This window comes from Stenella coeruleoalba, assembly GCF_951394435.1.
Source record: "Stenella coeruleoalba genome assembly, chromosome: 2".
NCBI lineage: Eukaryota > Metazoa > Chordata > Mammalia > Artiodactyla > Delphinidae > Stenella > Stenella coeruleoalba.
The window spans coordinates 82,934,634-83,221,023 of record NC_137147.1 but is presented as its reverse complement, the minus strand read 5'-3'; the positions used below and the strand labels follow the sequence as shown (position 1 = coordinate 83,221,023).

At 43.6% G+C, this 286,390-nt stretch overlaps 5 protein-coding genes across 10 annotated transcripts in view; 4 read left to right on the top strand and 1 right to left on the bottom strand.

The window, feature by feature from the left end:
- Nucleotides 1–25,225: 25,225 nt before the first annotated feature.
- On the top strand, nt 25,226–46,298 carry BMF (Bcl2 modifying factor; the record flags this gene model as incomplete). The annotated part of the gene is given in 8 exon segments (XM_079913828.1): nt 25,226–25,290; nt 25,292–25,328; nt 25,330–25,354; nt 25,737–25,775; nt 25,778–25,864; nt 28,033–28,329; nt 29,863–30,023; nt 42,324–46,298. Coding segments are annotated over 8 exon segments (813 nt in total). The 3' UTR covers nt 42,426–46,298.
- A 42,069-nt stretch (nt 46,299–88,367) lies between these two features.
- Nucleotides 88,368–91,957, top strand: SRP14 (signal recognition particle 14). Of its 2 annotated transcripts, XM_079914496.1 has the most exons (5): nt 88,368–88,465; nt 88,621–88,693; nt 89,220–89,332; nt 90,503–90,535; nt 91,031–91,957. In XM_079914496.1, the coding sequence occupies exons 1-5, from the start codon at nt 88,442–88,444 to the stop codon at nt 91,118–91,120; spliced, it is 333 nt and encodes a 110-aa protein (XP_079770622.1). In that variant the 5' UTR covers nt 88,368–88,441; the 3' UTR covers nt 91,121–91,957. The 2 variants fall into 2 exon arrangements, with proteins under 2 accessions (XP_079770622.1, XP_079770623.1); XM_079914497.1 differs by lacking the exon at nt 90,503–90,535 and having other exon boundaries at nt 89,220–89,365; nt 91,031–91,130.
- A 260-nt stretch (nt 91,958–92,217) lies between these two features.
- Nucleotides 92,218–206,625, bottom strand: EIF2AK4 (eukaryotic translation initiation factor 2 alpha kinase 4). 5 transcript variants are annotated; one of them, XM_079914486.1, is made up of 39 exons: nt 206,468–206,625; nt 194,303–194,415; nt 191,310–191,412; nt 181,720–181,872; nt 179,052–179,132; nt 177,375–177,523; nt 168,977–169,092; nt 165,695–165,852; nt 164,272–164,807; nt 157,845–157,951; nt 157,078–157,235; nt 145,763–146,196; nt 144,838–144,907; nt 142,255–142,338; nt 140,367–140,489; nt 138,397–138,501; nt 136,481–136,538; nt 135,458–135,537; nt 132,352–132,453; nt 126,586–126,639; nt 124,075–124,311; nt 122,569–122,644; nt 122,039–122,160; nt 119,251–119,300; nt 117,931–118,099; nt 116,891–117,007; nt 115,259–115,324; nt 112,204–112,374; nt 111,643–111,777; nt 108,545–108,652; nt 107,824–107,952; nt 106,182–106,268; nt 100,203–100,315; nt 97,279–97,337; nt 96,280–96,377; nt 94,945–95,013; nt 94,503–94,547; nt 93,026–93,144; nt 92,218–92,345 (listed from the first exon to the last, which is right to left on the bottom strand). In XM_079914486.1, the coding sequence occupies exons 1-39, from the start codon at nt 206,609–206,611 to the stop codon at nt 92,288–92,290; spliced, it is 4,956 nt and encodes a 1,651-aa protein (XP_079770612.1). In that variant the 5' UTR covers nt 206,612–206,625; the 3' UTR covers nt 92,218–92,287. The 5 variants fall into 5 exon arrangements, with proteins under 5 accessions (XP_079770612.1, XP_079770613.1, XP_079770614.1 ...); XM_079914487.1 differs by lacking the exon at nt 112,204–112,374; XM_079914488.1 differs by lacking the exons at nt 194,303–194,415; nt 206,468–206,625 and adding an exon at nt 192,369–192,818.
- A 10,708-nt stretch (nt 206,626–217,333) lies between these two features.
- On the top strand, nt 217,334–272,823 carry LOC307182110 (G-protein coupled receptor 176-like). Its single transcript, XM_079913248.1, has 2 exons — nt 217,334–220,041; nt 269,296–272,823. The coding sequence occupies exons 1-2, from the start codon at nt 219,870–219,872 to the stop codon at nt 269,412–269,414; spliced, it is 291 nt and encodes a 96-aa protein (XP_079769374.1). The 5' UTR covers nt 217,334–219,869; the 3' UTR covers nt 269,415–272,823.
- An 8,178-nt stretch (nt 272,824–281,001) lies between these two features.
- The window catches only part of LOC307182340 (G-protein coupled receptor 176), a gene marked incomplete at its 5' end in the record, with an annotated part of 25,648 nt that continues 20,259 nt past the window's right edge, over nt 281,002–286,390 (top strand). The window contains one exon of the mRNA XM_079913586.1: nt 281,002–281,008. Within this exon, the coding sequence (XP_079769712.1) occupies nt 281,002–281,008 (7 nt within the window). The remainder of the gene's footprint in view (nt 281,009–286,390) is intronic.

Here is a 286,390-nt window from a genome sequence, read left to right as displayed (position 1 = left end):
CTGATGGTGTTTTCTCTGGCAACTTTCTGTGTCCCACAATTCTCCAGTGTCTTTATGTCCCCTGTGTTCCAGTTATCTAGACTCCTAGCTTCCTTTCTATTTCTTGCAGAATCTCAGTTAGTCCCAGAATACACAATTCACCTTGCTTCAGACTTTCTCTCCTATCCACGTCAACACTGACCTCCCCTTTGCCCCCTTCCTCCAGACACCTGTTTCTGGGGCCCGCTATTTATAAACACCAGAGAATTTTCCTCAGTGATGCTGTTGGATTTTTTTTATTATGATAACCTCCCCATGTGGTTGTATGCACATTTTAACAGGAGATATCTGCATAGCTAATACCTCAATCCAAAGAAACAACTCCAGAAATGGGAGTTCTTTGGTCTGTGATGGGAGTTAAAAATCGCCGAGTGTCAGAATGAGAAGAAGTCTTGGAGATCTTCTAGTGCAACTCTCTCAATCGACGGACGAGGGAACCAAGGTTCAGAGAAGTTATTTGCTAGAAGGTCACACAGTATAATGGGGGCAAAAGTGAGAGCACAACCCAACTCGCATTCCTTTATTCAGTCGCTCGCTCAGTCACTCAGTCAGCAAATCCTTATTGAGCATTTGCTACTACATACCAGGCACCAACTGCGCGATGGGGTCACAAATAAGATGCGATCCTTGTCCCAAGTCACGCCGAGCCTAGCAGGTGATGACAGCCTAGGGGGAAAGAAAATTGCAATACAGTGGGGTCAGTGATTCAGCAGAAGTATCATATTCGGAGAGAGTAATTCTGAGGAAGACTTGGCAGGGCAAACTTCTGACCTTGTCTAGGGTTTCTCTCCATAACTCTCACCAAAGGGGGGACCCGGACACCAGATAGAAACTTGGAGCTACTCCATGGTGACCAGAGAAATGATTGTCTAAAATAATAGTAGTGATGTGTAGCGAAAGGGGGCACTTTTAATAATTATGCTTGGGTAGCAGTTGTATATTATGTGTTGGGATTGTCCTAGGCAAACCCGGACACAAGGTCTTCCTAACGCTGGGGTGGTACCCATTGGACCCGACTCCTGCTGGCCCTCCATCATGCTGGGGGATTGCAGTCTAGGATGACTTCTACCATTCTCAGCAGCCAAGTGGTTCTGCTTTTTGAGATTGAGTCACCAGGCACACAGTCCTGCCTACTGGCCTCTGAGGATGGCCCCCAAACTGATAAACCAATCCTTCTCACCCCTCACCTTCCACCCCAGGCAGAGGATTTGCCTCTCTTCTCTTTGTCCCTCATACCTTGCAGAGTGGGTACAGGGATGATTCTATGAGGACTGTGGAGCTGTCCTTGTTCACGATCTCAGCTCCAGGGAAAGGGAAGCACTGTGGGCTCTTCCAGAGAACACTGGGCCTGGGTTTGAGTCTGGTGTTTTCTTACCTTAAAGGGAAGGTGTTTGGATCCTCTACAGCCTTGCTAATCGAAGTGTGGTTTACATTGTAATTAGATCTCCAGGTGATTCAGTAAGGTTTGAGCACACTGTCCTAGGCATTCAGCATAACACTCTTTAAATGTTGGCTTGAGCGAGGAGGTGGGTATACAGTATGGATGGTTAGAGGCAATGCACTTTTGAAATGATATGCTTTGTGGGTCTGTTTTACTGTCCCCATTAAACTATAAGCTCTTCAGGGTAGGGATTATGTAGATTTCACACCTTCCTCCCCAGCTCATATTCCATTGCCATTGCCCAGGAAGGACAGAGCCTGGTGTGTTGCCTTGGGAACCTGTTTTGTTTCCAGTCACCTTCTCTTCTGCCTCTGATGAGTAGATGCCAGCAGAGGAGGAGAGAGATCAGGTGATATGGAGGGTTAGCAGCCACCAGTGGTAGGGGGACCTCAGCACAGAAAGAGTGTTTATGATAATAATTTATGGCAATGGTAGCTCTTTCTCCTCCCCTTCCTAGCCCCTGTCCATCAGCTGCCTTCTCCTCTTTCACCTTCCAGCCCTCCTGGCTACATGGTCAAGTCCTCAGGGACATCTTGAGCCCCTTATTACACATTCTACATCAGCTGTGAACTTTTAGTAATAGAAAGGGCTATGATAAGGCATCTGGTGCCTGGTTTTGTTACTGCTCACGACAAGCTGCAGGGTTTGGGCAATGCCCTTTCAGAGGTCTCAGGCCTTAGGCTCGAGCCAGGGAAGAGTGAGCGTATCCCAGATCTGGCACTCCATGGATAGCCAACTCCTCTGGGGCCACAGAAAGAAAAATTGGGAGTTGCTCTGGAGAGGAGCTACAAAATAAAATAAGATAGTGAGGGAGGGGACCCTTAAGAAGGTGACATTTGAGTAAAGATATAAAAGTTGTGAGGAAATAAGCCATGTGGATAGCTGAGGGAAAATTTTTCCAGGGATAGGGAACAGCAAGTACAAAGGTTCTGCAGTAGGAGCACGTCCAGATATTAGAGGCCCAGCATATGGTTTATCTTGATAAATGGTCCATGTGTATAGAATATGCTTTCTACCGTTATTCTTTTTTTTTTTGCGATACGCGGGCCTCTCACTGCTGTGGCCTCTCCTGTTGCGGAGCATAGGCTCCGAACGCGCAGGCTCAGCGGTCATGGCTCATGGGCCCAGCCACTCTGCGGCACGTGGGATCTTCCTGGACCGGGGCACGAACCCGTGTCCCCTGCATTGACAGGCGGACTCCCAACCACTGCGCCACCAGGGAAGCCCCTACCGTTATTCTTATAGTGATTAATAAATATCAATTAGATTAGGTGGGTTGCTAGTATTATTAAATTTTCTATACCTTTTTCAGTATCCTTACTGAGTTTTTGTCTACTGGTTCTACCAATTACTGAAAAAGGAGTGATAAAATCTCCAACTACAATTACTGATTTATTTTTCCCTTTAGTTCTATCAACTTTTGCTTTATGTATTTTGAAGCTTTGTTATTGGGTTACATACACATTTAGGATAGCTATTTCTTTTGAAGAATTGATCCTTTCATCTTTATAAAATATTCCTTCTACCTTTGGCAACACTCCTTGTCCTGAAGTCTACTTTGTTTGATGTTAATACAATCATGTTTGCTTACTCATGATTAGTGTTTGTGCGATGTATCTTTTTCCATCCTTTTACTTTTACATACTTTAGTTTGTCTTACTATTTAAAGTACATCTCTTGTGATTATCATACTACATAAGTCAGACAGAGAAAGACATATCATATGATAGCACTTACATGTGAAATCTAAAAAATGATACACATGAACTTATTTACAAAACAGAAACAGACTCACAGATACAGAAAACAAACTTATGCTTACCAAAGGAGAAAAGGGGGAGGGATAAATTAGGAGTTTGGGATTAGCAGATACAAACTACTATATACAAAATAGGTAAACAACAAGGTCCTACTGTATAGCACAGGGAATTATATTCAATATCTTCTAATAAACTATAAAGGAAAATAATCTGAAAAAGAATATATATATATATATATATATATATATCTGAATCATTTTGCTGTACACCAGAAACTAACACAATATTGTAAATCAGCTATACGTCAATAGAAAAATAAAGTACATCTCTTGTAAACAACCATTGTTAGATCTTACTTTTTAAACTAGTTTGACAAGTTCTGCCTTTTCTTTGGCATGTTTAGTCTATTTACATTTAATTTAATTATTGATATAGTTTGGGTTCAAGTCTACTATTTTGCTATTAACTTCTATTGGTTCCATGTGTTCATTGTTTCTTTGTTCCTCCTTTCTTCTGGATTGATTGTTTTTTAATATCCCATATTGTTGCCTCGATCTCTTTTTAGCTACACCTCTGTTTTGTTTTCAGTGATTGCTCTAGGGATTGTGATATGCATCTTTAACATGTTGTAGTCTGTTCTGAATCTATATTATACCACCTTGCAAATAATGTAAGACATTTATAACATTATGCTTGCATTTACTTCTTCCCATCCTTTGGCTATTTCATCATTTATTTTACTTCTGTATATGTAAAAACATACCATAATACATGGTTACTATTCATGTTTAAACAATCGTCTTTTAAAATAAATTAAAATAATTTTTATATTTACCATTTCCAGTCCTCTTCATTCCTTTTGGTAGATCTAAGCTTCCCACTCATACCATTTCTTTTCAGCCTGAAGAACTTCCTTTAGTATTTCTTGGAGTGCAGGTCTGCTGGCAAGGATTTCTCTCAGCTGCTGCTTACCTGAAAATGTCTTTATTTCTTTTTCACTTTTAAAAGCTATTTTTTTTGTGCTTCTAAAAGTGAAAAAGAAATAATTCTAGATTTTCTATGTTTCTTTCCTTATATGTCATTCCACTGTCTCTTGGCTTGCATTATTTCTAAAGAGAAGTTGGTCATCATTCTTATCATTATAATATTCCTTTTTTTCAACAATTTGACTATGACGTTCCTATGTGTTTTTTATCCTACTTGGGATTTGATGAGATTTTTGAATCTGTAGTTTGCTGCTTTTCATCAAATTTGTAATTTTGGGGCTACTATTTCTTTTTCTTTTTTAAAAAAAATAAAGTTATTTATTTATTTTTGGCTGTGTTGGGTCTTTGTTGCTGTGTGGGCTTTCTCTAGTTGCAGCAAGTGGGGGCTACTCTTCGTTGCAGTGTGCAGGCTTCTCATTGTGGTGGCTTCTCTTACTGAGGAACACAGGCTCTAGGCACACGGGCTTCAGTAGTTGTGGCACGTAGGTTCAGTAGATGTGGCTTGTGGGCTCTAGAGTGCAGGCTCAGTAGTTGTGGCACACAGGCTTAGTTGCTCTGCAGCATGTGGGATCTTCCTGGACCAGGGCTTGAACCCATGTCCCCTGCATTGGCAGGCGGATTCTTAACCACTGTGCCACCAGGGAAGTCCCTGGCTATTATTTCTTCAGAAATATTGTTGAAACTATTTATCCTCCTCTCTTCTCTGGGATACCAATTACAGCTGTTAGACTACTAGATATTATCCTATAGGTCATTGATACTCTGTTCACTAATTTTTTCTCCCTTTGTTTCAATTTAGATTAATTTTGATAATTTCATCTTCAGGTTTGTTGATATTTTGTTCTCTAGTGTCCGATATGCTATTAAGCTAATCCAATGAATGTTTTTTTAATTAATTAATTTTTATTTTTGGCTGCATGGGGTCTTTGTTGCTGTGTGCGGGCTTTCTCTGGCTGTGGCAAGAGGGGGCTACTCTTCGTTGCGGTGTGCGGGCTTCTCATTGCAGTGGCTTCTCGTGTTGCGGAGCACGGGCTCTAGGCGTGCAGGCTTCAGTAGTTGTGGCACGTGAGCTCTAGAGCTCAGGCTCAGTAGTTGTAGCACACAGAGCTTAGTTGCTCTGCAGCATGTGGGATCTTCCCAGACCAGGGATCGAACTCGTGTCCCCTGCATTGTCAGGCAGATTCTTAACCACTGTGCCACCAGGGAAGCCCCCAATCCAATGAATTTTTGATATCATATATCATATTTTTCAGTTCTAGAACTTCCGTTTTTTTTTTTTTGAGTTTACATTTCTCTCTTGAAATAACCCTTCTATCCACCCATTATAGTCATCTTTTCCTGTGAACACTTTCACATATTTATAATAATTGTTCTAAAGCTCTTATCTGCTAACTCCAATAACTGGATCATCTGTGGATCTGCCTTTCTTGATTATGTGTCACATGTTTCTGCTTCTTTAATCACTTCATGTTTTTTTAAAAGATAGTATTCCAGAAATTTTGTATAAAAGAACACTACAGGCTAATATATGTGTGTGTGTGTGTGTGTGTGTGTGTGTGTGTGTATTTCTCAGAAAGTGCAATACTTTTCTTCTGTCTAGTGTTTGGGCTGAGAAGCAGACCATTCAGATTTCTTCTAGGGTAGAATTGAGCTGGAGTTGAACTGCTTTTTAATTATATTGCATTCTAATTAGTTCTGATTAGCCTAGCCCCCAAACTTCTGCCTCATTTTTATGTGTTAGTAGTTGAGGTGAGAGTGGGTAGGCTACAGTTTCAGATATTTTTTCGTTTGTTTGTTTTGGGTTTTTTTTTTGCGGTACGCGGGCCTCTCACTGCTGTGGCCTCTCCCGTTGTGGAGCACAGGCTCCAGACGCGCAGGCTCAGTGGCCATGGCTCACAGACCCAGACGCTCTGCGGCATGTGGGATCCTCCCGGACCGGGGCACGAACCCGTGTCCCCTGCATCGGCAGGCGGACTCTCAACCACTGCGCCACCAGGGAAGCCCCAGTTTCAGATATTTTTGAATCATCTTTGGACTCAACTCTGGCAGGACCCTGGAATCTAAGCACTGTGAAAATGTGCAGGGCTATGCTATTCTCTCCAGTGCCTCATCCGCTGCCACTTTTGTGGCAAAATTCAGGAGGGGTGTGTGTGTGGGGGGGGGGTGTTTGTGGAGAATTACTAGGCCAAATGATCTGTTTTTACATTGGGGCTCTTCCAGATTCCAATATGTCATGCCAGCCCACGATACAGCTCAGCTGATTTCCTCTCATCCCTACAGAGTCTCTGTCTATGGTTTGCTCCTCCACGTGATGGTACCCAGCCAAACTGGGTACACCCCCAGGTAAGTAAGCTATTGTGACTTTCTGCACATTTGGGAAAGACTTGTTTCTTCCTGGGGTTCAATTCATCGAGGCTTCCATGCATCCACTGCTCTTTACTAGCTCAGTAGAAAAGTATGATTTTAATTTTGTCTGTTTTTTCTTGTTGGGACCGTGGTGAGCAAAAGCTTTCCATATCTTTCTACATCTTAACTGGAAGTGGAACTCTCCTAGATGTTAGAGGAACAGCAAGAAGATCAACATGACTGGAACAGAATGAATGAGTAGAGGAAGAGGAAAGGAAGTCTGAGAGGCAACCAGGAGTCAGTCTGTGCTCAACTTTGTAGGCCATTGGAAAGACTGGCTTTTACTCTGAGTGAGATGGGAAGCAACTGGATGGTTTTGAGCAGAGCATGACACAATCTGGTATGGGTTTTAACAGGATCCACTCTGGATGCTGGGATGAGAATAGACTATAAGGGGCAAGAGAAGCACTAGGGAGGCTAGTTATTGCAACAGTCCACACAAAGGATAATGGTGGCTTGGAGTAGTGGTAAGATGGTGAGAAGCGTTAAAATCTGAATACATTTTGAAGGCAGAGCCAACAGGGTATACTGACAGATTACATGTGAAGTAAAAGGAACTGATGACTCCAAAGTGTTAGCCTGAGTGACCAGAAGGATGAAGTTGCTGGTTGCCATGGGGAAGTTTGAAGAAGAGCAAGTTTGTTGGAAGTACCCTTTAGCCATCTAAGTACAGATGTTGAGGAGGCCCTTGATCTGCAGTTCAGGGAAGAGAAAAGGACTGGGTTTGTACACTTTTTTTTGTTTTCATAAATGAGTGTGTGAATGCAATAAATCCCATCAGTCTGGTTTAACATATTAGTAGCTAACATTTATTGTTTACTCTGCCAGGCATTGTACTGTGTTCTTACAAATGTTAACTTATTCAGTCCTCACAACAACCCTAAGAGTTAGGTTCTATTATTAGTATCCACGAAAGGGAGGTATGTTAGTTTGCTAGGGCTGCCATAACAAAATGCCAGAGACTGAGTGGCTTAAACAACAGAAGTTTATTTTCTCCCAGTTTTGGAGGCTGTAAGTCCACGATTAAGTAAGTCAGTCCAGTTTGGTTTCTACTGAGGTCTCTCTCCTTGGTGTGCACATGGCCTTTCCTCTATAGGCATGCTTCCCCAGGGTCTTCTGTGTATCCTACTCTCCTCTTTTTATAAGGATGCCAGTCAGATTGGATTAGGGTCCACTCATATGACCTTATTTTAACTTAATTACCTTCTTCCAAATATAGTCCCATTCTGAGGCGCTGGGAGTAAGAGCTTCAACATATGAATTTTGGGGTAGAAACAATTCAATCCATAAAGGAGGTATAGAGAGATCACACAAAGTTTACAAGGTCACACAGCTAGTGAATGGTAAAATTAGGATTTGAATTCAGCAGGTCTCAGTCACAGCCTACTTTCTTAACGTAGTCTATATAGTCTCCTAGTAATTATACATCTTGGTATAGTTTCTTCTCCACCTGTAATAGCTTTTCATACATGTTTACAATCCCTTATCTGAACACTTTGGGGCCAGACAATATGCCATGTGTTTTGTTACCACCTCCAGCAGGGTCTGGGCCAGCACTCCATTAGTAAATGCTTTGCTAATTTGGCAGAAAAAATATAGTATTAATCACCCTAAATGGGATAGGAATTATGAATAGTTTCACACCATTTTAATAGGCTTTGATGCCAAATGATTCTTTGTTTGTTTAAGATTTTGGAGCATTGGGCTTTCAGAATTTTGGATGAGGGATTGTGGACATGCACCTGGCATTCTCCTCACTGTGGCTGTAACTATCCTCCTTAGTAAGTTTTATACCCCACTTGCTGATTCTGCTTAATCGCTTATGAGGCACACCGCACTAAAGCAGTTTGTCCCATGATGACCAACTGAACACGTGAGGTGTGAAGCCCCTGTGGGAGAGGGGAGTGGAGGAAGGTAAAAAGGGAGGTTTTGGCCCACGGCTTTGGTCAAAGGAGGAAAAATCCCTTGGTCCTCAGGAGGAAGTTGTGGCTGAATTTTACCCCAGAGAAGCTACAGCACCTCCTATAGGGGAGGTGACGGCTCCTTTTTCTAAGACTTTCTTCTAGCAACTGCTGCATCTTTTTTTTCTTTTTTTAAGGTAGGAAAAGATATTTTTAATACATTAAGCACAAATATTCCAATGTTTTAAAATAGACTACAAATATTTATGCAAGGAAAAAGACTGGGAGAAATACATTATAATGTTAACTGCAACTGCATCTTAACAGGACCTTCTGGATACTCCAAAAGAAGGATTCCAATTGTGGGATCTGCAGGCCTCAGAGAAGGCTGTGGGAACCCAGAGTTTTGGGGACACTTCTCACATCATTCCACATTGACAACTTCCATCTTGGTCTAAGTGTGGACAATCCTGTGAAGAGAGAAGGTAACTTTAGCAATGCCATGTGGGTGGCTCTGGCCTAAGGGTCATGCAGGATCTAGAGACCTTACTCATGGTTGGGCTCTGACCTCAGGAGACCAGGTAACTCAGTGGCTTAAGGGCACAGAGCTCCTTGAGAGTGGAATATGAGGCCAGAGGTCAAACTTCCTCCTAACCCTGAGAGGCTCAGGCCCAGCTGTGGATGCTGCCATACAGGCTGTCCCCTCCCACTTCCTCCAGGCACTGCCAGACTTCTAGGGCAGAGTTCTGAGTGACAGCTCATTAGATGCAGAGAGCCAGTGGAAATCCAAACTTCAGAACAATCTGTCTGGCTTTGTCTGGGGCCAGGCTGGTCAGCAATGGCCAGAGAACAAAGGGCTCTGCAGAAGAAAACAGCGTGAAACTTTAATGGTGTACTTTAAAGGCAGGTGTAATGGATCAGGGCCAAACTCCACCCCACCCCCCAAACCCCCGGCTCCTAGGTTTGCTCCTCTGCTTGCCTTCCTGGAGATTTCCTTACAAGGCTCCATGTTGCTGGCATGCTCCTACATGTCTGTCCCACGGTAGGTGCTGTGCATATTCTCTTGGGGGTGTGGGCACTGCCGAAGGGATATGTGCCTGGCAGGTCCCCTGTTCCCAGACTGGGGAGCTCCCTGCAGCCTGAGGATCCAGTGGGGCTCAGGCCTGCCTTAACTCAGTGCTGTCAGGGGAGCCTCCCCTGGATCTGGAAGGAGAAGAGGGGAAGGCAGATGGATCTGGATCTGGAGGGGGAAGAAGAGGGAAGTTAAAACAGTAGCGAGGTCAAGGGAGAACACTAGGTCTCTATGGCACTGGGCTTCTGGCCTCACTTCAGGGAGACCCCAGAGCAGTAGCTACTTCTGGGCTGTAGCACTGTCCTGCTCTGCCCTGTGGTCATGCCACCTGCTTCACCGGCCAGCTTGTAATATTAGGGTTGATTGCAATCACCACTGGGCACCCGAATTAATTCACTGTGCACATTTGCTTAAAAGTGTATGCAAATGTATGCAAATAAGCACAACATCTGTGGCTATCCTAAGAGGCTTGGTGTTATTTTTGTTCAGGTTCCCTGGCTGGGAATGTGGGGTTCATGTGGGGTTCATGTGGGCTGGGGGAATTTAAAAGACGGGACCATTTCCTTCTTAAAAAAGCCCATTTTCCCTGTACTTCCTTTTCTTCTTTCTTTTTTTAATTTATTTATTTTTATTTTTGGCTGTGTTGGCTTTCTCTGGTTGTGGCAGGCGGGGGCCACTCTTCATCACGGTGCGCGGGCCTCTCACTGTCATGGCCTCTCTTGTTGCAGAGCACAGGCTCCAGACGCGCAGGCTCAGTAGTTGTGGCTCACGGGCCTAGTCGCTCCGCGGCATGTGGGATCTTCCCGGACCAGGGCTCGAACCCATGTCCCCTGCATTAGCAGGCAGATTCTCAACCTCTGCGCCACCAGGGAAGCCCCCTTTTCTTCTTTCTTTTAGAAATTCAGCCCTAGACTCTGTGAGAGAATGGAGAAATGTGAACCCAAACCCAAAATTGAAAGCCTAGAAAAAAAGCCCCCAGTCCTCATGGGAATAGGTACAGCTTGTAAGGCACTGTCTCCCATGTGAAGAAATAGGGTCACAAGATTGTCATATTATTTTTTACAATAATCATTTTGGAATTAAAATAAAATTTATGTTCTGAAGTTTGAGTTTCTAAATTATGTACTGAGAATGCAGGTTGTCACTGAAAGTGGATTAAACAACAAGTTTGCTGCAGCCCTGGCTGGAGAATTACCAGAGCGGTATTTAGCACGTAAATCTTACCCTGTGTTTTGTTTGTTTGTTTGTTTTGCGGTACGCAGGCCTTTCACTACTGTGGGCTCTCGCGTTGTGGAGCACAGGCTCCAGATGCGCAGGCTCAGCGGCCATGGCTCACGGGCCCAGCCGCTCCGCGGCATGTGGGATCTTCCCGGACTGGGGCACGAACCGGTGTCCCCTGCACCGGCAGGCGGACTCTCAACCACTGCGCCACCAGGGAAGGGAAGCCCCTCTTACCCTGTTTCTAACGAGTAATATCTCTGAAAGACACAGACACTGAGTTGCAGAGACACTGGTGGCTCCGGGAGGTCGCAGAGGAGATTCAGGCAGCTGACCTATCATACCCCTCCTGCTCCTTCCCTTTTCTGGGAAAGGGAAGGGAAACTAACATTTCCTGAGCATCCATGTAATCGGCACCAGGCTAAGGACATGCACGTATGTCATCTCATTTTTAATCCCCAGTTCTTATAAACAGATGAAGAAACTAGGACACAAAAAAGTTAAGTAACTTATAAGGGGCACAGCAGGATTTCTTTGTGTGAGATTCCACACCCTTTTTCACTACTAGCTACTTCCCTAAAACGGCCTGTGGCAGAGGAAGCTTCTGCTTTACTGGCAGGAGACTGGTGGCTATTCTTGATAATTGCAGGCAAGGCTAAGGGCAAATATCTGCTGCTTCTAGAGGCCATATCTTGCACAACCACTTATATAGGATGACACATGGGCTCTAGGCTACCCTGGCTTCCATTTCACTTCCACACTCGGCTGAGCTCCACACCAGGTTCTCTTTCTGTCTGAGAAGCAGTCTTGGACTTTGAAGGCACCAAAGATACACCAGGTCAGGCAGGGTGTGGCCAGCATACATGCGGTGAACAGGCTGCATCTTGGGACAATCTGGATCAGGCTCCTCTGGTGCACGATTGGGGCTGATGAAGGATCTTTCTTGTTTCATGAATAAGTTAAGGATTTGGGTGACATGAGACCCTCTGTGTTCAAGGCAGACCTAGTCCTCCAGAGGGAATTTAACATGAGTGATTAAAAACGAACATCAGGGGACTTCCCTCGTGGTGCAGTGGTTAAGAACCTGCCGCCAATGCAGGGGACGCGGGTTCGATTCCTGGTCCGGGAAGGTCCCACATGCCGTGGAGCAACTAAGCCCGTGCGCCACAACTACTGAAGCCTGCACGCCTAGAGCCCGTACTTCGCAACAAGAGAAGCCACCACAATGAGAAACCCGCTCGCCACAACTAGAGAAAGCCCGCACATAGCGACAAAGACCCAACGCAGCCAAAAATAAATAAATAAATATATTTTTTAAAAAAATGAACATCAGGCTTGAGCTTTCAGTGTCTGCTCCCCGGGATGGCAGTCCACCTAAGGGGAGGGGAACAGACTGGATGCATTATTCCACACCCCCTAGCTCAAGCTCAGGTTAGGGAAGAGGCTCTGTTTTCTCTTGTTTTTCTCTTCTTGTAAGGCAGATTTGGGAGAAGGGGCATAAGACGGAAAAGGGGTATTTTAGGGCTTCTTCCACAACCTGCATTAGTAAGTATTAATTTTAAAGGTTGAATCTTCGTCTCTTCTCCTTTTTAATGCAAGGCTCTATTTAGATGTATAGTCCTAAACTCCAGATGTACATTTGAATAATCTGGGGAACTTTACAAAATTCTAAGGCCTGGATCCCATCCCTAGAGATTCTAATTGGTCTTAAGGGCAGCAATGGGCACTGGGATTTTCTTTAAGCTCCACAGGTAATACTAATGTTGAAAACCACTGCATCCAAATCACCTCAAGGGTTTATTAAACCACAGATTGCTGGGTCTCACCCTCTGAGTTTCTGAGTCAGTACATCTGGGAAGGAGATCAAGAATTATTAGCATTTCTAACAAGTTCCAGGTGCTGCTGTTGCTGCTGGACCAGAGACCACACTTTGAAAACCACTGTTCTAGACAGACTCTTAAGGTGAAGGCAACTGTTAATAATAATAACTACTACCACTTATTGAGTACTTACTATATGTCACTGAAGACTTTGGTGTTAAGCATTTTACATATTATAGCCTCATTTATTCCTATAGTAGTCATACTCTATATAATAATTTTTTAGGTATCTTATATGCTGTTTTTATAATGCTTCAGTTATTCTGTATGTGCTAGGTTTGACTTCCTAACTGGAACATGCACCTTCTGAAAACAGGGTCAAGGGTTTTTCCATTCTTCTTCTGGATTTTCTTTCCCTAGCCTATGGTTGTCACACAGTGCTGAACACATAGTAATAGCTGATTTGTTGAGCATCTATTATGTACCAAAGCACTCTGCTAGGTGTTTTGTATAATTTATTACAATTTCTACTTCCCAACAACCACCTGAGGAGGAGCTATAATTATCTCCATCTGACAGGTGATGTAACTAAGTTCAGAGAGGTTAATTTACTTGTCCCAAATCACCAGTAGGTGCCTTTGCTGGAATTTGAATGCCTATCTGTCTGACTCCCAAGTTTTCTTCTTACCTTTTGGTTTCTTAACTGAGTCACAGCATTATCTCTGTCCACCTAATTAAATCTCCAAGGAGTCCTAGCTCCCTTTTCAGTGGTCCCTGGGCATGACAGGAGTGGAGAAGTGGTAGGGGTGGGGTCTTGATGACTTCCGGGATGCTGGCTAGAATGGCAGGGAGGCAGCTAACCAAAAGCTCCTTGGCCCCTGCACCTTTTTTTTTTTTTTTTTTTTTTTTGCGGTATGCGGGCCTCTCACTGTTGTGGCCTCTCCCGTTGCGGAGCACAGGCTCCGGACGCGCAGGCTCAGCGGCCATGGCCCACGGGCCCTGCCGCTCCGCGGCACGTGGGATCCTCCTGGACCGGGGCACGAACCCGTGTCCCCTGCATCGGCAGGCGGACCCCCAACCACTGAGCCACCAGGGAAGCCCCCCTGCACCTTTTATGCCCTCAAACCATGATACCTGGCACATAGTTGGTACACAATAAATATATATTTACTAGAATAGCACTGATGCTCTCTACCTTATATTATAGTACTTGGTTACATACTGTTTTGTGTTAATGTCTTCTATCCCTTCTTCTGTGTAAATTGTATCTCCTCAAAAGAATATAACAGCAAAAGACTAGCAAACTGGGACTTCCCTAGTGGTGCAGTGGTTAAGCATCTGCCTGCCAGTGCAGGGGACACGGGTTCAAGCCCTGGTCCGGGAAGATCCCACATGCCGCGGAGCAACTAAGCCCGTGCACCACAACTACCAAGCTTGTGCTCTAGAGCCCGCGAGCCACAACTACTGAGCCCATGTGCCACATCTCCTGAAGCCCGCACACCTAGAGCCCATGCTCCGCAACAAGAGAAGCCACCACGATGAGAAGCCTGCGCACAGCAACAAAGAGTAGCTCCCGCTCACTGCAACTAGAGAAAGCCCAAGTGCAGCAATGAAGACCCAACACAGCTAAGAATAAATTAAAAATAAATAAATTTATATTAAAAAAGACTAGCAAACTGTTATTAGCAACATAGAAATGATTATACATGAAGTGGAGTCTGTAAGGTTGCAAGGTTGGTTTAATATATGAAATCAATCAATATAGTACTCAATATCAATAAAATAAAGACAAAATCACATGAGCATCTCAATAGAAACAAAAAAAGCATTTGACAAAAATCCACCATATTTTCATGATAAAGACCCTCAATAAACTAGTAATAAAAGGGAACTTACTCAACCTGATAAAGGGTATCTACAAAAACCCCACAGCTAACATCATACGTAATAGTGAGAGACTAAGAGCTTTTGCCCTAAGATCAGGAACAAGATAAGGATGTTTATTCTTGTCACTTCTGTGCAACATTTTACTGGAGGTTCTAGCCAGGGTAGTTAGGCAAGAAAAAGAAATAATAGACATACAGATTGGAAAGGAAAAAGTAAGACTATCTCTATCCACATATGATCTGATCTTGTACATAGAAAAGCTCAAGGAGTCCTCAAAAAAGAAAAAAACAAACAAAAACTATTGTACTAATAAATGAATTCAGTGAGATTGTAGAATACAAGATCAATATACAAAAATTAATTGTATTTCAATGCTCTAGCAATGAACAATATGAAAATAAAATTAAGAAAATAATTGTATTTATAGAAGCACCAAAAATTAAAATATTATACTTAGGAATAAGTTTTTTTAATGTGTAAAATGTATACACTGAAAACTATAAGACATTGTTGAAAGAAATTAAGATCTAAATGAATGGAAAGATACCCCATGTTCATGAATTGGAAGAATTAATATTGTTAAAGTGGCAATATTTCCTAATTAATTTACAGATCAATGCAATCCTTAATCAAAATCCCAGATGGCTCTTTTGTAGAAATTGACAAGCGTATCCTGAAATTCACATGGAAATGCAAGGGACCAAGAATATCCAAAAGATCTTGAAAAACAGGAACAAAGTTGGAGGACTCACACTTCCCAATTTCAAAAGTTACTATACAGCAACAGTAATCAAGATAGTGTGGTACTGGAATAAAGGATAGACATGTAGATGAAAGGAATAGGGCTTCCCTGGTGGCACAGTGGTTAAGAATCTGCCTGCCAAGGCAGGGAACACGGGTTCGAGCCCTGGTATGGGAAGATCCCACATGCTGTGGAGCAACTAAGCCCATGTGCCACAACTACTGAGGCTGCGTGCCACAACTACTGAAGCCCGTGTGCCTACAGTCCATGCTCTGCAACAAAAGAAGCCACAGCAATGAGAAGTGCGCTCGCCACAGCAATGAGAAGTGCGCTCACCACAGCAAAGAGTAGCCCCAGCTCACCACAACTAGAGAAAGCCCACGTGCAGGAATGAAGACCCAACACAACCAAAAATTTAAAAATAAAATAAAATTAAATAAATAAAAGAAAGGAATAGAATTGATAGTCTAGAAATAAACCCTGGACATTGATTTTTCAACACAGCTGCCAAGACCATTCAACAGGGGGAAGAATAGTCTTTTCAGCAAATAGTGTTGGGACCCCTGGATATCCACACATAAAAAACTGAACTTTGTAAACCCCCTTTTTAATAGTCTATACAAAAATTAGCTAAAATGAAAAAAAATTAGCTAAAATGGAGCATAGGCCTAAATGTAAGAGCTAAAACTATAAAATTCCTAGAAGAAAACATATGAGTAAATCATTGTGGCCTTGGGTTAGGTAATGGTTTCTTAGATATGACACCAAAAGCATAAGTGACATAAGAAAGAACAGACAAATTGAACTACATCAAAATTTAAAATGTTTGTTCTGTAAATGACATCATCAAGGCAAGAAGTAAAAAGATAACTAATAGAACAGGAGAAAACACATGCAAATCTTATATCTGATAAGCGACTTGTATCCAAAATATATAAAGAATTCTTACAACTCAGCAAAAAAAAGAGACACATAACCTAAATTAAAAATGGGCAAAAGATTTGAATAGACATTACTTTAAGGAAGATATACAAATGGCCAATAAACATATGAAAACTTCCTTAAGCGCATTAGTCATTACTTAAATGCAAATCAAACGCACAATGATTCTCCAAAAGATTAAACATAAAGTTACCACTCAACCCAGCAATTGCACTCCAGATGTATACTCAAAAGAATGGAAAACATGTATTCAAACAAAAACTTGTACATGAATGTTCATAATATCAAAAGGTGGAAACAACTCAAATGTCCATTAACTGATGAACAAATGAACAAAATGTGATATATCCATGCAAGGGAATATTATTCAGCCATCAAAAGGAATGAAGTACCGATACATGCTACAACATGGATGAATCTTGAAAAGATTATGTTAACTGAAAGAAGCCAGTTACAAAAGACAACACGGGGGCTCCCCTGGCGGTGCAGTGGTTGGGAGTCCGCTTGCCGATGCAGGGGACACGGGTTCGTGCTCCAGTCCGGGAAGATCCTACATGCCGCGGAGCGGCTGGGCCCGTGAGCCATGGCCGCTGGGCCTGCGCGTCTGGAGCCTGTGCTCCGCGGTGGGAGAGGCCACAGCAGTGAGAGGCCCGCGTACCGCAAAAAAAAAAAAACAAAAAACAAAAAAAACACCACGGTATATGATTCCATTTATATGAAATGTCTAGAATAGGCAAATCTATAGAGACAGAAAGTGGATTAGTGATTACTTGGTTATTTGGGCTGGGTAGTGACTGCTAATGCATATGGGATTTCTTTTTGGGGTGAAGAAAATGTTCTAAAATTGTGAATATTTTAAAAACCATTATATTGTACACTTTAAATGGATGAGTTTTAGGGTAGGTGGATTATAACTCGATTATATCTCAATAAAGACTATAAGGGCAGGCAATGAGAAGGCAGGCAGGAAATGTGTCTTATACCTCATGGCCTCTCTACACTCCTCAGATAGTCTGAGGCACATAGTACGTGCTCAATAAATACTCAATGTAAAGGAGGTAGTTTCTTTGCAGAGAAGAAGCAATAGTGATTCCTGTTAAACCTGTTGGGGATGTGTAGAAATAGGAAGAGACCCTCCCCCCGCAGGCCCCATTGCCAAAGAATCAAAAAAGATCAAATAAAACAAGGTCCCCAAAACATAAGACTAATTTTTAAAAAAAATCACATTTCAAAGATAATGACACAAACTTTGTTTCAAGTACAAAGAAACGGAATACAGAAGCTCTCTGCCTACAGGGAATATTTGAACAATAAACATTTAAGCAAAAACTTCCTTCCTGAAGACAAGGAAACTGGTAAACTCCAGGAATGCTTTCGTAGGGACTACATTCTAAACCCAAGATTGTTTTGTTCTCCTCCCCTTTGAGAGCTTACCTAGTCCAAAGTCACAGTGAAGGTCATAGTCCGTGACCCTGTCTTGGAGCTGAAGTAAGCTGGGAAGTAGTTTCTCCCTAAAGTCAGTAAGAATTTATGCCAGGGGCTTTATATAGAGGTCAGTTTTGTTTATTTTATTGTGAGAGGGATCAGGATTGAAAAAATGATTCTACTCTGAAGCATCTGGGAATTTTTCTCCAGTTGTGAAAACCAGGATTGATCCCGATACTTAGCTTCTTCATTACAAGTTACATAGTCTCAGATGATGCTTAGGAGTTTATATGAAACCTGGAATAGGCTCCATAACCTGGTCTGATCTGGGGGAAGAGTTGAGAGTCCTTGGGTTCCCCCTTCATTCCATAGAGGTTATCACATCAAGAACAGGTTTAATGACTCTGAATCCTTAGGAGAGAGTCTGAAATGGTGCTATTGTTACCCAAGTTCATGTTGCAGTTTGACATTTCTTTAAACAAAGTAAACCAGTATTGGTAATTTAAGGCTGGGCTGGTCCTAAAAGAACAACTTGATATATATTCAAATCACTGATTTTGGTGTCCTAACCCCTGCCAAGGAGTAAGTCAGGTTTGTGGTACAAAGAGCATCTGAGAGCTGGGAGAGATCCATATAGGGTCACTGGTTTAGCATAGCTATCTCTCTGGGTGAAGAGACAGTAATAACCCCACTCGTAGCACTGTTTAAAATGTCACTCAGACTCAGGCAAACCACTTTCAAATGGGGATGATAACGTTAAGAGAAGCAGCCTCGCGATTTTTCCATTCCCTCTCTGAGAGGCACCAGCATCTTCGAACTGGCGACATCTCAGTGGTCTACATGAGGACTTTGGATGGATACAGCTTAGATATATGGTGAAGAGTATCTTGAAGTGAATAAACAGATTCATTTTCATTAATTTGTATTTCAACATTGCTGTATTTTCTGCTTGTCTTTAATGACCAGTTATGAACGTAATTAAATAATACATGACTAAAAGTAAAACAACGTAAAGTAAAATAAAAATAAAATTTTAAAAAGCAGCACACAACCTCCACACGGGATGATTTCCACTAAAATGTTGAGCATTTTATGAGCCCATGAAGGGCTGACTGCTGTTGCTGTGGCCCAAGGCGAGGCCAGAGAGAGGTGACAAATGCAGGAGGAAAGCAGGGTAGGAAGAGAGATTAAGGAGACAGACGCTGCACGGGGGAGAGGGAGAAGGAAGTTGGCAGAGAGGGAAAGGAAGTCCAGGATGGGCAGAAGAGGAACTGCAGGGGCAAGGATCTATCCTCAGTTCCAGAAGATTCCATGACAATGTAGGGAGGGCAGCACAGCCCAGTGCAGTGTGTCTGCCTGTCTAATGGGCCTGAGACACCACACCAGAGACATCCTGGCTGTGTTGACGGGCTCTTCAGCCCCTTCCTCTAGCTGGCCCACCTGACAGCCCACGTGGCCCAGACGTGGGCACTCATCCTTGAAAGGCAGATGCGAGGTAATGGTGGCTTCTGGGACTTGTCTCCTGCATCCAAGAGGACTTTTTCTTTGAGCCCACGGGATCTCTGATTGGTCCTTGGCTGGGAAAGCCCCTTCAGCCTGACCTCCCCTCCCCCATCCAGCAGCGTTCAGAAAAAGGATGAGAGGCCCCTGTCGGTCCCGTACAAATCCCATCCAAGCAACAAACCACAGTCCTTTGTCCAGACATGCACGTTAGTTTGAACCCACGGAGCCAGCGCAGGACTAGAAGATAAGGTAGTGTGCTCAACGTATGCAAGGAGAGAAGCAGGAACTGAAAATGTGCCCCAGAGCAGAGGCTGGGCTGCTGGACCGCTTCCTGCGGGTGATGCAATCGCTTCTGCTGCAGGTGGTGGCAGTGGTGGGAGTGTTTGCAATTAAGAGAGGCTGGAATTCACCTCGCTAGGCTGCCTCGGGCTTGGCCTTCCTGTTCTGGGGGCACTGGGGACAGTGTGTTATTGAGGGGGAAGGGGAGTGAATCCTGCCTGTGGGGAGGGGTTGGGTGTGTCTTTAAGGCCGTAGATAAGGGGCTGTGAGCGCTGGCTTCCATGCCAGACAGATGTGACCTTAAATCACATCTGAGGGTTCTGTTGCCTGTCTTTGGAGAAGGGACCTTAGCTTCCTTGAATGTAAAACGGCACTGATGGCGATAGATCCCTCTTGGCATTGTTTAGGATTAAATGAACTGTCTTTTGCCATGTGTCTGGCATTCAGTAGATGCTCAACAGGTGAGAGTTGTTTTGATTATAGCCCAGGGACCTAAGGCAGGATTGGTTTAAGAGGCTGGTGTTGCCCCTCCTGAGCCAGCGTGTTTGCCCAAGTTATGCCACCTCTGAATCTGTAGGGGCAAGGATGGAAATGTGAGTGCTGGAGGGTCACTTGTTGATGGCAGAGCTGGGAACTGAACATCTAGTCTAGAGCTCTTTCTACTCAACCTGATGATAGGTGGGCTTTAGGAACAGGGAAGTGGGGCATCAGGCATTTCCAGGATGCTCTGTGCAAAGAAAGGCAAGGCCACTTCCAGGGATGCTCAGCCTCCCCGGGAAGCGGGTTTCCCTTAGCTCGTGCGGTTGCAGCTCTTCCTGCCATACCTTCCTCCTGCCCCCAGTTTCTCTTTGAGCTTGTGTGTAGGTGTGTTGATGAAGGTTCATGTGTGGGAAGAAAGGGTGCAGATATGCTCAAGGATCGCCCCCAGGGATTGTATCTGCACCTTTAGCCCTTGGTGTGGAGCCTAGCACATGACAGGTGCTTGGTAAATGTTTGGTGAACTCACATCTGGGTGAGTGAGCCCCTCGCTCATTGTCAGATAGTGGCCCTCTCCCATTCCAGGACAGCAGGGGCAGAGGGCTTGGCTGGGAAACAGCTGATCCAACTCACTTCTCAGCCCAGAGCCTCTTGAACACCAGATTCAAAACCTGAGAGGCTCTAAGCCCAGAAAGAACGGGTCCCCAGCTCTTCCGGTGGCAGGTTTCCTTGATAGCAATTGATTGTTCTCTGGCCTCAGCTGGAAATTTCTGAGATGTCCTTGCCAGTCCCAAGGAGAAGTATGTACTAACATACTAATGTAACTTTGCCCAGGAAAGAGGCTGCATCCTGGGGGATGTAGAGTAAAAGGAAGAGTATTTTGATTGGATTTCTTCATTCCTTGGCAGGATAAAGCCAACTTCTTTTCCATGGGCTGGGCAGGCTGAGTCCTGGACTGGGCAAGAGTTGAGGACACTTCCTGAGGGCCATGCTTGTAGTTCTTCTGTAAATTTGCCTCCACAGACTTAGTAAATTCCGTCACATGCCAAGCCTGGAAAAGGGTGGTCCGAGGGTACCAAGATGTTGATGGCATCACCTTTGCCTCCTGAGAGGAGCTTCTGCTGGTGAGAAGAAACTCAGGTAAGGCCAGCCATGCTAAGAGGCCAAGACAATGTAGATAGGACATTTATGGAAAATCTTCCACTGCAGCTTTTTCCCCACTCCCCAAACACAAAATTATTTATATTTTCTAAATGTGGAGATGTACATTCATTCACTCATTCAGCAAATATTTTTTGAGTATTCCCCCAAACAAAACTATGTGCTGCCTGTCATAAGCACGTGATCCCGGACTTCACCTAATCGCTTACGTTCCACTGGGCTTTCGCATGGTAGCCTCAGGCTCTGCATTTCCCTTTACATCCAGGTCTCTGAATTCCCAAATATTTTCTCTTTCGCGCCTGCTTTTTTGATTTGAATCCCACTCTCCAGTGATTGGTAAGGAGTGAGTTCACTGACTAGGAAATCAAGTCTCTCCACTTACTCAATTAGCAGAAGCCAATCTGTCTGTTCTGGTAGGTTCCACCCCACCCCCACCCCCACTCCCCCCTGCGCCACACATGCGCGCATGCGCACACACACACACACACACACACACACACACACACACACACACACACACCTCTGCAACTCAGAAGAGAGGGTCTATTCCTTTGCAGACAGATGGAATGATGCACAGAGAGATAAATTCACTCTGTTAGAGCAAGTCCAGCAAGGGAGGACACCAAGCCTTCCAGGTTCCTGGCCTTTCTTACACACATGATCCCTCCCAGAGGGAGTTAAGAGGCAAGAGGGTCGAGCACTCTGGGTTCCTCCACCAAGACGCCCACCTTACCCATAAATCAGTTTCCAATCTAACCCCTCCCTTGGGGTTGAGTTACAAACCTCAGTAACCCCAGGGCGGCCTGCCTGGTAATTCCTATTATTCAGCTGTCAGCTGTTTTTTTAAAAACCTCCCTTCCCAGTGATCCCGTTACCAGAGTTTTAGAGCCCATTCCTTGTCTCAGAGAGAAACCCTATAGCCAGGTGAAACAATGGAGGGGGCTCCTGCCTGCTTTCTACAGGGAGCTGGGTTTTCTCTTCTGCTGAAAGCAGCCTCCCCTTAACTCTTTGCATTCCCTCCCCAATTGTCGGGAGTGGTGTGCCTCCCTCTCAGGCCTCCAGCCGACGCCTTTCGGAGTAACTTTGCTTTTCTCTGGGCAAAGTTTTGCCTCCTAGAGCCAGCATCAGTTAGCAGAGAAGAAAAACAAGCTGGGGCAAGGAGTGGGTAGAGAGAGAGAGAGAGAGAGAGAGAAGATTCTTCAAAACAACTGCTGCTGTGGCTGCAAGGTACATTTGCTCTGAGCCCAGTCACAAGTCCAGGGTTCTTCTGTTCCTAGGGTGCTGCTCTTGGTAGGGGGCTCCGAGCCCAGATCTCCAGCCCAGCAGGTCCTGACATTGCGTAGTCTGCCCTGTGCTGGAAGGGGAGAAAGGGCACAGAGGGAGGGGTCTGCTTTGACAGTGATGAGAAGTGGGGAGTGAGGCTTCTGACCTCCCTGACCCCTTTATCCCTGACAGTGTTTTCTGGTCCCTCCGGCTCAGAAGGCTGGGCTCCTGCTGCTTGACCTTAGAGGCTGAGAGCACAGGAGGCCGAGCCACGGGGTGCCCTTCAGAAGGAACCCGAGGGAGCAGGCTGGGAAGGCCTGGGAGAGAGGACGGAGAAGAAATGTCACTAGAAGGTGTGACCCTTCTATCTTGCAACCTGCCCAGACCCACTAAGATGATCCCCTCTGCTCCCCAGCCTCATTCCCCTACAGTGGTGTATTTAAACCTTTTATAGAGTCACAGACCCCTTTGGGAAACTTTTGTAAGCCACAGAGCCACCCCACACACAAAAATATCTGTGTGAACCCACAAACACCATTTAGCCAGTTTCAAGGGTTCACAGACCCTAAAGCTGAGGAGACCCTGGTGAGTCCAGCAAATACATGGATCCCAGGTTAAAACGTTTCTCTATCAGCTTCCTTGCCTGGCGAACCCAATTCCACCTTGCAGGGCTATGGTGAAGCAGACAGAGCTTTTGCAGCGCAGGTGGGTCGGGAGAATCAAGATGACCCCTGCCCCCTGGGGCCTGTGCTGCCCCAGAGGACAGACTCAGAGCTGGTTTGTCTTTCAGTTCTATTCCTGACCCTAAGTAATGCCCAGAGGCCCAACTGGCCTGCCTGAGATACTGGCCCAGGAGGAGAGCCACTAAGAAGAGTAGGATGCACAGAAGGAGGTGTGTGTGTGGCAAACATGGTGAGGGCGCCCCAGTGCCCTGCATGGAGGCTGGGCTTGGTCTTCTCATCTGCCCACATATGGCATGAGCGCTAGGTCACCCTGACCAGCTCTGACACTCCTTCTTGGCCAAGCCTCCTGGTAAAATAACATACCTCCTTTTGGCTCCGGCACCTTTTTTTTTTTTTTTTTTTTTTTGCGGTACTTGGGCCTCTCACTGCTGCGGGCCCTCCCGCTGCGGAGCACAGGCTCCAGACGCACAGGCCCAGCGGCCACAGCCCACCGGCCCAGCCGCTCCGTGGCACGTGGGATCCTCCCGGACCGGGGCATGAACCTGTGTCCCCTGCATTGGCAGGCAGACTCCCAACCACTGCGCCACCAGGGAAGCTGCTCCGGCACCTCTTTCTGGACATCTGTCAACTTCTGTGGGGACTGGGCTGATGGCCAAGCTTGACTTTCCCCCTTTTCCCTTTTCCCTCTTCTCCATCCTTTTGGGGACAGTTTTTCCTATTCTAGCAACCACAGCCCTCATGCCTTGTCCACTCTGTTTCAGGTACCCTTCAAGGGAGCTAGGGAAAGAATTGGTAGGAAAAAGGTACAAGGAGACTTCAGACTCCACTGAGCTAAGAGTTCCAGCTCCACTTAGCTTAAATCTGTCTGAGTTTACAACCCAGAAAGAGCATCTTGGTGGTCAGAGCACTGCCAGTCCCCACTGTCCCCTGGGTCAGGTCCCATCATTGATCACCTAATCTGTTGCAGGGACTGCTCCCTCTCACTGATTTCTGGTCTCTTCGTTTATCATTCCTCAAGTCCAGGCTTGGTCAAGTGAGTCATCTTCTATAAAATCTTTGCTGTCTCCCCTTTGCCTCCGGAATAAAATGCAGACTCCCCAGCCTACCATTCCAGGGACACTTCTGTAATCTGATCTGAACCTCCCTGCCCATGCCCACCCTTCCTCAATCCGGGTGTGTACCCAATGATCCTGTCCTCCAGCCTGCCCTTGCTCCCTGGACAAGTTTTCCAGTTCAGCTCTTTATCCTGCTCAAGCTAGGTCTTGGCTATTTTATCTGGCTTTCCTGATTGAAAATTTGCCCCATCCTTCGAGGTCCAAGTCAAAAGCCACCTCCCTGAAACCTTCCCCAGTCTGCATTCTGAATTTTTCTGCATTCCCAGCAGCCGTTATCCCTGGCATTAACACATTTCATGTTGCTTTCCATTATTTTCCGGTCTACTTCTCTAGGTAGGTTATACGCTCCCTGAGGGCAGGCACCAGGTTTTTGGCACCTAGCCCAGTAGCTGGCACAATGTAGGTGCTCAATAAATGTTTATGAAATAGCCCAGAGACTCCCTTGCCGATAGTTTGCGGTCTGCAGGACACGTTGCTTTCCTTGCAGCCCCAGAACCATCTCTGGGTGCTGCCATGAACAGGACGCGTGTCAACTGCCCAAGCAGCCCCTGCATCTCCTCGGCCAGATGTTAATGTTGACTATCCACGCCCAGTCAAGAAGAGGACATGAGGGTCCCTTTGGATGTGTTTGATCTGAATGTTACTCGATAACAATGTCAGACACACGTGTTCTCAACCTTCCTACAGCTTTGGGGCTGGAGCTTTCTCCTGACCTGCCCAGCAGCCAGGAGGATGCTTTGCCACTCCTCGCTTCCTCCTCTTCCACTCCCTTTCTGGACGCGCCAAAATTATTCGGCCCCTTGAAAGAGAAGACAAAAGTCACTTTGGCGCCCCCTGTCTCCCTCCTAATAGGGAGGACTCAAGGGCTCTCGAGTGCTTCCCGAGCCGGCTTTAGGAACCGAACCTGCGTGGGCGACGGCGCTCCAATTGCGTTTCTGCAGGAGGTCGGAATTTGGCTCGGCCCCTTGCAGTGTTTCCAAGGGAAGGTTCGTACATTCGTGACCGTCCCTGGCAGCCGCCCAGCCCGGGACTTGGGGTTCCACTCGCCATTGGCCAGCCGTCGGTGTGACGCGCCAGAGGCGGGGCCTCATCAGCTGTTTGCGGGATGCCCCGAGCGGGCGTATTTTGGAAACAATACCGCGCGGTGCAGAGTGGCCTCCACCCGCGCCAGCCCGCCTGCCGCCGCCGCCGCCCCTGCCTGCGCCTCCCGCCTCCCGCCTTCCGCCGCAGCCCGGTGAGCGCCCGGGCGGCAGGGGGCCGGGCGGTGTTGGATCGCACCTCCTTGGGGAAGTGGGGAGAGGATCGCGCTGCGCGTGGGGGCCCGGGAAGGGTTGGGCTGCGGGCGTCTAGAGTGACCATGGACTGGGGCGCTGGGGTATGGGAACGGGGTACAAAACCCACATCTAAGTGCGCTGCTCCACGAAGGAACGTGGGGGTAGTAGCATTTGAGACTCCAAGGAGTTGGGTCCAGGTGGGCAGGGGAACCTGCGGTGCACTGCTGAGCAGACCTGGGCGCTCGAGAATGGCCCGGCCTCTGGATCTGACTTTGGGGTAGGGCAGGGAGTTGTGGGACGTCCTGCATCCCTGCGGAGTCTGAAGGCTCCTCTCCTTAACAGCCGGGCTTTTTCCCTCCTTCCCAACTGAGTTTGGGCGCCAAGCCCCCGAGTGCTCATCACGCTGGACCCTGGCGCGGAGCCCTGGCATCACGACTCGGAGGCCGAGATTCTCTCCTGGAGTCACCCAGGTCTGCTGTGTGTTGTGTGAGTGCGTGAGAGTGTGTGTGTGTGTGTGTATGTGTGTGTATGTGTGCGTTCCCAGATTTTAGCCCTCGTCGAGGTTCAGAATGTCTAGCTACTGCTTCTCCTAGGAGAAGGAGTCTGAGTTCAGCATCCCTGTTAGAGTCCTTAAGGGCTGGGACGGCTCCAGCAGGCTTTAGATCTCCTTGCTAGGAATAAAGACTTCCCTGGTAGTGCACTTAGGAAGTGCCCTTCTCCTGCCGGTTTGCACACCACCTCTTCAGCTCAGGGGAAGGGGAGAAGAAGGTCTCTTTACTGTATCTCAGTTTACACTTGACCTTGTCCAGCACCTGTCCAGAGGCTCCCACCTGCAGAAGAGCCACCTGCAGTTCCTGTGGATAGTGGGAAGGGTCCCCCTCAGGCTTGCAGAGCCACACCCTCTGGCTGCACCTCCCCCACTGTCCAGTCCAGGCAAGGGTGGAATTTGGGGCTTTGCTGGGAGCGGGTGGGGGAGGTGATAGGCTTCAAAGGAAAACCCAAGACAATGACTCCTGACTGTGATTGGCTTTGGAGGGCCCCATCTTAGGTTGGGATTGCCAACTTGCAGAGAGGAGGTGGAAGGGCAGGAGGGGAGCCCCTGCCAGGTGACTGGCAGGACAGCACTTGGCCCTTTCAGCGGGAAACCTTGTTTCCTGGTACTGATAAAGTGTAGTTCTCTCACTCCCCTTTGGGAAACACTGTCCAAAGAATACCATGTGCCTGTTTTGCCATCCAAGCGGGCATCTCCTCGCTGTCCAGGGAAGAGGGCAGGATAGGGACCATAGATAGCTCAAGGACAGGATGGGATGGAGAGAGGGTTGAAGCAAGCACTTCAGCGAGAGCTCGCATTTGAGAAAGCCAAGATTTCTGAATTTAACTGAGCTTCCTTAAATACTTTACCAACCCACAGACCATTTGGCTTGTTCTTCAAAGGCGAGAGACTGGGAGACAGAATTCCCAGGGGACCTCTAATTGACTCTGGCAATGACAAACACTGTCTCTCTGTATCCTTAACCATTCAGGTGGTTGCTTTTCTGGCTGCCTCAGGGACCCTAAGGGGTTCCTGGTGTGTGTATAAGGGGTTGGCTTGGGAGCTCAAGATGCTGCGTGGCTCCACGCTCAGACTTCCAAGAGCCATCGGGTGGAGCAAGTGGAACTTCTTTATCAGCAAGAAACTCATGTCAACAACCTGAGGAGTTTAGGCGGCGAGTGAGGTCACAGACAGAGAGCTAAATTTCACTTCCTTCTGTGAGGCAGGTTGTACGAATCTCAGGTTCAGCGCTGGCAGGAGTGGTAGGCTGTGGGGGAAGATTTGAAGTTGTGGAGACTAGCGAGTAGACTGAGCTGGGGTAGGCTGGCCGCTTTGCTGGATGCTGGACCTCCCCTCTAGGCTAAGCTGTGGTGGGCAGACAGCTGTACGCTGCTGAGAAGGCAGCTGCAATGACTAACCTGGGTTTTTCTCCGCTCTCTCTCCCAGGACACACTCTTACCACATCGTTCAGCCTGTTTGTTGTGTTGAGCAAGCAGGGGGTGGAGACTAGGGTCTTGGGTAGGGCTTAGCAGGTTTGGAGGGAACCTGGCCACCCTAGGACTGCTGGCTTTTGTTTTTTGCTGCTGAGCCCGGAGCTCAGCTCAGAGTGAGATGAGAGTTTGGTGGTTACTCCTCAGGCCGGTGAGTGAGTGTGCGTGTGTGTGTTGTGAGCACTGTGTGTACAGCCAGTCACAGCGCCCTCTGCCCTCCCACAGCTACTCATAGAGGCTAGTCTTGTTGACATTTCTCCAGGTACCTGCGTGCTTGTAGCAGCTGATCATACCCCTCTATGGCTCAGAGTCCATAGCAGTCAAACTGCATGACCGTGACCAGCCTGGGTTAGAAGAAGAGGCCGAGGGGAGGGAAGGTGGTTCTGAGTGGGCCCAGGGAGGAAGCGTGGAGAGTCTCAGAACTGCGAGGCAGCCCGCATGAGGGGGCAGCGTCACCCTTGGCAGTGCTTTAGCTCTAGGGTTGTCTGGCGTCAGTACCTGACCCCACTTCTCCACGTAAGAAGGGGGAGCAGGAGAGAAGGAAGGGGAGGGGAGTCCTTCCAGGTATAGCCTGGGTGGGGGCAGCCTCCCGGATGCCTGCATTGCACCCTAACAGGGGAGATGGAGCCACCCCAGTGTGTGGAGGAGCTGGAGGATGATGTGTTCCAGCCAGAGGATGGGGAGCCGGGGACCCAGCCTGGGAGCTTGCTCTCTGCTGACCTGTTTGCCCAGAGCCAGCTGGACTGCCCCCTCAGCCGTCTGCAGCTCTTCCCTCTCACGCACTGCTGTGGCCCTGGGCTTCGACCCACCAGCCAGGAAGACAAGGCTACCCAGACTCTCAGTCCAGCCTCCCCAAGCCAGGGTGTCATGCTGCCTTGTGGGGTGACTGAGGAACCCCAGCGACTCTTTTATGGTGAGTGCTCTTAGCCTCAGGACTCCTCCCTTAGAGACTGGGGGAAAAGAGGGGACTTTCCCTCCCCAAACCTGCGCTTTGCTATTTCCTTCCCCAAATTGAGCAGCAAGGGCTATCGATTCTTCAGCTCTCACCTGCTGCTTCTCAGCTTGTTACTGCTCCTCACCTGTGCTCCTCAGGCCCCAAGCAGGGCAGATTGCCTTGCCATTCTTTCTGCTCTTTTGTCCCTTTCTGGAAGGATCTTTGGGTCCATGGTGTCTCCTTGGGTTGGAAGAAGGGTACCTGGGTCTCGGCCTTTACATCCTGTGGCCTGTTGTGTGGCCCAGCCCTTTGTGTAGTGATAGTGATGTACCTTCTGTAAAGTGGCTAACGCTGCGTGGGGAAGGCTGGGGGATCTGTGACTCGCTGTTAACACTGAAGGGAAAAACCCAGCCTGTTCTGGGAGGGTAGGTTCCTGAAGGCAGAAGGTGGCCCCCAGCTGTCACTTGGGACTTTCTGTGCTTGGAAGGGGAACTGGAGAAAGAGGTTGGGCCTGCCTGGGCTCAGTGCCAGCAAAGGGGCTGTTTCCAAGGCTCAATCAGACAAGACCCCTTCATTTGTGGGCTTCAGTGGTTGGTTTTATGAGCAATCTGCCTTCCTCTGGCAAAAGGGCAGGGTTAGACACTCAGTCTGTTTTCTTCATTTAGCACAAAGCTTCTGGAGAGAGGGCCGAGGTTTGGAGGCTATCTTGCTGTGTCTGACGGAGCAGATTGAGGAGACGCTGCAGTTATTCCCAGGGGGAGCTGCCCTATAGGACAATTCTGGCAAAGTAGTCCTGGCAGGAGTCTGAGAAGATAGATAAGGCAGGCGGGGAAGAGGGAAAGACGGGAGCAGGCCGGCGGGCGCCCCTAGTGGCAGCTCTTGGTAAGTGAGGAGCGCAGGTCTAGAGGTCTGGCCGGGGCTGCCTCCAGAAAGGAACTTGGCTAATCTGTGCCTCAGAGGAGTCCTCTCTCCGTATTTTTTTGTGCCACTGCCCAGAGCTTCAAGGTCTGAGACCAGCCTTCCTCTGCTGCACTAAAAAGCAAAGATACTTTTTTGCCTTTCTCGTTCTCTGTCCCCTTGCTTTGCTCAACCCAGGAACTCTGGAGAGCTGCCTCCAGTGCTTTTCCAGAGAAGAGCTTCAGCCTGCTACTACTATATGAGGGTAATAAATAATAAACTGTGGTCAAGCGTAGCTGGGTAAATAAGGACAGAAGGTTGGCAAGCTCACCCACACCTATTACCTTTGCCATGGCACTGCCGGTGAATGGAGGACTGAAGGCAAGGCTGGGACCATTCCCTTCTCTTCTCCAACAGCAGCTTTCACACTCTTGGGCGGCAAACAAGTCAGGCTGTCCACGTCTGGCAGAGTGCCCTGCTAAAGGCAGACTAAGTTCCTCTCCTTTCCCACACTAGGGTCTACCCTTGGCCCCAGGTCTCGGCCAGGAGTGGCAGGCATGGGGAGGATGGGGCAGCTGTGAAGCATGCTGAGATGTGGGCCCTCTGTCTTTGCAGGCAATGCCGGCTACCGGCTCCCCCTCCCTGCCGGTTTCCCTGCAGGCTTGCCCCTTGGTGAGCAGCCCGCTGAAGGGCAGTGGCAACATCGAGCAGAGGTACAGATTGCCCGGAAACTTCAGCGCATTGCAGACCAGTTCCATCGGCTTCATATGCAGCAAGTAGGCGTGGGGGACTTTCGGCGGGGGTGGGGGGGTGGGGGGGTGCGTCTGCTGGGGCTGGGGGGCTGGGGCCTGCCTCAGCAGCTCTGTCTCTGCCAGGCCCCAAGGATAAGGTCCCAGAGTTTTGGCCTCATGCTATTGTGATTCTCGTGGACTGGATGGGCACTCTTGCCCTCCCCTCTGAGATACAAGTTGTTTATCTGCCCACTCTCAGCTCAGGCTCCAGGGAGATGCTACGATCCCTCCCAGGGGATGGGATAGCTTTCTGCAGCCTTGATTGACAGACTCTCTCTTCTTGAGGCCAGGGGTGGGAGATGGTTCCTTACAGACCTAAGGGGAAGATTTTCAGGGTGCTGAGGAAGACTGGACAGTCGGGGGGTGCCTGGCTGCGGTGCAGTGTAAAGTGGGTAACCAAGGCCGGGGATGGGCCTGAGTTGGGGAAAGTGGTGGAACCGGTTGTAACCTGACACTTTCCAGCTGGGGAGGCCGCTTCTCATTGTCTCTGCCTGGGAACCGGGGCCTGGGACTCTGGAGTGTGTACCTCAGAGTCTCTCCAGACCAGCGGCCGGGCGCTCGGCCGGGCCGGGCGCTTGGCCGGCAGCCTGGCACCAGCCCCGCCAGGGCGGAGCATCGCGTGTCAGTGGAGCATGCGGCAGAGCCCATCAACAAAGGCGGCGGCTGGCGGGCTCGTGCTGGAGGAGCCCTACGTGCCATGGGCTGGAGGCTGCCCTGCTCTGCAGCCGCTGTCTGGGCCGCCCCCCGGGCGCTTAACCCTTCCTCTCTGGGCTGACTTTCTGGATGGCTGCCAAGGTGGGGAGAGGAGCCTGAGGCTGGATCCCTGCTAGTACAACCACTGCTGAAGCGAAGCCACACCACCTGGAAGTGAACACATTCGCTACCTGTGGGACAGTGTCCGTGGCCCAGTCAGCTGTGTGTGCGTGTGTGTGTGCGCGCGCGCATGTGTAAGTCTATATCTGACTGTATATCAGGAAATCAAGAGAATAAATAATCCACCATGATTGGGCAGACCCTGAGGTTAGATGGGGAACTTCAGGTGACCAGAGGACAGCTATTGGTAATAGAAGGTTTGACTTGGCCAGCACCAGGGGGAAGAGAAATTGACTTTGGATTTCCTGAGAACAGGCCATCTGGGGTTAGATATGGTGAGTGCCCCTGCCAAGGGGTTCTTAGGGAAACTTGGGGCTATACCTGGTCCTGGTGGCTCTCCCAGGCCCTCAGGAAGGGAGGGTGGCCCTATGCTTAGATAATAAGGCAGCCTAGCCACCTCCTCTGGCTCCAAGCTCTAGCCCCTATTCGCTCCTTTGATTTTTCTGTGGAAACTTGCCTTAGAGTTTCCCCTTCAGTCCATGTGTGGATGCACTCTTGATTCTTGATTTCTGCCTCTTGGCCTTCTTCCTGTCCATTCACTCTGCCCTGGTTGTGTAGGCCTGTGGTTGGCCTGAGCTCGCAGCTTCCGGTCCCGGGGCTGCAGCTGATAGAGGACACGGTGACTGTGGGTCTCCCAGGCTCATCTGGAGAACTATCTGGGAGGCAGTTTTCTGCGTTCCCAATAGCCCTGATCTCTCTCAACAGTTCTTTTCCAGAATGTTCAGCCATCCACGGGTGAGCCCCTGTGGGCTTGGGAGCAGGCTGGGAGGCCTCCCTTGCCCAGCTGAGCCCTGGCACAGGACCAGAACTCAGCCCAGGGCCCTTTCTTCCTGACTCAGTTCCGCACAGGAGAAACTGGCCCTGATCCCAGGTCTGACCGTGTTCTTTGCTGCTTGCCATCATTGACCCCCATCCAGGGCTGTCTCTTTGAAGGCCTGGTTCAACTCCATACAAGGTGCTGTCCTCTTAGCCAGAGCCTTCCAGCTGGGGAGGAGGAGGGGCAGAGGCAGTGGAGAACTGGAGGAGAGTCTCCCCTGCTCTGCACCTCACCTCCTACTGGTTCCTGACTTCCCTGGGCCCCTCAGCATCCTGCCAGCTACCTACTCCTACCGTGCAGTGGCAGGAGGCTGGCCAACGGGGCCGTTCTAGCCAAGAGCTGGTTTCCCCAAACTTTCCATTGCAAAGAGCCAGGCTTTTTGTCCACTGGAGTCTTCTTGCTTTTAGCCCCCTCCTCCCTGCTGTCCCTGCTCACTTCCCTAGGAGCTCATCCTGTGGGAAGGGCTGGGGTAATGGCTATGGGCAGATGGAGAGCTGGCACGTGTAGGACCTTTTAGCAGCTAGTTTTAAGAAATGAGTCATTTCTGAACTTGATTACGATATAAACTAATGTCTAAATATTTCGTATCTACACAATACTGTTGTCACCCTTACATTCTTATCCTTCATCTTCTTTCCCTATTCCTTCCCCTCATCTTTGCAGACAAGGAGACTGAGGCACTGGGATGGAAGTAATTTAGGGTTAAGTCTCTAGGCTTCAGATACAAAGTCAGAAGGCCCAGGTTTGAATGCCAGCTCTGCTACCTACTAGCCACCGGGAAGTCTCTGGCAGAGCCTGTTTCCTCTTCTGTAAATTAGACCTAATGCCAGAGAATCTGATCGTGAAGATTCAGTGAGAAAATACCTACGAGAGTTCCAGGCACACAGTAGGTATTCTTTAATGCTTGTTTTCTTCTTTCTCTCTATAATCCTGATTGTCCCCCACATTTGTTCTTGTCAGTTCACAGTGCATTTCCCACCCCACCTGTCCAGCTGGTCCCTGAGCAGAGCTGCCTTCCGTGAGCTCCCTTCTACCTACCCCGTCCAGAGAAATCAGCGTCAAAGCTGTTCACTTGTGGGTCTTGGCCTTGTACATTTCTCCTAGGAGAATAGTGGTCAATCTCCATCACTGTGGGCTGAGTTTAGATAACCAAGAAAGACAACCCAAAAGGCAGTAAGAAGGTTGAAGGAGCCTGGCCATCTCCTCTCTCCTCACGTCTGGGATTGGTGTCCCAGGGCCAGACCATGGCCGTGGGTTCCCGGCTCCTGTAGGGAATGTGAACTCCTGCCTTTTGTCCCTGGTTAGGGACCTCAGTTACTCTTTTTCTGTATGAGAGGAAGCCTTCTCCCTGGGAGATGTGGAGCACAGGGAAGGGTGTGATAATGGTCGTGTGTTGTAGGATGGCTTTATGGCAAAGTGAGTGCATCAGCATGACTCTAGAGGCAACATGGTGCATGTTTTTGTGGGCCATTAGCCCTCCCAGCATGTTTCTCAAGGAGCTTGCTGGATGGAGCTCTAGCCTGGCTACCCAAGTTCAGGTCAGCCACCTGTTTAGGGTGGTTTCTCTGGGCAAGGAATTGGAAGCAGAAAATCAGTGCCGGTGAGGTGCTTGCTGTCAGCGCTTTGGGTCTCCAAAGCAGCAAGAGACTTTGAAGCAGAGTGAATGGAGGTAAAAGCCTTTCCAAACCTGGTCACACACCCCCAACTTCCTCTGCCTGGGTCAGGAGTGAAAGATTCTCCTCCTTGATCTTCTGTGAGCTGCCCAGCCGTAGCAGGTGACCTCTGGTGGTCTGCTGACGGTGGCCTACCTTGACCTTGGCTCTGTGAGAGGGCCCTGGTGTTTCTTGTTTGCCCAGCTTCTACAGGGAAGATGGCAGTACAGGTTTGCTTCCTCCCTGAGCTCAAGGGATGCTCTGGCCAGAAGGTGAGTCCCAGCTTCTCTCCATTCCACCTGCCGTGGTCTCCTCCACAATGAGCCGAAGAGGGGACAGAAGCTGGTGTCCCATCCCCTTAGGAGAGTCTCCTGTCCCAATGGCGCCATCTTGAAAGTTGTGGGATGTTTCCGGGCAATGTTAAGAAGCCAAGAATCCTAAAAAAAAAAGAAAAAAGGAAAAAGTGACTACTGTAGACAGTTGTGTGAGTAAAGCTACAGGATTATTGGAATTCTTCATGTTGGAAGTGGCTTTTTCACTTGGACCAGGAGTGGCTCCATTCAGAACAATCAGATTTGGAAATTCCCTGAATAATAATTAGACTTTCTGGAAAATGACATCTGAGAAAAATTTCAGCCACTCAGTTGAAACCATCTTTAGTTGCAAGATCACAGAAAGGATCCTGGACTTAGAGACAAATTCGTGTTCAAATCCCAGCTCTGTCACTTATGAGTTCTGTGTTCACAGGCAAGTCATTTAACTTCTCCGAGCCTCAATTTCTCATACTCATCTTGTAGAGTTGATGTGAAAGCCCTTTGGAAATTATAATATGTATAACTATTAATGTGTGGACAGTTTAACACTTGAAAATGGGTTAAAAGATGATCTTAGGATTTTGTTCTTTGGGAGTTCTTTTGGAAGTTGTACCCAAGGTGGTGTTTACATGGTTTATTAACTAGTGGCCTCTCCGCCAGCAGCCTGGATCCTTTGTTCAGGGAGCTCCTAACTACTTCCTGACCCTTTGGGATGCTCTCCTTGTTGGTGAGTGGTTTTCTGGAGCTCAGACTATAGCTAATAAAGTTGTTCAGGCTCTAGATGGGACAGCCCTGGGCGGGAGCCCCAGAGATTCTCCCTAGAGTGAGAAGGGTCCCTGTGGAGCCAGCCTCTGTCCCCGGAGTGGAAGGTCCCCCTGGGACATTGCCTGGGGAAGAGTGAGGCTTGGGGAGGGGCTGTGGAGAGCGCTGTGCGTGAGAGCCAGGGCCAGGGCTTGGGGGCCCTGTGTTTGCTCTGTGGCTGGCTCTGTTTATATCGCTCACTATATTTAGCTTCTGAGTCATCAGCGTGGCTGAGTAGAGCTGAGTTCTCCACACAACCCTGCACCTGACTGCTCTCTCTTCCAGGAGAAGGGCCTTGTAGTTCCGGACAGTTCATTCCCTCCCCACCAAGGCAAGCCATGGGGATGGGGTTGGCTTTGGTTTTTTTTTTTTTTTTCTTGGAGGGGGTGGTGATGGGAGGGAGGACTTTAGGGGAGGTTCTAGAAAAGAGGGATAAAGAAAAACATCTTGTTTGCCTTTTAATCCAAGTCTGGCAACCAAGAGGGCATGTTCCATGACCAGTACAAGAAGAGCCGGTGTGCGCGGTGAGGAGGAGGGTCCGGCCTTCTGTGCTCAGCTTGCTTGTCCTGTCCAGGGACTGGTCCTGGGTGGGACGAGAACAGCCAGCTGCAAAGGCCCCAAGTTGGGAGTTGGAGCCGTGGGGGGATCCTTCTCCAACGTCCTGTAGACCCACAACAGACCAGCCACCTCCTCAGTCCCCTCTCTCCCTCACTTTTTTTTTTTTTTGCGGTACACGGGCCTCTCACTGTTGTGGCCTCTCCCATTGCGGAGCACGGGCTCCGGTCGTGCAGGCCCAGCGGCCATGGCTCACGGGCCCAGCCGCTCCGCGGCATGTGGGATCCTCCCGGACCGGGGCTCGAACCCGTGTCCCCTGCATCGGCAGGCGGACTCTCAACCACTGCGCCACCAGGGAAGCCCTCTTCCTCACTTTTGACCAGAGCACACATACCCCTCTTCCCCCCTGAGTTCTTAAGAAGTTGCCCATTAGTTTGATGGGGCTGTTCTCAGACTGGGGGAGACAGACCCACCTGGGGGAAGCTGGGTAAGGGCCTCAGTCCTTCCCACCTCCAGGCCATGGAGGTGCAGCCCATGGCTCTGGGGATATGGGTGCAAACACAACTCTATCCCCGCACCTCCAGTGGCTGAAGCCGGTGGCTTCCACCTATGTTAGAGGAAGCCCTCCTGTCTTCGCCTCAGCGAGCCCCAGGCTGCCCTTTCTTCCTGGGAGAAGTGATTGGTGTTTCTGTGGTGGCAGCTGGTGGCTTCAACCTCCTGTTAGCGCTTCTGGCTGGGCTGAGGAAGCTCTTGTCAAGGAGGATTATTTTTCCTTTTCTGTGTTGCCACGTTGCTCATTCCTCAGGTGTCTAGGTCAAAAGCAGTCTGGGACAGTGGGCCAACGGGGCCCAAGGGACTGCCCCGTGGGTCTCAGAATCCCTTGCCCAGCTTGGCAGCCTGGAATTCTGAGCCCGGCTGCCTCTGGCTGCCATGGCCCATCTCACAGTGCAAAGTCAGGGATTTCCTCAGGACTTCATGAGCCTGCCTAGAAGATAGCGCTCCTGGGGCGGGTGCTTTGAGCTGAGGGTGTTGAGGGAACTGCTCAGCAAAGTGCAGTCGGGCCCAGGTTTCCCTTGTCCTCACCAGGGAGTGGGGAGCTGCCTAGGGCAGCCACCGCCTCAATGCTTTACATATACTTTTCTCATTTAATCATCACAGCAACCTTGTACTTCGAGACCCCATTATCCCCATTTTATTGGAAGCCGGGGCTCAGAGAAGTGGGATAATATGCCCATGTTACACGGTAAGTGGCTGAGCTGGGAGCCATGCACATCTGATTGATCCTAAAACAATGGTCTCCCCATTACACACCCCTGCTCCTCAGCAAATGCAGCCCGGAAGGTGAGAATCTGATGGAGCTCCCACTGGCTGCCCGACGCTGGCTCTGCCTCCTGTAAAACTGAGATCTGCATTCTTGCTTTTCCCCCCTTCAGACTGTAAAATAATCGAGGACAAGCCTTACAGCTTGCTCGTTTTTGTGCCTCATAACTCTTAGCTCAGTTGGGTACCTGATAAAAGTTTGCTGAATCAAACAAACATCTTCCCAACTTCTTTTATGTGGAGTTTTGCTGAAGTCTTCCTTAGCTCTGTGTTCCTGTTCTCAACAGCAAGGCTTTGTCCTTCAGCCTCGCTGTGGCGGGTTTAGAGTTGATGGGGGAAAGGGAAGAGGTGAGGTAGGAAAACGGCACTTTACAGAGAGTGTAACTCCCTGTAAAGCAGGGTAGATACAACTCTGCATTTTAAGGAAACTGAGCATGGTTTCAGAAAATGATCTGAAGTTATCATTTCAGGCCAGTTGTAGCTTCATTTCTGTTTGATCTTCAGTTAGCTCTGCCTCTGAAAGGTTTATTTTTTTTCTGGTCCACAGTATCCTTACTAAATAATGATCTGGAAACAATTTCTTTCTTTTTTTTTTCTTTTTTTTTGCGGTACGCGGGCCTCTCACTGTTGTGGCCTCTCCCGTTGCGGAGCACGGGCTCCGGACGCGCAGGCACAGCGGCCATGGCTCACGGGCCCAACCGCTCCGCGGCATGTGGGATCTTCCCGATCCGGGGCACGAACCCGTGTCCCTTGCGTCGGCAGGCGGACTCTCAACCACTGCACCACGAGGGAAGCCCTGGAAACAATTTCTTTAAATATACTAGGGGAGCAGTTAGGTGGGGATTCTCTTTGAACAGTTAATACCATTTTCATAATGTGAATAAACACACTGTAATATTTTAGTGAAAGAACATAGCTCTGGAGTCAGAAGTCAGGGGTTTGAATCACCCTCTCCCAACTAACTTGCTTGGGGTAACTTTTCTGAACCTTTGCTTCCCCATCTGTAAAATGGGATTGAAAATAATACCTGCCTTTCCTATGTCCCAGACCTTTGCGAGGAGCAAAAGAGACAATAGGAAAGCATTTTAAGTATGCGACGATATAAATTGCTATCTGTTTGGTAAATTTGCATTTTGTGTGTTAGTTTCTTTTAAATCAGGGCTACAGTGTACCTTTGCTCCTTCCTCGAATTCTTTGGGGGTGAATTAGCTCTTGCTGGAGCATCTGGTACACTGGTGACACACAGAGTCCCCAGAGGGTGTGAATTGGGTCCGAAGGGGGAGAGACAGAGGGAGATTCTTATCTGGGGAGGGCAGGGAACACTCTTTGTGCTTAGGGCAGAGGCCATGTGGGATGAAACAGAGTTTGATTTGTGTAATCCAACCTTGTCAGACACCACAGCCAGCTCTTTAAAAAAAAAAAAAAAAAGCCTTTTACTAGTTGGGCCTCTCTAGGCAAGAGGCTGATCCTATCACATCAAGTACATCTTTAGACCTGGCCAGACATCAGTTGTTCCTGGCTTCAGACAAGTGGGTTATCTTGCAAGGCTGACTTTTCTATAGTCAGTCCAGCGTGCTTGTTGAATACCTACTATGTGCCCTACGTGTTCCCTGTTATCCAGGACGAATGATCCGGGTGTTCAGTTACAGTGCCTTGTGCACAGGGGGAGTGACTCAGACACTTGTCAACTGACTGCCTCCATCCCCTGACCACAGAAGGAAGGTGGGACTGAAGGAAGAACCCTAGATCTCTCATGCCTGGTTGTGCTCTCCTAACTGAAGAGAATATTTTTTATCCACCACGTTAGGGCCCCTTCCCTTGGGGCGTTCACCTCTATTCTTTCCTTCCACGTCTTGGTCCTACTGTCTCGGCTCTGAATTTGAGAGCTCTGGTGTAAGCTTAAATTCCCATCAGCTTCCTATCTCCTGAACCCCAGTCTCCTACCCCTGAGGTTACCCTGGCTATGCATTCTGGGAACCCCCATTCTTTGCAGGTTCCCAAACTTTGAGGGATCCCAAGCCAGCCTGGGAGAGCTGAGCCTTGCGCCAGGGGTTTGTACCCACTGATCTCAGTCTATGCACTGGGTACTGTGCCAGGTGCCTGAGAGTCAGAGGCCAAGCGTACCTGTTCCTGGCTCCCCCTTCCTTCTCCCCTTCTCCCCCACACCCTCTCCTGGAAGGATCCATGTGCTCTGGTGTTTCGGTGTCTTTGTGTACCTCGTCCTGTTCGGTGAATGTTGATTTCCTTTCTTCTTAACTGTTTCTCTACCTGGCCTCCCTTCAAGACCTTTTTCTTTCCTTTCCAGTCAGGCACTTTTGTTTAATTTTTTAAAAAATATTTTATTTATTGTTGATCCTCAAAAATCAAGGCATTCTTTGATTCTCTTGCTATGTGGCAATTTGGTTTCCTTTCAAAAAAGGGCCTTCTGGGCAGGAGAAGGCTGACTGGGGTATGTGTGGCATTGCTTGTGCTCACAGAAAGGGTCGCTGGGGCAGAGGTGGTTTCCCAGGCCCTGTTCTTGCTGGTCGCACGGCTGCCAAGGCAGCCAGCTTGACCCTGTACTAGGCAGCCTGTTCTCCAGGCCCACCCAGACCCTCCGCCAGGATGACCGGATTCAGTTGTTGGAGCTCTGAGTTATAGTCCTCAAGGTAACTGTGGATGACAAACTCCGAATCACCAAACCTTAGGGTTGGAAAGCACCTCAGTGGTTTCCAAATGCCTGTCTGTGGCCTGGCTGCCTCAGAAGCACCTGGGCAGGATTTACCTCCGGGTTGGCCAAGTCATTACTTTGGTGGGAGGGAGGGAAAGAGACTAAAGAAAATACCAAATCATGAAATGTTTTCTTCTAGGCTATAGGATCATGAGTGATTTTATTTTCTCCTCTCTAATTTCTTGTATTTTCCAATTTTTCTACATTACTTTTATGACTAAAATAGACAATACATGCTACTTCTGATTTTTAAAAACTGTCACTCAGGGAGCATGTTCAATACACAAATTCCTGGGCCCCTTCCCTGAAGATTCTGCACCAGTTGGTCTGGGTGGGACCTGGGGACTCTGTATTTACAATAGCACCTCAGTAGATTCTGTGATGCAGTCGGGTGTGGGAACCACTGGTCTAATACCACACCTGCACTTCACCTATAAGGAGAGTCAGGCTGGTGGGAGACCCCAGCCTACCAGGTCCTCTGATTCCTGGCCCGGGGAGCCACCCACTGCCCAGAGTGCCTTCCTGGATGATTCAGGAGCCCAGAGGCCTATCCCAGGCAGAGGCACAGAACCTAGGTCCTTCCTGAGGCTGGGCCTGTGTGCACCTGGGCCTGTCTGTGTCTCCCAGCAAGACCTCAGCCTTCCAGTCTGACAGCACTGTCTGGCCCACGACTGCATCTAGGTCCCCAGCACCCACAATGATTGGAGTAAGGATGCTTCCTTGCCTCATCCCCAGAGACCTCAGGGCCCAGGAAGTTACCCAGGCAGCAGGTGGCCTCCATGAGGGGAATGTGGGGAGAAACTGAAGCATACAGGGATGGGATTGGTCCAGGCCCCAAATGATCGAGTTGTGATCTCCCTTCCTTGGCCCTTGAGCTGTTTTGAGACGATTTAGAGAAGGGGAGGTTGGAGGGTCTGCTTGGGTGTAAAGAAAGGTGTATGGTGGCGCTTGGAGCATAGTAGTAATGGGTAAGGACATTGCCCTAGGGCCAGGTGGTCTGGATTTAGCCCAGTCCCCGCCACTTACTGGCTATGTGGCCAAGTTACCTAACTCTTTGAATGATCCCATCTGTAAAATGGGCATGATAATACATACCTGCGTCATAGGGTTGTTGAGAGGACCAAAGGGGTTTAAGGTGTATAGACCAGTCCTTCTCATACTCTAATGTGTCTTAAAGTCACCTGGGCATCTTGTTAAAAATGTGCATTCTGATTCAGTAGGTCTACGTTTCTAATAAGCTCCCAGCTGATGCTGAAGCTGCTGGTCCGTGGACCACATTTTGAGAAGCAAGGATGTAAAACACAGAACCTGACACGCTCAATTTACAGTTACTGTTAGCATCATGGTTGTTATTGTTACTTGGCCTTTTCAAACAGGCACCCGAGGAGCCTCGGAATTCCAGCAGACCGGCCTCCCCAGAGACCAGTCTTTTCCTGGATTTTCCTCGTATTCCACCCTATGACCTTTGCACCTGTCCTGGGTAGCAGCTGGGGAGGGGAAGCGGAAGGAGGGGGTGCTGTGCCCAGCTGCTGCAGGCAGGCCTGAGTCTTCAGGTTTGCAGCTGAGTCCATTTTCATGCTGCTTTACCCTAACCAGATTTTGTTAAGCCGGGTGTGTGTCCTCTTTTTACTTGTCTTTGTTTACAAAACATGAGGAAGCCATCCGTCTCCCCAGTCGCAGTCTGCCAGGCCTCCGCTGTGGCATACCCCGATTTCCCTTCCCCTCCAAGCAGGAGCCGTGCCTCCCACTTTCTGGGTTGTTTTCCAGTCTCCCCTTCTGCAGGGGAAAGAGGAATGCTATTGCTACAGGTATGGGATGGGGGGAATACCTGACAGGGCCCTGAGGTCACCCTCAGTTGACATCTCTCCTCTCTTTGTGGCCTCAGGCAGGGTGACAGGGAACCTGGCGGTGAGGTTCCTGCACAGTTGCCTGGGGACAGGTCAGGGAGGCCAGGGCGAGATGTCCCTGCAAAGCTCTGGGAATCCAGGAGCCCTGGGCTCAATTTCCAGCTCTGCCACTGACTTGCTCTAGCCTCTTCTTCTCTGACTAGGAGCTGCCTGGTGGGGGCCTGGGCTGTAGTTAAAGGCAGCAGGGGCTCCAGATCCCCTACACACACGCACACACACACACACACACACACTTCACATAAGCGTGCTTGCTGCCTGGGCCACTGCGGCAATCCAAGTCCAGCCTCTGTGCTGGTTCCTTTTTTGCACACTAGGTTCTTATTCCCCTGTCCACTGAGAACCCTGTGGAGAGGGCCCCAGCCTAGTCCTCCTGCCCTGGCAGATAAAGAGAGAACAAAGACCGCCTCTTCCAGCACCCCTCAGTGCCCTTCGGACCTCTGCTGGCCCCTGGGAAATGGTACCTGTGTGGGCGGGGCACCAGCCACAATCCTGTGAGCCACTGACCGCTGACCTTTGCCCCCAGCTTCTCTGCCTGACAGTAGGACCTGGGATAACCTCCAGAGAGTAGTGTGCATTCTTTGTTTTTGTTTTGTTTTCAAGTATGTTCTTGCTTAACGTTTAATTGGCTCCAGTCAGTAGGAAAGCGCTCCAAGAGGGATTATTTATGGCTTACTGTCAAGAGCAGCTATAAAAAGGGCAGCACGGAGCTGGAGATGCTGGGAAGGGAGAGAGGGCGGGCGCACAAGTGTGTGTGTGTGTCTGTGTGTGTGTCTGTGTGTGTGCGTGTTTGCACTGGATGAAATCAGATTTTTGCTGCCTCAGCAGTGTGGTTTAAATGGAAGATTAACCCTTTGACCTTCACAGTGTCAAATCACTTGCAGATGGAGGCTCGCCCGCTTTTCCCCCTTGTTTTCTGTGTTACTTTGGAGCTGGGGGAGAGAGGGGGGCACTTCTTCTCTTTCTTTCTGAAGAAAGTTTGTTGTTCATGCAGCTGAGGTTTGCGGGGCTCAGGAGCCAATCTGATTAAAAGCAGCACTTGGCTAAACTTTGGAAAATCCTGCAAGCAGGGGAAAAAGTTTAATCCTCTTGTGCACCGTGCATAAAGAGCCTGGTCTTTTCTTTTTAATGTTCACACTGCAATTGTATTTGGAGAACTCAACTATCTCCCCCTCATCGCCACTTCTCTCGTCCCTCCCCCAACTCCCCCAGTTTGCTGTCCTGATGGCATTAAAGTGCCGCCCCAAGACGTGTGGATCTGAACTTTGATTGGAAATGATAAGGAGTCATCTAAGGCTGCGTTTAGGAGTTACGCTGTTTTGTTTTGTTTTCCTTTCAGCACCAGCAGAACCGAAATCGCGTGTGGTGGCAGATCCTCCTCTTTCTGCACAACCTCGCTTTGAATGGAGACGAGAACAGGAATGGGGCGGGTCCCAGGTGAGGCTGGGCTGCCCTCTTCACATGGGGCACCACGGAAGGACATCGGCGAGGACTGACACTGTGTCTTGTGAAGTTGTTGTTGTTTTGTGTTTTTATTTTAAAAATTTCTCTCTGTGTACATAAGACATACCCAAACGGGACCTCTTTCCCAGTTCAGGGCCTCGACCAGGAATGGGGCCCTTTGTCAAACACTGTTGAAGTAGAGGCTGGTGTGTCTGTGATGTGGGACCTCCCAAGGGCTCGGACAAGTAGATCCTTCGGTCGTCAGTGGTTGAAGACAACCAGGTAGTGATGTGCTCCGGCGAGTGGACTGTAGTTTTCCCACAGGAACTTATTTAAGAAATAGGAGACTGGATTAGACTCCTGGTTCCACCAAACCCATCAGCCTTCCACTGTGGATGGGGCCCAGATCCGACGGGTCACACTGCTTTAACCCACCAGGGCCTCAGACGGGGCCTTTCCAGCTGCGTGTGGCAACTTCGCTTGGTCGGTCAGCCAGCTCCGCGTCTGGGTTCTCCTTGGGCCCAGCCACTGCCCACCCCAAGGGCTCAGGGATTCTCGCCCAGCCCCTGTCATCTCCAGCAGACCTCAGGGAGGGTTGGGTTTCTCCATGGACCCCTCAAATGTGCCGCAAAAATGAACCAAACTTCTGGGTAGGCCTCATGTCTGACTTGGTCCTACTCGGAAGCCCCAGGATTGGTCCTGAGGTGCAGAACCACTGCCCCCTCTGGCTGCCTGGGACTGTCTGGGTGTCAACCATGGATGAGCCAAGTAGCCAGTCAGTGTGCTGTAGCCAGCAGCTTGTGCCTTAGTCAGCTCTTGTTTTGAAAGACCCGGCCAACAGACGGCGTCCCACCCGCCATAGCAGCGCTCTAGCACCGGAAGGGACAGGATTGCATTGCGGTGGCTCTGGGAAACGAGGCGGCCATCCCACCTCTAAGAGTCAGCCTTGAGGAACCCAGACCCCTTGGTTTCCTTGGAAACCACATACCTCCTCCCTTTTATCCCCATTCCTTTCTCACACCTAGTGGGATACAGGAAGAAGCCAGCACAGCGGCTTTGTCAGCTGAAATGTGTCTTTTAGAGTAACAGACAGTGATTAGAGTGCAGAACTGTCAAAGCTGGGTACACACTTCCTGTCTTCCTTCAGCTTCCAGCCAGGCCAGAAAGGCCTGCTCTGGAACTCAGCAGGATCACAGATGCCTCTGAACTTCTTCCCTTCTCTCCCTGCTGTGGCACTAATGGAGAGAATTTAAAGCAGCCAGTCTGGCAGCTCTGAGAGCAGACACAGGGAATCTGAAAAGACACAGGGAATCTGTTAACCTAGAAATTAAATTATCATTTTTGCATATGTGAGAAAAGTTAACATGGGTGCTAACGGTGAAGCAAGGCCCAAGGAAAAGATGGCTTCCCTGGGCAGAGAAGACCCCAGGGCTACCAAGGAAATTGGAGGAGTCCTGAGTAGACTCTCAAATCTGAATGAGCCCAAGCTCCTCTAATTCTGCAGCGAGGAGGTCTTTGTTACCGTCGAAGGACACATTGATCTTCCTGACGTACGGTCAGGCAGGTTGTTCACTGCACAAGGCCACCTGCAGAGGAAGGTAATGGAAGCTAGAATCCAGCCCGTGCTCTGCTCACTAAGCTGTATGCCCTAGTGTAGGGCTGTGTCTGCTTACAGGAAGGGGTGCCTTTCCTAATTTGCACAAAGGTGCCCTATGGGCTCACAGTGGCTCGGAGAGGGACTTCAAACTGCATAAGCCTTGGTTTTGTTCTGCTTGCATGTTCTGGAGGTATTACCTATTCTTGGACAGAATTATATTCTCAGGGCGTGTACCATGGTTTGTCTGCTAAGAAGATAGGTTCCTGCTCCCAAGAAGGAACCCAGGGAACAGGCATGAAGACTGGCGCTGGGACACGCTGACCATCGTGAAATCCAGCCTTCCCTGTGTGCCTCCACACCATTTTTTGACGCGCATAGGACATGTGTTGTTCTTCCCTCTCCTGGACCAAGGCTGTGATGGGCAGGCTGCTGGTGTATCTCTGAGTGGCACACACAAGAAAACCGGGATTATTTCTTCCAGCCACTTTCATCTACTCTCCGCAGACTTTCCACGTGAGCTGAGTGAGAGAGCAAATAAATGGTCCAGGCCTTGGTGCCGAGGCAAAGCCATCAGCTTCAGAGACCTTGCCGGGCCTGGGGGGGATGTCCTGTGGCCTGTCCTGAGAACTGAGCCCAGAGTTTGAGAAGCTCAGCTGAACGTCGCGCCTGGGGCCGGGTGGAGGGTCATCTGACTGCACTGTCTCCATCTTCTGTGAAGCCAGGAACTAACTCACTATCCTAAGCAAGCCAGGGCAAGAGGTACAACGCCTCTCCTTCCCCTCCCCCCAGAACCCAGGAGGTAGAATAGCCCCAAGAGGAAGAGAGGTTCCTCCTGGCTGGCTGTTTTTAATTGGCCTAGTGGTCTAGACTGGCCCCTTCCCCCTCTGCCTGGTGAGTTGGTCTGAACATTCCTCAAGTCCAACCTCAGGACACATGTCCCTCCCCCTGGGCTCCCTCTCCCCGTCCCCCAGGAGCTTGGCTGTCTCTAGTTAGGGAGTGGAGAATCAGATTCAGAGGGAGGGACAGTCTGACCTGGCTCCTGACCTGTAACCAACAGAAGACTTGTGGAGCTTTTGTGGTTTGCTGAGGGTGGGGGTGGGAGAGGGACTGGAAACCTCCCTCCCCGGTAGGGATGCCCTGGAGGAGGGGAAGCCTGATATTCAGGGTCAAAACAGCCCTTCTGATTCAGAAGCCCAGAGTAGGGGATTCTGGAAGCCGGTAGACAGAACTGGGGAGGGAACCCCCTCAGGGCCCCCGTCTGACTCCCCCAGAGAGTTGGAGGACTCAGCCGGGCCTCTCTGCCCACTTCAAAGTCTGGGCTGCTGGAGAGCTGCCCCCGTGGCCTTTTCTTCCTCAGTCCGAGGCAGAAAAAGACCACCTCCCGGTGCCCTCCACAAACCCCTAGGGGAGGGGGTCTGTGTCGGGAGCTATGTGGCAGGCACGTTCCGAGCGCTCAGAGGGGCCCAGCTGACTTGTCTCTCTGCCCCCAGTGGCCCAGCCCCATCCAAGGATGGGTCCGGCCTGGGCGTGGCAGGGAGGGGGTGATTTGGGATGATCAAGCCAGGGCCTCCACTAGGGGCTGGGGAGCCACTGTGACTGTCCTGGTCAGCAAGGAGCACGTGGAGAGCTTGCTGGCTTGTCTCGTTTGAGGGACCTGATGCGGTGGGGTTAGGGCAGGTGAGAGCCCGCAGAAGCAGGCCCTTCAGCTCTGCAGGCTTCTGCACATCAGTGCTGCAGCCCAGGCCGGAGGAACCTGCGGGGTCCCTCTGTGTGTAGGTGGGGACACCTTGGTGACAGGCCACCCCGGCCAGACTCCTTAACCCATCAGGCTGTGAAGCCTCCTGGGGACAGTGTGGGCCAGTGGGCTCCTCAAGGCTGGTGGGGACTTCAAGCCTTGAGGGAACCGCAGAGAAAGCCGCGCTCTTTCATAGATGCGCCAGCCTCTTGGGCGGAAGGTGCTCGGAGGCCTGCGGGCTTCCGGGTCGCGCTGCCCCTCTCCGTGCACAGGAGGCCGGTGCCTCTCCCTGCTCTGTGAGCGTTGCCCAGTGGGCTGCCCCATCCCTGGGTCCACAGGGCCTGTCGGGGGAGACCCAGTGAGAATGTAGCATTTTGTCCCTCCCAGGTTAGCTGTCCTGGGTTCTAGGCACTCTGCCTCTGGGAGAGAAACAAGGAGAGAGAGAGGGGTTGGGGACTCATTGTTTTTAAACCTGTACAGAATATTTGGCTTTGTGTTCTTCACATGCATATATGTGTGTGTATCTTTTCCCCCATCAATTGGTACAGTTTTTAATAAAACCATTTAAAGCAAAGCTTGTCTTTTTCAAGGTGTAGTAAAAATACAAGGGGATCTGTTGGTGGATTAGAGACTCCCAACTTGCTTCTCAGCTGCCCTCCTGAGTTACCGTCCGGGACCCCCGGCTTTTGTCAGGACTTCCTTTCCCCTCTTGGGGTTGTGAAGAGCCATTCTGACCACACAGTAAGCGGCACAGCAGAGGCCCCATGAAGTGGAAAGACGTGGGCTTTGGAACCAGACCTGGATTTGGATCCGGTTCCAGCCTCCACCAGCTGAATGATCATAGGCAAGTTGTTTAACCTCTCTGAGCCTTCAATTCTTCCATGTGTAAATTACAGCTGTGCCTGCCTTGCAGGATTAAAGCGAGTGTGTACAAAGGACCTGCCCAGGGCCAGCCCTGAGCAACTGGCAGCCCCGCTGCACAGCCCCCCACCCCTGTCAAGCTGGGCTTCGCTTTCCTTTTGTCGAGGTAGCATCTCATGAGGTAGGCAAGTTGTAGGGGGACTTCCTGGCTTGTCTTTCTTTGCGGACTAGCAATGTTGTCTGATTCAAAGGGGTCATTGAAAGTGCTTGACAGAGTTCTAAAAATCCTTGGGGAAAACCACTCCTGGTCCTATCGGCAGTAAGCTGTGAACTGGAGGGCCAGCTCGCTGTGCCAATGCTGGGCCCCCATACTTAGGAAGCTGTCGGCTCTCTGAGGACCAGCCTTCCACTCTGGTTCCTAGCCTTGTAGAGAGTGGGAGCTTGAAGTGATGTCAATTGTCTTGTCTGACCTCTTCATTTTATGGATGAGAAAACTGAGGCCCAGAAAAGGGATGCAGTTTTCTCTTTGGGCTTTTTAAATAGCTGAGTCAGTCAGAGGGGGGCTTACCCCATCCATTTTGGTTTCCATTTGGAAATTGCAGTGCTCTTGCCGAGATCTGCGGGGAAGCCAAAACTTGTCTGTTTTTAATGCCAAATAACTGCCTCTTCTCCTGTAAAACATGGCACTTCTAAGCACTCTATATTTGGACAGAGAGGTTTATTTTTACTGGAGTGTGGTAGAAGTGGGGCCTGGTGCCACGTCCGGATGTTATTCTACATTTCACATGCAGGGCTGTAGCTGAGCCTGTGAAGCAGCTCCTCTGAGGTTCGCAGGGAATTAGGTGATTGTGATAGTAACGACTTTCTTTCAAGTCATCTGTGCCTACTTTGGGTGAGGCTGCACTCAGTTGCCCAGCTAGAAACCTGAGACCTCACCCCCTCCCTTCTCTCTCTCTCTCTCTCTCTCTCTCTCTCTCTCTCTCATCCCTCCAGAGGAGGTCCAGTGAGGAGTTAAAGGCACAGCTGCCCAAGTTTGAACCCAGGCGCTGCTGTTTGCCAGCTGAGCGGCACAGGGCGGGTCACACAGTCTCTCTGTGCCTCGGTTTCCTCATGTGTAAAATGAGATGATGCTAGTACCCACCTCATAAGGTTGTTGTAAGCATTAAATGTGTGAATATGTGTAAGGGGCTTAGCATAGTGTTTGTTACATGTTAGTATTTAACTAAATGTTAGCTCTTAATGTTATTAATAATATTACTTTTATTATTATTATTTGGAGGCAGCTGATCAATAAGCTCTGGCCATTCTTTCTCTCTCTTTTTTTTTTTTTGGCTGTGCCACGTGGCTTGCGGGATCTTAGTTCTCTGACCAGGGATCGAACCCGTGCCCCTTGCAATGGAAGCGCAGGGTCCTAACCACTGGACTGCCAGGGAAGTCCCAGCTCTGACCATTCTTACCCAGAAATATGCCTTGCACCTATCTTCTGTCTATCTCTGCCACATTGTTTCTTTCCCTGGACAACTGCAGAGCCCCTACCTGGTCTCTTTGCCAGCCTTGTCCTACCCACAGTGCCTTCTCTGCTGCCAGGGGACCTTTCTAAAAGACAGACTCCCTCCCATCCCTTCCCACTGGAAAACTTGCCCTACTGGATCCATTCCACATTCCGTAGCCTGCCTCTCCAGCTACCCCCTTGTCTGAGTATTCTGTATGTGTATCATTATATTGTATTCTGCATAACATGTATCCTTATTTGTATTCTGCATAACAAATGATCCCAAAATGTAGCCGCTTAAAACCACCGACATTTATTATCTCACAGTTTCTGTGGGTCAGGAATTCAGAAGTGGCAGCCCAAGGTGGCAGCATGCTGAGAGGCTAGTATTAAGGTGGAGATTCCTGGAGCACCCAATCAATTTACACTATATAAGCTCAGTGAGACCGGTGCGGGGGGGTGGGGATGCAGTGGTGGGAGGCGAGAGAGAGAGAGAGAGAGAGAGAGAGAGAGAGAGAGAGAGAGAGAGAGAGAGAGAGAGAGAGAGAGAGAGAGAGAAATGTACGCATGATGTAGTGCAGCAGACCCGTCTCTGGCCCTGCTCTCAGTGAACATGTGGTACCTGGTGTGAGTGGGACATGGGAATATGCATGACAGCCCTTTCTTGACCTCTTATCGCACCAGCATCTTATCCCTCAAAGATATGTTTTTCTAGTCCAGTCTGGCCCTAAATGTCAGTGGTTTCCTTGGCCGTTCAACTGAGGCAAGAGAACTCTCTTCCAACCTGAAGGAAAGCCGGCTGTCTGGGGTTTCCCTGAGAAGTGATCTTGTACTCCATGGGTGTCTGACAGGACTTTCAAGGGCAATTTTCACTTCCTGTGATTTTGGCCTTACAGGAGGTCTTAGAACAAGCCCCTGCAGAAAATGAGTCTCCACTGGACCCTGAAACCAGCCATTCTGCCCTCAATCCCCTGCTTCCCTAGAGAAGTTTTTGCCCTCCTATGTGGGAAGGCTCCGCGTGGAATTAGAATTGGAATTGCCCTGAAGGGAGGGTGAGAGTAAGTGATGTAAGCGGTATCCTGTCTGGCTGCAGCTTTGCTACCATGTAAAGACTCCGTGGTACTCTGCAGGCAGATCCATCACTAGTGTTTGAACTAATGCCGAACACTGCCTGTGAGAGAAGACAAACGAGGTCCGCTGAACGAGCTGACGGCCTCGGCTGAGCCCCTCACCAGGACGCCACCGTAAGTCCACGCACAGATTTGGAAGAAACACACGATCCCTGCCCTCAACGTTAGGTCCTAAAAGAAAGCCAGTTGCTGTGAAGCAGTGGGAAGCCCACCTGACTGGGATTAAGGAGACTGGATTTTTAAGCTGACTCTGTCACTAACTGGCTGATTGACTCGGGGCAGGGAAGTGACTTCACCTCTCTGGTTCTTGATGTCCTCATCTGTACATTGGGATGGGACCAGCCTGCATATCTGTGACCTGCTCAGCATTTTCTTCCATCGTTTCTTTATTGGGTCTTGAACGCTTTTAAAAGAGACTCTGCTGAGACTGTATACGGATCCCCTCCTCAGGAGACGGCACAGAATACACAGACTCAAGAATTTTTCTCTAAGATTTCAGGCAGTTTATTGGGTCTCTTTATCCGTCACTTGGTCTCCAGGTTTAAGGACTCTGAGGAAAAAAGCAAAAGAACGAGGACTGCAAAAACTCAGAAACCAAAGCAAACTCTTTCCTCATTCTGCTCCTGCCTTTGCTCATCCCACCAGAGGTGACTCCCTGCCAGACTCCTCACCCTTATGTCCAGCATGAAGGAGGGCGGCATAGGCCCTGGAAGCACTGCATTTACTCTACTGCGTTCTTGAGTCCAGAGACGCCCATTTCTAAGCAGCACACAGGGGGGCTGAAGGTGTTGCTTTTGGAGGCCCCCGCCTGGGTAGGGGTTGTCTTTGTGGCCCTTCTACCTCATCTAGCTTGAAGGAGGGCAAAGAGCCTGGGTGCCTTCCTGTAAACTCAGGGAGGAAAGGGGCTTCTGATGAAGGTGTCTCGGGATCGTGCTGAAGGAGCTGGTGGAAGCAATTGGATGCTGAAAGTGAAGGAGACCATGGCCCATGGCCCTGGGAGACCCAGGGGCCGTCAAGGTCAAAGAGCTGGGAACTCTGGGCACCCCTGTTAAAACTTCTTGCTTTTCACCTGAGCGAGCCCAGGGTTCTGCTCAGTGATTCTGTCTTTGAAGTGGAGAGGGTTCAGTGCCCGGTAGCAACCTCATTTCTAACACATCATTACATTTGCCCAGTGCCCTTGAGCACCAGGTACAAATTTTACAGGGACTGTACACACACACAAACACACACTCTAGTGGGCTGGGTACCGTTTTAAACAGTGACCACAGTCCGGTAGATCAGCGCCGAGTCTGGTAGATCAAACCTGGGGTCAGTGAGCCTTTGGCCAGAGCACTAAGGCTCGGTACTGCCTCAATATACTGCTGCTGTTGCCATATACCTAAGTGATCCCCCTCCTGAAATGTAGAGAAGAGCTGGTGACATTTCATCGACTGGGGAAACTGAAATTCACCTGTAAGAATGGACGTCATTCCATCAGGACCACCTCTCACCGCCGGCAGCCACCATTTACCCAGTACGTAGATCAGCATTTTCTTGATTAGCATGTGAATGGCTCTGTGCCAGTCTGGAAGGACTCTTGGTGGCAGGAACTGGTCTGTCTCATTCACCACTATATCTCCACTATCTAGCAAAGAACCTGACACTTGTGCGATGCTCAGAAATCTTTGTGGAAGGAAGGAGTGACGAATAACAATGGGAGGAATGGAATGGGAACTGATGTGATGATGTCCAGTGAGATACGCCATCCTCCGCCATATTTATTTCTGAACTCCTCCTGAGTCCCGTGGGTCCAGGCTTTAAGTGGAAAAATGAATCTTGTTTCCTTTTCCTCCCCTGCCAAAGTCTGGAAGTCAGATTTTTGCAGACTTTCAGGAAACTTGACTTGCTCACTTCAGTAAGATTGAATGCAGCGATTTCTGGGCAGAAGTGGGGTCGGGGAAAGGGCACGCTGGCCCTGGGCAGGCGGGCTATGAGCAGTATAGGATGGTGGGCAAGCCTCAGTGTTGGCCGTGAGCAGAGCCCAAGCTCACCAAGTATCTGTGGGTCCCCAGCACCTTGGTGAATGATGCTGCCGTGGGCTGCTGGTGCCTGAGGGTGCAGCCAGGGTGGGCTGAGTCAGCAGCCTGCCAGCCTTCCTTCCGCAGTGCCAACCCTCCTCCTCTGGAGGAGGGGCAATGAGGGGGAGATGTGGTCCAGGCTGTCCTGTTGTCTTCTCTGGTTCATCCCAGCCATCCAGGATGAGAAGGGAGAGGAGTTGGGGGGAGCATTGGCACAGGAACAGCCTGCAGTGTTTAGATGTTGGGACTCCAAGGAAGTTTTATCGTATGATCTATCAAAAACTCTCCCCGTGGACATTGCTCTTGCTTCCAGTTGCTTCAGCCTGCCTCTTCTCCACACTGGCTACAAGAGTACTGTGTCCCTCTGCAAGCCAAGGAAGCTCTGTTTATTTTTTTGAAGTTCTTTGCTCTACCGTGAGCCACAAACAGAAGCTCTCCCCACGGAAGCCTGGGAGCCTGACACAAAGAGTTAACCTCCCTCCAGTGGCATCCTATTAGACCCCTGAAACCTGTGTCAGCGCTCTCTCTCCCGCTCCCCCTGTGTTTAGCCTCAGGACTGCCAGTCGCTTGCTCCTTGCACACAAAGGCTTCTCTGTTTCTGGCCAGGCTAGAGTCACATGCTTTCACTCTTAACCCCAGAGCTTTAAAACTAAACACCCACCCTCTTTGGCCCCGGATGACCCTGTTTACGTCTGCTGAGCCAATTCCAAACAGCAACAGTAGTGAAACTTCTGTCCGGAGAGACTTCTCCACTAATGGTGTAAGAGAACAAATCTTCACTTTGTATAACGTGAGGACTTTAAGAAGTTTTGGGAAATGACTTAGAGGGAAACAAAAAAAAAACAACCCCAAAACACAAGCAAGCCGGCAGCCTGCCCCAACTTCTCTATTTTCTAAAGTGTCTCTTACCAGAGACCCCAGGGGCTCGGGATAAAGCTTGCAAGAAACAGAAAATGGTGAGCAGAGTTTTAACAGCTGAGAGAAAGGACATTCTGGATTTTCTTATTGTGATCCTACTTTTTTAAACTCTTAAGGAAAGGGATATTATCTTTCTTTTTTAATTTATAATTTTTTAATGAAAGACGTTCTCTTTGCTCCATGTCACTGATGATAGGAAAGAAAGATTCCCTTCCTTGGTTGAGGAGAGTGACCTGTGAAGTTTTAGAGGCTTCTGGAGAGGAGGTCTGGACTGATCCATTTCAAAGTTCTGGGTCAGAAGGACTTGCATTTCTGCTTTTCCCTAAAGATTTCTTTTCGTTCAGTCTTTGTGTTAGCCCATGTTAGCTGTGAAGGAAGTCAAGTTTCCTTTGATTGTTCTTACCCTGATCAAAGTGGTAGAAGTTGAAGGGAAAATACCAGAGCCTGAAATTGCTGGTAACACTGGAGGCCCCAGATTAGGTATTTGTAAACAGTATAGATAACAGAAATGATCCAAGTGTCTGTTGGTCTCATGTCCATCCCCAAAGAAAGTAATGGAGGTGGAGCCAAGGAAACCAAGTTCTATGTCCTAGGGGTCAGTGAAATTCCATAGACTGGGAGTGGCGGATAAGTTTCATCTCTAGTGATGATACTGAGAAAGTGGCAGCCACCTGTGTTGGGAAGGATTCTGATGCTACATCTGGACGTAGCAGAAAAGAGTGCTACGAGCAATCAGCACTGTCTACTGGGCATGGGCGGAGGAAAGGACAGTACATGTTTGCTGTCCCTGTCTTAGTGCAGTCTCAGAAAGTTAGATTATTGTATGTACGTAAAGATGAATAGAAAACAGGCAGTCCCAGAGAGGAAATGGCAGACAGCATGGGAGAAGACATAGTAATTATGGCAAAGACAGTGGTGCTCACTAAAAACTGTATTTAGTCCTGCGTATTAGGGGGGCCATGTGACAATTTCTGAGCAGTGAAATGGAGCAGAAATGCTGTGTCACCTCCAGGCGGGGGTAGAAAATATGCGTGAGCCATTTTTTATTCTCTTCCCTTGTTCCAGTGATTGAGGAGGACTCTTGTTCCAGGTAGTGCAGCTGCAGCATGGTGTAACCTCAGGTAGTGCAGCTACAGCATGGTGTAACCTTGGTCACCCTGGATCCCTGAGGGCTATGTGGAGCAGAGCTCCTGGCCAACCTGGAATGAACGCATAGCATAAGAAAGAAAGAAGCCTTTTTGTGTCCACTGTGTTCAGAGTTACTTTATTACTGCAGCATACCCTAGCCTATCCTGACTAACATAGTTACCAAGGGGGAAAGATTTTTCTTTTCTTTTTTTCACTTTCTGCCCATATTTGAGATCCCTATTTCAAAAAAATGAAATGATAGAGCTTTGAAAATCAACTCTGGTGTATATGAGTGTTGCCAGTTTGGAAGATTCTGTTTGAAGTAGGGATTGCAATTCTGCAAAATATTGAAACTGTATGTGAAAGTAATTTGAAAACAATATACAAATATAGTATATTTCAGACATAACTTCCAGTACTTACTCTAGAAATACTACCATCACTGCCTGGGGCCAGAGAGGATGGTGAGAAGTATCACTTATGAGCAAGAGAAGAAAAGTCTTCAGATTCATGAAAACACTAATGTTGGGATACTTGGGCTGGAGAAATCTAGATATAAAAGGTAAAAGAGACCTTGGTAATTTAATCATATGTCAAAGGCTTTCTTAGGAAAAAATGCTGAGTACCCCTGACTGCAATTAACAAAGTATTTCCGTAGCAGGATCTGTTCACCAACCTCTCTCAAAATGCTTGCACAGAGGGTTCAGTTTACGCACTTGTTAACCACCAGCCTTGTTGATCCGTTTTCTCATTTTCTTCTCAACTGCTGTTCTTCCTTATTCCTATCACAACTATTAGTACTCGTACTACATTGCAATTGCCCAATCTATCTTTTTCTCCTCTGCTGCCCACTTCCCATTCCCATAATTTCAGAGCTCGGTGCAGCGTTCACTGAGATTATAACCATTTGAGGTTTTGCTCATTCTTCTTAGGCTCTCTAAATCTTTGCATCTCTGATGATTTCTATAAGTGCAACATCTGGGTCAGACATATCAGGAATGCTAACTGCTCTATTATATAGCACACAACCCCCCCGCCCCCCGGCCCTGGCCAAATCTCAAAGGCTTAACACAAGAAAGTTTATTTCTCGCTCACACAGCTGCCTAATGTGGGTGTTTGATGGGTGATCCAGGGATCCAGGCTCCTTCTAGCTTGTCACTCAGCCAACTTCAGCATGTACCTTCAAAAGCCACTACAGATGGGGAAAGAGAGGGTGAAGAAGGCACATCTGCTTCTTAACATCAACTTGGAAATGACACACACCGGCTCCATTCATTTCCCATTAGTGAGCACGAGTCACCCAGTACCTCGCTTATGCAAGGGGAACTCGGGGATAGAGTCCCCGGCTGGGTGGGCACTTCCCAGCATCACCTGCGTGCTATGGAAGGGCACATAATTTGTGCACAGCTAACCATTTCTGGCCACAAAGGGTATTCCACGTCCATTTGCATTAACTCTGTGAGGAAAGTCCCCAGCACTACTGGGTCACACGATTGACTAAGGTGGCTAAAATTTCACCCCGTACTCCATTCCCCTCCTCACCAGGCTCAAAGTGAATCACTTTGATTCTGATGGTGTGATTTTCCTTCCCTGTGTACCTCTTTCCCCTTCCGCTTTTACTCGGCAGCCTGACAGTCTTGCTTAGAGGAAATTTCCACCCTCACTCCTCTTCCCTTTTGGGGGGCGAGAAGTAACTTTTGCTGAGTGCCCTCATGTGCTCCTCTGTCCTTCTCCTGCCCCACGGTGCCTCCCCTCTTTCTCCAGAGCCCCAGTAGCTATTCCTCCGCCATTGGAATCTTCTCCACAAGGCTTATTCTTTGGAGCCTCTCTGGAAACCAGTTCCCTTGACCCTTTCGGGATTTAGATTTTCAGAATGCTTCCGCTGATGCTGCGCCTACTGTGCACCTTGTCTCCCGGCCTGCTCACAGGCCTACTTACATATTCCTGTCCCCAGCTTCGGGGACAGTGCACAGGTTGCATCTAGCTGGCTTCAGTGCTGATCTGGAAGGGTAGACTCGGAGCCCTGGGCTTGTTCTTGGGCCTGGCAGGCTCTCCTGCAGTGAGTGGTGATGGCTGGCATGGGAACGGCAAGCAGGCGTTTCTACCCCCAGGTCCTGTTGACCCATCTTAATAGTTAGAGGAGGAAAGAGGGAGAGAAGTGATGGAGGCGTGACATTAATTGTGCATGCACACTTCCCTGAGCACTATACTAGGTCTTCTGGAGGAGTCAGATTGGTTCAGTGCTGAGCGACACGTATGCCTCCGGAGAACCGGCAAACTCCCAGTGTGCCCGTCACACATTCTGGGCTCAGAGGCCCCTTCCAAGACCCCTGGGATCCAAGGTACTTCCTAGTGAATAGCTTCCCTGGAAAGCTTCACCAGCAGGAAGGCAGCAGGTCGGGCAAACCCCCGTTGGTCACTGGCCCCTAGGAAGTATGTCCAGAAGCAAGTTATGAACAATTATCACCTTCTTTCAGAACTGGTGATGCAGGTGCTCTTATGAGAGGCGCTAATGTTCTTCTAGCCCCAGGAGCTCACTTTCCCTCCTTCTTCCTCTCCAACCCTCCGAGTGTCTAACTCCACAGGAGAGCGTTGGCAAAGAGACCCCCAAGCCAGGGTGTTGGCTGACCTCTGACCTGCCCTGTGCTTCGGATTCTCCCCTCCCCCCCCATACCTGAACCTTTTTGGGGGAGGGAGGGAGCGGGAAAGACACCAATTTCCTCGAGAGAGGTGGGGCAGGGGAGACGCCGAGAGAAAGCTGCTCCGTCTGGAAAGGAAGCCAGAAAGGAAGACAGAGTCTCTTTGAACTTCTCCCCCCAAGCTGACAGGAAAACTGCAAAAACACCATCAGACTGCATCAGGATGCGAAGGCAGCAACCAGGAAGGCATGGCTCCTTTGAAGGCTGCCCGCTCTGCGTGAGGCATGCTTCTGGAGGGGAACCCCAGCTGGTGTGGTGCGCAAGTCTGGCTGCTCAAACTGACCCCAGGCTGGAAACAGGCTCTCAGTGCCGTCGGGTTCCTGGCATCACCAGAGCCAGAGGAAAGGGGGGATGTAAGACATAGATGCCGATAAGCTGTCTGGGGACAGCGGAGGATCCAGGGAGGAATGCAGGGGCCGGCATAGAAGGAGAGTTAAGCGAGGGTAAGGCCATCCGGGGTCCTGGGGAGATGCTGTGCTGATGAGGCCCAGCAGTGAGGGACCTGGATGCGGAAGGTCAGCGTCGGCCTCAGGCAGGGGGACTGGTGGGTTGTGAGAAGAACCGGCTACGTAATTTGTGGGACCCAGTGCAAAATGAAAATGCGGGCCCCTTGTTAAAACATGATGAAAAAATTTAAGATGGTGACAACAGACTATTAAACCAAGTGCAGGGCCCTTCTAAACATGTCTCGGGCCCTGTGTGACTGTCTGGGTCACACACCCATGAAGCCAAGCCAGCCCTGGGTGTGAGGTTGTCCAGAGGGAAAGGTCTGCCATCTCCTGTGTAAACAGACGCCAAAAGGATGAGTCCAGGCTGTAGAGGTGAAGGACAGGGTGAAAAAAATCAAACTTCCTGAGGAGTCTTTTGGTTTTAAAAAATGTTAGGGAAAAGTAAATGCTCTCCGTTAACAACACATTTTTAACTTTTTAACAGGCCTTCTCATTTCTAAAACCATATAACAAAGGTGACAATTTTATGAGCCAAGTTATGTATAGCACATTTTATGTTCCTAAACGACCTAAGTGATTTTTGTAGGTCCTCAAAGGACACTAAAAAAGTAAGTGTAGTGAGGGAAAAAAAGAATTGTATGTGTTTCTATTTCTCCATCAAATGTCCATATTTCTTTTATAGAAAAGTCATCTCTCCCACCATTCCTCTCTTCCTCCCTTGGTCCAAAATGTCTGGACATTTCTCATCCCGAGTCCAGACTAGTTTGTTTCCTTTTTTTCTTTTGAATTTTTATTTTATTTTAGTTTTTGGCTGCGCTGGGTCTTCGTTGCTGCGCGAGGGCTTTCTCTAGTTGCCGTGAGCGGGGGCTACTCTTCATTGAGGTGCACGGGCTTCTCATTGCGGTGGCTTCTCTTGTTGCAGAGCATGGGCTCTAGGGCACGAAGCCTTCAGTAGTTGGCGGTGCGTGGGCTTAAGTTGCTCCGCGGCATGTGGGATCTTCCCGGACCAGGGCTCGAACGCGTGTCCCTTGCACTGGCAGGCGGATTCTTAACCACTGTGCCACGAGGGAAGTCCCAGACCAGTTTGTTTCTTACTTGTCAGTGCATCTGTCTTTCACAGTTCAGAGGCTGCACGTCCCCAGTGTTATGAGAGCTGGCGTCCTTAGGTGGATCACACATCCTCCTCCCATCCCCCCATCCCCCCACCCCATCCCAACCCACCCACTCTCAGCTAGTCAGTCATTACACTGTCAGACTCCGTCTGAGAACAGCTCACGGAAAAGTAGCAGATCTGGTCCCAGAGCTTGAGGAGGGAAACGAGGGAAACTGAGGGTTAGAGGGAGAACTAGAGGTGGCATGAGAGCTCGCTGCTCTTCCTCTGCTCTTGGAGGTCTGTTTCAAATGCCTCTCTCACTCCCCATTTCAACCTCCCTCTCTGGGTAACGGGTGGGGCAGGATTATCATTGCCTCCTGGGCTGGGATGCACCTGTGCACCTGCAGCTCTGAGGATGTGGGACCATGAGGCCGTTGCAGGACCTGACCTCCTTGCTCTCCACCTGGGGCCTCAGGAAGCAGGGACTGTCACTCTGGGCACATAGCCAGGTGTTTTCTCTCTCTGGGCTTTTTTTCTGGAACCCTCAGGGGAGAGATGGACTAACCATCCCCTAAAATTTGGGGATTCTGTCCAGTGGAATGATCTCCTCCCTGATATCAGGGCAAATCAGCAAGTGAGACCAACAGATCGCCTCGGAATAGGCTCAGGAGCCAACCTGAGATGGAGACACGTACAGGGATGAAGGGTTATACTATACTTCACTGCCCCGGGGGAGAGCATCCAAAGGGAGTCTGGGAGCTAGAAGTCAACTTAAAAAAGCAAAGAATTTCCCTTCCCCCCAGCTAAGCGGGGATTGTAAACTGCAGCGTGAACAGCTTCGTAGCAACAAAGCTTGAGACAGAGCCCTCAGGTTGGCTCCCCTGCCACCCCTCCCAACCCACTTCAGGGTGGGGTTTCTGACGTGGAGCAGAGCCAAGTGGCCCCGCAGGGTTTTCGAGGGACAGGAAAAGAAAGCCTCCATCTGGAGAGCAGAAGCAGGGGCTGCTTCACCTGCTCTTCCCGCTGACAGACACCAGCCAAGCTGAGCAGCCTCCTTTAGTCCTCATCCTCGCTGCTGTCCCACCCCCTAGCCCTCACTCCACCTCCACCCCCCACCCACGGTCTCTGGGGCCACAGAGCAGCCTCCGAGGCAGCCTGGGGCTGGAAGAAGAGGCTCTATCAGGGACAGTCCCGTGGGCAGGACCAAAGGTCAGGGCCGAGGGTCTGGAGGCTCAACGGGCGGCCCTTCCCCGCTGGCAGTGACGCAGCTTGCTGGAGCCCGGCCAGCTGGTGGCAGCGGCCCCCCGGGGCCCGCCTCATGCCCTCGTGGCCAGGGTGACTGAATCTGCCAGCTGTGGGGCCCGCCCGTGCCAAGTCTGCCTTGGCTCCGTCTAGTCGTAATCGATGCTGGCGCCGGGCCAGGCCCCCTGCCAGCTCCGGTCACACTCGGCTAACGCCAGAGGCCCAGCCCATTAACTCCTCGCCAAGGCCCATTGTCTGGGTCCCTGCCCGGTGGTTTATTTACTCCGGGGCTGGACAGCGGGGGCTGGGAGGAGGTGACCTGGACGGCAGGCAGGGCGGAGGGGGAGGGAGGGGCGGAGGGCTGGCTGAGCCCAGTGGGCCGGGTGGACAGGATGGCGGCATCTAGAGCCCCAGGGCAGGGCCTGCTGGGGAGGGGTTTTTGTTTGTTTTCTAAGTTTTTTTTGGTTTGGGGGGGGGGCACACCAAAGGTTCCCTGTAAAGGCAGAGCAGGACAGATGCACTTCCAGAGGCCGACCGGGACCTTAGGGGTGGGAGCAGGCGCTGTAGACACTGGACCCTTAACTCCCAGACAGTGGCTTTCAAGTCCTCTAAAGGAATTGTTTACATTACATACCCTCTTGTATTTTTTTTTTTTTTTTTCTGCTGTACGCGGGCCTCTCACTGTTGTGGCCTCTCCCATTGCGGAGCGCAGGCTCAGCGGCCATGGCTGACGGGCCCAGCCGCTCCGCAGCATGTGGGATCTTCCCGGACCGGGGCACGAACCCGTGTCCCCTGCATCGGCAGGCGGACCCTCAACCACTGCGCCACCAGGGAAGCCCCCTCCAGTATTTTTTAAGTTGGCATTTAAATTTTTTCATTGCGAGTTTAAATAGTTCCAAAGGATATCATTTCTAGCATTTTATGAGCATTGATTTTTTTTCACTTTCCATGTGCCTTCATTTGATTTTATATTAGAGCCATGAAAATTCAAAGAAAAATGGATATTGACATTTCAAAACAAAAAATTTAAAATCTCTTTTAAATGTCCAGTGGAATCTAAATATCATAGCAATTTGATATCCTCCATTATCCATTTAAAAAATAGGGAAACAGATTCCAATTTTTCAACAGCTGGAAGTTTACATTGTTTCTTTGCCTCCATGAGCTTGTATTGCCATTCTACTCCTGTTATAGATTTTATCCTAATATAATGTATTTTTTATGATTGAAAATCTTCTATTGAGTAATACATCAATAAAAAATTTTAAGTTAAAACTTCCTTAGCTAACAATTTTTGTTATGGTTTTAGTTGTTGTCACAATGATTAATACTTGATTGATCAGAGCCATGTAAATAATTATAAAGTTTGATAAACAACTGTTAAACGTAAACAGTAAATTTTATCGGAAATATACCTTTTCATCAGGTGGCAGGGGCATTTTCTTCCCAATTAGTGCATCTATATACGAACGACTTTGACTTACTGCTAGACTGAAGGTTCAGCATCTATTTCATTCCCATGTTTTATTTTTATAGATTTAAACATTGAGAAACATTGTTCACATAAGTAAATATATGGAAACCAATGAGTTTTGACATAGGAATGTCATTCAATTCTTTGAACTTCTTCCAAGTTATATGCCTAATATCATTATTATCATATTGTTTTTAATGATCTGCTGACAGTTTGATTAGCATCTCCTTCAATTTTGTTGGCAGCAAAGAATTGTAAACCACCTGACTTACAAAAAGACTTGTTACCCCATCCTGAGAGTTCTCATACCTACTCCACAATGCAGTGCCCACGGTGTGGGTCAAAATGGGTGAGCGGTGTAGCTGTCTCTCTCTCTTTTTTTTTTTTTTTTGCGGTACGCGGGCCTCTCACTGTTGTGGCCTCTCCCGTTGCGGAGCACAGGCTCCGGATGCGCAGGCTCAGTGGCCGTGGCTCACGGGCCCAGCCGCTCTGTGGCATGTGGGATCTTCCCGGACCGGGGCACGAACCCGTGTCCCCTGCATCGGCAGGTGGACTCTCAACCACTGTGCCACCAGGGAAGCACTAAAGCCCTCTTTATGAGAAAGGGGATGGCTTGTCTTAGGTGCATTTTTAGGAAGATTGCTTTTAGGAAAGAGAGCATAGAAAACTGAGGATCAGAAAATGGATTCTCTTACACTTGATTCACAACTCCTTTTGAGCACTCCTGGGGTACGATGCCCCAATGTCATGACTAAGACTGAAAATTTACTTGGGGGTCAGAATGTAAATTTTGACTCTTCTGCTAGGAGTGAGCTCAAAAATAGATATAATTTAAACACACAGATGCTTGTGGCCAATGCTCCAGTTCATGTTACCGAGTCCAAGCTCCTACTGCTTGCCTCACAACAGGCCAATCAATCGAGAGACGAGGTGCTGGGGTAAGGAATAGGAACTTTATTTGGAAAGCCAGTAGACTGAGAAGATGGCAGACTAGTGTCCTAAAGAACCATCTTCCCTGAGTTAGAATTCAGGCTTCTTTTATACTAAAAGGGGAGGAGGTAAAGTGAGGATTCCCCAGATTCTGTAGGGGATGTGTTAATTTCTTCCTTCCTGCAGCCATTCACAGGTGGGTCTGGTTGGGATGTTTCCTGTGAGCTAAACAAAGGTATTTTAGCTTAACACTCATTACCCCGGAGGCAGGGTTCCCAGAGATGTGCCAGTAGGTATAATTTAAGCTTATAGGCAACATCCCTGTAGTGATTAACTAGTAGTAGAATACAAAGGTTCTTCCCTATTACATTCACAGCCCTCAGACTGCCCTTAGCAGAGCTAATCTCCCTTTAGTCCAGCCTTCCTCAGGATGCCGCCTGCAACCTGCTATTTATTAATACTACTTATCGAGGGTCCCCTGAACTGAGGGAAGAAAGTAGCTGGAGGCTGAGAGAGACCCTGTTCATCAATTAGAAACATCAGTCTATATCAGGGACCTAGAGAAGCGGTTTCCAGCCAATCGGCCAAAAATTGAGGGGCAGTATCCCCAGATTTTCATATATTTATAAATTATATACATGTACTGCTGTCAATCCCTACATTATGTGGTTTAAATTTTATTTTAGAAATTAAAAACAAAGTTTATTTATTCCCTACCCCCAGTGGATTGTCGACTTCTTTGTAACCCAGCGCTCTAGAGCTTTTGCTCCAGGGTATCCTCAAAGCCCCAGGGAATGTGTGGGGCTGGGGTAGGAGGTGGCACTGGAATCTTTGCTCTGGCTTCTCAAAGGCATGACGCTTTTCAGTGCTTCAACCAATGTTTACTAAGAGTACGTGCCAGGTGCTGTGCTGGGGTCTGAGAACGCAAAGTGACAGGCTCTTTTGTTGTACAACAGTGTGAGTATAATTAACACTACTGCACTGTACACTTAAAAATGGTTAACATGGAAAATTTTATGTTATGTGGTTTTTTCCCATACACAAAAAAGACAGTATCTAAAGAGATTATAGAGTAGTGAGGGAAACAGAGAATTTGCTCATTTGTTTATCTGGCAACTTTTCATTAAGGAGGTGCCAATCATGTTCCAGGCCCTGGGTAGGTGCTGGGGAGAAGCCTGTAAGTAAAACCAGGCACAGTTAGTCTCTTATGGAGCTGACGGTCCATGGCCAGGAAGGAATGTACACCTGCACTGCCCGATACAGTAACTACTAGCCACGCATGGCTGTTTAAATTAATTAAAATGAAATAAAATGTAAAATGCAGACTCCAGTATCACTAGCCACATTTCAAGTGCTTGATAGCCAACAGGTGGCTGGGGCCACCGTACTGGAAGCAGAGAGAGAACTTTCCCATCACTGCCGACAGCTCGAAAGCACCGAGTGTGGTCACCGCAATGAATGGGAGAAGCCAGATCATCAAGCAGTGTCCTCGTCAGCCTATCCAGTGCCTCGGGGGCAATTTGTAAAGGATTTTCTGTCTAGGCAGGTGTAGCTCCGTGCCACGGATAAGGCTTGTGGAGCAGAATGTGGTTCTGGGCCTAAGAGAAGTCCAAGTCTCAAGAACAAGAAATGTAAACCACCACGTGGTAACCAGGTTCCCACTCAGGAACTCTGAGTTATGGCCTAATCTCATCGCACATTATACTCTCCCGTCAATGGACCATGTGGCCTTGCTCATGCTGTTTTGTCAGCCTAGGTCCTCTCCCCTCATCTCTGCACCAACTCAATTCCCTTCAAGGCCCAGGTGAAACACCACCTCCTTTCTCCCCACAGCCTTTCCTGAGCCTTGTATGAGGCTAATTAGCATTTACTGAGCACATATTGTATGTGTTATAGGTGGGCATGGACGGTGGAGTCTGGTACTGTGGCCACAAGATGAAGCCACAGACTTTCAGTGTGAGTGGTTTAAGGTCCCAGAACCACGTGGCCAGCCGTGGTGGCTTCACCGTCATCGGTGCACATTCATCAGGCAAGGGATGCTGTAGGACCCTGCACATCACCCCGTATGGTCAGGCCGCTCAAGATGGCTGTTCCCTTGCTCTCTGTACATCCCCTGGCTGACCAGTCCCTGTTTCACCCACGTGACTACACAATCCTCTTAATTGTAGGGTTTCATTAGTCCCTGGTAACTGATGGGCCCACCTGATGTGAATTCCCCCCCTTAAATGGTAACCTCTTCTCCTCTAGTAGCGAAGCCTACTGCCATGTCCTGCCCGCTATCTGCTGCACACGATGGGGGGTGTCTCACTCCAGGAAGCTTTGTGTAAGATCCCCCCATCCAATAATCCACTGATGTCTCTGTCACTGTCTCCGGACTCTTTCTTCAGTCTCAAAGCTGGGCAACTAGCAACTACAAGGCTTACAGGCCTGTGGGGTGCAGCCCAATAATCCCCCACTCCGCTCCTAACTTGCAACTTCTGGAGAGCAGTAGCGGCCTGCCTCATCTTGTGTCCACCCCCTGCCTCAGGTTACACATAAAAGACACCAGAAAAGCACTCACTGAAGGAGTCTGCCCTTCCATGCCTCAATTATCCAATCTGAAAAATGGTGAGGTTAACCCTTACCAGCTGACAATGATTTCAAAGTCTCCAGAGAGTCTCTAAAGAAGCTGGGAATGTAAATAGCCACTTACCAGCCAGAGTTCTCAGATCGAGACGTGGGCTGGTCTGACTTTTCCCATGCACCAGAAAATCTTCCTCTTCCAGGTGAGTGTCTGAGTTCTGGAGTGATGGAGATGTATCTCAGCGAAACACTTCCTGCCAGGGTCTGGCTGGCGGCCTCCTCAACCCTGCAGAAGCTGCCTGGGGGAGACCGCAGCTTCTTTGTTTTCACAGCTGAGGCCTTGGGCAGGGCAGCCTGAAGACCCCCACCCTGTGCTGATGCTGGGGGGGTGCTGTGTGGCCCTGTGAGAAGAGGATGGGTTCTGGAGTCGGGCCTGGGTTCAAATGCTGGTTCTGCTACCGGAGAGCCCAGTGGCCCTGGGCAAATCACTCAGCCCCTCTGAGCTCATTTCCATCTTTGTAAAATGGACCATGATATCTGCTTCACAGGTTGCCGAGGAAACTAAACCCTGTGGTTTAGAGGTTAAGATCTTCACTCTGTCGCTTACTGGCTGCGGGTCTTCAGGTGAGTTACTTAGATGTTCTGAGTCTCTGTCCCCTCATCCCTAAAGGGGGGAATCGTAGTGGAGGCCAGCTTTGAGGATCCTCGTGACGAGTACTTGATGCCTGGCGCATGGTGAGCGCTTCGTGAATGTGGGCATTCATTGCTTGACCTTTCCCACAAGTGAGGTCAGCAAGGTGGTTATTACTGTCCCTGCCCAGCGGGTCAGGCAGGATCCCGCTTGCTGTTGGGGGACCCTGGATGAGAATATGCCTCCCCCACATCCTAGTCCAGGGCTTCAGATCAAGCCCTGGACCTCGTTCTGGTCATTTCCCTGGGCCAAACGCCAGGCTCCCAGAGTTGCTGGATAGTAAAGAGCCCAGCCCTGAGCCAGGGCTGCCGGCTTCGCTCCCTTCCAGAGAGCCTGGGGAGCCTCTGCCTCCCAGCTCTCCTGACAGCAGGAGTGTGGTTAACACAAAGCAGGGCCCCAAGGAGAATATAAAGCCTGGGCTAGGTGGTGGGGAGGCTGAGGAGACAGGAGGTCAGGGAAAGGAGAAGGAGAGAGACCAAGAGTTACAGAGCCGGGAGGCACCTCCTCTCCGCTCCACTTTTATAGGTAAGGAAAATGATGCCCATTTTGCCCAAAGTTACATAACTGCTTGTAGGAAAGGTTGGGACAAACTTCTAGCCTCTTGAGTGCCCACCCAGTTTTCCTTCCCGTACCCAATGCTGCCCGCATTTTCCACTCTGAACAGTTGGTGTCGGGCAAGACTTCCCCTCCCCCAACCCCAACATCACTGCCCCAGCGCCGCATACCACCCGAGGGCCCAGGCTGGAGGGGGAGGCACCCATCTTCCCTTGAAAGACCATCAGGATAATCCCATCATGCCTTGCACCCTGGTGTCCTCAGTCACCACCTGAAGTCTGAGAATCATGGTCATCCTCATCCCTTAGATTTTTACTCCTGTAAAGCTCTGTAATTCCTCTAATCTGATCCATCCCCCAAATCCTTTCACTTTGCTCTCTGGAACTCATGGTTTATCATCAGCAAAATCTCCCCCTGTACTCAACCTTCTCTTCGACCATTCCTTCACCTTCCTGCTCCTGATGGAAAGCCCCTCGATCCCCAAAACCTAACTCCCTTGTAGCCGCCTCCTGTGGTCACTATTTCTTCCACATCCCTCATACCAGTGAGTCTGGAGGTGGGGAGTTGTCCTCCTTGCTCCTGATGGCGATTGCTATGGTTTCTCTCCTTTCTCCTCACCCTAAAACTTCATCTCCTTTGAAGGCATCAGAAGAATCTATCTCATCTAGGTGAGTTTCAGGAGGGCTAGATATTGCCATCAGACCAAATCAGCCACCGCCCTTCCGAGCTGTAGAAATTTACCACACTCTAGGCCATTCCACTCAATCCCAGAATATGCTAGTGCCTGGCTCACTATATCCCTCTCCACCACCACTCCTTGATTATTTTTGAGACCTTAACAATCATTCTTTCATTCAACACTTTTTTTTTTTTTTTTTTTCAGTACGCGGGCCTCTCACTGTCGTGGCCTCTCCCGTTGCGGAGCACAGGCTCCGGACGCGCAGGCTCAGCGGCCATGGCTCACGGGCCCAGCCGCTCCGCGGCATGTGGGATCTTCCCGGACCGGGGCATGAACCCGTGTCCCCTGCATCGGCAGGTGGACTCTCAACCACTGCGCCACCAGGGAAGCCCCAACAAATATTTTTGAACGTTTATTATGCGCCAGGTACTATTCTTAGAATCAAGGATATAGAAGTAAACTAGAGAGAAAATGTCCCAGTCCTCAAGGTTCTTACATTCTCAAGGGAGCAAGGGTAATTAACATATAAATAAGTACTGCATAAAATATTAGGCAGAGATGCTATGAAAGGGAAAAAGGCAGGTGAAGGATTAGTGGCAGAGGATGAGGAGCTATCTCAGACACAGTGGGCGGGGAGAGACATCTACACAGATGATGTTGTCTACATCTACCCAACACCTACCACTGGTGGTCTTTGACCTCCTCCCTGCACCAGTCTTCTTCCCACCTCTGCCACCCACTCCCATGGCCATAGCCTGAACTCAAGAATTTTGATCCCCCCAGTCTCTGATCACCACTTCCTGTGTTTTTAGCTCATTTACTCTGTCACCTCCATTGTATTCTTTGTCCCCTCTGGGACTTCCATTCCGCTGAACTCACCCTCTTTCACTGTCCATCTGTCCGTTATTCACCCACTTACCTCTTTCTCCAGCTTGAGTCTGTGTTCTGTAACAATAATCGCCCCTTTGAACAAGCCCTCCACTCTCTTGGCCCTTTGCCTTCGGTTGGGCTCTCCTGACGCCCCTCAACACACCTCGACCCTGCTTAACCCCAACGCCCTACCTCCTCTGCACCTGTGCTGAGTAGCTGAACACCGCAGGGAAAATTCACAGCCACGGTGACTAGTCGCACTCTACTTTTCTGACCACAAACCTCAAGTGGGCACTCAGCTTGACCAGTAATCCTACTGTGTTTCTCTACTAGATTCACTGCCCCACTTTCCAGATGAGCATTTCACATCTCCTCTCTTCTCCAACTCTCAACACCTCCTGTTTCTTCCCCGCTGTTAGCTAACGACCTTGCTCCTTATTTTGCTAAGAAAATAGATGCAGTCATGGGAAAAGTACTTGTCTTCTCACCATCAGCTCTCCCAAGGTGCCTGCACCTGTACCCTTGCCGCTGCCTTCCTTTCTGACCTTGGATGGCCTCCTCTCGAATTCCCAGCCAGCCCCTCTACTTGTGCACCAGATTCCAACCCCTTCACTCACTCCAGGACTTTGCCCCAAATCATTCTTCTCCTTCCTGCGCTGTGCAACTGCGCCTCTCCACCAGATCGTTCCCTTCAGAAGCTAAATGTGCTGTCATCTCTCTCATGCTAAAAGCAAACCCTCCCGTGACCCTACGCCCTCTCCAGCTCCTGCCCCTTTCCTCCCACCCCACATCCTTATCCCCATTCCCTCTCAGCCCACTCCAGCCAAGCATCTGTCTCTGCCACTTCGTTGAAACTACACTTGTCTGAGTCACCGATGGCCTCCTTGTTGGTACATCCAAAGGTCAGTTTCCTGTCATCTTATCCTGCCTCTCAACAGCATTTGCATAGCAGAGAAATTGCTGTCGTTTCCTCATACCTTGAGGGCAGCTCCTTCCCGAGCTCCTTCACTAGCTCCTCCTCTTCTTGGCCTCGAAGTGTTAGCATAGTATGGGGACTTCTTTCCTATTTACAGTCTCTCCCTGCTTAGATCCCATCTTGGCCTATGACTTTCAGTGCTGTCTAGAGGTTGGAATCTTTGAGAAGCAATGGGGAACAGAGTAGAGGATGAAACAGCAGCTCCAGCTCAGGACCCCCTGCCTGGATGTTAATACCTGCTCCACCCTGACAAGCTGTGTGACCTTAATCCTCTGTGCCTCAGTAGATGGTATCTCCCATCTACATGGGGTCTCCCCAGTGCAGGGTCTGAGACAGAGGCTTAAGTGTGAGTAGCTTATTTGGGAACGTGACCCAGGGAGCAGGACTGAGGGAGAGGAAGAGTGAAACACAGAGTGAGGGCTGCTGACCTAGGTGTGTGAACTAGTTGGCCACCTCTCTGGGTGACTGCTGTTCCATCCTGCAGGACCTTCTGAGAAGCTTTATGAAATGTACTTCAGAACCTTCCAGAAAAAAGGGGGGTCACTTATACATTGGCTCCTATGGAGTTACCCCGGTGATGTTAACTCCCTGCAGTCCTAGGTGGCTCATGTGTCAATGCCAAGTGGGTCCCATGGGTGTCCCTGACACCAGGGTGTCAGGAGGCTTTAAGAGGCATGCGGAGGGACACTGCTGGCTGCACTTGTGTGACACTGGTTGAGGCCTGTGTAAAACTGGTTACCACAGTGGGGTACCAAACCAGAGGGGAGGCCGAGGGGATCTGAAGTGGTGCACGTGACGTGCCCAGTACAGATGGGGTAATTGTAGAGCTCTCCTCATAGGACTGCTGGCCCTTAGCATGTGGCCATCAGCATGGTGGTGACTCTGATCCTGACATCTCCCCTGCCTAGTGGACACCTCAGAGGCCTGTCATGTCCAAAACAGAGCTGTGGTGCATGAAAGGAGAGAAGGCTAGCACTCCCCTTGACAAGGATGGAAGAGGCCCTCGGGCCTGACAACACGCATATGGTTAAGGCGTTGCCATCTACTTCGTGGCCTCTAACCACTGTTTTTTAGAACTACCATATGACCCAGCAATCCCACTACTGGGCATATACCCATATATATGGAATCTAGAAAAATGGTATAGATGATCTTATTTGCAAAATGGAAATAGAGATACAGACGTAGAGGACAAGCGTATGGATATCAAGGGGGAAAGGGGGGTGGTGGGATGAATTGGGAGATTGGGATTGACATATATACACTATGGATACTGTGTATAAAATAGATAACTAATGAGAACCTACTGTGTAGCACAGGGAACTCTACTCAATGCTCTGGCACGACCTAAACAGGAAGGAAATCCAAAAAAGAGAGAATATATGCATACGTGTAGCTGACTCAGTTTGCTGTACAGTAGAAACTAACACAACATTGTAAAGCAACGGTACTCCAAAAAAAATGAAAACAAACCAAACCAGACCAAAACAAAACAAAACAGAGCTCTGATTCCCTGCCTCTCCCCTAGCCCAACCCTTCCTCCAGTCTTCCCCATTGTAGTTCAATAGCCTGGATCTCTCTCTCTCCACCACCCCTTACATCTAATCCATTATCAAACTCTAGCTTCGAAGTATACCCCAGTCTGACCTCCTCAGTAACTTCTCTCACAAAGCAACCAGCCCAGGCCAAGGCACCTTTGCCCACACACACCCGTCCCCTCCACGTTCCCCACCTCCGCCCCGGCCCACGACAATGGCCTCCCAGCTGTCTCCAGCCTCTGCTCTTGCTTCCTGACAGTTTATTCTCCCACAGCAGACAGTGAAACTGTTACTCCCTGATTAAAGCGGCCCTCCAATAACTTCCCATTATCATTTTTCTAATAACAGCTTTATTGAGATATAATTCACATACCATATAATTCACCCATTTAAAGTACACAATTCAATAGGTTTTTTTAGTATATTCACAGGCCTGTGTGACCATTACTGTAATCAATGTTAGAACATTTTCATCACCGCACCCCCACAAACCCCCCACCTCCTGCCCCTTGTATCCCTTAGCAGTCACTGACCCATTTCCTCCCAACTCTCCCAGCCTGGGGGAATCTACTTTAGAGACTCATCTACTTTTTAGTCTCTATGGATTTGCCTATTTTAGACATTTCACATAAATCGTGGAATATGTGTCCTTATGACCAATTGCCATTTCCTGCAATTCTTAAAATTAGACCCAAACTTCGTGGTCCAGTGCCCACTGCAGGCTCCCCAGCTTGCTGCCTGCCTGTCGGGCCACGCCTCCAGCCTCACTCGCTCCCTCTGTGCTCCTTCACCCTCAGGATCCCGACCTTTGCTTTTCCCTGAGTGCGTCCTGGATTCTTTCTTAGATCTGTGATGGAGCCAGTCCTTCTCCTGATTCAAGTGTCTGCCCGAATGTCACCTCCTCAGAGAGGATTTCCCTCTTTTCCATCCCACCTCCAATCTCTGCCCCTTCCCCTGACTATCTGAAATTTATTTACTTGTTTACATACTTGTCTACTGGCTCTCAGCCCCTTTAGACCTCTGTAGGGTGGAGATTTTTGTCCTGTTCACGTTTGTATCCTTAGCACCTTGGGCGGTGCAGGGGTTTGGGCGAAGTTGGGGTTTGACATTTACTGCACAAAAGATTGGATGATGCTTCTGGAAGTCCCGCTGAGGAGTTTCCACAATTCCTTCCACCACCTAAAGCAGGATGAGACACCTTGAAAGTTACAAGTTCTTCCCTAGATCTAATGAAAATCCACTGTGTTATAGTTTGCATTCATTTTCTTTTTCTGCTGGGTATCGTGGTCCTTACTCATAGACCACCCACCCCGTTGACCAGCTGAGCTCTCTTGCCTCAGGCTCTCCTCATAGATTCTCTTCCTGGAGTCCCTTGCTCCCCTAGGGAAGGGTACCCCAATTGTCAGCTGTGACGGTTACGGCTCGAACACAAATGAAACAACATGGCCTGGACCACACAGTCCTCAGCTATCCGTGTACCCTCACTGGCCAAGCTAAGTGCTCTGGGCTTCCACTCTGGACTTGGCCTTCTCCATCCCTTGCTTCTTTGGAGCCCTGACATTGCCTCCTTGCCTTCTCTTTAAAAATCTCAGCCTGGTGGGAAAACAGGCTTTTTCATACATTGCTGGTTGGAATGAATACGGCACAACCTCTACGTAAGACAGTTTGCAAGGTGTCTCTAAATTACAAATGTCCCAACCCTTGGACCCTGTGTACCTGTGCGCATCTGGAAGGACAGATCCCGCACTGACAGCAAAAGATTAGAGACTGACCACCTAGTCCCATCAACAGAGGACTGGTTTAGAGCAAGGAACACTTTGCAGCTCTAAGAGAAAATGGACAGCCCCCTATGTGTGGATAAGGAACAATCCCCAGCACATAGTGTCAAGAAAAACCATGTTTATAGTAAACTATCTATAGAATAATAATGAGGAAAACCAAGAAAATATACTTACATAAAGAAATACTGGAAGGATATAAATTTTTTTTTTTTTTTTACGTCGGGGATGAGAACTGTTAGGAAAAAATTAGGAGGAAGAGTTCTCACTGAGATTTTTATGTCGTTTTTTTATTTGAACCACGTGACTGTAATTGCATATTTCAAATAAAATAACAAAATATATTGAAAGATCACAGTCCCATTTGGGGGGTTCTTGCCTTCTAAGGACTCTAAGATTTTTCTTTCAGGAAATTGAAAGTGCTCAGTAGTCGTGGCTGGGTACAGATAGTAACCCCCTGTGATGCTGGCTGTGGCGCCTGGGGTGCGGCCTGTCAGCTCAGCAAGGACGGGCCTTGTTTTATTCATCAGGGTGTTCCCAACACCAGCACAATGGATCACACAGAGCAGGCACTCACTAAATATTCGTTGACCGAAATACAGATAAAAGCACGAATAGAAAGATTCCTAACTCAATAATGGAGCATTTCAATCATGGTGAAGGGTCCATATACTGATACAAAATTGTCCAAATGGGTGAATCTGAGCAAGGAGGAAGAGGACAATGCTGTGTAAGTCAGAAATGAGAAGGTGGCATTCCGGACATGGGCTGTAGCTCTCCCAGCCACAGATTTACTGGAATTTTCTTGACACATGGGGTCTGGACAACCACAATGAGTAAATGCCCGCGATAGTGTAAGAACAACAATAAAGCAAAAATACACAAGTCAGTAGCCCCGTGTAGGCAGGATCACCTCATCACGGGCCTCCTCACCTAGGCCCGTCTTCTCAGGAGCTCAGAGTTCTTTCACGGGGCTTTGCCTCCGTACACCTGAGGGCAAACGGAATCAGCGGTGACTCCCAGCCAGAGCTCTATGCTTGCAGCCACGTGGCACCGCTGCAAACCAGCCAAGCACAAGTCTGGAGTTCACAGTGGACTCCTGGCACTGGCCAGGGTGGCTGGCGTCGGCCCTACCCCTCTAGGGGTGTCAGGTTATACGGGAGCGAGGACCGAAGCTTGCCCAGTGCTCACCCAGCATGCCTCGGGCACCCGATGGCTGCCACCCTGCGGTTGTCCTCGTCCTGAGGCAGGGGAGTGAGGACCGAATCTGTGGCTTTTGCTGGGTCCTCTCTCTCCCTCCTCCCCACATCTGACGCAGGGGTTTCTGCAGATGGGTAGCTCTGTTTCCTTTCAAGCCTCCTTTGCCAGATCGCCCTCCCTCTTCTTATCCTGGGTGGGGGAGTTGTCTCTGAGAGGGAGCTGGGCTTTTTCTGTAGACTGGAAGCCACCGAAGCCCTGAGCCTGAGGCCATAAGGCCTCACGGGGAAAGTGTCGAATTGAAGCAATTTGCCTGGGGCTGGACGTGAGATAAGCCAGAGCCCTGGGCCCTGTCACCGCCTGTACCTGTCAGACCGGGACCTACCCATCCGTCCATCTACCAAGCCTCTGGACCCAACTGAACCTCCCTCGGTTGGGACTTGGGCAGAGCACCTCGTGTGGCACCAGCCAGATGTCCCCCTGGGATTTGGGTGCAAGCCCAGTGGCCGGGGGCGGTGCAGTGGGCAGGCTGCCAGCCATAGGCTGATCCTCTGGACCTCGCTCACTGGTCCTGGGGAAACGTCTCAGCAGGAAAGCCCCCACATTTTTTTGCTTCATTGCCTCAGAGTGAGTAGTGTTCCGAGGTGTCCCTTGAGCACATTTGGCCCGGAGGGCAACTGGGTATCCGCCTAGGCTCTGTAGCAACCTGCCCTTTTCTAGGTGAGCCAGAGAACAGAGCCTGCCAGTGTCTAGCGTTGTGGGTTCAAGGCTGCCTTGACCAGCAGAGGCCTGGCCCTGCCAAGTCTCACTTCCCCCTCTTCCTTCCTGTCCATCCCACTCACCTCTCACACTCAACTCACCCTCTGCTTCAGGACCCCCCCCCTCTCCCCTCCCCCGGGGGGATGCCGAGCCCACCCTAAAGACCACCAGCTTCTTCCAGAAGTCAGTGGAGTGGAGCCGGGGAAGAGCTGAGAGGCCCTGTGGAGGGCGTGTGTGGTCATCTCCAAAATGGCAGCCCCTGCCTTTGGCTTTAGGGGGAAGCCGGCAGGCCCCTCCCAGGTTTGGTCAGTCAGGCAGAGCGCTCCCTGTGGCAGGTCCAGGTCAAAGGACTCGTAAGACCCTCCTGTGTCACCCCCAGCAGCTGGACCCAGGCTGAGGAGCCCCTCCCAGGAGCCTCAGGCCTGGGGCCTCTCAGGTTCCCTCGGAGGGAGGGAGGGAGCTGCCACAGAGCCAGCTGCATCTGTGGGAAACCACACACCGCAGCCTGCAGGTGCAAGGGGCCTGGGGGAAGGGGAGAGGATTAATTAACCATTTCTTGGAAGCAGAGCTTCTCCATTCCTTCCATTCCCAAACTGTGGCTTCCCTAAGACGCCAGGTACCACACTCGGTGGTGTGGAGTGGGTCCGGGGCCAAAGAAAAATCAAAGGACATGTGACCCAGGGATGCAAGAGACAGGTCCCCGCCCGAGAGGCCCTGAAGCCTGCAGAGAGAGGCCAGGGGACCATCGTTGACTCTCGGCAGGCTTTGGAGGCCACTGAGAAACCTTGGGTGTCATGTCCCTTTTCAAGGCTGGTGACCGGTTCCCTGGGGCAATTCCACATCATGAGACACTGCCTGGGGGGAGGTGGTCAGGAGCCTCCTCCTGGATGGCACTCACCCCCGCCCGGTCTGTCCACTGAGGACCCCTCAGAGGGCTGCCTCAGGGAGCAGTAGGCCTGGCCTTGGAGGAAGGACTGATGGCCAGCAGGCCTGTTCCCACTCAGCCCGGGGCCTTGGGGTGGTAACCATTAGTGTCAAGTAAACTGTGGCTTGGACATTGCTCTGGGGTTTCCAGGGGCTGGAAGCCATTCAGGCGGAAAGCTTTCACACAGTCCCCGGAAAGGGCTCCTTTCTGCTAGACCTGCCCCCAGAGGTTAGTGTTGTTCTTACAGCTGCCCAGCTGCCCACCTGCCTGCCCAGGTTGGTCTGACTTCTCATCCTGCCCATCCACCTGCCTGCCGTGGAGCACCCGCCAAGAGCAGTCTTCTGGGCAGGAGGCCTGGAAAGTGCAGGACTCTGAGGAAAAGGGCAGCCTTGCCCTTGTTTTAGCGCCCCCTTCTCTTTCTTCCCAGTATAAGTCATAAATCATCCCCCTACTCTCCTGATCTTTCCTAAATGCGAGAAAGGTTACATTTTCTAGGAGGAACTGAGTTCATTCTGCACATGTCTGAGCACCCACTGCTTGGCAGGCTGTGCTAAAGCTTGGAATATAGAGACATGTCCTTGTCCTGGAGGAGCTCACAGTCTGGCGGGATAGACATTCACACTCTATTCAGAGAGATAGGACTCTTCAAGGGAAGGCACCACGTTCTTCAGGGACAGGAGGGGCCAATGATAATCATGGATGTCTACAGAGAGCTCACAAATGTTATACAAAATGTTACACACAGTGCTGGTCGTTCAAATGAAGCAGAAAGGGGTAAGCCAAGGAGCTTAGGACCAAACTGGGGAGATAAGAATATGAGTCACAACACAGGGCAAGAGTGAACTGACTGACCCAAAGGGCTTTTGGAATTCAGAGCAGGATAACTTCCCACTGGGGTAATCAGGGAAGGCTTCCAGAAGGAAGTGGTATTTCAGCTAGGGCGAATGTCAATAGATAGACCTGAATCGGGGCGGGGGGGGGCGGGCCTTGGTGCCAAAGCAGAGACTGGGGGATGACTCCTCCTTCTGGATGAAACACCTGGGGGAAAAGTGAACAAACAAACAGGATGAAAGACTCTACCAAGATACCAAAGTGAGGGAGTTGTCTCTACTACTTTTCCTCTGCCTCCACTTCCTTGGGAGGGAGTGGGTGATTGCCTATCAATTTCTGACCTTATAAATTAGCTCCATCCTATCTTTCCATCCTCAGCTCTCTCCTTTTTGCCATACAGGGAACATCCATTACAACTGTGGTATAATACAAAAATCTATTTGGCCTTTGTCCCCCTTACCTGGTACAGAGCTTTAAAAAATGCAGCTATTTCCTAAGTAATAGGAATGTCTTTTGTTATTCACAACCAGCCCTTTCTGCCACAGCTGAGTTTATGCTAATGAGGTGACCAGTGGTAGGTCCTTAGGTGGTTTGAAGGGGGGCAAGGGGGTGAGGCGGGACTGGCCCTGCTAGAAAGAAGGTGGGAAATTTCATCCCCACCCCACTTCCAACCTCTCTGGGGAGAGGTGGATGACTGGAGATGGAGTTCAATCACGTGGTCAATGGTTTAATCAACTGTGCCTATTGCGTGAAACCCCACATAAAAATTCTGGACACTGAAGCCCGGTGGAACTTCCTGCTTGGTGAACACACCAGGTGAGGTGACACACCTGATCCGTGAGGAGAGGGCACGGAAGCTCTGCACTCTGCCCCCCAGACCTTCCCTATTATGGATCTTCCCTTTGTTCTAGAATTATAGTTTATAATAAAACTCTAAGTATAGCACATTTAGTGAGTTCTATGAGTCATTCTAGCAAATTATTGAACCTGAAGCAGGGTACTGGGAACTATTGTATGAATTCGTAGCCAAGTCAGACAAAAGTATGGGTAGCCTGGGGACTCCATCTGCACCTGTCATCTGAAGTAAGGGAAGTCTTCTGGGGGAATCTGCCCTTTAACTTGTGGGATCTGAAGCTAAGCCTGAGGAGTTAGTGTCAGAACTGACCCTGAACTGAATTGCGGGACTCCCGGTTGGTGTCAGAGATGTGTCAGTACAACAAAAGAGGTTTCCTTATAACCTTCCCTATAAATCACATGCATTCCTAACCTGTCCTCCTGTCTGAAATGTCTCTCTAGCCTCCCACGCTCACTAGTCCACTAATTTCAGCTTTTCCAAATCCTTCCTGTCCTTCAAAGCCCACTGCTTTTACAACTTGGTACTACAAGGGCTGTGCTGAAGCCTTTCCTCGTATGCAGAAATCTGGGCCTCCTGCCAGGTAGCATGTTTGGGGGAAAGGGATCTGGGGGCAGGAGGGTGCCCCAGGCAAAGGAGCTGCTCATTAAATGCTCCTGGACAAGTAGAAGGAGAGGGCTGCATTGCAGCGAGGAGGACTGCGGGCCTGGCTGAGCTCTCCTTGAAGAAGCAGCCTCTGCTGCAGGCCTCTCCACCTCTCTCCTTCCTCTGTTCCTGTGAGAAGCAATGTCTTGCGGTAGGCAGGGGCTGGGGGGTTCTGGCTCTGCAGGTCCCAGCCCCACTGGCCCTGATGGTAAACACAGAATTTTGGCATCTTCTCTGTAGTGATGGGCAGTGTTCACCCAGGTCAACAAACACACACCTTCTTGTGCATGTACCTTTGTGTGTGTGCATACACACACACACACACACACACACACAGAGGCAGGAGCATGCCAAGCCCATGTCTGCATTGCTCTGGGCTGCAGTTGGGAAGTGCCCCACGTCGGCGTGTTCTGGCCGATGGTCTGGTCCTCTCCCCCTTTGCTTTTTTGCCAACACTGCTCCTGGCAGCGTGCGGCCCTGCAGACTAAAGGCCAGCAGAGACCAGCGTGTTCCCCTCTCCCACACCCTCTAGGCTCCCTTCCACCCCCCACACTCCACCCCGTGCTGAAGCTGCCTCCAAGAGCCTAGGGTTGTGGCTCCTTCTTAAACAACTCAAGACAGCGTCTAAGCCACGTGGGTGACCTGGTGGGAGGCCAGAGAGCAGCGTCACCCCACCCCCCACACCACTGGACAATGAGCAGGTAGTAGATGGATGGGAGCTAAACTGGACTCTTCCCTCAGGTGCTGCTGAGGCCTGGGAGGCAAACATGGAGGGTTACAGAAAGCGATCCAGAAGGCATTTAGGAAGCCCAAGGGAACTGGTCTGCCACATCATTGCCCACAGGGAACTGGTCTGAGCTACCAGGCCTAGATCAGGCTTCAGAAAAAGCACAGCTCCTGTGATATCTGGACTGCCCCTTTCTCTCCCTTTTCCAGCACCCTTCCCCTCTGAAAGTCTCTCCCAGTATACCCTAGGTCCTAGGAAGGCAGAATAGTAGCCGTTTATTTTTAGCTTAACTGTGGCCTGAAAGGCTTGGTCCCCAGGTGAAGGCATTTTAAGGAGCAGCTTATATGGGGAAGAGCATTGGGAGGGTTGGGCTCTCTCTTTCCTTGCATTACTGCACCCCACTCTCTGCTCTCAGGCGTGTCCTTTCTCCCAGCTCATTGCAAAGTGGGGGTGGGCAGCTGTGACTGAGGGATGACCTCGAACTATTGAGAAGGATTATAGCTCTTCACCAAGTGTTGGGGAACCTTCTATAAAATTAGCTCCTCCTGAGGTGTTCTCAGTCCGACAGACCCAATTCTCTTTATCATGGGGATCTGGGGAAATAAAACCCTACCATCTCAGGTCCTAAACTGAATCCCATTCCATTTTATCTAGCCCTCAGTCCTAAACTGAATCCCATTCCATTTTATCTAGCCCTCAGTCAGATGCTCATCCTAATTTCTCTCCCAGCTACCTGAGCACCAGTTACCACAGCAACCCCAAAGCTCCCTCAGAGCACTGGACTCTCACATTTTAAACTGGAAGTCACCCTAGAGCTCATCAGTCCCAAGTTCCCATGTTACAAGGAAGTCCACCTATGGGAAGTGACTTGTCCAAGGTCACACAGCTTTTCAGTGGCAGAATTAAGATGAAAACGCTGCACTTTGACTTCCAAACCAGTGCTCTTTCTGCAAAGCCACACCACTTAGCATCCCCGCTGAGCTCAGATTTTGGGATCTGGAGTTTAGGTCCTAATTCTAGAGACATCATGGGAAATTCTAGGATGAGGCCTGCATGAAGAGTCAGCACCTGTTTTCCTCCTGAAGCTCTTGTTTTGTGTTACATTGCCTCAGGCAAGGCGGGGATGAGGGGGGCTGCTGGGCCATGGTGTGCCTCTGCTGGGCTCCCGGCTTGTCCAAACCGACCTGGGGAGCAGGTGTGGGTCCTCTGTCCCCAGAGCTTCTTGAAGAACAGTTTGTTCTGCAGGGGCTGCAGCCAGGGTAGAAGAAGAGTGACAGACACCAGCACAGCCCTGGAACCTGCTGCAGCTGCTTCCTGTTGTCAGACGGCTCTCCGGCTGAGGGGCTGAGCTCCCTGGCACCCCGCTCGCCCCTGCCTAGCTCTCCACCAGGACCCAGCGACCTCCCGTGGATACAGAGGAAGACCAGGTTCAAGGAGTGAGAGCTCAGAGGAAGGAAGCGGCCCAGGGCCAGGCACACTTCCAGCCTCATTCTGTGTAAACGGGATCCCGTCCCCTGAATGTGTATGTTCACTCCTGCCTCGCCTCCCCTATCGGGAAGACTTTCCCACCATCCCCGTAAAGCCAACTTCTCCCTGTTCTCTGGGTCCCCTCGTCCTTGTGCATGGTGACACCCCTGCCCCACCATTGGCCGTACTGGACCGTCCAGTATGAGCGTGTGGGCCCCAACCTCACACTGCCTTGATTTGTGGTTTGACATTTCACCTGGGTTTGTTTTGTCTCCTCTTTAAGACTTAAAGACAGGAGAATTTGGGTCCCTAACCACTGCCTCCTATTTCAGACAAGATCCCTTACAGAGCTGAGCTCAGAGCTGACCCTCTGGTAGGGACACAATAAATCCTCGTTGAATGTCCCAACGTCTCTGTCCTGGTTCCTGTGTGAACTGCAGTCACCCCAGACTGGGGCCTTGGGGGAGGAGAAGGAGAAGAACAACTTGGGCTTCCCTGCCCGGAATTTTCTGCCCGGTAGTCATGATGGCTCATTATGGGAAGCTGTCCAAGGCCTTGCCCCTCTCCAAGCTTGCTTCCAGATTCCCCTCTGACTAATAATGAGAGTATTACGGGGCTGGCCTGAGTGGACCATCTCCCGTCTACACAGGATTCCCCTAGTGTGAACGCTTGCAGGTAGATGGCCAGGGAAAGGGGAGAGTGGTGGGCACCTGCAAGGAGGCCACTATCCACCTCAGGGCACCGCTCAGAGCACTCCCAGTATGGGCTCTCCAGCCTCCATCTCCCTAGGGACTAGCTCATTGTCCCCAGGGGGTCTTAGAGGGGCTGGGGTAGGGGTGGAGGGAGCACTAACCTCGCACTCTCAGCCCAGAGCTCTTCCCCCCATTGTGAAATGGCCTTGGATGAGGGCCAAGCAGGAAGTCTCCTCCTATAGGCTTCAACTCAATTCCTGGCACCTGGGGTGTGAAGATGGGCCCCAGGCTCTTCCCTTCCCAAGGGAGGCCTGAGCTTGACACTGAGCCTGCCTGCTAGGAGACAGCCTGAGCTGCCCTTGGCTAATCGAGAGGGCCCTATGCCTCCCCGACAGGTACGTGGGACATTCAGAGGGGTGTGAAGGGCAGTGGAAAGTGCATGGGCCTGGGGCTCAGGGTTTCCAGCCTCTACTCTGCCATTATGAGCTTTGTGACCTTGGGCAAGTCACTTTCCCTCTCTGGGCCTCACTCAGTTTTCTTACTTGTGACTAACTAGAAGGTAAAGCATCAGGCGAGAAAGATCTCGCAGGCCTCTCGAAGCTTGATAGTATGACTCACTGAAGTCAGTGATTCATTGATGTTATTACCAGGACTTGGCTCTGGTCTGGCGGGGAGTCTGTTCACTATGTCTGTCTAGGTTTCCCCATATAAATCTGCAACTCCTGGTTTCTCAGAGTGGGCTTCCCTGGACAATCAAGGATGAATGATGACAGAGGCCAAGAGATGAAGAGCATCTGTTACTTTGGGGAGTTAGGACACCTGGGTAATTTGTACAGAAACTCTGGCTACATAATTTCCTGTCCTTCAATTCCAGGCAGGAAATTTAAAAATTTGGGATCCCTAATCATCATGAATAAAGGGACCCCTTCTCCCACGCACTAAACTCTTAAAAGTAGGGGGAGGAGGAAGGCAGGAAGAGGACAGCGTTCTTCACACCCCAGACCTCTAGCCTGCCTGGGACAACTTGAGTGATAACCACGCCTGCTTTTCTTGGTCTCAGTTTCTCCTCGTACAACCTGGGGTGTGGTGGCCCTCGCCTTCCTGAGGTTCAGCAAGGAAGGAAACCATCGATGAGAAGGGGAGACCTTGTTAAAGCTCACACGTGTTTCATGAGTGCCGCCACCCAATTCTACACACGGCTGACTTTCCAGACAAGGGGGAACAAGGTGCCCATGGGGTGTAGTCTGTGGGGTACTGGGAATTTCTTTGAAGCTCCCCAGAGCCACAGCACCTGAAATCCCACCATTAGAGTCTTTTCTTTGTTTAATATTGCCTAAGTTACCTCCAAAAGTGGAGTGAGGGCTTCCCTGGTGGCGCAGTGGTTGAGAGTCCGCCTGCCGATGCAGGGGACACGGGTTCGTGCCCCAATCCGGGAAGATCCCACATGCCGCGGAGCGGCTGGGCCCGTGAGCCATGGCCGCTGAGCCTGCGCGTCCGGAGCCTGTGCTCCGCAATGGGAGGGCCGCAACAGTGAGAGGCCCGTGTACAGCAAAAAACAAAAACAAAAAACAAACAAACAAGAAAAAAAGTGGAGTGAGTGTGGCGTATCTAACCATCCGTCATGAACATATTAACATGATTTAGCTACCAGATGGGTGGCCTCTGCACTGGTAGCTGAGGCTAGTGAGAGACTGGAGTTTGGTGTGGGTGGAGGGGAAGGTGTTTCGGAGGTCTGAAAGCTTGTACTCAGGGCGCTGCTTGAGTAGGAGGGGAACATAACAATGAAACCCGGCCTTTCTGTCGTGCTTTCTCACGTACCACTCCCCCAAAGCAGTGTGAGCAGAATAGTCCCATTTTACAGTTGAGGAAATGGAGGCTCATAGGGATTAAAGAAGAGACTTTTCTTCAGAAGCACAGCCAGAAGGTGCTGAATTGGGCCTAGAGTCCAAGAATTGAGAACCCAGGAGGCAGGATTTTGCCTGTGTTGGGGGATGGAGGTGGGGTGGGGGACAGGGGCTTGGGAGGGAGGAGGGGAAAGATGACAGGTGGAGAGCAGAGCCCCAGCTTTTCCTACTGTGCCCAGAGCTGACCTCTTTTCTGACTTCCCTCCTTTCTCACCGTCTCCTACCCCTTTCCCACCACCTTTTAGGACATCTGAAAGCCCTGCCTCCAGTCTGGGCTGCCCTCAGACTGCGCCATTTGCCTGTTCCTCTCGCTGTCAGGGCAGCGCAGCATGGCGGTTGGCTCTGAAGTCCGTGGGCCCAGGTTCGGATCTGCACTCCACCTCTTACTGGGGGTGTGACCAAGGCACCTCTTTCCACCTCTTGGTGCCTCAGCGTCTTCTGCCAGCAAGTGGACGTCAAACAACATTCACCTCACAAGACTACTAGGAGGGTTCAGGAGGAATATAGTTAAAGCGACCAGAAGTGAGCCTGGCACTAGTCATTTCTCAATAAATATAAGCCAGGTATTCTCTGAGAAAAAAGGAGTCTCTCCTCTAACACAGAACTCGGTCCACTTCCCATGACCCCAGCACCTAGAACAGTGCCGGCATGAGTGGGTGCTCATTTAGTCTATGCTCAGTGATTGAATGAATGATAATGTCCATTACAGAGAAACTCCTAGCCTCAGCAGAAGTGATTCTGAAAAATGATGTTAACAATCTTGGATATTTTTATGGTCTAAGGTCAAGGGACAAGACCTGGGAAGGCTAGGGCTGCCTGTGGCCGCACTTGTCTGACAAGGTCAGGGCGTCCCCTGCCGGCCCCGAGGAGTGCTGCAGGCAGGGCCCAGCGGGGCACTCCCACTCCTGAGGTGCCTGCCTGGAGGGGGGCCTAGTGGCACTGCCCACTTTCCCTACCTCGCCGTGAGCAAGGGGAAGTCCAGTGCTAACCACTGGTACTCATGGGCTCTGGACATTTCCCTTGGGCTCTCAGGTGGGGCTGGGGGGAGAGAAGCAGTAGCTCATAAATTTGTTCGTGGAAGAGGCTTCGGCAATCTAGTCTAAGTCCTTAACATGATGATGAAAAAAAAATTAAATATATCTATTGGGCACTTACTGTGAGCGCTTTACATGGATTATCTCATTGAAACCTGAAAACAACCCTTCGAGGTAGGTACTACACAGAGGAAACTATAGATAGGTGCCTCTATCAAGGTCCCACACAAAGTAAGGGACCAGCGGCAAACCCAGGGCCCCTGACCCCCAGTCCAGTGCTCTCCTGCTGCCTGTCCAGGACACTGAATCCAGGAGTACATCCTGGGGGCACAGGCAGGGGCAGAAGTCCCTGGAGGACTGAATCTCCCAAGAAGACACACAGTGAACATTTGTTGATTGACTGACAGAAAGAATAAAAGAACTGGTAGTTCCAAGCGTCTGGTTGTATTCAGCCCAGGGAATGTGTTGCCATGGCGATCAGGAGGTTATTCTCTCTCTCTGGGGACCCAGACTTCTAGAACACTTCTAGGATATGTGTGGCCACCTCCCTCTGGCCATCCCTCTGCCTTCTCTCAGATGTCTCCACCAGACCTAACCACCTCCCAAGACTCAGGAGGGCTCTCCAGCCTTAGGACCTCATGCCTGTCCTAAGTGGGCCTGAACCCAAACCCACCCAACACCATTTTCTGCTGTGTTTTGCTGATACCTTCCCTCCTTCCTTCATCCTTAGCTGATCTTAAAGTCAGTACACTGGGCTACATACCGTGAGGCAGGTCAGAACCTGAGGTGTGGTCCCCCTCAGAAACCAGCACAGTATCTGACAAGATGGGCACTGATCCATGCTTGTTGTCATGATTCGCTTCTGTAGAATAAATCTATTATACCTTGACAGACAGGAGAGGGGAACAGCCAACTGCAGTCCAGTGACTAGGGCTCAATAATGCACACCTTAGCTCATTTCCTCCTTCCCACGACACAGTGAGGGAGGCGCTTGGATTACATCTCCATTTTATGAGGAAATTGAGGCACAAAAGGATTTAAGTAGATTTGGAATAAGCAAAAAAAGATTAGTGGGTGTTTGCAATGGAAAACTTGGCAGTGTTTAGAGTACATCCTCTGGGCTATCTGATTAGAGCTCATCCTCTGTGCTGTCTGATTAGAGCCTTTCATTGCCTTTCAGTTTGTTTGCAACTGTTAACTGTACAGAACTGATGGCAATGCAATGATTCCTGTCTATGGATACTCAAATTCTGTTTGTTCGAGGGACAACAGTCTCCTCTTGTGGAAAAGTCAGTTTGCTTCCGTTTACAAGTTGATCTCAATAGTCCTGTTCTATATATGTGTCTGTTCTTTGGAGTCTCCTTTGAATGACTTGTAGCATCTACCTGGTTCCGTCATTAATGATAAGGGAAATAGATCTTGAGTATGTGTATGAGAGTCATGATTTCACCTTTTAATGTTTTTAATTATCTTTTAACAGGGGTAACAGGTAATTTGCCTCCGGTTGCTTAGACAAGGAGAGGTAGACCTGGGGTTCGAACCCAGGCAGCTAGGATGCAGCATCTGTGTTTATAACCATCACCCTATGTTCCAGGTACTGCATAACTTGATTGCATTAGAGTGGCTGCAGCTGTAAATAAATCAGACCCTTGATCCTACTTCAAACCCTATAGCTCTAATTAAAAGCTAATAAACTAAATGGTGGACACGTGTGACCACAGCATTTGGGAGCGAGAGCTCTGGGTGGTGTGAGCAGGACACTCCTCCAGGCCCTTGGGCCACTTTGGCTGAGGAGCACTGGGTGTTGTTTTCTCCCAGGCCTTCCGGTAGTGGCCCTGCACTCGGGCTCAGGTAGATGCCGGTGCTGTGGGCTGAGGGGCTCTGTGTTGCCCTTGGTTCTGCCCAGCCCTTTGCTGAAGGCCCAGATGAGGGAGGAGATTTGGGGGCCATTTTCCATTCCCCAGGTCTCCTGCGGTGAGGGAGAAGGAGCCGGGAGCTGTGTGGGCCGCGTGGTTGGGAGACAGTGACCCAGCTGCCTGCGGCACGTACTCTTCTGCTCCAGGCACCAAAAGCCACCAACCTGATCGCAAGGTAGGATTTCAAGTGCTTGACAACATTAGAATTTTTTTTTTTTTTCTCTGTACGCGGGCCTCTCACTGTTGTGGCCTCTCCCGTTGCGGAGCACAGGCTCCGGACGCGTAGGCTCAGCGGCCATGGCTCACGGGCCTAGCCGCTCCGCGGCATGTGGGATCTTCCCGGATTGGGGCACGAACCCGTGTCCCCTGCATCGGCAGGCGGACTCGCAACCACTGCGCCACCAGGGAAGCCCAACATTAGAATTTAACAACATCTTGGGGACTTCCCTGGTGGCGCAGTGGTTAAGAATCCGCCTGCCAATGCAGGGGACACTGGTTTCAGCCCTGGTCTGGGAAGATGCCACATGCCGCACAGCAACTAATCCCGTGAGCCACAACTACTGAGCCTGCGCTCTAGAGCCCGCGAGCCACAACGACTGAAGCCCGCGTGCGTAGAGCCCGTGCTCCGCCACAAGAGAAGCCACTACATTGAGAAGCCCGTGCACCACGGCAAAGGGTTGCCCCCGCTTACTGCAGCTAGAGAAAGCCTGTGTGCAGCAACAAAGACCCAACACAGCTAAAAATTAATTAATTAATTCATTAAAAAAAAAAAGAATTTAACCACATCTTATTGACAGAGACTTTCAATATCTTTGTTCACTGAGCTACTCCTGACTGATCATAAACAATTCCATTTTTTCTTATCAGGGAATTTATTTTCAGATGTATATTTTTATAAATCGATTCACTTCCTTGTTGCTTTTATTCATTGTTTTTAATTTTTAAATCTAAAATTTTAAAATGTAGCCACACTATTTTGTTTCATAGTACTTCTTTTTATCATTCTTTTATTTATGGCAGAAATACTGGTTTTCCATTTATGATAATGATATTAAATAAACTTGTTTAAGTATAAAACGAGTCAACTTAAACGTGTTAACTGATAGTGCAGGTGGTATTTGGTTAATGGCAGAAATCAAGATGGTGGTGTCCAAATGATGGAATTTATATATTATTATAAATGATAGCACTGTTTATTACTCTTTATTGAGCATTTATTACGTGTCAGCCTCAATGCCAGCCACGTACTGCTGTCCAATAGAATCTGTGCTGATGGAAATGCTCTATATCTGCACTATCCAATCCACACGGGGCTACTGCGTCCTTGAAATGTGGCTAGTGAGACTAAAGAATTGAATGTTTTCTTTTATCTAATTTTAATTAATTTAATTTTAAGTATCCATGTTTACCATATTTGAGCAAGCGTAAGGGTCTTAAATATAAACTCTTTATAACATCTGTGAACTATTATTATTGCCATTTTGCTGATAAAGAGATTTAGACTTTGAGAGGTTGCCTGAGGTCACATAAGTAGCAGAGGTGGCATCTGAACCCAGACGCATTGAACTACAGAACAGGTGCTCTTAATCACTTCCCACAGAAAAAGCCCAAAGAACATTTTGTCAGTAGTTGAATTGTACTGGGCCACGTGTGATCCTAAAACTGGCAGACTTGTGTATTTCTTTTACTAGAGTGGCTTGTTCTGTCATGAGATGGCCTTGAGGTATCACACAGGGTGGCTGGCATGACTGTTGATTTTTGAGTGGAACTGAGGTGTGACTGAGCCCGTAGGAAGCAGTGAGATGTGTCCACATTGAGGGCTAATCCTGACAAGGCCCCAGATGAATCATGGCCTCCAGGCTCTGTGCTCCTTGAGCACAGGGCCATTTCCTTCACCCTGGGGTCGCCAGTACCAAGCCCATGGCTCTAAAGGACATTGGTCAATGTTCAATGAATGATAGAGGCTTAGAGCACAATGGTCATCATTTAGGCCAACCTTTGGATCACACAACTCTGTAACTGGTTTCACTTAAATTCATGACCATAAATATCAAGTGAGCCTTCACATTCCCTGGCAGTCTGACAACACATCTTAAATATGTTCAGTCTCTGATGATTTCACACTTTCTTCCAAATGTCCAGCACCCTGATTATCTTGTGGCTTTTGGTTCTCCAGGATCTGTACCTGTTTGTAATCCTCCGTTGTGTGGGTCTTGGTGAAAGGCAAGGAATATAAAAGGGTCAGAGGGTCACTCCCTCACCTACCCCAGGACTTGGGCTCAAGCATATGATCTAGGATTGGCTAATCTGGGGCTTGCAACTAGGACTCTGACTTCTGAGCTAGTGAGACCAAGGCCCACGGCTCTTTAGAGGCTATTCATAGTGGTAGTCATTGCAGGGTAGTCTTCCGCTGGCAGCCCTATAGGAGGAGTTTTCACCAGACCGTTCCAGTCTGTGCTAGTTCCATGGGCATATGAAGATGACTCCCCAGTTTGTAGTTATAACTTTTACCTCTCCGCTGAGCTCCAAACTTGTATATGCACTTGCTTACTTAATGGTTCCACTTGGATATGTAATAGGCATCTCAGATATTACAAGACCAAAATAACTCTTTTCATCTTCTTATAAAACTATTTACTTCTCATGTCTTTCCTATCTTAGTAAATGGCACCACCACCCACCCAATTGCTCAAATACAAAAACCTATGAGTCACCTCCGATTTCTCTTTTCCTCTTAATGTCCACAGCCAGTTGAGTACGAGTCCTGTTGACTCAAAGTATACACTAACCTGATCGCAAATGTTGGTAGCACCTGGACTTTTGCAATAACTTCTGTGGTAGCCCCCAACCCTTCACCAAGATATCTATGTCGCAATACCTGGAACCTGTGACTATGTTACCTTACATGTTTAAAGGACTTTGTGATTAAATTAAGGATCTTGAGATGGGGAGATTATTCTGGATTATCCAAGAAGGTCCAATATAACCACAAGCTTCTTATAAGAGGGAGGCAGGAGGATCAAAGTCAGTAGTAGGAGATGTGACAATGGAAGCAAGAGGTGGTAATGATGTGAGCAAGGGGTCACGAGCCAAGGAATGCAGGTGGCTTCTAGAAGGACAAGGAAACAGATTTTTCCCCTGAAGCTTGCAGATGGAATGCAGCCCTGCAAACACACTGATTTTAGACTTCTGACCTCCAGACCTGTAAAAGAATAAATTCATGTTGTTTTAAGCCACTACGTTTGTCAGATTTGTTACAGCAGCAATAGGAAGCTAATACAACCCTCTAATTGGTCTCTCCATTTCCTGCCTTGTCTCTACAATGCCTTATCTACACCACAGCCTGAGGATCTTTAAAAAGCTAAATTGGATTGTCACCGTTCTGTTTAAAACTTCCTTACCAAGAAGCTTTTCTTTGTATTTGGAACAAAATCCAAATTTACCAGGGCCATCGGCCCTATGTGACCTGGTCAGTGGATACCTCTCCAAGCTCTCCATACTCCTTCACCCCTCCTTCCACATGCCACCTCCACCCCACCCCCAAGCCTTGTGGACATGGGGCAACTTGTTTCCCTATTGGGGCCCTTGTTCTAGCCATTCCCTGTGTCTGGAACACTCTGTCCCCAGATTTTTGAATGGCTAGTCCCTTTAGCTTTCAGCTCAAAGTTCTCCTCTTGAGAGGGATTTCCCTGACCCCAACCTAAAGTAGTCCCCCTGTCACTCTCATTTGTATCATTCCTGTTTAGTTGTCCACACAGCACTCTTTATCTGAAGCTATACTTACGAGGTTACTGTTTATTTCCTCACTACTCCTTTAACCCAAGTTTCAGGAAACCAGAAACTTGTATCCTGCTGTAGCCCCCTCTCCTTTAACAGTGCCTGGCATAGGCTAAGAGACCCTCAGTGAAAACCCATTGCATGATTTCATGCTTGACTTTTCCAAGACCTAGTGTTCAAGTTGGCTACTGGCAGAGCAGGGCCTACACCCCAGGTCTCCTGACTGAACCCAGAGCTGAAACTGAGACATGGCTCCAGGCCCTCTTGCTAGAGCTGGGGCCACCCAGCCTGGTCAGAGAAGAGGGAGAGTTCAGAGGGAACTCATGGAGAGTTCCCGCCGTGGGAACTTATTACAATGACAGTGGTAATGAAAATAGCAGCTAACGTTATCGAGCACCCTCTATGAGCCAGGAACTGTTTAATGTAAGTTCATTTGCTCTTCACAACCACACAGTGAAATGGATACTATTATTATAGGTTGAGGAAATTGAAGCACGGAATAACAGTACAGCTGAATATACACAACTATAGGTTTCCATCAGATCCCTCCTGTGCTCTCTCACTCTCTCCCACTGCTTGGGTTAGAGTATTTGCTTGTCTGTGAAATCAAGCACAGCCCAAGGGCCTCGGGGTCGTTGCCTTCCCGGGACTGGAGGGGGCGCCCCAGAGCGCAGGCGCGGGGCGGGGCGGGGCGGGCGGGCAGAGGGCGGAAGCAGGGATTGGGTGGAAGAGAGCCGAAACCTAATAGCGGAAGTCCCGCCCAGCCCGGGCGAAACTTCCGGCTCCAACGGCTTGGGACTTAATGCTGACGGAGCAGAGCCAGCAGCGCCAGGATGGTGCTGCTGGAAAGTGAGCAGGTATAGCCAGAGCTGGCCGGCTGAGGGACCGATACTGTTTGGGGCTTAGCTCGGGACCTCTGTCTCCTTCTGCGGGAGGGACTGGGACTTGCCGAGGCGGGGGCGGGGGGTGGGGGTTGGAGTTGCCTAACGGGGCCGGGCTTCTTGTGTTCCAGTTCCTGACGGAGCTGACCAGGCTCTTCCAGAAGTGCCGGTTGTCGGGCAGCGTGTTCATCACCCTGAAGAAGTGTAAGCAGCTGCGGATGCAGCAAGGCCGGAAGGGAGCTGGGAGGCCGAGCGATGCCCCGGCCCGGGTGCCCAGTGACTGGGAGCCACAGGCAGAGTCTGTCTGCCGCGCGTCCCCGCCTTCCCATACCTTCCTCCACCTGGTACTGGCACATTCAGGGCTGAGGGGCCGGAGAGTATTGGGGATTGTGGCTGGTGCGGCCCCCAGCACTTAGCCACCTAAGTCAATTCCGGTTCCAGTGGGCCCCAAGCATGTCAGGTCTCGTATTTTTGTCAAGGATCCCAAACCGCGCCATGATTAGTGAGATTTAGTCTGCTTTGATATTACAGTGTTCCCATCGTGGAAGTGGCAGGTAGGTTCCCAAAGTGTGGGCAAGGCGTCTGTAATAGCAGATAATGTGGTTAACAGAACTAGACCAGTGGAGGTGGGTTAGGTATCCTCTTGGAATCGTTCTCCTACGTTTTAACTCATCGTCTACCTGTTGACCACGTCTGTGGCTGTGTTCACCAGGATGTATTTTTCATGCAGATGATGGTCGAACTAAACCCATTCCAAGAAAGGGTTCTGTGGAGGGCTTTGAGCCCTCAGACAACAAGTGTCTGTTAAGAGCTACTGATGGGAAAAAGAAGATCAGCACTGTGGTGAGTTCGATTCCTAATACTCCTCATTTTGGAGTTTAAAGCCTTGAATTTAACTTGAGGGGTGTATCTGAACCAGTTTTTTTTTTTTTTTTAAAGTTATTAAATAAAGCCTAGTGTGTAGCTCCCCAGCTGTTTTGGGATCAGGGTCTTCTTTTATTACCTTAGTAATAGAAAACCCAAAAGCAAAATTAAAACGAAGAAGGTAGAAGCCAAACACTTGTTAGAAATACAGTTAACATATTGGTCCTTACTCAGAGTAGCACTGTTAAGGAGCAGTTGGCATATTTGATTCCTTATTCCTTTACTGTGCTGGGCCTTCGGTGAACAGTTGCTTGGTATCAGATGCTTTTACTTTTAAGCTGATTGTTCATTTATCTTTGTGGTTCATGTACCAAACATGTATTATATTAGGCTTTGTATTTGAGAGCATATGATTTAGTCAAGAGTCCTAGTATTATTCCCTTTCAAAGTGGAGGTTGAATATGGCAAAACAAGAGACTGCTTGGATTCCAAATGAATACTTTATTTTGCTGGGGCAGAACCAGACCTGCCCTCTAATCACATCAGCATAGGATATTCATGATAATGTATGCCATAATTAGTTGATGTCTCCCATTACCAGTTATCTTGAGAAGACTTTTACAGTAAAGCAAGCTTATGTGGCTTTTAAAAATAAAGTTGGGTGTCATGAAATACAGAAAACTAAGGAGTCTTCAGAGGTAGAATTTCTTTTGTTGTGGTAGCTTGCGTTTTGCTTAAATGGGCCTGAATTAATGGTAGGTTTAAAATAAGATGGGGAGGGAGTAATTTAAAAGTATCTTGCACAAAAGATTAAGTCCCTTGATGTCTCTCAGAACCCTGAGAGAAAGTCAGTGCCATGTGTGTAAGAGATTTCAACAGAGGCAAGAGGCATAGCTTCTTAAGGAGCCCACTTCTGCCTCTTTCCCATCTTGGTACAATTCTCAAAGTGCAGAGCTTCTTTGCTTGTTCCTCAGGCAGAGGAAAGTGGAGTAGAAAAATAGCTTTTAGTGTATTATGACCCCTGCAATTGGGAAGAAATATTTTTAAAGATTAGGGTGTTGTCTTCCCGAGGCTTTTGAGTTGTTATTGGGTGAGGCAGATGATTCCTATGTGGATAACAGGGGTGACCTTTTCCTTATTCTTTTCCAGGTGAGCTCCAAAGAAGTGAATAAGTTTCAGATGGTGAGTGTGTGGTGTTCTCTGTGTCTCGTTTCTCAGGGCAAGAGTCAGCATAATAATTAACACTGGCTTAAGATTGCTATTTAGGTTCACTGCTCTCCTGTGATGTTTTACCAGTAGTTTACAAGTAAAAGCTGCCAGGCTGTGAATTCTACTTTCAACGCTGATATTGTCTTTTTTAGATAGATTTTGTTGTCATAGGCTTTAGATATGCTCTATGTATAGTATAGCTGAATAAGAAGTTGCCTGTAGTTTTCCATGTTTGCTTTAAAAAAAGTAAAAAACATGCAACTCACTAGTGGGTGTTGCAGAAGCTGCTGTAATGTGAGGGTGTTTTCCTTACACCATTTTCCTTAGGATACAAGTATCCCCGTGGTATTATATGCTTTATCAGATAGGCTTTCTGATTTTGGCTACCCTAAATCTATTATGGAAGCACAGCAGATGCTCCACCAATTTGCAACTCTTCCCACTAAGGTCATGCTCTGTGTCTTTTAGGCTTATTCAAACCTATTGAGAGCTAACATGGATGGGCTGAAGAAGAGGGACAAAAAGAGCAAGAGTAAGAAGAGCAAAGCGGCGCAGTGAAGGGCACCAGGTTTCCTGCTTTCACCAGTTAACCACTGAATTGCTATTTTTCCTTTGGTTTTTACTTTTGGCCACAAAGCTGGGTTTCTGATTCCTCTACAATAACTGTTTTCATGTGAGATTAGGGTCATTTTTGGATGGAAGAAGGGCTGCAGTGTTTACAGGGTAGTTACAAGAAGCCAGTTTATTTTATATCTGGCTAAGTGGTCTGTGTTGTATGGTTGTATGTTTCTGGATAATAGTTTACAGTCTCTGTAGCCGTCTGTGAAGAGCACTGTATCATTAAACCTGTATTTATCAGTACTGACCATCTTTTATTCCTTTTCCCATCCCATAAAAAGTTTCTGGCAATAGTTCCTCATTCTGGAATGACTGATTATGAATAGGCTTTAGGCCCTGTCTTATGCGTTACTGGAATTGAAACCTGACAATTTTATAAAAAGTTGTGTTATTTCATGGGTATTTTTCCCAACTTGGCTGTATAATTTTTTTTTTTTTTTTTTTCTTGCGGTACGCGGGCCTCTCACTGTTGTGGACTCTCCCATTGCGGAGCACAGGCTCCGGACGTGCAGGCTCAGCGGCCATGGCCCACGGGCCCAGCCGCTCTGCGGCATGTGGGATCTTCCCGGACCGGGGCACGAACCCGTGTCCCCTGCATCGGCAGGCGGACTCTCAACCACTGCGCCACCAGGGAAGCCCCTTGGCTGTATAATTTTATCATCATAGTTCCTTTAGCAAATTTGAATGAGTTCTCATAGCCAAATGAGAGTTTGCTTAACCAAACTAAGGATAAGCCTATTACAAAATCATCAAGAATAAAGATTCCAAGTTAATGATGATATTTGATTTCTTTATGCCCTTTATTTTGGACATTTTCATGTGCTCGGTATATAGGGCTGAGAAGAACAAGGCTGTTTTCTTGTGTTCTAGCTCCACAAAACCTTTAGTGCTAATAGATTTGCAATTAAAAAGCAATAGATATATGAAAACATTTATTATATTCAAAAGATAAATTTATAATATATTACACATGAAAAACCTACAAAGCTCAACTCCGTAGGACAGCTTCTTAGAACGTAAAGCTAATTTAAAACAATGAATGTACAACATTTTATAGTATAAGCTCCTGTCTGTTTGAACAATGTAATGCTCGTTCGTTCTTTAGGATTAAAATAAGATTCTGTAGTAGTCATCTCTGTAGCTATACAGGAACAGCACAGACACCCTGCAAAAGAAGGGAGAAGACAGGATCAGTATAATGGTAGAGAACAGAGTTGATAAATTATTTTTAGAACACTTAACTGTAGGAGTTTTGCGTAATCAACAATATGGAAGGCCAGTCACTAAAAACATAAGTTTTAGAGAAGCTATGACTGGCAAGGGTCCACAGTATAAGGGTCTACACAAGGAGCCCACCATTCACCTCACAGGCTTTGTTGTTTCCTTTTAAGTGGATGATAACATGAACAACTGGCAAGGGGATATAAAACAAAGTAGTCACACTTGTTTTCGTTCATTTAAATGTTCCTAGGAGTTACCTGGGTGATTAAAAATTATAACTGGTGCAGAAAAAGCATTTGAAAAGACTCATACCCATTCATAATTGTAAAAAAATAAAACAGAAAAACATCCTTCAGAAAATGAGTAATTAAAAAAAATTATAACTGGGATAGCTGCTACTGGGACCACTACGTTTTGTTATTGACAGGATCATGACTGTGATTCACAGTCCTGATTACCAGTTGCAGTTCCAATGTAGCAACTTATTAGCCATCTAACCTCAACATGACAATAAGGTATTTGTCACTTTAAAACCCCTCCTTGGGAAAAATACCCCAAAAAACAAAAAAACCCTCTTTGAGTTTAACCCATGTTGAAATCTGCAATGCCTAAGTAATAACTTACTTTTTTTCTACTTTGATGTTATAAATTTCATCACAGACTAATTTGAGGTATCTTTGCTTTGGCAGGCGTGACAGCAGCTGCTTCACAGTTGTGTTAAATGCCTGTTCATCAGCATCCCACTAGGAAAAAAATAGATAAGACTTAACAACAGATACTAGGGTTTATTAAAACTGGTTTTTTCTGGGTCACTGATGAAATGTCAATGCCATGCCCCCCTTTAAGTGTACTGAAAAGATCAGTTAGAGGGAGAGAGAACTAATGGGGAGACTGCTAGGGTTCTTCCTTTGAAGCATTGAGTTTCTTTACAAGACCAGTTTACTAGATCCTGACTAACAGTGCTGCAGCCCCAGTGTGCTCATGTGACTTTATACCAGTTATTTCTGCCAACTGTTGACTTTCTGTGAAATGGAGATACCACCTCTGATATATACCCATTTGAGTGTCTCATAAAGCAGTTAAGTTCCCAGTATATGCTTATTTACCAGACAACAGAATACTAGTGGGGAGGGGAAACAGGGAAGGGGGAAGTCAGCTTATAAAAGAAGCTACAAGGATATATTGTACAGCACAGGGAATATAGCCAATATTTTATATAAATGGAGAATAACCTTTAAAAAAAAAAAACCAAAACGTAGTATGAGATGTTAGCTCTGGGGCAAAGTTCATTTTTCATCTAACTTAATCTGTGACTAAACACTCTGGATAGACAAAAGCATTCTTTGGTATGACGTTGCAAAAATCACCTGTAGTTATTCTTACAGTTGAACATTCTAATAGCAAAGCTAAGTATTTACATTTTTTTAAAGTTCAATTAGGCTATTCGATAATAAGGGTATGTACCTGTTATAAAAAAAAAAAGCATATGAAAAAGGACCTAAATTGAATTTTTACGAAAAGATCTTCCATGTAGTTCTAGTTCTGCAAATGAGCTTCCCTAGTTGGAATGAAGGTTTATAGAAGTGGCATAGTATAGTGGGTAAGAACATAGATTCCACTAGTCTGCCTAAGTTCATATCCTGGCTCTGCAACTTCCTAGTGAGGTGAATTTGAGTAAGATATCTAACCTGTCTGCCTCCCATTCTCCATAAAACGTACAATGATTCCATTTATCTGTAAAATGGGGATCTGTAAGAAGGTAACGTATGTATCTCTTGGGGTTGTTGTGATTAAATGAGTTAATATTTGTAAAGTGCTTAGAACAAGGCCTGCCACAGCCTGACACACAGTAAAAGCACTAGGCGTTTGTTAAAATCATCTCTGAAATTTAAAAGAAAGTCACTAGAAAAGTGTGAGTCCCTCAAAATTTGATTTAGTAATACATATGTCACATAAAAGGAACAATGTTACCAAATTCCTGGAACTGCCAGAAAAATACCTAATATCACTAAGAAAATAATGCCATTTTCAACTTTCTTTTGGCAAATCAACAGCTTCGGGATTTTAAAGGCCATAATGCAGAAGAGTTCATCTTGCTTACCTCTAATGATAGAAACTGTAAGATTGTTTCTTTGGGTAGATCCACCTGTTGATACACAAAAATGTACATCATGTCAGGGAACCTAGGCAGCACATACTGACTTGTGCCTATGGTGTCACTTTGGATGGAGCAACGTGAAGGGGATGCTCCCGTGCTTATTGAACTGGACAGTGATGCGATCTCAGCACTGGTGAGCTAATACTCCCAGGCCCCACACATCACACCCCAAAGGTTTGACACTGCTATCTGCAGAGGCCTGAAACATTTAGAAAATGTTCAGTCCCCTTCCCCCCAATCTTTCAGAGGAAGAAACTAGGAGAAACGGGCCTGCATCCCAGTGCTGCTAACACTGAGCAAAAAAAAAAAAGCCCTGACCTCCGAGGAAACTACTTGGACAGTATGGACAAAAGCCATCCTCAGAAAGTTAAAGAAAGTGACTTACAGCCAAAATCTCAATTTCACTGCTTTTCTGATGCAAGTTAGCAAGGGAGGTCTGAAGTCGGGTTTGTACCTAAGAAGAAGAGAGCATGTTAGAATTCAGAACCTGTCAAACCAAGCCATCTTTCTTGCCATTTCATTTCTTATTCTAGGAAACAATCACAGGTGACAAACCCAAGCCTAGAAGGGATCCCAAATATTATATAAGGACTTGCTCTTAATCCACCTCAGTAAGATGAGTGTCTAGCCTATTATAATCTCAGGGGAAATGAGATTTTTATAGCCTATCTTGATCATTTGTTTACTAATCCACCTAGCTGCTTATTTCTTTATAATTTTGAAATGAACCTAATAAAAGCTCAGTACTGTAAAATAGTGCATGTGGAAGCGGGGAGATTTTAGTATTAAGCTAAGTTTAGAAAAAGGGGACAGTGACAGCAATGAGAACATGGAACTGAAATATGGCAGAAAGATACGAAAAACAAGTCTCTACCCAACATCCTGAGAAACAGCCAGGAAAGCTCACAAAATGAGGTAACTCGATCTTCTGTATTTCAATCTAATTACATTCCTAAATAATGACTGCTCTCCTCAAACCTTCTTCCCAAATGAGGCCAGTGTCCCACCTGTGCTCATTAGCCTTGTCCTGCACTTCCCTTCCCACTGTCCCTCCCATTTGGAACACTCTCATCTTCCCTCTCTGCCTATTTAAATCCTTCAGGGATCACCTCCACGAAGCCTGTCTTGATCATCCGTGCAGACACTGATCTTCGTCTCTCCCCCATGTCTGTAGCACACTCTAACACTCATTCAGTGTACTTATTAATTCAGCATCCTATTACTGATCTCCTTCTATTTTCCAACTATATAATGCATATGCTTCGGAGGTTATAAACTCTTCAAGGACTGGGGCCCCGTCACGTCTTTTCTATTTTACCTGGCACTTAGCACAGAATCAGGCAAAGAGCAGATATCAAAAACATGTATGCAGTGAGAAACCTGCCCCAAGTCTTGCAGTAGATCTCTTCTGCTTTGTTATTTACAACAAAACCAAACAAACCCCATCTGCTGTTAGAGCCGGATCAGAAAGTTTTTGTTTGGATCCAGTAATTCTGACAACAGCTGCATCTAGGTGCCCACAGTGTACACTGACGCCTCTTTGGAGGACAAATGGGGCAGAATCCTGGCACCAGAGGTGCTCTGTGTTGATGGAATTTTCAGAAGTCACCAAGTTCAGGAAGTGGAAAGAAAAACATTTCCAGGAAACTGTTTCTTTTCCTCTCCTGTTCTCTTCCTCCTCTGTAGCTCACAGAAAGCCAAGGAAACTCTGACCACATACCTGAGTTTCATACCGCCTCCTAGTGCTGGCTGACAGCTTCTCTGGGGCTACCACGCTCACAATGGGAAAAACTGTTGCTCCATGGATTTCAAACAAACCTGAAACAGACAGTTTTAGCCGTTATGGCCTCATCTGGTCCCACTTTCTATAACACACCACAGAGATGGCGGAGACGATTAGAATCCACTCGGGAGTGATTCTATGGACTGGATTGTGTCTGAGCTTTGTGTTCTATCTCTGCAACTGCTTGCACTTGACCAGAAGGAGTCCAGAACCCCACCCAACCCCCAGAAGTTCTGACACTTCTGTCAAGATCACCAGCCTTCTTTCCTCAGGTGGGAGGTGACAAAGGCATAGAGAGGCAGTATGAGCCAAACCTCATGAACCTAAGAAAAAAATCAAACAGTGTTTCCCAAACTCTAATACTTCTTTAAATTCCTCAAAGCATTTGAAATCTGATGGTGGCACAAAATCTGCTAACAGAAATGAACCCAGAAGACCCAATTCTGTTAAAAGCCAAGTATGTCTTCTCGTGGACTTCACTGGGACATTTTTCAGTCAGGCTGACAGATGTGGTGAAACTAAAGGCGTAACTATCACCACTGTTCCCTCTTGGCTTTCATGAAAACAAATGTATAGTGTCTTTCTCCAAGGCATTTCAAAATGCTTTTCTTCAATCTTCCATATGGGGAAAACGTATCTACATTTGACCTATATAATAAACTGAATCAAAGGAAGATTAAACCACTTGTAAAAATAAGACAGAGATATATCAGGACCAAAAGAGTCACCAAACTCCCAGTGGTTTTATCATTTTCTAGAATGTGGGTTTCAAAGGGATAAATTCCATTTGGTATAACTGTGTATATGTTACTTTAAGAGTACATTTCTGATGCAGTGAGTTAGCCACAGTCATAAGTATTTAGAGCAAACACACACATACATACACACACACACACACAAGCATTATTATGTTTAGGTTACAATTAGTAATTATACCTGAAGCATTAGAAAATGACCCCTTCAGATTTTGTACTGCAAGATTATCGGAAGCTTCTCTAAAAACAAGCAAACAAAAACAGTTAGAATAAACAGTCATTAAGACAAAACGCAGATAATTTACAGTGAGCTATACTTAGAGGGAGGCTTTTTTCTATTAAATATAAAAATATTTAATAAATATTGGTTATTAGTGGAGGAAAAACAAAAAAATTTGCACTTAATTCTGCTTTTGGTTAAGAGCAAATAAAAATTATCAAGGCTGTCACTTCAAATTAACATTCTAGAGACAACATTCTGATTTATTCAGCTGGGTGTGAAGTACTGGCCCAACATAAGAAGCTAATTTCAATGAAATATAATGGGTGTTCTTTCTGCTCCCCTCACAATACAAGGAAACATTAGCAATGCCCCGCCTTCATTATGGCAGCAACCTTGGTGATCACCCACAGGAGAACATTTAGTAAATGAGATTCTTTCAAAAGCTGTTGAATGGATGTTCTTTCAAAGACTGAATTAATTTATAGCCTTTGAGAGACATAATAGCACTCTATCTTGGGAAAACAGGGAAATAAACATTCACATGGAGGAAAGATTTTAAACCTTTCCCTGCTAAAACTAAATCCCATCTGGCCTGTTAAGCGTCTTAATGATGTTTGCCTGTACTAGTACTAATAGTCACTATTAATTAGTTGACTATTTTTTGTTTTTCCTTCTAAACCTCTGCCTTTGATTTGGATTCTTAATCCTAATACCTAGTGACTTCAAGAACATTATATTCTCTTAGAAAAAGCCTGATGGTGAATGTAGTCAAGCTAGGTGCATACGGGCAGGGTCGGGGCCGGGGACGGAGAAGCAAGCAGGAACATTTATTTTATATAAGCCAGGATTTCTCTGTCTTGGCACTATTGACATTTTGGGCCAGGTAACTGTTTGTTGGGGTGGGGGTGGGGGGTCAGTCCTCTGCAATACAGGATGTTTAACAGCATCCCTGGTCCCTGCTAGATAGCAGCAGCACCTCCCGTTTAACAACCAAAAATGCTGTCTCCAAACATGGCCAAATGTCCTCTGAGGGGCAAAACTCCTGCTGGTTGAGAATCACGGATATAAGCCAAAAAAAGTAGAGTACTGTATTTTCTGATTATGAGCATAAATACAGGAGTTACAAATATATAGAAAAGCTTAAGGGAAATTAAGATCCCTTGTAATCCCACTAACCAGAAATAACTATAATTTAAAAATTTGGTCCATCATTGCACACATTCTTCTATGTATGGGCTATATATTTTGGTTGAAACAAAAATGGGATATCATACATCTTATTTGTGGACACCCTTCCTTGTAATAAACTCAGCTTTACCATAATATTTTTAAAGGCTGCACAGTATTTCACTGTATTTACTGTAATTGGAACAGTCTTCTATAATATTGTGATATTATAAGTGAGATTCTCAAAGTGTGGTCCAGAGACCCCTGGAAGCCCCTGAGATCCTTTCACAGGGTATCTGCAATGTCAAAACTATTTTCACAATAATCCTAAAATGTTAACTATCCTTTTTATTCTTATCCTCTCATTAATGTGTGATGGACTTTTCCAGAGACTACAGGATGTGTGATATCACAACAGACTGAATGCAGAACCAGACAAGACAATATAGTTTCTTCTACTAAAGCATTAGAGATTACAAAAATGTACAACAATGCATTAACAATATCTGCAAAAATGTGAAACAATGCCATTCTTTCTTACTACATTTATTTTGTTTTGGAAAAGTTATTTTTTTTTATTTTTAAATAAATTTATTTTGTTTTGTTTTATTTTTGGCTGTATTGGGTCTTCGCCGCCGCACGCAGGCTCCCTCCAGTTGCGGCGAGTGGGGTCCACTCCTCGTTGTGGTGTGCGGGCCCCTCACCGCAGTGGCCTCTCTCGTTGCGGAGCACAGGCTCCAGGCACGCAGACCCCAGCAGCTGCGGCACGCGGGCTCAGTAGTCGTGGCTCACGGGCTCTAGAGCACAGGCTCACTAGTCGTGGCGCACGGGCTCAGCTGCTCCGCGGCACGCGGGATCCTTCCAGACCAGGGATCAAACCTGTGTCCCCTGCCTTGGCAGGCGGACTCCCAACCACTGCGCCACCAGGGAAGCCCGGAAAATAGTTATTTTCCATTAAAAAATGTTATGTAGGTTTGCATGTAATGAGTTTGTTGTTTAAAATAAGTATTTTTTAAATGTTTACATTTTAATTTCTAACATAGAAGTTATTGATAGATATAATCCACATAAACAAAGCTCTTTGGGGTCCTCAAATAATTTTTAAAGGTATAAAGGGGTTCTGAAACCAAAAAGTTTGAGAACTGCTATTATAAACAGTGCCTTGATAGACATCTTTGTACATACCCCTATGGAATAATTTTACTATAAATTCCTAAACTGGAATTGCTGGGTCAATTTTTTTTTTTTTTAAGTTTTAGTTTTTAGGCTTTTAACTTTGTTAAATTCCTATCCAGAGAGTTGAACCAATTTGCATTCCTATGATGAGTATGTGAGATCTTTTCCTAGAATATTATAATCTCCCAGAATATTAGATCTTTCAAAACCACTGACAAAACACTACTGAAATTCACTGATTAACAGACCAAATAAGGTAATGGCAGATAGATTTTGGTTCCTTAGGCTTTTCAAAATGATAAAATTTTTTCTGACATGTTATGAAGGACAAATGTTGAAAGTCAGTTATGACTAGTCTTACGTAGGGAGTCATATACTTAAACTGCTGAGTTACTCAGAAGCAATAGAATGGTTCAATATAAGTTAACCTGACTCATCTTTATTTCCCAAAAGGATCAAACTGACTTTTAAAATAAATGTATGGTAATTCTAGATAGGCAGTTGCAGCTGGTTTTCTGGGCTTTTGTTTACTAAGTTACCTGATAGTCCTTTCATCACTGACTTTAGTCCTCAGTTTCTGTACAACATGGTCCACGAGATCAGACTCCAGCACACGTTTCTCTGTTTGCCTTTCCTTCTCAAAAGACTTAACCTTAAAAAGAATGAAACAGATCCATCATTTCTGAAGCCAACAGGCTGAAGAGTACTATAGTAAGTCTACTAAGTCAACAGTTTAGGTTGATGGCTCTTAACCAGGGGTGATTTTGCTCCCCACAGGACATCTGGCAATGATTAGAGACACCTGTGGTTGTGACAGCTGAGGGGGGCGCTACTGGCATCTAGTGGGTAGACGCTAGGGATGCTGCTAGACATCCTACAACACACGAGACAGCAGCCCCACAAAGAAGTATCTAGCCCCAAATGTCAAAATGCGGCTGCTGAGAAACCCTGGTCTAGATCAGAATAGATTATAGATGACAGAAAAAAAAAAAAAAAAAAGGCCAAGACAAACCAGCTCCTATTTCATTTGATTCTTTCCCATATTTTCCCTCTTAAACATCTCGGGTCAGTCACCAAGGTTTCTACAACTCCTTGCTCCCTCCTTTCCAAACCCTAGTCCAGTCATCCCACTTTTACAGTGCCTATCTTTTCATCTTCACTCCCATGGCCAGCACCCTGCCTTGGCTTGGGATAGCCTGATATTCTGCCCTCAGCTACTGCATCTCCAAGTATCCCTCACTCCATTCCATGCTACATATCCCTGCAGATGAATTTTTCTCATATACACCCTGATGTCCCCTTCTGTCCAAAAACATACCCTGGCTCCCCCCTAACTGCTAAAACAAGTCCAAATTCCTTGGCTGGGCATTCTGTCTCTCCTTGATCTAGCTAGAACCATTCTCTCCTGCTGAAGTACCCTTCTCCACAATCCTGCTTTACCCCAAATGGACTAATCAGGGTAATACCAGAAGAGTTCTCTGCTGGCCTGCCTCTATCTTTGGGACAATTCTACTGAAAGAACTACATTACCACTGCTATTCCTTTGCTTAAAAGGCCTTTTTAGCATGTACCTATATCCTGCCCATCCATGAGGGTCCAGCATTAATCCCACCTCCATTCTGAAGACTTCCCTGCTACCTCTGTAGTAACCTCTCAGGCTGATGAAACCTCAGAGAACTTTCTTGTTGGACTCCCATGGCATTGAGCATTTTCGAGCTCACAATCGTGCATGAATGTCTTCTGTTCCCTGCTGGATTACAGGAGCCTTGACAGCAGGACCTGTGGCTTAAATGTCCCTGCATCCATCGTGGCCCTAAATTCAATCCCTCCTATACTGTGAATGCTTAATAATGCACTTGCTAAGTGGGTGAATGAAGTGATGTCTTGCTCTTCAAATATGAAGATGATACTATTGACCCACCATTAACAGAGGCAGAAGAGTCAACAGAGCTGGATGGGCTGGAACAATGTACTAAAATGAACAACATCACATTTAACAGCAATAAATATGAAGTCCTGTCATCAAGCCTCATTGTAGAAGGCTGGTCAGACATGGTGAGGACTGTGAAAAGGCCAGTGGGTTTTAGTTGATGATAAATTCAGGATGAGCCAAAAGAACTGCATGGTTGCTAAAGTTAGTTCACTTGTAGGCTGTATTAGGAGAAATATGTTATCTAGATTGAGAGAGGTCACAGACCCTCCTCATTTAGTCAGAACATGCTTAGAGCACTCTGTAGAATTCTAGTATCACATTTAAGGACAGACATTGACAAAGTTAAGTGTGTCTAGAGGAGGTTAACTAGGAGGGTCAAGGATTTGGAAATCACATTATGAGGAATGGCTTAAGTAACTGGAATGTTTAAACCAGAAAAGAGGACACTTAAAGTGGCATGGCAGTGGTCTCCTAAAATTTATGTGATGGTAGTAAGAGAAGGAGGAAGAATTAGACTTGTTATATTGACCATTCTGGAGGGCAGAACTAGGACCAGTGAATGTAAATTTGGGGAAGCAGATTCTGATTCAAGTTTTTAAAATTTGCTAATCATTATAGCAGTGGGTTACGATGCTGGAATTATCCAGCAGAGGCTAGACGATCATCTTTTGGTAATATTACAGGAACAATCACTGCTCTGGAAGGGGCTTGATCGGTAGGACTTAGGGTCATTTATGATTTTGTGACTAACAAGCAGACTAGTAGTGGGGACTTACAAATCTTCCCATGAAGAAGTAACTACTATAACAACTGCCTTTCTACCTTAAACAACTAGAAAACCAGACAAAATATATAAACAATGTTTTTCAGACATTGGACAACAACCAGTGGAGGACTGTTATCCCGAGAGGAGGGAAACAAACAAAGTGAGTCTACAAGTGTCCCAGATCACCGTGCTGAGGAAGTCTGCAGATGGCAGGGCACGGAGGAGGAAGCTCAACAGAGGCCAGGAGTCTTGCCGAGCTGGGGAGACTGCAGTTTAGGGAGGCCACGATGGCTAGAAACTGTGGGGCAGAGGACTGAAGAGGAGGGAGCTACACACAGAGAAAGAAAGATTTCTGAAGCTCTGCAGAGAAGTCCACTCACATCTTTGAAACAGAAGTGATCTGTGCATGGGTGAGAGGGAACTATCCAAGGCTGGGGAAACAACCAGCAGACATGAGTAGGCATAATAATTTCTGAGATCCACAGGGCCAGGAATAGTTCTTGTTCTTACCAGAGTAGAGAGACCTCATGACACATGGGGCCTCAGGCTGAATCCTCCAAAGGGCACTGCCTTTGGAGTGGGGCTAAATTAGACCTAGACTAAAGGCTGCCCGGGCAGCGTAAAGTCAAGCCTGGTCAACAGAATCCAAGGATCTTAACTACATCCCAGAACAGAGTCCAGCAGTAGTTACAGGAACATAAGAAAACCCAGCACCAAAAAATGTAAAATTCATAATGTCCAACAACCAACCAAAAATGACTGGGCATACAAAGTAGAAGGAAAATACAACTCATAACCAGGAGAAACATCAACAGACAGAAACAGACCAGAAATGTCAAGATGATGGAATTAAAAGTGACTATTATAAATCTTATAAAGAATATAAAGGAAACAAGAACCGTGATGAGGAGAGAAATGGAAGACATTAAAAAAAAAAGACACAAATGTAACTTGTACAGATGAAAACACTACAATATCTGAAACAAGAAATGCACTGTATGGGATTAATAGCATTTAAGATATTGCAGAAAACATGTGAATGATCCAGAATAAAGCATAGAGAGCGAGAAAAAACAAACAAAACCCACCAAAAACAGAGCCTCAGTGAGGGGCAAGAGCAAATGATTAACATACTGTAATCAGAGTCCCCGAAGGAAAAGGGACAGAACAATATTTGAAGAAATAATGTCTGAAAAGTTTCCAAATTTGATGAAAACTATAAATTTACAGTTCAAATCTACAGTTCTAATACCAAGTATTAGAGCATAGAGAGCATCACACTGAGGCACGTCACATTCAGACTGCAGTAAACCAGTGACAAAAGAAAACCTTAAAAGGTGCCAGAAAATAAAAAGAAACATTATAAACAGAGGATCAAAGCAGACTTTTAAACAGAAACTATCAGGTCAGAAAACAATAAAACCTGTGTTCAAAGTGCAAAAAGAAACAAATGTAAGTTGTGAATTCTATACACAGAAAAATTACCTCTCAAAAATGAAGGTAAAATGAAGACTTTCTCAGACCAGTAACAGTTGAGAGAATTCATTACCATCACTAGTCAGAAATATTAGGAAATTCTTCAGGCATAAAGAAAATGAAATCAGAATGATAGCTGGCTGAACACAAAGGAATAAACAGTTCTAGAAATGGTAAATATAAAGGACATTCCTCCCTTCTTTTAAAACCTCTTTAAAAGATAACTGACTAATTAAAAGCAAAATACTTACAATGTACTATGAAGTTAATAACATATGTAGAAAAATATTGGCAACAATAGCACAAAGGATGATAGAGGGGAAATGGAAATATTGTTTTAAGGTTCTTACAACAATATATGAAGGCATATAATATTTTTGAAGGTAGAATGTAATATGTTAAAGACGTATACTATAAACTCTAGAGAAGTTTCTAAAAAGAATCCCACCAAAAATAAGAGTTATAGTTAGTAAACCAATAGTAGAGATAAAATGGAATAAACGCTATTCAATCTAAAAAGAAGGCATGAAAAGAAAAAAATGGAAGAAAAGAACAGTTGGAACAAACAGAAAACAAATAGTAAAATGGTAGATTTAAACCCAACCATTTCAATAACTGCACCTCATATTAATGGTGTAACCACTTCAATTCAAAGGCAGGGATTGGCGGAGTGGATACAAAGCAAACTTCAGTTAGGGACTGTCTCTAAATCCAAATTTAGCAGATTGAAGAAAAAAAAAAGAATGGAAATCAATAAAAGAGGAAACGAATGAACAAAAAATAGAGAAAAGTCAATGACATCAAAAGCTAGTTTTCTGAAAAGACAAAATTGATAAATCTCCAGCCAGAGTGATCAGGGGAGAAAAAGGGAAGACATAAATTACCAATCTCAGGAATGAAAGAGGGGATATCACTATAGATCCTACAGATAGTGAAAGGGAATATCTGAAAACTTAGGTGAAATGGAAACATTCTGAGAAAGATACAAACTACCAAAACTCATTTAAGGAGAAAGAGGCAATCTGATAGCTCTTTATCTAGGCCCCTGTGGTTTTACCAAATATTTGAGGATGAAATAATACCGATTCTACACAAAGTTATCCAGAGAACAGAAGATCCTACTAATTTATGAAGCCAACATCACTCTGCTATAAAAACCAGACAAAGACGTTATTGGAGAAAAACAAGGGGAAAATATGTTGATTTTTTTCCCTTTAAAAATAGAAATAAAGGTTATGAGGTGATATATTTATGAACATTTTTATTTATTTATTTTTGGTTGGGTATATATTTTTTTAACATCTTTATTGGAGTATAATTGCTTTACAATGGTGTGTTAGTTTCTGCTGTACAACAAAGTGAATCAGCTATATGTATACATATATCCCCATATCCCCTCCCTTTTGCATCTCCCTCCCACCCTCCCTATCCCACCCCTCTAGGTGGTCACAAAGCACTGAGCTGACCTCCCTGTGCGATGCGGCTGCTTCCCACTAGCTTTCTGTTTTACATTTGGTAGTGTATATATGTCAGTGCTACTCTCTCATTTCGTCCCAGCTTACCCTTCCCCCTCCCTGTGTCCTCAAGTCCATTCTCTACGTCTGCGTCTTTATTCCTGTCCTGCCCCTAGATTCGTCAGAGCCTCTTTTTTTTTTAGATTCCATATATATGTGTTAGCATATGGTATTTGTTTTTCTCTTTCTGACTTACTTCACTCTGTATGACAGACTCTAGGTCCATCCACCTCACTACAAATAACTCAATTTCATTTCTTTTTATGGCTGAGTAATATTCCATTGTATATATGTGCCACATCTTCTTTATCCATTCATCTGTCAATGGACACTTAGGTTGTTTCCATGTCCTGGCTATTGTAAATACTGCTGCAAATGAACATTGGGGTACATGACTCTTTTTGAATTATGGTTTTCTCAGGGTACATGCCCAGTAGTGGGATGAGCATTTTTAGTTAAATGCAACATAGTAGAATTGGTTAGGAAGTAGCCAGAGGATATGCTGACCAGCAAGTATCAGCTATAGTTATTATTTTCTTAGATGGTCAAAGGGAACAAGGGGAAAAAAGTAGGGAAAAAAACTAGCCATAGTGTTTTAATTTTTATATTTTTTTGAGTTCAAAAAAAAGTGTTTAGATTCAGATTCTCTCTTCCTTATTTTATACACCTTCTCCAAAAACAGGCCTAGCAATTCAAAAGGAGAATGAAATAATGTATTTCCACCCCACAACTAAGGGCAGGACCTCAGTGGGAAGGTTGGGTGCTCCACGGTTAATACTGTTTGGGAAATCTGACTGTTGAATTGTGAAAGATTTCCTCTGGTCTTTACCTTGACATGGTTTCCTTCTTTATCGGAGACAAGGGCCACATAGGTGATTTCATGATGTCTGCAGTACTCTTGTAACTCCTCTTGGGACTGAAACAAATAAGCACAGAGCAGCTGGAACAGCTTCAAGTAATTAACGAGAATGAAAACACTGTGTTCAGTGGATTCTCAAAGTGAATAACTAAACGTGCTGATTTCAGGGTTTATATAAATATTTAAATATTAAGCAAGAAGAGTACAGAATTCAAAGGAGGAATAAGACTTCCTTTGCTTTCCTTGCTTTCACTATTGTTCTAAGGGGCCATGCGATTCAATGTGGTCAGGACACAGTAAGAGGTTTTCAGAAGCTTCACATCTTGATAGAAGGTGCCAAAAATTACACACACACACACGCAGAGTGAAAAGGCCTTTGGGGAAAGCAAAGGCAACAAAAGAAATAGTAGAAGGTGAAAAGCAGAACTGAAGCATAAAGCAAAGAAGCATCAGAGCAGAGAAGCCTGCAGGGGATGCCCCTGTGCAGGGCTGAAGTCACCGTTACTGAGCTTGAAATTTTACTTTAGGACAGAACACTTCTCTAACAATTTATGAAACAAGTAAACAAATGGCACAGGACACTGTTCTGTCAAATGACTACAATTTATTGCTCAGCATACTTCTGATATCAATTTTTACGTAACACATACAAAAATGGACAGCAGCAGCTCTTGGCAGGTAGTGTGGAAGAAGCAGGTGGGAGGGCGGGGTTCTGTTTCCCTGGGCATCTCTTCACTCTCTGGGGCACCACGAGTGTGGCTGAACGTGTGTACAACTCGGAGGACCACCTGGAAGTGCAGCCCCTTCTGTGATCTGCTTGTACAGAAGTTAGTCGTCGAAAGGCCCCCCTTTCTAAAGGGTAGGCAGGTGCTCAGCGGTGCCATTTTCCTCACTCTGGGTGTGGAACCCAAAGCAAGTGTTAGGCCTGCTGTGGGAGGTCTGAAGATATAAAGCTACAAACACACTAAACACAGAATGCCTTTGGGAAGTGTGCTAGGCTGGATAATGGCCCCATAAAGATGTCCCCATCCTAATCCCTGGGAACCTGTGACTATGTTACCTTATATGGTAAAAGGGACTTTGCAGATTGAATAAAGTTAAAGATCTTGAGATGAGATTATCCTGGGTTATCTGGATGGGCCCAGTATAATCACAAGGGTCCTGGTAAAAGGGAGACAGGAGGATCAGTTAGAGATGGAAGGACAGAAGCATAGCGTAGAGAGGAAAGAAGATGCTACCCTGCTGAGTTTGAAGATGGAGGAAGGGGCCATGAGCAGGAATGCAGGAGGCTTCTAGGAGCTGGAAAAGGCAAGGAAGTGGATTCTGCTCCTAATGTCTTCAGGAGGAACCAGCCTTATCAGACCCCTTGATTTTAACCCAGTGAAACTGATTTCAGCCTTCTGAATTCCAGAAACGTAAGATAATAAATAAGTGTTGTTTTAGACCACTAAGTTTATGGTAATTTGTTACGGCAACAATCAGAAACTCATAGAGGAAGCAACTGAATCCACAGAGATGAAGAGTTTGGCAGAAACTAAAGCCGTAGAGGATGATTTGCTATTGAAGCCACGACTCTGTGCACTCCACTCACAGGTGCTTTTTGTCTCATTACCTGTGACCAGTCATACATGATTTCTGCTGTGATTCCCGCTGACCAGAGTTTCTGGGTTAGGTTGATGGCCCTGGACATGGACATCTGGCCAACACTTACAACGAGGAGGTCACAAGAGCTTACTGTAACCTGTATCAGAAACAGAGTGATTACATTTAGAGGAGGGAGACTGTGGGCATATATGTGAGGCCAAGGAGGCAGCGCTCATGTGAAAACAGGCATCTTAAAATTGTGTACAGTGACATAAATGCAAAAGACTTCGCTTCAAATGACATGGTTAAAAAAAAAGACACAGTCAAAAAACTTTTATATTAGTCTTTTAAGATAGAGTAGTTGAAATTATTTCTAAGTCATCAGAAAGACATTCTTTTTCTCTGGGAAAACTAATCTTGCCTGAAACATAGGGAAAAAACCATTTCTAGCTTTGTAGAGTACAGCTGTATTTATGAACAAAGGGCTTTGATGTGAGTCTGCTAACAAGTGTAATATCTCACATTTACATAGCATATTACAGAGGAGGAGAGTAAGGCTAGTGGACTAAGGTCCCCCAGCTAAAAGCAGAGGCTAAGTACTCACACCAAGACTTAGGCTTGTCTCTCACGCACGGCAAAGGTAATCTCCCAAAACCTCAGTCTATAGCTACCACATCTGAGGCTCCATGTGTATGACTACAAAATGAAAGACATCTCAAAGCACACTGGGAAGCAAAGCTGGAACTTACAGGTTCTTCCATGTTGAGGACAGCAGCAGTTATCTTGTCTATGGCTATGCTGACCCCAATGGCAGTAGGAACTGGCCCGAGAGCCTGTGGTCCTCTAAACAGGGGAATCTGTGGAGAGAGACACACAGCTCTGCTTACGAAATGGAGACGAAAGTGTGATTATAGGAAAAGCAATGATTTGCACTCTAACAGCAACTTATCAAAGGGTTCAACAAAATAAAGTTTGTGTGTGTGTGTGTGTGTGTGTGTGTGTGTGTGTGTGTGTGTGTGTAGCAAGAGAGAAGAGCAAGCACACATGTCACTTCGTGAATGTTGATGAATGTTGCATCTAGCTCTGCACTGTTCAATCTGGCAGCCACTAATCACATGGGGCTTGAGCATTTGAAATGTCTAATCTGAATTCACATGTGCTGTATATGTAAAACACACTGGTTGCAAAGACTCAGAATGGAAAAGAATGTAAATTAGCTCCTTAATAATTTTTAAATGTTTGATTATACATTGAAATAGTATTCTGGGTATACTGGGTTAAATAAGTGCTAATTATAAAGATGTAGAAAAAAATGTAAAATTAATGCCTTAATAATTAAAAAAATTTTGATTACATGCTTACATATTATTTTGGATATATTGGGTTAAATAAAATATATTATTACAATTAATTCCACCTTTTTCTTTTTACTTACTTTATGTTACTAGACAATTTAAAGTTGCATACATAGGTTCTAGACCAAGATGGGTAGGTACATTTCTCCCTATTCCTCCTGCTAAGCTAAAGCCCCTGGACATTACATATAAAACAAACATAAGACAACTCTGAAAGTGGAGAGAAGATGGCAGGCTGACCAGGGACCATGGGATCTGAGGAACGACATGTGGTGAGTTCCCTGGGTTTGGTTTTTGCCTCATATACTCTGGACTGGGTGCTGGAGAAACTGTCAACCCAGAAACGCCGAGGAGAACAAACAAGAGAGCCCCAAGGCAAAGCTGCTGTCTCTGGTCAAAAGACCAAGAAAGGGGCAACCCAGCAAGACAGAAAACTTTTAGACAAGATCTGCCCTGCTCCAGTCAAACATCACAGAAAAAGCACAGACACTCCCACTCACAAAGGCTGAGTGTGGGCCAACACATTCACCCTTTCCCAGATGTAAGGAGGCCCCCGCCAAGTCCCAGCAGGGCGGCGTCTGAGAAAACTAAATGGGGAGCCAGGGCTTTCGTATCCGCCTGAGAGTAATGCTTCCCCCAGCGGTGTCAGTGGAGACCAGGACCCCTAGGATCCCCGACTTCCACCCACACCCAAGAAGTAACCAGGCCCTCCTCCCCTCTGGGGCAGTGCCGGAGGAGGCTGAGTGGGAAGCTGGAACCTTCACCACTATCCAGCGGTAACAAGGCCACCTGCCAGCTCCCCCATGCCCCCACCCCTCCACTATACTCTCAGTGGAGGTGTGTGTGAAGCGGTAACAAGGCACCCGTCCCACGCTCCGGATGTAGAGGGAGGCCGAGTGAGAAACCTGGATCTTCACCCGCAACCGACAGCAGCAAAATGCCACCCCCTCCCTTGCCCCGCCCCCCCGGTACAGTATCAGAGGAGACCTCCTAAACCAGAAGATCTAGGGAAGTTCCACAATCTCATCACGTAAGACTCAAAATGTCCGGAATACAACTGAAAATCACGTATCACAACAGGAACCAGGATCTCAAAGTGAATCAGAAAATCAACAGGCACTAACAAGATGACATAGATGTTGGAATTATCTGGCAAGGATTTTAAAGCAACCAGCATAAAAATGCTACAACAAGCATTATAAATAGGCTCGAAACAAATAAAAACAACGGAAGGTCTCAGCAAAGAAGCAGAAGACAAAAAATTCACTGGATTGGCCCAATAGCATAAACGGAGATAACAGTGGAAATAGAGAAATTGAAGATAAAAATCAATCTAAACAACAGAGAAAACAGACTGTAAAGCAGAATGTCCCAGAACCACAGGAGCATAACATTTGTGTCATCAGTGTCCTAGAGGAGAGAAAAAAGAAGGTAAAGCTGAGAACACTGTAGAAGAAATAATGCCTGAAACACTCCTCCTCTGATACTATGCTGGATAGTGGTGAAGGTTTCAGCTTCCCACTCAGCCTCCTCTGGCACCGCCCCAGCAGGGGGGGGGACCTTGTTACTGCTTGGGTGTGGGTGGAAGTCGGGGATCCTGGCCTCCACTGACTCTGCTGGTGGGGGCGTGGGGGGCACTGCCCCCAGGCAGATATGAAAATCCTGGCTCCCCATTTAGCCTTCTCTGATACCTGCTGGGGCTTGGTGGGGGACCCACATTAGCAAAAGACAAACCTATAGATTCAAGGACCTGAGAAAATCCAAAACAAGACAAATCCAAAGAAAGTCATGCCAAGATACATCATAATTAAACTTCAAACTAAAGACAGACAAAAAAAAAATCTTAAAAGCATCGAGTGAGAATCATCTTTCCTATACGGGAAAAATAATTCAAATAACAGCAGATTTCTCATCAGAACCCCCAAATTTTGGGTAAATACAGCAGACTTTCTTGAGTTCCTCAGAGTTTGACATTGGAAGCAAAAAGCGCAACACTGTCTGATGTGGACCTCAATGTATGCTGAGGAAATATTTAAGACAATTATAAATGGGGGATGGGGTAAGGGACACGGAGGTAAGGTTCTATATTCCATTTGTACTGTATCTTAGTTGTGGTGGTAGTTATGGGAATCTGTACATGTGATAAAAATGGCGCAGAATTAGACACATACAGTGTATGGATGTCCACTTCCTGGGTTTGGTATTTTATTATAGTTATGCCAGCTTTTTGGAAGCAACTGGGTAAAATATATACAAGACCTCTCTGTACTATCTTTGCAACATCCTGTAAACCTATAGTTGTTTAAATAAAAGCTGAAAACATTACAAATGTAGTTCACAAGACATTTCTACTCCTAGGTGAAATATGTATAGGTGCTCAATTATACCAGTGGTTCAATTTTTCTGTAGTTTTGAAAAATTTCAAAATAACGAGTCGAGGAAGAAATGAAATCAAGTCAGAACACATCAACAAACACAGGGCCAGCCCTCACCAGCAGGTCATATCTGCCACCAGCTGCAAGGATTTCAGATATAGCCCTTTGCCTCCGTCTGATGAATGCCACAAACTGGAAGATGATTCCGCTGTGCTGTTGCACTTTGTAAACCAAGCCCAAATTGATCAAGACCTGCCAAGGGAAATGCCATACAAACGTGTCAAGGGCCCGAGATTTAGAATGTGCAATGCTGAAGACACCGTTTTCCATCATCAGCATCAGAACAATCTACTTAGTATAAACAAAATATTCAGTGAGATCTGGCACGCGGTCTGTTTAAACTACAGCCTGCCAAGTAAGAGAAGCCCTGTTCTCTTCAAGAATAACCACTTCTCTGAGGCTGACATAATGATTGCTGCACAATAGGAATTGTGATGCTTGCAAAGAAACTGATTTAAGCCAAAATTGTTACTAGATTTCAAATGTTCCAAAATGTAGAAAGCAGCGTTCTTCTGGAAAAATAAAACTTACTAGCAGTTACAAAATAAAACCCATTTCCTCCTTGTGCTATTATTAATGCTACAAATCTGTGCTGCCAGAATCAAACAGTTGCCAAACCTGTAACTTTATGCCAAGTTTCTTCAACAGTCCCACAACCTCCTCTAGATCTTTTAAGCCATACTGCACCAACTGGGCAACACCCGTTTTCTGTTTTATTAATGAATTTATTGTTGGTGTCAGATCTTGCAGCTCTCCCTTCTGCTCAATAAATTTGTAGAGTCGACACAGCTGGAAAGCAAAGAGGCACAGTTAGCTTCCAAAATCCACGGCAAGAAAGACTCACTTTGCAGTGTGTTTCCTACACACAGGGGAGCATGGCAGAGCTTTTGTACCTCCGAAAGGGTGGATTTTGTGGTCAAGGGTAATTTTAATCTTTCCCACAATCCCGACTAAGGATTATCCTTTTCCAAAACTCTAAAGCACCTTGCAGAAGTGCTTTAGGTACCTACTCAGAGTTAATTTTTAGTCACACACACTTACAGCAAATGCTGACCCCAGCAGAGCAGACCCTGGTACTAGCAGATCCTCCATTATATATTTTTAGGCCAGTATTGCTCCTCTTTGCCTTCCTCATGCTCGTGAATTTCCATTACTACAGGCACGTCAATGGGGGACAGGAAGGCAAAGTCTGACTCGTTCTAATACTACACTGAATTAGCCAGGAATTCCCTGTCCTCGCTTTGAACAGCTCCTATTTGTAGCCTTGAGATGCAGTTTGGATACTATCTCCTAGAGACAGCCCCCGATTCTTCCTTCTCTCTGGCTCAGAGCTCACCCCAGATCCCAGCTCTCACCAGCTGTACTCCTCGTCTTCCCCAGGAGGGGACAGTGGCTAATAATGACCCTGGCGCACAGCAGGTGAAAGAGGAAATAACTATGATCGTAAAACCAGAAAAAAAGAGTCCCAGGGGCTAAAGTGGAAACTAAGAAACGAAATTATAGCTACTTTGAGACTACATGCAGGCAGAACCTAGTTCATCTATAAGTTGGCACGTGGAACCAAAGAGCTGAATGAAGACTTTGTTTAATAATCATAAATCACTTGTATTTAAAAAAAATTCATAAGCGTTAAAATCTATAATTTCTTTACTATATTAAAGATAAAAAATTTTAATTTTAAAATTACATCTTTGATTTTAAATTATTTTTTCTTCTTAACAAAAAATTGTTTCTTCTCAATAAATTTTAACATTATATCACCCCATTAATAAACTACCAGAAGCACTGGAGTTAACACCCCCAGATTTTGGTTCTCACCCTGTCATCAACTAACTCCATGTGGCTTGGGATAAGTCACGTATCTCTTTGGACCTTAGGTGCCTCATCTGTAAAATGCAAAGACTGGGCCAGATATTTGAAACTCTCCTGCAATATTTTTCCTCCCTTTTCTAGTATCCTTAGAGTTCCCTTTTAAAATAATGAAAGTACCAAATGCCTATATTAGATACTAATTTTTCCATTTTGAACTAATCAAACACACAACTTCAAATTAATGCTTAATATCAAATGACTAGTGGGTAGAGATTTAGCAAAAAGCAAAGAAGCTGACATTTTAGCCACCAAGGCAGCTATCATGAGCAAGTGTGAAATATTTTGAAATGTGACATTAGTTCAAAGAACCTTTTGGGCTTGAACCTCTGGTTGGGCAAGGAGTCACTGAACTGGGCAGTTTCTTGGGCAGATCCTTTGTGTCATTTATACACAGGACTATTTCTGCCCAGGCTATGTGCTGTGTACACATCTAGGGTATTATGAAAATACTTTTCTTCATATTAGAAAAGTATGCCTTTGGGTCATTTTGTAATTGTTAAGATCTCCTCTAATATTTAACATTTAAAATGTAATCTGGTTTAATTTCTAGAGCTCCTAGTGGTATGTATCTGGTTTACTTTCCCAACCTGCAAACTATCTGAGTGATTTCTTTAAACCACGGTGCCTGTGAAAGTTGTTTTAAAGAGCTGAGGGTAGAAACATGCTGTATGGGTCCCCTCATGGCTTTTAAAGGCCAATATGAATGAAGAAGTTGAAAGCAGTCTGTGGACTCTTCAACTGACTCCTCTTTATATCCCTAGCACTGTGCCTGACACACTGTAGGTGTCCCAAAATCTGAATGACTCTGCCTGGCCTGCGTACGATCACGTATATATATATATTTTTAAGTCTTTATTGAATGTTACAATATTGCTTCTGTTTTATGTTTTTGGTTTTTTGGCCACAAGTCATGTGGGACCCTAGCTCCCCGACCAGGGATCGAACCAGCACCCACCCCCACCCCCTGGCCCCTGCATTGGAAGGCGAAGTCCTAACCACTGGACCACCAGGGAAGTCCCCGTACGATCATATTTTAATCTATCCCATAAGTGAATTTTGCTCATCACCACAGGATTATGTAATTGAGTGTCAGACCAAGGACTAGAAGGGTTCTGGGAAAGCAAAAAAAAAAAAGAAAAATCTTCTCTTATATAAATATTCAGGAAAAGGTAAGAAATCCCTGTTGTCTTTTGCTTTTCAGGGACTGAGTTAAGTGTGGGTGACTGTGTCAAACATCTGAGCCCAACCTGATGCCTACAGAGAGAAATGACAAACCTGTTTACCCCGTGAGATTTTCCTCATTGCCAATGCAAGCAAATGAACGATTTTGGGAGTAGGAAATGCCCAGAAAAGCAAGAGCTTTAATGCAGCTCTGAGGTGTTAGAAGACCAGGGGGCAGGGGGGGAAGCATGGGAGGTGGACAGCCAAATGACTTTGCAGAGCCCTGTGCCTCAAACTAGTCCTGAAGCATCTGTTTCAGAAGAGGCCAAGCAGTATGAGGTCTCCTCAGCAGGAGGCCCCACCAAGCACAGCCTTCACGAGGGGTGTGAGAAAGAAGGATCTGGTGATCAGGGAGAAGCAGGGTGATTACAGCACATTAAGGGGCAGCATGGAGAGGCATTCTTTGATCATGACACTGGCTTCTCTTCCCCGAATCCCAGACGTTGCCATGGCACCTATCAACACTCAAGGGGAAAATTATCTGAGGCAGCTGGGGGCACTGCGGCGAGAATTTGGTGGCATTTTCTGGTACCACAAAATTACAGAGAGAGCTGTAATCACATTGTTAAAATGTACTTACACTATTCGATGACAAAGACAGATTACAAAATTTAGCTTCCACTTCTCTCCTCGTCAGCTTTTCGGTCTAATGGGGCAGAAAAAGGTAACAATGAGAGTCACCAAATTTGGCCCTGAACAAGATACAATTTCCAGGCTAATTCTGACAGGTGTACCCTTCATTTTGGACAAACGGCTCCTCATCATGAAAGATGGATTAACTCTGATTAAAAAACGTTTTTTCCCTCCACAATTCACATAAACTATAACTACCATTGTTTTAAAATGTGAATACCCCTGACATAAAAGAATTAATAAGGGGAGAGCTGCACTTGCTGAATGGTGAGGTGACTCAGAGGTGGACAGGCTTAACCAGGGTGCTTATGTTGGGCTGGGAGGGAGTCAACTGATCCACGTCCCCTAATGAAAGCCATGTGTGGACAGGCTCTGAGCGCCATCCCACGCTGGCAGGCAGGCTGTAGGATATGAACAAGAGTGATGGGAAGCCCTCTGCACCATCCCTGGGGTTTCCGCCAGCGTCTCTCTGACACTATGTTGTATCTGTCCCTGCCAAACAGCAGCAGCACTTTGGGAGGAGAAAAGAACCACAAAGAAGCAAACAGTAAAGTTAGGGCCCTTGATGTGTCCCTGGCAGACAAAAGAAAAGCGAGTTGAGCTTTTTAGTGTACAGAAAACAGTAAGCCGTTATGGACTTCCCCTGCTCGTCCCTCCTTAAGCATAGGCTGTCTGGCACTGTTAGCTATTGAATCTCCTGGATGTTCTTATTTTAGAATAAACAGGATAATAATAAATAATATTTGACATGAAAAGAAATTAGAAAAGATAAGAAGGATTCAATTCCATCCTGGCGCCGTAATATATAATACTATTTAAGCTTTTCACCGTTTCCCCTCCAGGCTTTGCACACATACTAGAGAGTAACGAACACTGTGATGTGGCTAAATGAGGAAGAGTAACAGGAGGTGATGCTGCCCTAGTCCCATAGGAAGGAGGTGATAAATGAGGCCCCAAGAGAGGTCTAAACCAGTCTCCTCCAGTTCAACCAATCCAAGTCTATAAATGACTTTACTGATAAGCTCAGACAGGTTGGAAGAAATAAGGGCAGGGCATAAGTCTTTTACTCTCAAAACTAACACTTCCCTTTCTTGGTCTCTCTAAAGGACAGTAACAGTGCTTGTGAGATTAGAGCGAGTTAATCCATGTAAAGGGCTTAGAACAATGCTTGGCACATAAATATTGAGCATGGCATACGTTCAATAATGGTTAACTCTTTTTAAAAATTATTACTGGCAAGTATCAGGACCAACTACTCAGTGATTATTTTGCCTCAAGAAGTAGGTTAGTGAAGAACTCTATTATATTTTAAATTAAATAAGATAATTCAATCTTCAGAAGTTACCCTTAAAAAAACACCCTGGAGGTCACTAGTAGCACAAGGCTTAGTACAGAATAAAAGCTCAACCAACACTTGTTAATTGTTCACTGAATCAAAGCCAATCGGTTCTTTTACCTTAGAGCACTAAGGGAAGGAGATAAAAGTTCCAATTCAGTTTCATGGTTACATCACTAAGAAAATACCCATGAACTATTATTATTATCCTTCAATATCAAATCAACGTAATTAAATGCTTACCACAGCATCATACAGAATAACATAGACTTGATTGAGTTTATCTTCTGGGATCCCACAGTGTAAGAGTATTGCTTTCAGTAACATGGTATGGTTCAAGTAAATACTGTAGTTTCTTTCCTAGGATAGAGAAATTATTATTATCTTCATTATAAAAGCAATACACGCACATGACCAAACCTAGAATCTTATCACCAATTTACCAACCTGACACAACGGAAGGACTGAATTTTAGCATATTGCCTTCTAGTTTACTTTTTCATATACATTCTTCTTGCACTATTGTGGTCAGAGTATAATATAATTTAATACTTTATTATACGCATCAGAAGTACTTTGGTCTCCAGCTATGTTTAAAAGCCTGAGCGAGCCGACACAGATTTCAAAGAGGGAGAGGACCTGGTTCAATAGTGACTGACCTATAAGCCCGGCTGGTGGAATATAAGCACACAAGTCAATCAGTGAGCATCTGCAGGGTAGCGAGCCGTGTGCTGAGCCAGATGCAGTGGGAGAAAGGGCCCCAACCGCAGCTGGATAGAGAGGTCCTTCTGGACAGGGGCACACCATGACTGACGGGTGTTCACTGTGGCGGGGTGAACAGGGTGTGTGTGTGGGATGCAGAGGAAAGGCGGAGGACAGCCACCACTGTGCTCACAGCAGCCTCCACTGGCTGGGTAGTCCACAGAGACTATGCAAAGTGAATGGTTGTTAAGAGCCTGGGTGTAGGAGGGAGCTGAGGGTTCTCAACATGCTCAAAGCATCCTAGGAATCTTAGGCTAATCCCTCAAATTTTGGAAGAATGGATGGAGAAACAACACCCTCCCCCCAACCAAAGAGACAAAAACAAAACCCGTTCTGGTCAAGGCAGAGGTAAGAGCTTGAGACAAGTCTCAAAAGCTACATCAGACTTTCCCGGGGACTTGAGTAACAATGTGATTCACCGCCAGCACCATCTGAGGAGCAGTTCGCGGCTTTCCCAAGGCACTCGGCAGAGGACTCTATCTAGCGGGATAACCTTGGGATGTTAGGATATGGGAAGGAACCTGAAGTGCTGGAAACTCCTGGATGATTTCATAGATGGTGTAGATGATTTCAGCGGTGGGCAGAGAGCTGTTGGTGGTAGAGGTGACGATATCAAACGCACATTCCAGAAGTTCTTTGGGATGAAATCGGTCTAATTTGCGAGGTCTGAACACGCGTTCTATGCAGTACCTGGAGAGAGAAACCCGCGTTTCTAAGGTCATTGCTTACTGCAGGGGTCCCCAGCCGGGCGGCACAGCAGGAGGTGAGCGGCGGGCGGGTGAGCGAAGCTTCATCTGCCGCTCCCCGTTGCTCACATTACCGCCTGAACCATCACCCCCATCACCACCCCCCCACCGTCCGTGGAAAAACTGTCTTCTATGAGACCGGTTCCTGGTGCCAAAAAGGTTGGGGACTGCTGGCTTACTGGAATTAAATATGTGTAAGAGATTGTTGAATAAGATAAAATAAACAAATGTGAAAAAATTAATCAGTAGTATGATTAAGAAAACATAAAGATAGATGTGCCCAGAATAGTCTTGCCTGTGATCTAGGTTCCAATTCCCAGTGTTGCCACTATTAAACTACAGGGCTTAATTTTTTTTTTTTAAATGTCTGAAACAGAGATGAAATTACAAACAAAAATAAATTTATCTTAAGTGTTTGCTTTCTACACAGTGATCCCCACACCTTAGGACTATGAATATTAATAGTTCACTTGGAACTGAGAAGAAAAGGATGTAAAGAGCTTTGATTTTGTTTAGGAAAGGAGCTGCAAGGTCGGCTGCCTCGTTGACAGGAATATCGCTCCAATTTATGAAGCTCTTGGTGTCTGACTCCTGTGGTATCTGAATGTACACCAAACCTTGCCCCAGCAGTAAGTGCCTGGAGGTCCTTGGCGTTCAGCATTCCTGCTGGGTTTACTCCACTTCTCCAGAAGCAGCTTTTATGCAGTTACCTTTGTAGGCAGTTTTCACACAGAGACCATTGGTCACTTGTCCCTTCAATTAAATTTTAAAAGGGGCCATCTGTGATCAAGAACAGCCAGATGTTTTTCCAAGCAACTGGTTGTGAAAATAATTAGTCATGTGACTTGGGGACATTTAGAAGGCACAGAATAGACTGTGGGAGCTTCAGGTACCTACCCAACTGCTACATTCCTTCAAAGGGGAGGCTGCCAGTCCTGATCATAGAAAGGGGTACTGGGACTGGGCTTTTTGACCATTTTCCAAGCTCAGTACTTTAAACTCCAAATTCTTTACTGTGTAAGGATCACAGAAGATGAAACATTCTCCCTTGGTTTCTTTCCCACATCCCCCAAATGAACCCCCATTGCTTCTTACCGTTTTAAATTCAAGATATTATTTCTTGCCACGTATCTTGCAAAAGGAACCTGAAAAATAAAGTTTCAAAGGTCAATATCAAGATGTGCCAACCACCTTTTTTTTTTTTTTTTTTGCGGTACGTGGGCCTCTCACTGTTGTGGCCTCTCCCGTTGCAGAGCACAGGCTCCAGACGCGCAGGCTCAGCGGCCATGGCTCATGGGCCTAGCCGCTCCGCGGCATGTGGGATCTTCCCGGACCAGGGCACGAACCCCTGTCCCCTGCATCAGCAGGCGGACTCTCAACCACTGTGCCACCAGGGAAGCCCCTACCTTTCGTTTTTTAAATAACAGCTTTGAGCTGTAACTCACCACAGAGTTCTCCCTTCTAAAGTTTACAATTCACTGGTGTGTAGAATATTCACAAAGCTGTGCACTGCTTGCCATTCACACCCCTTGGGATGTTCCTGAGTTGGTCAGTCAGCAGCCGACCGCACTGCTGGATGTACCTCCAACCTTATTCACTGTGCATTTCTTAGGTTTTTGAATTTGAGAAAAAATCACTATTAAACACACTCTGCTAAATTTTTTATTCTGCCAAATTAAAGTCTGTGCAAGTTATTTGATTATCTGTGAATTTTTTTAAGTGTCACTTATAATAATGCAATCAACATGGGTATTACCTCTTTTTTTTTTTAAATAAATTTATTTATTTTTGTCTGAGTCGAGTCTTTGTTGCTGCGCATGGGCTTTCTCTAGTTGCGGTGAGCAGTGGCTACTCTTCGTTGCAGTGCACAGGCTTCTCATTGCGGTGGCTTCTCTAGTTGTGGGCTTCAGTAGTTGTGGCACACGGGCTTAGTTGCTCCGAGGCATGTGGGATCTTCCTGGACTAGGGCTTGAACCCGTGTCCCCTGCATTGGCAGGCAGATTCTTAACCACTGCGCCACCAGGGAAGCCCGGGTATTACCTCTTATGGTGAATTTCCTGACTTTCCTGTAGATCTTACAGAAGAAATTCTTAATAACCACTCACTGATAATCACCACAACTTATAAAACCATTATCAGATTGCCTCAAGAGATCTGACAGGATATCATTAATCAATGGGTCAAATTCTCAAAGGGCAATTACTTTTTATTTTGGGGGACTGAATATATCAGCTCACAGAAAGAGAGCTGATGTTTAAAAATCTGCATTTTAGTGTCCTAATGTCTAGAGAAGCCAGTTTTTAGTATAGCTATGTAAAGGTTTGCCCTTCTATCCTTTCTTCAACAGAGCCCAAGTGTCTGATATGCTACCTACTTACCTCTCACTCAAAATAATCCCAAATCACCTGACTTACTATAAAAGAAAAACTAAATCTGAGGGTATGGAAGGAATTTCTTCTTAAACCATAAAACAAAACATAGATACGCAAAAAAGACAATGCCCTGATTCCAGACCTCCCTCCAGAGAAATACAGTCAAAAGTTCGAGTCTTTGACACTTCACTCTGGTGATACAAACAAACTAGTATGTGACTTTGTTCACACGCATGTGGGAACATGTATTCACCTCACACATACTGGGTACATGCAAACACACAGTGCACCTTATTCACACGCTCAGTTGTGCTTTTTTAAACTTTTTTCTTTCTCTATATAATAAAAATGGAATCATATTAGAGTTCCTTTGAAACATACTTCTTTTCAGCTAACAATATACCATGGACGTTTCTACAGATCAAATATAGATATGGATCTATCTAAATATATATGTATTTTGATCTTTTACCTCCTTAATATTCCATAATAAATTATTCAACCATTTTCCTATTGATGAACATGCAGTTTTTAGTTTTTGACCACTATGATAAACTGTCAATGGACATCCTTTTAATGTTAGTATACTGATGTGTTATTTCTTTAAGTAAATCTCTCAAAGTGGGATTGCTAGCTTAAAGGGTATAGTATGTGCATTTATTTTATTAAATACTTTCAGATTATTTTTCTAAAGGTTTAGCAACTTACATTCCCATCAGCAACATATGAAAGTACCCATGGAACCCTTGTCATCTGTGGACAATTAAATATTTTTAACAGTCTGATGGGTGAAGTTCAGATACCTTTGCTTTGCATTTCCTTATTAGTGAGGCTGGCCATCCTTTAGAAGTTTACCAGCCCTGTGCATTTTCTCTTCGGAGAACTGCCTGGTTATAGCCTTTGCTCATCTCTCTACCTGTAAGTGCTTTCTGTACATTAGGGGTATTAACCTCTTGTCTGTTACATGCATGTACAGTACAGATGGGCTTGTTAGCAGCCAACACCATGTGAGTGATCAACTGGTAAGAGTATGGCTGTCAAAAGGGAACCCTGGGGATAAGAAAGTAAGCATGAGCAAAATTCACACATAATTAACAGAGATGCTTGCTGTTACAAGAATTTAATTGTTCTAGACATTAACATGTTAGAAAGTTACTGAAGACCTAGCCAATAAACAAAGAAAAAAACTCCATTTATGTGTCTAAGTTGGCCAGGTTAGCCTGCTGTGGTCACCGGGCGAAGCTCAACACTGACATGCAGACCTGGCACCTGCAATACAGGGCTCAGGTTTCTAGGGTCACAAGCACTAAGGTGGATGTACACAGGGTCAAATGTTTACCAAATTCCCATAATGCTCTCACCCTGATAACTCCTTTAAGATTATGTTTCCTAAAGGTGACGTTAAGAATATAAGCCTAGGGGGGGATGGTGGGGGTCATCCTTTAATACAGGTGCCACCCCTGGGACCAGGCATGGCACACGCACTGTCAACAGAGTGTTCCCAGCCTCACCCGCAGGTCGAAAGGAAGCATCACCAGCATCCCGCTGTGGTCCATGAATAAGGCAGCTTCATTGTGCTCGTATATTTGCCTATTTCGGGGAAGCAGCAGTGGGGTACACAATTGGACAGCTCCTACACCAAATGAGAAAAAATAACTAACCATCAGGTTCTCGTTCTTTCCACACGCAACTTAAAATGAACACAGACCTGACAGTTGAGTAATCTGCTACTGGGACCACTGAAAGCAGTTTATCTTCAATTCTCTAAATGGAAAGCTCACCTAAGGTTAAGTTTGTTAATTCAGTCCTATTTCTGACTCCACAAACCAACTGTATTTTAGCAGCAAGGTGGTAATATTCAAATGTGTTTCTCCTCAGCAAGCTGAATTATAAAAATAAGCTTAAATTTCATAGGTGTCAACAACTTAGAACTGAATTTAAAAAGTAAAATATGGTTGCACCCAAATCCATTCATAGTACTTTCTGATGAGGAAACAAAACATCTTTTGAGAAGGCACATAATTTTTTAAAAAGGACATACCATGTCTTTTGAAGATGCGGATAATGGTTTCACCCACGTGTTGCTGTATCTTGGCTGTACGGATGGAGAAGCTGCCCTAAGATATGACCAATTAAAATGTCATCAAAGCCTAATCAAAGGGATCCCCTACCATACTTTTCTGTGGCTTGCAGTAGGCATTACATTGCTTATTCCCAAGATCAAAAAGAGGTCTCAGCAAGTCATTCCCCTTTTGAACATATTCAGGAGAGAAGAAACCACATGTCTTGCAACATGTCCTGCTTTAGGAAGGCTGCCTAGGTTTAAAGTCCAAGCTCTTACGTTGATGTATGTCTTTCAGAGAGAGCCAGTCATATAGTACTACACAATTCTCCCCGAGGACTTTCAGGGATACTGTAGCAGTCAAACACCTAACAGCGTCAAACCCCCTCCCATATTCTAAGGTAATTCATAGTGGGCCTCTTGAAAGCTTCAAGGTCTTTGTGTATTTTGTAAATAACTGTCTTTTTCATTTGTTTCGTATTATAAAAGTAGTACTATTTCACTATAGAAAATTTAGAAATAATAGATAAGCAAAAAACCCCCAAAATTAAAAAGTCAGCCATAATCCTGCAAATGTCTAATATTGCCAGCAAAGAAAAACTGGCCCCTGAAATCTGTACTGATTTTCCACAAACCTTACCACTGCTTTCTCTACTACTCTTTTAAATTCTATTTTAAGCATACAGAGACATAGAATATAACAAATATATGTTATTCACTCACCCAACTTTATCAAATTTTAACATTTTGCTATACTGTTTCAGACCGTTTTTGTTTTTAAACAAGAAAATGTTGAAGGCATTTGAATGTTATGTTGAACATAGATGTTGAATGTTAAACCTGCCTGTGCTTCAGAAACCACCTGGGAGCTCTGAGATTCTTGAAGCGCCTCCCACTGAGATTCCAAGTCACTAGATCAGATGTAAGGCCTGAGCCTCTGTATTGTCAAAGGGCCTCACAGGTGACTTTGACGTGCAGCCAGCATTGGGAGCTACTGGCTACTGGATCTGGATCCGAGCTGGCTGGGTATTTTTGGCACTGGGCGGCTGGGCCAGGGCTCAGTCTCTAAAAGCACTGCTTCTTAATCTCTTTAGTAGGCGCTGGGTCAGGAACTCCTTCAAGTTAAGTGATTAAAAAAAGTGTGGCTCTTCCTGGAATAATGCATATGCACACATTTTGCATATACAGACCTCAGGTTAAGAGCTTATGTTGGAGAAGGACCTACTGTAGAGCACAGGGAACTATATTCAATATCTTATAATAACCTATAATGGAAAAGAATCTGAAAAAAAGAATCATAAATATCCGTATGAATCACTTTGCAGTACACCTGAAACTAACACAACTTTGTACATCAACTGCAGTTCAATTAGAAAAAAAAAGAACTTATGTTGGAGGCATTAAACGACTGCATGAAAATCAAGGAAGTGACTCCACCCTTTTGTGGACCACGTGAAGCTCTTTCGAGGCGCGGCTCAGGCCCACCTTCAGTATGTCGCTGTCGTAGGTGTAATCGACGGCGGGGGAGATGCGCTGGGAGAAGGTCTGGGCCATCACCGTGCGGTAGGCCTTCCCGCCCACATTGGCCAGGGTGCGGTGCAGCACCTCGTGCAGCTCCGACTCCTCCATCTGGGGCGGAGGCAGCAGTTCGCTCCTGAGCAGCTCTGTGGCTGTGGGCCGCTCTGCCGGATCGTGGTTCAACAGCCAGGAGATGACAGATTTCTACAACGAAACCCAAGCACCCCGGGGAAGGGTGCAGTGGAGGGTGCTCAGGGATTCTCCTGACAAGCAGTGGTTGGTTCAGGTCCAAAAGAGACACACTTCTTCCACTTAATTGGTGCATGTTAACTGGTATTTCTGAAATCTCTGAATATGTCATTCTCCCCACCCCCCCACCCCCACCTCCCGCAGTTCATTACAGTCACAGAATTGTGCAACAATGTAATATGAGTCTTTCTTAAAAGAGGTCCTTCTTATACTTCCTTGCCATAAAGGACCAAAAAACCCTCAACAACTACATAGAAGCAGAAGTTAGACCTTCTAAACACTGTATCTAAACTACTGTATCAAAAAAGATACAAGAACATAAAGCAAGTAGTTTTAGGTGCTTAATTTTAGTATAAACTATAACGTGTAGGAGCTTCTAGAACCCCTAAAGCAGTATAAAACAACTTTTCATTTTTCATTCTCCATTTATGTTATCTGTATTGATATCATTCCCTTGAATTCTCTTATGTTACTGGTTTATTATACCTTCACAGCTATTACCTGATTAAGCAGGGAACTATTTGAAGGCAATATAAACCTTGGAAAGGCTCCATAATGCTTCTGTAATTCTTTTGTTTACAATGAAGATTTATAAGGAGTTAGAAGGAATACCTGAGATCAGAAAATCTCAATTTTTAGATGAACCTCATTAAGCATTTTCTAATCACGTATCTTTAAAATACCCTCCCCCAAATCCCTACCCCTGGTTTTAGGCTAAAATAAAAACACAGGTAATTATTTTTCACATAAAGAAGGGAACTGACATGATATAACTTTATGAAAATTTATGTTAAATTAAACTGGTAAAAATAATATCCTATTCAGCAAAGCAGACTGTATGTAATACTGCTTAATTTCTGTATGTGGCAACAACTGTGTTATACTCAGTCTACAAGCATTTTCTATGCTGCCTCCTTCCAGATAAAAAGCAACAATGTGACGTGGGAGGTGGCCGCGGCACTGGCTGTGGTGCTAAGTTTATACAGCCCAAATGCAAATGCTCAAGGGTGCCCAGTAAGTCCCTGTGACAGGAGGGCAATCACTGTCGTGACAAATGGTGTGTATAGTTGCACTTGTGTCTGTGGTTTAAGTTCCTACACCACCACAGCTGCCAACATGAGGAAATAATGAATAAGACTGACCTTGTTACAGGGAAAGGCTGGGATATGAATATTTTCTTATGACACCCCAAAACATGGGGAACAACTCAGTTCGAATCAGTGGTAACAGCTAACAAAAGAAGTAGAAACACAACTCAATGTATTTTCTAATGGTTCTTTACTAATTCAATAGTTGAGGCAAAATGGGTCCCTCGAGCCATAAACAAATGTCACATTAAATGCTACTGAGTTATAGGATGTTAGTGCTAATATAAATAAAGGGAACTTAATACCTTTATTTTACAGGGGAGGAAAAGTAAAGTCTAGAAGAGTTAAGTGACTTGTCCATCCAGATACATAACCAATAATCAAGAAACAGCAAATTAATGCAATATTCTAGCTAGGTTTCTGTTCTCAACATTAATAATTTAAATAAGGGATTTTGCCTTGATTATAATTGTTAAGAAGTCAGTTTAAGGAATAAACTTCTACATGACAAGAGTATTAACCATGGAAGGCTTCACTAAGACAAAAAGCCAGCATTAAGAAGAAAGGTACACCAGAAGCACTATAATAAATTCACTAATGATCCTTTCATGTTAGCCAGATGCCAGTATTTGCTATGACATGAGTTACACACACACACACACACACACACATTTGTAGTATGGAAGAGAAATTATTTTGTTTTAAATTACCGTTAACATCTGGCTGTCTAGTCTTCCCCTTTACAATTTGAGCTACTTTACCATAAGACAGAACAAAACTGTAGTTTTAAGATATATTCTTCTTTTCTTAAAGTTCCAAGCTTTATCTAAAACAACGAGCTGTAAGAGCTTTCTCTTTTTTAGAATAGCTAAGCCAAGCGTTCAAACAGTACTTCAAAAGCATGATGAACCACAAAAAAGAACCCTGGAGTTTGTTAATTTTCTCTGTCAGCCCTTGGCATTTTTACGGTGTATTTCAAGTCTAAATACATTTTAAGTACTCCATCTTTTGATATTTTTTCCCCACGTTGTTCCCATGAGACAAGAGAATGAGTGGCAGAAGATTACTAATTGAAGAAGAAGAAAAATAGTAATTAAAACCCAAGAGTGAGAACACAGTAAATAAAGCATCAGAAAATTACCTGCTTTGTGTGCTCTCCATCATCGAAGTCTTCTGGAAACTTAGGCGAAGTAGGCTAAAAAATATATTATATTCAAATCAGCAAGTGCTTGGCAGACTGCCACAGTGAAATCATTTTATTCACCAGAGGTAAGAAAATCAAATACAGAAATGAAAATTTGCTAACAAGGGAAGATGGATGTGAAACTCATCGTGAAACCCAACGCACATCGTTCCAAGGACATTCGTATTATCTTAATACTTACTTCACCCAAATGACAGCCTAGGTGACAGAAAGCACCTCATTTGAGGACAAACTTTAAAATCTAATGGCTTCAGGGAAAGACAAAGTAGCTTTATTAAACAAACAGATTAAAAAAGGGTAGAAATACCAAACCATCAGTACCGAGTAAGAGAAAAACAACACAAAAACCTCTAGACCCAAATTTCTCACCTTTCTGCTAAATAAGACCTCAGTCATAAGGTTAACTTGGCAGTTGAGATATTCTTGAAATGAGGGAACAAACATGAATTTTAGACTACGGAAAGGCACTTCACCAAGGACACAGCCCTCGAAGAGCATTCCAAGTCAAGGCAAGGACACAGTAATCACTTCATTTCCTCTGATACGTTACGAACACAGCTGCCCTCTGATACATTATGAACACAGCTCCCCACACTCTTCTGGCAGTTAGACCATTAAACTCTTTTCCAAGATATCTAGTGGAGTATTCTTAGTTACGCTGTATGTGATTTACCCTAACAGACATGACTGCTTGGCTCTGCTCAGAAAGGAAGAGGAAGACTCTCTGTAACTCTTGCTCATGAATATGTGAATCTAAACCACCCTCACCCAAACCTTATTCTCCACTGTCATCTTAATGCCATTTCCAATAGGCATCCTGGCTCGCGCACACTAACATAAGTCCCTTTTAGTTTGTGCAATGACAGTTCAGTTTGGGACAACTGATCCTTTGGGCAAGGATCAATCCCAAGAACACACATGGAGATCTCACTGGGAAAAAAATTCAAGTGCCTGACATTTTCCCCAGACTCAGTTTACCTTCTGGTCATGGTGGTATTCTTTAGGCATTACTACACCAGGTCCATTCAGCTGGAACCTTTAATTTCTAGACCTAAATATCCATTATCCTTATAACCAATTCCAACTGCTGTAACTATATTGATATTACGCAAAATTTTTGGATTCCCCTTTTGCTTTAAAATCAAAAGTAGAGATAGCCTCAGAAGAGAGTGGCATGATATACTTAAAGTCATGAAAGGGAAGAACCTACAACCAAGATTACTCTACCCGGCAAGGATCTCATTCAGATTTGATGGAGAAATCAAAAGCTTTACAGACAAGCAAAAGCTAAGAGAATTCAGCACCACCAAACCAGTTCTACAACAAATGCTAAAGGAACTTCTCTAAGTGGGAAACACAAGAGAAGAAACGGATCTAAAAAAACAAACCCAAAACAATTAAGAAAATGGTCATAGGAACATACATATCGATAATTACCTTAAATGTGAATGGATTAAATGCTCCAACCAAAAGACACAGGCTTGCTGAATGGATACAAAAACATGACCCATAGACATGCTGTCTACAAGAGACCCATTTCAAACCTAGGGACACATACAGACTGCAAGTGAGGGGATGGAAAAAGATATTCCATGTAAATGGAAATCAAAAGAAAGTTGGAGTAGCAATACTCATATCAGATAAAACAGACTTTAAAATAAAGAATGTTACAAGAGACAAGGACACTACATAATGATCAAGGGATCAATCCAAAAAGAAGATATAACAATTATAAACATATATGCACCCAACATAGGAGCACCTCAATACATAAGGCAACTGCTGACAGCTATAAAAGAAGAAATCAACAGTAACAAAATAATAGTGGAGGACTTTAACACCTCACTTACACCAATGGACAGCTCATCCAAAATGAAAATAAATAAGGAAACAGAAGCTTTAAATGACACAATAGACCAGATAGATTTAATTGATATTTATAGGACATTCCATCCAAAAAGAGCAGATTACACTTTCTTCTCAAGTGCGCATGGAACACTCTCCAGGATAGATCATATCTTGGGTCACAAATCAAGCCTCAGTAAATTTAAGAAAACTGAAATCATATCAAGCATCTTTTCTGACCACAGCACTATGAGATTAGAAATCAATTACACAGAAAATAACGTAAAAAACACAAACACATGGAGGCTAAACAATACATTACTAAATAACCAAGAGATCACTGAAGAAATCAAAGAGGAAATCAAAAAATAGCTAGAGACAAATGACAATGAAAACATGATGATCCAAAACCTATGGGATGCAGCAAAAGCAGTTCTAAGAGGGAAGTTTATAGCTATACAAGCCTACCTCAAGAAACAAGGAAAATCTCAAATAAACAATCTAAACTTACACCTAAAGGAACTAGACAAAGAAGAACAAACAAAACCCAAAGTTAGCAGAAGGAAAGAAATCATAAAGATCAGAGCAGAAATAAATGAAATAGAAACAAAGAAAACAATAGCAAAGATCAATAAAACTAAAAGCTGGTTCTTTGAGAAGATAAACAGAATTGATAAACCATTAGCCAGACCCATCAAGAAAAAAAGGGAGAGGACTCAAATCAATAAAATTAGAAATGAAAAAGGAGAAGTTACAACAGACACCACAGAAATATAAAGCATCCTAAGAGACTACTACAAGCAACTCTATGCCAATAAAATGGACAACCTGGAAGAAATGGACAAATTCTTAGAAAGGTATAACCTTCCAAGACTGAACCAGGAAGAAACAGAAAATATGAACAGACCAATCACAAGTAATGAAATTGAAACCGTGATTAAAAATCTTCTAACAAATAAAGTCCAGGACCAGACAACTTCACAGGTGAATTCTATCAAACATTTAGAGAAGAGCTTACACCTATCCTTCTCAAACTCTTCCAACAACTGCAGAGGAAGGAACACTCCCAAACTCATTCTATGAGGCCACCAGCACCCTGATACCAAAACAAGACAAAGATACTACAAAAAAAGAAAATTACAGACCAATATCACTGATGAATATAGATGCAAAAATCCTCAACAAAATACTAGCAAACAGAATCCAACAACACATTAAAAAGATCATACACCATGATCAAGTGGGATTTATCCCAGGGATGCAAGGATTCTTCAATATACACAAATCAATCGATGTGATACACCATATTAACATATTGAAGAAGAAAAACCATATGATCATCTCAATAGATGCAGAAAAAGCTTTTGACAAAATTCAACACCTATTTATGATAAAAACTCTCCAGAAAGTGGGCATAGAGGGAACCTACCTCAACATAATAAAGGCCATATATGACAAACCCACAGCAAACATCATTCTCAATGGTGAAAAACTGAAAGCATTTCCTCTAAGATCAGGAACAAGAGAAGGATGTCCACTCTCACCACTATTATTCAACATAGTTTTGGAAGTCCTAGACACGGCAATCAGAGAAGAAAAATGAATAAAAGGAATACAAATTGGAAAATAAGAAGTAAAACTGTCACTGTTTGTAGATGACATGATACTATACATAGAGAATCCTAAAAATGCCACCAGAAAACTACTAGAGCTAATCAATGAATTTGGTAAAGTTGCAGGATACAAAATTAATTCACAGAAATCTCTTGCATTCCTATACACTAATGATGAAAAATCTGAAAGAGAAATTAAGAGAAAACTCCCATTTACCACTACAACAAAAAGAATAAAATACCTAGGAATAAACCTACCTAGGGAGACAAAAGACCTGTATGCAGAAAACTATAAGACACTGTTGAAAGAAATTAAAGATGATACAAACAGATGGAGAGATATACCATGTTCTTGGATTGGAAGAATCAACATTGTGAAAATGACTATACTACCCAAAGCAATCTACAGATTCAATGCAATCCCTATCAAATTACCAATGGCACTTTCTACAGAACTAGAACAAAAAATCTTAAAATTTGTATGGAGATACTAAAGACCCCAAATATCAAAGCAGTCTTGAAGGAAAAAAAACAGAGCTGGAGGAATCAGACTACCTGACTTCAGGCTATACTACAAAGCTTCAGTAATCAAGACAATATGGTACTGGCACAAAAACAGAAACATAGAACAATGGAACAAGATAGAAAGCCCAGAGGTAAACCCAGGCACCTATGGTCAACTAATCTATGACAAAGGAGGCAAGGATATACAATGGAGAAAAGACAGTCTCTTCAATAAGTGGTGCTGGGAAAACTGGACAGCTACATGTAAAAGAATGAAATTAGAACACTCCCTAACACCATACACAAAAATAAACTCAAAATGGATTAGAGACCTAAATGTAAGACTGGACACTATAAAACTCTTAGAGGAAAACATAGGAAGAACACTCTTTGACATAAATCACAGCAAGATCTTTTATGATCCACCTCCTGCAGTAATGGAAATAAAAACAAAAATAAACAAATGGGACCTAATGAAACTTAAAAGCTTTTGCACAGCAAAGGAAACCATAAACAAGACAAAAATACAACCCCCAGAATGGGAGAAAACATTTGCAAATGAATCAATGGACAAAGGATTAATCCCCAAAATATATTAACAGCTCATGCAGCTCAATATTAAAGAAACAAACAATCCAATCCACAAATGGACAAAAGACCTAAATAGACATTTCTCCAAAGAAGACATACAGATGGCCAGCACATGAAAAGCTGCTCAACATCACTAATTATTAGAAAAATGCAAATCAAAACTACAATGAGGTATCACCTCACACCATTTAGAATGGGCATCATCAGAAAATCTACAAACAACAAATGCTGGAGAGGGTGTGGAGAAAAGGGAACCTTCTTGCACTGTTGGTGGGAATGTAAATTGATACAGCCACTATGGAGAACAGTATGCAGGTTCCTTAAAAAACTAAAAATAGAATTACCATATGACCCAGCAAGCCCACTACTGGGCATACACCCAGAGAAAACCATAATTCAAAAAGAGACATGCACCCCAACGTTCATTGCAGCACTATTTACAATAGCCAGGTCATGGAAGCAACCTAGATGCCCATCGACAGACGAATGGATAAAGAAGATGTGGTACATATATACAATGGAATATTGCTCAGCCATAAAAAGGAATAAAACTGAGTCATTTGTTGAGACGTGGATGGATCTAGAGACTGTCATACAGAGTGAGGTAAGTCAGAAAGAGAAAAACAAATACCGTATATTAACGCATGTATGTGGAACCTAGAAAAATGGTACAGATGAACCAGTCTGCAGGGCAGAAGTTGAGACAGAGATGTAGAGAACAAACATATGGACACCAAGGGGGGAAAAAAGAGGGGGGTGGGGATGGTGGTGTGCTAAATTGGGTGATTGGGATTGACACGTATACACTGATGTGTATAAAATTGATGACTAATAAGAACCTGCTGTATAAAAAAATACATAAAATGAAATTAAAAAGAAAATCAAGAGTAATCTCAAAATATTTTTCAAAAGGATAACCTAGCAATATCTTCAAGTATGATTACAAAAATAAATAAAACTGGGGTAAGTTTCTTATCATGTAAGTGCATAAGCAGAGGTGGATTTCCATTTACTAGAAATATAGAAAATTATAGTAGGACCACTTCTTTCTATATTATAAATACCAGAAAAATACCCTGCATCAAATTCTGATGTCTATGCTAAGATTCAGGTTACAGGAAACTGAGGCATTAAAACATCTGCTACATACATCTCTGAGTTGGTTGAGAACAAAGATCCTTTCTGAGGCTGTGACCATGGGATGATAGCACATCTCAAAGAAGATAATTCCCAGGCTGAAGAGATCCACTTTCTGAGGAGGAAAAAGAATTTTATTTAGAGCCTAGATATGAAAGCATAATCCACTAGGGAATTATAGGATGAGCACTTAGTTGGGATGTTTGCATAAGTGAAAATAGGCCACACTAGAAAAAAATTCGCTTTGTTCTAAAAAAAAATTATAGGTGTAAAATATAGACGAGAGACATATTTATATTTAGATGATAAAATATATTTGGCATGACTTCAATGTTTTTCTTAACAATTAATTGTAACTGGTTTAGCTATACACATAGACATAGATAACCACTGGCCACACACTGAGGATAATCACTACAGAGCAAGGACAACCGAGATCTGTTGAAAGAATTTGCTTTGCATCTTTCTAATCATTGCAAAAGGGAAACACAGACTGCACCCTGCAGCTGATAGCAAAGGTCAGCTACTGATTGCAAAGCCATACCAACGAGGTCAGAAGCACAGCACAACAGAAATATCGTGATGACTCCTAACAAAATATGGAAGTGTAAGTAAAGAAGGTAAAAGGGCAAGTCAGTGCAGAGTCTCAGGTAGGGAGCTGTTGAGGGGCAGAAGGAGGTCAGAAGGTCCTGTGCCTGCGGCAGCTGAGCACAACCCGGCTCAGCAGGAGACTGCTTGTGGTGAACTGCACACAGGCACAGGAGCCACTTTCAAGGAAAACTTCAATGAATTTGGACTCAAGGATTAGCAGGAGAGCCTCTGCAACCAGTGACCTCAAAGTCCTAAAAACAAACATTCATTATGTCATTTCCTACACATGTTAGCTGTAGAAAAATGTACATACTGAACAGAACATACCGAAAAGCACCAAGAATACAATAGCAACCACCCATAATCCCACTGCTTAAGGATATTTACAATTGATGGCTAAGATACGCCCTTTTGGTGGTTTTTCTTAAATGTCTACACACACACACACACACACACACACACACACACTATAAAACTAGAACCACACTGTCGTTTGTAACTTTTATTCCCTTACTTTAGCAAGAATATTTTTATACTATAATGTCATTTTTCTAAAACCGGCCTCTAATATTTTAATGACATATTCAATTACATGGATGTCCCATAATTTATTTAACCAGTTTCCTATTTTTTAATTTTTTTTATTTTATTTTTTTGCGGTACGCGGGCCTCTCACTGTTGTGGCCTCTCCCATTGCGGAGCACAGGCTCCGGACGCGCAGGCTCAGCAGCCATGGCTCACAGGCCCAGCTGCTCCGCGGCATGTTGGATCTTCCCGGACCGGGGAGCGAACCCGTGTCCCCTGCATCAGCAGACGGACTCTCAACCACTGCACCACCAGGGAAGCCCAGTTCCCTATTTTTTAAATGCTTGTTATTTTTCATTGTTATAAACAACGCTGTGACAAACCCCTTTTACACCAGTCTTTTTGAATGTCCCTGGCTGTTTCCTTAGGATACGTTTCAAAAGGTGGATGTGCTGGGCCAAAGGGTAAGGTCCTTTTAAGGATTTCATTATACTCTTACAAACCAAATGCAGAAAGATGACACTAAAGGTGCCTCCCCTCCCTCAGGGTGGGCGTGTCCATCTCCACACACCCTCACCGAGTATTTGGAGGTCTGCTTCAACTCTGTCGCTACCCAGTGCTCCCTGTCTGAACCAAAACCCAGGCTTCAGTTGCCACTGCTAGCTTGAAAATATGCTTTCATGTGAATTGCGTGCCTCACGTATTTTAAAAATTTAGCTCTATGGTCTTGCCCGAAGTGATCTCATCCAGTCTCATGGCTTTAAATCCCATCTGTGTGCTAGTGGCTCTCAAGTTTATACCTCTGATCTTCCTTCTGAACTCAAGTCTTGAGTCCCTAACAGTCGACTGGAGCTAATTGGATTTCTCATCAGGCATTTCAAATTAAACATGCCCTAGACGGAGTATTCCTGCCGTCTTCTCCTCCATCTCCCAGGTCTTTCCTCATGGTTCCTCAGCTCAGTCAACTACCCTTCCCCCAGCCACTCGAGGCAGAAACCTGAGCACTGCCCTGTTTTCCTTTCTTTTCCTCACCCAACACCCACTCCATTAGGAAAACCTGTCAATTCCCCTCCAACATGTATTTCATATCTGCACTCTTCTCCCCGTCTCTACTGCCACCACTCTGGTCCCAGCTCAGCCGTCCCACCTGGACTCCTGCCAAGCCTCCGGCAGCAGCTAGAGTGAACTCTCTCGCTCAAGATCCTTCAGGCGCTGCCTGTGCACATCCCTTATCATGGCTAAGCTGGCCCTGCATCATCTGACCCTGGCCTTCCCTTCAGCTTTGCTTCATGCCTCTCGCCCTCATAGCTCTCACCACGCTGCAGCCACACTGACCTTCCCTCTGACTGTCCTAAGTGAGCCACGCTACCTCTCACCCACAGTCTTCTCTCTGTGCATGCTATTTCCTCTGTTTACCCCTCTTCTCTCCCAGCCAAGCTCCAGCCCCCAACTTTGCATGGCTTCTCCCCGCTTTCCTCCTTTATCCTGAAACCCATCCTCTTGGGGAGGCTTTCTCTAGTCAGTCGACCTAAAGACGATGTCTTTTACTGTTCTCTGGTCACTGGACTCCATTTCCTTTCTTCTTAGTTCCTACAGAGTTTGTGATTTAAAAATTTTTTATTTGTTTACTGTCTGTTTCATCCACCATCATCCACCAATGCACAAGCTCCCGGAGGGCTGGAATAAGATGTCTTATTACTTGATTGCCTTGTTCCCTGTGTTCCCGGGGCCTGGCCCAGGACCAGTTAGTTCAAATCTGCTTTAGATGGATGGAGGGACTGTAAGCTCCTTGGCAACAACAGTGCCAACTTCAGTCACTGTCCTTGGGCATCACGTGTCCTATTTGGAGCAGTCGCTCAATAGACATGTGGATATATATTGAGTGAATGAATGTTCCTGACTATGTCAGCTGGTAACTAAACCCCAAATGCTGTAATCTTGATATTCTTACTATTATCTCTCTCTTGAGATCTTTCCTTTCCCCCAAAAACCTTCCTCTTTACCTGGTTGTATGCAGATTTGGTGCTGCCTTGGACCTCTGGGCTTACATATAAAGCAGTGCCAACCATCCCAGTCAAATGACCTGCATGGAAGAAGGCAGAGGGAAGGATTTCCAATAACAGGACTTAGAGATAAGGCCAATTTTTAACAAAACAAAACAAAAAACGTTTCTTAAGAGACATGGTCTGTTAACTGTTTACATTATTCACAGGAAGAAGCAGCATGCATTTCACCAAGCTATTAACCCTAAATCGTAGATGGCCACACACTTTGTTCCACACAGGATGGCTTTGCTGTGGTAAAGGGGCAGTGCCAGGCAGGAAGACCCCAGATGGCCCAGGTCATGAGGCAACCTCCTATTACTACCTGGGGTCAAAGTATAACTGCCTACCCAGAGGAGTAAATTATTCTAATTGACGGTCTAATTTCTTAGACTTCTGAAGAACAATCTATATAGTGAAAAGGGAAAAAAATTAAAGCATTTTCATAATTTTGTTAATTTAATGAATAATTATAATTTGCTTTAGAATAAAATCTTTACAAATGAAAAAAAGGTTTCACTTTGAGAAATTTTATTCTGTACTGCATATTTAAAATTTTCCTGGACTTCCCTGGCGGTCCAGTGGTTAAGACTCTGCACTTCCACTGCAGGGGGCACGGGTTTCAACCCCGGTCGGGGAACTAAGATCCCCACACGCTGCACGGTGCGCTCTCCGCCAAAAAAATAATAATAAAATGAAATTTTCCTAAGAGGGTAGATCTTATGCTAAGTGTTCTTATCACAAAATTAATAATAATAGTAATAATAAATAAGAGGGCAGGAAGAAACTTGGAGGTGATGGATATGTTTACGGCATAGATTGTGGTGATGCTTTCTTAGGTGTGTATGTACCTCTTAACTCCTCAGGTTGTATACATTACATAGGTAAAGTTTTTGTATGTTGAAAAAAGATAAAAGAGAAAAAAAGAAATTTTGTGGATTGCTTGTTAACACACAAATTAAATATACAGTCTTCTGGATTTACCTGAAGGGTCTGATTTAATCAAGTGATCTCCTGATGTATCATCTTGTTTGCCATCAGCCTAAAAATTCAAGTAAGCCAAATAACAAATTAAAATGTTATATTATTTCACAGGAATGGATTATCATTTCTAAATGAAGACTGACTGAAAAATATTACACAGAAACCAGAATAACTATAATAATGCTTTTCTGAGCTTTAAATTTTTTTTAGTTTAGTTAGCCTACTAATGCAGGTCTCACTGGAAACCCCAATGAGACCAAGGAGAAGGGCAATTCACTGTAGAACTCCTTCGTGGCAGAACCCCCTGAAAACTTACCTAAACTAATTTATTTTCATATTTCAAATGCCAAAACAGAATTATTTACTGGGAAGAGTAAAGGTATATTAATAACAACAAACTCACTTTCTAACTTTTCTAATTTTTCCACTGGGTCAATTTTTACTCTTCTTTCCTAGAGGCTGGTCACCAAATCTGTTCCACTGTCACTGCTAATACCTCTTAGGTAGCCTTCCTTCTTCCACTACCTCTGTGACAGCATTCCCCTAAATCACTATTTTTCTGACATCTCTCCACAGATTCCTATCACGAGCACTGCCATCAATAACAAGAGCTCTAATACTCGTAGAGCCAGGCAATGTTCCAGGGCTTTACCTATATTCTTATTTTATGCTGGTGACAACTTTGAAGCTGGTACTTGTATTAGGCACATTTTATGGAAAGAATACTAAGAGGTTAAGTAACTTGCCCAAGGACTCTAGCCCAGGGAAGTGGGCCTCCAGAGCCTGTGCTCTTATCTACCTCCCTACTATTACAGCCTACAGATATCAAGTTACATTTGTTAGTCTGGGGATCAAATCCCCATAGAGCCCTTCCTTGGTCTTAGCACTCTTCAAATTCCCCAGTGTTCTGGTCAGGACCATGTCCTTACTGTCCTCCTTCCATTTCCTCCCTCTCTGCTCCTTCTAACCTCACCTTCTACTTTAACCCCTGAGGTTTTTCTCACCATTAATCCAAATCCTAGTTTCTTTTTTTGACCACCCTTATAATTAACTGCATTTACCACAGATTTTGGTGCCTAATCTCTGGCTTATGATGTTAAGTAAAACGCTTCCCCCAGCACTCAAGGCCTGACACCTCCAAGAATCCCCAACCTTCAAGCATCTTCTCTCACTGCTCCCCTACACCTCATAGTTTCAACCAACCAGACAACGTGCTGGCCTTCAACAATCATGTCTGCTTACCCCAGGGCCTTTGCTTATGCTGTTCTTTCTCTCGGGAAGCCCCTACCCTGGTGTCACCATGCCCTGCCCTCAATCTCAGCCTACTGGACTCCCACCCATCCTTTAAGGCTCATCTGAAATGCTGTTTTCTTTATACAGCCCTCCTTGATCCTCGTAACCATATGCAAAATTTCTCCTGTTTTTAAGTCTTATATAACTATTTCTCTCACTTCACATTATTTTAGCTTTGTATGTTTAACAACTACTCTACAGTGTTGTGAAGAAGAGCATTAATACCTTCTGATTTATGTTGTCTAGAACTCATTCTTCTGAAGTTTTATGGGTTTTGAGCCTTATTTCCATAAGCTAACTAAAAGCCCATCGGGTGTAAAGCATCTAGCCCAGTGCCTGGCATGGTAGACCAAAACGTTTCATAAAGTATTTCATGCCTTTGACCTAAATATCACCCACAAACTAGTAATTTTATGTCTCTCAAGTGGAACGCACTCACTAAAACGTATTCACAATTTCAAAGCCTGCAGGATCGTTTGCAGCTGCCCCTTCAGACTTGTATACTTTCCTGGGGATTACACAGCAGAGTTCAGGGAACTCATAGTCATGAGAGTGTTAGAAGACAGGATAATTAAGGCACATGGGTCCATTTTCAGGCACACTTGAATCAAAAAAATACTCACAGCAAAGGCTAGATGGTCTGTCGCTAAACCAAAATCACCTATTTTTACATGGTCATCAGAATCCAAAAAAATGTTGACAGGCTTCAAATCTCGGTGAATCATTCCCTGATGGAAAAGAGCAAAGAAACCAACAATTTTTTCCCAAACGTAACTTATATCATACCTGTTTCCTCATTTGAAAGGCCAACCTAGTGATGAAAATTGGATGAGGTCTTCTCCTGCAGACCATGCTAGTCCAGGCTGTCTGACCTCTGCAATGTCTCCCAAACGTCCTGCCAATGACCTTGCCACCCTCTCCCAATCTACCTGCTGGTAGTCCTTATCAGGTCCAATCCAAACGGTTCCCTTTGGCATCCAAGACCCCTGTCTATCAGGTTCACAATGATCTTTCTCTCTACTGCATCACAAAACCCTTGCTCTGGTCAGGGAGATACATACCATTTTCATTCCCTCTTCTACTCATTTCTTCAGGCTACCTGCCCTGCCCAGGCTTTTCTCCACTCATTGGAATTGTACCAATATTTACAAGTGCCAACTCATTCATGAAGACTTCCACAGTAATTAATAATTCAACTTTGCATTCCCAGCATACCAGGTAAGTGCTCAATGATTTCTTGTTACGTGAACACTACTTTCTCCCCTTCCTAATAGCATCCTCATCATGCTTACTGTTTCCGGTACTATAATACAGGAAATAAATGTAATAAAAACACTTGATGGTGTGATCTCTCTTACTGTTACATGAAGGTAAATTTCGGCTCCCTCAAAAAAACAGGAAGTCCCTCTCAAGTATGGGGTTTGTCATACACTTGTGCCTTTCTCTATTTCTAGGTTTGGCGGTGTTAGACACCCAACAAATGGTTGGCAGGTACTGAGCAGATTAGATGGCAAGGAAGACAGCGCACAGAGCATGGTTCTAGGACCCCAGGACGCTAGCACAGTAACAGAGTTCTAATGACCTTCATTAGAGCTCATTTTTATGTCCAACCTTGCAAATTCCACTTCCACCAAATCATTTATAAACTAGACATCTGTAAATTATAGTCCTGGCTTTTTACTAAATATGGTACAGTATAAATAATTTAAGGTTAAAGAAAATTGAGGCAAAGGAAAAAACGTATTTACACTAACACATTAGACAATCCCATTTTTAAAATGTAAGCAGTGTTTCATCTTGAAGCTAGGTCCATTAGCGTTTACATCATGATGACAATTTCTAGCTTTACAGTGACATTTTATACATGCGGCAAACTATGTTAGTCTCATCTCTACCCTTGCTAGATGACTTTCTAATTTTCCCATGTTCCTAGGAAAGGGAGCACTGAGTCAGAATCACATATCTTGGCAGGTATTAATCACACTCTCACTTTATCTAAACCACTCAAGGAATCATCCTCATGTTCCATACATGTTCAATTATTTCCACCTAACCCGGAGGCTGGCAAACTTTTTCTGTAAAGGGCCAGATAGTAAATCTTTTAGGCTTTATGGGCCACACAGTCTCTGCCACAACTACTCAACTCCACAGTGCAGCACAAGAACAGCCACAGGCAACACATAAACTGGTATGGCCCTCTTCCAATACAATGTTATTTATGGACACATTTGAATTTCATAGAATTTTCAGGTATCATGAAATATTACCCTTCTTTCAATTTTTTACAACCATTTAAAAATGTAAGGGCCAGTCTTAGCTCACAGGCTGAACAGAAGCAGGTAGGGAGTTAGATTTGACCCATGGGCTATAGTTTGCTGACCCCTCTTCTATCCTTCAATGCTTTCTTTGAACTTTGATGCTTTATACTATTTCTTGTCTTTTGGTATGTTCTATTTCCTATAAAAATAGATTATTTCAACATACCCATAATTTTCCCTCTATTTTAGGTTTTCTCAAATCTCACAATATTTGATTTTGTTATAAATTTTATGTAAACGTAAGTTTTTCAGATATAAAATACTGCAAAGCTTACTTTTTCATGGATATAAGCCAATCCATCCAGAATCTCTCGGAAAAGCCTCCAGAGCCTGACGGTGTCTCGATATAGTCCCTGGTCAATTGTGTCACGTAAAGTGCTCTTTTCACAGTACTCCATCTATGGACAAGAACAAACCAGGCAGGATTTGATGATACAGAGTTTCAATTAAGGAGGACAATGGCAATTAATATAATCCCCCATTTTAAAACGTGTACCATGGATTTTAAATGCTTATGGAAAAGGCTTATTTTTTTAATTAAAAAAAGAAACCAACAGTATTAAAAAAAATTGGGAAGAAATATGCATAATCTTAGCACCCCAACAAAATCATTTTTATTTTTTATATTATTGTGCATTAAAAAAATAAGACTTTAAAATCCTTGTCACATATAATATGAAAACACTTAGAATTAAGTAAAAGTGTATTTTTTGTTTTACAAGGTTGTTTCCAAACCCAAATTTCCAAGAAGGGCTAATTAATAATCCAATGATGTCATTAGCCTTTCTCATTTGCATGTTAAATTAATGACAATGACCTTCAAGTCTAGAGCAAAACATTGTAAATATCACAACATTTAAGAAAGGGCTCTATCTCATCCTTCTTAAGTATATTAATCTATCAGAAAACAATGCAATATCATTTAAACCTTAGAGCAACATGCAGCATTTGATTTATGAAACTAGCCTATGTTTCAAACCAGTGCCACAGTTGAGATTTCTCATGAAGAAGGACTTTCTGGTTTTCAAAGAGAGGAACATGTCATTTTAAATGAGAGGAATATCCTCTCATGCTCAGAATAACATCTACAAACTCTGACTCATCCTCCAGGCCTCCCACACCAAGATCCTACCACACCTCACGTACCTCTGCTAGGTATTTCTGTCTCACTGTAACTGTTTACAGCATAATGGCATCTAGTAGATACTCAACAGTTAGCGGTTTGGGGGACGAATGCTTTATCATGTGTGTAAGTGGTTTATGTTTAGGGAAAACCTAAAACCCACTGTAACCCCAGGAAAGCAACCACCTAACTAGACTCTTTTGAAACGTTACACTTGTCTGAGGGCTCCTTCTTGGGCATAGTACTGTATCTCACATTTAAAGATCTGCCTCCTTGCAGATGTGACTGAAAACACTAATAATGACTCACGGTCCTGTTCACTTGGGCCAGAGGCAAGTTTTCCGCTTTGGTTTGTGGCTGTCCCTCTGCTGGCTGAGCTCACCACTGTCCAGAATGCGCCCCTCGGAAGTGTGAGCAGGACAAAGCCTATAAGCTTCCCTTTAGCAATGCCCCACTGGAACTGGTTCTCCTGTCCCTCAGGGGTTCCAGGACAAGCCACTTTCCTAAAACCAGGTGGGTGTTTCTTCTGTACACACGAGGATGTATGTGCCTCGTGCCTTGCTTGTCCAGATTTGACTTGTTAGACAAAGCAGAGTTTCTGTACATGCCCAGTCTAGCGCTTATGGAACTCAGGTGGGTTCTAATTACTTCACACATGTTATTTTGTTTATTCTTCACAAGCCATTGAGGTAACTGCTACTGTTTAATTTATAGGTGGGGAACCTGGGACACAGAATGCTGAAGAACCGTGCCTGAGCTCACAAAGCTGTGACCGGTGGATCCAGGATGTAAACTTACACAGCCTAAGTTAAGTCCAGAGCTGGAACCACTGCCCTGTGCCATCTCCTGCTACGGTACAGGAGAGCATGGGTTCAAGGCAGGGGGAAAGGGCCTCCATGCTATAATCCTCTCTGGCCAATTAATCTTTGGCAGTGCGATGAGCCCTCTTTGCTCGCTCTCTTGCTCTCGTCTCCCAAAACCTACCCACCAGCATACTACTGGGAGTTGCCGTGTCACTGAGCTGCATGCCAGGGCCTCACCTGGATGTAGAGGTAGTGCACAGCCTCAGTGGTTGCCGGTGGTTCACTTTCATGGCAACTGTTCTTTCCATTGCAATCTTCATCCTAACCCAAGAGGAACACACGAGAGCTCAAAATGAGGCTGAAATGAAACAAGATCACCACCACCAAGTCTTTTGTTCCTGCCCCTACCACACAGATAGCTATCCTGCTGCCTTAGAGGGAAGGTGAGTGAGCAGAACAACAACTACTGTCCTTTAGATGCTTACAGCATTTAAAAGGCAATTTTGCCAATACCAGAATCTAATGCACAGTTTACAGGTCTGTTACTGTACAGAACAATGATGGGGACAATAGGAAACAGGTGGGTATTAAAGGTAATCCACAGAAAGGCTCTAAGTCAATTCCTTCTCACCACTTGCTATCTTTCTATGGATAAGAAGGGTAGAATGTACACAGGCTAATATTTTAAGACTTCAGTTTTATTGGAATGCCTACCTTTGATGGTAGACTTACTTTGGAAACAGAAGATGAGAAATCCATCTTTAGCTAAAACAATTTAAATGTGATCACATTACCAGATGGCACACTGCCCTTGGCTACAGCACTGAAGAACCACCACCCAGCTGACACTTAGGGTGACCGATCCTCTACACTACTTTTCCACATGGTTAGTCTGCCAGTCCCCTACAGCTGTTTTTCTAACTCATGTCCCTTAAAAAAAAATTCCTTCTTCTTCTAATAGACATATTTAAATACTCCCTCCTACCTCCAAGTATGGGAAAGCATTAGGTAGCATTTGACTGTTTCTGATTTGCATTTTTTGTGTGGAAACATTTTTTCAACATTTTATCTTTATTGAAGGAAAAAAACTGCTCTGGAAACAATCAAATTCTACTTTTTTTTTTTTTTTGGCCACACTGCGTAGCTTGTGGGATCTTAGTTCCCCGATCAGGGATTGAACCCGGGCCGTCTGTAGTGAAACCTCAGAGTCCTAACCACTGGACAGCCAGGGAATTCCCTCAGTTCTACTCTTGAATCATTTATTTATTCTGGGGATTATCTGTACAAGATTGTTAATCTCTTAGAGGCTTCTACCCATCAATTAGAATGCCCATGGGATACCTCCCTTAATTGAGAAAAACCAGAATTGTAAATTTGGTGCCCCCATAATGATTATATGCATAACTAATGCTAAAACCAAAGCAGTTAGACTACTTGTGCTATTATTCCTTAAACTTCCTCAGGGGTTAAGGGGATTTTAATAGAAAAGGGAAGTACTTCTAAAAAATGCTGGGACTTCCCTGGCAATCCAATGGTTAAGAACCCGTGTTTCCACTGCAGGGGGCACAGATTCGATCCCTGGTTGGGGAACTAAGATCCTGCATACTGCTCGGCGCAGCCAAAAAAAAAAGTGCTGGCTAAAGCATTCAAACCTCATTCAAACCCATTTAACTGCTTATCTAAGACAGTCTATGTGTAGACTTTTTTTTTTTTTTTTTTTTGCGGTACGCGGGCCTCTCACTGTTGTGGCCTCTCCCGTTGCAGAGCACAGGCTCCGGACGCGCCAGGCCCAGTGGCCACGGCTCATGGGCCCAGCCGCTCCGTGGCACATGGGATCCTCCCGGACCGGGGCACGAACCCGCGTCCCCCACATCTGCAGGCGGACTCTCAGCCACTGCGCCACCAGGGAAGCCCTAGACTTCTTTTTATCTGCTATGAATGCACCCTGCTTATAATTATATTTTTATGCCTGGTAGTAAAGTCACTGCATCCAATCCCCAGCTGCAGAAGGTTTCTCTAACAATAACTGACAGCCCTGGAAATTACAAAGCTTCACACCGACTCCAAGCCATCAGCACTGAGGGGCTCTGCTGGCCTGGATGCAGGAATATACAGAATTGAGTGGGATCCAAGGCTTAGAGCAGCGTTTCTCAAATCTTTCACACCATGTTGTATTTTATATTACACCTAATACATATACTCATAAGAGACAAGTTCTACGAAGAGAGTTTACCTTTACTAGTGTGACACATTTTGGTATTCTTTACTCTTCTCTACAGCATTAAAAATAAAATGAAAAAAATAAATTAAAAAAATAAAAATAAAATAAAATGAAGCTGGTTGTAACCCTTGAAACTGATTTCATAACCCATTACAGGATCATAACCCACAGTGTTACAACACTGTTCCAGAAGACGGTTTATGAGAGTAAGTCATCAAGATTAATTGATGTGAGAGAGACCTACATAACTCCACAATTAGGCTGTTCAGTTACTCAATTAATTTGCATTCAACCCTCATCCCCAACCACATGTTTCCTAAAATCCTCTAGGAAGTGGTTTTCACTAAAAGCAAAATAAAACAAAAAAAACCCAGCATGTCAATTTATTCTTCTCTTTTTATTATGTGGATAAATTAAGACCTATAAGTAACCCTATGAGTAGCTTATTTTAAAAAATCATGTTTTAAAATCGACAGTTTCTATATCTGCATATCAGATTAAGGCTTTACTATTTTACCTGAGGTTTATAACATCAAACATTTGCTTATGTACCCATCCCATGAAGAATAAAAAGGTGTAACTTCTATTTATATATTTACCTGATTCTGACTTTTACTGTTCTCATCTTCATTGTCAAAGATGATATCACTGTCAGAATCTGAAGCAGGTCTTAAAAAGAGAAATAGAGAAAGACTAAAGAAACCAAATTCCCTGTTACAATTCAATAGCTCAGAGTTATGATAAACTGTATCCAAATGGATACAATGAAATAAAACATGAATGTAAATGACCAGGTGGATTCTGAGATGCGTTAAACTTTATTAACATCTTTTAAATTAATTAATTAATTTATTTATAGCTGTGTTGGGTCTTCGTTTCTGTGCAAGGGCTTTCTCTAGTTGTGGCAAGCGGGGGCCACTCTGCATCGCGGTGCGTGGGCCTCTCACTATTGTGGCCTATCTTGTTGCGGAGCACAGGCTCCAGATACGCAGGCTCAGTAATTGTGGCTCACGGGCCCAGCCGCTCCGTGGCATGTGGGATCTTCCTGGACCAGGGCTCGAACCTGTGTCCCCTGCCTTGGCAGGCAGATTCTCAACCACTACGCCAACAGGGAAGCCCTGAGATGCGTTAAACTTTATTTTAGGATCATAATTACTGGTTTGGTAACCCTTTTTAGAACTGCAGTAGGTCCTATGTCAAGACTCCAAATTAGTTCCTTTATGCTCCACAGAGTCGGAAGCCCTTATCTAAAAAGAATGCTCTTTTAAAAATCCTATTAAATGTATTAAGAGGAGGGACTGGAAGAAGTTTCTATTTTTCCTTCCTCCAGGGCTTGGATTTTGGAGATCTCTTGAAGATATTACAGGGGAAAAACCCTTGGACTGAATTTGGTTACTCTCTAAAACTGAGTTGCATATACATGTATTTCATCATGGTCCACAGGACTGGATTTCTAACCAAGTCCCTCCCCTGCCCCGACCTGGGCTTGGCGGGGATGAGCCAGCAGCGCCCGGGAACTCTTACAGGAAGGACTGTGAGAAGACGCCGTCGTGCTCCTCGTCGTCATCCTCGTCGCTGCTGGAGTCCGGGCCGGCGGCGGGGAAGCGGGCGCTGCCCGAGCGCTCAGCCGATGTGCTCCACTCCACCGAGCTGCTGAGGATGGGCGGCGGCGCGGCCGCCTCCACGCTGCCCGGGCCGTCCGTGTCGCTGTCGCCGATGGGCAGTCGGGGCAAGGCTCGCCCGTCCAGCGCCTGGGGCCCCGCGTCTGGGGGCGGCGTCGCAGGGCCCGCCGGCCGCTCGTGCCTCTCGATCCAGGCGTTGTAGTAGCGCACGATGTTCTCGTGGTGCAGGCGCGACAGCAGCGTCACCTCGCCCTTGATCCTGCGGAAGTGCCTGCTGGCCGGGTTGATGGGGATGCGCTTCACCGCGTAGCAGCAGCCGTCTAGCTTGTTCTGCACCTGCCGCACGAACGAGAAAGGAGAGGGGTCCGGCAGGTCAGCCACTCCAAACCCTGTACCGACTGGCATTCCTACCGTGTCAGCCCATCCCCTCCCAAGGAGAACCCGGAGTTCTGAGTCTGAACCCACAGCTACAGTCGAGGACCACGTGTCTGAAGTTCTTAAGCTGAAGAAAGTCGTGACTGCCAAAAACAGAAAACATTTCACCCCAAGCTAAATGTATTAAGCCTGCTAAGAGACTCTGGGGAAAACATAATCTCCATTTTAATCATTCATTTTATTGACAATTATATCCCTGCTTTCCCAATATTACATCTGCTATCTAAATTTCCAAGTAAACCTTGTTGCTTTTTTAACCTTGTTTTTAAAAAATTATTTTCCAAACTCAGTGTAAATTTTTAGAAGGTGATTTTAGTTTCTCTCCACTTGTTTTTTTAAACTTAAAGTCACCAAACACAAACTAAGCAACAGTTTTAACAACCTGCATGCAAATTCTAATTCTCAACTTATAAAGAACTTGGGCAAATGACTTAATTTCCTTGAAACTCGATTTTTTAATCTATAAAACGGCATTTATGCCACTTCCCTTACCTCAAAGGCGACTGTGAGGATTAAATGAAATGATGTGAGTAAAGCACCTGTATCAAGGTGTCACAGAGAAAGGTGTTCAGTAAATAAAGTAATTGGCATTAACACAATTACTGCCCATCGATTTTATTACTAAGATTGAAGATTTACAACTGATGTTATGTAAGGAAACTAGAACAATACAATTGAGAATAAAAGAAAAACACAAGAAAAATACAAGAAAATGTTTCAAAGGCCAAATCTCCGTATTTTACACAGAGGCATCCTTATCCCGGGCAGTTTTGCTATGCAATTGGGTCGACTGAAGTATTTTTTATAAAATTTTGTTTTCTGAACCTTCCAGTTTCAACCATGCAGGGCAACTGAAGTGATGGAAACTAATAACTTGCCCATCGCAGAGGGAGAAACTAGTTGGTTACAAAAGAGAGCATCATTCTCTTATTTGGCTCATAGGCTCCTATGCCAAAAACTACTTTTAGGAATGAGAAAGGAATACTATAAAAGTGAGCTTCAGATTATCTTTTTTGGGGTACAGAAATAGTGGTACAATGTACATTTTTGAGTAAAACAGGTGTCAGTCTGAATGCTGGCTGAAATGTCTTAGTGAAGTATGTGACCTCAGGCAAATGACATAACTTCTCTCAGCATCGGTTCCCTCATCTGCAAAATGGGATAATACCTATTTCATAAGAATGTCATGAGATTAAAAGACAAGGTTCATGAGCCAACTGGCACACAGCCGCAAATAGGAAATGTGCTCCCAAAAAATGACAGCTGTGTGTTCTTTTACTGCCACGTTAATAGAGTGGAGGACTGTGGGGAAGTTCTGGCACTGTCTTTCAACCTCATATCTCAGTACATATCACATATGCTATTGTAACCAAGCAGGACCCTATGGGGCCTTCCCAGGACAAATCGTCCACCATGTCCTCTGCCTGTGTCTTGTTTGTAGAAAAGCTTTATTCTCCCAGGCCTCCCGAGTCACAAAAGGCTGCTCAATAATGACTGAAAGAATGTGAACATGTAGTGACAAAAAAATAGCAGTTGGGCCAGGAGAATTGGTAACAATTTAAAAAGTGAATCAGCCATGTAACAGTCACAGAATCTTTAGTTCTTTCCTGAAGGACATAGATAACATGTCTGATGCATGTCCCTGAGTTGTTTTACAGATACTAAAACTAAAACCTCCACCAGATAGAAGAATCTAACTGCATGAGGAGCATGAGCATGTAGCCCCCAGACTGGCGGAACCGCTCTGGTTCCAGTTAACATCTTAACTGATGATGTTAAGCCCCGTGACACCACCCTCTTACCTCACCGTCACCCAATCAAAGAATGGTACACGAGCTGATCACGCACCCTGCAACTCTCTCCCTCACCTTGCCTTTAAAAATGCTTCCCTGGAATCCACTGGGGAGCTTGGGTCTCTTGGTTATTAGCTGCCCGTACTCCTTGCTTGGTGCCTGCAATAAATGCTGCAAAATCCTCTATCAAATCCCAGTGTCAGTAAGTTGGCTTTACTGTGAGTGGGTGAGCTGACCCAATTTTGGTTTGGTAACACTATGTGTCACTGACTGGGGTGTGGGGCTTGCTACACTAGAACTCCTAGGAATTCATTTACTAAAATGCAAAGGTGCATTAACAGTAATGGGTCCAATTGCTAATGAAATTCCAGATCTCTGAGGAGATGGCCCTACCTTAACCTGAAAATAGAGATGGGGTGTGAGGACTGTTGGGTTCTCACAGGGAGAAACCACAGGAAAAACATGGGGGATTAAGTTACTAAGATGTTTTTGTTATATGAGCTTACTAATCAGTTTTAAGTACTTGAAAGGAAATGAAGTTTGATCATGTTTGGAATTCAAGAATCTAAAATTAAAGTTAAAGGAGTTGATCAAAATTATAAAGGGACAATATAAACTTCAATCATCCACTCCTCTTAAAGATAACTATGATTACCTGATCAGGATATCTGTCTGCCCAAGGTAGACCTATTTAATCACCTAAACGTAATAGCTATACTTTCAAGAAGAAAGTTGAAAATTTCCCATGATATTACGACTTTCTTTTGGAAAACCTGCTTAAGTTTGTCTTTCTGTAGAAAAACTAATGTAATTCTTTTTTCAATGTAAAAGGCCTTCCACAGTGATACAGGTAATGCTTCCTAATAATACTCTCAGAATCCGAAACAGACTCATGCCCTATTCATGGTGCGCTACTTTCTTTTTTTGTTTTTGTTTTGTTTTGTTTTGTTTTTGCGGTACGTGGGCCTCTAACTGTTGTGGCCTCTCCCGTTGCGGAGCACAGGCTCTGGACGCACAGGCTCAACGGCCATGGCTCACGGGCCCAGCCGCTCCATGGCATGTGGGATCCTCCCGGACCAGAGCACGAACCCGTGTCCCCTGCATTGGCAGGTGGCCTCTCAACCACTGCACCACCAGGGAAGCCCATGCGCTACTTTCTTATGGGTAAGATGACATATCTCATATGGATTTGATAACAGTAATCTGAGACTCTTAAATTCAAACAAAATACTTAAATTACACAGAAAGAGTTGAAAACTCTCTCTTAAGGGGCAGATGATAATAAAAGTTGCCCAAATAGCCTGGAATAAGTAAGGGAAGCCCTAACAGCAGCACACCTTAATAATGCATCACGGAGCAGCTTCAGGATGGTGTGGAATTACCTTCCTCCACACAAATACATCAGAAATACATCTACATGTGGAACAACTCCTACAGAACACCTACTAAACGCTGGCAGAAGAACTCAGACCTCCCAAAAGGCAAGAAACTCTCCACGTACCTGGGCAGGACAAAAGAAAAAACAGACAAAAGAATAGAGACGGGACCTGCACCAGTGGGAGGGAGCTGTGAAGGAGGAAAGGTTTCCACACACTAGGAAGCCCCTTCGCGGGCAGAGACTGTGGGTGGCGGAGGGGGGAGCTTCGGTGCCACGGAGGAGAGCGCAGCAACAGGGGTGCGGAGGGCAAAGCGGAGAGATTGCCGCACAGAGGATCGGAGCCGACCAGCACTCACCAGCCCGAGAGGCTTGTCTGCTCACCCGCTGGGGCGGGCGGGGGCTGGGAGCTGAGGCGCGGGTTTTGGTGGGATCCCCGGGAGAGGACTGGGGTTGGCTGTGTGAACACAGCCTGCAGGGGGTTAGTGCACCACGGCTAGGCGGGAGGGAGTCCGGGGAAAAGTCTGGAGCTGCCGAAGAGGCAAGAGACTTTTTCTTGCCTCTTTGTTTCCTGGTGCGCGAGGAGAGGGGATTAAGACCACTGCTTAAAAGAGCTCCAGAGACGGGCACGAGCCACGGCTAACAGCGCGGACCCCAGAGACGGGCAAGAGACGCTAAGGCTGCTGCTGCAGCCACGAAGAACCCTGCGTGTGAGCACCGGTCACTATCCACACCTCCTCTCCCGGGAGCCTGTGCAGCCCGGCATGGCCAGGGTCCCGTGATCCAGGGACAACTTCCCCGGGAGAACACACGGCACACCTCAGGCTGCTGCAATGTCATACTGGCCTCTCGCCCCGCACTCCGTAACCCTCCCTCCCCTCCAGTCTGAGTGAGCCAGAGCCCCCAATCAGCTGCTTCTTTAACCCTGTCCTGTCTGAGTGAAGAACAGACGCCCTCAGGCAACCTACACGCAGAGGCGGGTCCAAATCCAAAGCTGAACCCCGGGAGATATGTGAACAAAGAAGAGAAAGGGAAATCTCTCCCAGCAGCCTCGGGAGCAGCGGATTAAATCTCCACAATCAAACTGATTTACCCTGCATCTCTGGAATACCTGAATAGACAATGAATCATTCCAAATCGAGGAGGTGGATTTTGGAAGCAACGATATAAATATATATTTTTTCCCTTTTTCTCTTTTTGTGAGTATGTATGTGTATGCTTCTGTGTGTGATTTTGTCTGTATAGCTTTGCTTTTACCATTTGTCCTAGGGTTTGGTCTGTCTGTTTTTTGTTGTTTTTTTTTAGTATAGCTTTTAGTGCTTGTTATCATTAGTGGATTTGCTTTGTGCTTTGGTTGCTCTCTTCTTTCCTCTTTTTTTCTTTTATTACTTAAAAAACATTTTTTAAAATAAGTTTTATTTTAATAACTTTAATATTTTATTTTATCTGCTTTCTTTCCTTTTTTTCTTCCTTTTATTCTGAGCCGTGTGGATGACAGGCTCTTGGTGCTCCAGGCAGGCGTCAGGGCTGTGCCTCTGAGGTGGGAGAGCCAACTTCAGGACATTGGTCCATAAGAGACCACTGAGCTCCAAACAGTGAAAATCTCCCAGAGATCTCCAGCTCAACGCCAAGACCCACCTCCACTCAACGACCAGCAAGCTACAGTGATGGACACCGTATGCCAAACAACTAGCAAGACAGGAACACAACCCCACCCATTAGCAGAGGGGCTGCCTAAAATCATAGTAAGGCCACAGACACCCCAAAACACACCACCAGACGTGGACCTGCCCATCAGAAAGACAAGATCCAGCCTCATCCACCAGAACACAGGCACTAGTCCCCTTCACCAGGAAGCCTCCACAACCACTGAACCAACCTTACCCACTGCACGCAGACACCAAAAACAACAGGAACTACGAACCTGCAGCCTGCGAAAAGTAGACCCCAAACACAGTAAGTTAAGCAAAATGAGAAGACAGAAAAACACACAGCAGATGAAGGAGGAAGGTAAAAACCCACGAGACCTAAAAAATGAAGAGGAAATAGACAGTCTACCTGAAAAAGAACTCAGAATAATGATAGTAAAGATGATCCATAATCTTGGAAATAGAATAGACAAAATGCAAGAAACATTTAACAAGGACCTAGAAGAACTAAAGAGCAAACAGTGATGAACAACACAGTAAATGAAATCAAATATTCTCTAGAAGTGATCAATAGCAGAATAACTGAGGCAGAAGAACAGATAAGTGACCTGGAAGATAAAATAGTGGAAATAACTACTGCAGAGCAGAATAAAGAAAAAGAATGAAAAGAATTGAGGACAGTCTCAGAGACCTCTGGGACAACATTAAACACACCAACATTCGCATTATAGGGGTCCCAGAAGAAGAAGACAAAAAGAAAGGGACTGAGAAAATATTTGAAGAGATTATAGTTTAAAAACTTCACTAATATAGGAAAGGAAATAGTTAAGTCCAGGAAATACAGAGAGTCCCATACAGGATAAATCCAAGGAGAAACACACCAAGGCACATATTAATCAAACTATCAAAAATTAAATACAAAGAAAAAATATTAAAAATAGCAAGGGAAAAACAACAAATAACATACAAGGGAATCCACATAAGGTTAACAGCTGATCTTTCAGCAGAAACTCTGCAAGCCAGAAGGGAATGGCAGGACATATTTAAAGTGATGAAGGGGAAAAACCTACAACCAAGATTACCCAGCAAGGATCTCATTCAGATTTGACAGAGAAATTAAAACCTTTACAGACAAGCAAAAGCTAAGAGAATTCACCACCACCAAACCCGCTTTACAACAAATGCTAAAGGAACTTCTCTAGGTAGGAAACACAAGAGAAGGAAAAGACCTACAATAACAAACCCAAAACAATTAAGAAAATGGTAATAGGAAGATACATATTGATATTTACCTTAAATGTAAATGGATTAAATGCTCCAACCAAAAGACACAGACTGGCTGAATGGATACAAAAACAAGATCCATATATATGCTGTCTACAAGAGACCCACTTCAGACCTAGGGACACATACAGACTGAAGGTGAGGGGATGGAAAAAGATATTCCATGCAAATGGAAATCAAAAGAAAGCTGGAGCAGCAATTCTCATATCAGACAAAACAGACTTTAAAACAAAACTATTAAAAGAGACAAAGAAGGACACTACATAATGATCAAGGGATCAATCCAAGAAGAAGATATAACAATTGTAAATATTTATGCACCCAACATAGGAGCCCCTCAATACATAAGGCAAATACTAACAGCCATAAAAGGGGAAATCGACAGTAACACAATCATAGTAGGGGACTTTAACACACAACTTTCACCAATGGACAGATCATCCAAAACGAAAATAAATAAGGAAACACAAGCTTTAAATGATACATTAAACAAGGTGGAGTAAATTGATATTTATTGATATTTATAGGACATTCCATCCAAAACCAACAGAATACACTTTCTTCTCAAGTGCTCATGGAACATTCTCCAGGATAGATCATATCTTGGGTCACAAGTCAAGCCTTGGTAAATTTAAGAAAACTGAAATCATTATCAGGTATCTTTTCTGACCACAACGCTATGAGACTAGATATCAATTACAGGAAAAAATCTGTAACAAATAGAAACACATGGAGGCTAAATAATACACTACTTAATAACCAAGAGATCACTGAAGAAATCAAAAAATACCTAGAAACAAATGACAATGAAAACACGACGACCCAAAACCTATGGGTTGCAGCAAAAGCAGTTCTAAGAGGGAAGTTTATAGTAATACAATCCTACCTTAAGAAACAAGAAACACCTCAGATAAACAACCTAACCTTACACCTAAAGCAATTAGAGAAAAAAGAAGAAAAAAACCCCAAAGTTAGCAGAAGGAAAGAAATCATAAAGATCAGATCAGAAATAAATGAAAAAGAAATGAAGGAAACGATAGCAAAGATCAATAAAACTAAAAGCTGGTTCTTTGAGAAGATAAACAAAATTGATAAGCCATTAGCCAGACTCATCAAGAAAAAAAGGGAGAAGACTCAAATCAATAGAATTAGAAATGAAAAAGGAGAAGTAACAACTGATACTGCAGAAATACAAAGGATCATGAGAGATTACTACAAGCAGCTATATGCCAATAAAATGGACAACCTGGAAGAAACGGACAAATTCTTAGAAATGCACAACCTTCTGAGACTGAACCAGGAAGAAATAGAAAATATGAACAGACCAGTCACAAGCACTGAAATTGAAACTGTGATTCAAAATCTTCCAACAAACAAAAGCCTAGGACCAGATGCCTTCAAAGGCGAATTCTATCAAACATTTAGAGAAGAGCTAACACCTATCCTTCTCAAACTCTTCCAAAATACAGCAGAGGGAGGAACACTCCCAAACTCATTCTACGAGGCCACCAGCACCCTGATACCAAATCCAGACAAAGATGTCACAAAGAAAGAAAACTACAGGACAATATCACTGATGAACATAGATGCAAAAATCCTCAACAAAATACTAGCAAACAGAATCCAACAGCACATTAAAAGGATCATACACCATGGTCAAGTTGGGTTTATCCCAGGAATGTAAGGATTCTTCAGTATACGCAAATCAATCAATGGGATACACTGTATTAACAAATGGAAGGAAAAAAACCATATGATCATCTCAATAGATGCAGAGAAAGCTTTCGACAAAATTCAGCACCCATTTATGATAAAAACCCTCTAGAAAGTAGGCATAGAGGGAACTTATCTCAACATAATAAAGGCCATATATGACAAACCCACAGCCAACATCATTCTCAATGGTGAAAAACTGAAACCATTTCCACTAGGATCAGGAAAAAGACAAGGTTGCCCACTGTCACCACTATTATTCAACATAGTTTTGGAAGTTTTAGCCACGGCGATCAGAGAAGAAAAAGAAATAAAAGGAATCCAAATCAGAAAGAAGAAGTAAAGCTGTCACTGTTTGCAGATGACATGATACTATACATAGAGAATCCTAAAGATGCTACCAGAAATCTACTAGAGCTAATCAATGAATTTGGTAAAGCTGCAGGATACAAACTTAATGCACAGAAACCTCTTGCATTCCTATACACTAATGATGAAAAATCTGAAAGAGAAATTAAGAAAACATTCCCATTTACCACTGCAACAAAAAGAATAAAATATCTAGGAATAAACCTACTTAAGGAGACAAAAGGCCTGTATGCAGAAAATTATAAGAGACTGATGAAAGAAATTAAAGATGATACAAATAGATGGAGAGATATGCCATGTTCTTGGATTGGAAGAATCAACATTGTGAAAATGACTATACTACCCAAAGCAATCTACAGATTCAATGAAATCCCTATCAAACTACCAATGGCATTTTCCACAAAACTAGAACAAAAAATTTCACAATTTGTACGGAAACACAAAGGACTCCAAATAGCCAAAGCAACCTTGAGAAAGAAAAACAGAGCTGGAGGAATCAGGCTCCCAGACTTCAGACTATACTACAAAGCTACAGTAATCAAGACAGTATGGTACTGGCACAAAAAAAGAAATGTAGATCAATGGAACAGGATAGAAAGCCCAGAGATAAACCCACGCACATATGGTCACCTTATCTTTGATAAAGGAGGCAAGAATATACAGTGGAGAAAAGACAGACTCTTCAATAAGTGGTGCTGGGAAAACTGGACAGCTACATGTAAAAGAATGAAATTAGAATACTCCCTAACACCATACACAAAAATAAACTCAAAATGGATTAAAAACCTAAATGTAAGGCCAGACAATATCAAACTCTTAGAGGAAAACATAGGCAGAATACTCTATGACATAAATCACAGCAAGATCCTTTTTGACCCATCTCCTAGAGAAATGGAAATAAAAACAAAAATTAACAAATGGGACCTCATGAAACTTAATAGCTTTTGCACAACAAAGGAAACCATAATAAACAAGATGAAAAGGCAGCTCTCAGAATGGGAGAAAATATTTTTAAATGAAGCAACTGACAAAGGATTAATCTCCAAAATTTACAAGCAGCTCATGCAGCTCAATATCAAAAAAACAAACAACCCAATCCAAAAATGGGCAGAAGACCTAAATAGACATTTCTCCAAAGAAGATATACAGACTGCCAACAAACACATGAAAGAATGCTCAACGTCATTAATCATTAGAAAAATGCAAATCAAAACTACAGTGAGATATCATCTCACACCAGTCAGAATGGCTATCATGAAAAAATCTACACACAGTAAATGCTGGAGAGGGTGTGGGGAAAAGGGAAGAACCCTCTTGCACTGTTGGTGGGAATGTAAACTGATACAGCCACTATGGAGAACAGTATGGAGGTTCCTTAAAAACTAAAATTAGAACTACCATACGACCCAGCAATCCCACTACTGGGCATATACCCTGAGAAAACTATAATTCATAAAGAGTCATGTACCACAATGTTCATTGCAGCTCTATTTACAATAGCCAGGACATGGAAGCAACCTAAGTGTCCATCAACAGATGAATGGATAAAAAAGATGTGGCACATTTATACAATGGAATATTACTCAGCCATAAAAGAAATGAAATTGAGTTATTTGTAGTGAGGTGGATGGACCTATAGTCTGTCATACAGAGTGAAGTAAGTCAGAAAGAGAAAAACAAATACTGTATGCTAACACATATATATGGAATCTAAAAAACAAAAAAAAATGGTCATGAAGAACCTAGGGGCAAGACGGGAATAAAGACGCACACCTACTAGAGAATGGACTTGAGGATACGGGGACGGGGAAGGGTAAGATGGGACAAAGTGAGAGAGTGGCACGGACATATATACACTACCAAATGTAAAATAGATAGCTAGTGGGAAGCAGCCGCATAGCACAGGGAGATCAGCTCGGTGCTTTGTGACCACCTAGAGGGGTGGGATAGAGAGGGTGGGAGGGAGGGAGATGCAAGAGGGAAGAGATATGGGGATATATGTATATGTATAACTGATTCACTCTGTTATAAAGCAGAAACTAACACACCATTGTAAAGCAGTTATACTCCAATAAAGATGTTAAAAATTTTTTTAAAAAAATCCTTACAAAGAAACAAACAACAACAAAAAAATAACACATCACTAGTTTTCCAGCTCAGTAATAGCTCGATAATAAAAGCCATCAAGACCATCTGGGGCCATTTCTCAGTTTGAATTCCATCTCTTTTCTAACCCTGTAACCCTCTTAGCTACAGCAATTGTAAAAGCAAATGGGAGAAAAAGAGTCCAATTTTCTTTCTAAACCAAAGCACACAAAAAGGTTCTTCATGCAGAGGTCTTAATTCAACGTGAAGTGCAGTTATAATCATGTGGTTTTCACGTTAACGCACTACATCAAGCAAGGGAAGAGGAATGATGTGTTCTTAATGTGTCTAGTGTAACTTTAAATAAAGCCTTTAACTGCACGAAGGGGAAGATTATTGTTTCAAATGGTCATATTCACTTCCCTCCCTACTCTCAAAACAGAAGTCCTTAAGTACGCAGAAATGGAACAGGGAAAGAGCTTTAAAAGGGACTGGCGACAACTATGTATCGCACCTTGATGACAGCTCCAAAAGCTCCTTTGCCAAGAAGCTGTAATTCTTCAAACTCAATGAAGTAGCGGGAAAATTGTCTCTGTGTCTCACTGAAGAACGCAGCACTGGGTAGCTGGTTGCTGGGAATAACAGTCTCCACGTAATCTTGTCCTCCAGAATCTGAGATAAAACAAAAGGTAAGAGGCAACTGAGGCTTTAAAAATAGAGGAAGAGCGGCAACATCCAACGACCATGCAAGCAGGGGAGGAAAGGGCCCCAACCAGGGAGTTTTAAAAAGTACCTCTTACCTGGCAGACTCTTTAATACTTTCCTCACCCTGTCCTCCTTAAAGTAGGTAGAAATATACAGTTAGCCCACGTTTACAGGTAGGGGTAACTGAGAGTAAAGAAATGACTGAACGACAGAGCCAGAAGCCAAACCCAGGTCTCTTGATCATCCTGGTCTCTGTTGAGGCTCCTGCATCTGCTACTTGAGTAACAGCAGGGAAATCTAGTTCCAAGGCAGTAATAAGGGTGACATGATGAGAAGGGTTACCCCACACTAAGAGGCTCCACCACCAGACACTCCATCAGAAGAGGCGGGAAAAACCAGGATGGCAAAACACTTCCACGTATACAGGACACACTGAATGAATGGATTTATGTATAGCTCAGCATAAAACAGATAAAATAAATGATCCATGCAGTCCTTTCCAGTCTTAAGTTTACGTATACCTTCAAAATAATTCATGTTAAATAGGCTATCAGAAAAGAACGGTAACAGACTCACCTTCGGGACTTTGTTCCAGTGAAGGTATTTTTGGCTGAGGATTTATAAAGCTGTGTTTTAACAACTGCTGAGGACTCCATCTTTCCTTGTCATCTAAGCAGACACACCTCAGTGAGAGGAAAAAAGAATCTCAGTGATGCACAAAATAAATGCTAAACTAATTAATCCAAGGCTTTTAACTATGGGTTTATTTTAAAAAGATACACATTAGAGAATTCATGTTACTCTGGGCCAAAATGTGCTCATAAGTGAATTTAATAAACCTTCTTGCAGGATTTACATGCTGAGCACCAGGCTGCATATAAGTGGGGGAATTAATAAAAAAAAGTACAGTCTCTAGAGGCAAGAAGACTGATGCTCACAGAACAATATTTTTAAAAGTCTAGGATAAGACAGCACAAGTAGGTCATGAATTTTCACTCCCACTAACAGCTTAATGAATTGCCATGCTAAGCTAAGCGTTTCTGGGGAACAGTCATAAATAAAAGTTCCCAAAGGAAAAGCAAATTAGATAGCTGATGCAGGGCTGGGGCCCATTATGATAAACTTCAGATGAAGCCTGCTCATCACAGTTTGAACTATGTTGGGAACAATTAAGAACAACCTTTTAAAAGCCCCACATTTTATCACCTAGTTTCTTTTAATTATCATTCCTTGAGCCTACTAACTTTCTGTTTAATGTTCTAACAAACAATTTGTTTAATGAATGAAAACAAGCCATACCTTTAACCCAGTGTTTTTCAAAGTGGGGTCCCCGACCAGCAGCATCAGTATCACCTGGGAATTTGTTAGAAATACAAATTCTCCACCCCAGTCCTAGTAAATCAGCAACTCTGGGGGTTTTTGCAGTAATCTGTGCTTTAACAAGCTCTCCAGGTGGTTTCAATACTGAAGAAAGTCTGAGAATCACTGTTCTAACTAATCTAATAGGCTAGTTGGCTTTCATAACAATGACCCAAGTAGCACCTGACCGTAATTATAAAAAGGTATTTAAAACAATCAACCATCACTGTGAATTATAGACTTAAATCTACACCTACACATTGGTGACAGCAAGTATCATAAAGGGTAACATTTAATTTTTTCATGTCACAACGCTAAAAAGTAAAGCACTCCTAATTTCATACTTTGAGAGCACAAGAAAAGATTGCAATAAAAGCATTTGTATAAGATACTGTATTTTCCCCTAAATTTAAAATTAATTTTTATTTATTTATTTTAACATCTTTATTGGAGTATAATTGCTTTACAGTGGTGTGTTAGTTTCTGCTTTATAACAAAGTGAGGGAGGAGCTTCAAGATGGAGGAAGAGTAAGACGCGGAGATCACCTTCCTCCCCGGAGATACATCAGAAATACATCTACACGTGGAACAACTCCTACAGAACACCTACTGAACGCTGGCAGAAGACCTCAGACCTCCCAAAAGGCAAGAAACTCCCCACGTACCTGGGTAGGGCAAAAGAAAAAAGTAAAAACAGAGACAAAAGAATAGGGACCGGACCTGCACCAGTGGGAGGGAGCTGGGAAGGAGGAAACGTTTCCACACACTAGAAGCCCCTTCGCGGGCGGAGACTGCGGGTGGCGGGGGGGGGGAAGCTTCGGAGCCACGGAGGAGAGCGCAGCAACAGGGGTGCGGAGGGCAAAGCGGAGAGATTCCCACACAGAGGATCGGTGCCAACCAGCACTCACCAGCCCGAGAGGCTTGTCTGCTCACCCGCCGGGGCGGGCGGGGCTCGGAGCTAAGGCTCGGGCTTCGGTCGGATCACTGCGAGAGGACTGGGGTTGGCGGCGTGAACACAGCCTGAATGAGGCTAGTGCGCCACGGCTAGACGGGAGGCAGTCCGGGAAAAAGTCTGGATCTGCCGAAGAGGCAAGGGACTTTTTCTTGCCTCTTTGTTTCCTGGTGCGCGAGGAGAGGGGATTAAGAGCCTGCTTAAAGGAGCTCCAGAGACGGGTGCAAGCCGTGGCTAACAGCGCGGACCCCAGAGACGGGCATGAGACGCTAAGGCTGCTGCTGCCGCCACCAAGAAGCCTGTGTGCGAGCACAGGTCACTATCCACACACCTCTTCCGGGGAGCCTGTGCAGCCCGCCACAGCCAGGGTCCCAGGATCCAGGGACAAATTCCCCGGGAGAACGCTCGCCGGCCTGTGCCGAAGGCTCGCCCCCGCACTCCGTGCCCCTCCCTCCCCTCCGGCCTGAGTGAGCCAGAGCCCCCGAAGCAGGTGCTCCTTTAACCCCGTCCTGTCTGAGCGAAGAACAGACGCCCTCAGGCGACCTACACGCAGAGGCGGGTGCAAATCCAAACCTGAACCCTAGGAGCTGTTCGAACAAAGAAGAGAAAGGGAAATCTCTCCCAGCAGCCTTGGGAGCAGCGGATTAAATCTCCACAGTCAACCTGATATACCTGCATCTGTGGAATACCTGAATAGACAACGAACCATCCCAAATTGAGGAGGTGGACTTTGGGAGCAAAGATATATTATTTTTTCCCCTTTTTCTCTTTTTGTGAGTGTGTATGTGTATGCTTCTGTGTGTGATTTTGTCTGTATAGCTTTGCTTTCACCATTTGTCCTAGGGGTCTGTCCATCTGTTTTTTCTTTACCTTTAAAATTTTTTTTCTTATTTTTTATTTTAATAACTTTATTTTATTTTACTCTATTTTATTTTATCCTCTTTCTTTCTTTCTTTCTATTTTTTCTCTCTTTTATTCTGAGCTGTGTGGATGAAAGGCTCTTGGCGCTCCAGCCAGGAGTCAGTGCTGTGCCTCTGAGGTGGCAGAGCCAACTTCAGGACACTGGTCCACAAGAGACCTCCCAGCTCCACGTAATATCAAACGGCGAAAATCTCCTAGAGATCTCCACCTCAACACCAAGACCCAGCTTCACGCAATGACCAGCAAGCTACAGTGATGGACACCCTATGCCAAACAACTAGCAAGACAGGAATACAGCCCCATCCATTAGCAGAGAGGCTGCCTAAAATCATAATAAAGCCACAGACACCCCAAAACACACCAACAGACGTGGACCTGCCACCAGAAAGACAAGATCCAGCCTCATCCACCAGAACACAGGCACTAGTCCCCTTCACCAGGAAGCCTACACAACCCACTGAACCAACCTTAGCCACTGGGGACAGACACCAAAAACAACGGGAACTATGAACCTGCAGCCTGCGAAAAGGAGACCCCAAACACAGTAAGATAAGCAAAATGAGAAGACAGCAAAACACACAGCAGATGAAGGAGCAAGATAAAAACCCACCAGACCTAACAAATGAAGAGGAAACAGGCAGTCTACCTGAAAAAGAATTCAGAGTAATGATAGTAAAGATGATCCAAAATCTTGGAAATAGAATGGACAATATACAAGAAACGTTTAACAAGGGCCTAGAAGAACTAAAGAGCAAACAAAGTGAATCAGTTATACATATACATATATCCCCATATCTCCTCCCTCTTGCACCTCCCTCCCACCCTCCCTATCCCACCCCTCTAGGTGGTCACAAAGCACCAAGCTGATCTCCCTGTGCTATGCGGCTGCTTCCCACTAGCTATCTATTTTACATCTGGTAGTGTATATATGTTCATGCCACTCTCTCATTTCGCCCCAGCTTACCCTTCCACCTCCCCATGTCCTCAAGTCCACTCTCTACATCTGCGTCTTTATTCCTGTCCTGCCCCTAGGTTCTTCATAACCATTTTTTAAATTAATTTTTAATTACATCAGTAACACATGAATACTTTCTCCTTCCAAATATTAAAACACTACTGGTAAGGATAAAGTCTTGGACAAACGTCCAAGCAAAAGATAAAGTTTTAATTTGTGGATACTGATTTTTAAAAAATGACATCATCCTGTACATATTATTCTTCAACTTGCTTTTTTATTTGACCACAGACAAGGCTGTGCACCCAATTCTACTGAGGGGAGGGGCTGTTTCTCCACACCAACAGGCAATTCCCCAACACCAGTTGGGTGTCGTATGTTCAACTCAATTGTGACACTATCTACCTGGAGACAGCATCAGATCACACAGGTTAAGGGCTCAGTCTTATGAGACTGCCCTCCCCATCCCCACTTGGGACACCAATAGCAAGCCCAGGCTGTGACCGGATTCCAACGACCTTCTCCCTGGGTTCAATTAATTTGCTAGAGCAGCTCATAGAACTCAGAAACATTTTACTCACTAGGTTACCAGCTTAATGTAAAGGGCTATAACTCAGAAACAGCCAGACGGAAGAGATGCATAGGGGTATGTGGGAAGAGCCTTGGAGCTTCCCTGTCCTCTCCAGGCCGCCACCTACCCAACACCTCTGTGTGTTCACCAGCCCGGAAGCTCTCTGAACCCTGTCCTGTTTGGCTTTTAATGGAGGCTTCACTACAAAGGCATGATTGATTAACTCACTGGCCACTGGTGATCATTCAACCTTCAGCCTCTCCCCTCTCCACAGAGGATGGGGGTGGGACTGACAGTTCCAAACCCCTTAATCACGTGGTTGGTTCTCCTGGCAACCAGCCCCATCCTTAGGTACTTTCCAAATCCACCTCATTAATATAACAAGAGACAACTCTGCTGTTATCCCCATTTTTCAGAGGAGGAAACTCAGGGTAGGGAGTTTAAGTCACTCGCCAGAAGGGATAAAGGTGGGATATGAACCCAGCTGTCTGGCTCTGAGTCTGGGCTCTTTTCCATCACAGAGACTGATGTGAAACAAAACCTTTCTCCATAGGATGTTCACCAATAAGTAAAAATATAACTACAAATGAAATGCTGCTATACTTGTCTGGGAATGATTTTTTTTTTTCCTTTGTTAACTGGGGCTGGACAGCAAAGGTAGTAAAACAATACTGTACAGCTGCTTCTAAACCAAGCACAGTCTATCAAACCACTCTATGAAGAAAGAAACATACTAATCAATCTAAAGGCAACCATATTATTAACAGAATAAGAAATAGTGCTGATCTCAAGTTCAAAACTGACAGAGTGGGCTTCCCTGGTGGCGCAGCGGTTAAGAATCCGCCTGCCAATGCAGGGGACACAGGTTCGATCCCTGGTCCGGGAAGATCCCACATGCCGCGGAGCGACTAAGCCCATGTGGCACAACTACTGAGCCTGCGCTCTAGAGCCTGTGCGCCGCAACTACTGTCTTCCCCATCCCCACTTGGGACACCAATAGCAAGCCCAGGCTGTGACCGGATTCCAACGACCTTCTCCCTGGGTTCAATTAATTTGCTAGAGCAGCTCATAGAACTCAGAAACATTTTACTCACTAGGTTACCAGCTTAATGTAAAGGGCTATAACTCAGAAACAGCCAGACGGAAGAGATGCATAGGGGTATGTGGGAAGAGCTTTGGAGCTTCCTGAGCCCACGTGCCACAACTACTGAAGCCCGTGTACCTAGAGCCCGTGCTCTGCAACAAGAGAAGCCACCACAGTGAGAAGTCTGCGCACCGCAATGGAGAGTAGCCCCCACTCGCCGCAACCAGAGAAAAGCCCGTGCGCAGCAACGAAGACCCAACGCAGCCAAAAATAAATAAATAAAATAAAATAATAAAATAAATAAATTTAAAAAAACCTGATAGCACAGAGTTTTTCTCTAAGAGGAAAACTAGGAAAGTTTTACCTACTGAGTCCTTCCTTTTACTGTTAAATGTGAAAAGATAGGTTCTACTTAAAGTTTGCAGTGTTGTATGTGAAAATACATAATGCTATTGCTAACCTCTACTAAGTTATTCTTGACCAATGAGGAAGGGCAGAAAGCTAAAGGTGACATTTTGAAGAACGAAATCAGGGAATTCCCTGGCAGTCCATTGGTTAGGACTCCACACTTCTACTGCTGAGGGCCCGGGTTCAATCCCTGGTTGGAGAACTAAGATCCCACAAGCCAGGAGTCCCCAACCCCTGGTACCTGTCTGTGGCCTGTTAGGAACTCGGCCACACAGCAGGAGGTGAACAGAGGGCGAGTGAGTGAAGCTTCAACTTCATTTACAGCCGCTCCCTACTGCTCACATTAATGCCCCTTAAGCTGTTTTCTAAATGGGAGGCCTTGTCTTTGACCCCTTAGGAACCAGCAGCAAAGGTGGACAGAGAGGTATTCCATTTGGAATACCTGGGGCATTTCTCCTCCTAGCAATCCCTATTGACTTCCTAGGGTATAACAGGCAGTCCCCAAAAAGTAGTTTGAAAACCTATTATTAAGAGCCCAAGTGAATTTAGAAGAATGTAGGAGTTATGGGAATGATAAATATAAGTGAGAAAACAGAACATATGTGGGTGGCAGAGGACTGGGAGAACAAAGAATTAACTCTAATACTGTTCACATTTCAGCTTATACACATGACTTAGACGTTTAGCACATTCAAGCACAACCAGAAGTATAGGAGTAAAGTGCAATTAGAGAGAAATCTCAATGATACTCACTTCTTTAGAAAATCTTGAAAGTCAGCTGGTAAGTCACTAGGGATGGTCACAGGGTACTCTTCACACTCCTGTCCTTGGCTGAGGGAGAGCAGCAGAAGGCCAAGACGCCAAACATCCCCTTTCTTCCCCGTTTTATAAGGTAGGGCACTGTCACTAAAACGAACCCGCGTTTGCTCAAACACGTCCTCCTTGCAAATGTCCGCTAGGCGCTTAGAAATGCTGTAGTCTGTAATCTTGATGGTGCCCTCTGCATCCACTAAGACATTCGATGCACTCAGAACCTTGTGCACCACGGAATTGCTGTGCAAATAATCAAGGCCTGACAAGAGCTGAGTCGCGTACCTGCGAAGCTGATGCCCGGGGATAGGGCCCGAGTGGCTTAGGTGGGCCGAGAGGGAGACCCCATTAGTGTGCTCCACTAAAATGTCCACCACAATGGAATCGTCGTGCTCTTTGAGATTCATTGCAAAGTAGCGAACTACGTTTGGATGGCTCAATTTTACCAGTGAGTTGAATTCCGTTTCTGCCCCTTGAATCTGGTATGGAAAAAACCAGTAAGGTGATAACTGGGTTGGTAGGCATTAACTAGTGTTTCACTTTAGAAGTGAAATATTTAATAGAAAATGCACTTTCAAAGGAGAGGAGAAGGAATATGCCCTGAACTGAGTCCTCTCCTAAACCACAGGGTCAACCTACAAGTTCATAAAGATGGACAAGGTTCAAAAGCAACTTCTTTTGCGACGTGGCCACCAGAAAAAAGAAACATTAATTTAAAAATAAGTTTTCCTGATTATAAAGATTCACTGTCAAAATTTTAGTAAGTACTAATACAAAAGAAAAACCCCACAATTTATCTTTATGGTCACTACCCAAAGACAACTGTTAAGATTGCAGTGTCTTTACTTCCAGGGTTTTTTTTTTTTTTGTCATAAATACACATACATTTCCAAACACAATGCTTTACCTACTGTTTTATAACCTTTATTATGTAACACTGCAATATGCAATATTAAATGTTCTCCTTAAGCTCAGTATTATAAAGAACTATAAAATTCTCCAGTCCCCAAAAATTCAGTTGTGAAGCAGTATTTCAAAAAACTGAGAAAATGCAAATGATTGCAAATAGCACAGTTATGAAGTACTCTTTAATCCCAGTTGGAGAGACAGCTATTAATGGAATAATAAGGGCTGAGAAAGGAGGTTGAGAAGCAGCTGCAAAAGTTTTGACCGTGTTGTGAAGTTCTGAAAGAGGCAGCAGGGGCTGAGAAAACTTATGGTCTTCCACCACCCTCTCTGGTTAAACAGACCTCATAGCATTTTGGGTCATCTTTGGTGGCCAATGAAATGCACAGCTATTTTGTTTTGTCACCGCCTTAAGCTCGAGATTAGTCCTTTTGCTCAGTGAGCCATCTTGGATGCCTACCTGCTTTTTGCACTTATCAATCTTCTCTTTTTCTTGACTGGTAAGGAATGGACCCATTTTTTTCTGCCATTGAAGAACCCACTCATACAACAAGACAAAGCTGCCAGTGGCTGTTTCCAAAGCATTGTAAACTAATTTTCCAAGCTGCTCATCACTGCCTGCACATTGAAAGAAAATATAATTAAATTTCACTGGTACATTTTCTGTGGGCATTTAAAAAAAAAAAGAGGGAATAGACAATCATTCATTCAACAATGGATACCACGTACTATGAAAAATGTGATTTCATGTAATACATGCTCTTTTGTAACCAGTTTTTGGTATTTAACAATATACTCTCAACTCTAAAATATTAAATTTTACAAAGGGACAGGATTCGACAGTGAGATCTTAGTATCAGACTAATGTTTTCTTCTACTAGCCGTTATTGACGATGTTACTTTCATAACCAGTCCACCTCTGATGACCGTGCCTGCTGGTGTGGTAGAGCAACCCTCACACAGCTGCTAAATACCAACTAATGTAATAGAAGGTGTTTGGAACTAGGAACGCTCCATCAATGCAGATGAGTGTACACAGTGAGAACAGGTTTTAGTAACTTGGAAATTTGAATACATCAATGATTTTCTAAACACAAAATGTGAATATGCTCAGTAAATACAAACTGGCCAATGGCTTCAAGGGAAGGAACCAGTCGTGACAGTTTAAATTTGAAGCGTGTGAGAGAGACACATTCATTTAGTGATAGGCATATGGTTTCAACCTATACCTGAGAGAGCTCAATTTTTGTAACACCAAAAATTTTCTTACAAAAATCTAAATTTTTATTAAAGACTATAATAGAAAATCACCAAAAAATTGGAAGTGGAGAAAAATATTACCCACAATATCACCATTTCATTTTATTTCTCTTCTAGCTCCCTCTACCCGTTTTTTTTTTCCTAATTTACCAAATCGTAGCATATATAACAGGGTTTCTCACCCTGGGCACTATTGACATTTGGGACCAGATAATCCTTTGTTGAAGAGGGCTGACTTGTATACTGTAAGATATTCAGCAGTATCCCTGGCCTCTATCCACAAGATGTCAGTAGCACCCCTTACCCTAGTCTTAATCATCAAAAATATCTCTAGATGTCACCTAATGTCCCCCAGGGAACAAAATCGCCCCAATTGAGAACCACTGATATTCTTTTCTTTTTCTCATATTCTTTTTCTCTTACTATATAAATAATATTGATAGTTCTCCATGATGCTACATTATCTTCATAATGAAAAGTGAAGTAACCTGTATACATAAGACAAAGTGGTCTTGGCAAAAATACTTTGGAGAAATGTTGCTGAACTAACTCACCTAGAGAAGGAGTTTTACTTCATAGAAATGCTGACCATTTAAGAGATTTTATTTAAAATGATCTGTTATGCTAGTCATAATTCCTGACATTCTCAGCTAAGGGGAAAAAAAAAAACCCTAATGTTTGAAAATGTGTCAATCAAAGGAAGCAACCTGTGGAATGTTGGATCTATGCAGCACACGCTGGAGACACACGATAGTAAACGTTTACGGGACGGAATGTGATGTGATTTACATAAAGCCTAATTAAATTCGTGAACTATATGGCACAATGTCTTGCAATATTTATCTCCCCAACTGGGACTAAGTGGGTATTTCATAGTTGCTGGTTGGGTTTTTATTTTGTATTATAGTTCTATTATTGCCACCCTCCTTTTGTCACTTTTGTGTGATGGGGATAATGAAAGGGACAAAAGAACACACTGCAGTGAGGCTGAAGGAAAATGTTACCAAAAGAGCTCAGACTGATACTCTACTATGTGCTACCAATGATCATCTATACAGAAGCCTCTATAATGCTGTAATATATAAGGAATAATATCTAGGGAAGTTCTTGATTCCCTCTAGTTCCAACAGCTTTAAAGCAAATGTTAATTTATTGATCTTTTACAAAAACATTTCTCAGAAAATCAGGACATATTTTAAAAACTAGACCCGTCATGAGAAAACAAAATAAGTAATTTACTTGGTGGTTTTATAAAAAAAAAAGTTCAGGCTGCAAAAGTGTCTCCTCATGAGGGTATTAAGTAAGGTGAATCTGTCTAATGAGTACCAGTGAGACTAGGAGACAAAGGTAAGGTAATAAGCAGTTGGATTAATTTGCCTTCCTGATTTCCCCAGATTATTAAAAGTTGTGAGTTTTATGTTGCCAATTCATGAGTCGGAAATGCCTCAGAGTCAAGGACAGTCTCAGGACCAAAGCCAAGCATCTCTATCAAAGGTCTTAAGCCTGCCCAAACAGTTGCTGTGTCTGAACAGGGCAGGCTCTGCGTATGTGCAGAATCCTGCATGGTCCAGGCAGCCTCAGTCAGCCAAGGTTGAGTGTCCAGATCACAGACTCTTCAGATGCTTGATTTCTTCTCCCTCCACCTGCTGCCCTCTCCCGGGCAACTCCCCTGTTTATTTATACCTCCTCAAAGAGGAAGGGAAAAGATAACGGAAGAAAGCAAACTTGACCCAGGTAATTTAGCTACCTGTTAGCTCGGGTAAGAATACTCATGGGATTGAAAATTGAACTTAAGTGTCAAATTCACCATATGCAAGTGATCCCTACACCAATTGGTGGCTGTATCTGTATGACTGATAAAAGATCATGTACATTTAGGGCAAAGGAAGTAGATACTGAAAACTTGATTTTAATATAAACAAGTCAAACAGCAAATTGCTGAATGAGATTCACTCCAAATAGCCACCTGCTAAATAAGATGGCTAAACTGCTAAATAAAACACATAGAAAATAAAGTGGTTTTCCTGGTCTGGTACAGTATGCCAAGCAGGAAAACGCTAAGCAGGTGGACAGCAAATTAAGAAAATGAGACTTGACCATTAAAGATCATAGGCATTAGAACTCATCTTGTTACACATATTTTATCAACAACAGATGCACAAGATGCAAAATTCTACTGATTCATAATATTTCAACCATTTTGGTTTTGAAAAGCTTGGCTAATTCTAACGACGGCAAATTTTAAATTACCTTTCTGCTAACGATATTGCCAAGAGCCTGGGTTTTTATTTCCATTTTACAGAAGGGGAAACCTGAGTGACTTCTTCTAGTCATCAGGAACAGGAGCTAGGTTGACTATCAGCTTAAAGGGTCTTCCTTGGACCGCGCTGGTGTAGACGACGTGGCATCTATTCTACCCCATTCCTTCATGATTAACTTTCGTCATTAGAATAATTTAAATGAGTTTAGCTAGTTTACTCACCAATACATTTCCCTTTGTGCACCATGAGCTGATCAGGACTACCCATAGAGAAATACAGGATTTCACAAGAGCCAGGAGAATCTTCACTACTACACACAGAATACTGACGTTCTCGCCTTAAAAAGAAATTTGGACAACGATTTTTTTTCTTTAAGATTAACACAGGAAATTCTTGCCCCTCCATTTCTTCCTGCTTACTAGCCCACTCACTGTCCAACATCTGTCTCTGCTGGGAACTGAGCTGAAGGTGCTAATGGGAAAGCTGTCCAAGCCCCCACTCGCCATTGAGCCTTCCCCACATGAACTCTACAAACCCCTGTGCTCTACACCTGTGCTGCCCAGTATGGTAGCCACTAGCCACATGTGGCTACTTAAATTCAATTCAAACTCAATTAAATGAAAAATTCAGCTCTTCAACTGCAATAGGCACACTTAAGTACAGAGATTCCTCATTTTATTGTACTTGGCTTTATTGAACTTCAAAGCATCTGTGGCTTTTTTTTTTTTTAGATTGAAGGTTTGCGGCAACCTTGCATTAAGCAAGTCTATCAGCTCCATTTTTCCAACAGCATTTGCTTACTTCATGTCTCTGTGTCACGTTGTGGTAATTCTTGCAATATTTCAAACTTTTTCATTTTTATTATATTTGCTTTGGTGATCTGTGATCAGTTACTACTACGACTCACTGAAGGCTCAGATGCTGTTAATTAGCATTTTGCAACAAAAAAGTATTTTTAAATTAAGTTATGTACATTGTTTTTTTAAAAATATAATGCAATTGCACACTTAATAGACCACAGCATAGTGTAAACATGACTTTTATATGCACTGGGAAACCAAAAGTTCATGTGACTTGCTTTATTGTGGTGGTCTGTTCCCACAACATCTCTGAGGTATGTTTGTACTCAGCCTCAAGTGGCTAGTGGCTACCATATTGGGCAGCATTGATCGAGAACATTTCCATCATCACAGAAGTTCTACAGCAGTGATTTAGCTCTATTCCATGTTGACCCCACATCTCGTGCACACACACATCTGGAGAAACCTGCAAAATGGCGGGCTTGGAGCACTACAAATTCCTGATCACCAACTGGGCTTCCCACTATTGAATGCTCATTCATTCTCTTTCTGGTCTCTGCTCTTCCCCTTCACGACTTCTTCAAAACACTCAAAGCCCAACCCCTCTTTTTCTCTTTCCCTTTTTCTACTTTTTTTTCTGAGTGGGAAGCAATAGCTGGGAAGCTAGATTATAATGCAAATATAACGAGTAAATCGGGAGAGCTTTGCAGGGATGAGGCAAGGGAGAGAGCTCTTGATGGTCAGGATCAGACACTTGGAAGAAATGCTTTGATCTCTAGGAAGCAGCCCTCTCACTCTGAGCGTGATATTGACCTCCACTTTCACTGAGAACATGAAGAAATGAGCAGTGAAGCCCACACTTTCTGTGGGTCCACCTAGAAAGTTACTTGGCATCTGCCCCATTTTTTCTTCTTCCCGGACTGTAAGGAAGGACAGCTGCCCTGTCCTCAGTTCCATCCCTACAGTCTCCTCTGGGACCCTGCACCATCAGTTAGTCCCTCTCTCCTGTATGTTCAATCTGTTCCTCTATATCGGCTCCTTCCCTCAGCCTATGTATCTTTCCCATGTCCATTCTACTCTCCCTCAATCCCATGCCCCGTCTTGTTTTTCATTTTCAAACTTCTACACTTGCTGTCTCCATGTCTGCCCCTTCTATTTACTCTTCATGGCACTGCGAAGTCAATCAAGCTGCCACCTCCCTCCTACCCACTTTCAATCTGATTTTTCCCCTTGGTTCCTTTTTCCTTTGTGGTTGGTGGCATAGTCATCCATTCTGTCTCACTAGTCAAAAATGCGCATGTCTCCCTGAGCTCCTAGACCTCCTGCATCTAACTGATCCCCAAGTATCAGCCTCTCTTCTCCAATTCCCCTGCCCTGTTCAGGACATCACCAAATTTCTCCTGGATACAAGAAATACCCCATTATTAACTGGTCTCATCACCTTCAATCCTATACACCTTCCCCCGCCAACACCTGCCCACACTGCTGACAAGACCTGTTATGACTTGAGTCTCTCATACCACATGTGTGTCCACAAATTCCAAATACCAGGGTATGACTAAATACACTGTAGCTCTGTTTAAATTTTGACTTCTCAAGTTATTTGTGCAACGCTGGGCATACTGAAATTTATAGAGAAAAGGATAAGAGTGAGGGTTTAAAATGATGTGCTAGACTTATTAACATATAATAAATGATCCAGAAGCACCTCTACATGAGCTTTGCCCCCTCCAACAGATGGTGCTAATAGTCACTTTAGTCTAACTCCTCTATGTTCTTTAGTTTACAGTGTGTAAATGCTTGATTTTAAGGCATTTTAGACTATTAATCACCCCATCATGACTGTTAAGTACAAACCCAATGAGATTGTTAAGAGTTCTAGTAAGAAAAGATGTATCATTAGGATTGAAAACAAACCCAGAGATCATTTTAAAAGTGAAAGTGTCAAGAAAAGGACAAATGTGGTACATGCCACATGGGATATACTGACAACAGGAACAATTCTGAAGGATAAAAAGTAAATCACAGAGAGTTTGAAGAGAAGGAACAAAGAAGTCCAATGTCACTGACGTTTCCTGTTTTCACCCAAAAATGTGTACATATTGGAGGCTCATACTGTCTGCTTTGGACTCATCAGAATTGGGTTCAGAACAACCTTCTGGAACCTAATCCATTAATAAGTAAAACAGCTCCTAAACTCCAGCAGAAATAGCCATCCCAATGCAAGCAAATGGTATTTAGAAGCAATTAACACTGGTGCCATTGCCAATGATTTTTTTTTTAAAGATTTATTTATTATTTATTTTTGGCTGCGTCGGGTCTTAGTTGTGGCACACGGGGTCTTTCGTTGCTGCACACGGGGTCTTTCGTTGCTGCACACGGGGTCTTTCGCTGCGGCACATGGGCTTCTCTCTAGTTGTGGCGCAAAGGATCCAGGGCATGTGGGCTCTGTAGTTTGTGGCATGCGGGCTCTCTAGTTGAGGTGTGCGGGCTCAGTAGCTGTGGTGTGTGGGCTTAGTTGCCCCGCAGCATGTGGGATCTTAGTTCCCTAACCAGGGATGGAACCCGCATCCCCTGCATTGGAAGCTGGATTCTTTACCACTGGACTACCAGGGAAGTCCCGTCATTGCCAATGATTAATTCTAGATTATGGAATGTTCATGGGGGTTTGCAATATCATTAGAAATATCACCCATGTTATCAGTTTTTCCCAGTAGCTGTGGCAGTACACAGGATAAAGGGTGTTTTAAACAAAATTGCCAAATAACATTAACTGGGTTTTGTAAAGAACAGATAATTAGACACAGTTCAATTTTAGAAGACTAAATTAGGCATCTACGACCTTGATACCTCAAATAAGAAGAAAATATGATTTTTTAAAAAGCCAAGTAGCAAGAAAAGAGGAAGCAATTTGTCTACTAGGGACTTGAGAATCAGACTCCCACCCAAAAGACTGCTCTGCCAACATGGTCAATGGTGTAGATGGTTGGGATGGGACAGAAAAAGGGAGATCTCAGATGAGACACAGGGGGCTAGGGTAGTCTCACCTTCCCGCCTAACTCACCAAGATGCCACAGAAAACTCTAGCTCTTGGTCCCCCAATTTGAAACTCCAGGCAGCTCTGTGGACATAAAGTTAGTAAGAATTGCTGACATTGCTTTATTTGAAATGAACCAGTATATGCCTCCATGGAGCCAACTGGAGAGACTGTGAACAGTGGAGGCTCACAAGTGTGGAGAGATGTATCAAGGATTCCCTCTTCCCCTACCCACATCCTTAATACTTGAGCGGCTCCCCAGCCCATGTCTTATACTTAGGAGACAGGCTGGGACCTGGGACCCTTTGCTGCAGTGCTTTCACCTGGACAAACACGTCTCCTAGAGCAACAGAATACAAAGAAACTATAAGGGACTAAAAATAACTGTGTGCATGCCCCCTTGGGGCAAATTATGAACAACAAGATACAAAAAGACCAAAAACCCAACTGCCACTTCTGAGGTGTTGGCAGCAAAGCAGGGTACTGAGCATGCACCCTGCACACAGCACCACCAAGGGGGTGGGGTCGACCACCCAGGTCACCCCTCTGGCCCAACCCAGGGGTCTGCCCCTACCCTCCCCCCATTTAAGGCACCAGCTTGCCCTCCCCATCTCAGAGACAGAGCAAGGGCACCTGTTATTTGTTTTTGCTCCCATGTGCTATATAGCACGAGTCCCAATAAAGCCTTGCCTGAATTTCTCATCTGGCCTCGTATCAATTTCTACTGATTAAAGAGTCCAAGAACCCAGCTGGGTAACACTTATACCCTTAATTATCTCTTCTCTGTAAGGAGGAATAGCCAGCAGTTACCACACCTGGTGTCAAAATCAGGAAAACAAACTACCAGACAACCTGATGCTGTTTCCTGGTGAAAATGGGTGATGTATCCTAGATTCTGGGCTACACTTTAGTAACCTGCACAGAAGGCAAGTCTGAAACGGTGAAAATAATCCTCTACCATGAACTACTTTATAGAATTTTTTTTTCTTTTTTTGCTTCTCCTAAAAAGTTCAAAGTGCCCATTTATGAGATATAACATCCCTGGGAAGAAGGCAGGAGAGAACTATGTCTGCATTTACAAAAGACAGCTTGACACTGAATGGTTAGTTTAAACTGACACTTTAAAATGGTTAGTTTTATATTATTTGAATGTTACCTCAATTTGAAAAAAAATAAAAGGTAAATCCTTCAAGGGAGAAAAAAGACAACCTTAAGGACACAGAAAATAAAGCTGTTCAACAAAGACAAAAACACATCCGTGAAAAGCTGGGCCAAGGGGGCTGGCCTTTGAGTATCAGGCCTTTAAGCTCTTTCCACTAGAACAGTGAGTGGTTTTCTGTTCTCTTTCTCTTGTTTTACGCAGTGGAAACCTTTCATTAAATAAAGCCTTACTGATTTTTGATATGCCCACATAAAAAGAAAAGCTGAGTCACCCTGGTTGAAGAGGCTGCAGACCCTACAAGTGCCAAAAAGACAGTCTGTCCCTTTCTATCATCCTTCCTGACCCCCTCCCTCCCTTCATCAGACATTTATTGAGCACCTACTCTGTCTCTCCCAGGCACTGTTCCAGGACCTGAGGGAAACACAGATGAGGTCCTTGCTCGCATGAACTTGACATTGTCATGAAAGGATAAAGACAATAAAAAAGCAAACAAATGTATATGAAGTTCAGTTAGCAGTAACTGCTATGGAGAAACTTAAAACAGGGAAGGGGAGAACAAGTGACTAAGCAGGGGAGCGGAGTGTGGGGGGTGCTCAGGGAAGGCGTCTGAGGTCACTTGTGAGTGGAGAACCGAAAGATAAGGAGTCAGCCATGCAAAGTGCCCCAGGGAGAGCGTAGCAGGCAGAGTGACTGGAAGAGGCCCTGAGATGGGAAGGAGCTTGGTGTGCGCGAGGGCCTGGAAGATGAGCGTGGCTGCCGTGCAGAGGCTAAGGGAGGGGGAGAGTAGTATGAAGCATGATGTGCAAACTGTTCCTCTACTGTTGCTCTCCTGTTCTCCATTCTCCACGGGCAGCCAGGAAGAACTTCACTCAGCGTGGATCAGATGGTATCTTATTCCTCTTTAAAACCCCGAATGGCTGCTCATTGCACCTAAACTCCTGACCCGACCAACAGAGCCCTCCGTGACACACCCCTGCCGCCCCCTTGAACCACTGTCTCCATGCCCACTCATTCTGGCCACGCTGCCCTGTTTGATGAGCTCTGGGCAGCACAAGACCAGGCTGGCTTCGGGTCTTCTGCACCGGCTGCTCTTTACCCGAACAGCTGGCTCCGTTCCATCAACCAGATCTGGTATCTGTGCCCCCCCAGTCGAAAGCCACCGTCCTTCTGTCACTCAGGATCCAATCCTTGGACTCCAATCTAAAGTAGCCATCCAGTCTTTCTTCAAGACAGCCTATTTAAATTCTCTGCAGAGCGCTAGTCACTATCTGACATTTTCTTGCTTGCTTGTGGACAGCCTCCTCCAACTAGAATATAAGCTCCATGAAACCAGCGTCCTTCTTGATCTTGCTTATTGAATCCCCAGGACTCAGAACAGTGTCTGACCTTTAGTAAGTGCTCATTAAGTATCTGGTTCTAGATTGTACTGTTTTTAGTCACAGCCAATTCGAATAATGCCTGCTGACAACAGTGATGACAAGGCCATCTCTACTAACTCTATCAAATGTATCTACTAACTGAAAGAATAAAATGGAACACTCTGGTTATTTCCTTTGGCTTTCCAACTCAAAGACTAGTGAATAGCAAGGAAGAAAAAGAATCATGAGTATGCCATGAGGTACCTCAGTATATCAAAGACTTTTTTTGTTTGTTTGTTTTTCTGCGGTATGTGGGCCTCTCACTGTTGTGGCCTCTCCCGTTTCGGAGCACAGGCTCCGGACGCGCAGGCTCAGCGGCCATGGCTCATGGGCCCAGCTGCTCCATGGCATGTGGGATCTTCCCGGACCGGGGCATAAACCCGTGCCCCCTGCATCGGCAGGCGGACTCTCAACCACTGCGCCACCAGGGAAGCCCTCAAAGACTTTTTATTTCTTAACTGAAGAAGCATGTAAACTATATTTTAAGAAATATTCATTCTTTTCTAGTCGGTAGCCAACATAGTGCCAGAGTTCATGCAGGTTTGTACAACAACGTTGGCAAACGATACATAAAAATGATTTCTTGGGCTTCTCTGGTGGCGCAGTGGTTGAGGGTCCGCCTGTCGATGCAGGGGACACCGGTTTGTGCCCCGGTCCGGGAGGATCCTGCATGCCGTGGAGCGGCTGGGCCCGTGAGCCATGGCCGCTGGGCCTGTGCATCCGGAGCCTGTGCTCCGCAACGGGAGAGGCCACGGCAGTGAGAGGCCCGCGTACCGAAGAAACAAAAAACAAACAAATAAACAAACAAACAAAAGAAGATTTCTTCTTGGATGCTCATGGAATGTCACATTTTATCCAAGACATACAAATGGCCCTCTACAAGCACTACATGAAAAGTTCTACCTATGTCAAGGAGGGAGAGAAGTTCCCATCCTTCCTTGAATAAACTTGCTAATAATCTCTGATCTCAAAAGCCAAGTCTAATCTTGGACCCGCTGTCTACAGTTAGCCGCAAAAATGGAAATGTTTAAACTAAAAAAATTGTTTTTTATACATCCTTATTCATGGCATTGATTTATTTCCACTGTTTCTAACACAGTAGGAATCTGTCAATTATTTCCTACTGAAATACTCTGACAACTTCAAACTATGTTGCCTAATGGAAGCCCAGTTGCAAAAACAATCTAAATTGGTGCAAGGAGTTATAACCTTAAAAAGGAATTGTTACCAGAAACTGCATTCAAGAAAAGACTTAGTTCACCTTAACAGTAGGTGGTTAAATGTTAATATCAAAATAATTTCTGAGCTGATTTTTTTTTTAAGTAGATAATTAGGGAAAGAACTGAAATGATTCCTTCGTATAAACAAACTGTAACCCAAAAGATTATATAAGCTTTTAATTTGGTACCTAAAATGTTTCTTTTTATAGAAGAAAATGTTGGTTTTAAGTGCTGCTTAGATTCTCACAAGAGATAGTTTAAACACATAAAGAAGCTGAATTATAATACCTATACTACTTCATCACCCACCTACTCACAAATGGATTCTGTACTAAAATTCCTTTCTGGTCCACAGCGGGTCACAGCAAATAGACAGGAAAGTCTCAATTCTTTGGTGGAAAAGGATGTGGAGGAAGAGATAGTACCTTTCATATCATCTCTGGTGACAGGGAACAACCCAGGAGCCCACCTGCAGTAACAGGGAAGCCCAGTGTCCTCAGCAGCAACAGGGAGGGGAGCCCTGACAGCAAACTGGGGCTCCCATCCTCACGTAAAGGATCTCCCACACGCGTGCCTGTTTTGGAGTATCCCCCACATCTGTGGTGGGACCTAGGGAGTTACAGGCTGCAAACACACACAGTGTGAAATCTGACTGGATGATGATTCTGACAGAGAAAAGCTTTTAAATCACTTACTGAATAATTAGATCATTAAAAGTCAGATCAAACTGCACTGGAGGCAAGACTGTCAAGTGTTGTAACTGTTATAAAAGGGAATGAACCCTAAAACTGGTTTCATGAAAGATACTTGGAAAGTGTTAAATGAAAATTTCATTTCATATTGCTAACTAATATATTAAGATATACAGGCGCTGCAAAAGTTATTAAAACTATCATGTGACAATTCCACCAAATTTCGCTACAAGTTGTTTTAATTCTTCTACATCTTTCATCCCTTCAGATCAGAAACCTCAGGGACTTACCTAGACCTTCCAGATGAGTTGGTCCGATGTTTACCATTTCCTATAAAGTCAGGAGAGCCTCCATGTAGAATGGCAGCTGTTCTGTGTCCTCCTGGGTCTTTCCTAGAGGTATGATCTTGGTTTGACAAACTAGCTATTTCTAAACGTTCCTTAAAAAAAGAAAAGTAAAACCTACTTTAGATATGTCATAAGTGGAAGACAATCCTGGTACATAATTATAAGTATGTAGAGAATGCAAACCTTATTTAAGCTGAATGTTTTCAAGTGTAATAAAGTTGAACTCAACTTTTAAAAGTTTAATGTCCAAATATATACTGGTTCAAGAACTGAAGGCCAGGTTACCGTTTCAAGAGAATGTGAGTTTTATAAACGAAAATGCTTAGAATCATGGAATATACATGAAAAGTTAGGGAGAAGAGCAAGAGATGAACAGAAGGAGGCATTCAGAGAGAGAGCAGATTCAATATCCTATAATAAACCATAATGGAAAAGAGAAACAATGTTCTAGTACCGTTTGCTGAAAAGGCTATCCTTTCTCCAGAATTATCTTTGTACCTTAGTCAAAAAATCAGTTATATATACATGGGGTGGAAGGGGTCTATGTTTGCATTATGTCTTCTGTCTATTGACAGAATTAGTATTGTTCTGTTATCTATCTTGACTCCAATATTAAACTATTCTGAACACTGTAAAAAACAAACAAACAAACAAGGAGAGAGCAGAGTGAGTGACAGGAAGGCAGATCAGATGTAAGATAGGAGAGTTGGTGGGAACAGTAATATCACCTTAAATTTGTATACAGCTTTGTACGTTCACAAAGGGCAGTACATTTGTCTGTGGGAATAATTACATAAGACAGAAAGGAAGGCATTATCTGTGCCGTCTTAAGGGGTGAGGAAAATGAGCCTCGGAGAGTGTCATCTGTCAAGGTCGCAGAGCCAGGCAGTAAAAAAAGCCAAAGCTTTCAGCCAGGTGCTGCTTACCTGCACATCAATGCCTCCACCCACCGCACCTCATTGCTTCCCTTAAGTTTAATGCCATATTTCTCTAAAAGAGAATGAGCAAAATTGTCTCTGGATTTCTCCAAACATGTGTAGCTGGTTTTTGATTGAGTGGGACTCAGGAAAAATATAGGAAAAAGGACTTTATCCTTTTCCACCCCTGCTTTTTAAACCAGATCTGTTGAATCCTTCTTTTCCATCACTGAATGAAATCTCAGGGAGATCCATGTGGTTTCCATTCACTCTTCTGTATGAACAAATAGTTTTGTTTTCCAAGTATTAATAATTCCAGTCTGGGTTGATTATCAAAACTTCAATCTCCTCTGTCCTTCAACTCTTTTGATAAACTACTGTGGTTATGTAAGCCAAAGACATCTACAGATAACATACAACTCTAAGTTTTGCTACTTATTTGGAGAATCTAAAATATATAATGAATGATATTTGGGGGACTTTTTAGTGCTTCATTTTAAGCTTTACTACTGATACTAACAAAGGAGGGGAAAAAGAATAATGAAGGAAAAAGAATAATGAAGAATGAAGGACAGGGGTCCTGACTTCTCAGATATTCAAACATTATAAAGATACAATAATTCAAATATCATCAATGGAAATAAAAAGGTTTTATGTTTAGCAAAATGTAAACTATTCGAGTATGGCAGAATTGCTAGAGTACCTGCTTAGCCATTTCTTTCCTTTTTTTCTCTTCTTTTATCTCTTCTTTCCTTCTCTGAATCTCATGAAGGATTTCACGTTGCTGAAACAAATCATACTGCCATCAAATGCTGATCTCTGAAACCCATACAACATACGAATTCTGTAATCACAAAAAATCTTTTGAATTTCAGTAATTCAAGCTCTCATCTCCTAAGAGATCTGAATATCTAGAACCTTAGTACAAACTGTAGTTACGTCAGTTTTATTAGAGTTCTTAGGCAATAGGCTTCCCACTTAAATGGGTGTGAAGACTGTGGGGAGGGACACGTACTCCCCATTTCTATGTGGACGTGTAGGGCGCGGTCAGCTAACTGCTACGCGGCAGGAAGCTGAAATAAGCTGAGTCATCCTTCCTGTGGCCACTGCGCTTGCGCTAAGTATACTAATGAGGTTTTAAAGTAGCGACCTATCCGATGCTGGCTCACAAATCGCACCATCGGCGAAAGCCAATCACAGAGCGACACATGTTCTTAATCCCTATATAAGCAGACTGCTATAGGATTGCGGGGTCTTCCTTCCATCTTTCTTCAACCAAGCTGTGCTCCAATAAAGTGTGATACGAGAAGAATCTTGCGTGTGGCGGCTCGTTATTCTGCCGGTCGGAAACGGCTCGCCGCATGGACGGACTTTTTTTGGAAGCACGGAGTCCTAACTACTGGACCGCTAGGGGATTCCCAATGTGGAGGGACTTTAACTGCAGCAACACCATGGGCCGCTCACTTCTCCCCACACTTGACTGAGACCCTCCTCTTTGATACCTGCCTGTCTGCAGAGAACATGCACTTGTGCCTACTGTCGGCCAGGCCGCTGGGTGGAGGTGGGCTGAGCTGGGTGCACACCCACAAGCCACAGACCTTCAGGTGCATTCCCCAATCAGTTTTCTGAGTATTAAAAGTGGCATTTTGATCTCTATCCATTTGACTCATGTAGCTATTACTCAAATGATTCTGAATTTTAGGTAGAGAAAAATAATGTTTTTTATGAGCTGCCTAAAATTCCAGGTTTTAAATATCAAAACTATTGAGAAACTCACCAAAAACTATTACAGCAATAATATAAAGCATACCCAAAACTTACAGGTAGTTATAGTAGGACACCAAAACAAGTCTGTTAAATATCCTTATCTTCTAGTAAAAATGTGTCTGCCTAAGAACAATGACAACAATAAGGAACTTTAAACCCTAAATGGTAACTAGGCTACGCAATTAAATAGGAGATAAGCAGTAACAAAATGAATGGAACCGGGATTTCCCTGGTGGTCCAGTGGTTAAGACTCCGTGCTCCCAGTGCAGGGGGCCCAGGTTCGATCCCTAGTCAGGGAACTAGATCCCGCATGCTGAAACCAAAAAAAACCCCAAAAACAAACAAACAAACAAAAATCCCTCATGCCGCAACTAAGACCTGGCACAGCCAAATAAATAAATATTGAGGAAAAAAATGAACGGAACCCACAAAGACAGTGTTAACATAAGTAAAGGATGAACAAAATGAAGCAGGAAAAAAGAACCAAGAATAAGAACCTAAGAAAAGCAGGAAAAACAAAACCCTACAAGTAATTGCAACACCTAAGGGAAGAAAACTAAAAAGCCTCACTGAGAGATAAAAATAAATGGAAAAACATTCCTGGATAGGAAGTCTGAACACTGTCATAATGTTAATTCTTCCTAAATGAATACATAAGTTTAGTGCAATTTTACTCAAAATTCCACAGGCTTTGTTTTGTTTTGATTTTGAGAAAGCAATCCTATAACTTATCTGTGAGAATAGCCAACAGAAAAAAAAAAAAAGAATGAAGGATGAAGGGACAGGGGTCCTGACTTAGACAGTCAAACGTTATAAAGATACAATAACTCAAAGAGTGCTGTAGAGACTCAAGATAAAAACATGAATTGAACAAAAGAGACAATTCACAAGTAGAACTTAGTATAAATGAGTAGATAAAATACACTTTAAAGGAATTATTACAAATCACTTAAAAATGAATGATTACTTAATAAATGTGTTAGGAAAATGACTGGGAAAAAAGAAAAACTCACACCCTCATTTTTACAACCCACATCAAAATAAGTTCTAGATAAGTTTATTAAAAGGCTAAATAGAAGGAAAAAAAAACTTAAAAATCAGGAAGGAAATTTAGATACATGTATTAACTCTGATTAAAGGATTTTTAAAATAACACAGCAGTATACATCCATATGCAAATTAAGAAAAAGTAAAAATGGTTAATGAACAAAAAAGACGTTCAGTCTCTGGCTTTGGCTACTCATTTGGGCATGAGATACTTGTCCCACAGAGGGAAGAAGATAATAGCCTCTGAACTCCTGCACAGCTTTACAAGCACAGAAAGAGCACCAGAAGTTTGGTTAAGCCAACTTCCTTTTTCTCTTATTTAAAAACCTGGACTAAGCGTTCTAGGGGTAGCATTGATATCTGTTGGGAGGGAATCCCTCATAGTATTTATTTCTTGGTTACTCTTAGGGCCTTCTTTCACATGAATCCATGATTCTTGGATCAAATGCTGAGCAAAACTTAAAAGAAATACCAGTAAGTGAGTAGGTAGAGACGGAGGAAAACCTATAGGAGCTCGCAGTCCTCCGGGCCGGACACCGCGGCGACAAGGGTCTCACCTCCTCTTCCTCTTTCCGCTTGGCCTCTAACTGCCTCCGTTGCTCCTCCTGAGCCCGCCTTTCCAGCATTTCTTCATGAAAAGACTTGGGAGGGGGCTTGTTGTGCTCGCAGAGGAATGACTGCACATGGTAAGCCAGTTCAAATATCATCACCTAAACACATGGATGGAAATCAACCACAAATGGTCAAATGGTCAAGCAAAGCAGGGCCTCAAGGTGAGACTACAGAAAAACATGCAGGCCATCCGAGACCCACTCACAATGGTGATATTCATTTTGATGTGACACGTTCTAAATTAGGTCTAGGATGCAACCACAGGAGGAAAAAGCTTTAATAGCACTCACCTCATTGTGTTACCATCAAGAAAAATCACTATCTAGATAAATAAAAAACTTCACTTTTCTTTTGCAATCCTATTCAATTTATTAGCATTTTCTGTATAATAAATCCGATAAAATGTTTTTCTGTATAAATAAATCTGGTAAAATATTTAAGACTGCATAAAAGTAAAGACTACCTTCCCAGCTAGAAAACCTGCCTACATAATGACAGTTGAGCAGAGAATAATCATTGCTAACATGAGAGCTTTCATCTATCCACACAGCATCCTGAAAACATCCTACTGGGGTACAGAGGCAAATGCTTAAAGGCCTCACTCTCTCCCTGCTACTAATGGACCAGTAGGAGGCTAATTAATACTTAGAAAGCATTTCATTTCCACGTAGGGAAGCATTCACAGTATCAGAAGGAAAAAGGCCCCCCTCTCAGACATCCTATGTGAATGTAGGAAGCCACTTTCCCCAACCCCTAAATCATAAACCATAGCTTGGTTGGTAAATCAACAGAGCAAGGGTTTCTGGGACCCCACACTGACCAACTATTCCAACCCCAAAGAGGTCAAGAGTGCCAAGCTCCTTCTGCAGATGAGGACCACCACTCTGAAATTTCTTTTTCCTCAATTACAATGAAGCACATTAAAAATTATTGTTCCTAAAAGGACTTAGGGTGGTAAAAAGTAACAGAATTCATTGTACACAAGAATATATAGTTTGCCTGGTGTTCACCTTTCTTTTGGGGAGAAACCACAGCTATTGTTGGGGGAAGCTGTATTTTTTATTGTACTAGAAGCTGTGGCGTTCACTAGAAACACTAGTTTAGAGTCTAAGAGGCAAACTATTCTGTGAAAAGCTCTTTTAAGGAAAGCTGGTTAAAGAAGGCAGTTTCCATCACGTCAAAGAGAAACCATTTCTACACCAGAAAGGAGCCAGGAGCCAAGCAGTGGAGGGATTTTCTTTTGCTAATCTGTTTAATTTACTAGCATTTTCTGTATAAATCTGATAAAACATACAAGACTGGATGTAAATAAGAGCTAGTCTCCAGACTGGCTCTTGTCCCCCTCTCCCCCAAATCTACACAGTCCATCGTCTTGCTTCTCTCAGCCTCTGCTCACATGTCACCTGGTGGGGCCTCTCCTGACCTCCTTATTTACAACAGCCGCTCTGCCTCACCTCGCAGTACACATCTGTATCAGTCAGGGTTCTCCCGAGAGACAGAACCAAATAGAAGGGGTATGTGTCCATATATATATATATATATATATATATATATATAGTATAGTATCTGCACATAACCTATGTGCATCCTCCCACAGTATACTTTAAATCATCTCTAGATTACTTACAATACCTAATAGAACGAAAATACTATGTAAATAGTTGTAAATACTATGTAAATGCTATGTAAATAGTTGTCGGCATGCAGCAAATTCAAGTTCTGCTTTTTGGAACTTCCTGGATTGTTTTTCTGAATATTTTCCATCTATGGTTGCCTGAATACACGGATGTAGTACCCAGAGATACGGAGAGCCGACTGTGTATGGAGAGAGAGAGAGAGAGAGAGAGAGAGAGAGAGAGAGAGAGAGAGGGAGGGAGGGAGAGAGAGAGAGAGAGAGAGAGAGAGAGAGGGAGAGAGAGGGAGAGAGGGAGAGAGAGAGGGAGGGAGGGGGAGAGAGAGAGAGAGAGAGAGGGAGAGAGAGGGAGAGAGGGAGAGAGAGAGGGAGGGAGGGAGAGGGGAGAGAGAGAGAGAGAGAGAGAGAGGGAGAGAGAGAGAGAGAGAGGGAGAGAGAGGGAGAGAGAGGGAGAGAGAGGGAGAGAGGGAGAGAGAGAGGGAGGGAGGGAGGGAGGGAAGGAGGGAGAGGGAAAAATTGATTGAGATTGATTTTAAGGAATTGGTTCACATGATTACAGACGCTGGTAAGTCCAAATTCTGCAGAGTACGCCAGCAGGCTGGTGACCCAGGGCAGAGTTGATGTTGCAGTTCAAGTCCCAAGGGCATCTCCTGGCAATTCCTTCTTCCAGGGAGGCCAGTCTTCTTCTTTTAATGCCCTCAACTGACTGGGTAAGGCACCCCCACCTTATGGAGAGTAAGCTGCTTAACTCAAAGTAGACTGATTTAAATGTTAATTTCATCTAAAAAATACCTTCACAGAAACATATAGAATAATGTTTGGCCAAATATCCAGGTACCATGGCCTAGCCAACAGACACATAAAATTAACCATCACAACTTCTATTAGAATGGATAAAATAGAAAACTGACAACATCAAATGCTGACACGGACGTGGAGAAACTGGGTCACTCACATATTGCTGATGGTAATGTAAAGTGGTCAGCTAACCTGGAAAATTCGGGCAGTTTCTTAAAAAACTGAACACACGGTACCATACACCCACAACTGCACTCCTGAGCATTTACTTCAGAGAAATGAACTTGTGTTCACACCAAAAGCTGTACATAAATGTTTACACAGCTTTATTTTTTATTTATTTATTTATTTTTGGCTGTGTTGGGTCTTCGTTTCTGTGTGAGGGCCTTCTCTAGTTGCGGCAAGCGGGGGCCACTCTTCATCGCAGTGCGCGGGCCTCTCACTGTCGCGGACTCTCCTGTTACAGAGCACAGGCTCCAGACTCGCAGGCTCAGTAGTTGTGGCTCACGGGCCTAGTTGCTCTGCAGCATGTGGGATCTTCCCAGACCAGGGCTTGAACCAGTGTCCCCTGCATGGGCAGGCAGATTCTCAACCACTGCACCACCAGGGAAGCCCAGCAGCTTTATTTTTAATAGCCCCAAACTGGAAATAATTCAGCTGTCTTTCACCTGGTGGATGGCTAAACAAACAGTGGTGCACCTATAAGATGGAATACTACTCAGCAATAAAAAGTAACAACTATTAATACATGTGACAGTCTGATGAGTCTCCACAGAATCATGCTGAAGTGGTGGGGGGAAGGGGAGTAAGTCCCAAAGGTCACATACTGTGACTCTATTTATATAACATCCTTGAAATGAGACAATTACAGAAATGGAGAACAGATTAGTGGTTGTCAGGTATCACGGAGGGCATGGGGGTGTAAGGAGGTGGCAACATTAGGGATCTTGTGGTGATGAAACTATTCTGTATCTTGACTGTATCAATGTCAATGTCCTGGTTATGATATTACACTACAGTTTTGCAAAAATGTTACCATTGGGGCAAACTGAGTAAAGGGTACTTGGGCTCTCCTGGTATTATTTCTTACAATTGCATGTGAATCTATAATTATCTCAAAATAAAAAGTATAATTTGTAATAAAGCCAAAAAAGGCAGGGGGGTGGGGGGACAACAAAAGCAGAAATAAACAAGTGGGACTACATCAAATTAAAAAGTTTCTGCACAGCAAAGGAAACCATCAACAAATGAAAAGGTAACCTACAGAATGGGAGAAGATATTTGCAAATCATATAACTGATAAGGAGTCAATATTTAAATACATAAAGAATTCATACAACTCAGTAGCAAAAAAAAGAAACCAAACAATCTGGGACTTCCCTGGTGGTGCAGTGGTTAAGAGTCCGCCTGCCAGTGCAGGGGACATGAGTTCGATCCCTGGTCTGGGAAGATCCCACATTCCACATGCCATGGAGCAACTAAGCCCGTGCGCCACAACTACTGAGCCTGCACTCTAGAGCCCGCAAGCCACAACTACTAAGTCCGCATGCCACAACTACTGAGCCTGCGCTCTAGAGCCCGTGAGCCACAACTACTAAAGCCCGCGTGCCTAGAGCCCACACCCCGCAACAAAAGAAGCCACCACAGTGAGAAGCCCGAGCACCGCAAAGAGTAGCCCCCACTCACCACGACTAGAGAAAGCCCGCGTGCAGCAACAAAGGCGCAGCGCAGCCAAAAAGAAACAAAAAGAACAAAACAATAAACCCCCCCCAAACTCGCAAACAATCCAATTAAAAAATGGGCAGAGGAACACAACAGACATTTTTCCAAAAAAGACATACAAATGGCCAATAGGCATATGAAAAGATACTCGACATCACTAATCATCAGGGAAATGCTAATCAAAACCACAATGTGTCATCACCTCACACCTGTTAAAATGGCTATCATCAAAAAGACAGCAAATAACAAGTGTTGGCGAGGATGTGGAGAAAAGGGATCCCAGGTACACTCTTGGTGAGAATGTAAATTGGTGCAGCCACTACGGAAAACAGTATGTAGGTTCCTCAAAAACTTAAAAATAGAAATACCATATGATCCAGCAATCCCACTTCTGAGTATATATTTAAAGGAAATGAAAACAAAGGATCTTGAAGAGATATCTGTACTCCCATGTTACTGCAGCATTATTCACGATTGCCAAGCTAGGGAAACAACCTAAGTGTCAACGAATAAGTGAATAAAGAAGATGTGATACACACACACACCAGAATATTGTTGAGCCATGAAAGAGGACATCCTCCTGTTTGCAAGACACAGATGGACCTTGAGGCATTATGTTAAGTGAAACAAGTCAGACAAAGACAAATACTGCACGATACCACTTACAGGTGGAATATAAAAAAGCTGGACTCACAGAAACAAAGACTAAAAGTGCTGTTGTTTTAAGCTGCTACATTTTAGGAAAATTTGTTAGACGGTAATAGATAACTGAATTCGGACAGAACTGAATACTGAACACTTCCTTACTTGAACTTATAAACAAAGTAAAGTATTTACACATAATTATTCGTTTTTCAAAGTAGAACAGCTTTGTGGTATTTGTTGTCTCCACGGCCTAGGAGCCAGAGGTAGTAACTAGAGTGTTAGGGACCCCTAACTTTCAATTTTGGCTCAAGTTCCAAGAAAACATGTACTCTTGAGATATAATTTGGTGGTTTGATATTTTGGTTTTTCTACCTGTAAGACAGCATTGACATACATTAATTCATTTGTTAAATTTAAAAAGTATTAAACTAATATAAACAGAATAAAATATAATAACTTAAACAAAAAAGAAACAGAGACTAGAATGGTGGTTACCAGGGGCCAGGGGCGAGGGGGTGGGAGAAAAGGGGAGATATGTTGGTCAAAGAGTGCAAACTTCCAGTTATAAGATAAATAAGTTCTGGGGATCTAATGTACAGCATAGTGATTATACTTAATAACACTGCATTGTAAAAATAAAATAAAATACAGCAAAAAATTTTTCAAAAAAATCACAAATCATGAATCCAAGAAACCAGAGGATTCTGTAGCTGAATTTTCAATATAACTCCATATTATTTTTCAGCTAGACATTAGACTACACTAGAAATGACTTAAACTAGAAAGAACTTTGGAATAATTCCCAAGGCCTATTTTTTTGTCCAGACTGTGCTACAATCACTTTCTTTCTTTCTTTTTTTTAACACCTTTATTGGAGTATAATTGCTTTACAGTGGTGTGTTAGTTTCTGCTTTATAACAAAGTGAATCAGTTATACATATACATAAATCCCCATATCTCCTCCCTCTTGGGTCTCCCTCCCACCCTCCCTATCCCACCCCTCTAGGTGGTCACAAAGTATCGAGCTGATCTCCCTGTGCTATGCGGCTGCTTCCCACTAGCTATCTATTTTACATTTGGTAGTGTATATATGTCCATGCCACTCTCTCACTTTGTCCCAGATTACCCTTCCCCCTCCCCGTGTCCTCAAGTCCATTCTCTACATCTGTGTCTTTATTCCTGTCCGGCCCCTAGGCTGTTCAGAACCTGTTTTTTGTTTTTAGATTCCATATATATGTGTTCGCATACGGTGTTTGTTTTTCTCTTTCTGACTTACTTCACTCTATATGCAGACTCTAGGTCCATCCACCTCACTACAAATAATTCAATTTCGTTTCTTTTTATGGCTCAGTAATATTCCATTGTATATATATGCCACATCTTCTTTATCCATTCATCTGTCCATGGACACTTAGGTTGCTTCCATGTCCTGGCTATTGTAAATAGAGCTGCAATGAACATTGTGGTACATGACTCTATGAATTATGGTTTTCTCAGGGTATATGCGCAGGGGATTGCTGGGTCGTATGGTAGTTCTATTTTTAGTTTTTTAAGGAACCTCCATACTGTTCTCCATAGTGGCTGTATCAATTTACACTGCCAACAACAGTGCAAGAGGGTTCCCTTTTCTCCACACCCTCTCCAGCATTTTTTTTTTTTTCCCAGCATTTTTTGATGATGGCCATTCTGACTGGTGTGAGGTGATACCTCATTGTGGTATTGATTTGCATTTCTCTAATGATAAGTCATGTTGAGCATCCTTCCATTTGTTTGTTGTCAGTCTGTATATCTTCTTTGGAGAAATGTCTACTCAGGTCTTCTGCCCATTTTGGGGTTGGGTTGTTTGTTTTTTTTGTTTTTTTTGTTTTTTTTTGTTTTTTGTTTTTTTTTTGTTTTTTGTTTTTTTTTTGTTTTGCGGTACGCGGGCCTCTCACTGTTTTGGCCTCTCCCATTGAGGAGCACAGGCTCTGGATGCACAGGCTCAGTGGCCATGGCTCACGGGCCCAGCCGCTCTGCGGCATGTGGGATCCTCCCAGACCGGGGCACGAACCCGTGTCCCCTGCATCGGCAGGTGGACTCTCCACCACTGCGCCACCAGGGAAGCCCGGGTTGTTTGTTTTTTTGATATTGAGCTGCATGTGCTGCTTGTCTGTTTTGGAGATTAGTCCTTTGTCAGTGGCTTCATTTGCAAATATTTTCTCCTATTCTGAGGGTTGTCTTTTCGTCTTGTTTAAGTTTTCTTTTGCTGTGCAAAAGCTTTTAAGTTTCATTAGGTCCCGTTTGTTTACTTTTGTTTTTATTTCCATTTCTCTAGGAGGTGGGTCAAAAAGGTGCTTGCTGTGATTTATGTCATAGAGTGTTCTGCCTATGTGTTCCTCTAAGAGTTTTATAGTATCTGGCCTTACATTTAGGTCTTTAATCCATTCTGAGTTTATTTTTGTATATGGTGTTAGGGAGTGTTCTAATTTCATTCTTTTACATGTAGCTGTCCAGTTTTCCCAGCACCACTTATTGAAGAGGCTGTCTTTTCTCCATTGTATATTCTTGTCTCCTTTATCAAAAATAAGGTGACCATATGTGCATGGGTTTATCTCTGGGCTTTCTATCCTGTTTCATTGGTCTATATTTCTGTTTTTGTGCCAGTACCATACTGTCTTGATTACTGTAGCTTTGTAGTAGAGTCTGAAGTCTGGGAGCCTGATTCCTCCAGCTGTTTTTCTTTCTCAAGATTGCTTTGGCTATTCAGGGTCTTTTGTGTTTCCATACAAATTGTGAAATTTTTTGTTCTAGTTCTGTGAAAAATGTCATTGGTAATTTGATAGGGATTGCACTGAATCTGTAGATTGCTTTGGATAGCAGAGTCATTTTCACAATGTTGATTCTTCCAATCCAAGAACATGGTATATCTCTCCATCTATTTGTATCATCTTTAATTTCTTTCATCAGTGCCTTATAGTTTTCTGCATACAGGTCTTTTGTCTCCTTAGGTAGGTTTATTCCTAGGTATTTTATTCTTTTTGTTGCAGTGGTAAATGGGAGCGTTTCCTTAACTTCTCTTTCAGATTTTTCATCATTAGTATATAGGAATGCAAGAGATTTCTGTGCATTAATTTTGTATCCTGCTACTCTACCAAATTCATTGATTAGCTCTAGTAGTTTTCTGGTAGCATCTTCAGGATTCTCTATGTATAGTATCATGTCATCTGCAAACAGCAACAGCTTTACTTCTTTTCTGATTTGGATCCCTTTTATTTCTTTTTCTTCTCTGACTGCTGTGGCTAAAACCTCCAAAACTATGTTGAATAATAATGGTGAGAATGGACAACCTTGTCTTGTTCCTGATCTTAGAGGAAATGGTGTCAGTTTTTCATACAGTCACTTTTTTTTTAATTTTAGAATTTTATTTATTTTTTTATACAGCAGGTTCTTATTAGCTATCCATTTTATACATATTAGTGTATACATGTCAATCCCAATCTCCCAATTCATCACACCACCCCCACCCCCTGCCACTTTCCCCACTTGGTGTCCATACATTTGTTTTCTATATCTGTGTCTCCATTTCTGCCCTGCAAACCGGTTCATCTGTACCATTTTTCTAGGTTCCACATATATGCATTAATATACAATATTTGTTTTTCTCTTTCTGACTTACTTCACCCTGTATGACAGTCTCTAGATCCATCCATGTCTCTACAAATGACCCAATTTTGTTCCTTTTTATGGCTGAGTAATATTCCATTGTATATATGTACCACATCTTCTTTATCCATTTGTCTGTCGATGGGCATTTAGGTTGCTTCCATGACCTGGCTATCATACAGTCACTTTCTATACTACAACAATCACTGAAGTTCTTGGAAACGCAACTTAGATGGCTGTGACTCTATGTGTTATAGAATGCAAGTAAAAAACTGTCCAGGCACTTTCCCAGAGGCCCAGCATAGACATGGAGGCCTAGGGTTAGCCCTTACTTAGCTCTTCTCAATTTTTATAGAATGGGATAGTTAAGCATGAGCTACCTAGGCAAAAACACTGAGTGATCTTATACAAAAGTGAGGAAATAGATTATATTTAAGAGATAATAATACTCTCTGTAATTATACACACAGTATACACAGAGTTAATACACACAGTAATACTCTGCCCTAAGAAGTCACCTAGCGTAGCCCTCCAGAGAGAGTTCTGCCACCCAAGGGGGAGCTCATGTAGACTGTGATGTCACAGAATTAAAAAAGAATCAGTACTGAACTAGGTGTAAATGCTCAGGTATAAAAGGGACATTGATGGAGGAGAGTGTATTGTTAATTGTTGAGGAGGAAAACAGTCCTTCTGATATGAAAATTGGAGAGGTGGCAAAGTTTGGTGAGATATCACTTGTCTGCAAACATTTTCCAGCATAAAGGTTGAAGTCAAGATGAGGTCATGATGTCAGGTCCAAACTGTGCAAAAAGAATGCCCAGGTTCATATAAAGTGCTTCCAGAAGAATTCTTAAGCAACAGTACTATCTATATATACTCCACAATTTGTAATTCATAAATACCATTAATTAAAAAAATACAAACAGCAATGTTCCCCTTTGTAGATACCAATAAAACCCAAAACATCCTAGTGAAATTTAGATTTGAGGTGCAACGGGAAAGGCTTTAACCCAAAGAAAAGGCCAGAAGGCAAACACTGTTGAACATGACGAGATTTTTACCATCCGCTCATAATTCCAGTTTAACAAATCATACCTCGCCACAATGTTTTTTGGCCACTTCTTCTAGGCGGGACTTTAACAAATTAACAGTTTCATTTGACAGACCTTTGGCATTCATTAATGCTATTTCAGGGACTCTGGAAAAGAAAAAAACAAAAAGGAGTTACTCTAGAAAGTACAGATTATTTGCATTAATATTTGCTAAGTTCCAAGCTCGGGGCCTGGGGATTTCATAAGGGCCTCATATGTGAATCTCTCTGTACCCCCAGCAACATTTCTTTTCATCTCAAAAGCATTTTAATTTTACCCCAGCAACTCTGTTGACACAGTACTCAGCATGGAGGCACCTGCAGCCTGTGGGGGCAGCAGTGGGCTGGCTAGTCGTCAGTGTGGGCAGTCGGGTGCCCTGATCCCCCAGAGGACCCGACATACATGATTGGGGCTCGATCAGGGGTCTCCCCAACTCCTCTGTGTGATTTCAGCTTTACAACCTGATTTAAATTTTTAGCATCAATTACTGTCTACTGCCTTTTAAAAAAATCACTCCAGCTCTGTGTGTGATTCTAGCCCAGTAACTTCACTATGAGCTCCCTTGTATGGTAACGCTCCATCCTGGCTTGCCCCTCAATGTCAGTTTACTCAGACAGCTCACCTGCCAGAGTCCAGACGCTCTGTGCTCATCAGTGCACTCCAGCATAAAGCAGGACAAGAATACTAGGCGAGATGGAGCCACAGTGATCTATCTAGTATTCCCACAACATGCTGTGTCCCAGGCACTCATTCTGCTGTAAATGAGCTCACTTACTCATACATAAATCTAGTCATGCACACTCTGCAAACTCTGCTCTTCCAAGGATGCCTACCACACTCTCCTCTCCATCCCTATAGAGCGCAACTAAGAGTTAACACTTTCTACCCAAGGAAAGTACAACCAGCCCTTGGGGTTCTTTTATTTCCAACCAATACACATCTAATAACAACTCTGAGATTAAGTAGGCTTCATTTGAAGAGAAGATGATTCATCACTTCCCACCAAGCATTTCTGAGTAATGCATGGCGTTTTACCTTGGCGAAGCCTTTACTCTTCACTTACCTATGGACTCTCTCAATGCTTCAGTATGATAGATTGCTACAATCATCAATCTAGTTGGATAGATGGAAATCGGAGAGAGACTACTGAGTCTATGTGTGGTCCAGCCAATCCAGGACTCTCTCTCTCACAGTGGCATCAAGGACTATTCTGCAGAAAAGGAAAGTTTTCCTGCCCCGTATCATCTCAAAAGATAGGAATGTTTCCCCAAGTCAAGACTTACATAATTTTTTTTAAAAAAAAAATCAAGCAGTCATTATATAGCAATATTAACAAAATGGTGAAAAATTCAACTGCAACACTAATTAAACTTGCTTTAAAATTTCCAGTGTTCTCTTTATGCCTTTGCTACATAATTCATAATTTTATGTAGCTGATATTATCATGTTTACTTTTTAACTTTTTGTTAAGCATTTGCATGCTGTTTCTTAAATAATATTTTTACCAAGTAGACACATCAAGATTTACCTGACGAGTTCTCTAAAGTAGTGGTTCTCAACCAGGGGTGACTGTGCACCCCCCAGAGGACATCAGTCAATGTCAAGAGGGCAAAGAAGCTCTGCGCCCCTCCCCGCATTCCTTGCCTAAGCATCTCTTCCATCTGGCTGGTCCTGAGTTGTATCCTATATAATAAACCGGTAATAGTAAGTGAAGTGCCTTCCTGAGTTCTGTGAGCTGTTCTAGCAAATTATCGACCATGGGCATTATGGGAACCTGCAAATTTATAGCCAGTTGATCAGAAGTACTGGGACTTGCAACTGGCATCTGAAGTCTTGTTGTGGGACTGAGCCCCTAACCCAGCTATCAGTTTTAGTGTCAGAATTGAATTGAATTGTCTGGACACCCTGTTGGTGTCAGAAAAGACACCACCTATACAGTGTCAGGAAAACTAAAACCTAGAGAGGCACTGTCTTATTTTTCTTTGATAAAATTCATCACCCTTCAATTAATGCATAAATTAACTTTCTGAATACCTACTATATCTACTCTAGGCATAGAGGTTGGGCAAAAAGTGGGTTACTAACTTTGAGGAACTCAACTTGACCTATCTGTATTTTCACATTCTCTATCACCTCTTAAGATAACAAGTCCCATACATTTACCACCCACTGTGTAAGGCAGGACTTCCTTTTATTTGTCACATTCCTTCACTGGCTTCCTACACAACAAGCTCAAACCACAAAACATCATCCAGGCCAATCTGCTTTTCCACATGGAATGTCTGGGGAAAGGTTACATGGAATATGCATGGTACTTTGAAAAAAGAATACTCAAGTCCTGATAGCTAATGTTTTTCTTTTACAAGTGAATCTCAGCCAGAGGGAGTATCACCTTCAGTGGGAGTTTAGAAATACATGAGGTTTCCGGCTGTCTCACTGACTGGGGAACTCTCTTGGCATTAGTGGGTAGAGGCCAGTGATGTTACACGTCCTGCAGGCTGTGGGCGTGCCCAGTGAAAACTCGTTAGCAGTCCCCCCACAGAAACAGGGCAACTCTAAATAGTCCTTTACTCTAGGAAGTAAAGGTCCCATTGGCCTGGAAGGCTACTCTAAGTCCTAATGCCTATCATACTTTAAAACTAAGTCCACAAGGCTTTTATAGTCACTGCACCTTTATCTTTTTCTTCTAGATTGTTCCTCTTACTTGTTTATGAAGAGTTAAACAAACAAAAGTTAACATATCAGAGGAAACAAACATTAGTCATGGAGCAAATATTACCATCCATAGAGACTACTAACTATAAGCTAACTTAACAGGAGACAGGTTTCATGACAATGTCTATTGCTGATGTAGTTTTGATGAAATGCAACTGATAGGAAATAAAATTTTAAATGGAATAGGGGCAGAAGGAGAAAACACCATTAAGTTCAAACTGTTCTTATGTTTTCAAAACAGAGAACTGAAATCACATCAAAGCTATTTCTAAATGTACTCACACATCTGGATAGGTGGGTGGGCATTTCACTCTCAAATCCACTTTCACATATACTTCTTCACCAGTCAAGCCCTGAGGGTACAGAACTAAATTGATTTCAGGAGGCTCTTTGACCTAAAAGAGAAAAAGAAAATCTTTTTTTCTCTAGAGAGCCAATCATTAAAGATTAAGATAAAAATTATTAATATTTTAGCCAAAGTTCTACTTTTTAAATATTACACATAATTTTATTTTATATAAGTGTTGGTCACATTTTCCTAAAGCATGGTTTAAAAACAAAACCTGGAGGGCAGACAGCAGAAGCAAGAAGAATGACAATCCTGCAGCCTGTGGAACAAAACCCACATTCACAGAAAGACAGACAAGATGAAAAGGCAGAGGGCTATGTACCAGATGAAGGAACAAGATAAAACCCCAGAAAAACAACTAAATGAAGTGGAGATAGGCAACCTTCCAGAAAAAGAATTCAGAATAATGATAGTGAACATGATCCAGGACCTCGGAAAAAGAATGGAGGCAAAGATCGAGAAGATGCAAGAAATGTTTAACAAACACCTAGACAAATTAAAGAACAAACAAACAGAGATGAATACAATAACTGAAATGAAAACTACACTAGAAGGAATCAACAGCAGAATAACTGAGGCAGAAAAATGGATAAGTGACCTGGAAGACAGAATGGTGGAATTCACTGCTGCACAACAGAATAAAGAAAAAAGAATGAAAAGAAATGAAGACAGCCTAAGAGACCTCTGGGACAACATTAAACGCAACAACATTCACATTATAGGGGTGCCAGAAGGAGAAGAGAGAGAGAAAGGACCCGAGAAAATATTTGAAGAGATTATAGTTGAAAACTTCCCTAACATGGGAAAGGAAATAGCCACCCAAGTCCAGGAAGAGCAGTGAGTCCCATACAGCATAAATCCAAGGAGAAACACACTGAGACACATAGTAATGAAATTGGCAAAAATTAAAGACAAAGAAAAATTATTGAAAGCAGCAAGGGAAAAACGACAAATAACATAAAAGGGAACTCCCATAAGGTTAACAGCTGATTTCTCAGCAGAAACTCCACAAGCCAGAAGGAAGTGGCATGATATATTTAAAGTGATGAAAGGGAAGAACCTACAACCAAGATTACTCTACCCGGCAAGGATCACATTCAGATTCGATGGAGAAATCAAAAGCTTTACAGACAAGCAAAAGCTAAGATGATTCAGCACCACCAAACCAGCTCTACAACAAATGCTAAAGGAATTTCTCTAAGTGGGAGAAGAAAAAGACCTACAAAAGCAAACCAAAAACAATTAAGAAAATGGTAATAGGAACATACATATCAATAATTACCTTAAACGTAAATGGATTAAATGCTCCAACCAAAAGACACAGGCTTGCTGAATGGATACAAAAACAAGACCCATATATATGCTGTCTATAAGAGACACACTTCAGACTTAGGGACACATACAGAATGAAAGTGAGGGGATGGAAAAAGGTATTCTATCCCCTGAAGTAGCTATACTCATAACACATAAAATAGACTTTAAAATAAAGAATGTCACAAGAGACAAGGAAGGACACTACATAATGATCAAGAGATCAATCCAAGAAGAAGATATAACAATTATAAATATATATGCACCCAACAGAGAAGTACCTCAATACATAAGGCAACTGCTAACAGCTATAAAAGAGGAAATCGACAGTAACACAATAATAGTGGGGGACTTTAACACCTCACTTACACCAATGGACAGCTCATCCAAAATGAAAATAAATAAGGAAACACAAGCTTTAAATGACAAAATATACCAGATAGATTTAATTGATATTTATAGGACATTGCATCTAAAAACAGCAGACTACACTTTCTTCTCAAGTGCGCACAGAACATTCTCCAGGACAGATCACATCTTGGGTCACGAATCAAGCCTCAGTAAATTTAAGAAAATTGAAATCATATCAAGAATCTTTTCTGACCACAACGCTATGAGACTAGAAATGAATTACAGGGAAAAAAACGTAAAAAACACAAACACATGGAGGCTAAGCAATATATTACTAAATAACCAAGAGATCACTGAAGAAATCAAAGGGGAAATCAAAAAACACCTAGAGATAAATGATAATGAAAACACAATGATCCAAAACCTATGGGATGCAGCAAAAGCAGTTCTAAGTCTATAGCTATACAAGCCCACCTCAAGAAACAAGAAAAATCTCAAATAAACAATCTAACCTTACACCTAAATAAACTAGAGAAAGAAGAACAAACAAAACTCAAAGTTAGCAGAAGGAAAGAAATCATAAAGTTCAAAGCAGAAATAAATGAAATAGAAACAAAGAAAACAATAGCAAAGATCAATAAAACTAAAAGCTGGTTCTTTGAGAAGATAAACAAAATTGATAAACCATTAGCCAGACTCATCACTAAAAAGTGGGAGAGGACTCAAATCAATAACATTAGAAATGAAAAAGGAGAAGTTACAACAGACACCGCAGAAATACAAAGCATCCTAAGAGACTACTACAAGCAACTCTATGTAATTAAATTGAAGTAATGAAATTGAAACTGTGATTAAAAATCTTCCAACAAACAAAAGTCCAGGAGCAGATGGCTTCACAGGTGAAGTCTATCGAACATTTAGAGAAGAGCTAACACCCATCCTTCTCAAACTCTTCCAACAATTGCAGAGGAAGGAACACTCCCAAGCTCATTCTATGAGGCCACCATCACTCTGATACCAAAACCAGACAAAGATACTACAAAAAAAGAAAATTACAGACCAATATCACTGATGAATATAGATGCAAAAATCCTTAACAAAATACTAGCAAACAGAATCCAACAACACATTAAAAAGATCATACACCATGATCAAGTGGGATTTATCCCAGGGATGAAAGGATTCTTCAATATATGCAAATCAATCAATGTGATACACCATATTAACAAACTGAAGAAGAAAAACCATATGATCACTCAGTAGATGCAGAAAAACGTTTCTGACAAAATTCAACACCCATTTATGATAAAAAGTCTCCAGAAAGTGGGCATAGAGGGAAACTATCTCAACATAATAAAGGCCATATACGAGAAACCCACAGCAAACACCATTCTCAACAGTGAAAAACTGAAAGCATTTCCTCTAAGATCAGGAACAAGAGAAGGATGTCCACTCTCACCACTATTATTCAACATAGTTTTGGAAGTCCTAGACACGGCAATCAGAGAAGAAAAATAAATAAAAGGAATACAAATTGGAAAAGAAGAAGTAAAACTGTCACTGTTTGCAGATGACATGATACTATACATAGAGAATCCTAAAGATGCTACCATAAAACTACTAGAGCTAATCAATGAATCTGGTACAGTTGCAGGATACAAAATTAATGCACAGAAATCTTGCATTCCTATATACTAATGATGAAAAATCTGAAAGAGAAATTAAGGAAACACTCCCATTTACCACTGCAACAAAAAGAATAAAATACCTAGGAATAAACTTACCTAGGGAGACAAAAGACCTGTATGTAGAAAACTATAAGACACTGATGAAAGAAATTAAAGATGATACAAATAGATGGAGAGATATACCATGTTCTTGGATTGGAAGAATCAACATTGTGAAAATGACTCTACTACCCAAAGCAATCTACAGATTCAGTGCAATCCCTATCAAATTACCAATGACATTTTTCACAGAACTAGAACAAAAAATTTCACAATTTGCATGGAAACACAAAAGACCCTGAATAGCCAAAGCAATCTTGAGAAAGAAAAACAGCTGAAGGAATCAGGCTCCCGGACTTCAGACTCTACTAAAAAGCTACAGTAATCAAGACAGTATGGTACTGGCACAAAAACAGAAATATAGATCAATGAAACAGGATAGAAAGCCCAGAGATAAACCCATGCACATATGGTCACCTTATTTTTGATAAAGGAGACAAGAATATACAATGGAGAAAAGACAGCCTCTTCAATAAGTGGTGCTGGGAAAACTGGACAGCTACATGTAAAAGAATGAAATTAGAATAGTCCCTAACACCATACACAAAAATAAACTCAAAATGGATTAGAGACCTAAATGTAAGACCAGACACTATAAAACTCTTAGAGGAACACATAGGCAGAACACTCTATGACATAAATCACAGCAAGATCTTTTTTGATCTACCTCCTAGAGTAATGGAAATAAAAACAAAAATAAACAAATGGGACCTAATGAATCTTAAAAGCTTTAGCACAGCAAAGGAAACCATAAACAAGACAAAAAGACAACCCTCAGAATGGGAGAAAATATTTGCAAATGAAGCAACTTACAAAGGATTAATCTCCAAAATTTACTAGCAGCTCATGAGCTCAATATCAAAAAAACAAACAACCCAATCCAAAAATGGGCAGAAGACCTAAACAGACATTTCTCCAAAGAAGATATACAGATTGCCAAGAAACACATGAAAGAATGCTCAACATCATTAATCATTAGAGAAATGCAAATCAAAACTACAATGAGATATCATCTCAGACCGGTCAGAATGGCCATCATGAAAAAATCTACAAACAATAAATGCTGGAGAGGGTGTGGGGAAAAGGGAAGAACCCTCTTGCACTGTTGGTGGGAATGTAAACTGATACACCCACTATGGAGAACAGTATGGAGGTTCCTTAAAAAACTAAAAATAGAACTACCATATGACCCAGCAATCCCACTACTGAGCATATACCCAGAGAATACCATAATTCAAAAAGACACATGCACCACAATGTTCACTCCAGCTCTATTTACAATAGCCAGGTCAAGGAGGCAACCTAAAATGCCCATCGACAGATGAATGGATAAAGAAGATGTGGTACATATACACAATGGAATATTACTCAGCCATAAAAAGGAATGAAATTGGGTCATTTGTAGAGATGTGGATGGATCTAGAGACTGTCATACAGAGTGAAGTAAGTCAGAAAGAGAAAAACAAATATCGTATCTTAACGCATATATGTGGAACCTAACAAAATGGTACAGATGAACCAGTTTGCAGGGCAGAAATAGAGACACAGATGTAGAGAACAAACGTATGGACACCAAGGGGGGAATGTGGCGGGGAGTGGTGGTGGTGGTGGGATGAATTGGGAGATTGGGATTGACATGTATACACTGATGTGTATAAAATGGATGACTAGTAAGAACCTGCTGTATAAAAAAATAAATAAAATTCCAAAAACCCCGAAAACCTCCAAGACAGAGTACATATTCCTTTTCAAAGTTTCTAAGGTGACCTGAAATGTCCCAAGTAGCCTCCATTCATTCAAATGTCACTGAGCGCTGATGACCTTCTGAGTGCTGCCCTAGAGACTGAGAGTTCAGAGGCAAATCTACACAGACACGAACCCAACTAGCTGGCACAGAGTAGAAGACAAATGAATGCTTTCAAAAAGTGATGAGTGCTGTAAAGAAGACAAAGCCAAGTCATGGAACATAGTGATGGAGGAGGAGAAGGTACGCAGACAGGCAGGTCAGGGGAGGCCTCTTGAGCAGGGGATACTTCGAATATTGAGATAAGTGAAAATCTTGACATGAAGAAATCTGATAGCTCTTCTAAAATTGTGTATGCTTTCAACCAACTGCTTTTCACCAAATACTCCATTCTTCTTTATTTATGTATGCTTTTTCCAAAAAGGATTTGAGACAGTTTATATTATCTATATATCATGAGAAAGGGGAGGCTGAGGGACCATATACACATATGGTCCAGACACTTGACCAACTTTGAGAGGTAGGTGCAACCTCCTTTGTACAGACATTTTACAGACAAGGCGGCTCAGGCTCAGACTTTCAGTTTCTTGCCCACCAACACACAGCAACAAATCTGGACTTCAAATCCAATTCTGACTCCCAAATCTGTCTTTTCCATCAGCCCTCCCTTGTTAATGCCAACCCTGAGTTGCTGTGACTGAGCCTTGACTTTCCCTTGGAATGTCCAGGCAGCCAGGGCAAAAAGAGAAATGCGGCATTATCAGAAAAGAAAAAAGATAAAAATTCTTCTAAGGGTAATAAAGTACTTAGCAACATTAAATTCTAATAGAAATTTATAACATGAACCTTACATGTGGCACCATGAATCACACAATCAGCTATGCATATAAAATACGTAAGCTTGGTTTTTATTTCTTTTTTAATAGAATCCCTGATTTTTTAGCTGGATACATTTCCCAGACGCCTTTGCAGCTCAGTGTGGCTACTGGATTAATTTCTGGCCAGTAAGATGAAAGAACTATAATATGCAATTTCCAGGAAGTGAACTTTATCAAAGGAAAGGGATGAAACTTCTTCATCCCCTTCTCATTCCAGCTGGCTGGAATGCAGATGTGATGACTGGAGGTCAGACAGCCATTTTAGACCACGAAGGGCACTTTAAGGATGGTAGAACAGCAATTCAGAAAAAGCCGTAGACTCCAGACTTTTACATGTAAAAAAATAAACTTTGTTATTTTAAGTTTTCTGTCATATGTAGCTAAACCTAATCCTAACCATTACAGGCTCACTGGAAAAAAAAAATAAAGACAGTCAGGGAACAGTGCTTTCAGAGGTAAGAACAGAATATTTGCCAGGCTTCTCTCAAGTGAACTGAGAGGCTTCCCAACATGTGAAGATGCTTTTATGCAAAACATGTTTAGGATACCAAGTGTTAGCTCATATTAGGGCATTCAAGGACTCCTGGAACTGAACAGGACTTGATTAAAAAGTTCAACAATCAAGATGTTCTAAAGATTAGGATTGGGTAAGACCTCCTTCATGCCTTTAGAAGATAAATGGCCATTAGAATTCAATGTTGATAAAATCTTTGATTTAACCTGCACAAGGAAATAATGAATTCCTGGAATATTTGTAGGTAAAAAAACTCAAAGTAAGGGGTAACCAAAATTTTTTGAGAGCACCTAATGAGAGGAAAACACAAGGCAGAATGTATAGCTACAAAGTATACAAAATTCTACATGAGAAAAAAGATTTGTTTTGAAGACTGAAAATGCAAGTGACATGAAGGCAGCATAATAAGTAGTCATGGAGAGAAGGGCACGCTACAATGAGAGATGAGTTAAATTTGCTTCCCAATGAGATCATGAAGTTGGAGACTCTCCTGAAGTACCATCAAATAACCAAACAAATCTTCAAGGTATAAAAAGTGAAAGAATAACACAAACTCAGTCCTAAAACATAAGAGAGGTAATGCTCATTTGGACTAATCCCCCCTAGAATTAAAAAAATTAAAAACACTAGCTCTTCAAGAAACAAAACCCAAGGATCTTAATAAACCCCACAGGATGAGGAACACTGACCAAGGGGACCCTTTTTTTTTTTTTTTTTTTTTTTGCGGTACGTGGACCTCTTACCGCCGCGGCCTCTCCCGTCGCGGAGCGCAGGCTCCGGACGCGCAGGCTCAGCGGCCATGGCTCAGGGGCCCAGCCGCTCCGCGGCATGTGGGATCTTCCCGGACCGGGGCACGAACCCGTGTCCCCTGCATCGGCAGGCGGACTCTCAACCACTGCACCACCAGGGAAGCCCGGGGACCCTCTTTTCAGCCCAGTGCACAACACCTGGAAGAGCGCCCGGCCAACACTGGCAGAAACCCCAGTTTCTCAGTCTGAATGTGGTTTTCTTGGGCACTTCCTCACACTCAGGCCCCCAAAAATAAACTGATGTAAGCATGTGTCTATTTCTGTTAGAAGTACTGGAGTGAAGGATAAGACTATAAAAAACTGAGAATTTTAACAGCCATTCCACATAGGAGCAAATCTTTTGGTTCCAAGGCATGACGGTTAATGACAGCCTGCGATTAAACTTTACTGGTTTACAAGATGAGCAGCAGAGTGAGGATGAGGTTTGGGAAATTAATTAAAAATACTAACACAAAAGGGAGAGGGATGGACTGGGAGTTTGGGGTTGGTAAATGCAAACTATTACATTTAGAATGGCTAAACAACACGGTCCTACTGTATAGCACAGGGAACTATATCCATTCTCCTGGGATAAACCATAATGGAAAAGAATATTAAAAAAAGAATGTATCTATGTGTAAAACTGAGTCAATTTGCTATACAGCAGAGACTGGCACAACACTGTAAATCAACTATGCTTCAATTAAAAAAAAATACTAACACAATTTTTCCTTTACACAGCCATGTAAATATACTTGACATTACTGAACTATACACTTTAAAATTGTTAAGCTAGTATATTTTATGCCATGTGTTTTTAACCACAGCACATAAAAGAAAAAGTTACACAATTCAAACCACTTTCAGGTGTTTGGTCTAGAATTGTTACCTAGATTCTGCTCATCACATCCCCCTTTGATGGCAAGACTTCGCTCAGCATGGCCTCTTGTTTCTTACCTGCCTCCATTCTCACATGCTGTAATGTGGGGAAGAAACTAGTCTGTGTGAAAAAACAACAAATCTAGAAATAAAGTAACATGTGCAAGCTAGATAATCTGGGCAAGTCTTTGGTTTTAAGTCTGTGAAGATGCCCCTCCCCGCAAAAAAAAATGATGATCGTAAAATCTAAGAAATTAGATTTTATGTCAAATGCCTTAATCATTGACTTCCCCCCATATCTCTTTTTCTAAATAGACCCAAATACATTTGGGAATTATTTCAGTTAATGAAAAAATTTTGAGAGCTTTTTACCAGGAACTAGGCATGTACATGTGAACAAACACAGAGACTCTGTCCTTATGAAGCCAGCCTACTCTCATACAATGTAAAGGTGGCATTTCAAATTAGTGGAAAAGACTGAAAAAAATCATCTGTGTTAGTCTAACTGGCTAGTTGGGGGTGAAAGTGGGCAGCCTAGATTCATACTCAGACAGAGGTAAGAACTTTAAAAAATAAAAAGCTATTTCTATATTTATTTGATGGAAGTTTAAAAACAAAGTCATGAAAGAATTAAAAGAAAGTCTTGAAGAATTCATTCTTTTGGTAACACTGGAGCAGGGAAAAAAACAAACCACAGGGACCATGTAACAACAATAAAATGAAAAAAAAGGTCATTTTGACTATATTAAAGTTTTTAAAAATTGCATAAATTACCTAAATATCAAAATGCATAATGGTTAATTAGGGGAAAATATTTGCAATATATGACCCCAAATGCTAATTTTCTTAACATATAAATTAACATCTAAATAGCTCTGACATATGAATAAGAAAGTAGACAATAGAGTGTAAAAATAAACCAAACAACATTGAACAGTTCACAGAAAAAAATCCATGGCTTAGAGACAAAGGTGGTCCTCATAATTCACAACTAAAGAAGTAAAAATGTTTCATCTATCTACTGGCAAAGATGAAAAAGTCTGACACTACAGTGTTGGTGAAGATGTAGGAAAAGAAGCACTCATACACTACCGGTGGGCCCAGAGACAAAAGCAAGGCTTTAGGAGGTAGGTTTACAATAGCTATCGAATTATAAGTGAGCAGACCTTTGGCTGACAGAAAATTAGCCAAGATAATTAAGTTAACAATAAATTTATAACTCTAGAGGAAATTATATTTTCAACTAGTGTCGTCCAAACTTTAGTATGTAAAATAATTTTTAGCATGTACTCCCAAAATGTTATTTATAAATAACGTACATATGTTACTAAACCAAAATCTACATTATAACACATCCCCCAAAAAGAAGTTTAAAAAACTTCAGATGTTTAAAAAACCTAAAGTTTACTCAGGTCAATAATTCTGAGCTGAATTTACTGGCAACAAATTTGGCCTGAATTGACATGAGGCTATTGATAGTCTTTAACCATCCCACCGAGTGTGAATATTCACATGGTTTGCTGTGTTTGATTCTGCGTGCTGCTCCAGACACTGAGTGAGGTATTAGGTAAGTATGGAATGTGCACATGTGGCCATGAACACAAACACTTCTGAATTCTGAAATGTATCAGGTCTCAGGGTTTTGCATAAAGGATTGTGGGCTTGCATAACCTTTCCCTAAAGAGTGGCAAGTAATAAGTATTTGTTGAATGACTACATTTTTTTAAAAAACGTTTTTAAACTTTTTTTTTATTGAAGTATAGTTGATCTACAGTGTTAATTTCTGCTGCACAGCAAAGTGACTCAGTTATACACATATATACAATCTTTTATATTCTTTTCCAATATGGTTTATCCCAGGATATTGAATATAGTTCCTTGTGCTATACAGTAGGACCCTGTTGCTTATCCATTCTACATGAAATAGTTTGCATCTACTAATCCCAAACTCCAAGTCCATCCCTCCCCCACCCCACCCCCCTTGGCAACCACAAGTCTGTTCTCTATGTTGAATGACTACATTCTGATTCATCCTTATGACCACCAATTATTTGCCTAGCAAAGTGTTAAGGCTATTTGCCCATGTACCTCAGGGTACAGCTATCTGAATCCTTCTACCTGCCTATTACAGTTTTTGATTTTGTTTGCTCTACTATCTTGTTATAAAGACCACCAGCTATAAATTCTGAGATTATCAGTATCCCTACCTACAGTAGTACCTTTTTCTTTTCTGTTTTTTTGCAGTCTTAGGACCAGATAATTAAGCTGTGTAAAGTAAATAAACTGTCTCTGAATGAAGTCTTAGGAACTTTGTACTGAGCCCCCGTGTACACTTTGCAACAGGTATTTTGGCTTCATGAGCCGAATTCCTGGTGCTCAATGTTTGGGAACAGAGAAGTTACCAGATAACCAGAAAGTTACATTGTTATTTTATTACAAGCTTGTATAAGGGGAATATTTACATTTTTACTATTTTAGCTTAAAAATAACTCTTGAAATTAAGCACTAGAAAAGTAAGCTCCCTGAGGGAAGGGGGTTTGGTTTGGTTTGTGCTTGACTGTATTCCCAATACCTAGAACAATAAATAGTTAATGAAGGAAGGAAAACATTGGGTGAGAAGGAAAATGTTTTGCCCTGACAGCTCCTGAAGATCCTATTTCTTGAGAAAATCTCGGATGTGCTGATAAGGCACATGTTGTAAAATGCCAGAATTAAAGGTAGATGAAGGGGGCTTCCCTGGTGGCACAGTGGTTAAGAATCCACCTGCCAATGCAAGGGACACGGGTTCAAGCCCTGGTCCAGGAAGATCCCACATGCTGTGGAGCACCTAAGCCCCTGTGCCACAACTACTGAGCCCGCGCTCTAGAGCCCACGTGCCACAACTACGGAGCCCACGTGCTGCAACTACTGAAGCCGGTGCGCCTAGAGTCCATGTTCCGCAATAAGAGAAGCCACCGCAATGAGTAGCCCCCACTCACCACAACTAGGGAAAGCCCGCGTGCAGCAGTGAAGACCCAACACAGCCAAAAATAAATAAAATAAATAAATTTAAAGGTAGATGAAAGAAGGTACTACTTTTTAAATAATACTATAAAGAGTTTGGTAGATAATTCTTCAAGGATGATGAGGGAAAGACTGTCAGTATCAGCAGCTTATAATGTGCCTTAACTTACTTCCAGACAAAAAGGAAAATAATATTTTAAGTCAAATGCCATTTTAAAAGGGTGGACTCAGCACACTCCCTCTCCATTACAGCTAAGAAGACTGTATTCCATACTCTCTAAGCGCCTTGTTGAAAGGTACAGAGGAAAGTTGCTCCACACAGCACAATACAGGGAGGATGCCTGAGGAGTACAATGGGATTACATGGTTAATAGTTTTGAACACATACGGGAAGGTAAGACTTCTGACTGAAGGCATCAGTAAGATCTGTGCAAGAGCCCCCAAAGCGTTCCCAAAGTTGCAGTGGGTCCCTATGAATGCGCTGTTGTATCAAACTCAAGGGCTGTCAGGGAGGAAAAAAGGCAGGACAGTAAGGAGGCAGGGAAGTTATGGAACGTCAGTGGGAATAAGAAACAGGGCCAGGTAAGACTGCAGCCGACGGGGGGGAAAAGCTGTAAGAGAATTCGTCCCAGTTGGGGGTTCTGGAGACCCGCGAAGCGGCTGCGTGCGCAAGGACATAAAGTGAGCGTGGGTGGAATCGCGAGGGATGAAAGGACTCCAGAATCCTAAGCTGGGGTAGGCGGTTCGTTTCCGGCAGAGCCGGGCGGGCCTGGCCGGGGTAGATCGAGCCAGGGGAGCTGGGCCGCAGCACGGCAGCCCCGACCAGACAAGCCACGTTCCTACCCGTCCGCACGCGTCCGGCCGCAGGTCCTGGAAGTCGGAGCCGTAGATGGCCTCCAGGGCCTGCAGCTCGTGGTCCTGTCGCTGTGGGTAGCTCTCCGGCGGCTCGTCCCGGCCACGCCCGTGGGCCCCGCGGCCCCCAGCCATGGTAGTGCGGTGGGCAAGGCAAGGCAAGGCGGCCTTGCGGAGGTGGGTGGGCCTTAGGCGGGCTTCGCTCCGGGGGCGGGGCCGGGGGCGGGGCTCCAAGCCGGAGGCGGGGTCAGGGATAGGGAGAGCTCCGCGCTTGGGGGAAGGATCGCAGCCGGAGCTCCACGCCGGGAGGGGGCGTGGGGGCGGGGCGTCGAGCCGGGGGCGGGGTCAGGGTGGGGGTGGGGCTCGGCGCCCAGCAGGATCCCCGCCGGAACTCCGCGCCCCTGGCCGGCTCTTGAGTGAGAAGCGGTGTCATGAACGCTATTAGCGCGTGAGCAGCCTCGGCATGGGAGCGAGGCTGGGGGAAGGTTTAGCCCACATTCTGCTGGGGGAACTGAGCGGGGGAACCTGCAGGGACGTGGGAGATCAAATCCATCAGAATGGAATGATAATGCCAAGGGGTATGCTTTTCACGAAATAAGTCTCTTTCACAGAAGTGCCTGCTGGAACTCCTTCACTCTGGCATTGGTAGGAGACGAAACTCTGAAGGGCAGACTTTGATGGGTTTTCCAGCCGCTTTGACTCCGCTTAAGCCTTCCCAGAAGACGATCAGGAGTAAAAATCGAGACCACTACTCCCCTCTCCGCCAGTTTTTTACCCTCGAACTCGTCCCCTTAACCATAGATTCAACATCCCAGTGCATGTTCTCTGTTCCTACATGTTGACCCTAGGGGTAAACAGTACCACCATGCAATTTCAACTGAAAAATATCTTTCCACTCAGGCATCTTATGTGCAACACTCCCATGAAGAGAATTATGTTGCATGCCCAGTTTACTTAATGTGAATTGAGGAGGTCTTTCTGTTATATCCTGTCTCCAATCATATTTTTTCAAGTTTATAAAATAACTTATCTACCCAGACATTGTCATTACATTTCATTTTCAGTTGGCTACTAATGCTGCATGTTGATTTAGAATAATCATATCGTATTATCTCAAGTTAAGTTTAAGTGACATTTCCTTCTGTCTGCCTTGCTTACCCCTATACTATTTGCTTAATAGTGATTATTTATACTATTTGCTAAATAATGATTATTTAAGTATCTTGCCGTCATCTATCTACTCAGTTGTGGCCAGATAACACAAAGGCACTAGTTTGACCCAAGGCCCCTTCAAACCATCTCCTCTTTCCCTCCCCTAGGGACCTGTTCTTTTTCCAGTGATGCCTGTCTAGGTAAATGGCACCCCCCCCCCCATTGGCCCAAGCCAACTAAGAGTAATCCTGGATTCCCTCTCTCTCATCTCTCATATCCAGATAGTTACCATTTCTTCCATTCATCCACTTCACTCCATCCCACTGCCACTAACTTGGTTCAGGTCACCATCATCTCTTCCCTGGATGACTTCAACAGCTGGGAAACTAGTCACTGCTTTCATTCTTGCCCCACTTTAAGCCATTCTTCCTATTGCAGCCAGAGTAATGTTTCTAAATTTAAAATATGATCATATCACCCCAGTTCTTAAAATCCTTCCATTTCTCCATTTTTTTAAATTAAAATACTGTAGTTATGGAAAAATTTCACACATACATTAAAAGTAGGGGAAATATTACAATACCCCCCTGTACTCATCACTTAGCTTCAACAAATTTAGAATCTTATTCAATCTTATTTCATTTCTCCCCTCTCCCCACCCCTCAACACAGACACACACACACACCTCCTTAGGAGTGAATCTTAAAGAAAATCTCAGACATCATATCACTCTTTTTATAAACACTTAAGTACATATCTCTAACAGATAAGGACATTTTATGAACATAATACTGTCCTTATACCTTAAAAATATAACAGTTGCTTAACATTATTTAATACCCAAATTATGTTCAAAATTCTCCATCTGTCTAAAATTAGAATCTGTAGTGTATGCTGGACCTATAAAGGATATAATGAAAACAATCAGCAAAATTTGAAGGGGGTCTTGTGGATTAGACAGCATTATTATATCAGTGTTAACTTCCTGAGTTTAATGATTGTACTGTGGTCAAATAGAAAGTGTCCTTGCTATTAGGAAATTTCCACTCAAACCGTAAGGGGTAATAGGGTATTACACATACAATTAGCTCCCAAGTGATTCAGAAAATAAAGAGAGAGATGATAAGTCAAACATAGATGTCGACCATTGGGGGGAATTTAGGTGAAGGATATGTGAGAGTTCTTTGGATAATTCTTACAACTTTTATGTAAGTTTGAAGTTATTTCAGAGTCAAAATTTCACAACAAAAACCCTGGCAAACTGTTCTCCAAAGTGTTGTACTATATTATATTCCCACCAGTTTAGGAGAGTTATAGTTACTCTGCATCTTTGTCAGTAATTGTTATTGTCAATTTTTAAAATTTTAAACATTGTAATTGGTGTGTAGTAGTATCTCACTGTGCCTTAATTTACATTTCCCTAATGATTAATAATGTTAATTAGCTTTTCATGTGCTTATTTGTCATTCATATATCTTCTGTCTTTTCATATCTTTTGCTCATTTTAAAAATTGTATTTTTTTATTATATTGAGTTTTGAGAATTCTTTCTATTCTGAAGTAAGTCCTTTATCAGATATGTAATTTGCAAAAATTTTCTCCCAGTCTGTGGCTTGCCTTTTCATTCTCTTTTTTTGGTTTTGTGTGTTTTTTTTTTTTTTACGGTACGTGGGCCTCTCAGTGTTGTGGCCTCTCCCGTTGCGGAGCACAGGCTCCGGACGTGCAGGCTCAGCGGCCATGGCTCACGGGCCTAGCTGCTCCACAGCATGTGGGCTCTTCCCGGACCGGGGCACGAACCCATGTCCCCTAGCATCAGCAGGGGGACTCTCAACCACTGCGCCACCAGGGAAGCCCTCTTAACAGTGTTTTACAAAGAGCATAGTTCTTACTTTTGAGGGAGTTCAATTTATCAGTTTTTATCTTTTATGAATAGTGTTTTGTCATCCTATCCAAGAAATTTTTGCCTAACTCCAAGTCACAAAGATTTTCCTCCATGTTTTCATCTAGAAGTTTTATAGTTTTCAGTTTTACATTTAGGCCTATCATGAGTTTTAGTTAAAAAGTTAAACGCATACCTACCATATGACACAGCTATTCACTGCTAGATATTTATTTACCCAAGAGAAATGAAAGCATATGTCCATAAACAGACTTGTAAATGAATGTTCATAAGCCCTTAATCACCAAACTGAAAACACCCCAAATGCTCATCAAAAGTGATGGACAAACTTGTTTCTTGGTAAAAACAAATTGAGATGTATCAATACAATCAATGGAACACTATTCAGCAATAAAAAGAAATATGCTATCTATATAATAATAACATGGATGAATCTCAAAATAACTATGCTGAGTGAGAGAAGCCAGACAAAAGAGTACATATTGTATGATTCCATTTATATAAAACTCTAAAAATACAAACTTAGTAATAGAAGATAAGCCATTGCCTGGTATCAGGATGACAGAGATGAGCCACAGGGAGGGATTCTGGAGGGATTCCAGTGGGACAAGAAGAAACTCCTGGGAGTGATGGATATATTCATTATCTTCATTGTGGTGATAGTTTCACAGCTGTTTGCATATATCAAAACTGATCAAACTGTAGAATATATGCAAGTTATTGTATGTCAATTATACTCTAATAATCTGTTAAAAGAAAAAGGTTGTTGTTGTTGTTTTGTTTTGTTTTACAGTGCTTTGTTTGCATTAGGATCCAAACAAGGTCCACACATTGCATTTGGTTGCTCTACATGAAATAACTCAGCAGTCTTGGATCATTCGAAAGTAAAGACTGGTACTTGCCTGGCTTCCGGCAGATAACCTCTAAACCCTTGGAGCATCCAGACTGGTAAGATTGTTTTTGTGTAACTGGGGTTCACAGACAATTTGTCAGGACACTCCAAGATTTCCTTATTCTCCAGGCCCTCCCTAAACCCTTATCAGTTCTCCAAGGAAGAGACTCTACTTCCTCATGACCTCCCTGCTCCCCAAAAGTACATCTCCTGGTCTTGCTGTTTACCCTCAACTTCCCAAAGAAAAACTTCCAGACTGTTGGTCGTTGTGCCCAAATTTTAAAACTATATTCCCTTTCATTCCTGAAGGATATTTTCACTGGATATAGAATTTGGGGTCAGTGGTTCTTTTTTTTCAGCCCTTGAAAATGTTATGCCACTTCTTTCTGGCCTTTGTGGTTTCAATTAGAGCTCTGCTATCATTCACATTGTTTTTCCCTTATAAGTAAAGTGGCATTTCTCTATGGCTACTTTTAAAGATTTTTTTCTTTGTCAGTGTCCAGAAGTTTGATTATGATGTGTCTTGGTATAGATTTCTTTGGGTTTATCATGTTTAGCGCTCACTCAGCTTCTTGAATATGTAGGCTTATGATTTTTGCCAAATATGGGAAATTTTCAGCCATTACTTCTTTGAATACTTTTTTGGCCCTGCCCTCTCTCCTGTCTCCTTGTAGGAGGTAAAAGCACTTAATTGTTCTTACAGCTCTCTGTGGCCTGGCAGGAGTAGGAGAGGCAAGGTGGCTCCTGCTGCTCAAGAAATTATGAAATAAAAATTGCTTTTTTAATTTTGCATCGATTTGTGGGTATTTGTATGCATTTACATATTTATACATCCAAATGAGTCTTGTCCTTTAAATTCTGGAATAAGTTAAGTATATATTTTTATTCCAAAGCTGTGCCATTACTTACAAGTCAGACTGTGAGTCGTAGTATTTTATAGTCATATCTCATCTTTTAGCAAAGAAGATACTGTCTTGATCACTTAATTCACCAGAACTGGTCCTAGATAACTTTTGGCTCTATCAGAAAATTCAAATTTATTCTTAAAGGACATATTTGTTACCATCAGCAAAAGAATGTTTCCTTTTATGATACAGGAAAGAATATTCCAACTTCTGAAGTTAGTTATAAAAGAGAGTCCCAAATAAGTGTTAAGATATTCTTCAACAGTTAAACAGCTTCCCAAGGTGACTCCTTTAAAGGTGATAATATTCATGGATATTTTAGTTTTGGCATACTTGCTATTAAAAAATTAGTCAGGTTGCTTTATAATCACTATGTGTAGATGTGTGTGTGCATGTGTCTATGTGTCTGTGTATATGAAATTACTGAGGCTTTCTGGGGGAAGGGGTATTCAATCTCTCGCCTTCCAGATATTTTTGATGAATTTAATAGCAATCTATAGGTGCAAGGACTATTACAAATTAGGAAACTGCATTAGGAGTTATAGATTCATATCAGTAGAAAACCATTTCCCAGTCCACATATTGAGATAATTTGGAATATGCAAATTATTAGTAAATATAATTAGTAAATTATTATACTAATTACATTACTTACGATAATTAGTAAATTATTAGTATTAGCTTTTTTAAACAGATAATTTCTTTTTTTGTTGTTTGTTTTTTTTGTTTTGTTTTTTGTCTTTTTGCGGTACGTGGGCCTCTCACGGTTGTGGCCTCTCCTGTTGCGGAGCATAGGCTCCGGACGCGCAGGCTCAGTGGACATGGCTCACGGGCCTAGCCGCTCCGCGGCATGTGGGATCTTCCCGGACCGGGGCACGAACCCGTGTCCCCTGCATCAGCAGGTGGACTCTCAACCACTGCGCCACCAGGGAAGCCCAACAGATAATTTCTTTGATGGTAATTTAACATACCCCAAACTAAGAACCATAAAGTAAACGTATTTAGCCCAATAATGTAAAGGCTAAATTGTAGACTTCTAAATCTTTAACCAAAAGCCATTTTGTCCTTTGTTAATTGCAAAGTAAGTGGTTCTTCCATTTTTTGAAATACAGGACTTGTTAGGCAGTGCTTTATTTATATCTACAAAGAGAGAATTCTTTAAAATGTTGAAAGATGATGCTTTTTTTCCCTTTTGATATTTGTTGTCTTTAAGCATCAATAAACTGGAATCAATCTTATATAGTTACGTTTCATTGATTTCCTATGATGTGCCAGGTACTGTTAGAGATTTTCATTAATTTGGTATTTTATTGTCCTCTAAACAGCCTTGCAATATAGGCATTTTTATCACTATTTGGTAGAGGAGGAAACTGAGCTTAGAGAGGTCATGTAACTGCCCAGTGTCACAAGTGGAAATAGGGGAGCAGGCATTCAAACCCACGTCAAACTGACACCAACATCATACTGCCCACCTTCCCTGTGCCCCGGATACTAGACTCTTTATCTTGAGGGAGTTGGTAGGTTTGCCTGTGTAAAGAGACAATCTGAGTATACTAAGCTTAAGTACTCCCCCAAAAAAGTTATTTAAGTGACATAAATTTATTGGAGACGAGTATGTTTTTGGACATGAAATATTCCAGTAGTTCAATTCAAAGATGCCCAGAGACTTTATTATCAGCTACCACTTTCATTTTACAAGGACCTAGGATATCCTTATTGCCACCAATATACACAGAGATTTTTTTTTAAGCCCTAACTCAATATGTTCCATTCCCAGGAAATAAAGTCTATGCTGTCTTAAATATTGCAGGCCCCAGTTTTCATGACTCTATCTGCCAGGATCGGCTGGGTTATACTGTGATAATGAGCAGCTCCAAAAATCTTGGTGGTTTAGTATAATAAAGGTTTATTCCTTGCTTATATAAAATTTGTTGTTATGTCTGGGTGGTCTCTAGGGCATCCACAAACCCCCCCCCCCCCCCCCCACAATATGGTAGCTCAGAAACACAGGCTGCTTCAATATTTCAGCTCTTCAACACAAGTCCCCTTCCACAATCACAATGGCAGGGCAGCAGAGAGATTTGAAAATCACAACAAGCTTTTCACTGCCACAGCTCAGAAATGACTCGTCACTTCTGATCACATATCATTAGTCATTATAGTCACATAGCCCTGCCCATTTGCAAGGACAGCCAAGAAAAATAGTCTTCTGTGTGCCCGGAAAAAGAGGAGAATGAGATACCATTGAACACTAGTAATGTTTACATAATAACCTGCATTGTCTGTGTCTTTTGTATAGGTATAGAATTAGCCATTTGGAAATAGAACTACTTATTCCAGATGGGTAGCCTGGGGCCATAAGGATCCCTCTTTCCTCAGCACACTGCTGCTTGGGCTTACCGACTCAAAACACTTCCAGCTTTTCTCTTCTCTCCATCTTTAGTGAGAGGCCATGCAGGGACATGTGAGAGTGTAGTGTTGGGGACAGGAGGCAGGAGGAAGAGACCTTCCATGATGAAAAGGAAGAAGGAAGGGGAAATAAACCCATAGGCTCCTCCTTACTTCCCCCCACCTTCCCCTTGGGCTTTGCAATTATCCCAAGTCCTATTCCATCTCTTCTGTCCCCTACTCAGCTCCCTTCCTGCTCTTCAATAAATGCCCAAGAAAGTTGGAATCCAGGAATTCTTTGGAACATAAATGGATCCTATTTCATTCTATAGGTTTGGAAAGATGTTATTAGCACCCACCTACACGTAAATTTTGCCTATCACCACACCATGGGAGTGTAAGAGAAAAAACAGAGAAGGAAATAGGCTTTTTTTTTTCAATTTTTTCAATTTTTGTTTATTTATTTATTAGTTTTGGCTGTGTTGGGTCTTCGTTGCTGTGCGCGGGCTTTCTCTAGTTGCCACGAGCAGGGGCTACTCTTTGTTGCGGTGCACGGGCTTCTCACTGAGGTGGCTTCTCTTGTTGCAGAGCACGGGCTCTAGAGTGCGCAGGCTTCAGTAGACGTGGTGCGTGGGCTCAGTAGTTGTGGCTCGCGGGCTCTAGAGCACAGGCTCAGTAGTTGTGGCGCACGGGCTTAGTTGCTCCGCGGCACGTGGGATCTTCCCGGACCAGGGCTTGAACCCGTGTCCCCTGCATTGGCAGGCGGATTCTTAACCACTGTGCCACTAGGGAAGCCCAGAAATAAGCTTTTAAAAGTTACCACAGAGATTTATCATCATGCAGTTTTGGAGGCTAAGTCCCAAGATCGGCAGTTGGCAAGCTGGAGACCCAGGATTGTAGATGGTGTTGTTCTAGTCCCGTCTAAAGGCCTGAGAACCAAGAGAGCTGATGGTGTCCTTCCAGTCTGAAGGCCACCAGGCTTAACACTCAAAAGAGCCAATGTTTCAAGTTTGAAGGCAAGGAAAAGCTTATATACCAGCTCGAAGGTTGTCAGGCAGAGGAAATCCTCTCTTACTCAGCTTTTATGTTCTAGCCAGATCTTCAACTGATTAGATGAGGCTCACCCACAATAAGGAAGGCAATCCTTTTACTCAGTCTACAGATTCAAATGTTAATCTCATCCAGAAATATCCTCATAGACACACCCAGAATAATGTTTGGCCAAATATCTGGGCAACCGTGGCCCTATCAAGTTGACACATTAAATTAACCATCATACCTATTTTCCCATGGTTATAGGAGGTAAAATCCCTAAGCAAATCCCAGGAGGTATATGATTAAGGAACAGGTGATTGGAGAAAGCTTCGAGAATCTGTTCTATTCCACATTTCTGTATTCCTGCCTTCCCAGCACAGGGCATTAACATTAGTTAAATGAGTGGACTGCTGGCACAAGGAGAAGAGTAATTCTTTTAAACACTGTGAAGAAAGTAGACCTTTGGAGAGCTAGGTAGACCTACAGACTGAGTAGGACCTCCCTGGGAGTCCTTAATCCCCAGAGCCTTTCCTTCTTTTTGCCCCACTCTGCCTGGGAACCCTATCATCCTGTTTATTATTTCTATAGGGAAATGAATCCTGAGCACTACACACTAACTTTAAAACTCTGGGAACGCAAAGTGTTTTTAAGCTGGGAGAATGCCTTCTTATACTATTCATTATGGGAGAAAAATGTAAGGAAAAATTACTAAGCACTATCTAAGAGCCAGAGGTTGCCCATTTTTTTTATTCCATTTTCTATTATTTGCTTTTAGTGTAGCTCCAGAAAGTTTTGGATAAAAATTAGCTAGCACATAAATATGTGGGCTGGTGGTCCTAATCACCTGCCTTCAGCTATGGCTGTGTACCAGTTTGCTGCCAGGTGTTAATATTGGCTAGCTCATATCCCTGTAATACCTGTACACGGTCAGTAACTGAAGAGGACTGTAATTAATTTATGTGGTTTTTGACCTCTTCTGGTTTCATTCCAAAAAAAAATATCTAAAAACGAGACCTTTGGAAGGATTTTTTTGATAAAAGGAAAACAGATGTTATGGCAGATTTTATTTTCCTTAAATGACTGCAACAATCTCATTCCACCTGCTGTTCTTACAATATGATGGACACTACCTCCACTGAGAGGTGTAGTCTCTGTCCTTTCCCCTTATATGTGGCAGCTTTTGACTGCTTCAACAAATAGAGTACAGTGGAAGTGATGTTCTGTGACTTCTGAGATGAGTCATAAAAGTCGGCCACCTTCCTGCCTTGTCCTCTTGGGACTCTTATCTTGAAATGCTCACTTTTGGAACATAGCTGCCACGCTGTAAGAAAGCCACAGGAAGAGGCCACATGTAAGCATTCCAGCTGACAGGCCCAGCTGAGGTCCCAACAACAGCCAGCATCAGCTGCCAGACATGTTAGTTAACAAGCCTTCAGATTCCACACCCTGGCTGTGACTTTGAGCTGGCCCAGTTGATATCATGTGGAGCAGAGATAAGCAGTCCCAATGGGTCTTGCCAGAATTGCATATTTGTGAACAGAATAAGTGATTGCTGTTGTAATTTAGGCCACTAAGTTTGTGATGAGCAGACAGGTATAAATAACACTACTATAGACATTTGACATATATTTAAATCATGTCCAATCGCTTACATCAATCTTACTTTTTTATTAGAATATAGTTGCTTTACAATATTGTGTTAGTTTATACTGTACAGCCAAGTGAATCAGCTATACGTATACATATAGCCCCTCAATTTTGGATTTCCTTCTCATTTTGGTTACTACAGAGCACTGAGTAGAGTTCTGTGTGCTATACAGTAGGTTCTCATTAGTTATCTACTTTATACTTAGTACCAATAGTGTATTTATGTCAATTCCAATCTCCCAATTCATCCCACCGCCCCCCCCTTCCCCCTTCTTACATCAATATTAAATTATCTCGTAATCAGTGAAAATTTCATATAGCCCACGGCCATAAGAAGTATACCACTCTGATCTCATCCTTGGTCCTATATTGTCACAAGGCAATCCTTCCTCAAGTCTGAGGATCATGGTGACCCCTCAGTTTATCAGGTTCTTTTTTTTTTTTTGGCTGCGATTGGGTCTTCATAGCTGCGTGTGGGCCCTCTCCAGTTGCAGGGAGCTGGGGCTGCTTCTCGCTGTGGTGCGTGGGCTCCAGGTGCACAGGTTCAATAGTTGTGGCTCTCAGGCTCACTAGTTGTGGCTCACGGGCTGCAGAGCGCAGGCTCAGTAGTTCAGGGGCACAGGCTTAGCTGCTCTGTGGCATGTGGTATCTTCCAGGACCAGGGTCTGAACCCGTGTCCCCTGCATTGGCAGGCAGATTCTTAACCACTGCGCCACCAGAGAAGCCCCTGTCAGGTTATTTCTTGACTCAACTAACCCCAAACCCTAACATCAGTTTAGGGGCTGGAGAGAATTTACTGGTATCGTCTCGGAATACAAAATGAGAGGTTTCTTGCTTTATTAAACACTCTTTACATCTGAAAAATTGAAAAATGTTTTCTACACATTTATCCCAATCCTTTTTAGTAGTATTGAATAGGGATGGCAGGTGACGGTGGGTAAAGGGGTATTTTTACAACTGTCACTACACAACTCATTTACACATCTTCCCTAACCTTTCCTAAGGAGTGTGCTGGATATTGCTGAATTATTATAAATTACGTTTTGTAGTGACTACAGTGTAAGGTGTTTCATCTTGAAAAATATGTTTGGACTCCCAGAACAAATTTTAACTGCTGGAAATGACTTTTTTTTTTTTTTTTGCGGTACGCGGGCCTCTCACCGTTGCGGCCTCTCCCGTGTGGTGGAGCACAGGCTCCGGACGCGCAGGCTCAGAGGCCATGGCTCACGGGCCCAGCCGCTCCGCGGCATGTGGGATCATCCCGGACGAGGGCACGAACTCACGTCCCCTGCATTGTTAGGCAGACTCTCAACCACTGCGCCACCAGGGAAGCCCGACTTATTTTTTTTTTGAAAATACAGTTTATCATTAATTTTCCTTCCATTTCTCTCTCTTTTTTTTTTTTGCGGTGCGCAGGCCTCTCACTGTTGTGACCTCTCCCGTTGCGGAGCACAGGCTCCGGACGCGCAGGCTCAGTGGCCATGGCTCACGGGCCCAGCCTCTCTGCGGCATGTGGGATCTTCCCAGACCGGGACACGAACCCATGTACCCTGCATCGGCAGGCGGACTCTCAACAACTGCGCCACCAGGGAAGTCCTCTTTTTCTTTTTCTTTTTGTCTCCAAAATGTTCAAAATACCTGCTTACATAGAGAATTATGTGCAGGTATTTTGAGAATCCAAAGATGTACAAGACATGGACCTTCGCCCTTTCAAGAAGAATAAGTAATAAGGCTTAATAGGGAAAGTGAAGTAGCCTTATGGTAGCACAATCAGCCTTGAGATAACCAAGAAATAACTCTGTAATTTTAATCAATTCGTAAGAGTTATTGCGGTGGGACCTAGTCCTACCAGTCCATTTGTCAAAGCGCTCTACCGTGTCCTTCACTCATTAAAAAGAAACAGTTCTCATAAGGTCAAACCAGGCAAAATTTTAGTTGTCTTTTCTTCTAATTTCTCCTGTTCTCTTTTCCCCTGATCCTCTCTCTGGATGCCATCCATACCTGTTCCTTTTCCCATTCGGCTTCTCTTTACCATTTTTTCTTGTTTACTCGCTCATCCCGGCCTCCCAACCATTTGCATCAGCCCGCAGGAAGTTGCTCCCTCCCCAACTCTTCATTCCCAGAATCCACCCAACCGGGTTGTATTGTGTACATTTTAGAAATGAGACTCAATGAAAAGGCCCAGGAAACCGGGCACTGTATTTCTAAATCCCATCTTTCTTAAATGCTTCAGCTACACCCAAGGTCCAATGGAGGAGACTGGGCTCCTTGCCCAGGTGCCAACGATGTGGAATTATCAGCCTCAGGTAGCCCCAGCTGACGAGATAAGGAGCAGTAATGACAGCAGTAAACGAGGCGAAGCCCCGTAGGAGCCGCGAGCTTCTGCACCGCAGCCAGACGTGGATCCTCCGTCCCTCCCACGCTCTCCGCCCTGGTTATCACGATCGTGGTGGGAGGGGAGCAAGATGGCGCCGTCCCTCCCCGCCCACAGCAGCTGGCGTAGGGGCGGGGCCACGCGTGTCACGTGATCGCCCCGCCGGCCGCGCGCCCTCAGCCGCCTCAAGCGCGCGCAGGCTGTTTGGTGATATCGCAGATAGTGCCTCTTCCCTTCTAGGAGTGTCTTCTTGTGTCCCCGCAAAGTCTGGAGGCTCTCTCCCTGCAGCCGAGGGCCGGAGCGGGGCCAGGAAAGGAGGCACTGGGCCGTGCAGAGGCAAAGGGTCTGCGGAACGAGGTCCCTGCATCCCGCGCCGAGGCAGGAGGTCGGAACCCCCAGCGAGGGGCTGGGCCGGAGAAGCCCTCGCGGGCGTCTTGGGGGACTATCGGGCGCTGACGGCGAGGCTATTGGGGAGGTTCGGGGCATTCCACCCTGGCCATGGGCGGCGTGGGGACCAGCAGGTCCCTTCGGGGCTCCGAGCATTTGACTTGGGCATTTTCCGGGTTTCCTATCGCCACGTAGCCTCGAAGCCAGCAGGACTGAAAAAAAGGCTGCAGTCCAATGTTCACTTCCCTCTGAGGAGCGGGGCTGAGCCCGTCCGCCGGAGGGGACTCGAGAGGGCTGCCCCGGGGGTGGCCAGAAGCAGAGGTTGAAGAGGGCGGCGGGAGCGGAGAGCGCCCTCCTTGACCATCAAATGCCTCTCGTGTTTCTCTGTCTGCTAAGTGGGCTTGGACGCGCTGACCACGCGGGAGGAGGGACGGACGACGCTCGGCGGGCTGTGACCGTGCCGCCTTCATGTGGCTGCTGACGGGGACCCCGGAGGGAACGGGCATGGGGCGAAGCCTCGCCCTCTCCGCTCCCCGCCTCCCGGGCGCCGGGGCTGGCGATGTGGAGACGTGAGGGGACCCGCGGCTGCTCCGGGTTCTCCAGATATCCACCAGGCGCCCGCGTGTTCCTCCGCGCTCGAGGCAGGAGAGTGGCGCGGAGGTCCGAGGCGGGCGCACGGGCGGGCTAAGACGGAGCTGGAGCTCCAGCCTCGCCATGGGGCATAACGGCAGCTGGATTTCCCGAAACACCAGCGAGCCGCGCAACGCGTCGGGCGCTGGGGCTGAGGGCGCCAACCGCAGCGCGCTCGGGGAGTTCGGCGAGGCGCAGCTGTACCGTCAGTTCACCACCACCGTGCAGGTCGTCATCTTCATAGGCTCGCTGCTCGGTAAGCCGCCCGCGGGGGCGCCTCCCGGGTGGGCTTCCCCGAGGGCGCAGGCTCGGAGAGCCGGGATCGGGGGTCGCCAGAGCCGCCGTGGGTTTCGGGGTGCGTGGCAAAAGTGCAGATAGTTGAAGGAGGTTTAAGAACGTCAGGGTATCTGCAGGGAAGTTAAGCAGGGAGGGTCGACTCCAGCCCCCAAGCTGGAAGCAGAATTCCGGTAGGGCTTGGTCCCGGCTGGAGGGTGGGTTGCCTGGTCCTGGGCCCCAGGCGGCCCTTGCGGAACGCTTAGGGATGGGCACGGGGTTGTGCCTATCACATGCCTTACCTCCCGGGTGCCAGGACGGAGCTCTGGCCCGACCTCTTGTTTACAAATAGCGAGCAGTGAAGCTTCTGTTTTGTTGCTGGTGACTGATGTGTTTTGCGCTCCATCTATTCCCTGTATATAATTTTTTTTTTTTTTTGCGAGCCTTATTTTGCGCGTTTTTTAAATGGCTGGCTTCTTTGGAACAGCAACCTGCTGGTAAACAAACCTGTGGAGTTAAACTCTATGTTGCCTTAGATATTTTTAAACCCGTAAACAAAACAAATCCCAATCTACTTCTTTCCCTATTTTTTGTTTATTCTGAAGTACAGCATAAAGACAGGATAAAAAACACAAAATGCCATACACAACAAATTTAGGAATACTTGTTAGGGAAAGAAAGGATCAACGAACTGAAATGAGTGGTTAGTAAAAATGTCCACTAGTGTGAGAATTACTTGTACTTCTGGTAGCTACTCTTTATATGATAAATGATACAATGAATATAAATTCTTGTTGACATTTGTTGAACATGTTGCATATTACTTGTAAATATGTGGCTTCCTTTAAAATATGAATTCTCTGATGTGCCGTTTATAAGGATGTAAAAAGATTGTTCGTAATTATGTGCGATATTATGGCCAAGAGCAGTCCTAAAGTTTCATAGTAGGAATAGATTACTTTTTTGTAGACACCTGTGAATTATAATGGAAACGAAGATACCCGACATCAAAAAGACTATAAAACATCAACTATACTTCAATTTTAAGAAAGAGAAAAAGAAAGAATAAATAACACAATGTAATACAAAAAAGACTATGGAGGAATTGTGTTTAGAATTTTACTTTCGCAGCTTCTCTAATTGTCATCATCCTGTCCCACTCTAGCATAATATTTATCTTCCATTTTTTGTCATGAGGGCATTTTCAGGAGTTGACATCAGTGGGGCTATGTGTAGAGTTGTGTGTGTATGTTACAATGTGTTTTTATGAGTGGAATGTAAATGCACATAAACAAAGCGAAAGCTTGTGTCCCAGATATTTTCAGTATTCATTTAACAAGCAAACACTGAACGCCTACTGGGTACCAGGCACAGTGCACCGTAGTTTTTTTTTTTTTTTTGCGGTATGCGGGCCTCTCACTGTTGTGGCCTCTCCCGCTGCGGAGCACAGGCTCCGGACGCACAGGCCCAGCGGCCATGGCCCACGGGCCCAGCCGCCCCACGGCATGCGGGATCCTCCCGGACCGGGGCACGAACCCATGACCCCTGCATCTGCAGGCGGACTCTCAACCACTGTGCCACCAGGGTAGCCCTGCACGGTAGATTTTTGAGAGTTAAATTCTAGTATTGTCCCATTTACTTAAAGAGTAGGTTATTGGGGAGGCAGTAGAAGTGGCTGCATTTTTATGGCTGCATTTGTTCTGCATATATATAGAGAGAGAGACAGAGAGAGAGAGAGAGTTTGGTTGTTTTGTTTTGTTTCTCCCATTGGTAACTTTAACCCTGAAGAACGATGGTGCCAGGAGAAATTTTCTCATAGTTTGACTAAAAATTTGAATACTATTGAAATAGAACAGCATGTGTATACAGGGCGGAGTAAATAGTGCACATTTAACAAATGTTCTGCTTCCCATGTACTTTCTTTTGTGGTAGGCGGGCCTCCCACTGCTGTGGCCTCTCCCGTTGCGGAGCACAGGCTCCGCTCCGGACGCGCAGGCTCAGCGGCCATGGCTCACGGGCCTAGCTGCTCCGCGGCATGTGGGATCCTCCCGGTCCGGGGCACGAATCCGCATCCCGTGCATCGGCAGGTGGACTCTCAACCACTGCGACACCAGGGTAGCCCCCCATGTACTTTCAATTCTGGTAACTTGCATTGGATACAGGAATTCCTAGGTAAATCTGCCCTTAATTCAACTCTTTTTCCACACAGCACTTTAATTGACATGCAAAAACTGCTTCTGTGGATGTCTTCAAAGAGGAGACTGATTTTTGCCCTTGATCTTTGGTTATGCTTGACTTGGCCTAGCGAGGATTCCCCCTTACCCATGACTTAGGCCCTCCTAAGAGACTTTCATTTGCTCCTTTTTATTTTCAGAAAAAGTATAAATATGGTTAAATTTCTAGAAATCAAAAGTCAGAGAACTTGTGCAAAATTGAAAGGCATGTCTGGTTTTCTTAAAAGCTTAACTACGTAACATTGCACTGTGCACTTGTTTCTGGTATTCTTGATTCATTGTTCTCTGAGGATTTGACCCATACAGACATATCTATGTCATCAAATCCTGGTAATGCCAGTTGAGGCTCAGAGCTTAAGTTCCAAAGCCATGTGCAGTCAGTTGCAAGGCAAATAAACTTGGGAAGCCTAGTTTCATGAAGCCCAAAAATAGAGAAAAATTATCCCAGAAGAATCTAGAAGGCTGAAAAGTAAATGGAGGGTGGAATAGTGTCTAGAATAGCATATGACACTGGTTTAATCTACTTGTTTCCTCTGTGCCCAAACATGGACAAATGAGTTTTTTCCCTTTACATAAATTCAAACATACTTCCCATATTCTCTACATAGAGTTTTTCATTGGGATTTCCAGAGGCCTACTATTATGTGAAAATAATTTCTTTGTACTGTTGACATCTTACAGCTCTTTTTGAAAAGTGTTTTAGTGCCCTGTATGAGGGAAAATCCCCAACAACTTTTAATAACTATAATATATCCAACCATAGGGGACGTTATTTGCTGCGTTGAAAATGAACTCAAGAATTATATATAATATTGTTCAAATAATGCCTTTTGAAGGTTTGTGTGAGCTAGTGTCTCAGCCTTCTTTATGCAACATCTTGGAATATCTTCAGATATGCCATAGATTTTGAAAGAGAGTCAAATAATTTAGATTGCCCTTTGATAAATATATGACGCACACCACTTTTAGTAGTGACCAGTGTGAAATCAAGGACTCAGAAAGAATTGGAACCATCATTTCCAATAAATGTTTTGCATTTTACTCCTCAGAGTTGATGTTTCTCTTTCTTTTTCCCCACTGTCTTTGGATTCACAATCCAAGTGCCTGGAAAGCTGGACCCCTCTCTGGTGCTTTGACTTGAAAAAGGTCAGTGGTTGTGACCTAGTCTGTTACCTCTAAGCTCCTTCTGGACAAATTGCCTGTTATCTGTTGTTATCATCATTGGAGGCATTTAGGAGATTTTTATAAATGCATTTGTTCTTATTTAAAGAAAATCAGCACTGTAGACAACAGCCAAGAAGTATGTCTCCTACCCTGAAATTTATTTTAAAATAGAGATATCAGCCTGCCTTCCTCTTGCCAAACCACTGTATGTATGGTCTCTGTGTTTAACCTGTGTCCCCTTTCCTTAGCAATAGTCTGTAGTGAACCTTTGGGAAGTTGATGACCCCAAGTAAAGGTCCAAGTTGTCTGTTGTCTGATTCCTTGAGGTGGTTATTGAAGTAATCATTTCAAAGGAAAGCGGGGGGGCGGTTACTTGTTGAATTGATTTCACAGGTGATATGGAGAAACACCATTTTTGCTCATGGTAGTCTATAATATTTCAACTAAGTTATATTGGGCACCAGCAGTGTTCATGGTACTCGTTTGACAGAGAAATATACTTGTGCTTTTGATACTAGTTGAAATTAACCAGATAACAGCTGGATAATTCTTGGAGTTCCTTAGTTAAATGTTTGATAGAAACAATGTTACTACCAGTTTGTGCTCATAATGCATAATTACTAGGATGTTTTTCATAATTATATAAATAATATGTTAGCTATAATTATAGCCAATAGTAATGTAATGTCAACAGTCTATATATATATATATATATATATAAAACAATATATGATAACAAATATATTGGCCATAATTATAGCCAATGATAATGTAACTATCAACAGCCTTATTATACCTGCTTTTTCTGTTTCTGGTGTGCCTAGAAATGTAGTAGACTACATCAAGAATAAGGTGTCCTGAATTGACCTAAGCAGTTTGAAATGGTGAGGTCAATAGTTATCAGCCTGAGTAGATGAACTCCTAATATACTGACTCAAACTGCCTCATGTTGCCATTGATTTCCATATGCTGTATGCATTCTGCCACCCCACTGTTTTGTAATGTAATACGTTAAGCACAGGAAAGCAGTCTGGCCTCCATGTGAATGAAATACTTTTGGTAACCCTTTGCTTCTCCTTTCTTCAGTGGACAGCTTTCTTCAGTGGACAGCTTCTACTTTCCAATTCTTCTGGAAATTAAATTCTATGAAAACTTAAAAAACTTTATCAAGATTAAAATTCATATATTACACATTTCAGCCAATTATAGTATACAGGTCAATGGTTTTTAATATATTCACAGAATTATGTAACCATCACCACTATGGAATCCCAGGAAATTTTTATCACCCCCTCCAAAGAAATCACATTCGCATTAGTAGTTGCTTCTCATTTTCCCAAAGTACCCTGAGCCCCAGCCAACCACTAATCTACTTTCTGTCTCAGTGGATTTGCCTCTACTGGACATTTCTTATGTATGGAGTCATAAAATCAGTGGTTCTTTGTAATTGGCTTCTTTCACTTAGCATAATGTTTTCAAGGTTCATTCATGTTGTAGCAGATACTTCATTCCTTTTCTGAGGCTGAATAATATTCCATTGTATGGATATACCACCTTTTCTTTATCCATTCACCAATTGATGGACATTTGGGTTGTTTCCAGTTTTTGGCTGTTATTAATAATGCTGCTCTGAACATTTGTGTAGTTTTTGTGTGGACATAATATTTTCAGTTCTCTTGGGTATTTAGCAAGAGTGAAACTTCTGGGTCATATGGTAACTGTAAGTTTATCCTTTTTTAGGAACTGCCAGACTGCTTTCCAAAGTGGCTGTGTCATTTTCTATTGCTACCAACACTGTATCAGGGTTCTAATTTCTCCACATCCTTGCCAACGTTTGTTATTATTTGTCTTTTTGGTTATAGCCATCTTAGTGGGTGTTAAGTGGTGTCTCATTGTGGTTTTGATTTGCATTTTCCTAGTGACTAATGATGTTGAGCATCTTTTCATGCTCTTATTGGCCATTTGCATATCTTCTTTGGAAAAATGTTTGTTTAGATCTTTGGCCCATTTTTAACTTGGGTTGTCTTCCTGTCAGTGAGTTGTAAGAGTTCCTTCTACAGCTGACCCTTCAGCAATGCGGGGGATAGGGCCATCGACCTTTGGGCAGTCAAAAATCCAAGCATAACTTTAGTCAGCCCTCTGTATTCATGGTTTCAGCATCCGTAGAATTAACCAACCATGGATCATGTAGTACTGTAGTACGTATTTAGTGTAAAAAAAATCTGCATATAAGTGGGCCCACGTAGTTCACACCTGTGTTGTTCAAGGGTCAGCTGTGTATTCTGGGTACTAGACCCTTATTGATACATGATTTGCAAGTATTTTCTCCCATTTTGTGGGTTGTCTTTTCATTTTCTCACTGGTATCCTTTGAGGCACAAAAGTTTTAAATTCTGATGAAGTCCAATTTATCTAAAATTTTTTGCTGTTGCTTGTGCTTTTGGTTTCATTTCTAAGACACCATTGCCTAATCAAAAGTCATGAATATTTACTCTTATGCTTTCTTCTAAGTGATTTACAGTTTTAGCTCTTACATTTAGGTCTTTGGTCCATGTACATTAATTTTTGTACATACTGTGAACTAGGTGTCCCAGCACCATTTGTTGAAAAGACACTTCTTTTCCCATCGAATTGTCTTGGCACTCTTGTTGATCCTGTGAAAACTTTTGTTACCATTGTCCCACTGAAGGAGTTTCATAAACCTTTGACAAGGAATAAGTAAGAGGAAAATAAATATTTTCCCCCACTGGCAATTTACTTTATGTGCTGTAAAAACATGATCTAGAGACTTCTCTGGTGGTCCAGTGGTTAAGACTCCGTGCTTCCAATGCAGGGGGCACGGGTGGCATCCCTGTTCAGGGAACTGAGATCCCACATGCCATGCAGCGTGGCCAAAAAAAGAAAAAAAAAACAAAACCAAAATCTAGAAACAGACTTTCCCAGAGGCAGGGAGATGAATGACCTATCCAGTGTATTAATAGAGACATACTTAAATATAATCAGTTAATTGCTTTTTTCTGTGTTTCCTGGATTCTTCTACCTAGTCTAGCAATTAGACCCCTTTTCATGTGTGCTAATGTGCCTTGTCTCTGTTAGGGCTCAGTCATTTGTAACTGCTAGGATGTTAGTAAATGATCTGGCTACATCATAACTCTGCTACACTGCTGTCATCTAAAGCAGCTAACTCCAAGAATAATTGCAACAATTTCACCTTTACAAAGGTTTCTACAGCAATGAGCTCATTGGAGCAGAAAGACTAAAGTTTGGTCCACTGTTTTTTCTTTTATCTGATCCTGTTTTGTTCTGGACCTCAGTCTGTGGTCACATGCTAAGGAAATACAGAACTCCTTTGTTTAGGATTAGAAATGTAACCCTCTCCAATCAGAGCAGTGTTTATATAATGTTATAATATTCTTTTACAGGTATACCTTGTTTTATTGTGCTTCACTTTATTATGCTTCAAAGATAATAGAGTTTTTTTAACAAACTGAAGGTTGTGGTAACCCTGTGTTGAGCAAGTCTTTTGGTTCCATTTTTCCAATTGCATTTGTTCACTTTGTGTTTGTGTGTTACATTTTGGTAATTCTTACAATATTTCAAACTTTCTCATTATTATTATAATATTTGTTATGGTGATCAGTGATCTTTGATGTTACTGTTTTAATTGTTTGCAGATGCTACGAACTGTGCCCATGTAAGTCTGCAAACTTAATCCATAATGTTGTGTGTGTCCTGACCAATATACTGCCTGGCCATTCCCGTCTCCCCCCCTCTCCTCGGGCCTCCCTATTCCCTGAGACACAGCAATACTGAAATTAGGCCAGTTAATAATCCTGCATTGGCCTCTAAGTGCTCCAGTGAAAGGAAGAGTTGCATGTGTCTCACTTTAAATCAAAAGCTAGATGATTAAGCTCAGTGAGGAAGGCATGCCGAATGTTGAATAGGCCAAAAAAAAAAAAAAAAGGCTCTTGTGCCAAACAGTTAGCCAAGTTGTAAATGCAAAGGAAAAGTTTTTGAAGGAAATTAGAAGTGCTACTCCAGTGAACACACAAATGATAAGAAAGAGAAGCAGCCTTATTGCTGATATGGAGAAAGTTTTGTTTGGATAGACGATCTTACCAGCCACAACATTCTCTTAAGCCAAAGCCTAAGCCAGAGCAAGACCCTAACTTTATTCAATTCTGTGAAGGCTGAGAGAGGTAAGGTAGCTGCAGAAGAAAAGTTTGAAGCCAGCAGAGGTTGGTTCATGAGGTTTAAGGAAAGAAGCCATCTCTATAACATAAAAGTGCAAGGCGAAGCAGCAAGTGCTGATGTAGAAGCTGCAGTAAGTTATGCAGAAAATCTAGCTAAGATAATGAATGAAAGTGGCTACACTAAACTACAGATTTTCAATGTAGAAAAAACAGCCTTTGGTTGGAAGAAGATGCCATCTAGGAGTTTCACAGCTAGAGAGAAGTCAATGCCTGGCTTCAAGCTTCAAAGAACAGGCTGACTCTCTTGTTAGGGGTTAATACAGCTGATGACTTGAAGTTGAAGCCAATACTCATGTACCATTCTGAAAATCCTAGAGCCCTTAGGAATTATGCCAAATCTATTCTACCTGTGCTCTGTAAATGGAACAACAAATCCTGAATGACAGCACATCTATTTACAACATGGTTTACTGAATATTTGTTTTTGGGGGGGAGCTATCTTTTTATTTTATTTTTTAAATTTTTATTGGAGTATAATTGCTTTACAATGTTGTGTTAGTTTCTGCTGTACAATAAAGTGAAGCAGCTATAATTTACTGAATAGTTTAAGCCCACTGTTGAGATCTACTGCTCAGAAGAAAAGATTCCTTTTAAAATATTACTGCTCATTGACAGTGAGCTCTTGGGCACCTAGTCGCCCAAGAGCTCTGTTGGAGATGTACAATGAGATTCATGTTGTTTTCATACCTGCAAACACAACATCCATTCTGCAGCCCATGGATCAAGAAGTACTTTAGACTTTCAAGTCTTATTCTTTAAGAAATACATTTTGTAGTGTTATAGCTGCCATGGATTGTGATTCCTCTGATGGCTCTGGGCAAAGTAAATTGAAACCTCCTGGAAAGGATTCACCATTCTAGATGCCATTAAGAACATTTGTGATTAATGAGAAGTCAAAATAACAACAACTAACAGAAGTTTAGAAGGAGTTGATTCCAAGCCTCATGGATGGCTTTGAGGGGTTCAAGACTTCAGTGGAGGAAGTGATCGCATTTGTGGTGGAAATAGCAAGAGAACTAGAATTAGAAGTGGAGCCTGAAGATGTGATTGAATTGCTGCAATCTCATGATAAAACTTTAATGAATGAAGAGTTGCTTCTTATGTATGAGCAAAGGAAGTGGTTACCTGAGATGGAAGTTACTCCTGCTGAAGATTCTAGGAAGACTTTTGAAATGACAACAAAGGGTTTAGAATATCACACAAATTTAGTTGATAAAGCAGTGGCAGGGTTTGGGAGGATTGATTCCAGTTTTGAAAGAAGTTCTGTGGGTAAAATCCTATCAAACGGTATTATTACGTGCTACAGAGAACTCATTCATGAAAGGAAGAGTCAATCGATGTGGCCAACTTCACTGTTGTCTTGTTTTAAGAAACTGCTGCAGCCCCCCCAGCCTTCAGCAACCACCACCCTGATCAGTCAGCAGCCATCGACGTGGAGGCAAGACCCTCACCAGCAAAAAGATTATGGCTTGCTGAAGGCTCAGGTGATGGTTAGAATTTTTTAGCAATAAAGTATTTTTTTAATATATCTGAACACCTATTAAATAGATTTTCTCTTTTAGACACTATTTTACAAACACCATTAGGTATAATTAGTAAAGTAGTATGAACAATGAAGTTTGTAGATATTTTTAAAGAGTTTGGAATAAAATGTACCCATTGAAAAATTTTGAAATATGGCAATAAAGTATTTTTTAAATTAAGGTATGTACATTGTTTTTCTAGACATGCTATTGCACACTTCATAGTCTACAGTATAGTATAAACATAACTTTTATATGTACTGGGAAACCAAAAAATCCATGTGACTCACTTTACTGTAGTATTCCCTTGATTGCATTGGCCCAGAACTGAACCCACAGTATCTCTGGGGTATGTCTGCATATGTTGACAGTTAAGGTATAGTAGAACATTTTTGATGCTGGTAGACAAAGCAACTAATTTATTGTTTGGAATTTTCATCTTTAATTAAATTTTTTTTTTTTTTTTTGGTCCTAAAGTCTCAACTCCAAATATTCACGGTTCTACAAGAAATATCCTTTTTACTGGGTGGAATTTTTTAGGAAGGGAGGAAATTTGTTTCAAAATGGGAACAAACAGATGTGGCTTTGTTTTTCTCAGGTGTCTAAGTCTCTGAAATTATCTCTTCTGCAGAGTTTGCCAAAGAGTTTCTCTACATGTCATTTTTCTGAACACGCCATTTAGATTGGTTGTGACTGGAAGCTATTGTGAAAACCATTTTATTGTCGAGGAACTTCCAGATTGGCTGGGTGGAAAGTCTTTATCAGTCATAAAGTGTAAAAACTTAGAGGAATTTTTGGCTAGGCTGAAAGGCATGAGTGACTCTAGGTGAAATTTAGAAGTAAGGATTTACCCTAGGCAAAACTAAAAAGTAAGAAAACTATCTTCGGAGAATCAACACCCATTTTCAGAGTTTTTATGTTCTCGTATTCACTCCATCTCTTTTCAGATACCTCTTGGTTTCTTCTTGTCCTTGTGGGTGCCCAGTGACCTTGTCCTGAATTACTTACTTGTCCTCTCTCTTCCAAACTTAACAGAAATTGAATTCCATTCCTTCATGGTGGCATGCTAAATAAATAAACCACTTTCGATGTACATGTTAACAGATGTTATTGCATTAATACATTGACTATTAAGGGTACTTTAAAAAAAAGAAGTTTGCTATCTTAAGCAAAAAGGGTGACTAAGTTGAGCATTTCATATATTTGACAGGTGTTGAGGAGAAATGGGTGGAGTGGATCTTTTTGGAGCCTCTAGTGACATCATCATATGGCAAGCCTGTTATTGCATGTAGGGCATTTAGAAAAGTTGAGGGTATAAGCATACACCTGGCATGTAAAGGAGCAGGAGGGTATCAGTTGATACTAGTGTCTTATTCTTTTTTTTTATAGTTTTAATTCCCTCTTTTATAATTTAAAATGTATTATTTCAGATCGTTATCTTGGGATGCTTATTGTGTCTGCTGATTCTCTCTTATGGTGGATTATTTCCTTGAATGTTTGTAACTTTTTGATTGTGAGTCCATCTCCTTTTTCTGAAAGGGACTGTGAGGTCTTGGCTGCAGAAGTGGCCTCCAGAACAGTCTCACGTTTGCTCCTGCCAGGTGTTACAGGGTTGTCACTAACCCAAGATCTCAACCACAGGAACAGGCACATTTCCTTGCCATCTCTCTGAGGTAGAGGATACAGTTTTCACTCTCTCTTTCACTGAGGTGGCCACTCTTTGAGGATTCTGGATTTATGCAGGGCTTTCCATTCCAGCTACCTGCTTCAGGGGGGTCCAGGCTCATTCAGTCTGTGTGTGGGTGTTGAAACCCAAAGTTAGCTGTGAGGGCCTAGTTCCTGGTCTGAAAATCACTCCTCAGTGCAAGCTCTCGGGTCTCTCTTTTAGGCAACTGGCGATTTCCTTTTATTTCTTATAAACTCAGCTATGAACTTAAAGATGTCTTTTGTTTTATCCAGCACTTCTAGTTGTTTGTAGCAGTGTTCTAAGTTCTGCCACGTTGCCAGAATCGGAAGTTGGCGAATAAGCAAAACATATTAAAAAGAAGGTGGGATGATTGCTAGATTTGATTCTAGGAGATATGTCACCATCAAATGGGGTGGTGGCATCAGGTCAGAATAAGAATACCTTGAAAGATTAAGGAAAATAAGTTAGAAAGTGGATGAGGGAAGTGAGCTCAAGTAAGTTCAGGAATCTAGACTAATGAACATTAAGAGTATGTCAGCCATAAAAAGGAATGAAATTGGGTCATTTCTAGAGACGTGGATGGATCTAGAGACTGTCATACAGAGTGAAGTAAGTCAGAAAGAGAAAAACAAATATCGTATATTAACACATATATGTGGAACCTAGAAAAATGGTACAGATGAACCAGTTTGCAGGGCAGAAATAGAGACACAGATGTAGAGAACAAACGTATGGCTACCAAGGGGGGAAAGTGGCAGGGGGAGGGTAGTGGTGGGATGAATTGGGAGATTGGGATTGACATATATACACTAATATGTATAAAATAGATAATAAAAACCTGCTGTATAAAAAAATAAATTCAAAAAAATGCAAGTAAGATAGACTAGAGAAAAATATAACAAATATTAATAATGTGGATGGGCTTTATGGGTAAATGAACATGTACTATATTCATATTCATAATAAAAAATAAAATGAGATAATGTATGTAAAAAATAAGAACATTAAGAATATGTATATTTGTTTACATATTGCTGATATTTGACCATTTCAAACATTTGACCATTTTTTTTTACTACAACTTCATATGGTTCAAACTGAGTTTTTTTTTTTTAAACATTTGGGTCAACATAAATTAGGGTTAATAGCATATTTTTAAAAATTTATTTATGAAAGAGCTACCTGATTACAAAATATTAGAATAGAGTATTTATGATATACAAATTCAAGTTGGATATGAAGAATGGAATCCCTGTTTTGCAGGCGGGGGGTTACCTGGGGAGTGTAAAGCAGTCTAAAGTTAAGTGGGAGATTTTGAAAGAAGAGTGTTGAAACCCATGTATATTAAAATACCTGTTTCTGATAAACAGTGTGGGACTTCCGTAAATTTTTATTGAATGGATGAGTGAGTAAAATTTGTGTTTTTGTTACTTTACACTCATAAAACATTAAAATTTTTTCTCTTTCCTTGTAATCCCATAGTTCCTGGGTGTCTGAGAATGTAGCTCCTAGGTTAAATGCAGAACCCACAACTTTGAGGGTTAATAGGATAGAGGTTGGGGGCACACTTGGGATTTTTAACCAAAATAGTCTTAAACCTAGTTTTAACCATTATACTTGAACTAGTGCTATACCTGTTGTGTAACTGACTATGTCCTGGATGACTCCTTTTCCTAGACTTAGGTCAATTAGTAATTGCAGGACTTAATTAATTATGCAGTCTTTTTTGTTTTGTTTTTGCGGTACGCGGGCCTCTCACTGTGTGGCTTCTCCCATTGTGGCGCACAGGCTCCGGACGCTCAGGCTCAGCGGCCATGGCTCACGGGCCCAGCCGCTCCGCGGCATGTGGCATCTTCCCGGACCAGGGCACGAACCCGTGTCCCCTACATTGGCAGGCGGACTCTCAACCACTGCGCCACCAGGGAAGCCCAATTATGCAGTTTTGATTTGTGTTAGTTTAATTCTACTAAAATTCTACCATGAGGCTAGGGCATTATAAAGGATTACTGACAAAGGGAAAATAAGCAAAATAAAGCTTCCTTTAACACACTGTAAGGCATAGACAAGACTGAATAAGCCAAGGGTGTAGCCCTGAACCCTCTTAATTAACATCCCCCTCCCTCCAATATGTATACACACACACACACACACACACACACACACACACACACACACACACACACGATTTCTTTCAGGAGGCCTCTAGAACCAAAAACTCTTGAATGTTCCTGCTCAGGAATTTTGTTGTTTTCTTTTGCTTTTGCATTTACAAGCAGTTTCCAGGGAAATGCCTTCAAATGGACTCAAGCAATATTTTCATTGGTGGCCACACTTAATTCTGAGGAATCTTGGAAACTTCTTTTGGGCCTACGTTGAAAACTTGCTTCACCAAATCTGAGACACCTGAAAAACTTTCAGGTTAATTTGAACCACTAATGTCTAGGCACCTTAGCACTTAAAATAAATTTCTAGTAATGGTTTAACATCAGTTTTAGAACTCATTTTTTTAAAAAAAATTATTATTTCTGCTGAAAGGTTTCTCCTGAGGGGCAAAATTACAGAGGTAGAGGCAAAGCATGAAACCTATAAGGTTTCTCTTTTGGGCTTCTCTTTCTTCTTTTTTTTTTTTTTGAGAGGTTTTAAAAATGCAGAAAAAATATTAACAAATTACAAGCCCACCTTCAGAAATAACAAATGGCAACATTTTGTCATATTTGTTTCCTATATTTTTTATTTTATAAAAATAAAATGTTATAGGTGCATTTGAATCTCCCCTCGTGCCTCTCCCTAGTCCAGTTGCCTCCTTCTCTTCCAGCGCTGATGGCTACACTGAATTGGGTATCTAGTGTAAACTTCCTCCCTGTCTGTGTCCTGGTGGTGCTGCCTGATGCTGGCCTGCAATCAGGTTTTTGCCAGTTGATGCTTAGTCGGCACCTGTGGCAGGGATAGATGACTCCGTGTGCATTGTTGATTTCCAAGTAATGGTCACCTTATCTAGGAAGACAATATATGTGGGCAGTTTAGGACCTTCATAGAGGGTCTTTAATAGGGAAAGACAAGGAGGGTTTTGCTAATGGGAGATGGATGCTTCCTGTGCAATGCAGGTACCCTTGACTCACCTGCCGAATGGTAACTACCAATCAGAATACTGCTTTAGCCTTACCTTTACACTGGGTTTTGTAGTTTATAACAATACCACATTATTCCGGTCAATCATAATATGAATTATGAAATAATGTAGGCACAAATTTTGCGTTTTTATTTTCTCAACGCATCCTTTCCCTCTTAACAGCACTGCCCTCCCTCAACAACTCATGTTCATACACTGGGGAGCCTCCCTTCCAGTATTTATCAGGGCTCTTAATTGCAAACAACAGAACCTATTGTCAAAAGAAGACAGCTATAAAAGCATTCAGGAAAGGAAAACATTTTATTTACAAAGACGGATTGCAAGGGAGTTCAGGTTTTTGAAGGAGTGGCTTGACAAATGAAATATACAACAAACAGTTATTTTAAAAGAAAGCAACCACAAGATGACCACATTTACAGTTCCTATGTTCAGTGTTGGGGAAAAAAGCAGTTATCTCACGTGAGTGTTGTAACCTCAAAGATAGTGTCATGTCTTTGGATGGCAGCACTGTAAAAGTCAAAGTTGCAATACAATAAAGTTGTTTTTATCAGGAGTCAGTAAGTTACAGGAAAGGTTCATTATTTCAGTTATTTTGGGGACCAGAGCTAGATAGTGTGATCCTGTGTCTTTTTACTGTTTTTATTTTGGGGGAGGGGTGGGGCTCAGGGAGCAGGTGTATGTTTGTTTTCTCCTGACCAGGGAACCTAAAGTGCACGTTTTTGCATAATGTAGCAGGGCAAGGTGCTTTACTTCTACACCAAACTAGCCAGTTGATGAAGAAAGAAATTTCTTTTAGGGTATTAGGTTGCTTACAGAATTTATGGGATTCAGGGAACCAAGCCTGGATGCTACAGAGCTAGGGGCACAGTTAGGAAATATGCACAGCCATACCACTAGTTCTAGCAGAAATGAAGCTGTTGTCATGTACCACCAGTGATGTAGGGATTAGACTCTAGAACCCTACGACATAGCTGGCCCCGAAGAACAAAAGCTATCTGTAATCCTCCTGTACTTACGAGAAAACTTGATGACTGCACCAGCCACCACCTCACATTAATCATGCCTGCTTTTCTCGGGAACATGTGCTGGGCAGAACTTGGATATAAGCCTGCGCTCTAACTGCAAGACAGTCTGCGAAGTAGTAATTTTAGCTTTCTAGCCTTTGTAGCAGAGGGTAGCAGATGGTTGGAGGATTATGGAATGAATATTTAGTGAACCAAACTGTAGTATTTACTGCTTTCTACTTTGTGTGGTTCCTTATATGACTGCCCCTCACAATACTCTGCTTAGCCCCACACCTACCCTGGGAGGTAGTGGTGGGCACATGACCCAGGCCTTGCTGGTCCCAGGATCCTATTTACCTGTTTTCAGTGATTAGTCCAGGAATGGGTCGTGGGAATCTAAGCTTGGTCAAAGCCCTTGATATAGAGATGCTGGTAGAGAAGCCCTCTTTTTCAAAGGGGCTGCTAAGCAGGGATAAAGGAAGCCCAGAACCATCTGGTCAGTAGAGAATGAGGGCAGAGGTGAGGGTGAGAGGAGGGTGAAGGGTGGAGGGAGACAGAGAAAGTATTCTGATGATACTGTGTGAGTCCCTCGAGGTCCTGAACCTGTGTTCTCCAATTACTTGAAGGAAAAAAACCCAACATCTCCCTTTTTGCTTAAACTTTTGTGAATTGGCTTCCTGTCACGCACAGCAGAAATATCCTGACTGATTTCTATAGTATTGTTGTCACCATATCCTGCGTTTGTGTAAACATGTTCAGAGGGGGAGTGACTTGCTCGTGAGCACACTCCCACAGCCAGGCAGGGCCTGATGCCATGAACGTGTGATCCCCAGGAAAGAAGAGTGGCCGAAACCCAGAGCCCTGAGTTGACCAGGAACCAGAGACGGGCTGGCAGCTGGAGAGATGCTCATGGACACTGAGGGTGACTATAAGTCTGGCAGTGCAAGAGGTCAGGAGTGGAAAGTCGTCCAGGAACGTAGAGGAGGCTGGAAGCTGCATGTGCGCGTGCAGGGGCAGAAGCCCGGAGGAGACTCTACTGGACCAGGAAATCAGTGACATTGGTCCTGAATCAGCACAGAGCTTCTGATGCTTTTTCTCTCTCAGTTAAACATTGTTTAAAAAAAATGAAGTTACTTACACATAAATAGTTATTAACAGTTAATTAATATAAAAATTTAGGGACCAGAAAAAAAAATCTATCTGTGTTAGAAAAGGGGAAAGCTGCCATTGTTAGATGCAGCGTCCCAGGAGATGATGAGCTCACCAGGCTCTGGGTCATAAGCTGGCTTCTGTTTCCAGAGTGTTTATAGAGCTTCTGGGGAGGTCAGCGGGCAAGGCTGTGGCTGAGTCCTGGGAAACACAACCCTTATCACAGTCAGTTGTGGGGCGGGGATGACGTCCACAGACGCCTGGCAGGTATATGGTTGGGGAAATGAGCTGCTCCCCGTTTTCTGCTTTGAATTTCACCATGGCCAGTGTCCAGCTCTCAGGATGGTTGAAGCAGATCACTTCTGTGAGGGGTGAAATGCATATCCTCAGTTGATCCAAGCCCAGGGCATGGGTGGGACAGCAGGAGATTTGTCAGCACAAAGTCCAGGCGTTCAAGTGCAGGGAAGAACCTGGGCCAGACTCATGTGGGTATTGTCAAGTTAAACAAACAATTCATAAGTTTGTTCTGGAAGTCTGTGAGTCTGTTTCTGTTTTGTAAATAAGCTCATTAGTATCATTTTTTTAGACTCTGTATGTAAGCTATATCATATGATTTTTGTCTTTGTCTGCCTTACTTCACTTCGTATGATAATCTCCAGGTCTATCCATGTCATTGCAAATGGCATTATTTCATTCTTTTTTTAAATAAATAAATAAATTATTTATTTATTTATTTATTTATGGCTGTGTTGGGTCTTTGTTGCTGCACATGGGCTTTCTCTAGTTGTGGCAAGTGGGGGCTACTTTTCGTTGTGGAGCACGGGCCTCTCACTGCGGCGCCCTCTCCCGCCGCGGAGCACGGGCTCCAGGCGTGCGGGCCCCCGCAGCTGTGGCTTCTGGGATCCAGAGCACAGTCTCAGCAGCTGCGGCACATGGGCTCAGCTACTCTGAAGCATGTAGGACCCTCCTGGACCAGGGCTCGAACCCGTGTCCCCTGCATTGGCAGGCAGATTCTCAACCACTGCACCACCAGGGAAGCCCTATTTCATTCTTTTTTATGGCTGAGTAATATTCCATTGTATGTATGTACCACATCTTCTTTATCCATTCATCTGTTGATGGACATTTAGGTTGCTTCCATGTCTTGGCTATTGTAAACAGCGCTGCAGTGAACATTGGGGTGCATGTATCCTTTCAAATCATGTTTTTTCCCCAGAAATACGCCCAGGAGTGGGATTGCTGGATCATATGGTAGCTCTATTTTTAGTTTTTAAAGGAACCTCCATACTGTTCTCCATAGTGGCTGTACAAATTTATATTCCCACCAACAGTGTAGAAAGGTTTCCTTTTCTCTACACCCTCTCCAGCATTTATTGTTTGTAGATATTTTGACAGGTGTGAGGTGATATTGTAGTTTTGATTTTCATTTCTCTAATAATTAGCAATGTTGAGCATCTTTTCATGGTTACAGGGTGGGGGGGGGAGGGATAGACTGGGAGTTTGGGATTGACATATAAACACTACTATATTTTAAATAGATAACCAACAAGGACCTACTGTATACTACAGGGAACTCCGCTCAATATTCTGTAATAACCTAAGTGGGAAAAGAATTTGAAAAAGAATAGGTACATGTATATGTATAACTGAATCACTTTGCTGTACACCTGAAACTAACACAACATTGTTAATCAACTATGATCCAATATAAGATAAAAATTTTAAAAAAAGACAGTACAAAGGCAGAAGGCACACAGAAAGTGGCAGAAGGTAGAAAGAAGCAAAGCAGAGAGGTCCCACATAGTTTGTGAATCACCTTTCAGTTGAACATGCCAAGTTCAATACTTGTAAAGGCCATTGTTCTTGCTGTTCTCTCTGCCCTGGAATGTTCTTCCGTAGACACATCCTGTGGCTGGCTTGTGTTCATCCTTTAAATTGCAGCTCAGATGTCCCCTCTCTACTTCTATCACATCATCCTGTTTATTTCCTTTACAGCAGTTACAACCTTAGAGATTGTCTTGCTTGTTCAGTGTTCTATCTCTCTCCATTAGAATGCAGAGCCATGAGGATACAGAATTTATTTAATGCACTGCTGTGTCTCCAGCATCAAGAAGAGTGCCTGGCATATAGTTGGTGCTCAGTAAGTGTTTATTAAACGAGATGCTTGGGGACAATTAAACAGAACAATTAATTGAATAGCTACTATCTTGATTTACATGCGTAGGAGCTTTCTGACCTTGAATTTTGCCCGCAGCCAGGACTCAGATACACACAGTCATATCCAGTGGCTGGGAGCGGTGCTCATAAAAGGCAGATATCTGGAGGGACAGCAGGTCTCTTGATAGGAAATCCACAAGGACATACATTATAGCCTGATTTAATTTAGAGCAAATACGTTATAGCCTGATTTAATTTAGAGCAAGCCTGTGAAATAAGACAGGCAGCGTTTTGAACCTGGCAGCATAATGTGTAGGAGGATGTCACTATAGCTTTCAGAGGCTTTTGGATCCTAGACAAAGAGTGATTGCTGAAGCAGCCTGGGGCCATGATGCTCCCTGTGGGAGAGTGGCTAAGAGGCAGTGTCGCCATCAGGGAGCTACAGGTGGCATTTGGCTGCCTATACTGAGACAGATGGCTCCTAGGTGTGTGAGATCAGAGTGGTACGCTGGAGTTTCTATCAACTGTTAGGGAACTACCATCCATCCTTCCACCTGTCCATCTGGGAAGCTCCGTGGTGGGAATGGGGATGTGAATAAGGTCTGAAAACAGCAAACAGAATATTTTGACTCTAGCCAAGTGTTATGGGTTGTGCACCCCTATCCCCCCAAAAAGATATGTAGGAGTCCTGACCCACGGTACCTCAGGGTGTGACCTTATGTGGCAGTAGGGTCATTGCAGATGTAAGCACTTTCAATGGGGTCATACTGGAGTAGGGTGGGCCTTTAATCCAACATGACTGGTGTCCTTAAAAGAAGGCAAAGTGAAGACAGACACATGGGGGAACAGAGAAAGGGGTGAAGGCAGAGATTGAGTTACGCATCTGTAAGCCAGGGAACACCAGAGGTTGCTGGCAAGCCATCGGAAGCTAGGAAGAGGCAAGGAAGGATTCCCCTACCGGTTTCAGAGGGAGCATGGCCCAGCTAACACCTTGATTTCAGAGTTCTAGCTTCCATAAGTGTGAGACAATAAATTTCTGTTGTTTTAAGCCACCCAGTCCGTGGTACTGTATTTTGGCAGCCATAGTAAACTAATACACCAAGGCAACCAGTGAATATTAAGTTGAAAACCCTGATTTTTGCACAACTAAAAGCAGCGGGTTTTATAAATGAGTCAGACCAAGTATCTTCAGCTATCAGAATTGAATCAGTGTAATAAAGGCTGGTCATCACCTCTTCAACTGGTGTACACACAGCTTTCAGCACCTTTTTAAAAATTAAACCTTTTATTTTGAGGTAATTGTAGATTCACATGCAGTTTAAGAAATAATACAGAGAGAAGCTAGGTACCTGTTACCCAGTTTCCCCCAGTAGTACCTGTGTGGCCCGTGTGTATGGTGGGTACAATATCATAACCAGGATGTTGATGTCAATACAGTCAAGATACAGAACATTTCCATCACAGCAAGGATTCCTCTTGTTGCCCTTTTGTAACCACATCCACTTTCCTCCCACTCCCACCCCTTCTTACTCGGCAACCACTAATTTGATCTCAATTTCTATAATTTTGTCATTTCAAGAGCATTATATAAATGCAATAATATAGTGTATAACCCTTTGGGATTGGTTTCTTCACTCCATATAATCCCCTGAAGACTGATCTAAATTGTGTGTGTCAATGGTTTGTTCCTTTTAATTTCAATTCCATTTATATGACTTCTTTAATGAAAGCATGGGCAACTCTGCAACGTTTCTGGTTATTCTTAAGTCCCCAAACACTCTCAATTTAGTACATAATGTGCGAAAGTCTGATGAAAGAGGTAGAAAACAAAACTTGATTGAAAATGAAAAACTCCCCCCTTCCGCGATCCCCAGTCCAGGCCTGTTGCCTGGGAGAAACTTGAAGTTGAGTAAAGGAATCTGGTTGGCTTCCTTCCCCATCTTGAGCTTCTGGGCCAAGGTTTCTTGACCTTCCAGGACTGAAGCTGAGGTGGGGCTTGGTGGTATAAAGGTGGAGGGGGGAGATGTAGCAGGGACAGAAAAGACCAGAAAGACTAATCCTGTTGTAAGTGGCTTCATGCTGTCTGGACTGTCACCTGTCCCTTGATGATTGTGATACCCTCCCGTATTCTTGGTTGGTAGGTTACTCTGTCCTCAGCCCCTGTGAATGCTGCTGGACCTCCAGCTTCTTTTTGCTGAGGGCTGTTTGCCGCTGCAGGTGACCCTCTTGGACAAACCATGACCTGACCCTATGCCATTGCTCGTACACTGTGGCCCACATCTGATCCAATGGAACATACATGGATTCTTGGCCCCAACAAATTCTGGAAGTGCAGGCTGCCTGCTCTAGCCTCTTCTTTGAGCCACTCATCAGCCCATCTCTTGCGCTATAGGTTTTTCAGACAGGAGCCAGTCACAATTCTCTGTGAACCTCAGTTGCAGGGGACACACATCAAGCTGTCTGCATGGGCTTGTTGAAGCCCCTTACTAGGGTTGAGGGGAGAGATGGTTACCCCTCTGCTTCTTGCCTGGGTGGATAGGACTCAGTGCCCGCCCACAGCTCTCCGTCTATTCTTTTTTTTGTGTGTGGTACGCGGGCCTCACTGTTGTGGCCTCTCCCGCCGCGGAGCACAGGCTCTGGACGCGCAGTCTCAGCGGCCATGGCTCACGGGCCCAGCTGCTCTGCGGCACGTGGGATCCTCCCGGACCGGGGCACGAACCCGCGTCCCCTGCATCGGCAGGCGGACTCCCAGCCACTGCACCACCAGGGAAGCCCCTTCTATTCTTTTATATCCTCCAGGTGGGTGAGGATTCCAGTATTATAACCACTTGACCATAACTTTGAAAAATTTGCATCTTGATCTGACACCTTACTTTGGTATTCTCTATCTATTGTATCTTGATGCCTTGATAGAATTTTCCAATTCCAATGAGAAAATAGTATGTTAATTTAGAAATGCTGTTTTTCCTTCTTAAAATTCATGAAGCAACTTTGTTCAAATTCTCCACATACCTCTTTGATATCAGCAACTGCTTTTGCGGGAAGCATTTTAGAGCCACCTCATACAGTTTTTCAGGGCCCATCATCACTTCCAAGCTGTGTAAGAGAGACACAGCCTCATTGTTTTTTTTTGTTTTTGTTTTACACTGAAATTTCAACGTAAGCCACAAGTAACCATTCTTATTTATTTATTTATTTATGGCTGCTTTGGGTCTTCAATGCTGCGTACAGGCTTTCTCTAGTTGCGGCGAGCAGGGGCCACTCTTCATTGCAGTGCACGGGCTTCTCGTTGTGGTGGCTTCTCTTGTTGTGGAGCACAGGCTCTAGGTGTGTGCGTTTCAGTAGTTGTGGTACTCGGGCTCAGTAGTTGTGGCCTGTGGGCTCTAGAACATAGGCTCAGTAGTTGTGACGCACGGGCTTAGCTGCTCCGCAGCATGTGGGATCTTCCCGGACCAGGGCTCGAACCCATGTCCCTTGCATTGGCAGGTGGATTCTTAACAACTGCGCCACCAGGGAAGCCCCATTCTGATTTCTTTCGGGCATTTTTTTCTCCCTATTTGTCTGGTTGCCATTCACAAACTCCATGACATAGACATGTGGCTTTTTAATGAGAGCTTATAAAACTTGCAGTTGTGCGTTCATACTCCCAGGAATGATGAATGATACCGTTGTCTCCTTTAAAAATTATTTCATCAGATGACCTTTACAAGAAGCCTAAAGTAACATTGACTGGGGTAATTTCAGGTCATTATGAAAGTCCAAATAAAATAATGTATTACTTGTTCCAAATAAAGTAATTGAGAATGTGCCTTGTATCACGAGTGACTTCGTATTTTCTGAGCGAGAATGTTTGAGGACACCTCTGCCTCGTATTAGAGGGTTTGTGATACTTACTCCCTGGCTCCCTGAGCATCCCTGTGTGTGCTCATTTACACCTTTAATTACAGCTACTTTTTGTGGGGGCTTCCTGTGCAGTGTCTTAGGACAAAAAACACTTCCGAAACCTGATAAATGGAAAGGAAAGAACAACTCTCTGAAGTCAACCTGAGTGTGAATGTAATTTCCAGGAACACAGAGTTCAAGAGAGACTCAAGAAGAGACAAAATAATCAAATTTCAGTTTCCAGACCCTCTCACTGATTGATGAAAATAGCACCTTTTGTATTTGTCCTGTTGTTTCCATGGCCTTCTCCCAAGGCTGCAAATCTTTAGCAGCGATGATTCTACAAATTATCAGAAGCCCTAAAATGAAGCTTTCTGCCTCTGCTACGTGAAAGGCAGAATTAAGGACTAGAGGACTATTTCTCTGTGGGATGCTGTTATTGTTAAGATTGGATGGGACTTTCTCTGTAGAGCGCCAAATCGTTTTTCTTGTTAGTAACAAGTCAGTGGGCTCTAGTTGGTGAGGCTCACACCAGGTGCTCAGGAAGGGTGGGTTCTAGCCTGGCCCTGCTGTTGAGCGATGGGTTGACTTGGTAAATCACTTTGCCTCTCTTTGTGATTGTCATAGTGAGGCAGAGATTCTTAAACCTAGTATGTATAAAAATCACTTGTTAAAAAATGCACGTTCCTGAGTTCCACCATCAGAAATTCTGTTTCAGTGGGTTTGGCCTGGGGTCTTAGAGTCTGTATTTTTACTAAGTGCTCTATATGATTTTGATGCAGGTGCTTCACACTTGAACATTCATCTAGGGGATGCCCAGCCAACTTCTTAGTGTCTGTGGGGATGACAGGGCATCATGACAGGGCATCATGCAGGTTAACTCCCAGGTTATAGCCTCGGGAGCTGACCAATGAGAGTAGGTGTTAGGAGGATGAAGGGGGAAGACTGGTTATTTAAAGTAAGTGCTTGGGTCATTAGAAGGCTTGTTTTTCTCCTCCTAGGGGGGTAAGTAGCATTGCCTTCAGCCAACTTATTCTTGCAAAGAGAGTGGTTGGGATGGGGAGGAAGTAGGAATTTAACTTTGGAGTTATTGGTACCAGTTCTATCCATCTTTTAATAGCTAGTGTTGCTTAAGGTCTGAGGGTAATATGGAAAAAATAGATACTCTAGATATGAATAGGCAGGGCCCCTTCTCAAATTTGACATAGATAAAGAAACTTACCTGAAAATTTTATGAATGAGATAGTCTAATTTCCTAATTCTGCCCCTGCATCTCCATCTCAATCCATATCCTATAAGTAATAACTAAATGTTTTATTCAAAAAGGCAAGAGGTTGGTTGCCTTTTGAGGTATCTTTTTATAAAAGTAGTGGTGGGGTTATGTGAGTACTTCCCCTTATCTTTAGTTCCTCCTTCTCTGTCTCTTAACCTAATATGTACATATGGAGGTTCAGCTGGAATAGTTGGCAGTCGGAAATATGATAGAACTGTCTGAAGTCACCTAAACTGGAAAACACTAAATCATCCTCCTGTTTGTACTATGCAGAATTTTAAAAAAATCACAAAACTTTGAGATTGAAATAAAAAATTTAGACAATATGTACCATCTTATGGGGATGTGTCACATGCCATGCCTAGTATTTTGGGCTTCTTTTGCTTTCAGCCCTTTCATTCATGCTGGGCTCCACCTTTTTCTGGGACTTCTTATTTGATACCTCAATAATTAAGGCCTTGAAATTCCACCCACCTGTCACCAGTCTGGACTTCTCAGTCCACCAGTGTCCCTGAGATGTTTTCTTTTTTTAAATTTTTAAAAAATTTTATTTATTTATTTTTGGCTGCATTGGGTCTTCACTGCTGCGCACGGGCTTTCTCTAGTTGCGGCGAGTGGGGGCTACTCTTCGTTTCAGTGCGCGGGCTTCTCACTGCGGTGGCTTCTCTTGTTGCAGAGCACAGGCTCTAGGTGTGCGGGCTTAAGTAGTTGTGGCACACGGGCTTCAGTAGTTGTGGCTCGCAGGCTCTAGAGCGTGGGCTCAGTAGTTGTGGTGCACAGGCTTAGTTGCTCCGCGGCATGTGGGATCTTCCCGGAACAGGGATCTAACCCGTGTCCCCTGCATTGGCAGGCAGATTCTTAACCACTGTGCCACCAGGGAAGTCCTTGTAGTTTGTTTTATCTTTATTATCATCATTGTTACATAGCTGGAAAAGATTTAAGAGGCTTCCTAATATAGTCTTCTACTGCTTCAAAAAAGGAGAAGGCCTACGGCAATACTGGCTGCTTCCTCCTCCTTGGCTTCTGCCATTTTCCACTAAACTCCACAGTTGTAAAATTGAAGGGACATATACCATGGTGCCACATTTAATCTGTGACCCTTGAGGAAATCCATTCAAACCCAACTCATCCATGGTCAGGTGGACCTCAGCTCCAGGTTTCTTACCATGAACAAGCCCAGAGCCATTAAGTGGGTGGTGAGTAGATGTGTGTTTCTGCTTTTTCATGAGCTAAAGCCCGGGGGGGAGTCAGAAGGGTTTCTTTTGTCTGGGTGATAGTGAACACTTATGTGTGGTACTTGCAGCTAAAATCATGAGTAAACATTTGCTAAGCAAACTGACTAGTGCCTGGCGCATAGTAAATGCTATAAACATGTTTGAAAATATAATAGAAAGCATAATTTAGAGTCAAAATCAGTGTCTGTGATTCCGTACTGCTCAGCTCAGAAGAGCTTTATGTTCGGCGTCTCCATAGGTTCTCAGTGGGCTGGGCCCGAGCCTCATCTCCTGTCTTCCCTTCACTCCTGTTGTCAGAATTTTTCTTTGCTCAATTAACTCTCATTAACTGTAACCTTCTGCAGATGGGAAACGGCCTCACAGAGGAGCCCCTTCAGTTTTCAGTGCAGTCTCTTCTATAGAGACCCACAAGGAACCCGAATCAGGGACTGGTGTGAATTGATTCTTTTACAAAATAAGTTGACAAATACCGCTTTATTTTCTAGACTGGAGCTGCCAAAAACTGAGCTTCATTTTTTCTGGCCTTTATATTCACCGATAAGAGACGTTGTAGGTCTTAAGGGCAGTGGTATGCTGGTAAATGTTTAACAACCAGTTGTCTCTAGGAAAAAAGCCTTGATTTGTTGTGTTTGCCAATTTTCGTGATGTAGATATTCCCACCACGGTGAATTTCAGGCTACCAATGTAACCTCACTGAAGTGGAACTGGGAAGCAATGTGTACTTTCAGCTTTCCTGAGCTGGGAGCAGGCTCCTGCTTGCCACTGTAAATACAGGACTGAGGGGATGTGCCTTAGGCCCAGCCCATGGAAGGTCTATGGAGATATTGAGGGCAGCTCTTTTGAGTGTTATTTGTCCACCTGCTGTATGGCATGCGGTGCTCTAGGTACTGGGAACGTAAGAATGAACCAAATGAAGTCCCTGCCTTTATGGAACTTATATCCCAGTGAAATGTTTTCAGAAGTTTCCAATTGCAACTTTTTGAGACCCTAGCATTTTCATATTTGGGGACAATTTGAGTCAAGGTCCCATAACATTTATTTATTAAATGAGGAAAATAGAATGGGCTCATTTTATTTTTCCTGGGTGTGAGGCACGGATTGGGAAGGAGGTAGAATTGCTCTCTGAATCGTCTCTTCCTTGGAGTGGGAGACCCTAAACATCGCAACGCCAGGAGCGTTAGCAGTGTACCACAAGGGGTGGGCATTAAAGGGCAGAGAAGGTAAGGGTCTTGCTTAGAGTTCCAGTTCCCTAACTAATCCAGAGGAGGTGACTTAATTACAAGCCATTACCTCCCTCATTCAAAATTAATGAGCTCGGGGGACTTCCCTGGTGGTCCAGTGGTTAGGACTCTGCGCTTCCAGTGCAGGGAGCATGGGTTTGATCCCTGGTCAGGGAACTAAGATCCCACATGCCGCATGGCGTGGCCAAAGGGGAAAAAAAAAAGGTAATGAGCTGGAAGCTTATACAGTGGACAAGATTCTGGCAACCGAAATCTTGTCAAAGAATTGCAAAGCTCTACCTCCTCAAGAGAGGTAAGAAAGGCATTGGAGAAGCTACTGATGGCAGAGCTCAGAAAGAAGCATGACATACATGCTCCTTTGGAAAAGGAGTTAGGATTCTTGGTGAAGAACCTCAGATCTTTCCTATTGAGAATCATTGAGCCAGGCTTACTAATAGGCGCCGAAATTTGAGGGAGTGAGATTTTTATCTAGGAAGATAGGTCCTCGGGAAACTCAAAACTTGTGATAAGCAAAAGCAGAAAGAAAAGAGACAAACTTTTTAGGAAATTAACTGTATGATGCTGTGTAAGTCCTGCTCAGGTTGCAGGGCTCTCCAGGACTTCTGCCCATGCTGTTTTTCACCTGGTGAATGAATGATTCACTCACACACAGTGTCTAATGATGCTGCTGTCTTAGCGTCATCATTCCAGCAAATGTAGGTTGTGGACCAGTCACCTCTCTGTGTTTGTCTGGAATATGCATTGTTCTGTTCTTGGCCAGACCATGTCCATCTTCCTTAGAAGCAAGGACCTACATATTCTTCATACTGGTTTGGAATTTAATTCTTGACTGTGCGATTTTTAGCCAAACGAAAGAAACTCAGGCCCTTTTCTAGTACAAGGACCCCTCCCAGCTGTTTTGGAATGACCAGCGTGTCTTCAACTATGGGTTTTGGATTACCTATATCACAGTTGCCTTCTGGTGCTTCTCTAAAATACCCATTCCTGTGATGATGTGCCCCAAATCTACTGAACCAGAGTCTCTGGAGTGGGACTTAGGAATTTTCATTTTTAATAGTTTCTCTGGTGACTCATAGGTACACTAAAGTTTGAGAACCTCTGGTTTAGACTCAGAGAGTGTTAGGAAATAACCTCAGAGTTTCCCTGGGGTCCAACCTGTATCCCATTGGAATAAAAGCTGCAGGTAAGCCTGGGAAAGGTTTGGAGCCTCATTTTTCTGTTTAAATTAGGATACACACACCATTTGGTGGGCCAGTAGGGACAAAGCCCCTTCCCAAGGATCACCATTATGTGACACGCTGCTACTAGCAGGCCCAGGTCAATTAGCCATTACAGCTGAAGGTGAACATAATTATCTTGTTTTCAGCTGCTAAAGTTTAATTCTGCTAACATTATGTTATGGACATTTGCATGATGGTTGACAAAAAGGAGATCAGTGTGAGTAAAGACATTTTGTGCCCTTGACCCATGCTCTGTCATTCTAATGTTTGTGTGCCAAGTATAGCTTCTCTCAACTCAGTAACATTTAAAAAATCATTCATCCCCATGCTTCCATGTTTCTGACCCTGTGCCCCACTGCTGAGGGAAAACAACACAGATATCTTTAATTGTGTCCAATGCCATCATTTTATAGATGTGAAAATCAAGATGTGGGGAGATGAGGTGACTTATCCAGGCGTGTCGTGCTGCAGCAAGCCCCCAGGCCTTGCCCCTTCTAGGTGAGTGTTCTTTCCTTCACTGGGCTGCTTCCCAGCAGGAGGGAAGTGTTCCTGTCAAGTTCTGTGCTGTCTCACAGTTCTTGGCAGACAAGATTCCCATTTCTAAAGACACATTATTTAGCATTCCCCCCGTGAAAGCAGGGGCGTTGTGTTGAATTATGTACTCAGTCTGAGACTTGAAGAAATTGTGTCTTCCTCTCAGCGTCTTGTTCTATATCACTGAGCACTCGTTTCCTAGAAGGCAGGGACAGTGCTTGGCTGATAATGTAGGCCAGGGGACCACCCTCAGTGCCTGGGAGGGCAGGTGTGTTGTAATTACCAAGTCCTGTGATAGTTGTGCTGTAGTTAATGAATTGGAAGCCTTGTCTCTAATTTACTTTGGATGCCGACAGGTGATTCAATTAATGGGCAGGAGCAGCTGCCTTGGAGCAAGGAGGTGGGGGCAGCTTTGCTTTTTTTTTTAAACATCTTTATTGGAGTATAATTGCTTTACAGTGGTGTGTTTCTGCTTTATAACAAAGTGAATCAGTTATACATATACATATGTCCCCATATCTCTTCCCTCTTGCGTCTCCCTCCCACCCTCCCTATCCCACCCCTCTAGGTGGTCACAAAGCACCGAGCTGATCTCCCTGTGCTATGCGGTTGCTTCCCACTAGCTATCTATTTTATGTTTAGTATTGTATATAAGTCCATGCCACTCTCTCACTTTGTCCCAGCTTACCCTTCTCCCTCTCCGTATCCTCAAGTCCATTCTCTAGTAGGTCTGCGTCTTTATTTTTTTTTAAAAAATAATTACATGGTGAATGTTTCAAGACCTTTAGGCTTATGAAGAGGAAAATTTCCCAAGAATCACAAAAAATGTTGTCCATGGTATTTATTTATATGCCAACGTGATATTTCTCAAACTTTTAGCAACTACAGACAGAGGGTGCTTTGAGAAATGAGTGCACCATAATTTGAGGTAAATTGAAAAAAAAGTTCAAAAAAATTTAATAATAAAAACTGTTTCACAAAAACAGACACATAGATCCATAGAAGAGACTAGAGACCCCAGAAATAAACCCATGCACTTGTGATCGATGAATCTATGACAAAGGAGGCAAGAATACATATTGGAGAAAAGACAGTCTCTTCAAAGCAGTGCTGGGAGAACTGGACAGCTATATATAAATAAATGAAATTAGAACACTCCCTAACACCATATACAAAAATAAACTAAAAATGGATTAAAGGCCTAAATGCAAGACCAGAAACCATAAAATTCCTAGAGGAAAACATTGGCAGAACACTCTTGGACTTAAATCATATCAGTATTTTTTTGATCTGTCTCCTAAAGTAAATAAAAGCAAAAATAAACAAATGGGACCTAATTAAACTTAGAAGCTTTTGACATCCAAGGAAACCATCAACAAAACCAAAAGACAACCTACTAAATGGGAGAAAATATTCGCAAATTATATGACCAAAAGATAAGGGGTTAATATCCAAAATATATAAACAGCTCATACAACTCAACATAAAAAAAATACAACCCAATTAAAAAATGGGTAGAAGGGAATTCCCTGGCAGTCCAGTGGTTAGGACTCCATGCTTTCACGGCCGAGGGCTTGGGTTTGATCCCTGGTCGGGGAACTAAGATCCCACAAGCCACAGGGCACAGCCAAAAAAAAAGAAAAAGGGCAGAAGACCTGAATAGACATTTTCCCAAAGAGAAGATTCAGATGACCAACAGGCACGTGAAAATATGCTCAACGTCATTAATCATCAGAGAAATGTAAATTAAAACCACAATGAGATATTGCCTCACACCTGTCAGAAAGGCTCTCATGAAAAAGAACACAAATAACAAATGTTGGCAAGGATGTGGAGAAAAGGGAACCCTCCTACGCTGTTGGTGGTAATGTAAACTGGTGCAGCCACTTGGGAAACAGTATGGAGGTTCCTCACAAAACTAAAAATAGAGCTACCATATGATCCAACAATTCCACTGCTGGGTATATATCCGAAAAAAATGAAAACACTAACTTGAAAAGATACATGTACCCCAGTGTTCATAGCAGCATCATTTACCATTGCCAAGATAGGGAAGCAGCCTAAGTGTCCATCAACAGATGAATGGACAAAGAAGATGTGCCATATACATATATATATATATGGAATATTACTCCGCCATAGAAAAGAATGAAATATTGCCATTTGGAACAACGTGGATGGAGTTGGAAGTTATTATGCTAAGTGAAATAAGTCAGACAGAGAAAGATAATTACTGTATGATATCACTTATATGTGGACTCTAAAAAATAAAACAAACTAGTGAATATAACAAAAAAGAAACAGACTCACAGGTACAGAGAACAAGCTAGTGGTTACCAGTGGGGAGAGGGAAGGGGGAGGGGCAAGGCAGGGGTAGAGGATTATGAGGTACAGACTATTATGTAGAAAATAAATAAGCTATGAGGATATATTGTACAACACAGGGAATATAGCCAATATTTTATAATAACTATAAATGGAGTATAATCTTTAAAATTGTGAATTTTTGTTGTACATCTGTAACTCATATAATATTGTACATCTGTAACTCATATAATATTGTACATCAACTATACTTCAATTAACAAACTTTTAACTTAAAATAATCCCCAAAGAACAACAACAACAAAATCCCGTGCTTCTTAGCAGATAAGTAATAAATGTCTGTTAAGCTGACCGAAAAAGCTTGAAAAATTAATAGTAAATGTTTTCCTTATATCAGTGAAAGATATTATTTGCAATTTAATATCTAATATTTAGCAAGATGATTGGTTTCATATCCAGTGATTTTTGTTCTTTCTCCTTATTTTACTAAAATAGAAAATACTTCATAATTAGAGTTTGTCAGGAGTGGCAGCAAGCGTGTGATAACTCTGTTAGTTCAGAAAGTTGGATGATTCAAATTGAACCTATGTCCAGAAACGATGGTGTGATTTTTCACCTGAAGAATAGAGCCAGTGTTTCATCAGATGCTAAGTCTACAAGTCTATGAGGACATTTTCCTCAAATTTGCCCTTCAGTCTTCTCAAAGAATCTCTAAAGTTTATTCTCAGTATTCAAAATAAACATGTTTTGTTACTGAATGAGAGGATCAGGAAAATCAAATAACTAACTACACTGCTGACATTTGCCACTTGAAACCATGGAGCTGCTCCTTGCTTACGTTATCTGCATGGAACAGGAATGCTTTAGTTTCGTTCCTCAGTTCACAAGGTGGTGTGAGTGCCCTTGACAGCCAGAGTATTTCTGGGGGGAACAACTAGTCTATTTCTTTGCAGAACATGCTGCCCATTTCTTTGCCCATTTCTTTGCCCATTTCTTTGCAGAACATGCTGAGAAGACAAATGCACAGGGACTGTCATTTGATTATACTCACATTTTAAACTATTGATATTTCCTACAACCCTGGGTTAAGATGAGGAGGCATATTGGTGTGTGTCATCCTTTGTAGTGAATAAAGCTGTGGGTGTTTTGGCATAAAGGTAAAACTACTTTTATTTGTGTAGCACTTTTATTTATGTCCCTCAGTGGAAACATAGCTGTTTATTCTATCAGTACTGATCCTAAGGCACCTTTTCCAATGTTCATAACAGCTTGCAAAAATAAATGTTAATTAAATGAAACACTCTTTTATTGATGGGGTTTTTGGTAAGAGACAGAACCAAGAGTTTTTAAGTACTTCTTTCTCAAATATGTTCTACTCATGTGCTAATTGATATGCCTACTCTGTGCATCATTGATTTCACCAGTGAAACAAAATACATACTAGTGGCATGTGATTAAAATTATTCTTCCATGTTGCATGCCATTGATGTGTGATGCCCAATAGAGGCATTAATAAATTTGCCAATACTTGCATAGCCCAATTTTCCTCTGAGCATTTTATTTGTGATTAACCTCGTGGCTGGTTTATGGGTTTTTTGAAAATAGAGTAATCTTCATTTGTTTTGTATGAGGAATGCAACTTGGCGTAATGCTTCTGTAGTTTTGGGCTATTTTCTGTCCTTAGTGACAGAATGAGCCAATTTCATACTGGAAAGCATTATTTTGTACTTGTTTTGGAAAAATTTAGGATGTTTAGTAGGGAGGTTGCTGTGCAATTTTTGAAAGTCAATTTGAAATGATGTGAAAGCTTTGACTACTTCAAGCCACTCTTTGATAAGGGTTTATGACAGGAACACACTTAGAAATGAAATAATTGTCCAATATAATCTAATTCTTAGATATTCCTTGGCAGTTGACTGGACCTCCTTCACTTGTGTGAAATCATCCTCATTGTATATTCATATTTCTATAGTAGAATGAGGTTCACTGTTTATATTTAAAATATTATTGTGAATTCTAGTATTTTTGTTGCTGTTTTCATTACACATTTATGACTTAATGAGCACTTTTTAAACAATTGAAGTATAGTTGATTTACAATATTGTGTTTGTTTCAGGTGTACAGCACAGTGATAATTTTTGTTCAGATTTTTTTTCCATTATAGGTTATTACAAGACCTTGAGTAGTGTTCCCTGTGTTTTTTTTTTTTAACATCTTTATTGGAGTATAATTGCTTTACAATGGTATGTTAGTTTCTGCTGTATAACAAAGTGAACCAGCTATACATATACATATATCCCCGTATCTCCTCCCTCTTGCATCTGCCTCCCACCCTCCCTATCCCACCCCTCTAGGTGGTCACAAATGTTCCCTGTGTTACACAGTAAATTTTTAAAATATTTATTTTAATGAAGCGTAGTTAATTAACAATGTTGTGTTAATTTCTGCTGTACAGCAAAGTGATTCAGTTATTTGTATATACAATCTTTTTTATATCCTTTTCCATTATGGTTTACCACAGGATATTGAATATAGTTCCCTGTGCTGTACAGTAGGACCTTGTTGTTTATTCATTCTATATATAATAGTTTGCATCTGCTAATCCCCAAACTCCCAATCCATCCCTCTCCCCCACTTTGGCAACCAGAAGCCTGTTCTCTATGTCTGTGAGTCTGTTTCTGTTTCGTAGGTAAGTTCATTTGTGTCACATTTTAAATTCCACATATAAGTGATATCATATGGTATTTGTCTTTCTCTTTCTGACTTACTTCACTTAGTATGATAATCTCTAGGTCCATCCATGTTGCTGTAAATGGCATTATTTCATTCTTTTTAATGCCCGAGTAGTATTTAATTGTTTATATGTACCACATCTTCTTTATCCATTCATCTGTTGATGGACATTTAGGTTGTTTGCATGTTTTGGCTATTGTGAATAGTGCTGCTGTGTACATTGGGGTGCATGTATCTTTTCTAATTAGAGTTTTTGGCTTTTCTGTATATATGTCCAGAAGTGGGCTTGCTGGACCATATGGTAACTCTATTTTTAGTTTTTTAAGGAACCTCCATAGTGTTTTCAATAGTGGTTGCACCAATTTAAATTCCCACCAACAGTGTAGGAGGGCTCCCTTTTTCCACATCTTCTAAATGAGCACTTTTGAACCATCTATTCATTTGTATGAACTGGGGATAAAACACAACACATTAGTAATAGTGAAAAATGTAAATTTTATTAACAAACAGCAACACACAAAGGTGTTAAAATACATTAGCAGGGACCATCTGCACCAAGTACTGCCTTTAATAGTGTGGAACATAGCACTATTAAGTTATTAAGTACTGGATAGGAAACAGTTAAGATGATAGTCTGTACTAGACCAGTTGCCTTTGTTAATGATATATAGTTCAATTAGAAAATTTAATTAAGTCCCTTTGAATGTTCATAACAGTTTGAATCTAACAGTGAATTGTTTTTAACATATGATGATAATAAAAATAGTAATAATAACAACAAAATAGAATATAATAGGATTGTTGTAAAAAGTCCAAATTGGTTTTGCATTTCAAATTTGTAAGGTATATGGGTATAAAACTATTTCTCCCAAACTGCCACATCACCACTGGACCACTTGACTGATTGATTGCCTAAAAACCCAATACTATTAGGTCCTTTAATGACATCGTAGGTTATGTTGTGCCTTTTAAATGGAAGATTTTAAAGATTCATTCTTTAACATTGAGTACTAACCACATACCAACCACTTTGTTAGATGCTGGAGATATGAAGATGAACAAGGTACAGTCCCTCCCCTTAAGGAATCAGCTCACAGTCTACCGGAGAAGACAGAAATATAAACAAATAGTTATAATTCATTGTGCTAAGTGCAGTGCTAGAGATACCCAGTGAGAGCACACTATGGTCCATGGAAATCATAAGCACTTCAGAGTGGCTGGAGCATAAATTATAAGGCAGAGAGTGGTGAAAGGTGAGACTGGAGGAGTGGGCAGAAACCAGATCCCACAAGGCTGAACATGGCTGGTGAGGAAGCTTGGAATTTGTCCTTTGAGCCTCAGGGATCCACAGAGTGGTTTTAAACAGGGCAGGACAAGGTCAGGTTTATATTTTAGGAAGATAATTCTGTTGGTTGTGTGAAGGATGGACTTGATGGAGACAAGCTTAGAAGCAGGGAGACCAATTAGGAGGTAAGATATAATGAATGCTTAGACCAGGGCATGGCAATTAAGTGTGACGAGCTGGTGACAAATTCAAGAAATATAGGAGTTAAGATTATCAGGGTTTGGTGACTGAGCAGATATGGGGGTGAAGGTTGGGTTAAGGCAGAGTTGAGTGTGTTGATTAGTTTTCTAGATTGACTATCTGTGGTGGTACCATCAATAAAGAGAGGGATTGAGTTCATGGGGAGGAGCAGGTGGGACAGAGTAGGGTGTGAGGAGAAAAGGTTTTAAGTTTGGTACAAGTTGAATTTGAGTGCCTGTGGAAATACCTAGTTAGATATAAGAATCAAAGCTTGAGGGTATAAATGTAGAAGTCAGCAGAGTAGATGACTAAACCATGAGAGTGTGGATGAGTTCACCTAATGAGAGGATGTTGAAAGGGCATTTTAAAAAGCAAGTTAAAGAAGAGGAGTCCTGTGAAGGAGACAGTGAAGGGATGGTCCCAGAGGTGGGGTGAGGACTGTGGTAGTGAAGTGCTCCAGAAACAAAGGGAGCAGAGAGTTTCCAGGAGAGAGTGATCGATGGCATCAAACCCAGCAGAGAAAAACTAGACAATGTCCTTTGGATTGACAAAGATGAATGCATGATGACCTTGTGACAGAATAGTTTCAGAAGAGTGCTGGGGGTAGATTACTGTGGTTCTAGAAGTAAGTGGAGAGGAAAAAGTAGAGAGAGAGTTTCTCCCTTAAGCCATCGTGGTCACTATTAGATTTCCTAGCCACAGAAGTTGAGAGATAACAAGTTTGAGCGTATTCACTGTGTGAGTGAGTGAAGCGAAGAGAGGTCAAGTTCATTGGAGTTGACAGGTACAGGAATTGTGGGTCTGGTCACCTACATGGGACTTTGAAATTATCCTAGATAAAGGTGAGGCCTGGGGAGGACAGAGGCTATGAATCAGGGGCTAAAATCTTCAGCAAATAAGGAGTAACCTGGAAGCTTGCAGGTTACAGAAACAAAGAGGAAGTAGAAGGAGACATAGCCAGATGGCATGAGCTTTACAGGAGCTCATTCATGGTTTACATGAATATGGAAGAACAGTGTTCTAGACGTAGGAATAGGGAGTGAGGAATCTGATGACCCAATGCCCAGCCCCGAGGTGGAGTGTGCAGGAGAGTGATAGTAGTACCCAGTGGGGAAGCAGGATACTTGGATTAGTTAAGGCCCAAGGCTACAGGGAATACTCTGCGAAGTAGGCAGGATATTGTCAAGTGTTGGTCTTAATCATGGAATAGAAGTTCCAGAGGGTACCGTGAGTGGTAAGATAAGAAAAATAGTAGAGGAAAAGCAAGGGCAGGGAGAGGAAGCCCTGGGCAATGTGGGGATTAGAATGTAAAAGAGAGTATAATTTTGGGTATATGACAAGGATGTAAAGTGTGGTGGAATTCACTGGCCTCAAGATTTCAGTAGATCTTTGGGATAAAGTTGCTTTAGGCGTTCCACAGGCACCTAAAAAATCAACTGATAACCACTGGCTGGTTCCAGTCAGGGATGTGTGGCTCCTGTGACCATATTCTTCCAGCATGACAGAATGAGGTTAGGTGGGCATTTCCATGAAGCAACACCATAATTGTTCAAGATTTTAGCATCGGACAGAGAGTTAAAAATTGGGTTTTAGTCCTAGCTCTGCCTTTGACTTCCCTTGTGGTCTTGGGCAAATCACCTACCCTTTTAAGACCTTACTGTCTTCATTTTAGTGAAGGGTAAAGAGTTTCTGAAATGGTAGGTTGATCCCATTTGTTCTCTGGTTTTCTTCCACTAGATGTTGTGGTTTTGGTACCATTGTGGTACCATTACAGCACTCAATAACCTTTCACTGTAATCTCCACCGGGATGTACCACCTTTCAGGCAAAGCCACCCACATGTGCATCAAGTACGGCCTATCGCCTATGACATTCAGGAAGGACTGTGTCCTCAGAGCCTAAACACATAGGGATTTTTGAGTGTTCTGCCCACCTGACTTCAAAGGATGGCCCTTCAGCCAGCCAGCCAGCCCTCCCTGACTGTCATTCTGGCCATTTCTTTTTGTCTCATTTTCTTCTTTTGTGTAATGATGAGCTTTATTATCCAAAGGGCTTTAAAGTAGTTTCATAACTAAAAGCAAGAAATATTTGTAGTGAAGGAAAATGCACGTGCCTCATTTTTTTGAACACTCCTATCAGGAAATATTGCATGTGTAGTAGAAAGAGCATGGAGTTCGGGACTGGGAGGCCTGGGTTTAATGTACTTGTGACCTAGTTCAGAGGTGGATGCTAATTGTATCAAGGGTAATGATGTTTAGAACAGTATTCGCTCGAATTTGATGGGGGCATCTGTTGTGTTTACAGCTTACATTTGGATATGGATGGCTCTGGGTGAACGTGATTGTAGATGAGTGTGTGTTCAGGGATGTCTACTTGAACATATTTGTGTGGATAGGGAGGGGAGAAGGTAAACCTATTGTGCTCATAGCTTTTGTTCTCCATCTTGTTATTATGTTTCCTGGCAACAGTAACTTTGATAAAAGAGATCTCTCCAAGCCTAAAGAGGCAACAAACTAAAGAATGAAAGAGGAGAGAATATAAATAGCACTGGGGATCAACATGGATTTCCGTTAGGTGTTTTCAGAGCTGCTAGACTCAGTAATTGGATTTTTTTGTGTGAGGCTTTTAATTGATTTATTAAGAAAAATAGGATAAAATAAAATTAAACAGATAAGGCAGCCAAGCTCTGGAAATGGAGAGATGACTCTATTTGTAAGTTGAATAAGTAACCATTTTTCCCCCTGATTCTAAGACCACCTCGAAGGAACAAAAGATATTGTAGACCACATATTCTTAGAGCATCTACCTGGCCACTGTGAAAATTTCCACCAGAATATAAGCTAAGAAAAATGCTAGTTTTCATGAGATATTGAATAGGCCATCCCCTAATAACAGCAATAGAAATTAACGTATAAAAATCATTAATATAAGCATAAACATTCTTAACATACCTCTTGCATTCAAACATGCAAACTGGTAGGACACCAGTTTGAGAACAGCAGCCCACACTGATCTAGGATTCTAGAAGATGAGAGAGAAGGTGTGGGAAATCCAGTCTTATTGGGCCTGAATTCCTTGTGTACAAGAGGATGGTAGCAATGAGATTTCCTATATGCAAAGGGAAAAGAGATTCCTGCAATTCCCACTTAATGGAGTGTGGCGTCTGTTATTTGTTTTATTTGTTTAATATCAATTTTAAATGCATGTTACTAGGACCTTGAAAGGGGTTACGGGTGTATGAATGCTGAAGCAATTTTTAAAATTCTACTGCCCAATACTCTTCTTCTTTTTAAAAATATTCTTTTAAAAACAGTAAACTTTGGGAGGAATATAGAATAGATTCAAATATCTGCAAAAAATACACACCAGATAAATCAGTTGAAGTTGATGATGAGCATATGTGTATGTGTGAGAAACTTCTTTGAGTTAAGCAAAATGATAATGAGACTATTTTAAATGTTTATCATACTTTGTAGTTTTCAAAACATTTTCATGTATATTTTTTCATTTTTTTGGCAGGTAAAGAGGATTGGCATTATAATCCCATTTTATATGTGAAGAAATTGAGAGGATTTGACCAACCTCCTAGAATCAAGCTCATAGATTTGACCAAGCTCTTAGAGTGGCAGATTGGATGAGAATCTGGCTGTTGACTCTCAATCTAGTGGTCTTCCTAATACTTTAAACTGGCTACAAACATAGCATTGAAAAACTCAATATTTATGAATGAGTCAACTTTGCTTGTGTACGAACATATGTGTTTATCCAGGAATGCCTTTAAAATGTCAGTTCTAAGAGTGATATGCAAATATTTGTCCATCTAGTGCAGATTCTGCAAAGAAAAATATTTCTCAGAAAACAAATTTTACCAAACAAATTATGATACCTTTGTAGTTAAATAAACAATAGACATTGACATTCGTATTGTCATAATAATCTAAGATGTTTTCAGAAATGGTTGCTTGTACTTTTACCATGCTCAGAAAACAAGATAGCACCTCCTATATTTAGGAATTCAAAAAAAAAAAAAAAAAACAACCCAGCTTGGATAGTTAGAAACAAAGCAACCTTCCCTAGAAAAGGGGAATCAACTCTGCCTGCCAGCAACACATGTGGTATTGGTTGTGGACTGGCTTCCCTTTTCTATTAGTCTATGCTGGACTCACGTTTGCTGGCCTTGTACCTAATTTTGAGGGGTTTCATGAACATCATTAACCTCATATAATGTCTATGAAAGTGATGAGAAGGAGCATTCTATTACGCTAATTCTTTTTTTTAACATCTTTATTGGAGTATAATTGATTTACAATGGTGTGTTAGTTTCTGCTGTATAACAAAGTGAACCAGCTATACATATACATATATCCCGATATCTCCTCCCTCTTGCATTTGCCTCCCACCCTCCCTATCCTACCCCTCTAGGTGGTCACAAAGCACCGACCTGATCACCCCGTGCTATGTGGCTGCTTCCCACTAGCTCTCTGTTTTACATTTGGTAGTGTATATATGTCCATGCCACTCTCTCACTTTGTCCCAGCTTACCCTGCCCCCTCCCCGTGTGCTCAAGTCCATTCTCTACATCTGTGTCTTTATTCCTGTCCTGCCCCTAGGTTCTTCAGAACCAATGTTTTTTTTTTAGATTCCATATATATGTGTTAGCATACGGTATTTGTTTTTCTCTTTCTGACTTACTTCACTCTGTATGCAAACTCTAGGTCCATCCACCTCACTACAAATAACTCAATTTCGTTTCTTTTTATGGCTGAGTAATATTCCATTGTATATATGTGCCACATCTTCTTTATCCATTCATCTGCTGATGGACACTTAGGTTGCTTCCATGCCCTGGCTATTGTAGATAGAGCTGCAATGAACATTGTGGTACATGACTCTTTATGAATTATGGTTTTCTCAGGGTATATGCCCAGTAGTGGGATTGCTGGGTCGTATGGTAGTTCTATTTTTAGTTTTTTAAGGAACCTCCATACTGTTCTCCATAGTGGCTGTATCAAGTTACATTCCCACCAACAGTGCAAGAGGGTTCCCTTTTCTCCACACCCCTTCCAGCATTTATTGTTTGTAGATTTTTTGATGATGGCCATTCTGACTGGTGTGAGGTGATACCTCATTGTGGGTTTGATTTGCATTTCTCTAATCACTAGTGATGTTGAGCATCCTTTCATGTGTTTGTTGGCAATCTGTATATCTTCTTTGGAGAAATCTCTATTTAGATCTTCTACCCATTTTTGGATTGGGTTGTTTGTGTTTTTGGTATTGAGCTGCATGAGTTGCTTGTATGTTTTGGAGATTAATCCTTTGTCAGTTGCTTCATTTGCAAATATTTTCTCCTATTCTGAGAGCTGCCTTTTCATCTTGTTTATGGTTTCCTTTGCTGTGCAAAAGCTTTTAAGTTTCATTAGGTCCCATTTGTTTATTTTTGTTTTTATTTCCATTTCTCTAGGAGGTGGTCAAAAAGGATCTTGCTGTGATTTATGTCATAGAGTATTCTGCCTTTGTTTTCCTCTAAGAGTTTTATAGTGTTTGGCCTTACATTTAGGTCATTAATGCATTTTGAGTTTATTTTTGTGTATGGTGTTAGGGAGTGTTCTAATTTCATTCTTTTACATGTAGCTGTCCAGTTTTCCCAGCACCACTTATTGAAGAGGGTGTCTTTTCTCCATTGTATATTCTCGCCTCCTTTATCAAAAATAAGGTGACCAGGGCTTCCCTGGTGGCGCAGTGGTTGAGAGTCCGCCTGCCAATGCAGGGGACGCGGGTTCGTGCCCCGGTCCGGGAAGATCCCACATGCCGCGGAGCGGCTGCGCCTGTGAGCCATGGCCGCTGAGCCTGCGCGTCCGGAGCCTGTGCTCCACGACGGGAGAGGCCACAGCGGTGAGAGGCCCGCGTACCGCAAAAAAAAAAAAAAAAATAAGGTGACCATATGTGTGTGGGTTTACCTCTGGGCTTTCTACCCTGTTCCATTGATCTATATTTCTGTTTTTGTGCCAGTACCATACTGTCTTGATTACTGTAGCTTCGTTGTATAGTCTGAAGTCTGGGAGGCTGATTCCTCCAGCTCCATTTATTACTCTAATTCTTATTGGCTCTGAAGAAAGTAAAGATGATGAAAGGTGAAGAGATAATGTTGAATTCTTCAAGTTTGCAAGATGACTTATTTAACACCAGGAAGTTTCTGAAGGACGAACTGCAAATCATGTAGTGCATGCAAACCACCATCCCTGTGCAGTTAACAATACACAACAATAATGAAAGAAAAGTGACTGAAGATGTGGAAAAACTTTGGGGTTTATTCTTTAAGAAGGGATCAGTATTAAAAATGGACACCGATTAGCCTAATATTAATTTAGAAGAAGGTGAGAAGAAGGCTTGGTCTGGTGAAAATTGATGGTTTCACAGACTTTAGGACTGTTCTCATCAGCAGATCATCCACATGAGGAGTCATTGGTGAGTGTCTGATGGATTGTCAACTCTTGGGGAGTCATTAAGGAGGGGGTTTTACCTACCACTACAGCTGTGTGTCTTAGAAAAAGATGCCCAATTCTAAGAAATATCAGTGAAAAGAAGAGGAAGATGACTGGTACCGAAGCTTTCACCTACCTATCCCATTTGGTGGAAACACAGAGAGAGACTGCAACCTTAAACAAGTCACTTGGACTTATAACCAGCCTCTTGGTACCTAACTTTTATATAATACATTTTGAGTTCTTCATATGGTTAGGTTTTAGGTAAAACATGGCAAGTTGATTTCACAAATTTCATTTTACCCAGTAATTTTAATATCTAGCCTGGAAAATCTTTAATCAGAACAATTAATGGGGGTAAACTATATTAGTCTGAATTTCATCATCTGGCTTTGCACATTTCTGCAAATAAAGACTTGGTGATAAAGACATGGTTAATGAATATATTGGCCAAAAGGAGGACCAAGAAGAGAATAAGATGAAAAGTAAGTGATCTAATGACCTGAATAGCAATTGTGGTGGTTGGCTGGCTGGTGGTAGTGGGGCAGGTGCAAAGAGCCAATAGAAGTTCCATTCCACTTGGTTGGTCTACTTAGAGGCAGACCTTCCATTAAATATCCATTAATGAGAAGAACTTTAGTGCATGACTAGTTAGTTTCTCATAGAGTGAGGTTGTAATGTGAAAGCCAAAAAAAAATCATGTAGTGCAATCAAGAGAGTGACATTTCATCATAATCACAGGTCCCACCCACACTCAAGGGCAGAAGATTATACCGCGTGCGTACACCAGGGTAGGGAATGTTGGGGTCATTTTAGAATTCTGCCTACCACACCAACTCTCCACTTTATTACTTTTCCTAATTATGATGTTAGGACATACTGTTAAGTTGTGAGATGTCACAAATAATATGTTACTGGTAAAGTACTGGAATTTACCATTTTCTCCTAAAAGGAGCAGATTTATGGTTATCCCTGAATGATGTCACTCCCTTTCACTGGCTCTCCTGAAAGAAACAGAAATGGATGGAGTTACTTAAGTCCCCTGTGGTAGGCTGAATAATGGCCTCTCAAGATATCCACATCCTAATCCTTGGAGCCTATGACTATTACCTTATATGACAAAAGGGATTTTGCAGATGTGATTAAGTTAGGATTTTAAGATGAGATTTTCTAGGATTAGCTGGGTGGGATTTAAGTGTAATCAACAATGTAGGAAGCCAGAGGGAGATTTAACTGCAGAAGGAGGTGTGACAAGCAGGAGGTTGGAGTGATCAGAGGAAGGGGTCATGAGCTGTGTAGAATGTAGGTAACCTCCAGAAGCTAGAGAGGCAGGGAGACAGATTCTCCCCTCGAGTTTCTAAAGGAACCGTCCCTACAAACACCTTAACTTTAGCCCAGGGAAACTGATTTTGGACCTCTGACCTCCAGAACTGTAAGAAAATAAATTTGTATTGTTTTAAGCCACTAAATTTGTGGTCACTTGTTACAGCAGTCCTACGAGGCTAACATGCCCCCTAATAACTCCACAAAATTCTAGATACGGTGTCACCCCACATGTTTGTTAATGAGACAGCTGTGATGTCTACTTTTTTTTCTCACAATGCACTGAGACTATTTGGAGACACAGCTGGAAGAGATGGGGGATAGCTCTAAGAATCAAATGTGACTGGGGTGAAAGATTAATATTGTGCTATTGCAGGGAGGCAGTAGACCTTTGAACAAGAATTGGTCATGATAATCGAAAGGAAAATGAAAGCAGGAAGGGATTAAAAAGAGAATAAAAGATTAAAAAGAGGAGATGAAGATGAGGGGAAAAGAGAAAAGAGGTGACTGAGAAGTACAATTTGGCCGCGGAGACTCGCTTTGTAAATAGCTGTGACATGTGGCCTCCATCCGGAGGACTGGTGGCTCAAGACTGGACCTCTGGGAGCCAAGAGACCTGCCCGAGGTCAGCATCATGAAGAGCCCTTCTCCAGGGCTCAGTGGGGATGTCACAGGAGCAGCTTGCCACAGCTTCCCATGGCTTCACCTGCTGGGCGTCTGGAACCCCAGATCTAAGGATCCCTACTTTCCCTTTAATCAGTTTTATGGAGGAAAAAGTATTGAGAACTTTTAATTTCACCAAACCTAATTAGTTTTCAAAGTACCTACAATAGAGTCCTACACAGGGACTCTGTTGTAAAATTATGGGCTGTAAAATTGCAAAACAAAAAGCTCACCAAACGGTTCTCTACATTTATTTTTTAACTTGCAAAAACAAACAGATGTGTGAAGTGAAGGGCAGTGCAGCCACTTGAATGAAATGAAGAGGGGAGTGTATGTACAGTGTTTTTGGAACCTTAGATGTCTCAGGGAATTTCTGTAGGGCTAAGGTGCTGACTTGAGGAACTCTTATTTCCTCAAGCCTATTCCTTTTCCCAGTGTAGTCAGGCCCTCTTATGAAGCTGAGCCTGCTACCTTGCTGAAGACAGGTCACTCAGGTGAAGGTCAAGTGTCCGAAGAGGGAGAGACCCTGGGCTGGCCCCTCTTGCTTCTTCCTGTGGGCGCAAACACCCTCCAGGCAGCCCCTGCATTTAACGGGCTGCACAGAAGACTGTCAAGCTGATTGGTTACTGAAATTTTGGTGTAGTCCCACATGTAATTGTAACCACTGGGTTAATGTGCTTATATTAGCACTAATTAAAGATATATGTCCTAGATAAAGCCTCTGTCTTGAGAGCCCATAAAAGCACAGCAAGCCTTTGGAAAAGCAGTTTTTAAAATTGGCTATAAGCATAAAGCATTACTCTGTCTTGGGGTGACCTCCTTGACTGCCCCATGTAAGGTGCCTATTTAGTCAGCTCTTATTTGGTTATAACAAAAAGACCACATACTGGGTGTCTAAAACAACAAATATTTATTTCTCACCATTATGGAGGCTGAGAAATCCAAGATCAGGGTGCCAGCAGATTCGATTCCTTGTGAGGATCCTCTTCCTGGCTTGCAGACAGCCACTTTCTTGCTGGGTGCTCACATGGCCTTTCCTCAGGGTGTGCACATGGGAAGAGACTTCTCTCTCTTCTTCTCTCTCTTCCTCTTCTTTTTTTTTTTTTTTTTTTTTTTGTGGTACGCGGGCCTCTCACTGCTGTGGCCTCTCCGATTGCGGAGCACAGGCTCCAGACGCGCAGGCTCAGTGGCCATGGCTCACGGGCCTAGCCGCTCCACGGCATGTGGGATCTTCCCGGACTGGGGCACAAACCCGTGTCCCCTGCATCGGCAGGCGGACTCTCAACCACTGCACCACCAGGGAATCCCTCTTCCTCTTCTTATAAGGGCACTAATTCCATCACGAGGGTTCCACCCTCATGATCTGATCTAAAGCTAATTACCTCCCAAAGGCCCCACCTCTTAATAGCATCACATTGGGGTTAGGGATTCAACATATGAATTTGGGGGGACACAAACATTTAGTCAGCAGCACTTAGCAATGTGCCCATCCTGGTGAAGAAGTGCCCAAGTTGTTAATTCCTATTTTGTGTCTCATTGTATGTTCTACTAAAATCCTCTGACCCTACCTGCCCCACTGCTTTCATTTAGAAGCTCCCCTACACCCACAGTTGGCACTGGGGCCTGTTTGTTCTTAGCCTGGTGTACAGATTGGTTTTGCTGAGAAAAACCTGTATTTTCCTACAGCCTGTGTTCTGGTCACCTCATCGATCACTTTCTCCTAACCAACAGCCAGATGTGTCCAAAAAGTGATAAAGACTCCAAGAGTCTGAAGAAATCAATTGGTGGGTGGCTGTTCATTATCCTAGACTTACTTTCTGTTCATATCTTCCCTCTCCTGCTTTCTCCTTGGGCCAGCATAAACTTCAATTCATTCATTTCTGCTTCCCTTCTCACTTAGCAGTTATAGGCGATGGTGGAAGGTCCTCACAGCCCAACCCACTTCTCTAGCGATGTGTCACTTATTGACTCTGAGGGGAGCATCATGACCTACGTTTGGTTGGGTCAGCCTGAGCAAATAGCTAGAATCCAGTTAACATTCAGATTGGAAGAGGCTTCAAAGCTTCTATAAAATCTTGCCCCCCAGGTACCCAAATTGTCTCTTATTCCCGAACTACTTGAGCAAGGATGCCGCAGTTCTAATCACTCATTGTAAAGGGTGGTCAGGAAACGCCATGCTCCTCCCTCCGCCTTAGCCCTGCTTCCACTCCTCACTCTGAATCTTAACCCTCTGTCAGTCTGACCTCATGCTTATTCCTTTAGAATTTTATCTCTCTCCGCTGAGAACAGTTTCTGTGCTGTGTATGTGTCTGTCTCGCTGTCCTCCAATTGTTCTAAAATCCGTATCTGCTCATTTCACTCAGCTGTGTGAAATCCTTCAGTGGCCTTCCATAGCCTCAGGGTGCAGTTCAAACTCCTAAGCTGCTTTCACATCTGGTCCACCCCTGGCCGCCCCTCTGAACAGCTGTTTCCCGAAAAGTCATGCATTTCCAGACCTCCATGTCTGGGCACATGGTGTCAATTCTCCCCATCCTTCTCTGCCTCATTCTCATCCTCAAAATCTGGAGCCTGAACCCCAGCTTGAGTCTGCTGCCCCTGTTCCGTGGTGCTATCGCACCTTCCAGCAGAGCCCTGAGCCCCACTCAGCATGCTGGGGGCAGGTTCGTGTGGCTTTGGCCCCACTAGGCTTCTAGCCCTTATATTATGGAACTAACTGGGGTCAGTGGGCACGAGCACCCTCAGATAAGTTCTGTACTTTCCATCTTTACCTTAGGATATCACCGGCCACCTTGCTCTCCATTCTCAGAGTGAGAACCATCTTTCTAAAATTAATCGTGTACCTGGATTCTGGGCTCTTCGTGACCCTGTTCTGTAGGTTGTTTATATTCATATTTGTTCTCTCTCTCCTCTCTGTTTCTGTCTTTCTCAGGTTTCCATTCTTTCCTTCCCTTCAGTCCTAAAACACATGCTGTCTCCTTTGCCTGATCCTGCTGTTCCTTCTGTTTCCTCAGTTTTAGAATATGGGTAATCCTACTCTTTCTACTCTCACCCTACCCCACCCGCTTCTCATGCCGCTTTACAGTCTGATTTCCAGACTAACCACCTTCCTCAAATGTTTCCGTGTTTTGTTTCTTGATACGTTTATGGTATCCTTGAAAAAGTACATTTTAGAAAAAGAAAACACATTTTTCAGAATAAGAATCAAAGTTCTGATTTTGTATTTTATATTTTTATCTCTTTCTTTTATGACATTAATACGTTTACTTATTTTCTTCATTCTAGAATATACTTAAATTAGCTTCATACGTGGCACAGACAATAAATATGCCAGTGAAGTTTAAGATTTTCTGGCGGTTCTTTTTGTCCTCAGACTATACACTGCCCAGGATATACAGAGTAGTGCGTTCAAACACTGCTTGAAATTATTCTTTTCTCTGTGTGGTTATGGTATTAATTTGAGATAAAATTATGTTCGGTCATTTATGTTTTGTTCAATTATAGCATTTGCTTTTCCCCTTTTAAGATTACCTGTTAAATAAGTAAAACATTTACCGTGTTCAGAATTGAGAACCATATAGAAAGGGGTAACTAGAAAGTCCCAGCCCTGTCCTTTACAATCATCCCCTTCCATTTTATAGGTATGCATTTTCATAAGCTTTAGGTTTATCCTTCTGGTATTGCTTTTGCAAAAAGAAGCAAATATCTTATTTCCCACCCTTTCTTATACAAAAGGTAGCATACCCTATATACTGTTCTACACTTTGCATTTTCATTTAACAAAATATCTTGGAAAACGTCCTTTCATATCATATAAATCTTTCTCGTCCTTTTTTATGATTTACAGTACTCCATGGTATGGACATAGATAGTTTATTCGGTTGGTCCCTTATTGGTGGACATTTGTTTTGTTTCCAGTCTTTTACAAATAATGCTGCAATGAATAACTGTATTATATGTTGTTTTGTATTAGTGGAAGGAAATCTTCTAAATGGATTCATAGAAGTGGAATTGCTGGGTCAAAAAGTAAAGCATATATAATTTTGTTAGATGTTGCCAATGCATATGGAAATTTGTTACATATTCCTTCCATAGCGTTTAAAGCATTTTACATTCCCACCAGCAATGTACAAAATTACCTATTTCTCCAAAGCCTTGCCAACACAATGTGTTGTCAATATGATAGCTGAGAAATGGCATCCAAATGTAGTTGTTTTTCGTTTTTGTTTTTATAAATTTATTTATTTATTTTAGGCTGCATTGGGTCTTTGTTTCTGCATGCGGGCTTTTCTCTAGTTGTGGCGAGCGGGGGATACTCTGTTGCGGTGCACAGGCTTCTCACTGCAAAGGCTTCTCTTGTTGCGGAGCACGGCCTCTAGGCATGTGGGCTTCAGTAGTTGTGGCTCGTGGGCTCTAGAGCACAGGCTCAGTAGTTGTGGCGCGCGGGGTTAGTTGCTCTGCGGCATGTGGGATCTTCCCGGACCAGGGCTCGAACCCGTGTCCCCTGCATTGGCAGGCAGATTCTTAACCACTGTGCCACCAGGGAAGTCCCCAAATGTAGTTTAATTTCTTATTGTGAGAGTAAGCATTTTCCCCATATTTTTAAGGGCTATTTGCCTTTCTTATTCTATGAACTGTCTGCCCCTTTTTGGGGGAAGAGGGAGAGTGCATTATTTTCTATTGGGTTTTGGTCTTTCTCCTTCTCAGTGTTTTAGAGCGCTTTATACATTAGGGAGATTAGTCTTTTGTATAAATTGCAGATATTTTCTCCCAATTTGTGATTTGTCTTTTGACTTTACTTACAGTTTTTCTTTTTGTCATAAAGATGTTTCTTTAAGAAAATTATTTTAAGTTGTCAAATTAATCAGTCTTGTCTTTAATTGCTTTTGGATTTTAAGTCATAGTTAGAAAACTGTTTCCTACTTCTAGATTATGAAAGAACTCACTATCTTTTCTTCTAGTATTTGTATGCTTTTATTTTTTACATTTAAATCTGAATAATTCTGAATGGTTAGAATTATTCTAGTGTATGTTATGAAGTTTGGAACTAAAATGATCTTTTCTAAATGTTATCTAGTTGATCCAGCCTTATTATTATAAAATCTCTCTTTTTTTGCCCAGTGAGTTGTGATGCCATCTTTATCATATTCTAAATTTCCAGATGTACTTGGTGTATTTTTAATATTCTGTTCCATTTTTTTCATCTGTTCATGCTTAGTACCACTGCTTTAATCAAAGAAGCATCGTGGGTTGTTTTAAGAGCAATAGAACTATTTCCTCCACATTGCTCTTCTTTTTCAGGGTTTTCCTAATTGTTTTAGATTGATCATTTTTTATATGAAATTTAAAATCAATATATCAAATTCCAGAGTAAAATAAACTTGCTGGTTTTATTATTGGATTCATATTAAAGTTATACGTTAACTGGAGAAAGTTGATATCTTTATAATGTTGAATAGTCTTAGGTAAGATCAAGCAGTGTCTCTTCATTTGCTAGTTTTGGTTTCAAATTTTGGGGGCTCTTTGGAGGTTTAAACAGAGTGGCAGCATTTTCAATGGTTAAAGATACATTTTGGCAGTTGAGACTGTTCATATTATTTCAAGAGCAGACGTAGATATCAGAAATCTTATTAAAATATGGCAAAACTTATCATTTCTCATTTGATGATCACTAAATGATTTCAGAGCCTTAATTTGCACCGAATAAATGTAAACAAATGTGAATGATTTTCCCACAAGAGCTGCTACATCTGCTTGAGGATTAGGTAGGTTATTTATAGAATTGTTGCAAATATGTGACTTGCAACTAATTGTAGTGGTCCATTGACTTTTGGAAAGGATTCTTAGAATCTGTATGATTTTCAATGCTGTGGTTTTTTATTTATATGAACCAGCTCACAGACCAGAAAACTCATCAGTGAACTTGCTTTTCCCAACAGGGAGAATCTTGTCACTTATTTCATCAGGTAGGATATCATGTTTAAAATTTCTTACCTTTTATTTCCATAGGAAAGCTTTGTACATTTTAGTGAAATGACTGGTAAAACATGACGTTTTGACCAATTCTGAGTTTTTTATTTTTAGTTTTTTGAGCTCTGGTTTTAGATTGTGCTAGTGAAAATTTATGTTCAAACAATATGGAACAAAACCCCCCAACCAAGCACAAAAAACAATATGGAAATTTGGAAGTAAGTTTAGTTTCAGATTTTGTGTGTGTGTGTGTGTTTGGAGTAGGTTAGCTTCTCTATTTCTGAGAACAGGAGTGTGTTCCCAAAGAACTAGGGGCAATGCATGCTGAAACCAGGGGACAAGGACAATGCAAACACTGAAAATCAAACCAGGAGAAGTAAATTCTCACTCCAAGGGAGGAGGCAGGGTCAGAAATGGGGACTAAACCAAGAGGGTCAGCAGTCAATCAGATAGCCTGTTTTAGTCTATTTAGGCCACTATAACAGAATACCATAGACTGCGTGACTTCTAAACAACAAGAATTTATATCTTACAGTTCTGGAGGCTGGGAAGTCCAAGATCAAAGCACTGGCAGATTTGGCGTCTGGTGAGAGCCCACTTCCTTGTTCACAGACATCCTTGCTGCATCCTCACACTGTGGAAGGGCCCAGGTAGCTCTCAGAGTCTCTTCTATAAGGGCCCTAATCCCATTCATGAGGGCTCCACCCTCATAACCTAATCACCCCAAAGGCCCCACTTCCGATTACTATCACAGTAGGGATTAGGTTTCAACATGTGAAATTTCAGTGGGGGACACAAACATTCATTCTGTAGAACTGCCACTGGAATGGAAGTTCCTAAAGGGCCCCCAAGGAAGAAAAGGGTCCTAAATAATTGCATGGAACAGAGGGAGAATAAACATGTTAAAAGGCACAGGGTTTGGGCTGATAGTTCAACATTCAATCTAAAGGTCTGAAATAGTCATCTAGTTAAGGTGTGACATGAAGTTACCACTTCCTTTGTGAAACATGACTTTAACATTTTTTATGAAAAAAATTTGAATTGAAATCCTAGAAGCTCTCCAGTTGACAGCTAACTGATGTCTCTCTGATGTGAACTGATGTCAGGTTTCCTGCTGGGTGCACTGTTTATCTCACTCATAAAGGGTGTAGAGTGTTAAATGGAGATTGTCACAATCTTTTTAAAATAAACTTACTTATTTATTTATTTTTGGCTGCATTGGGTCTTCGTTGCTGGGTGCAGGCTTTCTCTAGTTGTGGTGAGTGGGGGCTACTCTTCGTCACAGTGTGCAGGCTTCTCATTACGGTGGCTTCTCTTTGTTGCAGAGCACAGGCTCTAGGCATGCAGGCTTCAGTAGTTGTGGCATGCAGGCTCAGTAGATGTGACACATGCGCTTAGTTGCTCTGCGGCATGTGGGATCTTCCCGGACCAGGGCTCTAACCCGTGTCCCCTGCATTGGCAGGCAGATTCTTAACCACTGTGCCACCAGGGAAGTCCCTGTCACAATCTTTTTAAAAAAAGATTTCTTTTTCAAAGCCTTGGTAAAGGTACAGTTTCTTAGTCATGTTGATACTAAAATAGAGTTTTATAATTAAATTATTCAAACACTTTTCATACTACAGGTAAAGTAACTTATACTATATAATCCCTGAAAATATTTACTGCCATGGCTACATTTTATCATGGTTGATAAGCTTTGCAAACTATTAAGATTGTGTGAAATTTTTTTTTCTTAGATAAGGAGGGTGTTTGGAGGCTTGCCATCTAGAGGTTATTAACTTCATTCTGTCACAGTTTGCCAAAACACTGAAATCCTGGGACATGTCAGGGATTTATTGGAGCCATGATGAACAGAATGCTCACAATCAGGACTATCTCAGAACCTCCTTAGGAGAGTTTCTCTTCTTCAGAGTAATGAATTGGTGCTAATTCCCTTGGTTGGTCCACCTGGTTCCTGCTTTCTAAATGGAACCAGTTTCTGGATATTCCAAAGTGCCCAGCATCGTAATAATTAAGAACAGAATTTATGTTTCATTTTCACGTGGGCTTTAGCATTGGGAAATGTAAATACATACAGGAGAGTAGAGTCAGCCAGGGATCTCCTGACACAGAGGAGCATCATCCTGAAATCCCTGTCAGCAAGCCGGTGGAAGTCGGCTTCTCTCGTCCATGCTGGGGCCAGCCTGTGTTCTGAGCCCTCTGATCGCTTAGATCCCTTTCTTCTCTATTGCCCAGCTTTAGCCTACTACAGGAGGTGTAGCCAGTGCCTGGAAAAAGATGGTAAATTAAGTCATTTTCTAATGAACATTCCAAAATTACAGATCCCAAAGGGGGTGAAATCTGTAGGAAAACACACCACATTGGGAACATTTGACCCTGTGTGTGTTTCAAACAGGCCATCTAACTCTCCTGTGTATATACTTGTAGCATAGCTATTTAGAGTTAAGGACATAACCCCTGTTTGGGCAAGAGGAAAAAGCTAACATGCTCTCTGGTATTCCCCTATGACCTTGTTTGCATTAGCAAACACATTTCTAAAACATCCATAGGGCAAAGATGGAGGCTCAAGATAAATCAAAAAATATGTTTGATTTTTAACTGCCTGAATTGATAACTGACTGGTTGACTTCGCAAGTGAGTGACTTTGCAAGCAAGTAACAGACTAGTTTTCAGCTTGTTTTGCAAAATCTTAGGATTATTTTTTGACGGCTACAGTCAGTGTGCTGGACTTCATTTTTGAAACATTGGCTAAGATTCTAGTCCCAGCTAGCAAGTAGGTGTCAGTGCTCTTACCATTTCCAGTTGATTGGTAGCAGCTGCCTGGAATGCAGTGTTGAGAAGGATTCTGAGGTCTTGTACTGGGCTCAGAGGTAAAGAGGGCTGTGGTAGATTTTCAATGTTCACTATGGTGAGAGTGGGGGAGTGGTAGTATATGTGCTTTATATGTACTCTAGGGCCATTTGGAAACTGTTCTCGAACAATAAACCATTGCCTTCAGGATTCTTTTCCCTATTTATCATAATATTAAAGTTGAGCAACCACATTGTTCTTTTTTCTTTTCTGGGCTGGCAGGAAATATTAGACCAGAAGAATAAGAACAGCATGAAATAAAGGAGTAAGTAGGTCCTTTCCTTGAGAATATATCAGTAGTTTATGGTTGCCCGGCAGGCTGAGTCTGATTATGTGGCCTTATGATACCCTTGGACCACAATACCAAAAGGAGACTGTTCAAGGGCAGATACAGCCAAGGGAGCAATTACGATCAAAAGTCTAATTAAGGGAGAAATCTGGAAATCCTTTCTTGGTCTTGGTCTTCAGTCACTGTGACATTTTAGAAGAGAAACATATTCGAGATGGAAGAGATGACTGGAAATGGCATCAAATCCTTCCTGTGATAAAATGCATGCTCAAAAAAAAAAAAAGTGCTACTCTGAGTCTGTGTTCTGAGCAAAACATTTCCATGTGTGAAATTGCAGTTGCTATGACAACCAGGGGCTGCAGCCCACTGACCCGTGTTCCTAAGGAAAACAAGAGTTGATGTTTATGGATGAGAATCCAGCACTGCCTTAGAGAAAGAGGGAGCCCAGCATGTGTTTAAGTGCCAGGTCTTCACCTTGTGCCTTGGAGGAAATAAGTTCTCTGATGCTCCATGATCATCTGCCTTTTGCGTTAGGCCCTCCAATTATCTTTAACTAGGTGAAGCATCGGGAAGAAAACACCTCAACTAGAACATCAGTTTGAGTGGAAAAAAATAAAATTTTAAGTAGACAGTTCACCTGAAATAGTTGATTTACAACTTCAGAGTGAGGAACACTGTCTTACTCTCTCTTGCTCTGGTATTCCAATTCTTGAAGAAATGGTGGAAACAAGGGTTTCTGACTCAGCAGTGCTTTCTTGTTTCTGGTCTTTTCAGGCTTATGTTTTCTTCATTGGTTTCATTCAAAGCAACATAACCTGTGTTGAACCTTGGAAGCTCTTGTAGGGGCAAATATTTACATCCAAAATGTGAATGTTGTTCAAGAGGAGGATAAACTAACTGAACAATAGTCTCAAATCCCAAATGTCTGTGAACAGACTCTTCCGCATCTCAGTTTGTGACACCATTATCTAGTCAGTTGTTCAAGTAGGAAATCTAGGAGTCATTTTTCACTTTTGTCTTTCTTTCACGCTCCACGGGTAACCCATCAGCAAATACTATTGATTATACCTCCACAATACATCCCAAATCTACCCATTTCTCTGTTTCAACTCCCACCATGGTAGTTTTAGGACAGTCATCTCCTGCCTGGATGACTTCATGTTCTCCTAACTGGGCTCACTCTCACTACTCCTGTTTTTTACCATTCATTCTCCCCACAGCTGACAGGATGAGATATATATTTGAAATTAAACATTTTATTTTGAGATAACTGTTATTGACATGTAGTTCTAAGAAATAATACAGAGATCCCACGTACCCAGTTTTCCCAAATGGTCACATCTTTCATGATTTTAGTATAACATCACAACTAGGATATTGACATCTCTACATCAAGATACAGGACATTTTCATCACCACAAGGACTTTTTTTTTTTTTTTTTTTTTTTTCAGTACGCGGGCCTCTCACTGCTGTGGCCTCTCCCGTTGCGGAGCACAGGCTCCGAACGCGCAGGCTCAGCGGCCATGGCCCACGGGACCAGCCGCTCCGCGGCATGTGGGATCTTCCCGGACCGGGGCACGAACCCGCGTCCCCTGCATCGGCAGGCGGACTCCCAACCACTGCGCCACCAGGGAAGCCCCACAAGGACTTTTATAATGACAACTACTTCCCTTCCACCACAGACCTCACCTTAGCCCGTAGCAACAACTAATCTAGTCTTCATTTCCATAATTTTTGTCTTTTCAAAGATGTTATATAGATGGAATCATACTATTGATATATAGTATGTATGTCTAGAACTTTTAGCATTATTTTGAAGAGTGGTAATAGTGGACATGCTTTAATTGCTTCTGATCTTAGGGGGAAAGCGTTCAGTCTTTCACCATTAACTGTAATGTAAGCTGTAGATTTTTGGTAAGTGTTCTTTATCAAGTTGAGAAAGTTCCTCTCTATTCCTATTTTTGTGAGATTATCTTTAATGGGTGTTGAAAGTTGTTACATGCCTTTTCTTCACTGATATAATCATGATCTTTCTTCTTTAGTGTGTTAATCTAGGAGATCACATTGATTTTCAAATGTTGAAGTAGTCTTGGGAATGATGCATAATTATTTTTATATATTGCTGAATTCTGTTTGCTAATATTTGTTAAGGATTTTTGTGTATATATTCATGAGGGATGTTGCTCTGTAATTCTCTCTGTCTCTCTCTCTTCCCCTCCCTTCCTCCTTCTCTCCCTTCCTTCCTTTCTTTCTTTTTGTACATTCTTTGGTTTTTGATATCAGGATAACACTAGCTTCGTAAAATGAATTGGGAAGTGTTCCTTCCTCCTCTATTGAAGATTCTACAAGAGATTGTGTAGAATTGATGTTAAATTTTAAGAATTTGGTAAAATTCTCCAGTGACACTGACTGGGCCTGGAGATTTCTTTTGGGGGAAGTTTTTAAAGTACAAGCTAAATTTCCTTATTGGTTATAAGACTGTTCAGATGATCTGTTCCATATTGTATAAACTGTTGTAATTTTTGTTTCTTGAGGAGTGGGCCCATTCCATCTAAGTTGTCAGTTTTATGTGTATGGAGAAATTTCCTTACTATGCTTTTGATGTCTGCACAGTCTGTATTGATATCTCCTGTTTCATTCCTGATATTGGTAATGTGTGTCTTCTCTTTTTCCTTTGTTATTCTTTTTTTTTTATTATTTTTTTAAAATCATTTTTAGCTGCCTTGGGTTTTTTATTTTTTAACATCTTTATTGGAGTATAATTGCTTTACAATGATGTGTTAGTTTCTGCTGTAAAACAAAGTGATTCAGCTATACATATACATACATCCCCACATCTCCTTCCTCTTGCATCTCCCTCCCACCCTCCCTATCCCACCCCTCTAGGTAGACACAAAGCACCGAGCTGATCTCCCTGTGCTATGCAGCTGCTTCCCACTAGCTATCTATTTTACATTTGGTAGTGCATATATGTCCATGCCACTCTCTCATTTCGTGCCAGCTTACCCTTCCCCCTTCCCATGTCCTCAAGTCCATTCTCTATGTCTGCATCTTTATTCCTGTCCTGCCCCTAGGTTCATTAGAACCAGTTTTTTGTGTTTTTTTTTTTTTTAGATTCCATATATATGTGTTAGCATATGGTATTTGTTTTTCTCTTTCTGACTTACTTTACTCTGTATGACAGTCTCTAGGTCCATCCACCTAACTACAAATAACTCAATTTCACTTCGTTTTATGGCTGAGTAATATTCCATTGTATATATGTGCCACATCTTCTTTATCCATTCATCTGTCGATGGACACTTAGGTTGCTTCCACGTCCTGGCTATTGTAAATAGAGCTGCAATGAACATTGTGGTACGTGACTCTTTTTGAATTATGATTTTCTCAGGGTATATGCCCAGTAGTGGGATTGCTGGGTGGCAGGCGGATTCTTAACCACTACGCCAACAGGGAAGTCCCTCCCTTGTTATTCTTGTTAGAGGTTTGTCAATTTTATTGATCTTTTCAAAGAACCAGCTCTTCATTTCATTGATTTTCTGTGTTGTTTTTCTGTTTTAAATGTCACTGATTGCTACTCATCTTTATTTCCTTTCTTCTTCTTGTTTTGTGTTTATTTTGCTCCTCTTTTTGTAGGTTCTTGAGTTGGGAGCTAAGATTACCAATCTGAGACTTTTCGTTTTTTCTTTCTTTTTTTTTTTTTTTTAAACATCTTTATTGGAGTATAATTGCTTTACAATGGTGTGTTAGTTTCTGCTTTACAACAAAATGAATCAGTTATACATATACATATGTACCCATATCTCTTCCCTCTTGCATCTCCCTCCCTCCCACCCTCCCTATCCCACCCCTCCAGGTGGTCACAAAGCACGGAGCTGATCTCCCTGTGCTATGCGGCTGCTTCCCAGTAGCTATCTACCTTACGTTTGGTAGTGTATATATGTCCATGCCTCTCTGTCGCTTTGTCACAGCTTACCCTTCCCCCTCCCCATATCCTCAAGTCCATTCTCTAGTAGGTCTGTGTCTTTATTCCTGTCTTACCCCTAGGTTCTTCATGACATTTTTTTTCTTAAACTCCATATATATGTGTTAGCATACGGTATTTGTCTCTCTCTTTCTGACTTACTTCACTCTGTATGGCAGACTCTAGGTCTATCCGCCTCATTACAAATAGCTCTAATGTAAGCTCTTAGTGCTATAAATTTCTGTCTCAGCACTGCTTTAGCTGTGTCCTACAACTTTGGATATGTTGTATTTTTTTTAATATGTTGTATTTTCATTTTCATTTAGTTCAACATATCCTTTGATTTACCTTGGGACTCCCTCTTTGACCCAGGGATTATTCAGAAATGTATTATTTAGTTTGCAAGTGTTTGGAGATTTTTGTTTTATTTCTTTTATCAATTTCTAGTTTGATTCCATTGTGGTCAGAGAATACACTCTACAATTTAAAAATAAATTTTTAATTTAGTTTTTAAATTGATTTAGTTGTGTTGGGTCTTAGTTGCAGCACGCAGGGATCTTTTTCGTGGCATGCGGGATCTTTCATGGTGGTGCGTGGGCTCTTTGTTGCAGCGCGTGGGCTTCTCTCTAGCTGTAGCGCATGGGCTCCAGAGCACGTGGGCTCAATAGTTGCAGCGCGTGGGCTTAGTTGCCCTGTGGCATGTGGGATCCTGGCTCCCCAACCAGGGATCGAACCCGTGTCCACTGCATTGGAAGGTGGATTCTTAACCACTGGACCACCAGGGAAGTCCCTATAATTTCAATTTTTAAAGAATTATTGAAGGTTTTTTTTTCTATGGCTATGGCTATGGTCTATCTTGATATATGTTCCATTAGCACTTGAAAAGAATGTGTATTCTGCTATTGGACAGAGTGTTCTATAAATGTTGATTAGATCCTGTTGATCGATGGTAGTATTGAATTCTTCTATATCCTCACAGATTTTTCTGTCTAGTTGTTCTATCACTTGCTTGAAAGAGAGGTGTTGAAGTCTCCAACTATAACTGGATTTGTCCATTTCTGCTTTCAGCTCTGGAAGTTTTTGATTCACATATTTTGTTCTTTGATGCATATTCATTTAAGATCACTATGTCTTCTTGCTGGATTTACTCTTTCATCATTATATGGTGTTCCTCTCTGTCTCTGGTAATTTTTGTTGTTGTAGTTCTGAAGTCTACTTTATATGATATTAATATAGCCACTCCTGTTTTCTTTGATGTTTGCATGATATGTATTTTCCCTTCCTTTTACTTTCAACCCATGTATATCATTATATTTGAAATGTGTTTCTTGAAGATAGTGTGTAGTTGGGTCATATTTTTTTATTCTGTTTGCCAGTCTCTGTCTTTTAATTGGTTTATTTGGACCATTTGCATTTAATGTAATTATTGATATGTTAGGGCTTAAGTCTGACATTTTATTTTTTTGTTTTCTTTTTGTTCTCTCAGTCTTTTGTTTCTCTCTTTTTCCTGCTTTCCTGTGGATTTCTTGGTCATTTTTTAGAATTCCATTTATATTTATCTATAGTGTTTTTGAATGTATCTCTTTGTATAGCTTTTTTAGTGGTTGCTGTAGGCATTATATTACATACGTATAACTTATCACAGTCTATTGGTGCCATCATTTTACCAGTTCATGGTATAGAAACTTTATCTCCTTTGCCCTTCCCCATTTATAGTATAATCCTTGTGAATATTTCCTCTATATACATTTAGAACCACATTAGTGTTATAATTTTTTATTTCAACCATCAAACACAATTTTGAAATCTTGAGAAGAAAAATGTATTGTATTTTCCTATATTTTACTGTTTCCATTTTTTTCTTTCTTCTTGAAAATCCAAGATTCCACCCTTTATCATTTTCTTTCTATTTAAGAGAAATTTCTTTAGTCATCCTTTTAGAGTAGGTCTGCCTGCCGTTTATTCTTAAAGGATATTTTCACTAGATATATGATTCTGGTTTGACAGTTCTTTTCTTTCAGCACTGGAAAGTGTTGTGCCACTTGTTTCTGGCCTCCATGATTTGTGGTGAAAAAATCCGCTATTATTCTAATTGTTTTTTCACTATAGGTAATAAGGTTTCATTTTTCTCTTGTTTACTGTTTCCAAGATTTTTGTCCCTGTCTTTAGTTTTCAGAAATTTGACTATGATGTGTGTTGGTGTGGACTTCCTTGAGATTATCTTCTTTTGGGTTTACTCTACTTGAATCTGTATATTTATGTCTTTTGCAAAATATGGGAAATTTTTAGCCATTATTTTTTCAAGTACTATTTCAGCCTCACTATCATTTGCCTCTGCTTCCAGAATTCAATGACATGAATGTTAGATCTTTTATTATAGTTACACAGATCCCTGAGCCTTGGATCACTTTTTTCAATCTACTTTCTCTCTTATGACAGATTGGGTATTTTCTATTTTATTTTATTATCTTACATCTTTATTGGAGTATAATTGCTTTACAATGGTGTGTTAGTTTCTGCTTTATAACAAAGTGAATCAGTTATACATATACATATGTTCCCATATCTCTTCCCTCTTGTGTCTCCCTCCCTCCCACCCTCCCTATCCCACCCCTCCAGGTGGTCACAAAGCACCGAGCTGATCTCCCTGTTATTTTATTATTTTTTGATGGGGCCCATTTTTAATGTTTTTATTGAATTTGTTACATGAGGACCACCCTGAAGTGGTATAGAGATCCAGTTCTGTTTCCAATAATTGGCTTCCAGCCAGAGAATGAGTTATGTTTAAAGTAGTTCCAAACCAGGTGAGGATGGAGAAATTATCTGTGTCAAGTAGGGGCAGGTCAGCATGACTGGTGACAAGTTGTGACCCCTGTTTACAACTGAAGTCAGATATCTCATCTCAGTTTGCCCTGGATTTTCCTAGTTTCAGCAGGGGAAGTCTTGCATCCTGCAAATTCCCTCTGTCCTAAGAAAACGAGGATGGTTGGTCACCCTTGGAGAGTCTGAGAGTTATCTCAGCACGTTTTCTGGTTGGATCTGGGGAGGGAAGAGGTTGAGAGGGCATTGGAGTAGTTTGAAATCATTGCTGGGCTGTCCAAGTTTGATTCTTCAAAGCCTTGTACAGTTGAGGGCTTGCTAATGTATGTTCTCCTTAAGGCAGCAAACCAAGGAAAAAGATGGGTACTCCCTGGGCCAGGATCTATGTGTCCTATTGGTTCTTGCTCCAAATTCTCACCCAATCTATTTTTTTTTCAGTCAGGGGTGGGTGAGGTGGAGGAACTCCCGTTGGGTTACTAGGACCAGTTTGAAAGAAGATTCCTTGATCTCTGTTCATTGCCCCCTGCCCCCACCCGCCTTATCTGACCCTGTGTCAGTGGTAGAACCATGAACACTGTCTAGTTGTGATTTAGATACTAGGGTAGGTGAACAGCTAAACTGACAGCTATATAATGTGGGTTGAGGTGAAATACACATTTTATAGCAGGGTTTCCCAAAGTGTGGTCTGAAATTACCTTTCCAAGATCACCTGGGGGCTTATTAAATACAGATTCCTAGGCACAACGCCATAGACTATGAATCAGCAGGTTCGGGGAGAGGACCAGGAAAGTACCTTTTTACAAGCACCCCATGTCGTATTCGTGAATCCTGACATTAGAGGACCACTTTTCACTTGTTCTATACTATTTAGGTGATGTCCAGAGGATATCGGGGGGAAATCTGTATCCGATTTTACTTCTAGTTGGAAGGGCCGTGAAAAAAATATTTAGAACTTTGAAGGGCTTTATCATATATTGTCATTCTGTTAATTGTGTGACGTTAAGGTTTGGGTAAAAGTTAGAAGAGCAATAGTAGCCATCCCCCGGACACTTTACTGATGCTATTCTTTCCACGTTCAGCAGTGGAAGGAGAACTTGAGTGGAAAATGACAGAATAATATCTTCATAGCAGTTTAACAGCCTCTGCTCTCAGCTTTACAGGCCTCCCCTAGGACTGAAGGGAAAATTAAAGGAGGGAAGTGAGTCAAAATCACATAGAAGAGAGTACTCGCTACCCTATATTCTGAAACAGGGCTAAATTCCCAGATCTGTAAGCTATTTTTTTGTTGTTGTTGAAGTCAGCATTTTCTTTCCTGTTAACGGCACCTGCTGCCATCAGATGTCTGGTATTTTAAAAGCATATCTACTCTAGAAAGAGATTTATTGCGTTTTAAATCCAGATGACATCTTAGCTGGGGATTAGGCTTTTTTCCCACCTCAGGCAGAGCTACGCTTATATAATGATCTTTTGCACAAGCAGAGAGTGCTACTGCTCTGTCAGTCGGCTGGTAAGTTCAAACTCCAGATGTGGGCTAACATGCAAAATGTGATTCTGGGAATGCTGGTTTGATTCACTGTCACTGGGGCTGACCTGGAGCTCTGCTTCAGTTGGCAGCAGTTTTCATGGTGGTGGTGGTGGTTATGGTGGTGGGAGTGGCTGGACAGTAGGGCCTCTTAATATTCAGGATTGAATTGAATGCCTAGTTAGTCTAACAATGGCCCAAACTAAGGATAATAAAAGTAATGATTTAGAAGTATAAATTTTTTTCTTGTTTATAAATTACCTTTTAAATACATACCAGTGGGGCTATTTTGTGCTGGTTTTCGTCCCCTACTTGCAGGGCACCAGCCCTCTTCAGATTCAAATGAGACATTTCACATGTGCTTTCCAAAGTCTGGATGCCCATGTGAGAGCCACTCTTATTTCCTTTTCCATTTCAACCATCAGGCTCTGATTGCACATCTGACAGTGTCTCGAGATTATCTCCTTCTTCCCCCAAATTCCCAGAAGTTTGTCTCTTTTCATCTCCTTGCGTTCAAGGCACTGGCTAAAGTTTCTCATAAAGTCTCCGAATTCTTCTTTCTTGAACAAAGGGGGTCGGGGAGGGGCTGTGGGACCAGAGTCCTCCTGGTACAGAGTGGTCCAAGGTCCTATATTATATGGTGAGTCAGGAACATCATATTTCAATCAGATGATAAGAGTGTGAACTTACACATAGCAAAGGAAGAGATAACACGGAGAGGTAAAAATGTGCTGTGGAAGTATTATGATCTGGTGGGGGACCTGACAGCTCTGATTATCTCCCTTCCAGCACAGAATGGCAGGTGAGTGTGCGTTGTCATAATTAGCCTGTGCAATTAGGATGACTTCACAGATATTTGCTTTAATTGACTTTAGTAATAAACTAAATGATAATCTTCTCAGATAAAAATAATTCCACAATGACTGTCTAGGTATCACGATATATCATTGTTTAAAGTAGTGTGTACTTTCTAAAAAGAAAATCTGTATATGTCTCTAGGGCCAAGTATTTATTACGTCCTTATTATTGTTATTAATTATTAATAAATAAAATCTATCTGTTAAGACAATAACTATATATCTGTATTTATAATTATATATATATACACATGTATATAAAGCACTTTATACATGATTTAAAACAGAGTAATTTAAACCAAAGTTTACTCATCTAAAACCGACAGAGGTCATGAACAGTCCACTTTCTCCACTGTCCTGGAGATTGATAGTCTGGACCTACATGAGTTACTGCAAATAAAAACATCCTCTCTAAGAGCTGGTTCTGCCCAAGGAGTTCAGCTGGAACCTACCAGATTCAGCAGCGTAGCCCATTTAAGTGGTTGTTTGATGTCACACGTGGACTGCCTCAGGTGTGCATTAAGTGTAAGGTCTTGACAATAAGGATTTTTTTGGTTTGTTCATTTTTTTGCTTATTTATATAATTTTTATAGTTTTATTTATTGATTATTTATCCTGTACTTACTTGATAATATTCTGACTATTTTGGGGCTAGGATAATTGCATCCCTTCTCAAACCTAAAGCAGAAGAACAAAGGTAAAAATTTATCCCAAAGTGTAGCTAATAGGGAGGTACTTAAATGTCTCTGAGTATACAAAGTGTGAAAAATTCCGTTCTCTCTCTCTCTCTAGACTTTTTATAAAAAGAAGAGCCTTTTGAAGTAACAGCCCAAAGTAAAAGAGATGAGTGTTGAGGACAGTGGCAGAGACAGCGTTGTTCTCTAGCAGCCTTTCCTGCTCTTTCCATAACAATGGAAACCCTGATTTTTAGATAGGCACAGGCTACTCAGAGTAAAGACGGGCTCCATGGCAACCAGTGTGGTCCTGTAACCAGTGCAAAGCATCACATGATAGCTTCCTGAAATTTTCCTTAAAGACAGTTGACACATGCTATCATTTTCCCAGCTTCATCCCTTCTTCCACCCTGCTGCCTGAAATACTGATGTGTTTCAAGGAGTTTTAGTTGCTACCTTGGACTATGAGAAATGGGGCCCCCCTATTGGGGATGGTCGAATGGTGAACTGGAAAGATGTTGAAGATTTTGTTGGGCAGAACCTCTGTAAGCAGCCCTGGACAGTCTCTGGATTTTTATATGAGACAGAAACACTTTTTTGCCTTGCTTATGCTACTATTTCTTGTTTAGCCAAATCTAACCTTAAGTGATAACAATGATACAACCCTAAAGGAAGGGAGATTTCATAGCCTTTCCATGAAGTTTATTCAAGGGCTTAAGCATCCTTAAGGACAAAATATTACTTTTTATTTTTAAAAAAGTATCTTTGATGCAATCGATTCCTGTTTTCTCTTGTTCAAGCCTCTGAAAATGGAGAACAGTTGGTTGACTTCTTCCCCATAATAAATCTTTGTGGAACGTAAGATTTTTGTTTTCACCTTAATTTTATAGCTTTTTGCCCATCAGTGGATCTGGAACTCTAAGTAATTATCCTTTAATTTTATGAAAAATATTCACAACCAGACTCTTTTTTTAGTAAGAGAATTAGCTATGCTAGGCTTGGGGTTGTAATTATGCCTGTGATTTGTTATTAGTGGGTTGCAACAGGTTTGCTCTTATGAAATGAATAAGCTGTTTGCTGAACTATGAAAGGAGGAGACAGAGAGAGGGTACTTCTACTATAACATCTGGGGAGAAGTAGTAGAAAATGGGTTTTCCCTGTGTATGCGTGTGAGCGGGTTAGTGAGGGAAAGAAAGAGAGAGAGAGAGAGAGAGAGAGAGAGAGAGAGAGGGAGGGAGGGAGAGAGAACGAGAGAGAATATCTTCAAAGCAAAACACTTCGTATGTTTAATTGCTGCCCTGTTTTGTGGCTTCCCGAGGAGCAGGAGGCTCACCCAGTGAGGGAGCAATGTCACATTCCTCGGGTGCATGAAATTGGAGCCCATGTCTGAGATGCCAGACACATTTCTGTGCCAGCTGTCTTTATATTCTGACTGATTCAGGAGACCACATTCCCTGCAAAACAGTCACTCAACGCAACCTTTAAGGGACGTGTAATTAAATACATATGAAAACTTCCGGGCTTCCCTGGTGGCGCAGTGGTTGAGAGTCCGCCTGCCGATGCAGGGGACACGGGTTCGTGCCCCGGTCCGGGAAGATCCCACATGCCACAGAGCGGCAGGGCCCGTGAGCCATGGCCACTGAGCCTGCGCGTCCGGAGCCTGTGCTCCGCAACGGGAGAGGCCAAGACGGTGAGAGGCCCGCGTACCGCAAAAAAAAAAAAAAAGTCTTCCCTCATTTCGGTGCCCCACACCTTCAGGCACACACTGACTGAGCCTTTTTTTTTTTCTTTTTCAGTAACAGCTTTATTGAGACATAATTCACTTACCAGACAATTCACCTTTAGAGTGTACAAGTCAATGGTTTTTAGCATATTCACAGAGTTGGGCAACCATCACCACAATCAGTTTTGGAACATTTTCTTCAGCCCGAAAAGAAACCCCATACTCATTAGCAGTCACTCCCCATTGCCCCTTAACCCCCAGCCTTAGGCAACCACTAATCTACTTTCTGTCTCTATGAACTTGCCTATGGTAGACATATCACACAGTTGGATTCATATAATATGTGGTCTTTTGTGACTGGCTTTTTCACTTAGCATGTTTTTGAGTTCATGTGTGTTGTAGCATGTATCAGAACTTTATTCCTTTTTATGGCTGAATAATACTCCTTTGTATGGATATACCACATTATCTCTGTTCGTCAGTTGATGAACATTTGGGTTGTTTCCACTTTGGGGCTGTTATGAATAGTGCTGCTATGAACACTTGTGTACAAATTTTTCTGTGGACCTGTGATTTCATTTCTCTTGGGTCTATGCTTAGGAGTAGAGTTGCTGGATGTGGTAGGCAGCAGAGTGGTTCCTGCTCAGAGAGGAGAGATGGGGACTCAGAAAGGGGCCAACTTTGTCCTTGAGGGAGATGGTTAAAGTCTGTGTGTTGGAGCTGTAAAACCAGGTTGCCAAGTTTTCAGGTGAGGTGAGGGCAGTGCCAATAAAGTCAAAGCAATAAGTGCCTACGCAGTATAACAGAGAAAGTAGTCTAAACAAATTCTACCATATAGGTTTGGCTTACTAATTCTCATTTTAATTGTTGACCAGTCCGTCAAGCAACTTATACTTTCAAGTCCCTCCTGGGTGTGTCCTAAGCTCACCCTGCCATCCCAGGGTGAGTTACTTTTCCCTGCAGACAGCTGCAACCTCACTCTATAAGACCTTCCTAGATTCCACCCCAGAACATTGGTTATGCTTGTGAACTCCCTGTTTCCTGCACGCACATCTCACCTGGAATTTTGGGATTTTTTTCTCATCTCATAGCTTCCTTCGTTAAGCCACGGTTTTTCATAAATCCATTCCACCAGAGGTGAGGTAATTTCTGGGAATGAATCTTCGGTCCTTGTTCTTAGCATCCAGGTAGCAGTATCAGGTGTTGTCTCTTCCTACGGAGGCAGTTTGGTGCGGTGGTTTCATCCTGACTTTGGAGTCTGACTGCTTGGGACTAAATTCCAGCTCTACCACTTCGTATTTCTATAAACTCGGGCAAATGACATAACCTCTCAGTGCCTTAGTTTCTTTATCTGTAAAGTGGGATTAAATAGAACCTATCTCATGGGGTTCTTATAAAGTGCGCATGGTGCATGCAAAGCCTTAGGGAGTAAGTGCTCGCTGAATGCTGGTGAGCCGTCGTTCTTCCCAACATCAGCACCCTCTGCTTCCATTCCAGTTACTCCAGCCTGGACGAACAGGCCCACAGGCGATGTGGTGGGAGGGCAGTGTTGCTATATTCTCGTATAGGCTGAAGCGCCTCTATCCTCAGTTTCGCATCAGGCTGGAAGCAGTGGTTTGTTTGCCCGTGGGGCATGCCGATGTCTCCTCTAACTCTTTTTTTTTGAGTCTCCTGGCTCTTCACAACAAAGGCAGGCATTTTCATTTTATTGGAGCTGAGGAAAATCACACTTTTATGATTACTTGTCCTGCTCCCCGAATTGATTGCAAGAAACCATGTCTGGCACCTTTGATCCCTGTTACTGTCTCAGGCGATGCTTAGTCTGTGCGCCCCCAGAACCCCTCAAGGTCCCCGTCTGTCCGCTGCCCTTCTAGCTGGCAGAGGGCCAACTCCACCCTCAGTGAACCAGGAAGGAAGCCTGAGCAGCGTCTAAAGTCACAGTGGCCTCAGGCAAAGGTGGGAAACGCCGGCCCCATCCACCTCTCCTCTCAGTGTCTCTCCCTCAGTGTCAGCAACGCGCATGTCTGTCAGGCTAGGAGCCAGGGAGTGCCTTTGCCCCTCTCTTCCCCACATAGGTGCCTACCTGTCCTAGGAAAGGAAGTTCCCCTCAGCCTGCTATCACTGCCGGAAAGCGAGCAAAACATCATTTCCCCAGGTGGTAAGGGCCAAAAACCCAGAAATATCTGCATTTTAACAGTAGACTTTTGGAAATAGAAAAATTAACCCCTAAAGCTGACTGTCTTCAGTCAGCTGAAGACTGTCTTCAGCATCATACCAGGCTGGATAGACATAGAGAGGTGTGTGTGAGCAAACATATTTTCCCTTTCACTTCTTTAGTTTAGAAACAAATTAAGTTACACACGTGTATTATGCCATCCGCCCATTCCACTTTGCTTCAAGTAATCAATGTTGACAGCCTGGGGTGTATCTTTCTATATATTTCTCTACCTTCCTATAGGGACATGCCACAGTTTATCCTGATGATGGGCATTCAGGTTGTTTTCAATCTTGAGGTTATGGTCAGCAGTCCTTCAGCAAACATAGCTCAATGTACAGCCTTATATATTGATTCTTTTATTTGTAGGATAGTTTCACAAAAGTAGGACTGGTCAAGGAACATGCGTTTAGTAGATACTGCCAGGTTACTTTTCATTCACTATAGCGATCTACTTGCCCACCAAAACCATAAAATGTTTATATCCCCATACCCTTTAATACTTGATCTTATAAATTTTATTTTCGCTAACTAGTGGTGGGAAATGTTTTCTCCTTTTAATTTTAATTTTTTTTTTTTTGCCATTCTCTGAGGATACCCTGTGTCAGTGGTCAGTGGTCTTTCTTGGACGCTGACCCTGCTGGCACATTTGCAACTGCTTTCAGGCCTCCACAGGCTTCAGTTTTCTCCAGGCAAGAGCTGAAGAAGCAGCTTT

Excerpts from the sequence above, each read along its gene's own strand:
- SRP14 (XM_079914496.1), top strand. The coding sequence starts at position 88,442 with ATGGTGCTGCTGGAAAGTGAGCAG. Across the intron at positions 88,694-89,219 it reads GTTCATCACCCTGAAGAAGT|ATGATGGTCGAACTAAACCC; the intron begins GTAAGCAGCTGC and ends TTTTTCATGCAG. Across the intron at positions 89,333-90,502 it reads AAAAGAAGATCAGCACTGTG|GTGAGCTCCAAAGAAGTGAA; the intron begins GTGAGTTCGATT and ends ATTCTTTTCCAG.
- EIF2AK4 (XM_079914486.1), bottom strand. The coding sequence starts at position 206,611 with ATGGCTGGGGGCCGCGGGGCCCACGGGCGTGGCCGGGACGAGCCGCCG. Across the intron at positions 157,952-164,271 it reads TTTCAAGATTTTCTAAAGAA|GTGTGTCTGCTTAGATGACA; the intron begins GTGAGTATCATT and ends CCTCTCACTGAG. Across the intron at positions 117,008-117,930 it reads AGGAGTTTCCAGCACTTCAG|GAAAGAAACTACAGTATTTA; the intron begins GTTCCTTCCCAT and ends TCTCTATCCTAG.
- LOC307182110 (XM_079913248.1), top strand. The coding sequence starts at position 219,870 with ATGGGGCATAACGGCAGCTGGATTTCCCGAAACACCAGCGAGCCGCGC. Across the intron at positions 220,042-269,295 it reads CTTCATAGGCTCGCTGCTCG|TTCTGGAGGCTGGGAAGTCC; the intron begins GTAAGCCGCCCG and ends TATATCTTACAG.